Source organism: Lithobates pipiens, unplaced genomic scaffold (assembly GCF_037356315.1).
Source record: "Lithobates pipiens isolate NorthernLeopardFrog02 unplaced genomic scaffold, aLitPip1_a1.2 Scaffold_8, whole genome shotgun sequence".
NCBI lineage: Eukaryota > Metazoa > Chordata > Amphibia > Anura > Ranidae > Lithobates > Lithobates pipiens.
In genome coordinates, this window is record NW_027507903.1 from 566,387,483 (window position 1) to 566,675,840 (window position 288,358).

The 288,358-nt window shown below is 44.4% G+C and overlaps 1 protein-coding gene and 4 non-coding genes across 7 annotated transcripts; 3 read left to right on the forward strand and 2 right to left on the reverse strand.

Moving 5' to 3' along the window:
- Window positions 1-35,293: 35,293 nt before the first annotated feature.
- LOC143961024 (LIM homeobox transcription factor 1-alpha-like) lies at window positions 35,294-150,059 on the reverse strand. 3 transcript variants are annotated; one of them, XM_077470144.1, is made up of 10 exons: window positions 149,912-150,059; window positions 147,189-147,277; window positions 136,753-136,933; window positions 80,864-81,096; window positions 66,939-67,096; window positions 59,172-59,249; window positions 56,752-56,869; window positions 47,301-47,453; window positions 46,482-46,586; window positions 35,294-36,054 (listed from the first exon to the last, which is right to left on the reverse strand). In XM_077470144.1, exons 2-10 carry the CDS (start codon window positions 147,244-147,246, stop codon window positions 35,903-35,905), a joined length of 1,236 nt encoding a protein of 411 aa, XP_077326270.1. In that variant the 5' UTR covers window positions 147,247-147,277; window positions 149,912-150,059; the 3' UTR covers window positions 35,294-35,902. The 3 variants fall into 3 exon arrangements, with proteins under 3 accessions (XP_077326270.1, XP_077326272.1, XP_077326273.1); XM_077470146.1 differs by lacking the exon at window positions 59,172-59,249; XM_077470147.1 differs by lacking the exon at window positions 46,482-46,586.
- Window positions 150,060-216,970: 66,911 nt separating this feature from the next.
- Window positions 216,971-217,042, forward strand: TRNAE-CUC (transfer RNA glutamic acid (anticodon CUC)). Its single transcript has one exon. It is a non-coding gene; the product is annotated as a tRNA-Glu (tRNA).
- A 374-nt stretch (window positions 217,043-217,416) lies between these two features.
- Window positions 217,417-217,489, forward strand: TRNAV-CAC (transfer RNA valine (anticodon CAC)). The gene has a single exon. It is a non-coding gene; the product is annotated as a tRNA-Val (tRNA).
- A 34,275-nt stretch (window positions 217,490-251,764) lies between these two features.
- On the reverse strand, window positions 251,765-251,837 carry TRNAM-CAU (transfer RNA methionine (anticodon CAU)). The gene has a single exon. It is a non-coding gene; the product is annotated as a tRNA-Met (tRNA).
- A 16,682-nt stretch (window positions 251,838-268,519) lies between these two features.
- TRNAV-CAC (transfer RNA valine (anticodon CAC)) lies at window positions 268,520-268,592 on the forward strand. Its single transcript has one exon. It is a non-coding gene; the product is annotated as a tRNA-Val (tRNA).
- Window positions 268,593-288,358: the final 19,766 nt, after the last annotated feature.

Here is a 288,358-nt window from a genome sequence, read left to right on the forward strand (position 1 = left end):
GTCACTTACAAAACACTAAACACATAACTGCAGCATTCGCAGAGTCAGGCCTGATCCCTGCGATCGCTAACAGTTTTTTTTGGTAGCGTTTTATATTTAAATCCTGAAGGCGGTGCTTGGTTTTCGGGGTCCCGTACGTGGCTAGGCTCCCAAAAAGTCCCCCACATGTGGTATCCCCATACTGGGGAGAAGCAGCAGAATTTATTTTGGGGTGCAATTTCACTTATGCCCATAGCATGTGTGAGCAATATATAATTTAGTGACAACTTTGTGCAAAAAAAAAAAAAAAAGTTTGTAATATTCCTGCAACTTGTGGCAAAATATAAAATATTTCATGGACTCCACATGCCTTTCAGTAAATAGCTTGGGGTGTCTACTTTCCAAAATGGGGTCATTTGGGGGGGGTGTGTGCTATTTTGACATTTTATGGCCTTCGAAACTGTGATAGGTAGTGAGGAGTGAAATCAAAAATTTGCACCCTTAGAAATCCTGAAGGCAGTGATTGGTTTTCGGGGTCCCGTACGCGGCTAGGCTCCCAAAAAGTCCCACATATGTGGTATCCCCGTACTCAGGAGAAGCAGCAGAATATATTTTGGGGTGCAATTCCACATATAACTATGGCATGTGTGAGCAATATATCATTTTGTGACAACTTTTTGTAATTTTTTTTTTTTTTTGTGTCATTATTCAATCACCTGGGACAAAAAAAAAAAATATTCAATGGGCTCAACATGCCCCTTGGCAATTTTCTTGGGGTGTCTACTTTCCAAAATGGGGTCATTTGGGGGGGGTTTGTACTGCCCTGCCATTTTAGCACCTCAAGAAATGAGATAGGCAGTCGTAAATTAAAAGCTGTGTAAATTCCAGAAAATGTACTCTAGTTTGTAGACGCTATAACTTTTGCGCAAATCAATAAATATACGCTTATTGACATTTTTTTTACTAAAGACATGTGGCTGAATACATTTTGGCCTAAATGTATGACTAAAATTTAGTTTATTCGATTTCTCTTATAACAAAAAGTAGAAAATATCTTTTTTTTCAAAATTTTCTGTCTTCTTCCTTTTATATCGTAAAAAATAAAAATCGCAGAGGCAATCAAATACCATCAAAAGAAAGCTCTATTTGTGGGAAGAAAAGGACGCAAATTTCGTTTGGGTACAACATTGCATGACCGCGCAATTACCAGTTAAAGCAGTGCAGTGCGAAATTGTAAAAAGACCTCTGGTCCTTAGGCTGACAATTGGTCCGGGGCTTAAGTGGTTAATATAAGGAATTGGGGGGGGGGGGGGGAGGGGTTTTAGTTAATGGAATATGGGCCTTTTTCTGAATTTTTACTTTTTCTAAGAACTTTGAAATTTTTGAGGATGATATATTCTAGGAGAGATCCATTCTTGTGTTTTTGAATGATTTATATATGTTTTTGGAATGATATGTAAGGTTTTATATTTGTATAATAATAATAATTAGACAAATGACAAGCCTGAGCTCATCCATAGTCCTGAGCGGCACTCAGGGTTTTGTTGGGGGCCTTAAAAGATATATATTTATATATCCAAATAATATGTCTGAGCTCATCTCTGTGCTCGGACGAACACACTTAGACCGAATTTTAATGGTTAAAAGAATGTCAAACAAAATGATCGTCCCTCACGCATGTTCACTTTATCAAATCTGGCCCTCTTTGAAAAAAGTTTGAACACCCCTGCCATAGTTCATCTCAGAAGTGAACAAGAATGGGTGGCTACATTCCTACATATAGTGGAACCATGGAGAACAAACCTAACCCTCCTCTAACAAGAAGTCAGATCACAGCAACAAGAAAAAAGAACAAATTTGGAGATTTAGAGGAGGCTGAGAGCACTTCCCCTAGGGGGTTATACGATATGGGGAGGAGCTAACAGCACTGCCGGGGGACCCCAGAAATCGAGGATCGGGGGCCACACTGTGCAAAACAAACTGCACAGTGGAGGTAAGTATGACATGTTTGTTATTTTTTTTAAATTAAAAACAAAGCCTTACAATCACTTTAAGACTCTCACATCAGAGGGAAAATTTGTTTCCACTTTCTTGTAACTTCCTCTGTGAGCCCTTGACCCTCTCCAGTGCATGTTCATTGTAATCATCTGAACTGCTCTGTGCACACTATAAATCCCATAGTACATCCCAGAAGTGAACAAGAAAGGGTGGCTACATTCCTACATACAGTGGAACCATAGAGAACAAACGTAGCCATCAGGGCCAGTACTCAGGGGCGTACCTAGAGCATTTGGCACCCAGGGCCCATCCTATATATGGCACCCCCCCAACTGTAAAAACACCCACAAAAAAACACCTTCCTCTGCCAAGATCAGTGTTTTTTAATTCTGCTTTCTTTTTTAAATGGCGCTGTTGGCTACCGAGTAAACCGGAAGTGACACTGTGCTGTCGCTTCCCGTTTTCTACATCGGAGACCTGATCAAAGGCAAATTCGGCTTTGTTCGGGTCTCTGGCCAGCTGGCTGGTGGCTCAGGTCTGCGGGCGGGATGGGAGACCTGGGCGGAGCTGTGGGGGGATGGAGCCGATGCTGTTCATTCATGGTAGCCAGTGACAATAGACGGGACAGGACAGAGGTGTCAGTCACTCAGGTGTGAGCAGATGCCACATTTTTGGCCAGATCGTGTCATGGTCAGGAAAGTGGAGAGCTGGACTGGAGCTGCTATGAGGGAGACATCAGAGTGAGACGGCCCATACTTTGCATTATCTACTGTCCTCAGGGACAGATCTGATCCAGAGATCCCACTGTATGGTGATCTCTGGATCGGATCTGTCCCTGGGGACAGCATTGGCATTGATGATTTGATTCAGATTTGGGAACTGACCTGCTGACAAGGCGTATTGCTTGCTGGACCATGGATGGGATCTGATGGCCGCAGGGAAGATGGCAGGATGCTGCTGTGACCTGCTGCTTGCTGGACGGATCTGATGGCTGCAAGATGTGGGTGTAAGTCCCCCCTTTATCAGACCAGCTCATCTACTCTATACCTGGTTTGTGAACACAGCAACACCAGCCCCCCCCCCCTTACCAGGTAAGTTCACAGCTCAGCTACTATTGGTGGGTGGTGGTAACACAGCAATATACAGCACACACCTGCATTCTGTAACCTGTATACAGCACACGCCTGCATTCTGCAACTTGTATACAGCACACGCCTGGATTCTGCAACCTGTACATAGCACACGCCTCCATTCTGCAACTTGTACATAGCAAACGCCTCCATTCTGTAACCTGTACATAGCACACGCCTCCATTCTGTAACCTGTACATAGCACACGCCTCCATTCTGTAACCTGTACATAGCACACGGCTGCATTCTACAACCTGTACATAGCACACGCCTGCATTCTACAACCTGTACATAGCACACGCCTCCATTCTGTAACCTGTACATAGCACACGCCTGGATTCTGCAACCTGTACATAGGACACGTCTGGATTCTGCAACCTGTGCATAGCACACGCGCCTGGATTCTGCAACCTGTACATAGCACACGCCTGCATTTTGCAACCTGTACATAGCACACACCTGCATTCTGCAACCTGTACATAGCACACACCTGCATTCTGCAACCTGTACATAGCACACATCTGGAGTCTACAACCTGTACATAGCACATGCCTGCATTCTGCAACCTGTACATAGCACACATCTGGAGTCTACAACCTGTACATAGCACATGCCTCCATTCTGCAACCTGTACATAGAAAACGCCTCCATTCTGCAACCTGTACATAGCACACGTCTGGATTCTGCAACCTGTATACAGCACATGCCTGGATTCTGCAACCTGTATACAGCACATGCCTGGATTCTGCAACCTGTACATAGCACACGTGTGGATTCTGCAACCTGTACATAGCACACGCCTGCATTTTGCAACCTGTACATAGCACACATCTGGAGTCTGCAACATGTATATAGCAAACGCCTGTGTTCTGCAACCTGTATATAGCAAACGCCTGCATTTTGCAACCTGTACATAGCACACGCCTGTATTCTGCAACCTGTACATAGCACACGCCTGTATTCTGCAACCTGTATATAGCCCATGCCTGAATTCTGCAACCTGTACATAGCACACACCTGTATTCTGCAACCTGTACATAGCACACACCTGTATTCTGCAACCCCCCCATCAGGTCAGCTACACTATACCTGGGTGGTGGGGGACACAGCAACCCCCCCTTCCCCTTCCCCTTCTATGACAGACCAGCACAGTAAGATGGCTGGACAGACACACTCCTCCAGCGTCTTCTCACAACCCACACACCCCCTATCACCAGCTCACCTCGGCTCTCAGCTTCAGCTGGGGAGGTTTAGACTCCAGAAGATGGTGTGGACATAGTGTGTAAAAGCAGCCACCCCCGGGCTGAATGATGACACACTCAGCTCGGCTGCTCAGCAGTGGTGGGTGGAGCTAGCAGGTGAAAACAGAAACTAGACCATACTATTTCGGCCGCAGTGCTGGGTGTGTTCCAGCTCACAAAAAACTCACAAAAAACAGAGCAGCCAGAGCCAGGGATTCTGAGTGCAGAGTGAACCCCATAGCAATGCCACCCAGCCACTTACATCCCCCTCAATGTGTGGCACCTGGGGCGGAATGCCCCCCCCGCCCCCCGCTTGGTACGCCCCTGCCGGTACTAGACTATTTTGCACACTAGGCAAAAAAATTTAAAATACCATTTTAAAAACAGTAGAAAATATTAAAACATCTAAATATAAAACTGCTACATTTCTTTTCATTCAGACAGCCCAATCCAGAAAAAAAAGAAGAAATCAGCCCAATCCAAAAACAGCAAAGAGACAGCTAAATCCAGCAAATAGACAGTAAAATCCAAAGAGACAACCAAAACCAGCAAAGACACATCCCCATATAACAAAGAGACAGTCAAATCCAGCAAAGAGACACCCAAATCTAGCAAAGAGACAGCCCTGTCTAGCAAAGAGACATCCAAATCCAAGTGTGATAGGTGGGGGACAGTGTGACAGGTGGGGGGGGAGGTGACAGGTGGGGGGCAGTGTGTACAGTGTGTAACAGGTGGGGGGCCAGTGTGACAGATGGGGGGGCCAGGGTGACAGGTGGAGGGGGGGCAGTTTGACAGATGGTGGTAGGGTCCAGTGTAACAGGTGGTGGGGGGATGTGACAGGTGGTGGTGGGGGGCCATGTGACAGTTGGTGCTGGGGCCATGTGACAGTTGGTGCTGGGGGGCCAGTGTGACAGGTGGTGGGGGCCAGTGTGACAGGTGGTGGGGGGATGTGACAGGTGGTGGTGGGGGGGCCATGTGACAGGTGGTGGGGGGCCATGTGACAAGTGGTGGTGGGGGGCCATGTGACAGATGGTGCTGGGGGCCATGTGACAGTTGGTGCTGGGCGGACAGTGTGACAGCTGGTGGGGGGCCAGTGTGAAAGTTGGTGGTGGGGGGCAGTGTGACAGGTGGTGGTGGGGGGCCATGTGACAGTTGGTGCTGGGGGGACAGTGTGACAGGTGGTGGAGGCCAGTGTGACAGTTGCTGGTGAGGGGGCCAGTGTGACAGTTGCTGGTGAGGGGGCCAGTGTGACAGGTGGTGGTGAGGGGGCCAGGGTGACAGGTGGTGGTGGGGGGGCCAGTGTGACAGGTGGTGGAGGCCAGTGTGACAGTTGCTGGTGAGGGGGCCAGTGTGACAGTTGCTGGTGAGGGGGCCAGTGTGACAGGTGGTGGTGAGGGGGCCAGGGTGACAGGTGGTGGTGGGGGGGCCAGTGTGACAGGTGGTGGTGAGGGGGCCAGTGTGACAGGTGGTGGTGAGGGGGCCAGGGTGACAGGTGGTGGTGGGGGGGCCAGTGTGACAGGTGGTGGTGGGGGGCCAGTGTGACAGGTGGTGGTGGTTGGGGGGCAGTGTGACAGGTGGTGGTGGGGGGCGGGCAGTGTGACAGGTGGTGGTGGGGGGCCAGGGTGACAGGTGGTGGTGGGGGGCCAGGGTGACAGGTGGTGGTGGGGGGCCAGGGTGACAGGTGGTTTGGGGGCCAGGGTGACAGTTGGTGGTGGGGGGCCAGGGTGACAGTTGGTGGTGGGGGGCCAGTGTTTCAGCTGGTGGTGGGGGGCCAGTGTTTCAGCTAGTGGTGGGGGCCAGTGTGCAAGGTGGTGGTGGGGGCCAGTGTGATAGGTGGTGGTGGGGGTCCAGTGTGACAGGTGGTGGTGAGGGGGCCAGTGTGACAGGTGGTGGTGAGGGGGCCAGTGTGACAGGCGGTGGTGAGGGGCCAGTGTGACAGGTGGTGGTGGAGGGACCAGTGTGACAGGTGGTGGTGGGGGGGCCAGTGTGACAGGCAGTGGTGGAGGGGCCACTGTGACAGGTGGTGGTGGAGGGGCCAGTGTGACAGGTGGTGGTGGAGGGGCCAGTGTGACAGGCGGAAGTGGGGGGCCAGTGTGACAGGCGGAAGTGGGGGGCCAGTGTGACAGGCGGAAGTGGGGGGCCAGTGTGACAGGTGGTGGTGGGAGGGCCAGTGAGACAGGTGCAAGAACTTCACTCACTGTGTTGGCTGTTAGTGCCAGCTTCTCAAGAGGCAGGCATGTTGCATGGAATCCTATGTCAGCAATAAACAGCCTGTCAGAGCAGCCAATCATGGAGTCGTGTGCTTGTGGATCCCCGGCCAATCGATAGCAGGGGTGGGTGTTCCGTGCGGTGGTGGACATGGCCAATGGCTACCAGTGTGTTGTTCTGTCCCAGGGCTCAAGTGAGCGTCGAGTAGAGGCAGGAGGGCGGCGGCGTACTTATGGTCACCTGTTAAGTGTTCCTGCCCTGGGGCAGGGCGGCCTCCCCATTATTGGGAAGGGATTCCCACACTTCCCTCACTCCTCCCTTTCAGTAAACAGTGAGAAACAGCCCGGGAAGTGAAGGCAGATTGGAGGGGGAGCGAAGCACCCACAAATATACTGTTCTCTGTGTGTGTGTGTGTGAGTGGAGCTGAGGCAGCCAGCAGTGCTAGTGTGCTGTCACTGTGCCCACCCTCCACATGCTGGACTACAGAGAACGAGGCACTGACAAGCTCCCAGCGGAAAGTAGGGAAACCAGCGGTCCTGGCTGCGCCCTAGGCGGCAGTGCGCCCTAGGCTGTTGCCTAGTCTGCCTATTGGTAGACCCAGCCCTGGTAGCCATCCACTAACAGGAAGTCAGATCACAGCAACAAGAAAAAAGAATGAATTTGGAGATTTAGAGGAGGCTGAGAGCAATAAAATGTACTTTTTTCAATTAAGAATACATCAGGGGTCTCCACATTTTTCAGTCCGAGGGTCAAATCATATATTTTATAAATATTTGCAAATGAGCTAATAAGTTTTACTTAGAGGTTCTTTGCAATCAGTATGCTATGATTCAGAACAACATACGTAGAAATCACTTCAGTAAAAGCAAAGAAAAATTCCAAATAAATGTGCATCAGTCTGCTCCTTTCTTACCAGAGTCCTCTTTACATTAGAATCCTCATCAGAATCCCTCCTTACATCAAGGTCTCCATCAGTGTGTTCTGCCAAAAACTGTCCCCCCATCAGATAGTGTCTACCCTGTACTGCGCAGGCGCAGCGCTTGCGCAGTACGGAGGACAAGGAGATTTCGAAAGTCTCCGAAGATGAGTCCAGGTTGAAGTCCCAACATCCAAGTGGACATACGGTAGCACTTAGTAAGAGGGTCCTCGCGGGCGCGCTTCGCTTACCACGCTTTGGGCATGGCCTCGCTTCGCTCTGCAATTTTTTATTCTAACTCTATGTCCACTTGGATGGTGGGGCTAGAACCTGTATTTAGTGCGCAGGCGCCGTTCATCTTTGGAGACTTTTGGAATCTCCTTGTCCTCTGTACTGCACATGCGCAGTACAGGGCGGACACTATCTGACGGGGGACAGTATTCGACACAACATAGGCCCTTAATAAATAACATAAACATTGGATTCCAAGAGAAGGATGTTATGGTGAGTACAACAATTCTATTAATTTGCATTTTTGTCCATAAGGAAACACAACTAAATTAGATATTTACTCAAATAGGATGCAGATTAAAATGTCCCCAAAAAATGTAACATTTGTTTAGATAAGCAACTTGGGCATCTAGGCTTTAATGGCCTCTGGCCAGGAAAAGTTTTACTAAACCTTAGGTGTTTCTGTTTTTAGGGTAAAGGAAAAGAGCCCAGCTCTGACCCTCCAAATGCTCCCCTCATACAGTATAATGGAATCAGATTCTGGCTTGGAGTCCATCACTCCTCCACACATGGCTCAGTATCATTAAAAAAAAAAAAACCCCCAGACCAATGATGAGTCAAAACTTTAATCAGTCGTCAAGATTCACCGCCGCAAGTCCACCTTTTGCATGAAAATAATAAATGCGCCCAAAAAAATGGGCTTATTATTGTTTTTTGCATAGGAGCCTGGAAAGCATTGTGCTGCAATCAGTGGATGATGGGTGCAAAGTTCTGATCTGTAGACTCTAAGGCTGCTGGTCCTTACCAAGGTACAGATTTTCAGTTACAGGGCTAGAAGAAGCATCAATGGACTGCAAGTGCAGGTGACATCGCCCCATTGTGCTCCATTGAGAATTTTACAAGTTCCTGCAGTAGCATTTGGAATTCACAATTTTATTGTTCACACATTCCTGTGAATAAATAATGGGGCAGTGAAGGCCACACTGCTCTCAAACTTGACATTAGCCAGCGTGTAGAAGCACCCCAGGCTTCTGTAAGAGAAGGTGGCTGTTTGATGGTGGGGCTGCAGACTCTGACCATACTTCATGTCACATCCTAAATATGAGTGTAATATGAAAAGTGCTCTGATAGATGGAGTTATCCTTCAGGCCTCATGCACACTGGACTTTTGTAACGCTGCTGTTAGGGGTGTCTGGGGTTTTTTTTCTACCTCTAAATGAAGGTGTCATCAGGAGAGCAGCTGCCTGATTGGACACTGCTGCCCTGGATGATCTTGGTAGCCATCTTTAATGTGGGCAGTGCTAATAAATATAACTGCCCCACAGCAGTTAGCACGCAATTGCTCAGTGACAGGAACCCGCTGGTCAGGGACAACATGTCTAGCTTAGGGAAAGGCTCCAGTATAGGAGGGACAGAATAGGGACTACATGCCTGTGTCTCCAGCAGGAGCTCTTCCAATCTTGCTTTTCGTGCCTTGTTGCCAGACTGCCTTCCAGTCCCTTCCTTCAATAGTAGTTGCTGGGCATTGTAAGTAATTTAGCGTATCCTCTGTAAAACTGAGACCGTTTCTTCAAGATTTTCTGTAAAGTACTGCTGTGCCGTGCTTGGCCGTGTTACACAAATCCTGTTACTGCATTGTCGGAACTTTCATGTTAATAAACTTTATTGTAGACATGTGCACTCCCGAAAAATATGTTCATTTTCTTTTTTGTTTCATTCATTTTTTTGTTTCCATTTTGTGGGTCATTAGTTATGATCACAATTCGTAAATTCAAAAATCCAAAAATAAGAAAGAAAATCCCAAAATTTGAAAGAATAACTACCTAACTAACAATTACTAACTATTAAATTACTGTATTTATCGGCGTATAACACGCGCCGGCGTATAACACGCACCCCAAGTTTAGGAGGGAATTTTAAGGAAAAAAACTTTTAGGAGGGAAGTTTAAGGGAAAAAAAAAACTTACATTTATATGCCCATCAGTGTCATCTGCAGCCTTGTCCATCATTGCAGCCTTGTCCACCATTGCAGTCTTATGCAGCCTTGTCCACCATTGCAGCCTTGTCCCCCATTGCAGCCTTATGCAGCCTTGTCCACCATTGCAGTCTTGTCCCCCATTGCAGCCTTATGCAGCCTTGTCCACCAGTGCAGTCTTGTCCCCCATTGTAGCCTTATGCAGTCTTGTCCCCCATTGCAGCCATGTCCCCCATTGCAACCGTGTCTATTTTATTTTTTTAAAATGCTGCCGCCGAGATACAGAGCCGGATGTGTATCTCGGCGGCGTGCTGTAGTTCCTCCGGCCGCCTTCGGCTCTTCTTGGGCAGCTTTCAGCCGTTCTCGGAAGCTTTCGGCCGCCGAGAAGAGCCGAAGGCGGCCGGAAGCTTCCGAGAACGGCCGAAGGCGGCTGAAAGCTGCCGAGAACGGCCGAAAGCTGCCGAGAAGAGCCGAAGGCGGCCGAAAGTCGCCTTGAAGAGCCGAAGGTGGCTGAAAGCCGTCCAGAGGCTCAGAATTTCGGGGGATCTGCGTATAACACGCACCCACGATTTTCCCCTGCTTTTAAGGGGAAAAAAGTGCGTGTTATACGCCGATAAATACGGTATATGAATTGGAATTTCCCTTCAAATTTGGCTGTTAGTGAACGCAATGAATACAAATTTATCCAAAGTTACGAATTATCCAAAATAACGAATGCCACATCTAAACAAATGGCCTAGAATGAATTAATAATAATAAAACATTTTTATTATTATTGTTATTTATTACTATAAATTGTTTTAACGCCATACATTATTTTGAATAATTCGTAACTTTGGGTGAATTAGTATTTGTTACGTTCACTAACAGCCAAATTTGAAAGGAAATTCCAATACCTATAATTTAATAGTTAGTCATTATTAGTTAGTTATAATTTACGTTTTTAGAATTTTCGGGTTTTTGGATTTCTGAATTTACGAATTTATGAATTTACCAATATTACAATTTTTGAATAGAAAATCGTTAAATGGGTTTTTGTTAATTCACAAAATTCAGAATGAACAAATTTGTCGGAATTCGTTAAAAAACTAATTCGGAATAAAACAAAATTGCACATGTCTACTTCATTGCACTCATAGCTCTCCATGTGCATTCTATCCACTCTGGGGTACCAACCATCTGGCCCCGCCTACAGGTTTTTAGAGGCAGAAAAACCCCCATTGCGTCTTCACCAACAGAAATATGGGACTCAGGTGAGTAAAACAGGGAGGCTGGGAGGCCGGGCACTGGCAGCTGTTTTTTTAACTTAATGCATAGGATGCATTAAGGTGAAAAAACAGGAGTGTTCACAACCCCTTTAAGTCAAATGACTTAACGCACAAGCGTACCTAAACACGTTACACGCATTTATAAGCCTTCAGAGAGATGGGCAAACGTCCGGTCTTCATGAGGCCTCAAATTTTTTTTTATGTATTTTTTTTATACCTCAGTATCCTTCCCCCAATGTGGATAGGACAGCCAGTGAAAATAATAACTAAACTTTTAGCCTGTCCCACGAAGGAGGAAGGTGAAAATAATATGCACTAGAACATCCACTAACAATTTCCATTTATTTAAAATGAAGTAATCTAAAGCGCATAGGCATTCTAAATGAGAAGATGTCAGGAATCTCTCTGACCTATGGTGTATGAAAATGAGAAATGCATCCGCAGTGTTGTGTGTCACTTTATCCTATTTTTTTGACTGCTTGTTCACAGTAACAGGTGCAGCATTGCCTTGGAACTTAAAGGGGTTGTAAACCCTCATGGTTCCTCACAACCATTGGTTGCTGTCAATCAAATCCAATGACGCAGGTTCCGGGGGGGGGGAGAGTCCTACATTCGGCGTCTATGGTCACCGAATGCTGGACACGGGAGCGCTCCTGCAAAGTAACCCCTCGGGAGAACGCTTCTCCTGGGGGGGGGGGGGGTTTATATGATATGGGTAGGAGCTACCAACACCGCTGGGGGACCCCAGAAGTTGAGGATCAGGGGCCACACTGTGCAACACAAACTGCACAGTGGAGGTAAGTATGACATGTTTGTTATTTAAAAACAAATAAAAAACAAAGCCTTACAATCACTTTAATACTCTCACATCAGAAGGAAAAACTGTTTCCGCCCGGTCTCAAACCGGGGACCTTTCGCGTGTTAGGCAAATGTGATAACCACTACACTACAGAAACTTGTGGTAAGAGATAGAAGGTAAATTAATGGAATTTTAACACTATAATAAAGGTCAATAATTTAAAATAACACAAAACCATATCTTACTTAAAGCAGAGATCCACCTAAAAGTGGAAATCCTGCTCATTTGTCTCCTCTCCCCCTCCGGTGCAACAATTGGCACCTTTCGGGGGGGACAGGATACAGGTATCCTGTTCCCACTTCTGGGTGTGCGGGCTGCAGCCCGTGACATCACCATGGGGCTCCCTTCTCCTCCCCCTGTCATCGGGCCAATAGGAGAGAGGAGCGGGGCCTCACGCATGCGCAGTACAGTTCCCGGTGTGATGCCGCAAGGCTACACTGCCGTGTACCATAACCCACAATGGCAGCGGCAGCTGATGGAAAAATCAGCTGTGGTGTCGACATTTCTGGACTCTGGGACAGGTAAGTGTTCTATTGTTAAAAGCCTGCAGCTGCAGTATGTGTAGCCGCGTAGCTTCTGGCTTTTCATTTTTTTTTTTGGGCAGAACACCGCTTTAATGGTCCTGTAATCTATTTTTTTTATTCAATTGTTTCCTTCTGTGTTTTTCTGCTTTCTTGTAACTTCCTCTGTCAGCCGTTGACCCTCTCCAGTGCGTGTTCATTGCGATCATGTGAACTGCTCTGTGCACACTATAAATCCCATAGTCCATCTCAGAAGTGAACAAGAAAGGGTGGCTATGCTCCTACATACAGTTGAACCATGGAGAACTGAAATGTACAAAGAAAAGAGAGCGCAAGGCTGCCCTAGTGTGATATTGTTTAATGCTAAAATGCAAATTCATGTTAAAAGGTTTACACTCACAAACATGGATCTGAAAGTTGCATATACAGCAGGGTGGATGTCTCCTCTCCTGGCCTGAATGAATGGGTTGGCTCCCATAGGCGAGTGATGTGGATGGGGGATGTTAGAGTGAACCCTGCTTCCTCATTGTGTCAGGCTGTGTTTGCTTTGAGACACACACACGGTCCAGCCGGCGCTGTGTGACGTCACCCGCGGCCGTGAATGGGAGACCGAGTGAGTGAAGTAACTCCTCCTGGCTAGCAGAGCGGTTGCCACGACAACATGTTTCGGAGGTGCAGCCACCTTCTTCAGGTCACGCCCTTCTCTCCTCTAGCCTGCTTTTTTATGTGAAACCTCCCGCCCTTCCCACGGAACAGCCAATGCCATTCAACAGGTCAGGAGCACGGAGCTCACAACAGGAATTATATTTAAAGTATATTTAAAGAGGGGAGGGCCTGATACATAGTAACAGCGTTCAGGGGAAAAGAAATATATATATATATATATATATATATATATTGTACAGGACACCAAGGTTGGGTCCTGGACGGGTGCTATGTAGCACCTATATTCGGGTTGTGGTCCCATTAAGGGAATCCTTGTAGGCCTCAGGGGGTCACCCAAAAATGGGTGACAAATTCCGGGAATAGTTTTAGGAGAGGACTGACTCGTGGTCCTCTCTATATTAGGAAAGATAGTTAAGATCCGGAATTTGGGAGGCTCTGAAGTGACATTTGGGTGGGAAAGAGCCTGCCTCCCTGACCACAGGGATTCAGCAAACAGGGGGTTAACGGCCTCCAAGATGACAGCCCATAAGACAGGAAGTAGTAGAGAGGTGGTGGGTGAGGAGGAGAAGGAGATGAACACCTGTCTGAGGAGCTGTGTTGCTGTCTGGCTGTGTTGCTGTCTTGCTGTTTTGCTGCTTTGGAGGCTGCAAAAGATCTCTGTAAGGACTCTAAAAACTTTTGGGAGAAGACCTGACTACAGAACTGTAGGTGCTTTCTTTTCTTATTATAAGATAAGCGGACTTTAATTTACGTTTTTGTATGCTGAAGCAAAGCCTTATTTTTGATTTAATTATAAATAAAAGTATTTTGGTTTCACCTTTACCGGTTTATGCACTTGGTCCCGCGGAGCTAGTATCCCCAAACTTTACAACTGGTGGAGAATGCGGGCAAAAGTGCATTTGCAGCCGCAAAAAACATTTAAAAACTGACATTTAAAAGAGAGACTGTGTACAAATTGCATGTCTTGGGTGAAGTCAGCTCAGACGCTGTAAGCAGCAGGCAAAGACATGGAGGAGTTCATCAGGGCTTTGGCACAAGCCACTGTGACCCAGCAGCAAGCTTCAGCAGACACAAACCGTCACCATGAGGAAGCGATGGCTCAGCAGCAGCAGGCCCTGGCACAGGCCATAGCTGCACAACAGGAAAGCACATGGCTGCTAGCCGCCCAGTTTACTGCTCAGCAGGAGTCCACTCAAGCACAGGTGGCTGCCTTGCAGGAGGCAGTACAGCGGCTGGCTCAGGGACGTGAACAAGCGGCTGTCCTTTGAGAGGATAGCAGAGAGAGGGGTGGCCCCGTGACCACTGGGCCGGCATTATCTCCCCTTTCCCCACCGGTGACCCACAAAAGGCCTATTTTGACCTCCCAATGGAACATATCAGCGACTATGAGCGTCTGAAGGCAGAGATCCTGGCCCGCCTAGGAGTGACCACAGCCGTCCGGGCTCAGAGGGTGCATCGCTGGCGGTACAAACCTGACGACCACCCAGGTCACAAATGCATGAATTGGTACAGCTGGTTAAAAAATGGCTGCGGCCAGAAAAACTGTCAGGCCCACAGATGGTGGAACGAATAGTAATGGACTGGTACCTGCGGTCCCTGCCAGAGGACCTACAGCGCTGGGTAAGCCATGAAGACCCTGCAACCGCTGACCAGCTGGTTTAGTTAGTTGAAAGGTACACCATGGTGGAGGACCTGCTTGGGTCTGCCAAGCATAGGGAACCCACACCAAGGGCAACCAGACCAGCCATAGCGCCTAGAAGAGAAGTCCTGCCAGATGCTGGGACCCGCAAAACTGCATCGTCTGCTACAGAGCCTCGAAGGGTGGTTCCTGTCCCAAGAACAGGAGACCTACAGTGTTGGCGATGTCGGTCCTGGGGACATACCTGGGCGCAATGCCCACTTCAGGAGGAGCCTATGGACTGCGGGAGTGGTCGGAGAAGCTCCTTCTACGTGCAAAGAGTCTGCACCACTCACCTGGATCCAATTGCAGGACAGTTTGAGTGTGAAGTGTGGGTGAACCACCTTCCTGCCAGGGCGCTACTGGACTCTGGTAGCATGGTAACACTAGTACATGCCAGGTTGATTGGGAGACTTGGCCCTGTAAGGAAAACCCTACGGGTATTGTGCATCCATGGGGACACCAAGGAGTACCCCTTGGTTTCAGTGACTGTGTCCTATGGCCATACATCAGTGACCCAAGAGGTCGGGGTAGTGAGAAACCTAATACATGACATTATAGTGGGGCAGGACTGTCCACTATTTTTCGAACTATGGAGTCAGGTACAGAACGGGCTGCCAGGACAGCCAGAAGAACTGGGGACACTGGGCCTGGAAGAGACTGAGTCTGAGGGACCTGGGCCTGAAACCCCCACAACACACCCCACTGATACGGAGATACCAATTACTGATAATGATACTGTAGAGAATATTAAGTTGAAGGATGTGTCTGTTTCAGATTGCAAAATCGAGTTAAACTCTGAGGGGGGGAAGTCTTCCCGTTACAGGTTATGCTGGGGGAGGATGACGAGGAGCTCTCCCCATTGCAGTTCCCGGTTGAGGAGGGTGAAGGGGAAACATCCTCAAGGCCGGTGCACCCAGACCTAGATGTACCCAGGGGTGCGTTTTGTACCGCCCAGTTGCGGGATCCTACCTTGATCAATGCCCGAGAGCAGGTTTCTGTTGTGGATGGGGTCTCACAAATGCCAGGGGCAGATCAAAGGTTTCCTCATTTTGTGTTGAAGGGGGACTTGCTCTATCGAGTGACTGAAAGCCGTGGGGAAACTATAGAGCAGTTGCTGGTTCCCCAACCATATAGGCGGATGTTACTTGATCTAGCCCACAACGACGCACTGGGAGGACACTTGGGGGCAGAGAAAACAGAGGCCAGGATAACTGACAGGTTTTACTGGCCAGGGGTGAAGGCTGAGGTTAAAAGATATTGTGCATCTTGTCCCATTTGCCAGTTAACTGCCCCAGTGCCCCACTATAGAAGCCTTCTGGTACCCTTGCCAATTATCGAGGTTCCATTCGAGCGGATCGCTATGGATCTCGTGGGACCTCTGGTAAAGTCGGCAAGGGGGCACCGATATATATTAGTCATCCTGGACTACGCAACCAGGTATCCAGAATCAGTCCCTTTGAGGAAAACTTCCTCTAAAGCCATTGCCCAGGAACTATTTCAAATGTTTTCACGAACTGGATTTCCTAAGGAGATACTAACTGACCAGGGCACCCCTTTTATGTCAAAAGTGATGGCGGACTTGTGCAAACTGTTTCAGATTAAGCAGTTGTGGACGTCCGTCTATCACCCGCAGACCGACGGCCTAGTTGAGAGGTTTAATAAAACCCTAAAGTCCTAAAAAGAGTAGTCCAGAAAGACGGGAAGGATTGGGATATGTTATTCCCTGCCCTCTTGTTTGCCATCCGGGAGGTTCCACAAGTGTCCATGGGCTTCTCACCGTTTGAGCTAGTGTATGGGCGACGGCCCCGGGGGTTGCTGGATCTGGTAAAAGAAATGTGGGAAAGCGAGTCCTCACCACACAAAACCGTGGTAGAGCATATGTCTCAAATGTGAGAGAGGGTGGCTAAGGTGATGCCGCTGGTGAGGGAGCACATGCAGAAGGCTCAGGAAGCCCAAAGAAGGGTGTATAACCGATCTGCGAAAGTCAGACAGTTTCAAGTCGGAGACCGGGTGGCTGTCCTATACCCACAGTGGAGAGAAAGTTCTTGGCCAAGTGGCAAGGTCCGTTTGAGATAGTGGAAAAAGTGGGGGAGGTAAACTACAAGGTACACCAGCCAGGGAAAAGAAAACCATACCAGATCTACCATGTGAATTTGTTGAAACCCTGGAGAGACAGAGACCAGGTGTCCGCGGTGGTAGCGGTACAGTCAGGAGACCATGCAGGGATCGATCTGGTGCAGGTGGCTGCTACCTTAACTAAGCCCCAAACCCAGCAAGCAAAAGTGTTTTCAGGGTTGCCGGGACTCACCAATGTCATCGAGCATGACATCGTAACTGAACCCAATGTAAGAATTCAGTTAAAGCCTTACCGTATCCCAGAAGCTCATAGAGTGGCAGTGTCTGAAGAGGTCAAAAGAATGCTCGAGCTTGATGTCATTGAGGAGTCGCAGAGTGAGTGGTCAAGTCCAATCGTGTTGGTACCCAAACCCAATGGCACTCTTCGCTTCTGCAATGACTTTAGAAAACTTAATGAAATATCCAAGTTTGATGCTTATCCCATGCCACAGGGAAGATGAGCTAATTGAGAGGTTGGGTCCTGCCAGGTATATTACCACGCTGGACCTCACTAAAGGGTACTGGCAGATTCCCCTGACCAAGGAAGCTAGGGAGAAAATTGCCCTCTCTACCCCGGAAGGCCACTTCCAATACAAAAGAATGCCATTTGGTTTACACTCTGCCCCCACTACGTTCCAAAGGGCCATGGATAAAACTTTGCATCCACATCATCGGTACGCCTCGGTTTATTTGGATGACATCGTCATCTTCAGCCCTGATTGGGAGTCACATCTTCCCCGAGTTCAGGCAGTCGTAGACTCCTTGAGAAGAGCAGGATTCACTATCAATCCAGAAAAATGTGCAGTTGGGGTGGAGGCCAAGTACCTAGGGTACATTGTGGGTAAAGGGCTGGTAAAGCCCCAAATGAGTAAAGTGAAAGCCAAATAGGACTGGCCCCGTCCCCTAACCAAGAAGCAGGTCAGAGCGTTTTTGGGCATAGTTGGCTACTACCGGAAGTTTATCCCCAACTTTGCCACCATTGCTGCACCCTTGACTGACCTGACCAAAGGCAGAAAGTCGGTGATGGTAAAATGGAATGACGATGCCGAAAAAGCTTTTCAGAAGCTTAAGACGGCATTGTGCCAGGATCCGGTGCTCCGGACTTTACTAGGGATTTTGTAGTACAGACAGATGCTTCAAATGAAGGGTTGGGAGCAGTCCTGTCGCAGGTAATCAACGGGGAAGAGCACCCCGTAATTTTTCTAAGTAGAAAGCTGACGGTAGCGGAGAAAAACTGTGATGGAGCGGGAGTGTCTTGCCATTAAGTGGGCCTTGGACTCCTTGCGGTATTTCCTCCTTGGCAGAAGGTTTCGCCTGGTATCCGACCACGCCCCACTGACCTGGATGAGGCAAAATAAGCATAATAAATCATAATTTTATAGTTCTAAAACTTTTATACATAATTTCCAAATCAAAATTTTCTATATACATGTATAATCAATTACTGTCAAAAAGTATGCAGTTTTAAAGGGATTATAGATAAATCAAATATAGAATATATATGTAGCGCACTACTCTCTTGGGAGCTGCTAAATAGTTCATTACAGTACGGCTGGTTTAACCCCCGCTTCTTCCACCCCGCTGTATTAATCACAGACACAGTTCAACAGTTGAAACAGTAACTTTTATTAAGTGTTCTTGCATATCAAGACCACTTACTGTTATCTAACATATATATTATTATAGCCAAATTTACCACCTTAACTCCTCCCACAGCTTTTACACTACATATACCGAATATATACCAAAATGTGCAGATTTTTCCCGATTGGTGTGCTATTACTTTGTGGAACGTTCATTTTTGCTGTGAAATTTGTCCCATAGGAATGAATGGCGAAATGTTCAAAACTAGAGTGGGAGGTGACAAAACCTGACAACCCCATGACCAGCTAAAACATTATGACCAGCCAAAATATTATGACCAGCCAAAATATTATGACCAGCCAAAACATTATGACCCCCCCAGTTACTCCGCCCACTCCAGTAGGTGGAGGCAAGAACACTTCACACAATTTCCCCAGAAATTGTAGCTTTTCTAGTTCTTGATGCTGCGGTCCATGTTGTGTGTGTGATCAGCAAGTGATGCAGGACAGTGTAAGTTGCCTCTCTTGTTGAGATGCACGAGTAGAAAGAACTCTTTTCCTTAACGAACTAGCTCATGTCCCTCTGAATGACATGTGGTACTGTTGAAATGCTGGAGTCCCAGGCCTCACCTGCCTTCTCACCTCCTGCCATTTCTTCCCAGGCCAGCTTGGGAAAGTCCAGGCGACTCCGGTCTACTCAGTCCTGTTAGTAGATACTTCTTTCTTCTTGAATGGTGAACCTTCCAGCTCTGGAGTCTCTGAACCTCCAGGCTTTCTGGCGAAGTTCCATGGCTTTCCAGCGATGGGGTCTAGGCACCCCCAGGCCTTTCGGCCCTGCTCCTGTGGGTCACATCTTGCAGACTTTCTGGACTGAATCTCATCCCATCTCCCCCCAGGGAATATGTGACCCCAGTGTATATGTATGAACCCACCCCTGCCCAAACAAATTAACGATTGGACTAGGGCCATACACACTGCCTGTCCCTCAATGCCTGCCTTCCTTCCAGAACATTCCTCTGGAGAAGAAAGGGAGGGTTTTCCAGGGTGATGAACAGGTGGTCACACCCCCCTCTAACCTACAAGTCCACCCTAACCCAAACCAAACCTCCAGGCCTGTACAGAAAGTACAGTAAGGCACTGGTAATTTAACCTGTCTTTACCTACTAGCACCCACCTAAAAAGTGGTGGGCGCTACATATATAATATACATAATGTATGCAGAACTGGTTTTCTTGTGTGTTTTGAACCATAGAGAACAAAGGTAGCCATCCCCTAACAGGAAGGCAGATCACAGCAACAAGAAAAAAAACAACTTTGGAGATTTAGAGGAGGCTCAGAGCAATAAAATGTACTATTTTAAATGAAGAACACATCAGGGGTCTCCAAATTTTTCAGTCTGAGGGCCACATCATATATTTTATAAATATTTGCAAATGAGTGAATACGTTTTACGTGGAGGTTCTTTGCAATCAGCATGCGTCCTCTTTACATCAGAGTCCAGATCAGAATCCCCCCTTACATCAAGGTCCCCATCAGTGTGAACAGGCCCTTAATAAATAACATAAACATTGGATTCCAAGGGAAGGATGTTATGGTGAGTACAACAATTAACTAGCAACTATTGATTAGCATTTTTGTCCATAAGGAAAAACAACTAAATTAGATATTTACTCCAATAGGATGCAGATTAAAATGTCCCCAAAAATCTAACATTTGTTTAGATAGGGAACTTAGCCATAGGATCATTGTCACATTAACTTGGGCATCTAGGCTTTAATGGCTTCTGGCCAGGAAAAGGTTTACTAAACCTTAGGTTTTTCTGTTTTTAGAGTCAAGGAAAAGAGCCCAGCTTTGACCCTCCAAATGCTCCTCTCGTACGGTATAGTGGAATCAGATGCTGGCTTGGAGTCCATCACTCCTCCACACATGGCTCAGTATCATCCAAAAAAAAAGCTGCAGACCAATGATGTCTCAACAGGAAAACTTTAATCAGTCGACAAGATTCACTGCAAGTCCACCTTTTGCATGAAAATAATAAATGCACCCAAATTAAAAAATTGGGCTTATTATTTTTTTTACATAGGAGCCTGGAAAGCATTGTGTTGCAATCAGTGGATGATGGGTGAAATGTTCTGATCTGCAGACTCTAACACACGGTTGGACATTCCCACCACAAAATCCGTCAGATTTTTTCCGACGGATTTTGGCCCAAACTTGTCTTGCATACACACGGTCGCATAAAGTTGTCGGAAAATCCAATCGTTCAGAATGAGGTGACCTCAAACGCGTACACTGGAAGTATAAATGGGGCAGTAGCCAATAGCTTTCGTCTCTTAGTTTATTCTGAGCATGCGTGGCACTTTGTCCGTCGGAATTGTCTGCACACGATCGGATTTTGTTGTCAGAAAATTTTAGAGCCTGTTCTCAAACTTTGTGCGTCGGAATTTCCGACCGTGTGTATGGGGCATAAGGCCACTGGTCCTTACCAAGGTACAGATCTTCAGTTACAGGGCTAGAAGAAGCGTCAATGGACTGCAAGTGGAGGTGACGTCTCTACATTGTGCTCCATTGAGAATTTTACAAGTCCCTGCAATAGAATTTGGGATTCAAAGTTTTTTTGTTCACACATTCCTGTGAATAAATAATGGGGCTGTGAAGGCCACACTGGTTCCAAATTTGACATTAGCCAGCGTGGAGAAGCACCCCAGGCTTCTGTAAGAGAGGGTGGTGGTTTGATGGTGGGGCTCCAGACTCTGACCATACTTCATGTCACATCCTAAATATGGGTGTAATATGAAAAGTGCTCAGGCCTCATGCACACTGGACTTTTGTAACACTGCTGTTAGGGGTGTCTGGGGTTTCCTTTCTACCTCTAAATGTCCCTGCATGTTTTCCTATGTGTCCATGCACACATAGGCATTTAGAGACAGGGGCATGTAGGCAGGTGTATTACAGCCTCCCTGCACAGGTGGCGCTGTGATGGCTGTCACAATGCAGACAGGGTGGAGGACAGGAGGAGCTCTTGTTCCTCTGAGGCCTCCGTAGGTGTCATCAGGAGAGCAGCTGCCTGATTGGACACTGCTGCCCTGGATGATCTTGGTAGCCATCTTTAATGGAACAGTGCTAATAATTATCATTGTCCCACAGCAGTTGGCATGCATTTGGTCAGTGACATGAACCCGCTGGTCAGGGACAGCATGTCTAGCTTAGGGAAAGGCCCCAGTGGGGGAGGGACAGAATAGGGACTACATGCCTGTGTCTCCAGCAGGAGCTCTTCCAATCTTCAGGTGCCTTGTTGCCAGACCACCTTCCAGTCCCCTCCTTCGTTAGATGTTGCCGGGCATTGTAAGTGATGTAGAGTGTCCTCTGTAAAATTGAAACTGTGTCTGCAAGATTTTCTGTAAAGCTTGGCCGTGTTACACAGATCCTGTTACTGCATTGTCGGAACTTTCATGTTAATACACTTTATTGTAGACATGTGCACTGCAGAAAAAAGTGTTAATTTTTGTTTTGTTTTGCGGGTCTTCCGTTATGATTGCAATTTGTAAACTCGTAAATTTGTAAATTCGCAAATTCGAAAATCCGAAAATAAGAAAGAAAAAAAAAAAAACTAAATAATAATAACTATTAATTTATAAGTATTGGAATTTCCTTTCAAATTTGGCTGTTAGTGAATGTAACAAATACAAATTTATCCAATAGATCTCCATGTTATTAATTTCCCTATGTATTATCTTCGAACCATCATCCTTTCCAGACCACTTCCGACCCCGTGTCTGGTTCACCCTGGGTTTGGGGGGGGTCTCCAGAGTTGAGATGTGCAGCAGCCCATTCCTCCCCCCACCTTTTGCTGGGACGGGGCTTGGCCTCCTGCTCATTGGCGTCATGCTTCGACGCCGCAATTGACGTTGATTTAACGTCCTTATTCCATCCTTGGCCACGAACGAGATGGGGGGGGGGGGAGACCCAATGCTGATGGTTCCTCCACATGCAGATGGGAATCCCTCCCCACCTCTCTGTTGGGGATTAGCCAATCAGGCACGATGTTGACTGGGCCCCTCCCTGGGAATGTGAGTATATAGTGGCCTTGGTTCATTTAATTGATTCAATCACAGAGAAGCACACACTGATCCCACACACAGGTTATCCTCCTCACTGGGAGATCAGCCATCCTCTTTTGGTATGTTTTTTTTGGGGGGGTTTTTTTTTTTCGTTTTATTTCACTTACACTCCCTCATGTAGTCCCTTTGTGGGAACAAATAGACATTTTTGCCACATTACCTTTACACTCTTACACACTTAATTAATCCCTTTTTGACACATTTTTATAGGAACACTATGCACTTTCTGTGTACACATTGGATCATGCTGTGACCACTGTGTTGGGCTCCAGGCGCTGTTCTCCATCCTTGGAGGGTATCCCCATCTGAACCCCGGGGGAGACATCATGCCTCTTACCCCATCTTCCTTGGCGGATACCGGACCTGGCCTTGAGGTTGTGTAGTAAGTATCCTAATTTATCTCCACCTTGTTGGGATATAATTCCTCTGCCCTCCCTTATTCTAAGGGTATTATCATTAACCCCTGTTCATTTCCTTCCTAGTATATACTTCATAACGCTCCTGATGAATGAGTGTAATGCCAGGAAACATGTAGAGTGCCACTAGATGCCAATAGTTACCTGGTGAAAATTGAGAAATGCATCTGCAGTGTTGCGCGTCACTTGATCCTATTTTTTTGGCTGCTTGTTCACAGTAGCAGGTGCAGCATTGCCTTGGACCTTAAAGGAGCTATAAACCCTCATGTTTTATCACCTTAATGCATCCTATGCATTAAGGAGAAAAAACTTCTGTCACTGACTGGCCCCCCAGCCCCCCCCCCCGTTTTACTCACCTGAGTCCTGTATTCCCCCGCCGGAGACACGCTCTTCCCCTCTGCCCGTTGTTTTGGCTCTTGATTGGATAGATTGATAGCAGCACAGCCATTGGCTCCTCAATCAAATCCAATGCCACGGATGCCAGGGGGGGTGGGGCTGAGTCCTACATTCAGTGTCTGTGGACGCCAAATACTGAACTCGCAAGGTAACCTCCTGGGAGAGCGCTTCTCCTAGGGGGGTATACGATACAGGGAGGAGCTACCAGCACTGCAGCGCAGAAGTCGAGGATCAGGGCCACACTGTGCAAAACAAACTGCACCGTGGAAGTAAGTATGACATGTTTGTTATTTAAAAAAAAAAAAGAAAAAACAAAGCCTTACAATCACTTTAATACTCTCACATCAGAAGGAAAAAAAAATTGTTTCCGCCCGGTCTCGAACCGGGGACCTTTCGCGTGTTAGGCGAACGTGATAACCACTACACTACGGAAACTTGTGGTAAGGGCCAAAAAGTAAACTAATAAAATTTTAACACTACAATAAAGCTCAATACTTACAAATAATTCAAAACAATATCCTATTTAATATTACATAATAATATTTAATTTTTATTCAATTGTTTCCTACTGTGTTTTTCTACTTTCTTGTAACTTCCTCTGTGAGCCCTTGACCCTCTCCAGTGCATGTTAGTTGTGGTCAAATTTTCCAAAGCTATGAATTATCCAAAATAACGAATGCCGCATCTAAAGAAATGGCACGGAACTAATTAATATTAAATAATAATAATAAAAAGGTTTTATTATTATTATTGTTATTTATTATTAATAATTTGTTCCTTTCTATTCGTTTAGATAAAGCATTCATTTTGGATCATTCATAACTTCGGATACGTTTGTATTCGTCATGTTCAATAACAGCCAAATTTGAAAGGAAATTCCAATACCTATGATTTAATAGTTGTTATTATTAGTTTATTATTATTTCAGATTTTCGGGTTTTTGGCTTTCCGAATTTCCAAATTAGTGAAATTGCGAATTTACAAATTTTCCAAAAATGTTTCTAATATTCGGAAAAAATCGTTAAACGGGTTTTCGTGATGCGTGTAAATGTGTCTTAATGCACATCAACTCTAGGTGCATAAAGCGTTGAGCGTTAAGTCATTGCAATGGCCAGAATATGTTATTCTGGCTAATGAAATTAATTAATGCCCAAGCATACCTAAATACGTTACATGCAATTATAAGCCTTAAGTTTGGGAGAGATGAGCAAACGTCCGGTCTTCATGAGGTCTCCAATTGTGAAATATTTTTTTTTATACCTCAGTGTCCTTCACCTACTGTGGATAGGACAGCCAGTGAAAATAATAAACTTTTAGTCTCCCACGAAGGAGGAAGGTGAAAATAATATGCACTAGGACATCCACTAACAATTTCCATTTATTTAAAATGAAGTAATCTAAAGCACATAGGCATTGTAAATGAGAAGATGTCAGGGTTCTCTCTGACCTATGGTGTATGAATATTGAGAACTGCATCCGCAGTGTTGTGTGTCACCTGATCCTATTTTATTGGCTGCTTGCTCACAGTAAGCCTTCATGTACACCGGAACGTTTTTACAACGTCTCCTGAACGATTTCACTTGACAGATATTAACCCACATTTAAAAGATTACAGGTGCAGCATTGCCTTGGACCTTAAAGGGGCTGTAAACCCTCATGTCTTTTCGCCTTAATGGATCCTATGCATTAAGGTGAAAAAACTTCTCTCACTAACTGGCCCCAAAGCCCCCCCATTTTACTCACCTGAATCCTGTATTCCCCCGCTGGAGACACGCTCTTCTCCTCTGCCCATTGTCTCGGCTCTTGATTGGATAGATTGATAGCAGTGCAGCCATTGGCTCCCGCTGCTGTCAATCAAATCCAATGACGCGAGTGCCGGGGATTGTGGGCGAGTCCTACATTCAGTGTCTAAGATGCCAAATGCTGGACTCGGGAGCGCACCCACAAGGTAACCCCTCGGGAGAGGGCTTCTCCTAGGGGGTTATACGATATGGGGAGGAGTTACCAGCGCCGCTGGGGGACCCCAGAAGAGGAGCATAGGGGCCACACTGTGCAAAAGAAACTGAACAGTGGAGGTAAATATGACATGTTTGTTATTTAAAAAAAATAAAAAATTAAGCCTTACAATCACTTTAATACTCTCACATCAGAAGGAAAAAAAAAAGTTGTTTCCGCCCGGTCTCAAACCGGGGACCTTTCGCGTGTTAGGCGAACGTGATAACCACTACACTACGGAAACTTGTGATGAGGGCCAAGAAGTAAACTAATGGAATTTTAACACTACAATAAAGATCAATAATTACAAATAATACAAAATAATATCCTACTTAATGGCCCTGTAATCTATTTTTTTATTCAATTGTTTCCTACTGTGTTTTTCTACTTTCTGGTAATTTCCTCTGTGAGCCCTTGACCCTCTCCAGTGCATGTTAGTTGTGATCATGTGAACTGCTCTGTGCACACTATAAATCCCATAGTACATTCCAGAAGTGAACAAGAAAGGGTGGCTACATTCCTACATACAGTGGAACCATAGAGAATAAACGTAGCCATCCTCTAACAGGAAGTCAGATCACAGCAACAAGAAAAAATAACAAATTTGGAGATTTAGAGGAGGCTGAGAGCAATAAAATCTACTATTTTCAATTAAGAATACATCAGGGGTCTCCAAATTATTCAGTCTGGGAACCACATCATATATTTTATAAACATTTGCAAATTAGCAAATAAGTTTTACTTGGAGGTTCTTTGCAATCAGCATTCTATGATTCAGAAATAACTTCAGTTAAAGCAAAGAAATTCCAAATAAATGTGTGTCAGTCTGCTCCTTTCTCACCAGAGTCCTCTTTACAACAGAGTCCTCACCAGAATCCCCCCTTACATAAAGGTCCCCATCAGAGTCTAACCTTACATAGGAGCCCCCCTTACATCAGACCCCACATCAGAGGACCTTACAACAGGCTTCCCATCAGAGCCCCATTTACATCAGTGTTTCAGAGTACTAGAGATATTCACAAGATAAACACGTCCAAAGTACTTAACCTGTACCAGGTATTTATTAAAGCAGCGCTCCTATTAATGGTTAATATGACTGTCTGGCATATGTAAATCAACATATGCGAACAGAAAACAAACACATTGGAATGACAGGTGGTGATAAAGTGTTTGAAGAAGACACAGGTGGTTTTCCTAGTATTGATTGACATGTGCACCTTTCACCAGAATCCTCCAAGCTGTGTATCACACTGCCCTCTCGGGTTTAAACTCACCAGATAGTAGTAGTTTTCAAGCCTTAAAACTCCTTAGCCACTGCCACCCGCAATATGAACTGGATCAGAGCTCAGCTCTCTCATTCCTGCAGACTTGTTCAGTTGTCCCAACTCTCCCAGTCCTGCGGGTGGGGAATCTCTCCAACATGGAGACTTATCTCCTGAGTGGCTCTTCTCCCCTGGTTGGAGCATACTCCTATCTCCAAATAGGAGACTCATTAGAGCAGTGGTCATCAACCCTGTCCTCAGGGCCCACTAACAGGCCAAGTTTGCAAGATAACTGAAATACATCACAGGTGATATAATTTGCTGCTCAGTGATTGCAGTATTCTAGTCTGCATCCCCCAAGGTAATAGATAAAACCTGGCCTGTTAGTGCGCCCTGAGGACAGGGTTGATGACCACTGCATTAGGGTACCCCTTAAGCAGTCTAACAGAGTTTCCCTTTACATCAGGGTTCCCATCAGACCCCCCTTATATTAGGGTCCTCATCAGAGTCTTCCCTTACATTGGGGTCCCCATCATATTTCTCTACAGAATCTGCCCATACCCCAGACTAACAGCATGGCTGTAGAAGCGGGGCAGAAGTCAGGAGCATGGCTGTAGCTGCAGGGCAGGAATTGGGAGACAAAGCAATTTTTTCCTGGTATACATACTTGAACAAAAGTTTTTTTTTTTTTTTTTTTTTTTTTATTCAAAGTGTGGATCCTGTCTGCTATCTGCATCATAATCACTTCTGAAAGTTTTTTTCCAGACTCCAGGCAATCCTTGGAGACAGCCCACCCCTCCTCTAGCACACAGCAGGTGATTGACAGCCTCAGATGTGCACATTTCCCAGTGGGACTGTGTAAAAGGGGAGTTTGTCCTTTTCCTCCACTGAGGTCTCAGATTACACTCAGCTCTGTGCTGTGCAGTGTGTGACATCCAATGCCTGCCTCCTGTCAGCTGGGATATACCATGTGTTCTGTGTATTTGGAAAGCTGTGGAGGAGAGAGGGCTGCAGATAAACAGTCACTTCAGTAGGCTTACATAAGAGTTTATTAACACTTTAAGAAATGTCATTGTGCCTAAGCAGAACCCTGAAAAGTGTATGTTTTGTCTTGAATTCCACCTCAAAAATAGCAGTGCACATCCTGGCATGCGATGTTATAGCTCTGCTCTAACTTAGGCTGGGGAGGAAGCTCTATCTGAGGACCTGCAGCGCAAGGCTCTCCTTGACTCTACTTCATCCATTCTGTTGATCTGTGCCTCCTCCAACTTACCTACTGTTTGAAGTTTTCCTCACCAGCCATTTGTTTACCAATCATATGGGGAGCAACTCTGATAAGAGCAAGTAACCTCTATCAAGATGGTCAACTCCACACAGAGACACAATGTGGAACAAGACACGGTAAGTCAGTAATGGGGGAAAGATCATCCTATGGAGGTCACTGGTTACTAGTTTTTGTATATGGGAACAGCTTCTACAGATCAAGTCCTCTTTAAAATCATTTTGCTAGACAAATGAATTCACTATACAGTATGTTGTTGCTACATAAGTTTTTTTTTTTTTTTTTTATTTAATACTAATAAATATTCCTAGTTCATTCTGCAGCCAGCTATTGTTTTCTTGGGACAGCTCACCAGCAAAGTAATTTCTTGCTTATGAGATTCCCTCGATGCTGTTCCCATCCGATTTCCCCTATTACAGCTCATGGACTGATCATGTAATTATAGCAGGAACACCATCCAAGTCAACTCTTAGCCCTTGTACACACGGTCGGACATTCCGACAACAAAATCCATCAAATTTTGTCCGACGGATTTTGTCCGAAACTGGTGTTGCATACACACGGTCGGACAAAGTTGTCAGAAAATCCGATCATTCAGAACTTGATGACGTTATTTTGTTATGACGGATCTACGTTCAGGCTAGTAGCCAATAGCTTTGGTCTAGGAATTTGATCTGAGCATGCGTGGCACTTTGTCCGATCGGAATTCTCTACAATGTCCGATCGGCTCATGTTGTCGGAAAATTTTATAGCCCAGCTCTAAAACTTTGTCGGTTGGATATTCCGACGGAAACAGTCCGATGGAGCCCACACGGTCGGATTATCTGACAACACAGTCCGATCGGACATTTTCCATCAGAATGTCCAACCGTGTGTACAAGGTGCAAGAAGTGAGTCGAATCTATGTGTGGCTTCCAATACAAATAGCAGCAGTAAAAATTAGCAAACTTCTGAAAAGTTCAATCACTTGCATTTCAACCAAACTTCCAAAAGTGCAGTTGAAGTCAAAAGTTGTGTATTACAAAACAGCAAATGATGCAAAATTATAAAGAATGGTTTTGGAAGCTCTAGGCAGCCCTTTTCGATGGTATGATGGGGCATAAAACATCTCTAGCCACTTCTTTTAAAAATTCTACCATGAACACTAATGCCACGTACACACGATCAGACTATCCCGTGGACTTAGTCTGGTTGACAAACCGCCGAAAAGTCCACCGGACTTTCCGAACGAGCGGACCTGCCCACACACGGCAGGACTTTTCCGGCGGCTAGTCCGCCGGACTATGGCGGGAGTCCGCCAGTCTTTTGAAATGAATGGACTTGCCCACACACGGAGGAAAGTCTGTTCATTTTGAACGCATCTCCATGTAGCCGGGACTAGCGAAGGAAGTCAATGTTGCCACCTTCGGTGGAGAGATTGACACGTTACTGGCCCCGTCACCTGGTGTGGACTTACAGGGGAACCCCTATGCCTAAAAAACGGCATGGGGGTCCCCCTTAGGTCCATATCAAACCCTTATCTGAGCACGCTACCCGGCCGGTCAGGAAAAGTGGTGGGGACAAGTGAGCGCTCCACCTCCTGAGCCGTACCAGGCCGCGTGCCCTCAACATGGGGGGGTGCTTTGGAGAAAGGGGGGGCCGCGCGCCCCCCCCATCCCAAAGCACCTTGTCCCCATGTTGAGGAGGTCAAGGGCCTCTTCCCGACAACCCTGGCCGTTGGTTGTTGGGGTCTGCGGGCGGGGGGCTTATCGGAATCCGGGAGCCCCTTTAATAAGGGGGCCCCCAGATACTGGCCCCCCACCCTATGTGAATGAGTATGGGGGACAATGTACCCCTACCCATTCACCTGTGAAAAAAATGTAAATAAAACAGAACACACAAGGGTTTAAAATAATTTATTGCACAGCTCCAGGGGTCTTCTTCCGTCTTGGGGGGTCTTCTCGCCGGACTCCTCCGCTATCTTCTGCTAGCTCTTTTACTAGCGGAGGAGCCTGGCTTTCTTTTTCGCCACCATCTGGGGGTCTTCTTCCGACTTCGGGGGTCTTGTTCTCCTCTTTGGCTCTTCTTGCCGGGCCTCCGCTTTCTTCCTTTAGCTCTTTTACTAGCAGTGGCCCGGTCTTCTGTCGCTGCCGCCTCTTCTTCCGACTTCGGGGGTCTTGTCCCCCTCTTTGGTTCTTCTTGCCGGGCCTCCGCGCCTTCTTCCAGCTCTTTTACAAGCGGTGGCCCGGTCTTCTATCGCCGCCGCCTTCTCTTCTTCTTGTTCTTCTTCTTCTTCCTTGAGATGTTGACGCGCTCTCTGGCCGCAATGACAGGGACGCGGGGTGCGGCAACTTATATAGGGACATCGCCGGGTGATGTCCCCGCCCCTTATGATGTCACAGTCCCAGAGGATGCTTCCCCATTAAGTCCATACCAGGTGACGGGGCCAGCGACGTGTCAACATTGACTTCCTTCGCTAGTCCCGTCTATCTGGAGCCGCGTTCAAAATGAATGGACTTTCCTCCGTGTGCGGGAAAGTCCGTTCATTTCAAAAGTCCAGCAGACTAGCACACACATGGCCGGATTGTTTGTCGCACTCTGGTCCGCCGGATAGTTTGACTGTGTGTACGCAGCATTAGATATAAGGGTGGGACCTGCTAACACTGCAATGGTTGCCCAGGCAATGGCAAAAGCATATATAAGGCAGAAACAGCCTTTGGGCAATTTCTTAAGAAGCCTTTGGAAATCCAAATTGCCCAACATAGCATTGAACAGAGGAGTTTCTTGGTGCCTAAAAAATCTGGGGCACCCCTGGAAACCTAGACTAAAATGTTTAAGGGTTTGTAGTATACTACAATAAAAATTGCTGAGCCATGATTACCATGATTACCGTGGTCAGGTTACGTGCCTCCGTCAGACTGCTGCTCTGCTGTGGGAGTCTCTCGTCTCTCCCTTCTCTCCCTCCCTCTCTGCCTGTCAGCATGAGAGAGGCTCTCCTCTCCGCCGCTATTCAGCTGCAATATGCAGCAAACATACTGTATGTGTTTTAAAAAAAAAAATGAAAAGTCTAAATACCTTTTCCCACAACCCCATTGTGTGGTCACATGATAATGTGAATGCACAGTGGCGGTGTGAGAAAAGGTATTTAGCCTTTTCATTAAAAAAACACATACACCATCGCTAATGGCAGCCTACTTCCGAGAGGAAACATGTAAAGTCACATAGTGACTTTACAAACACTTTGACTAGAACTGCCAGGTTCTTTTAATTTTCTATCAAATAGGCTTCAAAAGAATTGTAAGGAGAAAATACAGTCAATGGCCGCCTTTAAGATGGATTACTAAAACTGAGCATACTTGGGATGATGGCAACTATTGCAGAGGACACTTGGGACACTCAGGAGAAGTTCTGGGGCACGTGCTTTGGGTGTCAGTGTCTAACAACACCTCTGAAACTGACATTTGGATTCATAAAATTAATTCCAAATATAAAATCTAAACAACCACTGTAAGCACCAGATAAGACTCATAAAATTATGTTTACTCAGATTTTTAAAATGAATGTAAGTAGTCAGAGGAGGAATATTTTTTTTTTTTCAGGAGAACAAGCATCATGGTGTACTCAGTGTACACAGGCTTTAGAAATACTATATGGATGACGTATCTTAAAGAACTGCCTTAAAGTGGTTGTAAAGGCTGAAGTTTTTTACCTTTATGCATTTTATGCATGAAGGTAAAAAGCCTTTAGTGTCCAGCTGCCCCTCAGCCCGTCCTCATACTTACCTAAGCCCATTCCTGATCCAGCGATGTGCATGAGAGCCAAGGCTCTCCCTAATCTATCCCTCCTTATTGGCTGAGATACAGCAGCAGGAGTCTTGTCGAGCGGGGAGCAGGGCTGAGCCCCACTACTCTGTCTTATGGATTCTCTGGAGCGAGCATGCACAAGTGCCCCCGATAGCAAATCATACTCGGCAAGGTGGAGGGGCCCAGAGTGTCAACGGGGGACCCTAGAAGAGGAGGATCTGGACTGTTCTTTTCAAAACCACTGCACAGAGCTGGTAAGTGTGACATGTTTGTTATTGTTATTATTTTTTTTTTCTTTTACAATCACTTTAAATAAAATACTTGTCCTCACCTTTTTTCCATTCCTTCATTAAACCTCAGTGATGCTGATCACCTGCACCTCCTACAACCACTCTGCCTGTCCATATGCTATCCAGTGATGGCTCCATGGCATTTTGCATGGTGAGTTACCTCATGGTGACAAGAGTGGACTATGCTTGTGTAATGTGTACTAAAACAGCCACTTGTAGTCTTCACCGAAAGTCTGTATAACTGGGTAACCAGACAGGAATGCAACTTGAAAATAGGGACAGAGCAGGGTTCGAGTACTGTAGGAACACATGAGAACGTCTTTATTGTACCTTTTAAACAGCAGGAATAATAATTTCCTTTGCACTGTGGCTGCCAATCCTGGAAGGCTCAGGTGCAGAGTCCTCCCCTCCCTCCTCTTGCGTAAAAAATGATGTCCCTCTCAGTTATGGAGTGTAGTGTGTGTAGTACTGCAACAAGGGTTAATAGATCATTGGGCACTCGCCGAGCTTAAGATGTTCACCCCTGAAATGTCAGGCTCGTACTGAATGACATGGTTCTTTACCGCCAGACAGCATTGAACACAGCGGGAGCGATACCCGTAGTCCCACCACAACACTCCTGGTGTGTTTAATGCTGCCTGGGCTGGCGGTATAGAACCATGTCAGTCAGTCCGAGCCCAACATTCCAGAAGTAAATAGTGTGAGCTCAGTGAGTGCCCAATGGTCTATTAACCCTTGCTGCACTACTAACTACACACACTACACTCTGCCACTGAGAGGAACATCATTGAGGCTGCATTGATGGGCACAGTGAGGCTGCATTGATGGGCACAGTGAGGCTGCATTGATGGGCACAGTGAGGCTGCATTGATGGGCACAGTGAGGCTGCAATGATGGGCACAGTGAGGCTGCAATGATGGGCACAGTGAGGCTGCATTAATGGCCACGGCGAGGCTGCAATTATGGGCACGGCGGGGCTGCATTGATGGTCATAGTGAGGCTGCATTGGTGGGCACAGTAAGGCTGCATTGGTGGGCACAGTAAGGCTGAATTGATGGGCACAGTGAGGCTGCAATGATGAGCACAGTGAGGCTGCAATGATGGGCAAAAGTGAGGCTGCAATGATGGGCAAAAGTGAGGCAGCAATGATGGGCACAGTCAGTGAAACTGCATTGATGGGCACAGTGAGTCTGCATTATAATGGGCACAGTGGGTCTGCATTAATGGGCACAGTGGGTCTGCATTAATGGGCACAGTGAGGCTACAGTTATGAGCACAGTGAGGCTGCAATGATGGGCACAGTGAAGCTGCAATGATGGGCACAGTGAGGCTGCAATGATGGGCACAGTCAGTGAAGCTGCATTAATTAGCACAGTGAGGCTGCAGTGATGGGCACAGTGACTCTGCATTGAACCATTATCACAAATGGTGGTGTTTTTTTGTTAGTATAGCATACAGGTTAAATTATTTTGTTACATCTGTTCTATATTTATTTGTTTAATGCATGTGAATTTTGGAGGTGTACCCATAAACTGTCACTTTACAATAAATGTTGCACTTTATTTGTTAAAAAAAGTCGTACGTATATTATATATTTTTTCCCACATACAGTGGTGTGAAAAAGTGTTTGCCCCCTTCCTCATTTCCTGTTCCTTTGCATGTTTGTCACACTTAAGTGTTTCGGAACATCAAACCAATTTAAACAATAGTCAAGGACAACACAAGTAAACACAAAATGCAATTTGTAAATGAAGGTGTTTATTATTAAAGGTGAAAAAAAATCAAAACCATCATGGCCCTGTGTGAAAAAGTGATTGCCCCCCTTGTTAAAACATACTATAACTGTGGTTGTCCACACCTGAGTTCAATTTCTCTAGCCACACCCAGGCCTGATTATTGCCACACCTGTTCACAATCAAGGCATCACTTAAATAGGAGCTGCTTGACACAGTAAGGTCCACCAGAAGATCCTTAAAAGCTACACATCATGCCGAGACCCAAAGAAATTCAGGAACAATTGAGAAAGAAAGTAATTGAGATCTATCAGTCTGGAAAGGGTTATAAAGCCATTTCCAAAGCTTTGGGAATCCAGCGAACCACAGTGAGAGCCATTATCCACAAATGGCGAAGACATGGAACAGTGGTGAACCTTCCCAGGAGTGGCCGGCCGCCCAAAATTACCCCAAGAGCGCAGCGACGACTCATCCAAGAGGTCACAAAAGACCCCACAACAACATCCAAGGAACTGCAGGCCTCACTTGCCTCAGTTAAGGTCAGCGTTCATGCCTCCACCATCAGGAAAAGACTGGGCAAAAATGGCCTGCATGGCAGAGTTCCAAGGAGAAAACCACTGCTGAGCAAAAAGAACATCAAAGCTCGTCTCAATTTCTCCACAACACATCTTAATGATCCCCAAGACTTTTGGGACAACATTCTGTGGACCGATGAGACAAAAGTGGAACTCTTTGGAAGGTGTGTGTCCAAGTATATCTGGCGTAGAAGGAACACTGCATTTCATAAAAAGAACATTATACCAACAGTAAAATATGGTGGTGGTAGTGTGATGGTCTGGGGCTGTTTTGCTGCTTCAGGACCTGGAAGACTTGCCGTGATAAAAGGAACTATGAATTCTGCTGTCTACCAAGAGATCCTGAAGGAGAATGTCCGACCATCTGTTCGTGTACTCAAGCTGAAACGAACTTGGGTTCTGCAGCAGGACAATGATCCTAAACACACCAGCAAGTCCACCACCGAATGGCTGAAGAAAAACAAAATGAAGACTTTGGAGTGGCCTACCCAAAGTCCTGACCTGAATCCTATTGAGATGTTGTGGTATGACCTTAAAAAGGACGTTCATGCTCGAAAACCCTCTAATGTAACTGAATTAGGACAATTCTGCAAAGATGAGTGGGCCAAAATTCCTCCAGGACGCTGTAAAAGCCTCATTGCACGTTATCGCAAACGCTTGGTTGCAGTTGTTGCTGCTAAGGGTGGCCCAACCAGTTATTAGGTTTAGGGGGAAATCACTTTTTCACACAGGGCCATGATGGTTTGGATTTTTTTTCACCTTTAATAATAAACACCTTCATTTACAAATTGCATTTTGTGTTTACTTGTGTTGTCCTTGACTATTGTTTAAATTGGTTTGATGTTCCGAAACACTTAAGTGTGACAAACATGCAAAGGAACAGGAAATGAGGAAGGGGGCAAACACCTTTTCACACCACTGTACTTTTTTTTTTAGGTGGGGGGGGGGGGGGAGAGGGGTAGGTAATCTTGCTTGAGTTTCCACACTTTTTTCCCCAGGACTTGACCCCTGCGACAGAGCATTGTCATCATATAACAAGAAGTACCTGAACAAGGATCTTTGTGACTGGATCATCAAGTAAATAATTTTAATGAAAACTGCAGATTTAAAAATGTTAAAGCTTACGTTTTCAAATTACTTTAACATTGCTACAGCTGAGATTTTAGTGGTTGGGTTTACATCAACTTCAAGATAAATATGAGATCAGTTCGTGCTTTTTCAATTAATTCATTGTGAACGCATGGTAAGGTAGGATTATGGAAAATGAATCTCAAATACATCACCAAAGCCCCTGCACACTGGCTGCAGGCTTGGCAAGGCTCAAGCAATGTTGTCCACTACTCCACATTTAGGATTCTGGGGGCTCCACACATTATTCCTTTACTTTTTTTAGATCAACAGAAGCTTCAGCAACCACAAGAATATGTATAAAGGCTTCCAATTTTCTTTATCCATGGCTACATCACAGGTGCAAGTTCAACATGGTGATGTCATTGCTCTGTGCAGTGAATTTATCTTTGCACCATGCAATATAGGTACAATATGTTCTTGGACTAAATAGAAATTATTACTAAACCTAAAACAGACAAATCTATTTATAGTATAGTTCATGTTTCAAATGTGAAAATATTTTTCCAGTACACCATCTGAAGCATCCACAAATCACGTCATTTATCATGTCAGGAGGCAAAATAGGAGCTTTGCATGGAGTAGAGGCGGTCAATGGGTCCAATGCGGGTTTGTATGTTGGTGCTTTCCGAAGATGTCAGCAAAGATCCTCCAAGATAATTCAAACCTTCACTGTCCATGTCGTGGAAAACACTATCTGTGTCTGTTGGAATAAAGCAATTCACTTAGTTAGAAGACTGTATGTACATTCTGATGGCTAGTTCAATATGGTCCATATCATCATTCTTTGGTAACATTACCATTATTTATAGTAGGAACCCTGTGTCAGAAACTGGATCACCTGCTGATGGCACTGTAGTTCCTGGACCTGAAGGGTGTAGTCCCAGTGTCTGTCCACCAGTAGGTGCCTCCCAGGAGCCAACAGATGCGAGTAATTAGTCTTCACCTGATGCTGGTAGGATATAAAGTCTTTCCTCTACTATTCCATAATGCCTCAGTGTTTTACCTGCTCATCCCATGTACCTTGCTCCCTATGACCTGTGGTTCGGTTCCTGACTCTGTTCCTGATACTGCTCCTGCTGCCGCCTGCTCGTACCTGCTTTTGTGCACCTTCTCCTCATTTTGGCTTATCCCTTGCTCATCAGCCTGAGCCTGCTCTACCCTATTTAACCTGCCATCTGTACATGGTCTAGTTTCGTTAGTTTACTTAGGTTCCTTAGTTGTTCTTACTTCCACTGATTAGATACACTTTATTTGGGTTTTGTATCCTTTGGTGTATTGAATGTTTGTATTTATTGTGATTTTTTAAATCTGTGTTATTTTCTTAAAAAACATTTACTTTTATTTAGTGTCTGGTAATCTTTGTGCAGATCCATACATATCTGGTTGCGCCTGTTTTACAGGATACAGCATTTGGTTTCTTGACACCCTGCCTTAAACAATGGTGCCCCTAGTTCATTTCTGTCTACTTGAAACCGTTAGACCCCTTTTACACCAGCAGACTGATCGGGTCTGCCTGTCTGTTTTTCATCGGATCACCCATTGTTCTCTATGGGACAGCGGATGTCAGCAGACATGTGTCCTCTGTCACCCGCCAGCATCTGATCTGGTCCGATAAAAACAGATGAATGGGCACACGTTTGCCATCTGTCCAGCGGAACAGATCGAATATCAGTCAGATGGAAATGGACATGCGGTCCATTTCCATGTGACCACCCCCTAGAGAACAGCGGACACAGGCCTGTCATCTGCCTGCTCAGAGGGGATCAATGGAAAGATTCCCTGTTGAGCAGGCAGATCTGCTTGGACAAATTCAGCTGTAGTTAGCCTAAGCTTATGCAAAAGTGCAAATTAACAGGTTAATCATTGCTTCTTGCCACTGCTGTTTAGTAGAAAGAATTGATAGCTTAGGTTATACATTTTTATACTAGCAGCCAAATTTTGATCAGTGTGATTTCTGTCCCTGGTTGACAGAAATACATTTTTGGATTGCCTTCTGTCAAAAGAATATGTCTGCAGCCAATCAGGGTGCTGCTTCACAATACAATGTCAAGCAGGGGGGATTTCTCCGTTCACCTTGCTTTTGTGGATGGAGGAATCTAAAACTAACTGTTTGGGCAGCTGTATAAATGTTGGTGATGCTTCCCGTTGTGGGGATATACCGTATATGATATAGGGGGTTGTGCCAGGGGTTAGTTGGTCATGGTAGTTGACAGGACCATACAGCTGTAGATGTAGTAATGCACAAAAGTGTGGTAAACCCTTGGCAAGATCCTAAAAATGGGACTAAGGTAAAACCAAACTACTATTGAGTGGAAACTTACGCAACTTAAAGGTATGAACACAACAGCACAGCCCGAGAAAGGGTACTTAATGGCAGGGGTGTAACTAGAAATCATGAAAGCCCCCTAACCCCCCTTTTTTTTAAAGGGGTGTTGAGGGGGTTGCATCAGTGGCAGTGGTGGTGTTGGGTGGGGTGGCAGCGGCGGTGTTGAGGGGGGGTGGCAGCAGCAGGGTTGAGGGGTAGCAGCGGGAGTGTTGAGGGGGTAGCAGCCGCGGTGTTGAGGGAGGTGGCAGCCGCGGTGTTGGGTGCAGAGGCGGTGTTGAGGAGGGGTGGTAGCGGTAGTGTTAAGGGGGGTGGCAGCAATAGTGTTGGGGGGTAGCAGTGCCGGTGTTGAGGGGGGTGGCAGTGGCGGTGGTGTTGAGTGGGGTGGCAGTGGTGGTGGTGTTGAAGGGGATGGCAGTGGTGGTGTTGAGGGGGGTGGCACCGATGGTGGTGGGGGGGATGGGATCAGTAAGAGGCAGAGGTGGTGGAGGTTGGGATCGATTGCACTGGCAATTTGTCATTTACTTAGGTCAAGCAATCAATTCCTCCTCAGAATTCTGACACACAGTGCCTCCAGCCCATGGAGGGCCTTTGCCTCATGGGGACTCCTGGCAGAGAGAGCTCCTCCCCCAGTACTTGACTGGTGTCAGCTGGTCTGCTGACTTTCTTTTTCAGTGACCGCCTCCCTACATTCTCTCTGGATAGGTGGGGGGGTCCGCAGTCTCAGCTCTGCCTTCTCTCCCCTCAGCTCTGTCAGTCCCCCCCCCTGCGCCGGAGCGGGGGGGGGGGGATGGGCCCCCCTTGAAGTTGCAAGTGTGACTGCTGTGACCCTGATAATTCCATCACTGCATAATGGGAAAGCCTCATACACACTATCAGATTTTATGCTGATTTTTGTCTTCAGATTTACCAAAACCATGTAGTGCAAGGGCCTGCCTGATTGCATACACATTGAAACTCCTAAGGTTTGACCTCATATTATATGGTGTTGGTCAATCTGTAGACAAAAATCAGCAGAAAATCTGATAGTGTGTATGGGGCTTTACTGGAGATTGTACCGTACCGTACTGTACTGTATTGCATTACTGAATCTACCAATGACAACAAATTCTTCAGCCAAAAAAAAAAAAAAAAAAGTCGCTGGTTAAGTAAAATTTTTGGTTTGAATTATTTTATGGAGAGAGAATACGTTTATGCTCCTACAGTGAATAGAGACAGGAAACGAAGGATGGAATGAAAGAAGGAGAAGCAGCCAGTTTGGGAGAGGAGGCTGTGGTGGCTATTGGCGGAGCTTCCATCGATGGGATGGTCTAGTGGCTGTATGGTCTAGCCGTCTAAGTGGCAGGATCCCTGTGTTAAGACCACTGCATAACAGAACCCTCCTAAGGACTGGGTCTTTAAAAATATATACCAGCTTTCCTCCTTTAAGCTGCACAAATGTGTTGGGTGACTAGTGGAAACATGGGAGTAGACAGCAGCACAGGGAGAAGAACGAAGGAAGAACACATCACCGGAGGGACAAGACAGCAGCGGATGGAGAAGATCAGAGGAAGAACACATCGGTGATGAAACAGGAGAAAGAAGACAGGTTGGAGCAAAGACGGGGGTATTCTTCATTTTTGATAAAGGACTTGTCAAAGCCGTCTCTTGTTTTTATTACCACTACACTGATTTTTTTGGGGTGAAAGGGTAGGGTTACAAAGTACCCCATACTCATTCACATGGGGGGTGGGATCTAGGGGCTCCCTTGTTAAAGGGGGCTTCCAGATTCCGATAAGCTCCCTGCCTGCAGACCCCCACAACCACAGCCCAGGGTTTGTTGGGAAGAGGTCCTTGTCCTTACTGTCATCCTCCCTGGACACACTTACTCGTATCTCTACATGCAGAACCAAGCTTCACCTGCTACAACCCTGGCAGACAGATGACAAGATGTCTCAAGAGATGCAGCCATCTTCTTGCAAAAGTAATAGCGTAAAACTAAATCCCTGCAAGACTCCACCCTCTACAAATCTGCCCTTCTCAAATACAACTCCTGCCTCCACACTGCTAAACAAACCTACTACACCAGTTTCATCATATCCCTCTCATCCAATCCATGTCTACTCTTTTCTACCCTTAACACCTTACTTCACCCCGCCCCCCCCCCCCCCCCCCCACTATCTTCACCCACCAGCTTACTTACTGCCCAGGAGATTGCCAGACATTCTACAAACAAAATCAACAATGCGTGATGAGATATCCAGCCTCCAGCCTTCTTCTCCAAACACACCAGATGCAATCCTCCTTTTGACACCATTACCACTAAGAAAGTTGCCAAACACCTTTCTGAGGCCCACCTCACCACATGTCCCCTGGATCCCATCCCCTCACAATTACTATGACCCCGTTCCTGCTCTAGCCTAAACTCTGTAACCCACATATTCAACCTCCCCCTCTCCTCTGGCACCTTTCCCTCCCCTCTAAAACATGCACTGGTTACCACCATAGTTAAAAAACCCTCACTAGACTCAGCCTATATAAATAACTTAAGACCCATCTCCCTTCTCCCATTTGCCTTCAAGCTTCTTGAACGCCTTGTCCACAACTGTATGATTCTCTACCTCACCGACAACAACCTCTTCGATTCCCTACAGTCTGGCTTCTGCCCACAACAGTCCACTGAAACTGCCCTACTAAAACTTACTAATTACCTACTAACTGCTAAAACCAATGGCCATTACTCCATACTGATACTCTTAGGCCTTTCTGCTGCCTTTGACACACTTGACCAACTGCTCCTCAAACTCCACTCCCTTGGCCTCTGTGGCTCTGCTCTTTCCTGGTTTTCCTCTTACCTATCTCAGCACACTTTCAGTGTCACATACAACACCATCTCCTCAGCTCCTCCTCCTCTCTCTGTTGGGGTACCCCAAGGCTTTGTCCTTGGGCCCCTCCTATTCTCTCTCTACACTTCTTACCTTTTGCCAGTTGATAACCTCCCATGGTTTCCAGTACCCCCTCTATGCCAATGACTTTTAGATCTATCTCTCTACTCCCCAGCTCACACCCCCGGTCTCCTAATGTATCACAGATTTACTGAGCAACATATCAGTATTGATGTCACACTACTTCCACAATCTCAATCTTTCTAAAACTGAGCTTTATGTCCTCCTCCCCGATCCCCTCCCCATGACTTTACCAATAGCACAACCACTGGCCCATCCACACACGTTAGGGTGCTACGTGTAATGCTAGACTCTGACCTTTCCTTTAGCCCCCCAGATCCAATCCCATAGTTGCCAACAGTCTCGATTTTCCTGGGACAATCCCGATTTTGGGACCCTCGTCCTGATTTAAGCTTGTCCCGATTGTTTCCCGGGATTTTGCTTTGGTCCCAGGAAAATCGGGAATGTTTTTGGCTAAAAACCGCAGCGGTTACACAAAAATGGCCACCGCTACAAGTGTGGTTTCCCCTTGTGTTCAGTGCAGAGGAGATGGGCAGCCAATCGGCGTCTCTCTTCAGTGTACAAATAGAAAATTCTATTGTACACTGAACCCTATTGGCTCCAGGGATTGCGACCCCTCCCCGCTCTCCACTGAACACAAGGAAGACGTAATCAGCCTCCACCCGCCGCCGCCAACCCTCCTCCCCCTGTGTCCAATGAGTGGGGACACAGTGGGAGTGGCGGGGCTCGGGGGAATGGTGGGGGTGATGGAAGGGAAGAAGGGAGGCTTCACCTGGCTGGTCAGGAGTTCTCTGACTGACCCATGATGTAGCTGTAGCCTGTCAGTGTAATGGGGGAGGGGTGTACACAGTGTATGGGCGGGAGCACTGATATTGTTCTCCTTACATATGAGGCTTGGAGCTTTCCCTGCAATACTCTTCTCATAGGCTGAGCCCCAGCATGGAAGGACTGGGGCTCCACTGGCTGAGCACACTGATGGTCCTGGCTCCCCCTTGCACCCCATGTCACCACCATACCTGTTCTCCCCCTCCCCCATGTCACCACCATACCTATTCCCCCCCTCCCCCATGTCGCCACCATACCTGTTCCCCCCTCCCTCATGTCACCACCATACCTGTTCCCCCCTTGTCACCATCATACCTGTTCCCCCTCCCCCCGTGTCACCACCATACCTGCACCCCCATCCCCCCGTGTCACCACCATACCTGCACCCCCCTCCCCCCCATGTCACCACCATACCTGCATCCCTCTCCTCCCATGTCACCACCATGCCTGCACCCACCTCTCCCCATGTGAACACCATGCCTGCACCCGCCTCTCCCCATTTGAACACCATGCCTGCACCCGCCTCTCCCCATCTAAACACCATGCCTGCACCCGCCTCTCCCCATCTAAACACCATGCCTGCACCCGCCTCTCCCCATCTAAACACCATGCCTGCACCCGCCTCTCCCCATCTAAACACCATGCCTGCACCCGCCTCTCCCCATCTAAACACCATGCCTGCACCCGCCTCTCCCCATCTAAACACCATGCCTGCACCCGCCTCTCCCCATCTAAACACCATGCCTGCACCCGCCTCTCCCCATCTAAACACCATGCCTGCACCCGCCTCTCCCCATCTAAACACCATGCCTGCACCCGCCTCTCCCCATCTAAACACCATGCCTGCACCCGCCTCTCCCCATCTAAACACCATGCCTGCACCCGCCTCTCCCCATCTAAACACCATGCCTGCACCCGCCTCTCCCCATCTAAACACCATGCCTGCACCCCCTCCCCCATGTCAACACCATGCTTGCACCCGCCTTCCCCCATGTCAACACCATGCCTGCACCCGCCTCCCCCTATGTCAACACCATGCCTGCACCTGCCTCCCCCCCATGTCACCACCACGCCGGCATCCCCCTCCCCCATGTTACCACCATGCCTGCATCCCCCTCCTGCCTATTTACCACCATGCCTGCACCCCCTCCTGCCTAGTCTCCTCCATGCCTGCACCCCCAAAGTCCCCACCATACCTGCACCCCCCAAGTCACCATCATGCCTGCACTCCCCAAATCACAACCATGCCTCCTCCCTTCCTCAAATCAGCCTGTAACACCCCAAGTCACCATGCCTCCACCCACACACCTCTCCCCCCTTGAGATGTAGCTAGATTGCAGCCAACACTCCATCTGCAGCCAACACTCCATCTGCAGCCAACACTCCATCTGCAGCCAACACTCCATCTGCAGCCAACACTCCATCTGCAGCCAACACTCCATCTGCAGCCAACACTCCGCTGGGGGCACCTGATTTAAGAGGCACTCTATTAAGGACACCTGATGTAAGAGGCACTCCGCTGGGGACACCTGATGTAAGAGGCACACTGCTCTGGGACACCTGATGTAAGAGGCACACTGCTCTGGGACACCTGATGTAAGAGGCACACTGCTCTGGGACACCTGATGTAAGAGGCACACTGCTCTGGGACACCTGATGTAAGAGGCACACTGCTCTGGGACACCTGATGTAAGAGGCACACTGCTCTGGGACACCTGATGTAAGAGGCACACTGCTCTGGGACACCTGATGTAAGAGGCACACTGCTCTGGGACACCTGATGTAAGAGGCACACTGCTCTGGGACACCTGATGTAAGAGGCACACTGCTGGGGGCACCTGATACAAGGACGTACTCTGCTGGGGGCACCTGATGCAAGGACGGACTCTGCTTGGGGCACCTGATGGCATCTGGTGGCAGGCGACGTGGCAGGTGACACGATCAGGGGTCCGACTGATTCTGCATTATGGTGAGTTTAATGATTTCATTCTATATTACAATGTAATAATAGTTCAATCATCCTGATACCATAACAACCATGGTGCTGGGGTGATTGAAGCGCTAACCCCAAGTGTTTGGAGTATCTATCTGCTGATTTGTTAAACTCTGGAATACACATTTCTATTGTGGTGTAGGATCTGGGCATGCTATCCCTCCATCCTTCTTTCCTTCTTTCTCTCTCCCTCCCTCTTTTCCCCTTTCTTTCTCCATCTCTTATTCATCTCAGGCGCTAACCACACCCCTATTTGAACCACGCCAATATAAGCCACACCCACCATTTTATGTAAACCACGCCCATTGCTCGTTGTGGCACGCATGGCATTTTTCTTTTTTTGCTATGTCACGCCTACATGCCCCGCCCCCTAATTATAATAAGACTCTGCCTATAGTCCAAAAAATGTCCCTAAATTTTTTTTTACAATGTTGGCAACTATGTAATCACTGGATAAATCTTGCCACCTCAACCTCCGCAAAATTTACAGAATTTGCCAGTTCCTATCTAACACCACCACAAACACAACTTATTCACTCCTTGGTTATATCCTGCCTTAAATAAGTAAGTATTATACTCTGTTTTGTATTGTGGTTTCAGTGGTTCCAGACTTCCCCAGTCTGAGGGCTGCAAGACGAGATTTATCCATTAAAGGCTGGATGGAAATAAAGCCTACTAAGTATCTTTGGGCCCACTCTCAAGCGCAGGACACTTTGTGTTTGTCATTATTTGGAATATCACCAATCTCATCTGCAGATATGGTCCTCTCTGCTCTTCCGAGGATGTCTTGCTCTCTAGCTCCCTTGTTACCTCCTCCTACGCCCGCTGCCAGGACTTTTCCAGAACCTCTTCTATCCTCTGGGACTCCCTACCCCAATATGTCTAGTCAGCTCCTACCCTGTCTGCCTTTAGGCAATCTTTTATTCAGGGAAGCCTACCCCACCTCCACCTAAAATACCATACTTGAGTAGCCTCCACTAGATCATCCCCTGCAGCTGTTACTTTTTGTACCATCTTCCCCTCCCTTTAGATTGTAAGCTCAATGAGCTCAAACTTTTAGTTTAATATAATATCCTGTATGATAAAAATAATAATAACGTGGAGCTAAACTGGGTGATAGGAGGGAACAGACACTAAAAACCTGCAGTTGCAAATAGAATGTCCAAGCAGACCCAAGAACCACACTTTTAGGGATATTTTGCTGCCTTACTACCGAAGCTATTGATCAGAATTACTGCTGGTTTGGGTATCTGGTTTCCTCACCCTCTCTCCTTTCTAGTGTCACTGAAAATACAACTATGAAATCCACTAGAGTGACTGGTCCCCATACTTTAATGAATTACATTCCAAGGATCCGGTCCTAACAATTAGGGTTGAGTTCAGCAGCTCAAATCCAGTTTCTTTGTAGTTCAATGAATTAGTTCACCTGTCTGAACCCCCAGTTGATGTCTGTAAACAAACATCAGTAACAAGGCTGCCATTGCATGGTAGCACTACCTTTATAATAAGGAGGGCGGGGGGGGGGGGGGGGACTTTTGGTACATGTCCCATATGGCAGTGCCCAGCTACCCATGCACCTTTCTACCAATAGTTTGCAAATTAATCTTGGAAAAGTCCAGACAAAGTCATAGAAGGGTTCAGCACACATAGTTCTATAGCAGGCGTTTTGAATTAAAATTCACGTAGGTCCGGTCAGTAAAAATTCTTTCAACAGAGGTCCGAATCACATGTTTGATTCTTAATGGCACCTCTGTGCATTAGCAAACGCAGCACATTTTTTGTGAGCGCCAACCCGCATAGTGCAGATTGGTTTGCCACAATTTAAAAAATTGTCTCTGCATTTCTGCATATAAGGCTGCCCATTATAATGAATGTGAACCTAGCCTCCGATCCGTCACATCACAATCCTGTTATCACATCAGTGTTCTCAATTCCCCTGACACAACACAACCCCCCTTTATATCGCATCCTCCCTTCACATCAAGATGCCCCCCTTTACATAATAGGCCCCCACTTCACATCTATCCCCCTTCACAGACGTGTCCTCACCCCCTTCACATCACCCCCCCCCTTCACATTGCAGTCCTCAGACCCCCCCCCCCCCCGTTCACATTCCTCGACCCACTCTTATATCACCCCCCCTTCACATTGCAGTCCTCAGACCCCCCCTCATTCCCATTCCTCAACCCACTCTTATATCACCCCCCTCCTTTACATTGCAGTCTCCGTCCCTCCTTCACATTATTCCCGGTTTCCCCCCCTGTCCTTTATAGCAGTAAAATAGCCCTCTTCCCTGTCCTACCTTCCTACCTACACAGGGTAGAGGGCAAGAGGCACGGCAGGTCTATAGCTGACATCGGGAGGCAGGAGAGTTCCAGATGGAGGGTCAGAGTTGCACAATTTTTCTTTTTAACCAGCTTGTGATTGGTTGCTATGATCACCCTGCATTCTAGCAACCAATCAGTTAATTGGGGCAGCTCCCGTCCTGTGTCCAGTGCTGTGTTGTCTCCCGATGTCAGCTCTGCAAAGATTAAATTGCAAGCAGAAGCTGAGGGGTAGAACTGGCTTCTAAATTGCGCAACTGCAGTGGGTCTGGATGGGACAGTGACTTGGTCCAAATTCAGACCGCGGCCCACCATTTAATGATGCCTGTTCTATAGGGTAGGTGGACTGGGTACCTAAAGTGGGTGATTACTTGGGGGTTATTTCACTTGGGCCTGGGGTAGTAGTGTTATGTATTGTTTGTTTCTAAACATTAGATTCGAATTACTGACCTAATCTATACAGCGTTTTGTTTAAAAAATAGATAGATATTCTTTGTAAAGTTTGGTTTTATTGTCAAAGACAGCTCCTGTTATCTGCAAATGATCAGTAGCAAGCAAGACTGGCTCTCGATCATGTGACAACTGTGACAGCCAATCATGTACAATCCTTCCTGCCCCCTGGCAAAAAATCCTGTTAAAGGGATGCTGAGGCTGGATGAGAAGGGGTTAATGGATATCTTAACCCCAAAAACAAAAATGTAATTTATTGCAGCTTACTAGTCTTTGGATCTGGTGGCTGGCTGCATTCGTTTTCATTTTTCAGGCTAAGACCATTTTCAACAAGTACAGAAAATACCTGTCTCCAGAAATGTGTCCCTGTCACTGAAAGAAAAAAACAATCTTATAATTTTTTTATGCTACTAATCTCCCAATCTACATGTAAATGAGATGATCAAAGACAGACATGTTTAAAGTTCAGCTTGGGTGACAAGCATTCCTGCCTCCATAGATTCAGAGGTTATTGAAGACACCTAGGGACATGAAGTGCGTTTTCTGCAGGAATACCAAGTTAAATAAGGTAAAAAATCCCCCCCAAAAATGAAAACAAATTCAGCCACTACATCTAAGAACTGGTAGTCTGCAATATTTAAAATTTGGGTTTAGATATACTTTGGGATCATTGGATGTCAAGGGGAGCTATGCTGTACTTAGCCTCCGCCCCCCCCCCCCCCCAGCATGTTCATGAATGATGCATGAAGTATAGTAAATACAGTGATAAATGCTGAATTTTTATTGGTCTTTATTTAGAGCTGGTCATCAATAACCTCCTTAGAAAAAGTAGCCCCAAACAGGTCCTTTTTTGTCAGGTTTGCTGTTTCTTTGACATTGTAGGGGGTTTATTTTAAGTGATTAGCTTGGATACAAACAAGGTTTAGCTGAGTTCTGTTCAAATATAAAATTTTGAAAAAGAAATTGTAAAAGGAAATATGCTCAGAAAAAATGATTTTGCAGAAAGAAAAGTGAACTTGAATATTAATTGTATGTCATTGCCGTGTGTAGTGTCCAATAAAAGAACTGCCACTTCAAAATACTCACCATATGGATGAAGGTGGTCCCCGGGCATTTGTGGAGGTGTGAGGCCCTGTCTGTACAGGTCTGTATTGAAGACACTCTGATCCAATGGAAGAAGAGACTGTTGGACCATTCTGGAGTATGGCAAAATAACACCCTCTATACCACTGCCACCATCTAATAAATTAAGCAAAGAACAGGAGATAGGAAAAGAAAGGGAAAAGTAGTTTGCCTCTTTGGGCTAAAGTAAGGTCCTTCATTAGCCATGCAATGGAATAATAATTATTTTTTTGATTTAAACAACAAAGGCAGTTAATGGTAATAGTTATGGCTGGTCATAGAGCATATCATAGCATGCATAATGTCCCTTTGTCAGGTTGATAAAATGCAGAGCTCAGAAATGTTATTCCTTTAAGACCAACTCTGGGAAATTTGCAAGGTTTTGTAAGGGTTAACTGCTTATTTAGTCTAGAAGAGAACAAAAATAATTTTACTTACCTGTTCATCTGCTCTCCCAGCACTCCCCCATTCTCCAGCAGTGGACTGTCCCCCTGCATCCTCACATCCAGCTATGGACCCTACTTTGGTCTTGATGATGTCAGGACCTTAGACCATCAGAACATTTTGGGAGATGCTTTAGGGACTGGTCTCGCATCATGAAGGAGCGGAGGATTGGGTAACAAGATCTACTTAGGTGTGCCTGTAGGCTATTAGAGGATGTTCAGCTACCTGTTAAGCTAGTCGCTAGGAATGGCCGAACTGTTCACCCGGCGGTCGGTTCGCGGCGAATTTCGGCTGTTCGCGGTCCACCCGTTCAGCGGACTATTGCCGCTGTTCGCCCGGCGGACTTACGTGTTTACTGTGTAAAAGAACTTTGACCTATGATGACACATCCATCATGGGGTACAGGACAGCCAATTGAGACATTACAGCACATGGTTATGGTTATTAGGTCCACAAAAGTTCTTTTAAGGACTGGTATGGTATAGGTGTAGTTTAGGATATAGGTTTGAGGCACTGCTATTCAAGTCATTGTTGCTGCAGATTGTCTTTTGTCAGGGCTGAGAGAGGGACAGATAGGACGCTGTGTGTTGCAGAGAGGGACAGTCAGTTTAATCATTAGCTGTTACTATTAGGTCCACAAAAGTCCTTTTCAGGACTGGTATGGTGTAGTAGTACAGGATATAGTTTTGAGTGCTATTCAAGTTATTGTTGCAGCAGCCTCTGTTTTGTCAGTTTAAATAGGGACAGGCAGGAAGCTGTGTGTGGCAGTGAGGGACAGTCAGTTTAATCAGTAGCTGTTACTATTAGGTCCACAAAGGTCCTTTTCAGGACTGGTATGGTAATAGGCTTGTACACGTATAATATTCTTTCTTCCAAATATAGAAAGAATATTATACTTGACTGCTGCCCTTCTGCTGCAGTAGTCCTTTATGAGTATAGGGACTGAGGTACAGTCTGCTAATCACAACCTACTAGTTCCACAAAGGTCCTTCTAAGGACTGGTAAGGTATAGCGTACTAGCGTATATAGGGTTGAGTGAGGTACAGTCTGCTAATCCTTAAGGACTGGTATAGGTCCACAATATATAGGGTTGAGGTGCACTACTGCTGACTGCTGCCCTATTCTGCAGCAGTCCTTTATCAGTATAGGGACTGAGGTACAGTCTGCTAATCACAACCTACTAGTTTCACAAAGATCCTTAAGGACTGGTATAGGTGTACTATTTGGTGTGCAGTATATAGTTGTGTAATACACGTATAAAATACTTGCACATATAGAAAGCATAGTATAGTGCGTTTCTACTGTCCAGCATTGTGACTGCTGAGCGGTTCTGCAGTGATACTACAAAGAGTGACAAACGCAATCCAAAAAAAAAAAAAAAAAAGTATTGTAACTGGTGTGATAGACCAGTGGCCCCCAAAAACAATAGATTGAAGCGGGGTGTTATATACCTTCTTCCACATACATACTGCACTTCTGTAGAGAGTTTTGTCACAGGGTCATTAAAAAAATTACAGGCAGAGGAAGAGGCAGGCCCTTCCGCAGGGGTGGTAGGGGTAGGGCAGGAGCAACAGGCTTGAGCCAAAGTGGAAAATTGCAGAAGGTGCGTGCGATTACGTCAAAGGAAGCACCAGAATTGGTTGAGTGGCTCACTCAGCCTTACTCTTCTGCACCCTCTGCTGTGCATATTATGAGGGTCTCCCACCATCCCTGTGCTATGCTGACTTCCTCCTGGGGCTGCTTACGGTGCAGGTGTCAGTGCTGTATATCACGGTGCTGGTGCTGGTGATCATCTCCTGCACCCTCTTCTTTGCCTACCCTGACCTTCCCTCGCCTCCATTGTCTCAAGAGTCCTGAATTTTCAGAATTTCACATATAAAAAAAGAAAGCTTGTAGTTGTTGATCCCAGATTCACCTCATACATGTGTTATGTCATTGGCCATTTGGTGGGACTATGTGTGCACAGCTAGTAATTATTTTGTGGCTGCAAATATGACCTGTAGGTTTGTAAAGTTCACCATCCCTGTGCTATGCTGACTTCCTCCTGGGGCTGCTTATTATGAGGGGCTCCCACCATCCCTGTGCTATGCTCATTATGAGGGGCTCCCACCATCCCTGTGCTATGCTCATTATGAGGGGCTCCCACCATCCCTGTGCTATGCTCATTATGAGGGGCTCCCACCATCCCTGTGCTATGCTCATTATGAGGGGCTCCCACCATCCCTGTGCTGACTTCCTCCTGGGGCTGCTTATTATGAGGGGCTCCCACCATCCCTGTGCTGTGCTGACTTTCTCCTGGGGCTGCTTATTATGAGGGGCTCCCACCATCCCTGTGCTGTGCTGACTTCCTCCTGGGGCTGTACCTCTGCTGTGCATATTATGAAGGGGCTCCCACCATCCCTGTGCTATGCTCATTATGAGGGGCTCCCACAATCCCTCTGCTGTGCTGACTTCCTCCTGGGGCTGCTTATTATGAGGGGCTCCCACCATCCCTGTGCTGTGCTGACTTCCTCCTGGGGCTGCTTATTATGTGGGGCTCCCACCATCCCTGTGCTGTGCTGACTTCCTCCTGGGGCTGTACCTCTGCTGTGCATATTATGAGGGGCTCCCACCATCCCTGTGCTATGCTCATTATGAGGGGCTCCCACCATCCCTGTGCTATGCTGACTTACTCCTGGGGCTGCTTATTATGAGGGGCTCCCACCATCCCTGTGCTATGCTGACTTCCTGCTGGGGCTGCTTATTATGAGGGTCTCCCACCATCCCATTGCTATGCTCATTATGAGGGGCTTCCACCATCCCTGTGCTATGCTCATTATGAGGGGCTCCCACCATCCCTGTGCTGTGCTGACTTCCTCCTGGGGCTGCTTATTATGAGTGGCTCCCACCATCCCTGTGCTGTGCTGACTTCCTCCTGGGGCTGCTTATTATGAGGGGCTCCCACCATCCCTGTGCTGTGCTGACTTCCTCCTGGGGCTGTACCTCTGCTGTGCATATTATGAGGGGCTCCCACCATCCCTGTGCTATGCTCATTATGAGGGGCTCCCACCATCCCTGTGCTATGCTCATTATGAGGGGCTCCCACCATCCCATTGCTATGCTCATTATGAGGGGCTTCCACCATCCCTGTGCTATGCTCATTATGAGGGGCTCCCACCATCCCTGTGCTGTGCTGACTTCCTCCTGGGGCTGCTTATTATGAGGGGCTCCCACCATCCCTGTGCTGTGCTGACTTCCTCCTGGGGCTGTACCTCTGCTGTGCATATTATGAGGGGCTCCCACCATCCCTGTGCTATGCTCATTATGAGGGGCTCCCACCATCTCTGTGCTGTGCTGACTTGTACCTGGGGCTGCTTATTATGAGGGGCTCCCACCATCCCTGTGCTGACTTCCTCCTGGGGCTGCTTATTATGAGGGGCTCCCACCATCCCTGTGCTGTGCGGACTTCCTCCTGGGGCTGCCTATTATGTGGGGCTCCCACCATCCCTGTGCTGTGCTGACTTCCTCCTGGGGCTGTACCTCTGCTGTGCATATTATGAGGGGCTCCCACCATCCCTGTGCTATGCTCATTATGAGGGGCTCCCACCATCCCTGTGCTATGCTGACTTCCTCCTGGGGCTGCTTATTATGAGGGGCTCCCACCATCCCTGTGTTATGCTGACTTACTCCTGGGGCTGTACCTCTGCTGTGCATATTATGAGGGGCTCCCACCATCCCTGTGCTATGCTCATTATGATGGGCTCCCACCATCCCTGTGCTATGCTCATTATGAGGGGCTCCCACCATCCCTGTGCTATGTTGACTTACTCCAGGGGCTGCTTACGGTGCAGGTGTCAATGCTGTATATCACGGTGCTGGTGTCAGTGCTTTATGTCGCGCTGCTGTCAGTGCTCTCTATCACGGTGCTGGTGTCAGATCACTCTATCAGGATGCAGGTGTCATTGCTGTATGTCACGCTGCTGATGTCAGTGCTCTCTACCACGGTGCTGGTGTCAGATCGCTCTATCACGGTGCAGGTGTCATTGCTGTATGTCACGCTGCTGATGTCAGTGCTCTCTATCACGGTGCTGGTGTCAGATCACTCTATCACGGTGCAGGTGTCATTGCTGTATGTCACGCTGCTGGTGATCATCTCCTGCACCCTCTTCTTTGCCTACCCTGACCTTCCCTCTCCTCCATTGCCTTCATGCACTCCACAGTCCTGAATTGTCACAATTTCACATATAAAAAAAGAATGCTTGTAGTTGTCGATTCCAGATTCACCTCATACATGTGTTATGTCATTGGCCATGTGGTGGGACTATGTGTGCACAGCTAGTAATTATTTTGTGGCTGCAAATTTGACCTGTAGGTTTGCAAATTCGCCTCCCATTGAAGTCAATGGGGCCCGCCGCAAACGTTACGGTTCGCAAACTATCGGCCGCGTTCGCGAAACGTCCCGTCGGAAGTTCGTCCATCACTACTAGTCGCTAGTCTGGATAGCAGGTGCGGACAGGTACATGTTTACTTGTCATGCTTCTTTTCCAAGAATTGAAATTGAAGCGCCACACCACTTCTAGGAAGGCCAGATACAACTATTAGCATTAAATGTAAGCCAAAAAATCTGCTGAAAAGACCCGTGCCTATAATTCACACTGGAAAAAATAAAATTTTAGGTCCAGTTGAATACTGGTGTGTTAACATTGTAGTCAGTCAAGACCTGATGAAAGCGGTGCTCATGGACCCCTGAAACCCATCGGCTACTTTTTGGATTGCACCCGACTTTTAATGGAATAAAGTTGTATCTGGATCGTCCAGCTATGGTGTGGCACTACAATTTAAATTCTCATTACATTACAAGCCCAGGAAACTGTAGAAATCCTCTGGGGTGTAGAAGTCACCTGACCAGGAATCAGATCAATACCAGCAAGATAACCCTGGGGCCTGGGCCCAGCACTATCTAGCCACTTTCCTCAAATGCTTTTTTTTTGAGGAATGCTAGCAGCACCAGATCACAAGGGGATATTCATACCTAAGTAAACAATGGACAACAAGTGAAGTGTAGACACCACAATTGTGCTACAATTGAGAACTACAAGTCCCTCCGCAGTGGTGGCAGATGGGATTTGTAGTATTCCATTCATAGATCTCTGTAAATGGATCTGAGAATGGACAATGCAAAGATGGTTGTTGAATGGATCCAGGCACAGTTACACAGAAATATAAACACAACTGAAGAGTGCGAGGAGAACCACCCTGTGATTCAGGAGTGGGGATGGGCGACTGTTTTGTCACTTTTTTGGCACAATTTTTTTATGTGGCCGATTAAATATGGGTGTGGGATGAAAGGAAGTCAGAAATGTCGAATAAGGCTTTAGGAACACACAGGGACATCGGGTTTGAGGTGCTTAATGCACCGTTCATTAAGGTGGAATTCATGACTGACAGTTGGCAAGAATCTTTGCATGAAATGGAATCCTGTAGAATGTTTTGCCTCATAGGCTTCCTAAAGGACCTGAATCAGGGTTCACGTGCACAGAAATGTATATGCATTTTATATGCCCTGCATTCATTTTGAGGCACAGGAGCCAGAGGTAGGTAGAAGGAGGGGTTAGGGGGAAGGAGGGGTTAGGGGGAAGAGTGCTAGGGAGGCCAGTCCTGAGCTGGTACACCCCAACAAATATTTCAAGTTGCATAATGCTGGGGATATAAGCTCAGGGGTGGCAGTGCTGGAGCAGGCACCCTCCCTTAGCTGCCAGGGGAGTGACGGCTCCAGTAAGGAGGGGGTTAGAGATACAGGAAAGGCTAGACAAGTGCTACTAGTAAGGGACTCAATTATTAGGAGGATAGAGAGGGAAATCTGTCAGAAAGACCATGGTCACCGAACGGTATGTTGTTTACCGGGCGATTGGGTTCGGTACATCGTGGATCAGGTGGAAAGATTGGGCGGGGCTGGGGAGGACCCAGTGGTCATGGTACACGTTGGCACCAATGACAATGTAAGAGGAAGGTGGAGAGTCCTAAAAAAATGATTTCAGGGACTTAGGGAATAGATTGAGGAAAAGGACCTCCAAGGTAGTTTTCTCTGAAATAATACCTGTGCCTCGAGCCACACCAGAGAGGCAGCAGGAGCTTAGGGAATGCTGCATCTTAATGAGGATGGTACAGCCCTATTGGGGAGAAAGATGCCCACAAAGTTACAGGGGCTTTTAAACTAGGTATGGGGGGGGGGGTCAGAAGAAGCAATAGCCGGTAGTGAGCAAAGGACAGAGGGTAATAGTGGAGTCAGCAGAGATAAAATAGCTGTAACTTCTAATCCTGGAGTGAATGCAAGGACAATTCGGAAAACAAAGCCAGAGGAAAACTAAGGGGAAGTTAATATGCACCCATAGAATGCTGAGAGGAACATACGCAAATGCTATGAGCCTATCTAACAAAATGGAGGAACTGGAGCTGCTATTACATGAGGAGGACTTAGACTTTGTCGGAATAACTGAAAATTGGTTTGACAGTTCACGCGATTGGCTGGCAAATATCCAGGGGTATTCCCTGTATCGGAAAGACAGGGAAGGTAAAAGAGGGGGAGGGGTGTGTCTATATGTAAAAAATAATGCCGTGCTCCAGTGCCCTCCGCAGCTTACTGGAGCCATTGGAAACGGCTGAGGTGATCAGGTCCTTTCTCCTGTTAGGTATGGAGATGAGTGAGAGGAAGATGGCCCCCATCCATCTCCATATCATTGCAGGGCGGAAGCGACATCAAAACATCACTTCCACCCATAGCTCTTAAAGGGACTTTATTTTTTTAAATGACAAGTTTTTTTTTTTTTATTGCATTTTAGTGTAAATATGAAATCTGAGGTCTTTTTGACCCCAGATCTCATATTTAAGAAGTTGTGTCATGCTTTTTTTCTATTACAAGGGATGTTTACATTCCTTGTAAGAGGCATAAAAGTGATACAATTTTTCTTTTTAAAAGACAGTGTAAAAATAAAAAATAAAAGGTAAAATAAATAAGAAACAGAATTTTTTTTTTAAACGTGCCCCGCCCTCCGAGCTCGCATGGAGAAGCAAACACATATGTGAGTAGCGCTGGCATATGAAAATGGTGTTCAGACCACACATGTGAGGTATCGATAGAGCAAAAGCAATAATTCTAGCCCTAGACCTCCCCTCTAAATCAAAACATGCAACCTGTAGATTTTTTTAAACGTCGCATATGGAGATTTTTAAGGGTAAAAGTTTGTCCCAATTCCACAAGCGGGGCGCAGTTGACATGTTGGGTATCAATTTACTCGACATAACATTATTTTTCACAATATTAAAAACAATTGGGCTAACTTTATCGTTTTCTTAGTTAAAAAAAAAAAGTGTGCTTGTAAGACCGTTTCGCAAATACGGTGTGACAGAAAGTATTGCAACGACCGCCATTTTATTCTCTAGTGTGTTAGGAAGAAAATATATAATGTTTAGGGGTTCTAAGTAATTTTCTAGAAAATATAAATGTTTTTAACTTGTGAGTGGTTAAATAACACAACATACAGGGATATGGGAAATAATTAGAGATACTGACACACGTGCACCTACACAGGTTGAACTGGATGGACTATTGTCTTTATTCAACCTTACCTTCTATGAAATTGCCCACTGCTTTTCTGCACCTGGGGAGTCATGGGTGGCATGTACAGCCTGCCATAAAACTGAATGGCTGGATGCTGCACTACCCTTGTACATACTTATGCATCTTTGCATTGGTGTTTTGTTGGGGTGTACCATATGTGTGTTTGATGTATTTCCCAATAAAACTCTTCCATGTTCAGAGAATACATTGAACATGCATGTGCAAGTAAAAACTGATACCAAGAAGCATCAGCATTTACAAGAGTGTACACCCATTCACTTTTATGGCATGCTGTGAATGAAGTGCTGGGAAATTTACACTAGACATTTAAATTACCGTATATACTCGAGTATAAGCCGAGATTTTCAGCCTCTTTTTTGAGGCTGAAAGTGCCCCCCTCGGCTTATACTCGAGTCATCGCTGTCTGCCCGCTCGATCAGCGTGTCGAGCAGACAGACAGCGGCCATTCTATTCAAAAGCCGCGCCTCCGGCTCCGCCTTCGCCTGTGATAGGCGGAACACTGAATTTCCCAGCAGCCTGTGTTCCGCCTATCACGGACGTCGTATCATCCTCGTACTACGGACGAGGATGATACGACGTCTGTGATAGGCGGAACACAGGCTGCTGGGAAATTCAGTGTTCCGCCTATCACAGGCGAAGGCGGCGGCGCAGCTTTTGAACTTTACAATGGCCGCCGACGAAGAGGGCACGGGACGGCACGGCACGGGACGGGACGGGACGGGGGCAAGGCAAGGCACGACACGGGACGGATGCAAGGAGGCAAGGCACGGGACGGAGGCAAGGAGGCAAGGCACGGGACGGAGGCAAGGAGGCAAGGCACGGGACGGAGGCTCGGGACAAAGGTAGGCTGGACACACACACACACACACACACACACACACACACACACACACACACACACACACACACACGGATGGAGACACACACAGGGATGGATGGATGGATGGATGGAGACACACACACACAGGGATGGATGGATGGATGGATGGATGGAGACACACACACACAGGGATGGATGGATGGATGGATGGAGACACACACACACAGGGATGGATGGATGGATGGACACACACACACACAGGGATGGATGGACGGACACACAGGGATGGACGGACACACAGGGATGGACGGACACACAGGGATGGACGGACACACAGGGATGGACGGACACACACACAGGGATGGACAGGCATGTCTCACCCTCGGCTTATACACGAGTCAATAAGTTTGCCAGTTTTTTTGGGGGTAAATTGGGGGCCTCGGCTTATATTCGGGTCGGCCTATACTCGAGTATATACGGTACTTATAAATCTCTGTGTGCATGAACTTTTGTAGTCTTTTGACATTTCTCACCTTCACTGTCTTCATTGCTTTGTCTGCTGTTCCTACGGTTCCTGCAGGTGGATCCCAGGCGTTGTGTTGCCAGCTGGTCATGGTCTTGTTGCTGCTGCCTCCGTGCTATCTTCTTCATCTAAAAAGAAGTGGTTGCACAGAGAGTATATAGATATGAGCAGTTAAATCCAAAAAAAGGCCATAAAAATGATTTTTGGCATGTATAGGCAAGTATAATTGAAGTGTATTTAAAGTAAAAAACTTTTAAAATGTACAGTATTTTGGATAGAGTAAAGAATAGTTAAAACTCCTATCCATGTTTTTGCTATCCGTGTTGAACTGGCCTTTTTAGTTCGTTGTCCCCATTATAAAATTTTCCCCCATTTCTGTGCTAGTGCTAGTTTAAAATTGTGTATTGTTCATCACTTTCAGTCATTGAGACAGTTGTCACCAGGTGAAATAGAGATTGTGGATCACGCTGGCAGTGACACAGACAGCAATACATCTGACAGGAGTTTAAACCCCTCACCTTTCTATTCAAAATAAAGAAGACGTTTAAGACACACTCTAAGTTCAGCCCATTTTAAGTTGAAACTGCAAGTTTTGATATTCTAATGCACTGGGATTCCTAAAAATTTCAACTTTTCATGGACCCAAAAAGATGTACAATATGTCCAAGGATAATGAATTGCATGGACTTTAAAAACGTATCTTTGGGTCCCAGTGGGGTCTTGACCTCACAAAAGATTCCTCTCTGGTCTAATGCACCAGTATTAGCCCTTGTACACACGGCTGGACAGTCCGACGGAAAATGTCCGATCGGAGCGCGTTGTCGGATAATCCAACTGTGTGTGGGCTCCATCGGACATTCCGACGGACAAAGTTTTAGAGCTGGGCTATAAAACTTTCCGACAACATGATCCGATCGGACTTTGTCCGATTGTGTGTAGAGAATTCCGATCAGACAAAGTGCCACGCATGCTCAGATCAAATTCCTAGACCAAAGCTATTGGCTACTAGCCTGAACGTAGTCCCATCGTAATGAAATAACGTCATCACGTTACGTACGATCGGATTTTCCGACAACTTTGTCCGACCGTGTGTATGCAACACAAGTTTCAGACAAAATCCAACGGATTTTGTTGTCGGAATGTCCGACCGTGTGTACAAGGGCTTAGAGTCATGATCACAGGTACTTTGACATGTACAGCCTATGCAGGGCTAGGGGAACAAGTGCTATTTTGCTGACCCTGTCCGTGTTCTACTTTAAGAACATTACATTACAAATCTCCTCTGAGAGATGCCTAGCTACAACAAACTTTGAGAATCCCTCAAGAATAATGAGAAACAATAGTCAAGGAAGGAAGGGTAGAATTGGACTGACTTGCTCGGCCTTCTGTCTCCTCAGTCCCCAAGTAGAATGATGCCGTGATAATGATGATGATTATTGATGAAAAACTGGGGATGGTAGCTAAAAGATTCCTGCAGTGACAGGCCTGTTGAGATTTCTGGAGGTGCGACTGCATTCTAGTCAAAGGGAACAATTGGTGCAAGCATATACAGGTGAAAATTATCAGTACACCCAAAAGTGATATTTTAGTGGATATACAAGTAAAAATGTTTAAAGGGTTAGTCTACTCAAAAGTGACTTTTCAGTGATATGTGGTGGGCTAAGTTAGCCGCTGGTTCTATATACTATATTGCCAAAAGTAGTGGGACGCTTGCCTTTACACGCACATGAACTTTAATGGTATCCCAGTCTTAGTCGGTAGGGTTCAATATTAAGTTGACCCACCCTTTGCAGCTATAACAGCTTCAACTCTTCTGGGAAGGCTGTCCACAAGGTTTAGGAGTGTGTCTATGGGAATGTTTGACCATTCTTTCAGAAGCGCATTTGTGAGGTCAGGCACTGATGTTGAACATCGCAGTCTCCACTCTAATTCATCCCAGAAGGTGTTCTATCAGGTTGAGGTCAGGGCTCTTTGTACACTGGTCCAAATCATTTGGTGGAGGGGCAATTATGGTGTGGGGTTGTTTTTCAGCTGTTGGGCTTAGCCCCTTAATTCCAGTGAAGGGAACTCTTAAGGTGCCAGCATACCAAGACATTTTGGACAATTTCATGCTCCCAACTTTATGGGAACAGTTTGGGTATGGCCCCTTCCTGTTCCAACATGGCTGCACACCAGTGCACAAAGCAAGGTCCATAAAGACACGAATGAGCGACTTTGGGGTGGAGGAACTTGACTGGCCTGTAGAGAGGCCTGACCTCAACCTGATAGAACACCTTTGGGATGAATTAAAACTGAGTGGGAGTGGGAACCTGACTTTCAAGTTCTGAAATAATTGGTTCCATCTAGGCTAGATTACATGTTTTGATTTTATGTATTTCCTCATATAGAAGGAAAAGTGAAATTTTAGGGTTACACTTTGGTCCATTGTACCTTGGCTCTCTGGTTCTGGAACCAAACCTGAACAACACGAACAGTCAGCCCTGTCTCTGCTGCCAGTGTCTCCCTCACCTGCACAGTAAAAAAGAAGTATTTTGGGATCAATGATAGATACATTTATGTATATTGATATATCTCAAACACAGCATTTTTTTTTTACCTTTTAAAGATTTTTTATTGAATATTCAAATGTAAAACAAGAATAATTCAGTTACATATTGAAACAACGTTGTCACAGATATATATAAGATTCCAAAATAAAGAAGATGTGCTTAAAGTAAGTTACTATACAATATAGTGAAACTGAAAACTTTTAAGGTGTTTAAACTATTATATAATCCCTGTTTACCCCAAAGGGAACTTACTGTAAACAAGGGATTGTAGCTCAATGTATTAGAAAGAGAAGAGAAGGGAAAAGAAAATGGTTGTAATTGACCTTACTAATGACAGTACCTTGGAGAAGATTATGGTTCAGAAACAAGTTCAATAATTCTTAATATTTTTCAGAAAATTTGAAGCCCTAGGATGTGAGATCCATTCATGCCAAATTTTTGTAAATTTATCTGTGGAGCCCTTTTTATGATTAACATCTGATAGGTTAGGAGCTAAGGTAGATTTCCATAGTTTAGTTACGGTGAGTCTTATGGCTATTAGGATATTAGCAACAATAGTCCTATACTGTAGTGGGTACAGGTCTAGGTTTAGACCTAATAAGCTCGCTGCTGGTGTGAGTGTCTTTAGGTTTCCTGTGAGGGATGCGATAAAGGAGGAAATTGTCTTCCAGAAACTAGATAGTGCCCATATATTAAATTGCCACTATGGGTATTACATCTCTACCATGTGGAGGATGCAGAGGGAGATATATTGGAAAGTCTGTATGGGATCAAATACCAGCGGTTTAATATTTTTGGGGCATTTTCCCAATGTTCAATACATGATTTTGCTGTAATCAAACACAGCATTTTGTACAATATATAGGCGCATGTGGCCAATATGTTTGATAAGCACTAAATACAAACTTTAAGAGAGACAGTATTTTTGATGACATAAATGGCTAAAAAACAAAAATGCTGATTTACATTGATTAGCTCAAGGTAGACACATTATAAAGGCCTTATAAGTAAAGCTTTATAAAAGGCAAAATCTTTCTAGTTTTTCTGTTCTTTGTTAATATATGCCAGCAGCTGTTAGTGAAATTGTGGGCTCCGAACTAAGAATACACACAGGTTTATGCTCCTAGTTTAAAATGGTAGGTAGATTGACATTCTTTCTGCACAGTTTTAAGCTGAGTACACGTATATACGAATTGAATGTGGTTTTCACCGCATCCAATTTGCATGACAGACAAGTGTGGAGCTGGTTCACACAGGTCCGGGGAGGGTGCGGTCCAGATTGCAGAAGGGTCCTGTGCGTCTTTGGGTCCAGTTCAGGTGCAAATTCAGGCAAAAACTCAGACTTGAATTGCACCTACCCCAGGCACAAACCAGTGGCCGCACATATGTGAACTCAGCCTTAAAGAGGAAGTAAACCCTGATGAGTTTACTTCCTCTTTCATTCCCTGCAAAGGTAAAGCATAATGGACTACTATGCATCGCATAGTAGTCCATTATGTGTCACTTACCTGACACAGGAGCCAGCGAAGTCACCGCTGTCCCCTGTAGTCCGGCGCATCCATCTTCTCGGTGGGTCTCGCTGCTCCGCCGCTGTCATTCGGCCGAAGCCGCGATGACGTCACTCCCGCACATGCGCACAGGAGCCGCCACGTGCGGCATATCGCCATTGACGGGTGCCGCGCTCAGTGTGCCTGCACGCCGCTGTCTCCGGCGCATGCGCCGTAGACAGCGGTGCCTGTCTTTCGGCAAATATCTCCTAAACCGTGTAGGTTTAGGAGATATTTCTTGGACCTACAGGCAAGCCTTAATCTAGGCTTACCTGTAGCTCAAAGTGTGTTGTAAGGGTTTACAACCACTTTAAAGTTTCCATCTGGGTAAAATTAAAAGTTACATTTTCAGATGGGCTCGAGGGGGAACAAACAACAGTTTTACACAGGGTTTTTTTTTTATCTTAGAGAATATGTGCAGGAACTGCCCCTTCTGAATCACTTCTTATCTCCGCCCATTACCCACATCTGAGCACCGTTCCTTGGTTTCATCCCCTACCCACCTCTCAGTACTGCCCCTACAAAGCCAAGTATAATTGTCTGGTGATAAGTAATTTGTATGATATTTGTTAATGATAGCAAGAAAAGTAGGAAAATAGATTCCACACAGCCAGCAGTAATAGATTCACTCAGAAACAATAGACCCCCCTAGCAACAATGGACCCCTACAACAAAATACCACCCAGCAGCAACAACAGATCTCCCAGCAGCCAGTATCAATCGACTATCCAGCAGCCAGGAACAATAAACCCCCTCCATCAATAGTAGATCTCTTCCTGCAATAATTGACCCACCAGCAATGATAGACCGCCACTCAAAAATAGATCTGCTTCAGCAACAATAGATCCTCCAGCCCAACCCAGCACCCCTTCCCATTACATACATTCAGTGCTGGAGGTGCCGGAACTGCGTTTCCGCTGAAAAAAATGCCCTGGTTCTACATACTTTATTCCTCACTCCCCCAGCAACTGGCACACTTTTTCTCTTTCCAAAGCTATGGGTTGTGGGAGAACCATTTTCATGCTCATTTACAATGCAAGACTGCTGATCTATGTTCCCCTAAGCAAAAACAAGCATACTGTATAACCCTTTCAGCAGGGCTCCCCTGCTTGTTTTTGTCTACCGTAACTTCTAATTTTACTTGGGGTTCTGCTTAAGGGTCCATGTACACTGGATACAATAAATATCAGTTTTCAGAAGAAAAAAAAAAACACTTGTGTAAAACATTTTTGTACAGGTATTTAGGAGCATTTTGCATGTTTTTTGTGCCAGAAAACTCCTCTCAAAAATGTAAAAAGCGTTTTTGTTTTTTTCTGCCTCTAAACGCTGAGCTCAAAATATGCCTCTAAATGTCCTAATGTGCATTGACTCATGGATAACATTGAGCTGCTTCTACAGGCAAAACACAAAACTCCAGTTGAAGCAGGGCTCAAGTCCTGCGGGAACAGAGTTCCTGTACTTTATCCACAACAGGAACTCCGTTCCCGTTAGCAGCTGCATCATGCAAGACTTTGAAGTATGCAAACTGTGTGGCAGGTGCTACACCAGCAGCCGCTGACACAGCTCGCAATAGTGAGTGCCGCACACCAGGGGTGGACTGACCATTCATGGATTGCCAGTAGGGGGCCCCATGACAGCTTCCGCTTCGATCTACCTGTCAATCACAGCTAGCTGATGGGTAGATCAGGTCCCTGCTGCTAAGAGATTGTATTTGGTCAGACCTCTCGTGATGCGCTCCTCCCCGCAGGCCCCTCCTGATTTTCTGTCTCCTCATCTCCCCCCCCCCCATTCTCCTGCAAACTTGTTCTGTGTGTCCCCCCTCCTCTATCTTCAGTGCCATATGATGAGAGAACCCAGAGGAGGAGCACAGCTATTCTGCTCACAGGACATGCAGGGAGAGAGGTGAACTGAGGGAGGAACATCAGTTTGGGGTGGTAAGCTGAGCACAATACCTGGCAAAGTTTAATGCCGGGAGGGAAGTTTATGTGGAAATATGTGAAGGGTTGAAATAGCAGTGAGTGTGTGTTGGAGCCCTGCAGAGTTTGCAGCCCCCCAAGCTAACATACATCTCCTAAGCAGGAACACATCACTATCTCCCCAAGCATTCTGTCCAGATAATGTGCAGTTTATTTATGACCTTTCCTTTTAACCCTGTGTTATCCAAACTCTGTTCAATGAAAAGTGTAAACTCACCACATAAACACTCTATATACAAAATAACATTCCCCAATAAAGATCAGTACAATTGAATGAATGCTGATTATTCAGAGAATTACCGTATTTATGTTTATTGAGGATTGTTTTTTTTATGTACTAATAGTTAAGCTTCATACACACAATACGAAAATTGGATGAAAAATACCACTTTTGAAGTGTTCGTGCATATGAGCGTATCATTTTTTATTTATTTTTTGGTGGGGGAGTGGATCTTGGGTGGGAGTTCCCACACTTTTTCCCCCAGGACTTGACCCCTGAGTAGAAGCAATATTTTTTAAGCCTTGTGTGCATGGACATGATTTGTCTATTTAGGTTTGCTGAATAGCTGAGACACTCCACTATTGATACGATCTTTCTTGCATTCCTGGCACCCCATGAAATACCTGAACGCTGAGTCCACTTCCAAAAATGTAGAAAGAAAGGGAAAGGAGACTCTGAGGATGAAAGCTACAAGTTGATTCCACCACCACCAAGGGAACGAAGGCTAGGCCTCTCCTTAGAGCCGGTTCACACAGGGGCGACTCTGATCCGACTTCAGGTCGCCCCTAGTCGCCTCAGGTCGGACAACATTTAAAAATCAATGTAAGTGAATGAGAGCCGTCTTAATGCACGCTACTGAAGTCGCTCCGACTTCAGAAAAGGTTCCTGTACTACTTCAATCCGACTTGTAGGCGACTGGTACCCATTGATTTCAATGGAGGTCGCCTCCAAGTCGGATCTCCGTCTATACGGAGGGGACTCTAACAGAATTATCAGCTCTCAAGAGGATATTCCACGCCAAATTTATGAAAAAAAAAAATTGGAGTGGGTTCCCCCTCCGAGAGCATACAAGGCCCTTAGGTCTGGTATGGATTCCAAGGGGAACCCCCTATGCCGAAAAAACTGCGTGGGGTCCCCCCAGATCCATACCAGACCCTTATCCGAGCACGCTACCCGGCCGGCCAGGAAAGGGGGTGGGGACGAGAGAGCGCTCCCCCCCACCCCAAAGCACCTTGTCCCCATGTTGATGAGGACAAGGGCCTCTTCCCGACAACCCTGGCCGTTGGTTGTCGGGGTCTGCGGGCGGGGGGCTTATCGGAATCCGGGAGCCCCCTTTAATAAGGGGGCCCCCGGATACCGGCCCCCCCCCCTATGTGAATGAGTATGGGGTACAAAGTACCCCTACCCATTCACCTGTGAAAAAAAATGTAAAAAAAATACCACAACACAGGGTTAAAATAGTTTATTGCACAGCTCCGGGGGTCTTCCGTCTTCGGGGGTCTTCTCGCCGGACTCCTCCGCTATCTTCTGCTAGCTCTTTTGCTAGTGGAGGAGCCCGGCTTTCTTCTTCGTCGCCACCGCCCTCTTCTTCCGACTTCGGGGGTCTTGTCCCCCTCGTCGGTTCTTCTTGCTGGGCCACCGCTTCTTCTTCCAGCTCTTTTACTAGCGGTGACCTGGTCTTCTGTCGCCGCCGCCTTCCGTTCTTCTTCTTCTTCTTCTGGAGATGTTGACTCGACGCTCTCTCCGACCGCAATGCCAGGGACGCGGTGCGCGGCGACTTATATAGGGACAAGGGGCGGGGTCACTGGTTGATGTCACATGGTGACCCCGCCCCCTTACAATGTCACAGTCCCGGAGGATGCTGGGACTGTGACATTGTAAGGGGGCGGGGTCACCATGTGACATCAACCGGTGACCCTGCCCCTTGTCCCTATATAAGTCGCCGCGCACCGCATCCCTGCCATTGCGGCCGGAGAGAGCGTCAAGTCAACATCTCCAGAAGAAGAACGGAAGGCGGTGGCGCCGACGGCGGCGACAGAAGACCGGGCCACCACTAGTAAAAGAGCTGGAAGAAGAAGCGGTGGCCCGGCAAGAAGAACTGAAGAGGGGGGACAAGACCCCCGAAGTCGGAAGAAGAGGGTGGCGGCGTCGAAGAAAGCCGGGCTCCTCCGCTAGCACAAGAGCTAGCAGAAGATAGCAGAGGAGTGCGGCAAGAAGACCCCCGAAGATGGAAGACCCCCGGAGCTGTGCAATAAACTATTTTAACCCTGTGTTGTGGTTTTTTTTAAATTTTTTTTCACAGGTGAATGGGTAGGGGTACATTGTACCCCATAATCATTCACATAGGGTGGGGGGCCAGTATCCGGGGGCCCCCTTATTAAAGGGGGCTCCCGGATTCCGATAAGCCTCCCGCCCGCAGACCCCGACAACCAATGGCCAGGGTTGTTGGGAAGAGGCCCTTGTCCTCATCAACATGGGGACAAGGTGCTTTGGGGTGGGGGGGCCGTGCAGCCCCCCCTTCCCCAAGGCACCCCCCATGTTGAGTGCACGTGACCTGGTACGGCTCAGGAGGGGGGGCGGTAGCTCGTCCCCACCCCCTTTCCTGGCCGGATCTGGGGGGGACCCCACGCCGTTTTTTCGGTGTAGGGGGTTCCCCTTAGAATCCATACCAGACCTAAGGGCCTGGTTTGCTCTCGGAGGGGGAACCCACGCCAAATTTTTTTCATAAATTTGGCCTGGAGTTCCCCCTTCAGAGCTCATTCTCTGATTGGCCACCTCAGAAGTCGCCTGGCCTGGGGCAACTTAAAGTTATGTTGTAAGTCGCCCCAGGTCGTGTCTAAGTCGTGTTCAAGTCGTCTCCAAGTTGCCTCACAAAGTCATCCTGGAAGTCGTGTCGCCCCTGTGTGAACCGGCTCTTAGGACATACACCAAAGATGATGGAGACCCTTACCAGATATGGTGGACCTCCTGTCAGTAGCGAGATCGTTATCACTCAGCTGTTGCAACAGCTGACAGGCCAACAAAAGAGGCAGATGAGGTAGATGGGGACTGAGTCATATTATACAGGGTTTCTATCATCTTTGGTGTATGTCCTAAGGAGAGGCCTATCCTTCGTTCGCTCGGTGGTGGTGGAATCAACTTGTAGCTTTCATCCTCAGAGTCTCCTTTCCCTTTCTTTATACATTTTTGGAAGTGGACTCAGCGTTCATCATATGTGAACTACACACACATTGTTTCACTTATATATACAGTTTTCTTGTACTATATGAAGTTTTTTTATGTGGGCTTTTTTCAATTGCTTTTTCTCACTGGTATGGATAGGCATAGTCCATCATTATTTATTCACTGATTCACGCAGTGTTATTTTGTATATTGGCTTTTTTATGCACTTATTAATTTAAGATTATTTCTACATTAGCGTGACTATCTTTCTTGTATACATATTTTTTTTTGCATGAATATCGCATTTTTTTTGTGTCCCAGCTTTTTCATCACAGGAGTATATTTCATCATTATCTACCAATAGCGCGGTTTATGCCTTTTTTATTGAACATAAAATAAAACAAACATTTGATGAATTGCTAAGTATTTTTTTCTCTTCTTATATGTTCTAAAATTGTTTGTTGGAAAATTTAAAGAAAGACATACATTATTGCAAACAGTTTATTGGTTGTGGAGGTAAAAGGGACAGTGCAATTAAAGTCCAAGAGAGTAATTGTCCCCCCAAAAGAGATGTATTAGTTCCCAGCTCTTGGATGGGGGTGCCTTTACCTTACATGCTAAGGGTTTTTGACCCATCACTAATCAGCTCCTGTTTTCTGCAAATCAAAACGTAAATTTTGTACTTATCTAGCAGATATAACAAAACAATTTCAATAATATCTTTACCAGCTTGTACATTTGTTCTGTGTGAATGGGGACAAAGTCAAATGTTATTATGCTATTAATCTATCTTCTCCCCAATTTTCTCCTCCAAGAGAGAATTTGTTCATCCATAAGAGGGATCACTTTGAGCTGCTTTAGTTTCAAACAGCAGCAGAGGCATGTAACACCTAGGTCCTAGGGTAATGCAGATGTTTTTTTCACAACCCTATTACAACAGATATTTGCTAGATTGCATCTACCTTTCTGCATGGCTTGGAAGACACTTCAAATGATGCTTTGAATGCCCTTCTCTGCTGTGTGGTTAGTATTGTCCTTGGTCTTTTTGAGCGTTTAACATCTTTTGCATCATCGCTTCCTTTACCATGGGTGTGACATCCATCTTCATCCTCACTTTTAACTAAAAGGAAAAAATAATAATCAGTCTACATGGAACATTTATTGCCTTGTCATGTCTTCTTTCACCTGTTTTTTTATCCTCCTATATAATATGTTCCTACCTTCATGACAGCTTAAAATTTTCTAAGCATGTGGTGTCAGCCCTGCCTACTTGTTTTCTGATACATTACAAAGAACACAGACCCCTCCTCATCTCCACTCTTTCCTATCTCCATAAGCTCCATACCATCTCAATGGCTAGACTAGGGTTTCCACCTTGGGCATTTCAGTAGGCGTCCAAAATGAAATGGGCAGGTCCTGCAATTTATACTTTTGAAGTAGTTCCCAGCTTGTGTGCTAAAGGACTTGGCCCCATCACTGATTAACTTGCATGTTTTCTGGAAATCAACAGGTAAATTTTGCACTTATATAGCAGACATAACAAAACAATTTCAATAGTATCTTTAACAGACCAAACGAGAGCAAATAGGAGAAGTTCATGTTAGGGTTTGCAGACAATAATGGGTGTACTTTTAAAAAGTTATTCATCCTGTGAAACTGCATGTAGATTTGTTCTGTGTGAATGGAGGCAAAATCTAATGTTACAAACACAAATTCTCCTGCACTCGGAAGTGAGCCCGCTAAGGATGAGCCAAAAGGTTAAACCTCGAAACGCATTAGCCTATCACATCTTTATTTCCTGCCCTAGATTTTAATGCAATTTAGACTGAATGATGTTGTACCACGCAATGAGCTTTGATGCTGTACCATGTAATGAGCTTTAACTGAATTGTGATATTTTGAGTATATTACTTACCCCTTTTTATAATAAAACTATGGTTTTAGGATAATGCACTAGGTCGGTGCGCCCTTTCTTTCTTTTTCTTGTGGTTCCAAAATCTAGTTTTATTAGGCTATCTTCTCTCCAATTTGAATTCATGTAGTGAATTGAAAAAATACTTAATTAGGGCCACTAGATGGAGCTGATGATAATAAGAAATAAATACTTATTTCCTATTATTGAAATCATTAGAAATTAAAAACATTTGACCTGGAGGGGGGAAATACCCTAGGGGCTCATGCAAGCCAGTGTCTTCTCCAGTAGTACTGCATAAACAAAGTAGCATATTTTTGTGCCCAGTAGCTCCTGGTGCTGTGTATATCTCTCATCGACCTAAATGGTTGCAGCCCGCTGTACAGGTTCCCGAAAGCAGCACCAGGAGCTCCTAATAACATTTTGCACCCATTCGCACAGAATAAAGTTTCACAAGATGACTCGATCTGCAATTTTTTTGGGGTGCATAGTGAGTGCATATTTTATTTTTTGGATTTAGATGTAAATAAATATAACTAAGTCCACCAGTAGGTGGTGCAGCAGATAAAATAAAACTGAGGTCGATTTACTAAAACTGGAGAGTGCAGCTTCACTGGACTGGGCTTTTTTATGTGGAGCTGCATATATGTGTTTCTCCCTTTGTGCTGGGAGCGTACCACATGGCAGGTCTCAGCACAGAGACTGGGGTCTCACCGAGAGCCACGGGCCCCTTACTAACAATCAGGACCCGGATCTCCCGATTCCGGGTCACCTGATCGCTGTGGTAGCATCTGACTGGCTACCACAGTGATCAATCACTGTGAAGCCCACCCCTGTGTTTTTTCTTTCTTTCTGTGAATGGAGCAAGATACAATGGGGTTTATTTACTAAAGGTTAATCCACTTTGCACTGTAAGTGCACTTGGAAGTAAAGTCACTGTAGATCCGAGGGGGGCATGCAAGGAAAATAAAAAACAGTATTTTAGCTTGCGCATGATTGGATGATGAAATCAGCAGATCTTCCACTCATTTCACATCTACCCCTTAGATTTAGAGCGGCTGCACATCCAAGTGCACTTGCAGTGCAAAGTGGGTTTGCCTTACGTAAATAACCCACCATGCACCTTTTGCGTTGCTTGCAGAAAAAAATAAAATAAAAAATAAATTACTAGATCAAGGTTTTATCTAGCCAATTGTCAGGGTTAGTGTTTGGGTCAAGTAGGGGTCAAAGGACAGGGTTTTAAAAATTTTTTTAATAAGCATCAGTGTCAGTTAGTGTCAGTGGGGGTTATTTACTAAAGGAAAATCCACTTTGCACTACAAGTGCACTTGGAAATAAAGTCACTGTAGATCCGAGAGGGACATGCAAGGGAAATAAAAAACAGCATTTTAGTTTGCACATGATTGGATGATAAAATCAGCAGAGCTTCCACTCATTTCATAGCTTCCCCTCAGATCTACAGCGATTGCACTTTCAGTGTACTTGTAGTGCAAAGTGTATTTGCCATTAGTAAATCAACCCCAGAGTGTTTTTAGGTAGGGCAAAAAAAAAAAAAAAAAAACAGCAAAATGCGCACTATTGCTTCTGGGCTGTAGGGGTACAAACAACAAATAACATACATATATGTGGTATTGTTGTGATTGTCAGGAGTATAAAAATGTATTGTGGGTTGTTCTTTGCTGGTAGGTAGGGATGAGCCGAACACCCCCCGGTTCGGTTCGCACCAGAACTTTCGAACGGACCCCAAATTCGAACGAACTTTAGAACCCCATTGAAGTCTACGGGACTCGAATGTTCGAAATTAAAAGTGCTCATTTTAACGGCTAATATGCAAGATACTGCCCCAGGGGACATGGGTCAATGCCTAAAATGTTTTTAAAAATGGCTGTTTTGGGGGGAGCACTGATTTTAATGCAGATTAAAGTGAAAAAAAAAAAGTGAAATATTCCTTTAAATATGGTGCCTGGGGGGTGTCTGTAGTATGCCTGTGAAATGCCACGTGTTTCCCGTGTTTAGAACAGTCCCTGCACAAAATGACATTAAACAGAAATAACATCATTGAAAACTGCTTGCGGTTTTAATGTTATCTCTGGTTCCGGCAATATGGTTGAAAATAATTGAGAAAAATGGCATGGGTAGCCCTCCCTGCCCATTACCAGCCCCTTTGGGTCTTGTACGCATATTAAGGGGAACCCCGTACCCATATTAAAAAAAGGAAATGCGTGTGGCCCCCAGGCCCTATATACTCAGAACAGCAGTATACAGGCGGTACAAACAAGACAGGGTTTGTTGTGTTAAGTTGAATCTGTTTGTAATTTTCAACTGGTACATTTTTAAAGTGTAGCTCCAGTCAAAAAAACTATTTTTAAGCTTTTTGGAAAACATAGGGAAGGGTTATCACCCCTGTATAATTTGTTTTGTCGTCCATCTTTTTTCATCTCACTTGCTGTTGTCTCCTTCCGTTTGCAAGTAGGAGATGTTTGTAAGTTGGATGTTTGAAAGTAGGGGCCTGCCCTATATGCTCTGCAGAAATGGCGGAACAAGGTGTTGGTTTTGCCACAACATTGTAAGCCCTCAAAGTGACTCTTGGTGGGTGCTGGAGCGCCCGGCTGTGAACGATTATATCAAGAATTGTAATTAAATGCCATTGTTGAACAGTAGTAGAAAAATTGACCTTTGGTGGTTGTGGTGCCACAACACTATAAGTCCTCACAGTTACTCTGGGTGGGCACAGGAATGGGCCCTCCTGTGAAATATTATATCAAGAATTGTAATTACATGTCCCTGTTAAACAGGGGCAGAAAAATTGGGCCTTAGGCAATAGGCACTGGTGCTGGTGCCACGACACTGCAACCTATCCCATATACTCTAGTTTTATTGCAGGAATTAGCCCTGCTGCAAAGCATTGCATCAAAAATTGTAATTAAACGCCCCTGTTAAACAGGGGCAGAAAAATTGGGCTTTAGGCACTGGTGCCACCATACTGCAACCTCTCCCATATACTCTAGTTTTATTGCAGGAATTAGCCCTGCTGCAAAGTATTGCATCAAAAATTGTAATTAAACGCCCCTGTTAAACAGGGGCAGAAAAATTGGGCTGATGGCATCACCCAGAACCAGAAATGTTCTTCCAACATATCAGCGGAGGAGGAAGAGGATAGACAATCAACATAACAGGACAGTCACTCAGCATCAGCATAGGCAGTCTTGAAGGGATGTGATATTTCAAAAAAAATTATTCGGTTACATCAGCTTCAGGTGCTTGGTAGCTGTGGGTGATCCAAGACTGATTCATCTTGATGAAGGTCAGTCGATCAACTGATTCGGTGGACAGGCGCACCCTGTGATCGGTAACAAAGCCACCAGCAGCACTGAAGGTGCGTTCCGAAAGAACGCTGGATGCAGGACAGGCCAGTAGCTCAATTGCATACTGTGCAAGCTCTGGCCAGTGATCCATCCTCAAGACCCAGTAAGCCAGAGGATTTTCGGTGGGAAAGGTGTCCAAGTCTGACCTTGCCCCTAGGTATTCCTGCACCATGTAAATCAGACGCTGGCGATGGTTGCTGGAACCGATCATACCTTGGGGCTGCGGACTAAAAAATTGTCTAAAAGCATCAGACGGCCACCTTCTCCACCGCTCCTTCTGACCGATGCCTCAGCAACACGTTGTCCAGGACCAGGAGTTTGTAACCTCCCAGTCTCTGGGAACGCATTGCACAGACTTTTCTGCAAGGCCTCCTGGAGATGTCTCATCCTCTGCTCCCTCTGCGATGGCAAGATAAGGTCGGCAACCTTACCCTTGTACCGTGGATCAAGGAGAGTGGCCAGCCAGTAATGGTCCCTCTCCTTGATCCGAAGAATACGAGGATTCTTCCGCAGGATCAGGGAGGCCATGCAGCGTAGGTTAGCTGAGGCATTCGGTCCGGAGTCCTCTGGGTCACTAAGGGCAACATGATCCGCAGCTACCTCCTCCCAGCCACGTACAAGTCCACGTGTTTCTTGGGACTGTAAATCATCCCTACAAGACTGCTGCTGCTGATGCTGAGTGCCAGCCTCCACCTCCATTCTGACACAATCATCCTCCTCCTCCTCCTCTTCCTCCTCCTCATCCTCTTCCTGTGTGATGGGTGGCACAGCAGGAACACTGTCTGGATAAAGGGGGCCTTGAGAGGCAAGGAAGTCCTCCTCTTCCTGCCTCTGGTCTGCCTCAAGTGCCCTGTCCATTATTCCACGCAGCGTATGCTCCAAGAGGTGGACAAGAGGTACAGTGTCACTGATGCATGCACTGTCACTGCTCACCATCCTTGTGGCCTCCTCAAACGGTGACAGGACAGTGCATGCATCCCTGATCATGCCCCACTGGCGTGGTGAGAAAAAACCGAGCTCCCCTGACCCTGTCCTGGTGCCGTAGTCGCACAGGTACTCATTGATGGCCCTCTGCTGCGTGTGCAGCCGCTGCAGCATGGCCAACGTTGAGTTCCACCTGGTGGGCATGTCACATATAAGGCGGTTCTTGGGCAGGTTCAACTCCTTTTAAAACTCAGCCAGCCGAGCACAGGCATTAAATGATCGGCGGAAATGCACACAGACTTTCCTGGCCTGCTTCAGGACATCCTGTAAGCCGTGGTAACTGCCCAAGAACCGCTGCACCACCAGGTTAAGGACGTGAGCTACACAGGGCACATGGGTCAGTTGTCCCTGTCGGAGGGTGGAGAGTAGGTTGGTGCCATTGTCACAAACCACCATTCCTGGCTTAAGCTGGCGTGGCGTCAACCACCTCTCGGCCTGCCCCTGCAGAGCTGACAAAACATCCGCCCCAGTGTGGCTCCTGTCCCCCAAACCAGCGCAAGCACAGCATGGCATCGTTTTGCCTGCGTACTTGCGTAGCCCCTGGAATGCCTACGGAGCACCGCTGGTTCTGAGGACAGAGCACTGGAAGAGGCCATGGAGGAAGAAGAAGAGGAGGGGGTGGAGGAGAGAGGTGTGTCACAACCAATAGTAGCATTTTGGAGGCGTGGTGGCGGAACAACCTCCAACACTACTGCACCTTGTCCTGCATCCTTCCCAGCTGCCAGAAGAGTGACCCAATGGGCCGTGAAAGACAGGTAACGTCCCTGTCCATGCCTGCTGGACCATGAGTCAGCGGTAATATGCACCTTACCGCTGACCGCCCTGTCCAGTGAGGCAAGGACATTGCCTTCCACATGCCGGTAGAGAGCCGGAATCGCCTTCCGTGAGAAAAAGTGCCGTTTGGGGACCTGCCACTGAGGAACTGCACATTGCACAAACTCACAGAAGGGGGCCGAGTCTACCAACTGAAAAGGCAGCAGTTGAAGTGCTAGCAATTTAGCCAAGCTAGCATTCAACCGCTGGGCATGTGGATGGCTGGGAGTGAACTTATTTCGCCGGTCCAGCAGCTGGGGCAGGGACATTTGCCTGCTATAATCGGACGTGGGTGTACTGCTAGCAGAGTGCCCGGAAGCACTTGGCTGTGACACACCTAATTCTACACCTTCATTCCTCTCAGAGCAGGTTTCAGAGAGGACTGAAGGTCTAGTGGGGTTGGAGATCCCAGCTGATGAGGAACAAGGAGAGGTCCGCTTTGTTCTTTGGTGTGGGTCTTTGAGGTACGCTTGCCAACGAGCTGCATGGCAGGTCAACATATGTCTGGTCAAGCATGTGGTGCCCAAGCGGCTGATGTTTTGGCCACGCGAGATACGCTTGAGACATATGTTGCAAATAGCAGCGGTGCGATCTGATGCACTCGTCTCAAAAAAGGCCCACACCAAAGAACTTTTAGAATAACGCGCAGAGGCAGCGCCCTGCACAGGCAGAGCTCTGCGGTGTGATTCAGTCGGTGTGCTGCCCCTAAGCTGGCCCCCGGAGGGCATCCTGCCTCATTGGACATGTGCCGCCTCCTCCTCCTCCTCTCTCCTACCAGGCACCCACGTGGAGTCAGTGCCCTCATCATCCCCTCCCTCTTCATCGCTGTAGCAAACCTGGCAGTATGCTGCAGCTTGTGGAACATGACTGCCAGATTGCTTTCCTTCTTGAGCATCCCCTCTCTCTGCATTCACGCTACTGCCTTCCTCTAGCTGAGTGTCATCACCTGAGCCTACAAAACACTGGGCATCCTCCTGGAGCATGTACCCAACACTGTGCTCAAAGAGTTCAGGAGACTCCTCAGGAGGATGTGGTGGGTCTAGGGAAGGAGTCACTGATGATGACATTGAGAGGAGGGAAGACGATGCGTTGGCAGCTGCTTTGCTAGTACCCTGAGACTGGGTGAGAGAGGATGAGGAGGATGAAGAGGGCTTGGTCATCCACTCTACCAAGTCGTTGGCATGTTGCGGTTCAACATGTCCAGCTGCCGAAAAGAAGGACAAGCGTGTCCCATGGCCACGTGCTGATGACAATGCACCGCGTCCACGACCAGCACTGTTGTCTCTAGACACAGAGCCTGCTTGCCCTCTTATTGGCTCGCGCCTGTCTGCCTCTCCTTGCTGGCCTTCCAGACATGGTAATGGCCTGAAGGGAGTTGGGTAAAACAGCAGTTGGGTAGTGTATATTGTGCTGGAGGCACACAACACCCACTAACTCCTGCAGATGCCTTTAGTACAGAACACCAGAGATAAAGGGGTATACTGTAATTGAGTCACACAACACCCACTAAGCCCTGCAGATGGCTCTATTAGAGAACAGCAATAAAGGGTAGATACAGGTGTATATTGTGCTGGAGGCACAAAAAACCCACTAACTCCTGCAGATGCCTTTATTATAGAACACCAGAGATAAAGGGGTATATACAGATGTATACTGTGCTGTGCTGGAGGCACACACAACTTCCAATAACTCCTGCAGATGGCAAGTGGGCTCAAATAGAGAAGAGATATGTAGGTGGATATAGCGGTGTGTACTGGGTACAGAGCACGCAGACAGCACGCACAAGCTCCTAACACTACTGACTGCAAGCTCTATTATAAAAGATAGATCACTAGCTATATAGGTGAGGTGAATATAGCGGTGTATACTGCGGTCAGGGCAAGCAAACAACCACTACAAAAGAGCAAGATCGAAAATCGGCCGATAACGATCAGTGTGTACTGTGTTGAAGGTACACAGAACACCCACTAACTGCTTCAGACGCCAACACACTACACAAGGGTGCCGCGCTGGTGGCCTTATATAGTGTGGGGCGTGTACTACACAGCCTGGGCTATGATTGTCCACAGGCATCCTGCCTGTGGCCAATCATGGCTCTCCTCGCTGCTGGCGCTGTGATTGGCCAAGCATGTGTGGTCACAGTGCATGCTTGGCCAATCATGAGCCAGCAATGCACTGCGATGACGCAGTGCATTGTGGGCCGTGAGCGCCACACGAATTTGGCGCGAACGGCCCATAACGTTCGGAATTCGCCGAACGGGCGAACAGCCGATGTTAGAGTCGATCGTATGTTCGACTCGAACATGAAGCTCATCCCTAGTGGTAGGTTATGGCAGTTACAAGAAATATACAGCTAAATTAAAAAAAATATATATATTTTTTTTACTATTTTGGGTCAGTTTTCCTTTGATAATAAAAAAAAAAATCATGAGATATCCATAACTATTTACTACCAAATGTAAGCCCAATTTTTCATGAAAAAAACAAGGTATAATTCACCTGGATGCACAAAGTAGTGGTGATGATAATGCTTAGACATTTAGATTTGTTTTACCCTTAGGTGTGAGGGGGTTAATTGAACAAGCTGAAGTTAGAAACTGATTGGCTACCATGAACAGCTGCACCGATGTTGCACTCTCCAGTTTTAGTAATTCAACCCCTGTGTATCAATGCCCAAGTGAAAGTGCAGCTGCAGGGAAGAGGCCATTTTAATGTTAGCACCTTCTCTATTTTTTTAATAGGTTTTTAACCTCTTACTAAGTAATGCATATATGCGGTGGCAAGAAAGATGGACCTAAATGCCCAGGTGCCGCACATATGCGCTCATGGGGGCAGGAGGTTGTGTACTGAAAACGCGTTCCCAGTGGGAGCTTCTGGTGAAGGCTTTTGATTGGGAGCCAGTGGGACAGGCTAGTGATCACATGACTGCTGCAAGAGGCAAGCCAATCAGTCACAGGATATAGAACCCCCCCCTCCTGCTTGGTCGGGTCACCCTCACCCCCCTCGCTCGGTCAGGTCACGCAGGTCTCGCGGTCCATCATCCAGCCCTGCACTTACCCCATCTAGGTTCCGGACGGTGAGTGCTCCTACGGGCAGCAGGCGGGCGTCACCTCCTCCTCTGCATCGCCGTGGCTTCCTCCGTGCGTCTCCTCCCTCTTCCTCCTAGGCGTCTAATAGGATCGCCTGGCCTTTTAGCCAATCAGTTTTCTGGACCCACTTCCTGATCAGTGTGAGAATAGCGAATATTAATTCGCTATTCTCATGCAACTGGGTGGGCCTGGAGCACAGAGCTCCACTCCCCGAGCCCACCCTTTTTTGAAGCCTATTAGAGCCCCTGGCTTATCACGTGCTTTAAAAAAAAACAGCCCCTTCCATTTGAATCCATGCATCTGGGGCACTGCATGTAGATTACGGGGTCGGATGCACGGATGGGGGGGCACCTGTGCACCCCTAATGGATGGGCTGATTAACCACTTGCCGACCGCCGCACGACGATATACGTCGGCAGAATGGCACGGGCAGGCATATGGGCGTATATATAAGTCCCTGCCTGCCCGCGGGTGGGGGGCCCGATCGCCCCGGTGCCTGCGGCGGTCGGCATTCCTTCGAGAGCGATCCGGGATGAGGGGGGCGGCCATTCATTCATGGCCACCCCCTCGCGATCGCTCTCGACGAATGGAAATCCTCCGTGACATCACTTCCTCTCCTGTAATGTAAACACAGGAGAGGAAGTGATGTATTCTCTCCTCCGTGTCGGTATTTTTCGTTCCGGCACCGAGGAGAGAGGTTCGGTGAGTTGCACCAACACACCACACATACAGTAGAACATGCCAGGCACACTCACACCCCCCCTTTACCCCCCGATCACCCCCCCAATTACCCCTGCCCCCCCAGTCACAGTGACACCAATTGCATTTTTTTTTTTTTTTTTGCATTGGTGTCATTTGTGACTGTAATAACTGTTAGGGCAGTTAGGGTTAGCCCCCTTTAGTTCTAATGTACCCCCCTAACCCCCCCAATAAAGGTTTAACCCCGTGATCACCCCCCGTCGCCAGTGTCACTAAGGCTGGGTTCACATTGCAGCGGTTTGAGAACGGATGTGATTCGCACCGCACTGCAGTGCAAATCACATCCGATCTCTGTGCGATTCGAGTTCAGCCATACAGATAGTATGGCTGAATTCGTGTCGCACCCACCGCACCCGCCGCAAACTCGCACGGGACCCTTTTTTTGGTCCGCAGCAGAATCGGATCGCATGGGTGTTCACACCATGCGATCCGAGTTTGCAGATCGCACTGCGATATGCGAACTGATCTGGGGGTGTCATTATTTCACTGACACTCCCAGCAGTTCGCATAGGGCAGTGTGAACTGCCGCCGGGAGGCATGCGATGCGGGAACCCGCCGCGGATTCGTGGCGTTCCCGCATCGCTCCAGTGTGAACCCAGCCTAATAAGCGATCATTTTTCTGATCGCTGTATTAGTGTCACAGGTGACGCTAGTTAGGCAGGTAGGTATTTAGGTTCGCCGCAATTTTTTATAGCGCCAGGGACCCCCATATACTACCGCATAAAGCCCCCTGATTGCCCCCTAGTTAACCCTTTCACCAGTGATCACCATATAACTGTTACAGGTGACGCTGGTTGGTTAGTTATTTTTTTATAGTTTCAGGGCACCCGCCATTTATTACCTAATAAAGGTTTAACCCCCTGATCACCCGGCGGGTGTCATTTGTGACTGTAATAACTGTTAGGGCAGTTAGGGTTAGCCTCCTTTAGTTCTAAGGTACCCCTCTAACCCCCCCAATAAAGGTTTAACCCCGTGATCACCCCCCGTCGCCAGTGTCACTAAGGCTGGGTTCACATTGCAGCGGTTTATGAGAACGGATGTGATTCGCACCGCACTGCAGTGCAAATCACATCCGATCTCTGTGCGATTCGAGTTCAGCCATACAGATAGTATGGCTGAATTCGTGTCGCACCCGCCGCACCCGCCGCAAACTCGCACGGGACCCTTTTTTTGGTCCGCAGCAGAATCGGATCGCATGGGTGTTCACACCATGCGATCCGAGTTTGCAGATCGCACTGCGATATGCGAACTGATCTGGGGGTGTCATTAACATTTCACTGACACTCCCAGCAGTTCGCATAGGGCAGTGTGAACTGCCGCCAGGAGGCATGTGATGCGGGAACCCGCCGCGCATTCGTGGCGTTCCCACATCGCTCCAGTGTGAACCCAGCCTAATAAGCGATCGTTTTTCTGATCACTGTATTAGTGTCACAGGTGACGCTAGTTAGGCAGGTAGGTATTTAGGTTCGCCGCAGCTTTTTATAGCGCCAGGGACCCCCATATACTACCGCATAAAGCCCCCTGATTGCCCCCTAGTTAACCCTTTCACCAGTGATCACCATATAACTGTTACAGGTGACGCTGGTTGGTTAGTTATTTTTTTTATAGTTTCAGGGCACCCGCCATTTATTACCTAGTCTCACTAGTGTACCCCTAAATTTAGGGGTGTCTACTTTCCAAAATGGGGTCATTTGGGGGGGTTTGTGCCATCTTGGCATTTTATGGCCTTCAAAACTGTAACGCCCTTAGAAAGCCTGAAGGCGGTGCTTGGTTTTCGGGGCCCCGTACGCGGCTAGGCTCCCAAAAAGTCCCACATATGTGGTATCCCCGTACTCAGGAGAAGCAGCAGAATTTATTTTGGGGTGTCATTTCACATATGCCCATGGCATGCGTGAGCAATATATCATTTAGTGACAACTTTGTGAAAAAAAAAAAAAAAAAAAGTTTGTAATTTTCCCGCAACTTGTGGCAAAATATAAAATATTCCATGGACTCAACATGCCTCTCAGCAAATAGCTTGGGGTGTCTACTTTCTAAAATGGGGTCATTTGTGGGGGTTTTGTGCCATCTTGGCATTTTATGGCCTTCAAAACTGTAATAGGTAGTGAGGAGTGAAGTCAAATATTTACGCCCTTAGAAAACCTGAAGGCGGTTCTTGGCTTTCGGGGCCCCGTACGCGGCTAGGCTCCCAAAAAATCCCACACGTGTGGTATCCCCGTACTCAGGAGAAGCAGCAGAATTTATTTTGGGGTGTCATTTCACATATGCCCATAGCATGTGTGAGCAATATATCATTTAGTGACAACTTTGTGTAAAAAAAAAAAAAAAAAAATTATTTTTTTGTCATTATTCAATCGCTTGAGGCAAAAAAATAAAATATTCGATGGGCTCAACATGCCCCTTATCAATTTCCTTAGGGGGTCTACTTTCCAAAATGGGGTCATTTGGGGGGGTTTTGTACTGCCCTGCCATTTTAGCACCTCAAGAAATGAGATAGGCAGTCGTAAACTAAAAGCTGCGTAAATTCCAGAAAACGTACCTTAGTTTGTAGATGTGACAACTTTTGCGCAAACCAATAAATATACAGTTATTGACTTTTTTTTTACCAAAGACATGTGGCTGAATACATTTTGGCCTAAATGTATGACTAAAATTGAATTTATTGGATTTTTCTAATAACAAAAAGTAGAAAATATCATTTTTTTTCAAAATTTGCGGTCTTTTTCCATTTATATCGCAAAAATTAAAAATCGCAGAGGCAATCAAATACCATCAAAAGAAAGCTCTATTTGTGGGAAGAAAAGGACGCAAATTTTGTTTGGGTACAACATTGCATGACCGCGCAATTACCAGTTAAAGCAGCGCAGTGCCAAATTGTAAAAAGACCTCTGGTCATTTACCAGCAAAATGGTCCGGTCTGAAAGTGGTTAAAGCGCACTTAAAAGGGCTACTGGAAGGCAGCTTGAGTGGGTTGATAACTCCTTTGGTTCCGTTATATTTTTAACCGCTTCAGCCCCGGAAGATTTTTACCCCCTTCCTGACCAGAGCACTTTTTGCAATTCGGCACTGCGTCGCTTTAACTGACAATTGCGCGGGTGTGCAAGGTTTTTTCCCACAAATAGAGCTATCTTTTGGTGGTATTTGATCACCTCTGTTTTTTTGCGCTATAAACAAAAAAATTTGCAACAATTTTGAAAAAAAAACGCAATATTTTTAACTTTTTGCTATAATATCCCCCAAAAAATATATAAAAAAAAAATGTTCCCCTCAGTTTAGGCCGATATGTATTCGTCTACATATTTTTGGTAAAAAAAAAATCAAAAAAAAAAATCGCAATAAGCGTATATTGATTGGTTTGTGCAAAAGTTATAGCGTCTACAAACTAGGGGATAGTTTTATGGCATTTTTGTTATTAATTTTTTTTTTACTAGTAATGGTGGCGATCTGCTATTTTTATCGGGACTGCGACATTATGGGGGACACATCTGACAATTTTGACATATTTTTGGGACCATTGGCATTTATACAGCGATCAGTGCTATAAAAATGCATTGAATACTGTAAAAATGTCACTGGCAGGGAAGGGGTTAACACTAGGGGGCGATCAAGGGGTTAATTGTGTTCCCTGGGAGATGATTCTAACCGAGGGGGAGGGGACTGTGTAGGGGAGATGGCAGATCGCTGTTCATACTCTGTATGAACAGACTGTCTCGTCTCCCCTCAGAGAACCGGAAAACTGTGTGTTTACACACACAGATCCCAGTTCTCCGTGTGTCAGCCGCAATCGCAGGAGCCCAGCGGTGATCGAGAGCTCCGGTTGCGAGCAGCGGGAGCGCGCGCTCCCTAGTGGCCATAGGGTGAAGTGACGACACATAACGTCGCTTCACCCAGCCGTACCATTCTGCCGCAGTACAACTGTGGCGGCTGGTCGGCAAGTGGTTAATGTATGTATGTGCTGACTTTACCTGATCCAGCGGGCGTTAAGCTAAATGCACTGAGCATCTCTCTCTCCCTCTCATAGTCGCTGCGACATAACAGCTGTCCTTCTTTTAAGACAAACTCATCTCCTCGCTCCAGTTTCTTCTCGCATTCACAGCAGTAGAAGCAAGCCACATGGTAGACATTGTCGAGGACCCGCATAATGAGCTCTGATGGCATTACTGCTTTCAAGCAGCTGTTACATTTAGTGGTGAACAGCCTGAAAAGAAGAGAAGATTATTGGTCTTTAATTGCTTGTTAAACCTGAATCATACTTTAAAATGGAATCACAATCAAAAACTGTCCATTAACACCACAGCCATTGACAGGCTGGACAATAAAGGCAATATTTCTTTAAGGAGCTGGATATAAATCACTCAAGATGGAGTCAGGGGCGGATCCAGGGGGGGGGGGCAACAGGGCAATTTCCCCACCCCCCCAAATACAGTGACATGACATGTCTGAGTCGCACTTCGGGTGCTCTGCGGCTGCCGTTGCCTCTGCTGAGTCTCTCTCACATCAGCCCATCAGTGGCGCAGAGAGAGAGACTCGATAACAGCAGGAGGAACAGGTGGGTGGAGCCTCTTCCCCTGCACTCGTTGGTAACGCCTGGGCCACCTGGTGTCTAGCAACGAGTGACGTCAGTGAGTCACGTCGGACTCCAGTCTCACTCTCAAAGCCGACGTGACTCACAGTCACTATATGGAGCGTTGGAGCTGCTGGAGAACAGGCCAGGGAGGGAGAGGAGAGAAGTTACTTGCAGTCACATATAAAACGGCTGGCATCCACATCCACAGTCATTCTGTGACTGCAGAGCCAGCATTCTTCTTTCTCCACCGAGTCCGCCCCTGACTGTGTTGGCCCCACCCACCGGCACGCACCCTCCTCCCTCCATCTTGTCCACGCTACAGGCCTCCGCCGCCCCTGAGTTAGTGTTGGCTCCACCCACCGTAGGTGACTTGGCAAGTGACAATCTAATGTGTGGCAGGCTACGTAGCAAGTGGCAATCCGCAATGTGTGGCAGGTGATGTAGCAGGTGACATTCCGCATTTGGTGACAAGTGACATGGCAAGTGACAATCCGCAGTGTGTGGTAGGTAACGTGGCAAGTGACAATCTGCATTTGGTGACAAGTGACGTGGCAAGTGACAATCCGCATTTAGTGACAAGTGACGTGGCAAGTGACAATCCGCATTTGGTGGCAGGCGACATGGCAAGTGAAGTGACACCCTCAGGGCCCCCACTGATTCTGCATTATGGGGAGTTGAACCATTTCATTTTATATTACAATGTAATAGAAATTATGCGCTTCAATCATCCTGACACCATAACAACCATAAATTATAAAATATAAAAAAGTCTCGTCACTCAAATACAAGATAAATAATGAAAGCGTACCATCATCCAAAATTACATAAGATTAAAAAACGAGAAATCTGGTTCCCCTATCAGGCTTATCAAGAACAGGAATGAGCTACAGGACTATTACGGTACAGATAGAAATATTGATAACCAGTAATTTAAACCAGAAAAATATGTATATAAATTTTATTCCAATAATAAAAACAATTAACAGTATACAAAGTGGTACAGGTGGTGACGTATTTCAACTAGTTTCGCTCTAACTGAGCTTCTTCAGGAAATACATACGTCTGTGAAAAACACAAAGTAACTAGAACAGGAAAAACAATAATCTGAAATACATTGTAAAAGCTGTAAATGGGAACTATTATACGACACGAATTGTGGCTCTTATCCACGACGGAGTACCACCGAAGCGCCCGAGGGCCCCAGGGGTGTCTCCCCTGGTGACTGGGGGAGGTATTAAAGATGGACTTATGGGATCCTCAGGGTTTATGGGATCATCAGGGTTTACTTCCTCTTTAAGCACAATGGTTAAATCCCACCTTGGGTATAGCAATTTGCTGAGAGGTCCTAATCTTAAGCCTGCTCTTAAAAAACGCTCTATGAGAGGATTCAATGCCCACCACGTGTCCATTAGAGCTGATAAAGCTAACACTTGAACTTTTAGGGTGTCAAGTGCCAATCCTAGGTCTAATCCATTTTGATGACACTGTCCAGTCATGACTCTGACAGTGCTCTCTGCCCTGATTGGCTGAAACATTCACTGATTCAGCCAGTCAGGGCTTGCAATGCACTGTTCAGCACCGCAATGCATTGTGGTCGGTTCGAGGGGCAGAACAAACGGTCCAACGACCCGTTTGTTCGGCTGTTTGCCAAACGACTGAACAACGAAAGTTCAGCCCGAACTTATGCTCAGGCCGAACCGTTCGCCCATCCCTATGCCTGACTTCTTTCAATCTAAAAGTTGAAGCTGGGAAGGAAACTTTTGGCTAAACAGTGGCTGCATCCACTCAGATGCAGTCACTGATACAAAGACATATGTATTTCCAGTGCTCTCAGCTCCATTTAGTGGCCATAATGCAATATCTACTACTGCACATAATGAAAGAACATTGGTTGAGAAGAGAAAATACCTTAAAGATCACCCATTTTTGCCCAATTTACATAGACAGCATGTATGTGCACATTCCCTGGGTGAATGGCTATACAAAATGTTTTTATGAATAGACGCCTTAAATTGTTACTAAACCCACAGTAAAATCAGTCTATATATGCAGTAAAGCATGCTTGTTACACCCACTGTGGACTCTAAGCGGTTAATCCTCTACATTGTGAAAAAAGGCTGTTTGATCCTTCCTTCTCTGTTCCTCCCCTTCTTCCACAGTCCCCAAGCCATCTCCTAATAGAACAGATGCTAGGTGACAAGATGCACATGCTCAGTTTAGTGTGTATTGCTTTGGAGAGTGCATGCGATCAGCAGTGTTGATCAATATACTGTCTAGGTCCTGCAGCCTCATATGACAATCAAGGAACAATGGAAACTCCTCCTACAAGCTTTAACCAGACACTGAATTAAGTCACAAAACTGCTCTAACTGCTGATAAAAAATGTATTTAGTAGTTTATATTTACTAAAACAATTGCAATTCCATATTCTTTGTACTGTAAGCCCTTGTACACACGGTCGGAGAATCTGTCGGAATGTGTCTTATCGGACCGTGTCATCAGATAATCCGACTGTGTGGTATGCATCGGACTGATTCCGTCCGAATCTCCGTCCGACCCAATTTTCCAACATGTTGGAAATATTTCCCGACCAACTGGGCCGGTCGGACCTAATCCGATCATGTGTAGAGCATTTTCATCGGACCAAGTGCCACGCATGCTCAGATCAAATTCCTACATCAAAGCTATTGGCTACTAGCCTGAATGTAGTCCCATCGTAACGAAATTACGTCATCACGTTCTGAAAGATCGGATTTTTCGCCAACTTGGCCCGACCGTGTGTATGCAACAGTTTCGGACACAATCCGTCGGACTAAATCCGACGGGCAAAATCAGACGGATTTGGTTGGCAAAATCTCCGACCATGTGTACGTGGGCTAAGAGAGCAGCTATAGTGAATGCAGGGTCCTGGGTTTAGTAACACTTTAATATTTCCCTTTGAATTAAATCTAAAGTAAAGCCTTTTTGATTAGTTTTGGATAGAGTAATTTTTACCATCTCTGGCCCATTGGGGAGGTTTTCCTTCTCTTTCTGTCTCAAGACACAATAAAAAGTGGGAAGATATCTCCCCAAAGTGAAGCACATGCCCTGTTAAGCTGGAAATATATGATTAGATTTTCATACAATCGTATGGAAATTCTCAACAATCGTTCATCAGAATTTTTTTGCCATAATTAAACTAATTTAATTTAAAGTCTTTTAACATTTCATCTAGACCTGCTATTTGAATGGAATCCTAGATGTATTAAACAGGTCCCATTACAATATGTAAGAAAGTCTCTAATACCACCCAGAGAATAGCCACTCGCAGCTGGGCACTTCAAGGCTGAACAAATCTCTAGCCAGAGATTATGGCAGTCAGCACTTTGATCCAGAACTTGTGAAATCTTTGACCTTGAGTAACTGGTAACAAAAGTGAACAGGAACCTTTTTCCTCAGTACCTGGAACGTTCTCTGTCTCCTTGACAGTACTGGAAAAAGCGTGAATTCGTTTATGTCCTTCACAACTCAGCAACCAGGCACTTCTCAGGATGCCAGCTTGTTGGCCCTCCTCCGAAGAGTCCTCCCCCGGTCACTTACACGAGCTGCGGTGTCCAGGGCCGCTGATAGAAATCATGGGGCCCCGTACAGCCTACCTGACGGGGCCCCCTTCAGCTCCACCCTGGCCCCGCCCCTGGTTCCTCCTTTAGCCCCACCCCTGGCCCCACCCATTGCCCCTCCCCAGACCCCGCCTTGAAACAAAGTGTAGGTTTGTCTACAAGTGATATTTGTTTTCTACAGTCAGTTATAGGTTTGATTATCCAAAAGAAATACTGTTTTCAGATGAGAACATACCTCTTTAATATCTATATGTAATACAAACCATTAATGAATAAATAAAATGGTATTTTGGAGAGTATTGGCAGGGTATTTATTGCAGAGTATTGCCAGGGTAAGTATTGCAGAGTATTGCCGGGGTATTGGCGGGGTATTGGTGGGGTATGTATTGCAGAGTATTGCCGGGGTATTGCCGGGGTATTGGCAGGGTAAGTATTGCAGTGTATTGGCAGGGTATTGGCAGAGTAAGTATTGCAGAGCATTGGCAGAGTATTGGCGGGGTAAGTATTGCAGAGTATTGGCAGGGTAAGTATAAAGTATTGCAGAGTATTGGCAGGGTAAGTATAAAGTATTGCAGAGTATTGGCAGAGTATGTATTGCAGAGTATTGGCAGGGTATGTATTGGCAGGGTAGGTATTGGCAGGGTAGGTATTGGCAGGGTAGGTATTGGCAGGGTAGGTATTGCAGAGTATTGCAGAGTATGTATTGCAGAGTATTGCAGAGTATTGCATTGCAGAGTATTGCATTGCAGAGTATTGCATTGCAGAGTATTGCATTGCAGAGTATGTATTGCAGAGTATTGCAGAGTAGGTATTGCAGAGTATTGCATTGCAGAGTAGGTATTGCAGAGTAGGTATTGCAGAGTAGGTATTGCAGAGTATTGCATTGCAGAGTATTGCATTGCAGAGTATTGCATTGCAGAGTATTGCATTGCAGAGTATTGCAGAGTAGGTATTGCAGAGTAGGTATTGCAGAGTAGGCATTGCAGAGTAGGCATTGCAGAGTATTGCATTGCAGAGTATTGCATTGCAGAGTATTGCATTGCAGAGTATTGCATTGCAGAGTAGGTATTGCAGAGTATGTATTGCAGAGTATGTATTGCAGAGTATGTATTGCAGAGTATGTATTGCAGAGTATTGCAGAGTAGGTATTGCAGAGTATTGCAGAGTATGTATTGCAGAGTATTGCATTGCAGAGTATTGCATTGCAGAGTAGGTATTGCAGAGTAGGTATTGCAGAGTAGGTATTGCAGAGTAGGTATTGCAGAGTATTGCATTGCAGAGTATTGCATTGCAGAGTAGGTATTGCAGAGTAGGTATTGCAGAGTATTGCAGAGTAGGTATTGCAGAGTAGGTATTGCAGAGTAGGTATTGCAGAGTAGGTATTGCAGAGTAGGTATTGCAGAGTATGTATTGCAGAGTATTTGCAGAGTATGTATTGCAGAGTATTTGCAGAGTAGTAGTAGATGTTGAACTTCAAGCATACACCTCACCTGTGTAATTGTTAGCTCTAGCAGGGCAGCAGAGATCACTTCCTCCCTCTTCTTCAGTGTCCACAATAGCTTGATCGCCCGGCCCCTGCACTCTCTGCTCCTCTCACTCTGCTACTTCTTCTCACGCGGAGAGAGAGAGAGAGAGGAATATCACTCCGCAACACCATAGGGTATGCTGGCCGGGACTTGTGCGGAGCAGGAGGAGCGGTCGCAGAAGGCGTATTCTTCCGCGCCCGAAATACAACAAATAGTCCCTCCCCTGCAGCCTCATACAGAACAGACTAATCGCATCTAATAAAAAAAAAACCTCACCGAACGGGGGTGGGGTTGTGCGGACGATGATCGGTGGAGGAGAATCTTTTTTTTTTTTTTTATATATTAATTTTGCAGTTCAGGTTGCTCGGGCCCCCCCTGCTGGTCAGGCCCGGTACAGCAGGGCCAGTTGTACTGGCCTATCAGCGGCCCTGGCGGTGGCCCTCCAAGCTGAGAGCACACCCGGACGCCTTGAATCCTTACTGCGCCTCGGACCAGCCGGTTCCGAGACTCGGGAACAGACGGATCCCTACCACAGACCAGAGGGGCCTATTGGGGTTAACCAACCGAAGCATGTTGCAGAGCGACGAACGCTCCCGTGACCAGGACTCCTTACGGGGCTACCCCGGTCCAGAATCAGGAACAGACAGCTAAGGCCTCACGAATGAACCTGGAACACGTGACTTCAACATCTTAAGTACCCTTCCCCAGACTCCTCAGTGGGGGCCTGGCACACCCACTGATTGGCTCCGGGGAAGCTGATACCCAAAGTGTCCAACCAGGCCTGGTTCTGAGCCTGGCATGTGCACCTAACTGTACACATGACCAGGCAGAACTCTAACACAGCCCAGCCAAACTGATGTCAAAGTTAAACCTATACAATTAACCCTCAGAACCCCTTTACTGTTCTGAGGCAAAAACGACATTTGTACATGACACTTCGTCCAAAGTGTCATCGCCACACACACATTATATATATATATATATATATATATATATATATATATATATATATATATATATATACATATACACACATACACACAGCGGCCTCTTTATTAGGTACACCTGTTCAATTGCTTAATAACACATATTGGCTGATTAGCAATCACATGGCAGCAACTTAATGCATTAAGGCATCTAGACATGGTGAAGACAACTTGCTGAAGTTCAAATCGAGCATCAGAATGGGCTGGTCTGAGTATTTCAAAAACTGATGATCTACTGGGATTTTTACGCACAACCATCTCTAATGCCGTGTACACACGATCGAATTGTCCGGTGGAATTGGTCCGGCAAACAATCCACCGGACTTTATAACGAACGGACTTGGCCACACACGGACGCTCCGAAAGTCCGGTGATTTCTAACGCGATGACGTACAGCACGTATAACGGGACTAGAAAAAGGAAGTTTAATAGCCAGTAGCCAATAGCTTCCTTCTTGTACTTGCTTCAGAGCATGCGTCATTCTTAGTCTACCGGACTAGCACACTGACGAATGGATTGTCCTCTGAAAGCCAAGTCCGGTGGACAAATTTTGAGTCAAAACTACTTTCCAAGTCCGTCTGACTTTACGATGAAAAAGTCAGCTGGATCCCAAACACGATCGAATTGTCCGGCGTAATGTGGTCTGGCGGATTCGATTGCATGTACGCGGCTACAGAGTCTACAGAGAATGGTTCTAAAAAGAGAAAATATCCAGGGAGCTGCAATTGTCTGAATGAAAATGCTTTGTTGATTTCAAAGGTCAGAGGAGAATGGGTAGAGATGGTAGAAAGGCAACAGAAACTCAAATAACCTTTTGTTACAACCAAGGTATGCAGAATACCATCTCTGAAAGCACAACACTTTGAACCTTGAAGCAGATGGCCTTAAGCAGCAGTAGACCACTCCTGTCAGCTAACAACAGGAAACAGAGGCTACAATTTTGCACAGGCTCACCAAAATTGGACAAAAGAAGATTGCAAAAACATTGCCTGGACTGAGGAGTCTCAATTTCAGCTGCAACATTTAGATGGTAGGGTCAGAATTTGGTCTAAATAACATGAAAGCATGGATCTATCGTGCCTTGTATCAATGGTTCAGGCTGGTGGTGGTGGTGTAATGTTGTGGGGGCTAATTTCTTGGTACACTTTGGACTCCTTAGTATCGAGTGAGCATCGTTTAAACACCACAGCCTACCTAAATATTGTTGCTGACCATGTCCATCCCTTTATGACTACAGTGTACCCATCTTCTGATGGCTCCTTCCAGCAGGATAATGCACCATGTCATAAAGCTCAAATCCTCTCCTCACTACTTTTAGCTGATCTCCTTGCAATGCAACTCTGCATTAGTCAGTGGTAAATGTGGTATACACTATATACAATCACCAGACACTAGTTAGTTTCCACAATCCATGACTTAACTTCACAGTTCACACAAATACGTTTTAAATTCAAACTGTAGCACTGATGTAATTTTTTTTCCACAGTAGCGTGACAATCCCTCCTCCTCCGGTCTAACTAATCACTCTCACCTTATGGCATGGACCCCTGTGCAAACAGGTGGTCACCCATGCGGGTATTAAAAGGGTTAACACGGACCATAAACTTCTCTCACGTCTCCTTAGATCTCAGCAAGGATGCCAGGTCATGGGTAGAAAGAAAAGATCTAAATGCTCACCGCTTAAGTATAAGATTACATTTTTGTGTTCAAACACAAACTACTCACATAAAGATGATAAAAACAGCATGCAAAGCCGATAATCGTGTTAGTTTCATAGAGCAGCAGCGGGTGACGTCATGTGTAGCTCCTCCCCTGTACATGTTACGTTCAATCAGAACTTCAACGTCACTGGACTCCTCCCCGCCTTCCCCGCCTCCTCCCCGCCTTCCCTTCGTTAGCTGACGGAGGCACTTGGGGAAGGAGGAAAATTCTTTTGATTGATACTCACCTCTCCGCCGGCTTCTGGGGGAAGCCGGTGGAGAGATATCGATCAAAAAATTCATCGATTAATCGAGGAATTAATCTTTAATTTCCAGAGCCCTAATATATATATATATATATATATATATATATATATATATATATACACACAGTTTTTTTCTTTGTTACCCAAGACTCTATTTGGATTTTACAAATGCATTATGGGTGGAAAAAGTGACTCAATTCTAGTCTGACTGAGTGTTCTGGTGGACAAATGGTTAACAGATGAGAAGGCTTCATCTCAGATGTCTGCAATGCATAGCTGCCTTCCCAAGCTATAATTAGACAACACAGGCAGCTCCCAGCTAATAAACACCATGTCAGCCTACATTATGCCATAAGGCCTCTGTACTGGCTATGGTGTCACAAGCGCCTGAACAGCCTCTCTTTTTAATATTGCTGGAATCCAGTTAAGGCGATGTAATAACGTCTGGATTACCGGAGCCTGCACATAATAAATCTCTATGGTGTAACCCTGTATCAACAGGAGAGCACAATGACATTATTGCGGGATTAAACACTAACAGGAATCTGACAGCAATATATTTACTATGTGTGGATTTTTCGTATATGTGATTCTTCGCAAGCCACAAAAAAATAGAGAAGAATGAGGAAGAGGAAAGAAAGAGAGAGGGAAAGGAAAAGCCAAATGCAGTAAAGGAGAGAACGAAGGAAGAGAAGGAAGCAAAAAGCATGAAGGAGGAAAGTAAAGGATAAAGGAAGAAGGAAATTTAAATAAAGGAAATAATAATGGAGAAAAGGAACGGAAAAAAAGGGGAAAGAAAATGGAAATTATGAAGGAGAAAATGGAAAGAGACCTTTTATGTCCACCAGGAATAGGAAAGATAAGGAAAAGAAAATTAAAAGGGAAAAGAAAAGGGAAAAAAAGAAAGGAACTTTTATTTCCCACAGAATTAGAATCTCCAGTTATATTTTACTGGTGGCTTCATAGGGATCCAAGGATATGTACTCCCTGCTTACTTGTGAAGGAGTGAAATGCTTTAAATATTGCCAAGAAATTCATTAAGGTCCTAATTGTGAGCTTTATTAATTATATATATATATATATATATATATATATATATATATATATATATATATATATAAATTGCTTCCCTTGGACTACAACTCTACTTGTTTTGACAGCCTTTGAACATAAGTGCTGGTCTGACACCTCCCTCCAGGTCTTAGCTCTTTAATACAGGCCCCCATCCATTCCTCTAAATCCTATCCTAAAACACATTGCATGCTCTGTTGGGAGGAGGAATTTGGTAAACCTGAGGAATTGGACTGAGATACGGGCTTCCACAACCAAAAGCTCATTCAATATTTTAGTTATATAATGTTCTCTTTTATTGCTATTTTACCCCTTCCAGAGTTGCCAAATTATGCTCCAATATTCACGCTAATGTTTTCGTAAATGTGGCCAGAAAGAGACAATGTTACATGTATGGTGGATGTGTCCCAAAGCTTACGGATGTAAGGATCTAGTAGAAGCTTTACTAAATAATTCTCCCCAAAATGTCCCACGATCAGTGGTAAAATTATTTTTATCTTTGATGCCACCAAGCAAACTATAGCCTGGTCCTGGAAGTCCCCAGTATTACATTTTCTATAGCAATTCTCTATTTGCATGGAACCATGATTAATGAAAACAAATTGGCCCTTTCCTCTGATGCTCATGAGAAATTTCTAGAAACTTGGTCCCCATGGATACCCTATTCTGTTCAAGATCATAAGGCATAAAACCTATGTGCCATGGGTAATACCTGGACCGCACAAAGCATTTGTAATTAAATTCCCCTCCCTCTATTGCCCTTACCCTGCTCTCTTACCTAGCTTCATTCTTTTCTAGCCAATTCTTTTTTCCTTTTTCCCTTGTCTGATTCTTTCTGCTGTCCTTGTCTTTCTTTTTCTGTGTTTTTTTTTGCTCAAGTTTTGTTTTGTGCACTCGATTATTCCCCAAAGCCAGGGGCAGACTGACAATTCAGGCACAAGGGCACTGTCCGAGGGCCCCATGCCACTAAGGGGGCCCCATCAGAGTTGCCAGCCTCAATAAAACCAGGGACCGTATGTAAAAATCTGTTTTTTTTAAAAAAAATCCCAAGATTACAGCTTCCCCACCTCTCCAGTACCTTTTCAGTGTGTGCATGTGTATACTGTGTGTCTATATTGTGTGTATACTGTATGTGTGTGTATAATGTGTGGCCCCATAATCTATTGCCTGGGGTCCCCACACTCTCCTATTGCCTGGGGGCTCCATACTCTCCTATTGCCCGGGGGCCCCATAATCTCCTATTGCCTGGGGGCCCCATAATCTCCTATTGCCTGGGGGCCCCATAATCTCCTATTGCCCGGGGGCCCCATGAGTTGTCAGTCCGCCCCTGCCCGAAGCCCGCCCTAAACTATTTTCTACATACTCACTGTAGGTACCATCTTGAACTATCGCTATAATATAGCACACCATAAACAATTATATACATGCCAATCCTTTGGTATAATGCTGACTATAATAATAATAATATTTAACCTAAAAGTTAGAGCTCCATTCATCTTCGTTTCCTCGAAAATTCATATGACACTGTTGCCTTATAGTTCAATGGCGCATGTATTCTGTCTCTAACTTTAGTGAATGTTGTATTTGTGATAACTTGTGTTGTGAATTTGTATGTATAACTGTTTCTGGATGTACCCAAATTTTTGTATTGAAAACTTTCAATAAATGCTATTGAACAAGAAAGGAAAATGGAGGAAATGAAAGGAAAGGGAATGATAGGATGAAAGATGCAGGAAGGAAAGAAAAAGAGAGGAAAGGAAATAACGAAGGAAGGACATAAAATTTAGGAAATGAGGGGGAAGTAAATGATGAAGGAAGTCCAAACTGAAGGGTGGAGGAAAGTATGAAAAGAGGAAATTAAAAAAAAAATAATGATGAAGGAAATGAAGGACGCAGGAAGATAGAAAAAAAGAGATAAAAATTAGAAGAAATAAACTAATGAAGGAAGGAAAAGCAAGGGTGAAGGATGCAGGAAGGAAAGGAAAGGAGAGGAAAGAAAATGATGCAGGAAGTAAAGGATGAATGTTGGTGGAAGGAAAGAAAAAGAGAGGAACTGAAAAGAAATTCAATTATAAAAGAAGGATTACAGATGCAGTAAGGAAGGGAATTAAATAAGGAAGGAAGGAAAAGCAAGGATAAAAGATGCAGGAAGGACAGGAAATGTAAGAAATGAGGCCAGAAAATGATGAAGGAGGTAAAGGATAAAGGGTGAATAAAAGAATAAAAGAGAGAACATTTTTACAAATGGAAATGATGAAAGAACTGAATAAAGGATCCAAAAATAAAAGAAAAAGAAAGAAAAGGATAGGAAAGGAAATTATGAATATAGGATAAAGGATGCAGGTAGGAAAGAAAAAGCTAGATAACGAGAGCAAAGGAAATGAGGAAAAGGAAGGAAAGGATGAGGGGTGGAGGAAAGAAAGAAAGAAAGAAAGAAAGAAAGAAAGGAAATTAAATAATGGAAGAAGAAAAGGCAAAGATAAAGGGTGGAGGACGGAAAGAAAAAATTTGAGGAAATTAGACAAATGGAAATGATGAAGAAAGTAAAGAATGAACGATTCAGGAAGGAAAGAAAAGAGAAAATGATAAGAAAGAAAATAATTAATTGGTTCAGCTCTTTGTCCAAAGAGTGAACTGTTAATCACAAGCTGATGGCTGCAGCAGGAGCTATCAGCTTGGGCGGATTTTGTTCAGTAGACTCCCAGGTTCAGAGTGAAAGTGATGTTGCAGTTGTATAGCCACCAGTCACTTGGTGCCCCCCTCCCCACCAACAGCGGCCCCTCCCCCTGCGATTCCTGGGCTGTCCCTTTCTTACCGACAGCCCAGGACCATAACCACTGGCTTCAGGGTGGAGAGCAGTGTGACATCGAGACACATCCATGTCTTGATCTGTCATGTAAACAAATAAACTGGAAGCAATGATGATTGTGTCACTTCCCGGTTTCAGATCAACCATTGCCTGGCCAGGGACACATCTAACTTTGCTGATCTGTGCTCGGTTAGGTGGTGTGAAGGGCAGGGGAGACATTGGGGTCTATTAAACCCCTAAAGTCTCCAAAAAGAGTACCCGTTATGTGCCCAATGTTAACACATAGGGATTTATTAACCCCTTGTGATAGCAATCAACTAAAAATAAATAAATAAAAGGTTTAAAAAAAATGATAATAAAATGTATTAGAAATGTTTATTTTAAATTGTCGTAACCCCCATTGACATGCACACATGTGCAAAAGCAAATGCAGACTCATGCCCAGGGTGCACATGCGTATGTAAACTGCAGTTGCACCATACATACGATGGATCAACAGAAATGTCATAGTAAGACTTCATGTACACGGGACGTTGTTTAACCTCTCCTGAATGATTTAACATGACAGCTAGAATCTGACGTTTAAAAATGTTCGTTTAGCCATGTTTACATGGCGCGTTTGTGTTTAGGAGCGTTTTTTTTGTTAAAATGAGAAATGTCTGTAAACGAAACACTGTTAAACGGGAGTTACCACGTTTAGTAGAGTTTACAAGCTGATACAGGCATTTGGCATTTCAAATGCCTCTGAACATCAGTCCTGAACACATTTTTTTGTATTACAAAAAATGCTTCTAAACTGTCTAGAAACTATAAACAACCCTGTGTACATGTAGTGATAAGATCATATAGAGGAGAGTTCAGGACCAACTGAAAAAAAACACCCAACTGCTCCTAAACGTCCGTTTACCAGCAGCAGAGTACACAAAGTCTTAAGCCTCGTACACTCGATCGTTTTTTGCCGCAGACAAAATCTCAGACTTTTGTCCAAAGGTGTGTGCCTGGAGTTTGTCTTACATACACAAACAGCAAGGAATTGTCGGCCAACAAACACGAACGTAGTGATGTGGTTTTTGAGTTCTTTAGCGCCACCCTTTGAGGCTCCTTCTGCTAATTTCGTGTTAGTAGAAGTTTGGTGAGTGTTGATTCACGCTTTTCATTTAGAGCTTTTCAGTTTGCGCTTTTCATTTAGCGCTTTTCAGCTCGTGCTTTTAATTTCGTGCTTTTCAATTAGTTTCTGAACGGCCGTTTGTCAACCAGACATGTTGCGGAATGAGAGGCGATAACGTGTTATTTATTATTGGCCTTGGAGTTATTGCTTTGACCCAAGTTCAGTCCAGGAACAGGAGCTGGGGGAGTTCTTGGACCAAAAATTGGTTGCTTTATTAATCATGACCAATTATGTCATATGCCTTTGCTGCGGGAGCTCCAGGAGAATAATCCAGATGTTTTTCAGAATTAGCTTTGGATGACAGACCCCTGCTTTCACCAACTCTTGGCATTGTTGACCCCCTAAATTAAGAAACAGGACACGTGCATGAGGCTTTTATTTTATTTTTTGGTTGAATAATAATGATTTGATTTGTTATATTTTCTATATTTTTGGATGCATAGAATGCATTTTTTGGTTAAGTTCTATTGGCAGATAGCATGCCAAATTCTATTTGTTTTCTTTTTTTAATGCACAATAAAAAAAATTGTGGAGAATAATACTTGGCTATGTGTTTTATTTCAAATGACAGTTTGGGAGTAGGCAGTTACTTAAAAAAAAAATACAATGTAAAATTAACAATTGACGCCAACATAGTTGTATCTTTGAGCTTAAAAACTATGGGATAATGGTGTTGTGGTAAGCCCCCCAAAAAAGCATAATAATATTATTCTTGATATCACTAGAAAAAAAAATGCATTTAAAAATTTGTTTGCAATAACTCCATCAGTATCACCGGCAAAGCAGCTTGATTATTATCCCATTAACCGCTTAAGGACCGCCTCCTGCACATTTACGTCGGCAGAATGGCACGGCTGGGCACAATCACGTACCTGTACATTGCGCTTTAAGTGCCCAGCCGTGGGTCGCAGGCGCGCCGCTGGTGGCGCGATCGTGACCCGGTCCTGAGCTACGTGACCGTGGGTGTGGGACCCGTGGACCCGATCTCCGCTAGCTACGTGACCGTGGGTGTGGGACCCACGGACCCGATCTCCGCTAGCTACGTGACCGTGGGCGTGGGACCCGCGGACCCGATCTCCGCTGGTGTCCCGCGATCAGGTCACAGAGCTGAAGAACGAGGAGAGGTATGTATAAACAAACCTCTCCCCGTGTTTCCTAGTTTGGCTGTCACAAAAACAACAGACATTTGTCCGCGGAAAATTTTCAAACCTGCCATTCAACATTTGTCTTGAAAATCTGACAATTGTCTGATGGAGCGTATAAACGGTCGGATTTTCCACCAACAGCCTGTCATCAAACATTTCCTCTTCGGAAAATCCAATCGTGTGTACATGGCTTAAGAGTAATACTTCTAGCACAAGAGCTCCTGATGAGCTGTAACTCTAAAAGGATGAGCTGTAAATGCTTTTAAAGTGTCACCTATGGAGATTTTTGGGTACACTTTTTTCCTTTTTTTGCGATATCACGGGTGCACACAATTTTAAGATAATTGGCATGTTAGGTACTTACTGTATTTTCTCAGTGCAGCCTCATCTTTTACAGTTTACCAAAACATGTGTATTGAATTGTGTGTTTGCACTAAAAATAATTGTATTATATTTTTTCCTGAAAAAATGCTTTTAATAAACAGTTGTGCAAATATCATGTGACATACACATTTGCAACTAACATCTTTTTATTCTACAGAGCCTCTTCTTTCAGAAAATATATAATATTCTGGGGGTTTAAGTAATTTTATTGCAGAAAAATGAAGAGCTGTACAGGTGTGCAAAAATTTAAGAAAAATTGCTCTAGAGCCAAACTGATTAAGGAAGGAAAGGCAAGAATGAAGGATGCAGTAAGGACAGTATATGGAGGAAATGAGATAAAAGAAAATGAAAAAGGGAGTAAATGAGGAGAGTGGAGGAAGGAAAGAAAAAGAGGAAATGAGATGAAGGAAGTAAAGGATGAAGGTTAAGAAAGGAAATAGAGATGAAATGAGACGAAGGGAAATTAAGGAAGTAAAAGATTAAGGCTGCAGGAAGGAAAGAAAAAAAAGAGAAAATGAGACAAAGGGAAATGATGAAGGAAGAAAAGACTGAAGGATGCAGGAAGGAAAGAAAAATAGAGGAAATGAGAAAAAGGGAAATGATGAAGGAAGAAAAGACTGAAGGATGCAGGAAGGAAAGAAAAAGAGGAAATGAGACAAAGGAAAATGATTAAGTAAAGGAGAAAGGATGCAGGAAGGAAAGAAAAAGAAAGGAAATGAGAGGAAGGGAAATGATAAAGGAACTAAAGGATGCAGGAAGGAAAGAAAAAGAGGAAATGAGATGAAGATAAATGATTAAGTAAAGGTCGAAGGGTGCAGGAAGGAAAGAAAAAGAGAGGAAATGAGACAAAGGGGAATGATTAAGTAAAGGATGAAGGATGCAGGAAGGAAAGAAAAAGAGAGGAAATTAGATAAAGGGAAATGATGAAGGAAGTAAAGGATGAAGGAAGCAGGAAGGAAAGAAAAGGACAGGAAATGAGACAACGGGAAATGATGAAGGAAATAAAGGATGAAGGATGCAGGAAGGTAAGATAGAGAGGAAATGAGAAGGAATATCATGAAGGAAGTAAAGGATGAAAGAAAAAGAGAGAAAGTGAAAAATAAAGTAAGGATGAAGGAAAGGAATAAAAAAAGTCAGTGACTCACTGAGCTGCTTCAATCCTGTATTGGTTTTTGGTATTAAAATGAAGAATAAAAAAAGAAAAAAAAAAAAGTTCCAATGGCATATGACATATATTTATTAGATACAGCTGTTTTACTTTCCATTTTCCTCTCCTCTCTTTTCTTTCCCCTACCCTCTTTTCCTCTCCCATCCTCTCCTCTGATATCATCTTTTTCCATCTCCTGGTTTCTCTCTCCTCTGAGCTGTGAAAGGTTTCAGTGAAGCCATGAAGACCCCAGATTCTCCTAAGGGAACATCGCTGTCTTTGAAGTGGGCAATTCTATTGAGAGATCCAGGCCTCACTTCCTTGTTGGGTGTTTGAGTAAGTGACGTCCCTGCAATTTTTATGAGATCTGTGACTCTGAGGCATCAGGTAATCTGATCAGACATTTGATTACATTTCACAGCCTTGTCTCCTTTATTAAAATTTCCCAGAATCCTTGGCGGCTGTCTTATTGCTGCTCAATGCTAATAAAAGTCTCTCCCCCCTGGGACAAACAATAAATGAAAAAGCTCTACTACCAAAACATACCACCCTCGGCTTATACCTCCACATGGATTCAATGATTTTAGAGTCCCGCTCTAATGAAAAACACTAGTAAATCCTATAATAACAACAACAAAGATTTTACATTGTTATTTTCCATTATATAGATTATACCAAATACAGCGTGTATTCAAAGAATATATATATATTTCATGCAAGTGGTAAATAGCACAACCAATATTAATTAGGATTTGATTTTCAACATCAAAATTGTTTGTTGTCAAACTATGCGTTTTATGGTCAAAACCAAAACAGATTACCAAAGGTACAGTATGCAGATTGGGTTAAAGGGGATACAAACTCAGAAAGCGAAGATTTGCTATGCTATGCCTTGAAAGGGTAAAGCACAGCTTTTCTTTATAGTGGAACTATGGGCAAAAAAAGAAAAGACATTATATATAGATATATATAGATCTATATCTATATATATATATCAGGTGCTCACCCACAAAGTACAGGCATACCCCACTTTTAGGTACGCAATGGGGTTTATTTACTAAAGCTGGAAAGTGCAAAATCAGGCTCACTTCTGCATAGAATCCAATGAGCTTCTAACCCCAGCTTGTTCAATTAAGCTTTGGTAATAAAACCTGGAATGTCATTGGTTTCTGTGCAGAAATTAGCCTGATTTTGCACTTTCCAACTTTAGTAAATAAACCCCATTGTGTACTTGAAAGTGGGGTATGCCTGTACATACAAATCCAAAACCAACACAGAAGCACTCACGGGTCTAGCAGGAGAGGTTTTTTTATTGTTGATGTTTCGATAAAGCTCAGTCTTGAAAAAAATGGCCCGCAGGTGAAATGCTTTTTCAGGCACCTACAAAAAAGTAGTAAATGCAAATTTTTTACCTGCAAAAAAATGTGCTTTTTTTTTTTTAAAGGCAAACTTCTCCTTTAATAATGCTGCTGTTGAAGGGTGGCTACACTGCTCCTCCATAGATATAGTGAGCATAGCAACTCTAATGCCGCGTACACACGACCGGACTTTCCATCAGAATAAACTCTGATGGTCTTTCCGTCAGAGTTTCCGAAGGAGTTCCGACCGAACAGACTTGCCTACACACGATCACACCAAAGTCCGTTCATTTCGAACGCGATGACATACGACAGGACTAGAAAAGGAAGTTCAATAGTCAGTAGCCAATAGCTGCCCTTGCTTTGCTATTTGGTCAATTGGACTAGCATACAGACGAACGGATTTCCCGATAGGAATTGATTCCGTCTGAAAGATTTAAAACATGTTCTATTTCTAGGTCTGTTGGACTTTTTGAAAAAAAAAAGTCCGCTGAAGCGCACACACGATCGGAATATTCGATGAAATGATTCTGTTGGACCTTTTCTGCCGGTCGTGTGTGCGCGGCATAAGGTAGGAGGTTTACTACTGGCCAGATCACTAGGTGAAATAAAGAAAAAAAATCCTTAAACAAAAAACGAATGCAGCCACCCGCCCGCGACTGGTTACCAAATTACTTAAATGGCCCTCGCTCTCTTAAAAAGGTTGAGCACCCCTGCCTTACACTGTACACTGAGCTGAGCATGAGCAGCTCTGTTTACATTCCGGTACAATGCTTGTGTCCTGGGACAACTGTACTCGGAAGTGATGTCATCCCACCCTGGCCAATCAAGATGGCCAAAGACCTTCAGCCTGAAGAAGCTAAGGAGAAGATGTCAACACTGCTAGGAGACCTCAGGCCATTGAAGCAGAGATAAGTATTGTGACTTTAGTTAAATCCCTCTTCTTGGTTGCTTTAAGTCTTGGAACTTCATAGACAGAAATGAAAACAGTTTGATGGCACAGTGGCTGCGTTTCTTTTTTTTATTCTTTATTTATTATTTTCAACATACTACAAAGAAATAAAAAAAAAAAATTTCAACACAAGGGTAAAACACAATTCTACCCTCTAACCTTTCAAAGTCCTTTCCTTTGCCCCTTCCCCCTCCCCCAACCTCGCCCCCCTCGTTTTCCTTTTGTTTCTTTCCTTTTCTCATCTCATCTCGTAATTATTGCGTGATCTCCCTTACATACCTCCATGTACTTTTAAACATATTCCACTCTTTCCACTTATTCTTTCCTTCTGATGCTTCTATCTGGTCTTCCCCCCATTTGACATCTCTCTCCAATCTTTGTATAATGTTTACCCCAAGAATCCAATCCCGCGTTTTGGGGCTTTCCACTGTCTGCCATTTTTTGGGAATTTGACTTTTAGCTACATTAGGCAGGATTGGGATTAATGAAGCTTTATATTGTCTAACTGATCTGTCTGTCCCATGGAAATGGCAAATACAGTGGTTGTGTTTGATGGGTACAGTGGCGGCAAATGATGGGCACAGTGGCTGCATTTTATGGGGCACAGTGGCTGCCATTGATGGCACAGTGGCTGCGATTGATGGCACAGTGGCTGCGATTGATGGCACAGTGGCTGCGATTGATGGCACAGTGGCTGCGATTGATGGTACAGTGAGGCTGCAATTGATGGGGTTTTTTTCAGAATTTTTCAGTTTGTTTGCGCCCCCCAAAAATTTTGAGCACCGGCCGCCACTGCTTACAAGTGAAATTAGCACACAAAAAAGTGCATGAACCATTTTTTTAAAAACACATGGCATTACTTTCTTTGATATCATCATCAGGCTTGTGAAATTCATGCAGGAGCTGCTGCTGAGAGGTCAGTTTCTACTGCAAGCATGTCCCCAGAACTACATCTTCTTAGAGCCCTTTTCTTACATACAGATAGAGTTCAATGAAGCCCTTTTCTGTTGGTAGCTCCCTTTAGAACTGCCTGCACCTAACTAACCAGTTCAGGTCCACCTCATAGCAGATTTACTGCTACAGGGTGGCACTTGTGCGCCGTATCACATTCCGGCACAATGCTTGTGTCCTGGGACAACTGTACTCGGAAGTGATGTCATCCCACCCTGGCCAATCAAGAAGGCCAAAGATCTTCAGCCTGAAGAAGCTGAGGAGAAGATGTCAACACTGCTAGGAGACCTCAGGCCATTGAAGCAGAGGTAAGTATTGTGACTTTAGTTAAATCCCTCTTCTTCGTTGCTTTAGGTCTTGGTCCTTCATAGACAGAAATAAAAATACTTTTTTCTAGACGCGTAGGAGAAGGGTTGAATTCTTGTAAGGTTTTTGTTGCAGTGTGTGTCTTCATTGCAGATCTTATTTCACTTCCTGCCTGGTCACCATGAAAAGAAATTTAGATGAAAGCTCCCAAAAAAGCCCTGGTATAGAAAAATCTGGTATAGTCTGTAATCTGTTCATGCTCTATCCAACAAAAAAGAATAAACATTGGTTGGACATACACTATAATTTGGTGATTAATTACAATTTTTTTCTGCTGCTTAACTGGTGCTGGAACTTGGGCGAAACTCAAGCAACCCTGGTTCCTTCTCCAATTATTAAATAATTCACCATATCCATCAATGCCCAGAACCCTGCTGATAGGTTGCCCCAAGCCCCCAAAATGCATTGGATGTATTTTTATGGAATTACTAATAAGAATTGGAAATCAACCATCGAGTTCTATGACTCTTTGTACCTCTCACCCAGCACTACCAATGTCAGTTTGCTGAGGAACCAGCACGTAGATGGGGTTCCCAGGTGAGGCTTTGCTTTGCATGTGTCCAGAACAATAACGTTTTATTACCTTTTCTGATTTTTTTTTTTTGCACTTGCTTTTCAATTGTTGGTCTTCCAGAAGTTGAACAGTCAAAGTCCAATACATGGGCCTTGCACATGGCTACTATTCAACCACTAACTTTGGGATATATCACTATGACATAGACTGTCTTTCAAGCACTACCACATGCTCCCAAATTTATACACTTTAAATAAACCCAAGAAATATTTTACTTTTCCACATTTAAACGCTTTTAACCTGCTAAATTTCCAAATTACAGGACTAGAAGTAAACCCAATATCCTGTACACTAGGTGTATTCTATTGAAATGCCAGGGGCTATTGCCGCAAGGAATGAATGATTCCCATGGGGCCAGTCTCAAAATTGTCTTTTATTACAGCTGTAATATAGTGAGCGGGAAATGGAAGACATTAAACATGTATGAGGAGACTTTAATTACATTTTGAGGCTATGGATTAATATTATGAAAAAGGGTTACATAGCAAGTCAAACAAAAATTAAGTCAGATGAAAGGCGATATTTAAATATGAAGCCTGAGAAAAGGAAATGCTGCAAATTTATGAAAGTAATTAGCAGGTGGGAACAGGAAAAAAAACACACACACACACACACCTACACATGAAAACAAAGGATACATGTACTTTTAGTCCTTTAAAAGTCCCTCAGGACCCTCCTTAAGCTTAATATTTACCTGTCCCCATTATACCAACCTACCCCATACCCAGAAGATCCAGGTATTTTCTTAAGTCTTTTTAGCAGGCGATCGAAAGAAAGGGGTATGTGTTGCTGGGTGGGTGAGGCATAATATTAATAGTTTTAAATCAACCTGTATAGACGTGTTTTTTTTTTAATTAAAAATGAAAAGAATGAGTAGGCAAACAGGCAGAGAGACCTGAAGCATTCTGATGTTCTCCTATAAAATCAGTGGTGGCTCATCCATTAGGGGAGCACGGACGCCGCTCCCCCCCCCCCGTCCATGCGTCCAGCCCCCTTATCTACATACAGCACGCCGGATGCATGTATTCCAATGGAGGGGGTGTTTTATTTGAAGCACATGATTAGCTAGAGGTTCTAATAGGCTTTAAATAAGGGTGGGCTTGGGGCGCAGAGCACTGCGCTCCGAGCCCACCCAGTTGTGTGACAATAGCTAATGAATATTTGCTATTTTAACACTGATTCTCCTCCCAGCCAATCAGGAAGTGATTTCAGGATTGGCCTAAAGGAGAAGCGATCTTATTGGACAAGGGGGAGGAGGGAGGAGGAGGTAGGAGATGCACGGCCAGAGGAGAAGCAAGAGAAGACCGACTGACCCACCAGCCGCCACAATGGCTCACCCGCAGCAGGTCGGCCAACCAGCACACCCCGGCTCAGACAGGGGAGGGAGGAGGAGGGGAGATCGGAATCATCCCGGGCAGGACATCTGCCTCCTAAGTTAAGGAGGCAATCCGTTCTCCGCATTCATGTCCGATGTAAACAGCCTTGTCTCCTGCCGAGGAGGGGAGGGTGGTGTTGGTTTGAATTATTGAGTACCAGCCACCACTGTATAAAATACATCACTTAAAAGTGTATGTGCAGGCACTACCCAAGTTACCCCAAATCTTCACTCTTTAGATCATGTCTGAACATTATTATTTTCTTTTGCCTTGTTCCTATAGTGAGAAACAGCCTTAAAGTGGTTGTAATGGATGTTTTTTTTTAAAATAACAAACATGTCATACTTACCTCCACTTTGCAGCTCGTTTGGCACAGAGTGGCCCGAGCATCCTCTTCTGGGATCCCCCAGTGGCTCTTGCGTTTCCCTCCTGTATCGGATAACCCCCTAGGAGAAGAGCTCTCTCGAGGGGGTTACCTTGTGGGTGCGTGCCCGAGTCCAGAATTTGCATCCATGGACACGAATGCCCACGTCATTGGATTTGATTGATAGCAGGATGCATTAAGGTGAAAAAACACGAGGGTTTACAACCCCTTTTAAGGCTCCATTTGCACTTACTGTATGCATGTACGCATTTGTTTTTGCACAATTCCATGTGTCATGTGTATTAATGCTGTCCATTGATTTCAAAGGGTGCCTTACAGGCAGTGGTGGCCCGTGCATTAAGGGCGTATCGGCACCATCCCCCTCTCTCCTGCCACCCCCTCTATCACCAATAGATAGATTCATGCATTGCATGAATCTATCTATGGCCGCCGCTGCCATCCCCTATTCAGGTGCCCGGCCCCTTTTCAGGGCACCTAAATTACAGCAGTAGGTAGTGGTTTTGAAGCACCTGATAAGAGCCATAGGATCTAATAGGCGTCAAAAAGGGTGACCTGCGAGCGCCATGCTGGGTGCTCGCAGGTCACTCAGCTGTGTTAGAAAAGTGAATTAATATTCGCTTTCCTAACAGCAAACCGCCTCTCCACCAATCAGGTGCTTGGATCTGTTACCCATCACCTGATTGGCTGAAACGACAGGCGCTGTGTTTGCACACCAGGTGTACAATCATAGCAGAGGATGGGAAGAGAGGACTGGAGGTAAGTGCAGATGGTGGGCCGGTGGGGGGGCACACTGGCAGCATTTGATATGGCACAGTGGGAGAAATTGATGGGCACAGTGGCTGCATTTTATGGGACACAGTGGCTGCGTTTGATGGCACAGTGGCAGCAATTGATGGGCACAGTGGCAGCAATTGATGGGCACAGTGGCAGCAATTGATGGGCACAGTGGCAGCAATTGATGGGCACAGTGGCTGTGTTTGATGGGCACAGTGGCTGTGTTTGATGGGCACAGTGGCTGTGTTTGATGGGCACAGTGGCTGTGTTTGATGGGCACAGTGGCTGTGTTTGATGGGCACAGTGGCTGCTATTGATGGGCACAGTGGCTGCAATTGATGGGCACAGTGGCTGCAATTGATGGGCACAGTGGCTGCAATTGATGGGCACAGTGGCTGCAATTGATGGGCACAGTGGCTGCAATTGATGGGCACAGTGGCTGCAATTGATGGCACAGTGAGGCTGCAATTGATGGCACAGTGAGGCTGCAATTGATGGCACAGTGAGGCTGCAATTGATGGTACAGTGAGGCTGCAATTGATGGTACAGTGAGGCTGCAATTGATGGTACAGTGAGGCTGCAATTGATGGTACAGTGAGGCTGCAATTGATGGTACAGTGAGGCTGCAATTGATGTTTTTTTCTGAATTTTTCAGTTTGTTTGCGCCCCCCAAAAATTTTGAGCACCAGCCGCCACTGCTTACAAGTAAAATTAGCACAGAAAAAAAAGTGCATGAATATTTTTTTAAAACACATGGCATTACTTTCTGTGATATCATCATCAGGCTTGTGAAATTCATGCAGGAGCTGCTGCTGTGAGGTCAGTTTCTACTGCAGGCATGTCCCCAGATCTACATCTTCCAAGAGCCCTTTCCTTACATACAGATAGAGTTCAATGAAGCCCTTTTCTGTTGGTAGCTCCCTTTGGAACTGCCTGCAGCTAACTAACCAGTTCAGGTCCACCTCATAGCAGATTTACTGCTACAAGGTGGCACTTGTGCACCGTATCACATATATATACATGATCTGGCTCTTTCTGTTGATCACACACAGCAGGAGCCCAGCGGGGGGAGCCCAGTGGCAGGAACCATGGACCCCGATGTCTGCCAGCACCTGCCAATGATCCAGCAGTGAGACAAAACATTGGTCTGCCTATGTAAACAAGGCAGATCATTGTGCTGACAGGAGGGAAGGCATGGATCCTGTGTCTCTGCAAAGCAGGGACAATGATCCATGTCTTCCCCTAGTAAAAGCACCACACACTGTATAGAAAAAGACTGGCTAGGAACAAAGTTAGCCCTTTGATCGCCCCTGATGTTAACCCCTTCCCAGCCAGTGTCATTAGTACAGTGATAGTGCTTCACTGTATTAGTGTCACTGGTTCCCAAAAAGTCAGTGTAAGAATGTCCGCCACAATATCGCAGTCACACTATAAGTCGCTGATCGCTGCCATTACTAGTAAATAAATAAAAATATCCCATAGTTTGTAGATGCTATAACTTTTGCGCCAACCAATCAATATAAGCTTATTGGGATTTTTTCATCAAAATATGTAGCAGAATACATAGTCGCCTAAATTTATGAAGAAATTAGATTTTTTCATTTTTTTTATGGATGTTTTATAGCAGAGTAAAAAAAATTTTTTTTTTCTTTTCTAAATTCTAATTTCTAAAGTGAAAGCAACGGAGTACCGTATCACAAAAAATGGCCTGGTCATGAAGGGGCTAAATCTTCTGGAGGTCAAGCGGATAAATAAAAAATAGAGTACTGGGCCATTAACCTCCCTGACGGTATTCCCGAGTGTGGCTCGGGGTAGATTTTCAGTACCAAAAGCGGTAACCCTGAGCCACGCTTGGAATCGCATCACAGGATCCAGGAAGAGGTTACTTACCTTGTCCCCTGGATCCTGCGATGTCTCCCTGTTCTGTGTGCGAGCCGTCTCCTCCGCCGGATGTATTACAGTGCCGGGCTCCGCTCCCTGCGAGCACTGCGACAGACCGGGACAGAGAACCGCGCCAAATTCAAAAAGTAAAAAACATAATACATATACAGTACACTGTAATCTTACAGATTACATTACTTTATCAATTTATTTGACCCTCCCTTTTGTCCCTAATGGTTTGTCCAGTGCCCTACATGCAGTTTTATATTATATTATATTATTATAATATATTATATTACAATACTATTATTATATTATATATACTGTTCTTTCTGCCTGGAATTTGGAGATTGTCCATAGCAACCAAAAAGTTCCCCTTTACATCAAAAGTGGTTTTAGACCAGCTAGAGTTAGTGATAATAAATTTGAATCACTTGCAGAATTGAGCGATAGTGATTTGTGGGGAAATTCGTCATCAAACACTGAAAGTAATGACAGCGACAATTCTGCAACTGAGCAAATTTCTGTGTTTTTGATTACATTATTGAATCATTTTTATTATTATTGTATTATTATTTGTTATAATTATTTATAGTTATTTATTATATTATAATTTATGTATTATGTAATTCAAAATTTATCATACCCAGGATGTCTACTAGACTCTTGTTTGAACAGATTTAAGTGAGTTATTCCTAAGAATTATTGGCCTACAATATAAAAGACCAAATTTCCATGCAAAATAATTGTACCGCTTTCAGCGTCAAAAATCGGACATAATCATACCGACAGGGAGGTTAAAGAGGAAGTAAACCCTGATGAGTTTACTTCCTCTTTGTCGCCCTGCAAAGGCAAAGCATAATGGACTACTATGCATCGCATAGTAGCCCATTATGTGTCACTTACCTGACACAGGAGCCAGCGAAGTCGCCGCTGTCCCCTGTAGTCCGCCGCATCCATCTTGTCGGTGGGGTCTCGCAGCTCCGCCGCTGTCATTCGGCGAAGCCGCGATGACGTCACTCCCGCGCATGCGCACAGGAGCCGACACGTGCTGCAGCTCCGTCGCTGAGAATGCCACGCTCAGTGCGCCTGCGCGCGGCTGTCTACGGCGCATGCGCCGTAGAGAGCGGTGCCTGTTTTCGGGCAAATATCTCCTAAAACATATAGGTTTAGGAGATATTGCTTGGACCTACAGGTAAGCCTTAATCTAGGCTTACCTGTAGGTCAAAGTGGTTTGTAAGGGTTTACAACCACTTTAAGTAGTGGATGTGAATGAATTATTTTTGGAAAATAAGATTATTTTGAGTTACTTTAAAGCATTGATTTTGAGTGTAGTGGTAAACTTCCTTTATTTTATCTCCAGGTCACAACCAGAAGTTTCCGTAGTGTAGTGGTTATCACGTTCGCCTAACACGCGAAAGGTCCCCGGTTCGAGACCGGGCGGAAACAAATTTTTTCTTCTGATGTATTAAAGCAGAAACTGCAGTCTGCGCACATAATTTGTCATAAAAACATCTTTGCTATTCTGAAGCTTCCGTCCAGCCACTTTGCACATTATTTTATATATACTGTGATTCTGTACTTGCCAAATATGCTGCAGAAATCTCCCTCCACTGAGTCTGGCTGCATCCATTTTAACTGTGGGCTGCTGAAGCTGCGACCTGTTCACTTCCTGGATTTACACAGGCACACAGAGGCACACCTCCAGCTCTGCAGCGCTCATTGGCCCTCTTATGACTCATGCCCCTCCCTTCCGGGCAAACTCACAAGAGTGAGAGACAGAGCTGTGCATGATGCCATGCCTAGGCTTTTTCCAGACAAGAAACAGGAAGTGGGCTGCATAAGGTATTTACTGGCAGAAAAAAAATGTTTCACTATCCAAAGTTAAAACAACAAGGGCAGATGATTTAATAGACGGAAAGTTGAAAAAAATCACTGAAGTTCCACTTTAAAGCGGAGTTCCAGGCTTTTCTTAGTTTATTAAAATTCAGCAGCTACAAAAAATGTAGCTGCTGACTTTTAATAAACAGACATTCACCTGTCCCACAGTCCAGCGATGCGGACGCACAGAGCCTCGCTCCTCTCCCCTCCTCTCCACTGCACCTCCATTGAAACTGTGGGCACCCGGCCGAGACAGCTTACGGCTTCACGGCCGGGTGCGCGCTGCGCTCTCCGAATGGACATGTAATCTTCTGGGACCTGTGACGTGTCCCAGAAGATTGGCGAGAGGGAGGGTCCGCCTAGGGGGAGAGGAGGAATCGCCTAGGTGGTCCGAAGCCGGAAGCAGCAAATGGGACAGGAAGTCCCACTCAAAACTAGGCACCTACTCCCCCAAAAAATGTGAAATGTGGCATGTAAGGGGGAGAGAAGTGCTTAAAGCGGAAGTTACACTTTTGGGTAGCACTTCGCTTTAACTACATATCTATTGGGGATTACCTGGACAACTAGGTGGCCAGTGTAATTCTTTTAGCTCACAATTTATGGTATATATGTGTTTTTACATCTGTGTGTGTTAAAATGTATGTCTTTACAATAATAACATTTATGTGAAACGCTTTTAATTATGCCTTAAAAGTTAATTCAACTTTGATTTTTCTGGAATTCTAAAGTGTGTCTATAACACTTTTTGTGAATGCCCCCGATGTTTGGGCAGGCTCTTGGGAGCCAAGGCAACATCATTGTTTTGCTTAGAAAAAAATCAATGTATATAATTGTCAAATTAAAAAAAAATGCTAGAGGGCAGGGAAAGTGCTTTTATTGCAGAAGAGACGTACTGGGGTTGATTTATTAAAGGCAAATAGACTGTGCAGTTGCTCCAGAGCTTAGTAAATAAAAGGAATTTTTTTTGAGTATAGCCTCATATAATAAGGGTCAGAAGGAAGTAAAAATGTGCCATCATCCAATTTGAAACATTGAAAGGTAGGAAGGTAAAAATGTGAGGACAGTTGCTGATGTTGACCAATGCACAAGGATATCCAGACAGGCTAATGGACTATCACGACACTGGTACACAGACCCAAAGTTAATGATAAAAAAATATAAGTTTTGATACAGTTCAAACAAAAATAATACAAACATTAAAAAATACCCCACATATACACTAACTCCCAACGGGTACCCCCGTAAGGCTAGAGTTGAGGTGGAGTATGCAAGGATCCTCTATCGGTTTTGCGGTATAACCGCTTTTTCAGGAGGAAATTGTCTACAGAATAAAAATTTAATTTGAACAAAACATACATTTAATTAGAAGATTACAGTTCAAAGTGAAAATGGAGAGATGCTCACCCATCTGGACACGATCAATGGCGAGAGGACTCAACAAAATTCCACCCCACTGCGGACAAGGGGGATTGCAAATGACCATCATTAATGAATGACAGGTTACTAGGAATAATAGAAATTGGTAAATTTACTATATAAACAAGTATGTGTTGAGATAGGGTTAAGAAAACCCAGCTAACACCGCTGTGGGAGCAAGAGAGAAAGGGGGGGGGGGGAGAGAAAACCAGTGAGAAGAAGGGGGAGGGGAAGGGGGAAAGGAAAGAAAGGTGGGGGGAGGTAAAGGGGGAGGGGAAAGAAAGGAAAAGGTTTGAGGTTTATACCGCAAAACCGGTAGAGGATCCTTGCATACGCCACCTCAACTCTTGCCTTACAAGGGTACCCGTTGGGAGTTAGTGTATATGCGGTGTATTTTTTAATATGTTTGTATTATTTTTGGTTGAATTGTATTAAAACTATTATTTTTTTTATAATTAACCTTGGGTCTGTGTATCAGTATTGTGATAGTCCATTAGCCTGTCTGGGTGTCCTTGTGTATTGGTTCAGCATCAGCAACTATCCTCACATTTTCACCTTCCTTAGTAAATAAGGTAAATTTTCACTTTACAAAGAATACCCAAGCACAAAAAATAACACGATTGGATGATGGAAGTCAGCAGAGCTTCTGCTCATTAACTAAGCTCTGGAGCAACGGCTCTTGGACAGAAGCCAATTAAGACATGCAGGTAGGTTAATTGGCTTCTGTCCAAAATTGACCCTAGTATATGTATGGGGACCTTGGATTGTGGGCTCCTTGAGGGTAGGGATCATTGTGAGTATGCAAGGGATAGGGACAATTGTAGACTCACTCAGGTTGAACTGGATGGACTGGTGTCTTTATTCAACCATACTATGAAAATAACTATGAAACTATGAAACTATGAAGAGTGCAACTGTCTAGTAAATCAACCCCACAAAGTCTATTCTGCAATACTTACCTACTTGAAATTTTTTTAAAGCTTCAATTTCACTTTAGAACAAAAAAACATTCTGAATGTTCTTAGCCTTTGAAATCTCTATTAAAGGTTCATCTGAAAACAGAAATGTAAGTAAATAAGAAATAACTTGGCATATATAAATAAGAGAAAAGAAAAATTACTTATTGGCTCAACACTGCAAATAGTTTGGCAAAGGAAAACCCCAAGGAGTTTGATTGCCTCTAATATTTATTATCATTAGAATTACCATAGTGTATTTATAAATCACCAACCTCTCACATCTAATTATATGCATTAGCGGATACAATATATTCTATAGATACGATAAAACAAAAATATGATTATAGTTACTTTGTGTGAAATGGTGTTTCTTGATCTAATCAAAAGGTAGTGTTCAAAGTTTCTGTATGTGGAGGAGGGCTGGACAGTCCAGGCTTTTCTGACAGTCCGCCATCCCTTCCTCCTTTGAGATAAGGCCCAGTCGTGCGTTCAAGGATCTCACTCTTTATATCAAGTGCCAAGAAAAGTCTGTGGACTAAGAGAGGAGGAGAGGAAGGGGGTATGAGTATGGGATTAAAGGATTTCTTCACCCTGTGTTACATGCAACATCCTATGGCCCTACTGCAGCTGTGAGATTATCTTCCGAGTCCTCCTCCTACACGTACTCACTCAACCACATCTTGGGAATAACAAGACACCGTTGCTGTGAGTGCCATGGGCCCATTAAACTTTTCACATGTGACTGCATAATTTCTGAATAGGAAATATAATTTTACTGTTAAATACTACTAATATTTACAGTATTAATATTCAGATACTATGTACACAGTGCTGAACCTATAACAACGTAAAGGGTATGTAACACCTAACGATAAATGTCTCTTTTTCGTTCCCTTTTGATCTGTTCAACTTCATTGACAGTGTTTTGTTATATCTGTCAATAAGTCATTGGATGAGAGGCAAGCCAACAGTTCCATTGCAAATTGGGTGATTTTGTCCGACGTATTTTGTCCGAAACTTGTGTTGCATACACACGGTCGGACAAAGTTGTTGGAAAATCCGATCGTACGTAACGTGATGACGTTATTTCGTAACAACGGGACTACGTTCAGGCTAGTAGCCAATAGCTTTGGTCTAGGAATTTGATCTGAGCGTGCGTGGCACTTTGTCCGATCGGAATTCTCTACACACAATCGGACAAAGTCCGATCGGATAATGTTGTCGGAAAGTTTTATAGCCCAGCTCTAAAACTTTGTCCGTCGGACATTCCGACGGAAACAGTCCGATGGAGCCCACACACAGTCGGATTATCCAACAACATGGTCCGATTGGACATCTTCCATCGGAATGTCTGACCGTGTGTACAAGGGCTAAGGGGAACAGGATTTAGAAGGGGGTGGAATGTGGGAGAAGTGGGGCTTAAACTTGACGGCCTAGACATTGCATCACCCAGGACCGAAGTAGAATCAAGTTATAGTCCACAAATTAGTAAAAATATCACTTTAAACACTAATATAATATAAAAGTGTATGTTCAAGACAATAAGAAGCCTGGGAAACAGAATGAATGAACTAGAATTTCTGTTCGAGGAGCACTTTGACTTTGTGGGGATATTGGAAACCTGGTTAGACAGCTCACAAGACTGGCCTGCTAATATCAAGTGATACAGACTATTTCAGAGGGACAGAATTGGCAGAAGAGGAGGAATGGTATGTAAAGTATGTATGTGAAGAGCAATCTGAAACTGAGTTGGAAAGATGATATCACTAAAGGGAGCTGTGATGGTGCAAAGTCAGGGTGGCTATCTCTACATAAGCGTGCAAACCATAGTAAATTACTTGTGGGGGTGTGTGTAGCCCCTCTAACATAAAGGATGAGAAATAGTCTCAGCTCCTCTTACAGACTGCAATGGCTGAGAAGCAGGGAGATATTATTGGTGGTTTTAATTATCCTGATATTGATTGGGTAAATGGAACTGCACACTTAACAAAGGCTTGCCATTTCTTAAACTTATTGCAGGACAGTTTCATTAAAAAAACTGATGGCGGAAGCCTCAACGAAGAAAAATGCTCTGATGGGCCTATTTATTGATATAGCAATATTTTTATTGAAATGTTCTGGTAACAGAAATAAGACTGGAGCAAAGCCAAATGTCAGGTTGTCATCATATCAAGACACAATAAGGTATAAGGTATGAACAGTAAGGATAATTAAAATAAGTAAAATCCAACATCATAAAAAAAGGCATACAACAGGCCAAAAATGGTCTTAGGTTAAAATCCAAAGGTTAAATGTACTATCCATCATCATCAAGAAATAAAACAAAAAAAACGTAGTCCTGAGCAATAATGGAACGGAGAATAATTATTTTTTTATCAGTAACCAGGAATACAGCTATGTATGATGGAGGGCAGGAAAAATGGTATGGTATGGGGGATTAGATGGGGGGGGGGGGGAATGGGTGGGAGGAAAATAATGGGTAAGGAGCAGCAGGGAGGCCCCCGACACCAATCCCTGAGACTATCGTTGGGCACACAGCTGTATAAGGCCCCAAAGACAACCAAATGTACATTAAATGTAGACACCAGAGAACAAAAAGAAAGAGGCAGAAAAAGAAGAGGTTCAACCTGGAGCTCATTGGAGAGTCTAGCTATAACAAATCCAGGGATCCCATATCTTATTGAACTTTTTGGAATTGTTATGAAGAATATGAGTAAGCTTGTCATTAACCATGATACAATTGAGTTTACTCTTAATGTAATCGAGGGGAATAACTGATTGCTTCCAGTGCCTAGCAATTGTGATTCTTGCTGCCAGCAAATAGGCAAGTAAGCAAGTAGGGTCTAATTATTTAAAACACAGGGCTTATTGCAGATGTGCAAGTTAGGGATAACTCACATTTGCCTTAAGTTAAAGGAAAGCAAGACATGTTTGTATGACAAGAACTCTAAATTAAAAAAAAATTAAAAAAAATAAAAAAAAAACTTCAATACATTGAGATTCTTACTGAACACTACTCAGTGGGACCAAATATTTGCACAAAGAAAACACAAAGCAAGTAGTAATGTTTTAAAAATGAGTAAAACAAGTGCATTAGTCATTATATTTAATTGGGTAACAAACAAAATAAAAAAAATGTGACTAAGTTCTAGTGTGAAAAACCCCCAAATATATGAAAAAACAGGACTTTAAAAAGTGCAAAGAAGAAGGGACACCCTCGGCATTCCAGATTTGCAAGGAATACAACAAGAAATGCAAGAGCACCAATGACAAAGTCAGAGGCAGAGCTAAATTGAGCAAAGGGACCTCCAACGTAGTATTTTCAGGAATATTACTGGAACCTTGAGCCACACCAGAAAGGCAGAGGGAGATTAGGGAAGTAAACAAGTCACTGACAAGCTGGTGTAGTAAGGAGGGGTTTGGGTTCCTGGAGAACTGGGCTGACTTCTCATTAGGTTACCAGTTCTATAGAAGGGATGGACTGCACCTAAATGAGGAGGGTGCAGATCTGCTGGGAGTGAAGATGGCTGAAAAGTTAGAGGGGTTTTTAAACTGGGCGATGGGGGGGGGGGGGGATCCAGAGATAGAGGTAGTCAGAAATGAACATATTCCAGAGGGTAGTATTGGGGGCATTAGTGGTAGGTTGACTAAAGCACATAAACCCAAGGTAAGTTCAGTAACATGTCCTACTTGCAATCTCGGAACACCCAATAAGGTGGACAGTATCCAACCGGTCTAAACTACGCGGCATGTTCACCAATGCCAGGAGCCTGGCAAACAAGATGGGTGAACTAGAGATACTGTTGAATAAGCAGAATTTACATTTTGTGGGAATTTCAGAGACCTGTTAAACAGAAGCAGCCATCTGATTGGCTGGCAACCATTCAAGAGTATTCCCTTTTTTGCAGAGATAGAAAGAGTAAAAAAGGGGGGTGCCTATATATGAAAGAATAATGTACAAGTGAATGTGAGAGATGACATTAATAAGGGAGCTAGGGAGGAGGTGGAATCCTTATGGGTAGAGCTCCAAAGGGATGAAGCTAAGGGGAAAATAGTATGCTATAGGCTCCCTAACCTGAGGGAGGAGGGGGAGACGGACCTCATATCACAATTTGGATTGGTAGCAAGGATGGGAAGTGTTATCATAATGGGGATTTTAATTATCCAGACAGACTAGGCAGAGGGAACCATGCATTCGTCTAAGGCTCCCCCATTCCTAAATTTTTGCAGGACAATTTCATGGGTCCGGTGGTAGTCACACCAACTAGAAACAAGGCGTTACTAGATTTTTTGATTACCAACAATACAGACCTGATCACGGATGTGCAAATACGGGGCAATTTAGGAAACAGTGATCACAGGTCAATTGGCTTCAGTATAAATCACACAAATAGGAAACACAAGGGGAACATAGAGACACTGCATTTCAAAAGAGCCAACTTCCCTAAACTAAGAACCTTGCTAGAAGATATAAATTGGGATAAAATCTTAGAAACAAAGAACATAGAGAGATGGGTTTGCTTTAAGAGCATATTAAATTAGGGCATTAGCAGGTGCATCCCATTGGGAAATAAATTTAAAAGAGAAAAAAGTCATGGATGCCTTAACTCCAATGTAAAAATGCATATAAAAGTAAATGAGAAGGCTTTAAAAAAAAACAAGGGTGAGGGATCATCAGCAGCATTCAGACTTTACAAAAAATGCAACAAGATATGTAAGGGTGCAATTAGGTGGCTCAGATAGAACACAAAAGACACATAGCTGAGGAGAGCAAAAAAAATCCCAAGAAATTCTTTAAGTATATAAACAGTAAAAAAGGGAAGGCAGACCATATTGGTTACAAAGGATGGTGAGATGGCAAAGGAATTACATTTATTCTTCTCCTCAGTCTTTATGAGGGAATTGGGGGCTTCAGTAACCAAAACTGCAGTGTTTGTCCCCATGACACATAACAGGAAGCATCCACATGGCTAACAGAGGATAGATTGGAAATAGACTTGGGAAACTTAACATTAATAAATCGTCGGGACAAGATGGCTTGCGCCAGAGGGTACGTAGTGAACTCAGTCAAGAAATTGCCAGCCATTGTTCCTAATTTTTACTGACAGTCTACTGACTGCAAAGGTACCAGCTGATTGGAGAAAAACCAATGTAGCACCAATATTTAAAAAGGGCCAAAATACATCCCTGGGAATTACAGACCAGTTAGCCTAACATTAATAGCATGCAAGCTCTTGGAGGGGATGATAAGGGATTATATACAAGATTTTAGTAATGAAAACTGGATCATTAGCAGTAATCAGCATGGATTCATGAAGAATTGTTCTTGCCAAACCAATCTATTAACCTTCTATGAGGAGGTGAGCTGCCATCTAGATAAAGGTAGGCTCGTAGACGTGGTGTATCTGGATTTTGCAAAAGCATTTGACACAGTTCCCCATAAACATTTACTGTGCAAAGTCATGTCTGTTGGCATGGACCATAGGGTGAGTACATGGATTAAAAACTGGCTACAAGGGCGAGTTCAGAGGGTGGTGATGAATGGGGAATACTCTAAATGGTCAGGGGTGGGAAGTGGGGTCCCCCAGGGTTCTGTGCTGGGACCAATCCTGTTTAATTTGTTCATAAGCGACCTGCAGGATGGGGTAAACAGTTCAAGCTCTGTATTTGTGGACGGCACTATGCTAAGCAGGGCAATAACTTCTCTGCAGGATGTGGAAACCTTGCAATAAGTTCTGAACAAATTAATGGAGTGGGCAACTACATGGCATATGAGGTTTAACCACTTGGGATCCGCGCTATTGCAAAATGACGGCAACAGCGCGGACCCACATTTCCGGGACTACGTCTATTGACGTAGTCCCGGTTACGAGCGGCCTGCGCGCCCCCTGAGGGGCGCGCGCGGCGCGCTCTGTGATCGGCGAGTCCGTGAGACTCGCCTGATCACCGATCCGTGTAAGGGGTCGATCCCGACCCCTTATCACGTGATCAGCTGTCAGCCAATGACAGCTGATCATGTGATAAAACGGAGCCGGTAATCGGCTAGTATTCCTCCTCGCGCTGACAGCGCGAGGAGAAAAAAAAAAAGCCGATCGCCGGCGGCCGTGTTCGGGACATCAGTCCCGATCACGGCCAGCAATTTAAACGGACACCTGCCCCCTGCCAGTGCCCACCTGCCACCCGCAGTGCCATCCTGAAATAAAGTAAGTGCCCCCCTGTCAGTGCCACCCAGCAGTGCCCATAGTGCCCACAGTGCCACCCAGCAGTGCCCACAGTGCCACCCAGCAGTGCCCACAGTGCCACCCACAGTGCCACCCAGCAGTGCCACCCACAGTGCCACCCAAAATCTGCCTCAAAGGTGCTGCACCCCAGTGCCGCCCATCAGTGCCCAGCAGTGCCGCCCATCAGTGCCCAGCAGTGCCGCCCATCAGTGCCCAGCAGTGCCACCTATCAGAGCCACCTATCAGTGCCACCTATCAGTGCCCATCAGTCCCATCTATCTGTGGTACCTATCAGTGCCCATCCGTGCCACCCATCCTTGCCACTTATCCGTGCCACCCATCCGTGCCATCTTATCTGTGCCCATCTTTGCCCATCAGTGCCGCCTTATCTGTGCCCATCGGTGCCGCCTTATCTGTGCCTATTAGTGCCGCCTTAACTATGCCTATCAGTGCCCACCAGTGCAGCCTATCAGTGCCCACCAATGCAGCCCATCAGTGCCCACCAATGCAGCCCATCAGTGCCCACCAATGCAGCCTATCAGTGCCGCCTAATCAGCGCACTTCAATGAAGGAGAAAAATGACCCGTTTGCAAAATTTTATAACAAACTATTAAAACATGATTTTTTTTTATTTTTTTTTTTGCATCTTTTTTTGTTTGTTTAGCAAAAAATAAAACTCCGAGCTGTAACTAAATACCACCAAAAGAAAGCTCTATTTGTGGGAAAAAAATGATAAAAATTTCATTTGGGTACAGTGTTGTATGACCGCGTAATTGTCACTCAAAGTGCATCAGCGCTGAAAGCTGAAAATTGGTCTGGGACTGAGGGGGGTTTAAGTGCCCAGTAAGCAAGTGGTTAATGTAGAAAAATGTAAAATAATGCATTTGGGCGGCAAAAATATGAATGCAATCTACTCACAGGGGGGGTGAACCTCTGGGGGAATCTAGGATGGAAAAGGAAATGGGGGTCCTAGTAGATGATAGGCTCAGCAATGGCATGCAATGCCAAGCTGCTGCTAAAAAAGCAAACAGAATATTGACATGCATTAAAAAGGGGTTTAACTCCAGAGATAAAGCGAAAATTCTCCCACTCTACAAGACTTTGGTCCAGCCTCACCAGGAGTAGGCTGTCCACTTCTAGGCATCAGTCCTCAGGAAGGATGTACTGGAAATGGAGCGAGTACAAAGAAGAGCAACAAAGCTAATAAAGGGTCTGGAGGATAATAGTTCTAAAGAAAGGTTGCGAGCACTGAACTTATTTTCTCTGGAGAAGAGATGCTTGAGCGGAGATATGATTTAAATTTACAAATACCATACTGGTGACCCCATAATAGGAATACAACTTTTTCACGGGAGGGAGTTTAATAAGACACATGGCCACTTATTGAAATTAGAAAATAGGTTTAACCTTAAACTGCGTAGAGGGTTATTTACTGTAAGAGCAGCAAGGAAGTGGAATTCCCTTCCATAGGAGGGTGTTTCAGCGCGCGGGGGGGGGGGGGGGGGCATCGATAGTTTAGCTTAGATAAGCACCTGAACGATCGCAACATACAGGGATAAACAATGTAATACTGACATATAATCACTCACATAGGTTGGACTTGATGGACTTGTGTCTTTTTCAACCTCACCTAATATATAACACTGTAAGGGAACAATCACAGTGGCTGAAACTGAATATGAGAAACACATTGCTACAGCAAGTAGGACAAATCCAAAAAAAGTTAAAATTATATCAATAGTAGAAACATTATCTAAGAACAGATAGGCCCTATAACAGACAAATACAGGACTTGGTAACAAATGACAAGAAAAAGGCAGATGTATATAATCATTTCTTCTCTTCAGTTTTTACAGATGAAAAAAATTGGTTTGATAGTTGTATACTAATGATGTTTGACAGAAGGTATCTCTGTGTTTGACTGAAAAGCAGGTACAAAAGAGACCAGAGAAACTTATGTGAACAAATCACCAGGTCTAGATGGCTTACACCCATCGGACCTTAGGGAGTTTAGCTCTGTAATAGCAAAGCCACTATTTCTAATCTTTAAAGACACCATTCTGACTGGAATGGTGCCAACTGATTGGAGTAGAGCAAATGTGGTACCAATTTACAAAACATGATCGAGATGTGTACCAGTAAACTACAGACCGGTCAGCCTAACATCAACAATAGGAAAGGTATTTGAGGGAATGGTAAGGCACTCTATACACACATTTGTTTGCTATAAAGGTATCGTAAGTGACAAAAGGCATGGATTTATGAAAAACCTCTTTCATCAAACCAAACTGGTATCAATCTACAAGGAAGTCAGATAGCTATTGGGTGGTGAAAGTAGCAGACATAGTTTATCTAGATCAGGGTTCCATGGAACGCTAGGGTTCCATGGAACGCTAGGGTTCCTCTAAAGGTTGCTAGCAGTTCCTTGAGCAATTTCTGCCTTTCAGATAAGTTCCCACTGTCACAATTGATCTTTTTAGCTACCAGTAAGGAGGTAATTCTTCCCCAATGACCACAGTGTAGGCAGCATTCTTCCCACTAATCATCACATTAATGTATCATGAGTTGTAGATATAGTCATTTTTAGCAGGTGTTCCCTGAGACCAGAAAGTTATTTCAAGGATTCCTGTGTGTTGAAAAGGTTGAAAAAGGCTGATCTAGATTCTATTCTATAAAATAAGGTCTGTTGGAGCTGATGAAATTGTATCTACATGGTAAGGAAACCAGTCACATAAACTGGTCCAGAGAGTAGTGAAAAATTACTAATTCGCTTAATGGTCTAAATTTGTGAGCGGTGTGCCCAAGTTACTCAAGACCAAATTATGCAGGAAAATTATATCAGCACAGAATATAGCATCATTACAACAAGACCTTGACAAAATAAGAGGTTGGGCAACTACATAGCAGATGAGGTTGAATATTGAGAAATGTAAAGTTATACCTGGGTGCCAAACATAGGCACAGCCTAATCACCCTATGCACATTAGCATTATTGATCTGTGTGCCAGCAGGAAGATTTGAAAGATCTCCCTCTTACCGTCTCTGCCATAAGAGAAGTGTTTACACACCTCTTTCACTATGCCCGCAGGGAGCTCAAATTGCCAGGGTCATATACTGTATGTAGATACACATAGGTGTGCTTGAGCTTTAGGGTGCACACCCTAATGCAATATGCTGTGTGCACCTATGGGGCCAAAAATACTCATTAGGAGGGGCTCCCCTGGGAGAATCAGTGATGGAAAAGTATCTGGGGGTACTTGTAAATCAGCCTTAGCAATAGAGTGAAATGCCAAGCCATAGCTAACAAAGCTAGAAAGGTAATTTCAAAGGTATTCTTGCGATACCGTGTGATGAAATAATATGTGAATCCAGGGAGGGGGGAAGGGGGGGAGGGGGGATTGAGAGGGGAGAGGTAATAAGAGGAAAGGGAGGAAAAGGAGAGGATAAGGGTAGTAAAGGTGAAGCTGCAGCAAACACCTGTGTGGGTCAAACCGTGTCCACAAAATGTATACTATAGCAGAGAATGTTGTTGCGCTGCTTAGAGGGGATAGATACTAAAAACCAGGAATATGCAATTTATCTTATGTAAATAAACCATAAATAAATCTACCATAAAAATGTGTAAAGCCAAAAGTGTACAAACCAACATCAATTAGAAAATTTAAGATAACTGATGGTGATAATCTTCAATCCTAAAGTGAATAGATACTATATAATCCTTATATCTATCTGGTAAAATTAAAGTGCTCTGTGCAAAAACAAAGCCGATGTAATAATATCATAAACAGGAATATAAGATGTGCAAGTCTCCTTCTGATACAGTGCTAGATATTTCTACATATATCTCAAAGTGCTCATGTGCAAAGTATGTGAAAAAAAACAAAAATAAAACGCTACAGAGTATATATATATATATATATATATATATATATATATATATATATATATATATATATATATATATATATATAAAAATACACAAAACAGGTAACTTTAAATCAAAACAGCTTCCACCATGTAGATCACCACTTGTGGGACAATAAACACACAAAGGTTTCTCCTCGAGCGCGATTGAATCAGCGGGATAAGGCATAGTACTTATTTAAATGCTTGAACAGTTTTCTACTTGGTACGCATATATATATTTGGTTTTTACATAATAAATAGTGTCAAACAGTATTATGCTATGTTTGGGCATTTTTGTTTTTTATATGTGAAAGCCGATTTCCAATAAGGGAGACAACTAGTGGCCAAAGGAGGATGCTGGATTAGCAGTTTAACCACTTCAATACAGGGCACTTTCGCCCCCTTCCTTCCCAGCCCAATTTTCAGCTTTCAGCGCTCTAGCACTTTCAGTGACAATTGCGCGGTCATGCTACACTGTACCCAAATGAAATTTTTATCATTTTGTTCGCACAAATAGAGCTTTATTTTGGTGGTATTTATTCACTCCGTTTTTTATTTTTTGCGAAAGCGGAAATTTGGAAAAAAAAAACAATATTTTCTTTTTTCTACTTCAATAAAAATCCAATAAAATCTAATTTTGTCATAAATTTAAGCCAAAATGTATTCTGCTACATGTTTTTGGTAAAAAAAAATCCGTTAAGTGTATAATAATTGGTTTGTGTGATCACGGACATATGTACGCAAATGATCATGTACATATGTGTGCAGGTGATTACGTACATATGTGTGCAGATAATCATTGGGACATGTGATTTTAGTGGGACATATGTGGGGGACATGTTTTTATTATTAGGGACATGTGTTTTTATTATTTGGGGACATGTATGTTTTGGGGACATGTGTGGGGACATTGTGTTTATACTGTGTGATGTGTTTACTGTGTGGTGTGTTTACTGTGTACACTAGACTGGTGATCAGTGAGTAAAAAGCTGTAAAAAGCAGCTCATACTCACTGATCAGCAGCCGGCTGCAGCGATCTGCTCTCCTCTCCACAGCGATGACTTCTGTGTGAGGAGAGGAGGAGCCGATTGCCTAGCAACCGGCTGTTTGTTTACATCACATGACGGCCGTGATTGGACACGGCCGTCATGTGATCAGGAGGGCCAATCACAGAGCCCTCCTGCCGATCTGAGATGCGCCGTGTCCGGGTGACACGGGCGCATCGGGATCGCGCCGCTGCGCGGGCGCGCGCGGTCCCGCTACTCCTGAATGACGTTCCTGAACGTCCTATCAGGAGTAGGCGGCTCCCACCCGGCCGTATATGTGCATTGGCCGGGTGGGAAGTGGTTAAAGGCTTTTTTGTTTCAAGTGTTCGGTGAGTGTATCCCCATAGGGGGTGTTTATCGTCCCACAAGTGGTGATCTACATGGTGGAAGCTGTATCTCATTCACAATATGAACAGATAGAACAAGCACCCTGCTCTCTGGACACTAAACTGAACTTTATTTAAACGCATGTTTTGTGAAAAATGTGCATACGCTGCTATACATGAAAAGTGGACTTTTTGATTTAAAGTTACCTGTTTTGTGTATTTTTATATGTTTGTGTTTTTTAAAAGCAACAGCTTAGGAGCAGGTATCTTATTATAGTGGAGCACCGCATAGTTATTGCATTTAAGTATCCAAGAGCGCAGAGTAGTGTGCCATTTGGGCTGGCGTATATACATTTTTTTAGCACATTTATATTTTTATATATATATATATATATATATATATATATATATATAAATCAAACAATCATGCAAAGTAATACTTAGTCCATATATATCCACCAATTGATTTGGTAATCCAGTGATGCTTAGAGTTTGTATTTGGGAAAATGTTTCCAGGATGCAGGATCAATACATACAGTGGTGTGAAAAAGTGTTTGCCCCCTTCCTCATTTCCTGTTCCTTTGCATGTTTGTCACACTTAAGTGTTTCGGAACATCAAACCAATTTAAACAATAGTCAAGGACAACACAAGTAAACACAAAATGCAATTTGTAAATGAAGGTGTTTATTATTAAAGGTGAAAAAAAATCCAAACCATCATGGCCCTGTGTGAAAAAGTGATTGCCCCCCTTGTTAAAACATACTATAACTGTGGTTGTCCACACCTGAGTTCAATTTCTCTAGCCACACCCAGGCCTGATTATTGCCACACCTGTTCACAATCAAGGCATCACTTAAATAGGAGCTGCTTGACACAGTAAGGCCCACCAGAAGATCCTTAAAAGCTACACATCATGACGAGACCCAAATAAATTCAGGAACAATTGAGAAAGAAAGTAATTGAGATCTATCAGTCTGGAAAGGGTTATAAAGCCATTTCCAAAGCTTTGGGAATCCAGCGAACCACAGTGAGAGCCATTATCCACAAATGGCGAAGACATGGAACAGTGGTGAACCTTCCCAGGAGTGGCCGGCCCCCAAAATTACCCCAAGAGCGCAGCGACGACTCATCCAAGAGGTCACAAAAGACCCCACAACAACGTCCAAGGAACTGCAGGCCTCACTTGCCTCAGTTAAGGTCAGCGTTCATGCCTCCACCATCAGGAAAAGACTGGGCAAAAATGGCCTGCATGGCAGAGTTCCAAGGAGAAAACTACTGCTGAGCAAAAAGAACATCAAAGCTCGTCTCAATTTCTCCACAACACATCTTGATGATCCCCAAGACTTTTGGGACAACATTCTGTGGACCGATGAGACAAAAGTGGAACTCTTTGGAAGGTGTGTGTCCAAGTATATCTGGCGTAGAAGGAACACTGCATTTCATAAAAAGAACATTATACCAACAGTAAAATATGGTGGTGGTAGTGTGATGGTCTGGGGCTGTTTTGCTGCTTCAGGACCTGGAAGACTTGCTGTGATAAAAGGAACTATGAATTCTGCTGTCTACCAAGAGATCCTGAAGGAGAATGTCCGACCATCTGTTCGTGTACTCAAGCTGAAACGAACTTGGGTTCTGCAGCAGGACAATGATCCTAAACACACCAGCAAGTCCACCACCGAATGGCTGGAGAAAAACAAAATGAAGACTTTGGAGTGGCCTAGCCAAAGTCCTGACCTGAATCCTATTGAGATGTTGTGGTATGACCTTAAAAAGGCCGTTCATGCTCGAAAACCCTCTAATGTAACTGAATTAGGACAATTCTGCAAAGATGAGTGGGCCAAAATTCCTCCAGGACGCTGTAAAAGCCTCATTGCACGTTATCGCAAACGCTTGGTTGCAGTTGTTGCTGCTAAGGGTGGCCCAACCAGTTATTAGGTTTAGGGGGCAATCACTTTTTCACACAGGGCCATGATGGTTTGGATTTTTTTTCACCTTTAATAATAAACACCTTCATTTACAAATTGCATTTTGTGTTTACTGGTGTTGTCCTTGACTATTGTTTAAATTGGTTTGATGTTCCGAAACACTTAAGTGTGACAAACATGCAAAGGAACAGGAAATGAGGAAGGGGGCAAACACTTTTTCACACCACTGTATATCCCGTCCCTTCGGGATAGGCATTCTAAACTGATGCAGGCAATACAAGCTTGCCGCTCGTCTGAGATAGGCACTGCTGGTTTGTTTTTATGCGAGTACCTTTTTTACTAAAACGCATTTGTGGATCTAAAACATACTACACCATGTGGCACTCCTCCTTCCTTTGAGCTGTTCCTGCTGCTGTTTAGAAACAAAGAGGGGATATAGCCCACCCCGAGGGTCCAGGTTTATTCATTACCAAGGAGAAGAAAAAGAAGGGGAATAGCCAGTATACTTATATGCGGTTACCTCTTTACCGCAAGGTAAGGGGCCATTGCTTACTGGTGTGGTGTGGCACGAAGAGGATAAGGACACGGTTGCACAAGTGGAATATTTGGCACATCAAAACAATTTTGCACTTGAAAGCACTTGCACTTTTATAGGTTGTTTTGTACATATGGAAATTTGGTTCATATGAGGATTAGTGACAGATACATGTATTGATCCTGCATCCTGGAATTTTTTTCCCAAATACAAACTATAAGCATTACTGGATTACCATATCAATCGGTGGATATCATGGGGTCACATACTTTGCACATGAGCACTTTGAGATATAGGTAGAAATATCTAGCACTGTATCAGAAGGAGACTTGCACATCTTATATTCCTGTTTATGATATTATTACATCGGCTTTGTTTTGCTCGGAGCACTTTAATATCACCAGATAGATATAAGGATTATTGCCTATAGTATCTATTCACTTTAGGATTGAAGATTATCACCATCAGTTATCTTAAATTTTCTAACTGATGTTGGTTTGTACACTTTTGGCTTTACACATTTTTATGGTAGATTTATTTATGGTTTATTTACATAAGATAAATTGCATATTACTGGTTTTTAGTAGATCTATCCCCTCTAAGCAGCGCAACACCATTCTCTGCTAAAGCTAGAAAGGTACTATCATATGCTAAAAAGAGCATACATTCCAGAAATAAATTGACAATTCTACCCCTTTACAAAACACCGTTTAGACCTTATCTTGGATATGTAGTTCAGTTTTGGTCACCAATCCTCAAAAAAGACATTGCTGAATTAGAAAAAGTTCTTCTTTTTCAGCCTTATAAATGATGTAATTATGTTGATCCTGCGAGAAATCTTATGGGCTGGTAGGGTTCTAGGGTGACAATGCTGATTCTCCATAGATGCAGTCCAGTGAGTGTTGTCACCCTAGGACATAAAGTGTTACTGGCAGGATTACTAGAAAACAAGAAGAAATAAATCCTTAAAAAAAAAAACACTAATGCACATGACCCTTTAGTAACTTTGAAGCTGAAAGGGGTTGCAAAGGCAGAAGGTTTTTTTTTATCTTAAAGTGGATGTAAACCCATTTTTTTTTATGTCATAATGTAGAGTATAAGATTTCCTATCATTTGAGCCCTGTCTTGCCACAAAGAGTTAATCCAGCTCCGAGCAATCCTCTTATTGTTCAGTGAGATAAATCTTGACAAACACAGAAAAACTTTGTCAAATCCTCCCCCTTGCTGTGAGTGACAGGTGATTTACATATCTTGTGCACTAGCCTAAGAGACATGCATTATTTTTTAATTCCCTCCCCCACTCCTTTCTTCTGCTGCTCTGCCAGGATTGGATGTTCCACACCTCAGCATAATTGGGCATGCTGAAGTCATGTGGTTACTTTCCTGTCTTTTCACTGGATGTTAGAGATCATAGTAGAAGTTCAGTGTAAGAAATACACAGGAAAAAATGCATATTGACAAGGGGAGTGAAGAGGTGGGCGGGGAGTCTACTGACATCACGACTCCACCCACCGAGCTCCAGACAACAGACCCACCCACAGAATCTGCAGTTTTTCGGTTCTCATAACAGACAGAGGGGAGACATTTGACAGGTAAGGTACATGCAGGAGGCATGTATATCCTTCTAGATAACCCCTATGGCAGTAGTTTACAAAGGATGACATAGGGTTTACATCCACTTTAATGCATTCTATGTATTAAGAAAAAAAAGCCTTCTGTGTGCAGCAGCCCCTCTCAGCCCCCTTAATACTTACCCCAGGTCCCTCTCTGTCCAGCAATGTCCACAAGTGTATCAGCCGTCCGAGATTCTCCTTCCTGATGTCTGCTAGCCAATCAGGGGAGAGAGGGGTGGGGCCAGGTCAGGGGTCCATATCTGGATGGACACAGGGAGCTGTAATTTAGCTTGGGTGCCCCCATAGCAAACTGCTTGCTGTGGGGGCACTGAACAGGAGGGAGGGGCCAGAAACATAGAAGAGGGACCCGAGAAGAGGAGGATCTGGGCTACTCTGTGCAAATCCACTGCAACCGAGCAGATACGTATAACATGTTTGATATTTTTATAGGGAAAAACACGTGACTTTGCAATCACTTTAAGTATGGCCAAAATAATTTTTTTACATTTGCACAATATATTATTATTATTACATAGGATTTATATAGCGCCAACAGTTTGCACAGTGCTTTACATATATATACAGTATATACATCTGTATTGCTGAATTAGCAGTCCCCTGTATCTGGAAATGACCCCACCGGAGTATATCTTTGTTCACAATTTAAATAAAAATAAATTAGTAAGGTGAATTAGAGGGGGCTGTGAGAAGGGGTTATATTTGTTCAGAGATGAGCTTTAACCACTTGCCGACCAGCGCACGCCGATGTACGTCGGCAGAATGGCATGGGCAGGCAAATGGGCGTACCTGTACATCGGGAGCGCACCACCGGAGGCGCGCTCCCGCGCTGGTCGGGACCCCTGTGAGTCCGGTCGCGGGACCCGTGGACTCGATCACCGTGGGCATACCCGCGATCGTCTCACGGAGCGGCCGAATGAAGAAATGCCGTTGTAAACAGCACTTCTCCATTCTGCCTAGCAACTAGTGACGCTGATCTCTGCTCCATGTGATTGGAGCAGAGATCAGTGTTCACTAAATTAAAACCCAACCCCCCCACAGTTAGTAACACACCCCTAGGAACACTTAACCCCTACACTGCCACCCACTGGTTAACCCTTTCACTGCCAGTGTCATTTACACAGGAATCACTGCATTTATATAGCAGTGATTACTGTATAAATGACAATGGTCCCAAAAATGTGTCAAAAATGCCCGATGTGTCCACCATAATGTCGCAGTCACAATAAAAATCGCTGATCGCCGCCATTACTAGTAAAAAAAAAAAATAATAAAAAATTATTAATAAAAATGCCATAAAACTATCCCTATTTTGTAAACGCTATAACTTTTGCGCAAAGCAATCAATAATCGCTTATTGCGATTTTTTTTACCAAAAATATGTAGAAGAATATGTATCGGCCTAAACTGAGGGAAAAAAAATGTTTTTTTATATATTTTTGGGGATATTTATTATAACAAAAAGTAAAAAATAATGCGTTTTTTTTTCAAAATTGTCGCTCTATTTTTGTTTATAGCGCAAAAAATAAGAACCGCAGAGGTGATCAAATACCACCAAAAGAAAGCTCTATTTGTGGGAAAAAAAAGACGTCAATTTTGTTTGGGAGCCACGTCGCACGACCACGCAATTGTCAGTTAAAGCGACGCAGTGCCGAATCGCAAAAAGTGGTCTGGTCTTTGACCAGCAAAATGGTCCGGTCTGTAAGTGGTTAAAGTGTTACTAAACCCAGGACCCTGCATTCATTATATCTGGTCTCCCACAGTACACAGAACATGGAAATCCATTAGTTTTAGTAAATATAAACCACTAAATATCTTTTTTCATCAGCAGTTAGAGCAGTCTTGTGACTTCTCTCAGTGTTTGGTTAAAGCTTTTCTTCATTCTGCTCTGATTGTCTTATAAGGATGCAGGACCCCTGACCCTCTGTCTGGACAGTGCTGCTTGACCCTGTGTTGATCACATGCACTCTCCCAAGAATAACAAAACTCTAGCAATACACACCAAACTGAGCATGTGCAGCTTTTTATCTAGCCTCTGTTCTATCAGGAGATAGATTAGGGACTGTGGAAGAATGGGAGGATCAGAGAAGACAGGATCAAACAGCCTTTTGACACAGTGCAGAGGATTAATTCCTTAGGTTCCACAGTGAGTATAACAAGCATGCTTTACTGCATATACAGACTGATTTTACTGTCATGGGTTTAGTAACACTTTAGCTTTGACTGTGTCATCCGTGATCCTGCATCTCAGTCCAGGTACTGCTGATCCAGGATGATGCCTGAACAAAAGTGGCTCGGTTTTTCAGAAGACAAAAGCATATGAAAGCATTGCCGGGTGGGGGTACTGTAATATCAATGAGAGGGAATACACCTGGAAGTGTAATGCTAACACTTTATTTAGCATGCACTTAACATGACAAATTCCAAAAAAAAATATATATATATATAAAAGTGAAATATAAATATATATAAATATAAATAAAATATAAAAATAAAATAAAAGACTGATAGATATGGGTAACTGCCTTTACTCTTATGCCTTATACACACGGTCGGAAATTCAGACGGAAAAAGTCAGATTGGACTATATGGTCGGAAAATCCGATTGTGTGTGGGCTCTATCAGACTTTTTCTGTCGGAAACTCAGACGGAAAAAATTTGAGAGCAGGATCTCAAATTTTCCGACAAAAAAAATCCGATCTGACTTTTTCAAATCGTTTGTAGAGAATTCCGATCGGACAAAGTGCCACGCATACTCAGATCAAATTACGAGACCAAAGCTATTGGCTACTAGCCTGAACGTAGTCCCGTCGTAATGAAAGAACATCATCACGTTACGTACGATCGGATTTTCTCTACAACTTTGTCCGACCGTGTGTATACAACACCAGTTTAGGACAAAATCCGTTGTCCGGCCGTGTGTACAAGGCATAAGTGGGTTGCCCTGTTAAAAATGCTACTGTTTTGCTGTGGTCTAAAAAGTAGAAAACTATTTCTTGTTTGTTCATGAATACCAATACAAAGCGTGTGCTCAAATATTGCCAAATGTATGTTCAAATGTTTTTTTCAAAGGCAACAATCATAAAATCTTGGTGATATTTTGACTTTGTATCAGAAATAATGCAAATTCATTCAGAATTAATTTTATTAAATCCTTGTCTCATATTTATTAGGACTCTTGCACATGGCTCGGCTGAGCCCATTCGGTGTAATTTCCGGCGTATTTCCTCTACCCAGGCAGCCTAGGGGCAGCATGGAGCTCATCATTGATATGAATGAATGTGTGCTGCTGTACTCGAGTTTATAATAGCACCACCGTATACATGGGTACAGAAGTGCATGGTCATTCCTGTAAATGTTATTGAAAAGGGTAAATATGGTTGTGTGTTTGTTGTTCTCAATAAATACCCATATTTATGCAATGATGTTTTACAATATTAAAAATTGTCCATTGTTGTATCAACAGAAATAATAAAAAAAAAAACCCTGAAGAAGACCATTATCTGTTTTGGGTTGAAATGCATTGGGGTATTTCTATACATCAAATGGCTTTCTAAGTTGGGAATATGGAAACTTTATGTCAAAATATTCCAATTGTATACTAACCAATTACGTGGAAGATTATTTGTATTTTTCATCAATATTTGCTTATTTGTTGCGTGTACCAGAGCTCATATTAACTTTTTTCATTTTTTCATGATGTATGACTATTCTATTCTTTTTGTGCTAATAAAATCAATATTTTTATGGAAATATTTTTTGTGTCTCAAATTGCTGCTAAAAAACCCCACAGGAATTTTCTTTGGAACTTTTTCTTTTCCATTTATCGGGGTGTGCAGCTTTTACAGATCCAAGATATATGTCCATTCCACTCCTTAAAAATTCCTGTAAATGTTGGGCTGTACGCTGTACACAGGCTCAGCTCGGCAATATGCAGGAGCTTTAACCTCCCTGGCGGTACGATTATTTCGGAATTTAGGTGCTAAAAGCGGTACAATTATTTTACATGAAAATTTGGCGTTTTATATTGTAGTCCTGTAATTCTTAGGAATAACCCACTTAAATCTGTCCAAACCAGAGTCTAGCAGACATCCCAGGTATGATAAAGTTTGAAAAATGAAATCATAAATTATAATATAATAAATAACTATAAATTATACCAAATAATAATATAACAATAATAAAAATTATTCAATAATGTAATCAAATCAAAAACACTGAAATTTGCTCAGTTGCAGAATTGTCACTGTCATTACTTTTCAGTATTTGATGACTGATCTCCCCACAAATCACTATCGCTTAATTCTGCGAGTGATTCTAATTTATTATCGCTGTTTTCTAGCTGGTCTAATTTTTGATGTAAAGGGACAGTTTTGGTTGCTATGGACAATCTCCAGGCATAAAGAAGAGTTTTTATCATATAAAACTGCATGCAGGACACTGGGCAGAACACTAGGGACAAAGGGGATGTGAAATAATTACATACAGCAATGGAATCTGTAAGATTACATTATACTGTATGTATACTGTGTGTTTCACTTTTTGAATTTGGCGCCGTTCTCCGTCCCCCATACTTCGCAACGCTCGCAGGGAACGGAGCTCGGCTCCATGATGAATCGAGCGGAGGACGAGCCGCTTGTACAGCGGGGGGACACCGCTGGATCCAAGGGAGAAGGTAAGTAACCTCCTCCTGCATACAGCGATGCAGTCCCGAGTCTGGCTCGGGGTTACCGCTTTTGGTGTAAAACTTCCACCCCGAGCCAGACTCGGGAATACCGCCAGGGGGGTTAAAGTGGTTATAAAGGCAGAAGATTTTTTGTACCTTAATGCATTATATGCATTAAAGTGGTTGTAGACCCTCACATATACCCAGTGCAGTGAACAGCCTCAGATGATACACAGAGATGAAAAAACCCTCCTACATAAGTTTTATTTGTATATCTGCTTTCTTCTCTTTCTACACTCTTTGAAAAGTGCAGATTGTGTTAGAAATCTTTCTTCCTCATTCAGCAGTGGGCGACGGCTCCTGTGTCCTCCCTCCATGCTTCCGCCGTGCATCTCTTCTTTCCTCCTGCTAGGCATCCAATAGGATCCCGTGTCCTTTCGGTCAATCAGGTGATGGGTAACAGACCCACGCTTCCTGATTCAGTGTTAGAAAAGCAAATTAATATTTGCTTTTCTAACACATCTGGGTGGGCTCCGAGCGCAATGCTCTGTGCTCCGAGTCCACCCTATTTTGAAGCCTTTTAGAGCCTATGGTTCTAATCAGGTACTTCAAAAAAACACCCCCGCCACTGTAATTCACGTGCCCAGAATCCTGAAAGGGGCTGGACGCATAAATAGGGGGTGACTGCAGCCGCCATGGATAGCTATGCTGCTAAACCCCAAGCCAGAAGGAACTATTATGCAAGTATTCCTATGATATAACATTTTAACTGCAGCTGCTGAGTGTATATTTAAATCCGTGTGACGGACAAGGTATTTCTGCCCTGCCCTTGGTATTATTTCACATGCAGAGTGCCATATAACTAGGTCTATAATACTGTATGTGTAGTGGTCACTTTCCAGTATATTGGTAGATGTACCTGTTTATTGCAACATACCTGTAGTTTATATGCAGCTCCTGTTCTTGTTAAGCATGTCCCTTTTGGACTGGAATTATATATAGCTAGTTTTAGTTTATGGCTTAATCAGCATAGGCTAGAGCTAGGTTAGCTTTTTGGTGGCCATTTCAGGATCATTAGCTTAAAGGTCCGGTTCCAGATGACAAACTAGCAGTGAGGAACTAAAATGCAGAGTAGATAGGCTGAGTCCGAGTCCCAGTGCCACACCACAGTTCTTGCAGTTCCAGACAGGTTGGGCAACAGTTAGAGGATCTCCCCATGACCCTTAGATCTGGTCTTCAGGTCTCCGACAAAGATAGATGCCACATAATGCTCAGGGGTCCCTGCAACTGGACTTTATTGCAACATTCATCTAGCGGTATCTTTATTAATAACTATATATACCCTGGTATATGTGCACAATTCCACCAGGACCATTTCCTGATAATGCCTGTTTGTATGTACTATAAATAATCTCTTCCTATTCAAAGCTTGTGTTATATCTATTCTAATGTACACTAACTTATGGTTAATGTTATATGCTAGTTGCAGTAATTCTTCTGCTCCTGATTACTTTGTTTAGATTACTGATTATTAGGGATGGCCTTGCGGTTCGCCCGGCGGTCGGTTCACGGTGAATTTTGCTCGTTCACGATTCGCCAAACCAGCGGACTTCTGGCGCTGTTCGCGTGGCGGACATATGCGTTTACATTGTGAAGAACTTTGACCCATAATGACACATCCATCATGAGGTACAGGACACTTAGAATATACTTTTTTTCAAATATACAAAGTATATTCTGGTGCACTGCTGCTGACTGCTGTGCTTCTGAGTGTGCTGCTGACCGATTCTGCAGCTGTCTTTTGTCAGTGTAGGGAAAGGACGCTGTGTGGAGCAGGGACAGTTAGTTTAATCACTAGCTATTACTAGTAGGTCCACAAAGGTCCTTTTAAGGACTGGTATAGGTGTACAGTATATAGGGTTGTACCTTTCTTTCAAATATAGAAAGTATATTATGGTGCACTGCTGACTGCTGTGCTGCTGAGTGCTGACCGATTCTGCAGCTGTCTTATCAGTGTAGGGACTGAGAGACAGTTTGGTGTTTGGAGCAGGGACAGTCTGCAAATCACTAGCTACTAGGTCCACAAAGGTCCTTTTAAGGACTGGTATAGGTGTACAGTATATTGGGTTGTAATACACTTAGAATATACTTTCTTTCAAATATACAAAGTATATTCTGGTGCACTTCTGCTGATTGCTGTGCTGCTGAGTGCACTGCTGACCGATTCTGCAGCTGTCTTCCTTGTACAAAAAAAGCACACCGTACTATATGCCCGTACCCTCCTGTTTGAAGAGGTTGAGCGGTGTCATATTTTTGGGTCCCGCAGCAAGTTTCTGGTATCAGTGCTGGTGTCAGTGCTCTCTATCTCGGTGCTGGTTTGGTGTCCGTGCTCTCCATCGCGGTGCTGGTGTCCGCGCTCTCCATCGCGGTGCTGGTGTCCGCGCTCTCCATCGCGGTGCTGGTGTCCGCGCTCTCCATCGCGGTGCTGGTGTCCGCGCTCTCCATCGCGGTGCTGGTGTCCGCGCTCAGTCTCTATCACGGTGCTGGTGTCCGCGCTCAGTCTCTATCACGGTGCTGGTGTCAGTGCTCTCTATCACGGTGCTGGTGTCAGTGCTCTCTATCACGGTGCTGGTGTCAGTGCTCTCTATCACGGGCGGCACAGTGGTGTAGTGGTTAGCACTCTCACCTAGCAGTAAGAAGGGTCACTGGTTCAAATCCCAACCACGACACTACCTGCCTGGAGTTTGCATGTTCTCCCTGTGCCTGCGTGGGTTTCCTCCGGTTTCCTCCCACAATCCAAAGACATGCATGTAGGTTAATTGGCTTCTGTCCAAAATTGGCCCTAGTATATGAATGGGGACCTTGGATTGTGCGTGCCTTGAGGGTAGGGACCAATGTGAGTGTGCAATGTACAGGGATAGGGTCTATTGTAGACACTCACTCAGGTTGAACTGGATGGACTGGTGTCTTTATTCAACCTTACTAACTATGAAACTATGAAACTATGAAACTATCACGGTGCTGGTGTCAGTGCTCTCTATCGCGGTGCTGGTGTCAGTGCTTAGTCTCTATCGCGGTGCTGGTGTCAGTGCTTAGTCACTATCGCGGTGCTGGTTTCAGACAGTGAAGGCGATAGCAGTGGAGAAGCCAATCAGCAGGCAGTGCCAGCACCATGGCTGAGGATCAGCACTGGACTGGCACCTCCGGACCACCGCAGTGGAGCCCTGCATAGGTGGGGGTAAGGGCCGTGCAGAGGGAGGGGTTCAAGCACAGGTTGGCACACTGGGACACTGGCACAGGACTGCGCTGCCCTGACTGTGGCACTGATCATCTCCTGCACCCCTTTCATAGCCTGGCCTTGCCTCTCCTCCATGGCCTTCATGCGCTCCTGAATTGTCAAAATTTCATAGATAAAAAAAGAATGCTTGACATTGTCGATCCCAGATTCACTTAATACTTTTGTTATGTCAGTGTCCATGTTGTGGGACTATGTGTGCACAGCTAGTAAGTATTTTGTGGCTGAAAATATGACCTGGAGGTTTTTAAGGTTCGCCTGCCATTAAAGTCAATGGGGTCCGCCACGAACCTTGCGGTTCACAAACTTTTGGCCGCGTTTGCCGTTCGAGTTTGTGAAACGTTCCGTCGGAAGTTCGTCCATCACCACTGATTATTTCCAGAAAGGGAATCCCTCTGTTCACAGAGACACTGCCCTGGATGGATGAGTCACGTGGCCAAACTTTCTTATGAAACCCACTCTTCCATTTAGCGAAGGTTCTGGTTTTCTTATTTACCTACAGGTTTAGTGCAATATCCTGTTTGGGGGGGGGGGGGTGTCATTTCTCAAAACCCCCCCCCAGAGGAGGGCTATAGACTTAATGATGGCTACAGAGCGTTTGAATTATTCTGGGAGGCCGTCATATGACGGGCGAGCACCTGGTAATGTCTGTGACCATCGAGTCTCCCAGACCCGGCGTATCATGGATCCGGGTAAAGGGCCAATAACAGCGGCCCTTTACCATGTGATTACTTCATCCAATGACCGTGACCATGTCCGGTTCTGCTCCTCCCCTCTTCTCACACCGATCGGTACAGCATGTGAGGAGAGGAGGGAGCTGGTACAGCAGCACTGTGGGCTGGATCTCAAGAGCCCACAGTGCTGATCTGTGCCCATCCCTGGCTCATCTATCCATATTCATGCTCATCCATGCTCCATCCCTTGGTCATCCACACACATTCACAATCCATCCATAGTTCATCCATCCTAATCCATGCTCATCCATACTCCATCCCTGGCTCATCCATCCACATTCATGCTCATCCATGCTCCATCCCTGGCTCATCCATCCTCATTCATGCTCACCCAAGCTCCATCCCTGGCTCATCCATCCTCATTCATGCTCATATCAGTGCTCATCTGTACCACATCCATGCCGACAGTGCCCGTCAGTGCCTCACAAAAGTGTAAAAGGTAGTCAAATTAGATTTAAAATGTATGTCCCTAGAATGCCTGATGGTGCTCCCTGCATGTTGGGCCTCTGTATGTGGCCAGGCTGTGTAAAAGTCTCCCACGTGTGGTATTGTCATACTCAGGAGGACTAGCAAAATATATTTTGTGGTGTAATTTTTGCTTTATACATGCTATGTGTTAAAAATATCTTATAAATGGACAACTTGTGTAAAAAAAAATGAGTCTTCATTTTCTTTCCACATTTTCCAAAAACTTGTGGAAAAAAATGACACGTTCAAAAGACTCATTATGCCTCATAGAATATACGTTGGGGGGTTTACTTTCCGAAATGGGGACATTTTTGGGACGTTTCCATTGTCCTGGTGCTCCAGAACCTTTGAAAGTGTAATGCCCTGTACACACGGTCAGATTTTCCGATGAAAAATGTTCGATGGGAGCTTTTTGTCAGAAATTCCGACCGTGTGTAGGCTCCATTGGGCATTTTACATTGGAATTTCCATCACACAAAATTTGAAATGTGGATTCCAAATTTTCCCAACAAAATCCGTTGTCGGAAATTCCGATCGTATGTACACATTTCCGACGCACACACATGCTTGGAATCAAGCAGAAGAGCCGCACTGGCTATTTTTCTCGGCTCATCGTACGTGTTGTACGTCACCGCTTTCTTGACATTCGCAATTCCCGACCAACTTTGTGTGACCGTTTGTATGCAAGACAAGTTTGAGCCAACATCCGTCGAAAAAAATCCATGGATTTTGTTGTCGGATTGTCCGATCAATGTCCAATCGTGTGTACGGGGCATAAGAGGTAGTCTAGAAATTATGTGTAATTTATGTCCCTAAAACGCCTGATGGTGCTCCCTGCATGTTGGGCCTCTGCATTTAGCCAGGCTGTGTAAAAGTCTCACACATGTTGTATTGCGATATTCAGGAGGAGTAGCAGAATGTATTTTGGGGTGCAATTGCAAGTATGCATATACTATGTGTGAGAAATAACCTGTTAATATGACAACTTTGTAAAAAATAAATAAAAAAACGTTTTCATTTTGCAAAAAATTGCGGGAAGAAATTACAACAATGCCTCTTACTACATTCCTTGGACTGTCTGCTTTCTAAAAAGGTATAATTTGCGGGGTATTTGTACTGTCATGGCTTGTACATCAGGTGTGATCATTTTTCAATTATTGGCACCATAGCTTGTAGACGCTATAGCGTTCACCATGACTAAATATGCACTTATTTTGGTTCTTTTTACCAAAGACTGTAGCAGTATACATTTTGACCAAAACTTATGAAGCAAAATTACTTATTTGCAAAATTTTATAACAGAAACAAAGACAAATGCATTTTTTTAAACAAAGTTTTTGGCCTTTTTCCATTTATAGCCCAAAAAAAAAAAAAAAAAGTGGTGATTAAATACCACCACAAGAAAGCTCTATTTGTGTGAAAAAAGGACACAATTGTTATATGGGTACAGTGTTTCATGACTGAGTAATTCATTTAAATTATGAGTGCGCTGAAAGCTGAAAATTGGTCTGGTTAGGAAGCGGGTTTAAGTGCCCAGTGGGCAAGTGGTTAAATCTGATCTCCAGTCATGCAACAAATCTCTTTTCACCCAAAATGTATTTTGGTGTTTATTTTATCCAAGTTTCTATGATATGGCCAATCATGGCGGAAACCCACTGAACATATGACAAGACAAGAGGAAGAAGGAAAGAAGAGGAAGAAGGCAGGACTACATTTAATGTAGAACAGTGGCTAGGTTGTGGCTACTCAAATTAATTCCTGACAAGTAGTAAATAGGCTTTAAAATAAGTCATCATTGACCTCTGTAGGTGCAGACACTTTGTAGTAATTCTTAATGAGAATATAAATGCTGCACTTACTTTTCATAGTCTTCCTTGCAGTAAAGTTGACGGTTGCGGAAGTAGCAGGTTCCAGAAAGGATCTGTAAACACACTGCACACTTTACACAGCATTCGTGCCATAATCTGTCATTTACTCTCAGAAGGAAGCGGTCGGAAATGGGGTTGCTGCAGCCGGCACACATCTCATTCACTTTTTGATCTGAAAAATTATAGATTTCTTTTTAAAGCAATGCATGCATTTTAAGTGGTATATAGAGGGTGCAAATGCTACTGCGTTCATGAGATGGAGGGGGCTATGTGTAACTTTACAACTGCTACTGCTCTTTAATTTGAAACGCAGATTCGTTTTGTGAAATAAATTACATTATTTTCGTTTGTAAGCTCTCACAAGCAGGACCCTCCGATATTAAATTGTTTTGTAATTCTTCTGTCTCCCTTTAGAAAGCACTGTGCAAACTGTTAGCGCTATCTACTGTACATCATGTATACTTCTACTACTACTATTAAATATATAAACCATTACCTGTTGCTTTGGTTTTGAAACAATGATCGCCTGTAGGGTGACCACATTTTAAAATGGCCATTCAGGGAAGCCCGCTTCCCAAGAAAAAGATGATATTTTTATACTTTTTTTGCCAATTTTTGGATAAACAAAAGTTTACAAAGTCACTTAGTGACAGCGGTGCACTTTGTACATCACAGGGGTCCCCTTTAGTCTGCCTGCAAAGTGGCACATCTGTAGCATGCATGAGACATGCTGCAGCAAAAATGAAATTTCTAAAGAAAAAACGACCCAATACACATTTCAATTGACATTTAAATTGGCACCTGGCTATTGAAAAAAAAAAAAAAAAAAAAAGAAAAAGGTGTGGGGTCCCTCCCAAAATCCATAGCAGGCCCTTATCTGAGTATGCAGCCTGGCAAATCAGGAAAGCGGGGGGGGGCGATCCAGCACCCCCTGAATCATACCAAGCCACATGCCCTCAACATGGGGGAGTGGTGCTTTGGGGGCCAGTGGTTGAGGGGGTCTGCAGGTGGGGGCTTATCGGAATATGGAAGCCCCCCCCTTCAGACCTGCCAGGCTGCATGCTTGGATAAGGGTGTGGTATGAATTTTAGGGGGGCCCTATGCCACTTTTTTAAATTTTGGCATAAGGTTCCCCTTAAAATTCACACCAGACCCAAAGGGTCTGCAATTTTTTCTTTTATTATTCAGCTGTCAGCTGTCCCCTCTCCTTAACAACCAGCTTTTACTTCACCCTGATTGGGCAAAGCTTTACCCAATCAGGGCACGGAATGCACTGTGCAGGGTGGCTGTGTCAGTTTCATCCTGGGACACTGTATTGTTCCAGAATGAAGGTGCCGTGACACAGGACAGACCTGCAAAATGCGAGACTCCTGGGCAATCCGGGTCACGTGGTTGCACTACTCACCTGGTATCACAGTAAGGGTAACAGAGCTAAAAAGTAAGGATGAAGAGCAAAATCTCTCAAACAGAACTCAGATTGTGAAAAAAAAATTTTTTTATAGCCATTTCCTTCTTTATTAAAAAAATAAAATACATAAAAAATAACTTTGGAGATTCTTTAACATCTCTGCACATCAGGACAGATTATGCTGCAGTTTTCAATTGCGCCATTCACATTTTTTAGCCATAATGTGGCTCTATACACAAAAATCTCAGTGGGCATCATGTTTAATCTAGGATAAAGCACTTTTTAGGTAAAATGCATTCTTTTTTGCAAGATTACATGCATGCATTTGAAAGCAGTGACCATTCTGGAGTGCTGCCCATCAGTCTTTGGATTAGTCTTGTGGAAGAAGCAGGGACATACTCGTGGGTGAAAATCGTACTCGTGGCTTCATGTTAGGTTTTAGACTGGATTCAAATGAATGCAAATTGGATGCGGATTTCCCCGCATCCAATTCGCATGTCAGGAGACTGTGAACGGCTCTCAATGGAGCCGGTTCACACAGCTCTGGTCCCTTTCAGGTCCGAATCCAGACAAAAATTCGGACCTGATTCATCCCTAAAACGGAGACCAGGGACGCACCGGACCCCTGCTGTTGGCTGCACCACACAGCAGTGTGAACCCAGCTTTAAAGAAAGTCAGGAACATATCACATAGCTACCTGCTCAGTTACTGTAATCAACATGTAATCAAACATGTGAATGTGTCAAGAGAGATCGCCACCCAAGTTATTTGACCTTTCACACCATTAGTCATGTAACCGGAATGATGAACACCTGTCCCAGACTTCTTGGTATTGCGTTATCTAATTAAAAGAGGGTGGCTTCACAAACGTTTATACCTCACATCGTGTTAGAAAAGGATGGCTTCAAACTTGTATACCTCTCATTATGTTCTGGACAATCAGCATCTGTCTTGACACATTTTAGGGTGATTGGATTAAGTTGACTAAGATACCCTTATGGCTATAAATGCACTGAGTATCTCTGACACTAAATAGAATTAAAGAAGTTGATGCACAAGAAGCAAAACATGTTCAACATTAATGACAAGTCCAGTAAAATCTTTTACCAGCTACTTTACCAAATGCTGCCCAGATAAATCAATATACAGCCAGGCAATACTTCTTCACTTGATCTGCTAGACCCCACTTGACTTGCTAGACCCCATAACCCCATAACTGCATGCTCTCTATGGGGTAGTTACTGTGAACATGAACTTTTTATGTGTTAAATGGACTTGTAACCACATTTGAATGTAGCTAGGTGTTTGGCTAAGAATGGAGAGTAAAACACTGGCTGCAGCTGCTCTTTGCAGCTCCTGTTGTGCAGTGCTGAAGTGGTTAACAGCTATATCAGTGAGAGGAGGGAGCTGCTGAGCAGGAAAAGTACTAATAGATTAAGTCAGAAAGCACTGCACTGTAGGTACTGTAGTCCAGAGGAGGGAGAGTCTATTGTAATAAAGAGCTTTTGAACTGCATTTCCCAGAGGGAGATTGCTAGGCGGGGAAAGGGCTGCATTTTTTTCAAGCTGGACAAGACACAGCTTCCATTTTGCCATGAGGGAGACTGGAGAGTGCACATTGTTGTCCAGTGGGCATTATGACTGCTGCATATCAGTAGCCTGGGCAGGATCCAGATTGCTGAGTCCAGCCAGAGTCACCTGGGTCCAGAGCAGATAGTGAACTTATGACTGTGTGCCTGGATAGTGAGCTGCAATATCGCTGGGACTGATGAGCTGCTGCTGTGGAGATTTACTATCTGCTAATAGAGAGACTGAGCCCTTTAGGAACTAACCATACTGCCATCTTGTAGCCTTATTGCTACCTGCAGGCTTAAATGGGACTTCTCTCATGTACACCAATGGTACAATTGGACCCCAATGCTAGCTGGCTGAAGAGGACTAAAGACTGTCCCTTCACAGAGACCTTGCTTTGCTTATTGCATATGCTAAGAGGTACTTCTTAGGGGACTTTTCACCTTATCCTAGCCATCCTCCTAGAGTGCATTCTAGACTAGTTATAGTATTTCTCTTCATATTGCAGTTAAAGTGGTTGTAAACCCTTACAGACCACTTTTTGCTACAGGTAAGCCTATAATATGGCTTACCTGTAGCTACCCGGGATATCTCCTAAACTTGCACGGTTTAGGAGATAGCCCCTGTATTTGCATTTGCTGATGTCATCGGCACATGCGCGCTGACAAACTCAACTTTAGTGAGTGTGCCTTTATCGCTTGCATGCGCGGGACTGACATTACAGCTCCGGCCAATCACAGCGCCGGAGCCGCGATACCCGGAAGTAACCCCCGCAGCGAGGGCTTTGATCTCAGATGAGCAGGGCTTTTTTTATCTGAGAATAGGTGCAGGAATTCCCTCCCTTGTGAGTCACCCCTTGTCTCCGCCCCCTACCTACCTCTGAGTATCATCCCTTGTCTCCACCCCTTACCCAACTCTAAGCACCGTTCCTTGGTTCCACTCCCTACCCCACTCCCAGTACCGGCCCTTTTAGAAAATACAGAACCAAATATTTTGTGGTGCTAAATAATTTGTATGGAATATGTTAATGATTACAAGAAAAGCAGTCAAATAGATTTTCAGCCTCCAGCCAGCAACAATAGACCCCCAGCAACAATAGATCCTACAAACAAAAGACCCCACCCCAGCAACAATAGATCCCACATATGACCATAGACCCTCCACACAGCAACAATGGATCACAACACCACATCCAGCAACGAAAGATCCACCCCAGCAACATTAGATCCCCCCAAGCAGCCACAACAGATCTCCCAGCAGCCAGCATCAATAGACCCTCCAGCACACCCCACAACCCTTGCTATTGCATACATTACTTACATTCAGTGCTGGAGGTGCCGGAACTGCGTTCCCCCATGTTCCTGCTGAAAAAAGGCCCTGCAGGTGAGTATTACATAATGAGCTTGTAAGCTATACATACTAGCTCATTATGCCTTTGTCTTGCAGGTTTTTTTTTCCCAAAGTGGGTTTACAACCACTCTAATGCTTATATACACTGTTTATTGCTGACTTTGCAGTTAAAGGGGTTGTAAAGGTAAATGTTTTTTCACCTTAGTGCACTCTATGCATTAAGGTGAAAAAACATCTCACAGTGCCAGCGCCCCCAGCCCCGTTTTACTTACCTCACCCCTCGAAAGTCACGCACTCGCCCCTGACGTTCTCTTCGCCGCTCAGCCTGGCCACTGATTGGCTGGAATGGATGGACTGAAAGCAGCGCAGCCATTGGCTCGTGCTGCTGCCAATCACATTCAATGATGCGGCGTGCCGGGGCGGGGCCGTGTGATACAGCGAGCGGCTATAGCCGCCGGCTGTATCACGGGAGCACGCCCGCAGGTGCTTCTTGTCATGTGAGGGAGCTCACATGAATGTGAGAAGTACCTGCGGGAGGAAGCAGAGACAGCCGCCAAGGGACCCCAGAAGAGCAGGTTCGGGGCCAAAACGAGCTGCACAGTGGAGGTAAGTATAACATGTTTGTTATTTAAAAAAAAAAAAAAAAAAGACTTTACAATCCCTTTAATGTTTATATGCACTGTTTATTGCTGACTTTGCTGATTCAGGAGTTAATCCCAGTCTAGTGGTACAGAAATATATTCTTAGTAACCGTGGCATAGTGATTATACTGTCTAGCAGACTGTGTCTGAGCCTACATTCTGTGTGCACATTTATGCTCAAACCACCTTTTACTCTAACTCAATGGTCATCAACCCTGTCCTCAGGGCCCACTAACAGGCCAGATTTTATGTATTACCTTGGGGAGATGCAGACTAGAATACTGCAAACACTGAGCAGCAAATTGTATCACCTGTGATGTATTTGTTATTTTGCAAACCTGGTCTGTTAGTGGGCCCTGAGGACAGGGTTGATGACCACTGCTCTAACTCATATCAATACATTGAGTCAATTTACTACTAAACGGTCTTGTGTCTACTGCCCGATGCTAATTCACAACCAAGTTAAAGGTATCCATACTCGTGTTCCTATAAGTGCATGCAGTAACTTTTACTTAACCAGGTGTGCCAGAGGGGCTGAGGTTGTTTTTGGAGTGGAGGCGCGAACAGAGCATCCAAATTACTAAGGGGCTCCTTCAGGGGTAGCACTACATAGAAAATGTATATCTACAGTTTTTATGATTCTAACTTAGTGACCTTCAATGTCACCACTCAATTCTCGGTTTTTAAGTGTAAAATTCAAACACATCTGTTTACCACAGGAAATCAGAGTTTGTAGTTTTGAATCTGATTTTATCTAGTAGCTCATCTCTGGCATACCTTCAAAGTCAGTGATGAAGCATTTGAAATGTGGAGGCAGAGAGACTATCCATCCTATGTACACATGGCTAAACTTGACCTTCATAAAGTCAATCTTCTGTACAAACACAACTGCAAGGAGTTTCAGCTTTGTATCCTTGGTAATGTTAACTCCTTGAGGTGACTCTTGTACATGTAAAACAAAAATAAGTGCATTTTAATTTTTTTATGACTATTCTCAATGGCAACCAAGACAACGTTTTTAATACTGAAGTAACAAAATGGCACACTGTTTTTTGCCAACAGTAGCCCAATGCTGTTAATTCTTAGCACAGATTTTGGGGCTGACAACAAGAGTGAGATCTTGCTGACATGATTCCCAACTTCTGTGCACCTTAGAATGTTTGATGTTCCTGCTCACTCTTCTGTGTTCCAGTTTCTACTAAATATGGCCATACATGGGTTGAATTCTGAACTCATTTTCTTTCGAAAATCATAACTAAGTTTTAGTTTGAATTTCCCACCATTAGTGGGCCGAAGCAAAGGAAGGTTTTCATGCAGCCATTTAATTTGAGTGATTGGGCATGTTGGAAATTTTTGGAAAAATTAACGCACCATTGAACGTATCAATGGTGGGAAAATCGTGCAAGAAATATAATTGAAAAATGAATGCACATGAGCTGTGACCTGGAAAGAAAGGAAAATTCCCAGCCATGAAGTTTATTTACTGTAGCAACATAAGGTGAAATTAAAGGCTTGGTTGGTAGAATCTCTAAATCAATGGAGACACCATCGGATTACAAAATGCACACATTTTCTGATTTTCAAAAGAAAATTTGTTAGTAGTTTGACCAATATATGGCCTGCATCAGAAAGATAGGAAGACTGAACTGGAAGAGTGGGAGCTCTTCCATCTATACAGTGGTTCTATTCCTACTTACAATGGGACCATGGAGAATTAACACAGTCACCCTCTATCAGGATCTAAGCCCTTGTACACACGGTCGGACATTCCGACAACAAAATCCGTCGGATTTTGTCCAAAACTTGTGTTGCATACACACGGTTGGACAAAGTTGTCGGAAAATCTGATCGTACGTAACGTGATATTATTTTGTTACGATGGGACTACGTTCAGGCTGGTAGCCAATAGCTTTGGTCTAGGAATTTGATCTGAGCATGCGTGGCACTTTGTCCGATCGGAATTCTCTACACACAATCAGACAAAGTCCGATCGGATCATGTTGTCGGAAAGTTTTATAGCCCAGCTCTAAAACTTTGTTCGTCGGATATTCAGTCCATAGGAACCCACACACAGTCGGATTATCCGACAACACGGTCCGATCGGACATTTTCTGTCGGAATGTCCGACGGTGTGTACAAGGGCTTAGAGCAATATAAGGGTTTTTTGAGGGGAGGGGGGGGGGGAGACCAAGCATAACAATACAATCAATAGAGTCTGTGAGATATATTTTTAGCTTTTCTCACCTTTGCATCCCCCCTCCCTTGTGCATGTGCAGATGTCTTGCAGGGTTCCAGGTCCTAAATGAGCCCTGTGGAACATCTGCAAAAATGTTGGTTTCCACAAATATCTGTGCATGTGCAAACACAGGGTAATATGGATGTCCCAAATCTTAACCAGCTTTGCTCATGCATGGAAAACCTACTGCACACTTATGTGCCGAAGGGCTCTGCCTGAACTTGAAGGCTGGGCAAAGCCATTCGGCATATCTGCACAACTTGGGATTGGCCTTCTCGCTCTGTAGTTATAAGCACTATGATAAAATGTGTCTTCAAAGTTCATACCAGAGGCAAATTACTCTGCACTCAGGGATGTTAGCGTGAATACTGGCGCATGCACACCAGATTTACTGTATGTTCCTCTCATCTCTGAGCATTTTTGGAGCATGTCAATGGGCAACTGGATGGGCCCAGAGTTGATTAATGAAGTTAAGTGTCACAATTTCCAGGTGCTAATAACACTGGAGAGATCAGACATTTCAATAGCAACAAAATAGAATTGTTGGCCTGGACCAGAAAGAACACTTTTAGCATGTAACTGTCAGGATAACCAGGGATTGGTTATGCACTCCCATGAAGTGATTATAAAGGTTCTCTTCTTCATAAAATAAAAAAATAACTTGTACTTACCTGCTCTGTTCAAAGATATTGTACAGAGGGGTCCCTTACCTTATCTTCTGAGGCCCCCGCCAGTTCTGTCCTCTCCCCCTCTTCTTTGAATGCCCCATCAGCAAACCATTTACTGAGGGGGCACTCATGCACGCACGCTCCTTAACCAGGCTGTGTGTGTGTCCATAGACACTAACACCATGGCTTGCCCCCCTTCTCTCCTCATTGGTTTTGACTCACAGCAGCAGGAGTCATTGTCTGCCATTGGCTCAGAGCCTCCAGTGAACAGAGGAAGAGGGGAGAGCAGATGCACCAGACAAGCACAGCCCCGAATCAGCACAGGACTCAGGTAAGTGTGTGGGGATGTGTGTGTTGGAGGGGGGGGGGGGGGGGAGTGGCTGGGGGAGCCTAGTGAAAGGTTTTTATCCTTAATGCACAGAATGCATTGAGGTAAAAATACAAAAAATGTTTGACTTTAGAACCACTTTAAGCTAAGAAAGCGATTATGTTAATTTGATACTGTTAATGTTTGCCTGGAAACTACTAAAGTGTATCTAAAGTCACTCTTTTTTTTTTTTTATAGCATATAGAAGGATTATAACTCCAGCCAGGTTCTATTGCTGTCTGTATCCCTATTTGGGACATTTATTGTCTCTGGTTGTTCTATGGCCACCAGAACTGAAAGAGAGGAAAAAGTCAGATTTTTGATTACTTGTAAGCCCTTTTTTTCTCTTTATGACAGTGAGCATTGTCAAATTCATAACAATAGGGACATCCTAAACAAATGAAATGAGGGGAGGGCACACAGAAACCAACTACCAACCACAAAAAGGTAACAATCTCACACAGCCACCAACAAGACGTGCCAACTGAAAGAAGCATCCTCAGCAGCAGGGACATCCACTTCATAAAACCTAGTAAAGGGATGAACCAAAGCCCAGGTGGCAGCTTTGCAAACCTGAGCTACTGAAGCCCAATGATGAATAGCCAAGGAAGTCCCAACACTCCTAGTAGGGATGGGTGTTCATCGGAAAAGGTAGAATCTCACCCTGTAAGACCTGATAAATACAGTACATAGTTAGATCCATCAAGAAATGGAAGCTGTGTGACCCTTCACTGATCCCTCAGAAAACACAAAGAGGGAATCTGACTACCAAATAGCAGCAGTTGAGTACAGATAACACATTAGACACTAGCAAATGAAATTGAGCTTGACCTAATGAGGAAGAGTTATATCTGGGAGGGGACTTCCTCTCTTTTCTTTTTTGCCAGTGTCCAATCACCTGAACCAGAATAACCAGAATGAGTTTGAAGATGCTCTGTATCACGGGATGTACGAAATAGAAAGGACATCTAAAAAAAGACACTTGTTCTGATGACCACTGTCTAAAAGGACATTTCCATCACTTTGGAGAGATTCTACATGAAAGAGTGAAGCAAATTCTACAAAATAGAACATACAATAGATAATAAAAGGCAATAGCTCTAACCCCTTTTCTTCTATATCCAAAAACAAGTAAACTTTTGGGCTGAAGTTGGGAATTAAATCATACCCAATCAGGCAGGCCCTCACAAATAATTGTTAGATGTCGAGCTAACAGGTCAGATCTAAAATAAAACTCCCCGTGTGTGGCCAGAATTACCTCAAAGGCATATATTGATTTCTAACTTATTCAAAACAGAACTGTGCTTGACACAATATTCTAAAGGTCAATCTTCATCTTGTACAGAAAAAGGTTGAACCCCTGGCTTCAGGTCTGAAGCTAGTGGTGCAGGCTCCATATTTGGTGTTTGGAAATAAAGCTAGCTTCAGCACCATCTGAACCTCTTCCAAGCTACAGTTTTTGTGTTTCTTTTTAAACGTTCATGTTAATTGGAATTCATTGTTCCTGGAAATGGTGATGAACTGTAATCTATTTCCCATCATATACTGATAAATGCTATCCATTGATGGTGTCCCATCCCATTTTCAGCTTTATGAGTTTATTTAGAGGAAACATGCTAAAATAAATTAGGTAGACTCTCATTGATGAACTCAAAATCTTAATTGATTAGCTATATCTGAGTTTAATACCCATAGATAAAAGGATCAGATCGTACACAGGGCCTAGATTTCTCCCCAAGTCAATATTTAAGTATATCTTAAATAAAAAGTCGAATCTTTTTTATTTTTAGTCTTGGGTTAGGTAGGAATGGCTTAGATGTGGAATTGCTATTAGTAGGGTAAATAACGTTTTGTATTGTGAATATTAGAAACTCCCTTTGGTTAACAATGGCTTGCAATAAATTAGCTACATTAAAAATTCAGATATAAATATAGTAATTTATCTTAAGTTCAGAATTGGCTGAAAATACTAGTTTCCTAGTTATCTTTGGGTTAAATACTTCCTGAGACACTAACCTGGAACAGGCATGCAACTCAGAAAAGTTATAACTCCTCCTCCGTTCCTGACTTCCATATGTAAAAGCTAGCTACCTGGCTGTTAAGGCTGATTTTATGTTTATCATACTCTAAGTCCCTGGCCCAAATAAGTATGCAACAAATCAGAACTCCCAATCTGGGCCACTTACCAATTCCAAGGAATGATGTATGTTCTCGGCATGAGGATGGAGTGTTTTCTGTCTTCATTCTAAGTGTTTTTTTTATTTAAATGTAATACCTGAAAAGCAGAGGACATTGTGGACTAAATTTCTTTAAATTCATTAATTACATTTAATTGTATTTTGGCATAATTTACACTGATGTCAAGATTTTAGAAATGTGATAAATGATAAAAAAGCAGTTAAAGCACTCAATAGCACGAGAATAAACCCTCCTGTGTGGATTAGCCCTTAAGCTAATAGAAAATAGGTTTAGATTTGATTTTCAAACAATATTAACAATTTATATGCATATTTTCAGCAAAAAATCAATGCTTATTTACTAAGGAGACAACACCAGGGCCAGCCTTATCTAGGTAAACAACAACAATTCCCCAGGAAAAACCATATATGTCAAATGGTCTCTCCCCTGAAATTGGTCAAACAAGGGGTGTCTGCAGAGGTCACAGTGTGACCATGAACACATGACCATTTACTGTTCCAATCATGTTATGTATATGGGTAATCTTGAAGAATATGCAAATAAGATTAATGGTTCAATTTATTTATTATAAAATATTTTTTAAGCTGCTAGTTTGCATTTAATAGGTAGGAATAGCCCACTATACTAACCAAAGGTAGACACACAATTAAAGTGACAAAGTTGTGTACAACTAGAAATATTTTTTTTTTATAAAATGTTGGGTTATAAGGAGAATTCAAAGTAAAAAAATAAATAAAGAGGTGCAAAGCTGCAGGAATACTGCAAATGTCAAGTGCTCGATACCATGTAATTTGATGGGAAAAAAAATAATAATGATTTTTAATTAAACTTGTATCCTTTTAATGAATTACAAACAGCGGTGACATTTGTATTTACAGGAAACACAGATCACAATATGCAGTAAATACTCCTAAATAATCCCACACTACATTATTAGTATTTGTGTTTTTCTGTTTTTTCTATTAATATTAGTTAAAATAATTGCTAACAATATTAATAAATATTAGTAAATAGAGGTGACATTTGTATTTAATGGTAAGGCAGACAACAAATTGCAATTCATACTCATACAGAATAATAAAATACATTATTGATTGTTGATGTTATTAATACTTATTATTATTATTAATAATACCATCACAATTTCATCTTAAGTTTAAATATTAAATCTATCTACTTATTGCTTTAGCACAAGATTTTACACAAGATTCACACATTTTCTAATTGTATTCAACTGGGAAAATGTGTATATCCTATGGGAAAGTTATGTGAATCTTGAGTAAAAACATTTATGAATAGACCCGTTTTATTTATTGTGATAAGTTATTTAGCTCCAGCAAGATTGTAATTAAACAGTAAATTTAAGTGCATGAAAAACAAACTTTATTACTTAAGTAATTGTTAAGAAACATACATTATATATTACCCACAATGTTTCATTTAATATGTAACCAAATGAACAAGATATATTTCTATATTTTTTTCTTAAATGTACACTTAAATAACTAATGCAATATGAGCTTAATTACATATATTTTGCATTGCATTTGTTATCGTTGCGGTAATATTGTGCAATAAAATGTATTATTTTAGTAAATCTTAAAATGTTAGTGATATCAATTTAAATGATAAACAAAATACAATATTTCAATATTTTCCATTTATGTATGTTTAAAACAATGTATATAAGTTTATATAATACATAATATATATAATATAATTGATATAATACATTATATACTTGGTTAAATGTAGCACATACATTTTAGTTTTTAAAACACAAATACTATAGGCAAACACAAGGATATGATAATATCAATACTTTAACAGTTATTAGAACAATGATAAATGGATTCCCATTATTAAATCTAATATATGCAGAAGAACTGTTTTTTTTTTGTTTTTACCATATAGAAGTCCTGAATAATTTTATGTTAATACTATTATTATTTTTGTTATTACATCTAGGAGTGAAAGTGAAAAGATTTATACTTTTATTTATTCTAAAATTATGTACCGTATATGTTCTAATATTTCTATAGTATTCTAAATTAAAGATAACATAACTAATATACAATGTTGTAAAACACATACTGTAAATAAAAAAAATGTCCCTATGTGTATATTAAATTATTACATATCTACCTCAATAATAACAAAATACAAAGAAAACAAATTGGTTAAAATAATATTAATACTACTACTACTACTATTAGTGCTATAATTAATTATACTTTATTGTTCTATTGTTTTTAGAATAATGCTCATAGCATATTGAATATACAATGATTTCTAAAACTCTTTATTCTGCCATATGCTTTTATAAATCATATATTAAAAGCATCCTGTTCAATAGATTTGTTATATTGTCTCTACCAATTAAGACATATTGGTCCATAGGGAAAACAAATATCTCAAGCTCTATATGAAAAGTAAGTGAATGGCTCTCTTGTTCTGGTGCATGGGTGATTTAAATAGTTACGATTTATGAAGGCAGCTATCAACTGACAATCTTAGCAGCTCATTATATTTAATTAAATGATGAATGGTAAATACAGTATGTGCATCTTTTTTGCCAGATGCAATTAAAAAAAAATGATGTGGTAGGGCTCAAATTATTTCAAGAATTTAATAAGTTAAAGTTCAATATATAATCCAGCACAAGTCAAAAATACGTCAAATTATTTAGAACTGATAACCTTTTTCTTACCTGATCTGTATTTTTCTGCTCCTCCAGACACTCTATTGTATTCCACTATTTCTGTTTTTATCTCTATGCAAGATGTTTAATTTCTTCTCAAAAGCAGGAAGATTCTTTCCCAGTTCATCATGACAACTTGCAGCATCCATCATCTGAGGGTTCTGAAAAGAGAAGAGAAAAGGAGAGGGAGGGGTGGAAGATAAAGGAGGGTTGGTCAAATATTCTGTGTCTTGGGGAATATAGGTGGTTAATCAAAAAGATCCGTTATTGCTTATTGACAATGAGTTAATCTTTTTTTTCATTTTTTTTTTTTTTTTACCCATTTCTTTAGTAAAAAGATGGTAACAAAGTTGTATTTTTGCAAATTTTTGCTACAAATATAATTTTTACCATTATTTTCTCATAGAAACAAATAAAAATATTTTAGTATTGAACTGTAAAGTGTAAGACCTCATGCACACTGGATGTTTTTGACGCTGCTCCTAGGGGCATCTGGTGTTTTTTTTCTTTACCTCTAAATGCCTCTGCATGTTAGCCTATGTGTCCATGCACACAGACATTTAGAGGAGTTTAGAGGCAGAAAAATACTCACTGCCAGTGCATCCAGGAGCAGCGGCGTTTTGGACAAAAAAAATCTGGGCATGTAAACACGTTAACGCGTCTAAACGAACATTAACGTTAGGCGCGTTTAGAATTTGAGCATTAATTCATTTTTATGGACAGATTCAATTATTACTCTGGCCAATTAAATTAATTAACTCCCAAGCGCTTTGCCTACATAAACACGCCTAAGCGCATTTTTCATGAATTTACAAGTTTCAAGCATTTTTTTCTGCCAAAACACTGCTGTCAGGAGGAAAGGCATCTAGGAGAGAGAGCAAAAATGTACTGTGTGCATGAGGCCTAAATGTTGAGCGGGGGAACGCAGTTCCGCCACCTCCAGCACTGACTACATTTAATGGTAAGGGGTACTGGGGTGTGCTGCAGGGTCTATTGATTCTGGCAGTTGGGGAATCTATTCTAGCTGGAGGGGGTCAATTTTTTCAGGGGGGGGGGTTGCTGTTTCTAGTGGGTCTTATATTGATTATATTGATCTGTTGTTGCTGGGAGTGGGTCTTATATTGCTGGGGGGATCAGTTATCTCTGGGAGAGATCTACTGTTGAGGGAGAGGTCTATTGTTGCTGGCTTCTGGAGAGTCTACTGATGCTGGCTGTGGGAAGATCTGTTGTTGCTGCCAGGGGTCAATTGTTGCTGGGGGATTTGTTATCCCTGCGGGGGTTGGGTTGTTTCGGGGGGTCCATTGTTGTTGGGGGGGATCTATTTTTGCTAGAGGGGCTCTATTGTGACTGGGTGCAGGGAAAATATTTTAATGCTTTTCTGGTTATCATTAACATATTCCATACAAATAATATATCACCACAAAATAACTCTGTATTCTCTAAAAGGACAGTAAGGGGAGGTGGGTAAGGGGTGGAATCAAGGAAAAGTACTCAGATGGGAAGGGCTGGACAAAAGGGGTTGGAAAGGGCGGAGTTCCTGTACCCATTCTCTCTAAAAAAAAAAAAAAAAGCTGTGGTTGTCCTAAAGTGGTTGTAAAGTCACTAATCACAAAACCTGGAATCCCCTCTGTCACAGAAAGAAATATTGTGTAGTATCTGTGTTTTTTTTAATTATGCAGCAGGATACCTTATTTTAGAGCCTGCTGTGTGCTCATGTGATCTCCCAGCGCTCTCCTTCCCCAATCTGAGGACTACAGTGTGAGGGGCTGAGATTCCCTATTGACATCAGTCAGAAGGAGAGGAGGAAAGTGACAGGAGGTCACAGGCGTGCACAGCGGCTCTCTGAAATAAGGTATTTGCTGCATAATTTATAAAACGCAGATACTGCACATTAAATCTTTCTATAACAGGGGCTTCCAGAATTTGGGATTAGTGATTTTACCGCCATAGTGGCTGGAGGGGAGGGGCAGGAAGGAGATGCCTCACATATAGACTCCTGAGCTGACAGGCAGGGAGGGGGAGAGTGGGAGAGGGAGAGACTGTTGGCTGAGGGAGCAGTGGCACAGCCATGATTACCATGGACAGCAAACTAAGGAGGACCCAGGAACAGGCAGGATCAGCCAGGTATTTTATAGCATAGAGGGGGACAAATGATACCACACAAGCGCTATGCTGTATATCCTGCTTTAACCACTTACAGACCGGACCATTTTGCTGGTCAAAGACCAGACCACTTTTTGCGATTCGGCACTGCGTCGCTTTAACTGACAATTGTGCGGTCGTGCGACGTGGCTCCCAAACAAAATTGACGTCTTTTTCCCACAAATAGAGCTTTCTTTTGGTGGTATTTGATCACCCCTGCGGTTTTTATTTTTTGCGCTATAAACAAAAATAGAGCGACAATTTTGAAAAAAACGCATTATTTTTTACTTTTTGTTATAATAAATATCCCCCAAAAATATATAAAAAAAAATTTTCCCTCAGTTTAGGCCGATACGTATTCTTCTACATATTTTTGGTAAAAAAAAATCGCAATAAGCGATTGATTGGTTTGCACAAAAGTTATAGCGTTTACAAAATAGAGATAGTTTTATAGCATTTTTATTAATAATTTTTTATTATTTTTTTTTTTACTAGTAATGGCGGCGATTAGCGATTTTTATTGTGACTGCGACATTGTGGGGGACCCATCGGACATTTTTGACACATTTTTGGGACCATTGTCATTTATACAGTAATCACTGCTATATAAATGCAGTGATTCCTGTGTAAATGACACTGGCAGTGAAGGGGTTAACCAGTGGGTGGCAGTGTAGGGGTTAAGTGTTCCTAGGGGTGTGTTACTAACTGTGGGGGGGTTGGGCTTTCATTTAGTGAACACTGATCTCTGCTCCAATCACATGGAGCAGAGATCAGCGTCACTAGTTGCTAGGCAGAATGGAGAAATGCTGTTTACACGGCATTTCCTCCATTCAGCAGTCCCGTGAGACGATCGCGGGGATGCCCGCGGCGATCAAGTCCACGGGTCCCGCGACCGGACTCACGGGGGTCCCGATCAGCGCGGGAGCGCGCCGCCGCCGCGCTCCCGATGGCAGGGCGGCATTAAAGATTGGACGTACCTGTACGCCAATATGCCTGCCCGTGCCATTCTGTCGACGTACATCGTCGTGCGCTGGTCGGGAACCGGTTAAAGGAGCAGGATCTTTTTTTTTTAGGGTTATAACCACTTTGAAGTGATTGTAAAGGAAAAATTGTTATTTAAAAAAACAAACATGTCCTACACTTACCTGCTATGTGCAGTTTTGCATGAAGCGGCTCCAATTCTCCTCTTCTTGGGTCCCCTGTCGTCACTCTAGGCCCTTCCCCCTCGCCAAGTACACCCATAGCAAGCCGCTTGCTGGGAGGCACTCACGCGTGCCCGCTTTCAAGCTGGCAACGTGTGTCCATAAGACACAGAGGACATGGCTCAACCCCACCCCTACCTCTCCCACCTCATGGGGTGTTATTGACAGCAGCGGGAGTCAATGGCATCTCAGGAGGTAGAGGCCCGGGAGCAGGGCCATCTTTAAAATTGATTGGACCTTATGCAAAACTTTTCTTGGGGCCCCCCCATGCAGTTTCGCTCTCCACCTGCTCTGAGACATACAATAAATAGCAGCTAGACTCAAAATCCATTGAGTTACTGAATCAGATCAGGCAGCTATTGCAATTGGTTGCCAGAGATTACAGTGTATCATTACCGCTCACTGATTAGTTGCTAGAGGTTACAGCACATGATTTCTGCTTGTTGACGGGTTGATAGAGATTACTGTGGATATGACCTCAGGGGGGCATGATATACATATCAATGCCGCTGGCGGCCGCTATTGATGGATGAATGCCACCTTTACATATGAATGCCACTGCTATTTACATATGAATGCCGGTAATTTACACGTAAACACAGGATCTGCAGGTCATCTGTACACAACAATAGGGAAGAGTTGGGCAGCATTAGTAGCAGCAATTCACACTGAGATATTGGGACACAGTACAGGACTGAAACCTCAAGGGACAAGGGAATTTAAACCAGGATAGTTGGCAAGTATGAGGCAGCTGCTTTGGGCCCCACAACAATGACAGGGCCCAGGTCAGCTTCCCCTTTTGCTGTGTACAGATGACTCACCTGCAGACCCCGTGTTTACATGTAAATAACCTGCGTTGATATGCAATAGTGGCGGATCGCGGCATTGATATTTAAATAACGGTGGCATTCATATGTATATCATGTTCCCCTGAGGTCACATCCATTATCACCTATACTGAATACTGCCCACTGGGGAGGTAAAGGTTGAAAGTCCTGCCTACAACTATAGTCATTAAGACTAACATCAGCCTGTTCTGCAAAGGTAAGTGTGACAGGAGGGCCCATGGAACCAAGCTTCCCATGTACCTCTTATATCTAAGTCACCTTGTGCCATCCTGGCACAGGGTGACTGAGAAAATATATCTTGGATTACTTAAAATGGGACAGTAATATTTATCCACAATATCTCCCAGGATATATGTAAAGACTATTCTTGGTTTGTTTGATTCTGAACTGAACATGTTAGCTGAGAGAGCTGATCACATTGGCCTCTGTTCAATGTAGGAGACAGGCCGACTCCTGCTGGAGCTCCTGCTATTGTGAGAAGGTGTCCTGTGTTTATACTTATGATGTGTAACGTACTGTGTGAAGCTCGGTGACAACAAGGCTGACCTGTAGTGATGGATGTACTTCCGACAGGACTTTTCGCGAACGCAAACCACTAACGCGGCCAAAAGTTTGCGAACCGCTAAGTTCGCGGCGGATCCCATCGACTTTAATGGCAGGTGAACCTTAAAAAACCTCCAGGTCATATTTTCAGCCACAAAATACTTACTAGCTGTGCACACATAGTCCCACAACATGGACACTGACATAACAAAAGTATTACGTGAATCTGTGATTGACAACGACAAGCATTCTTTTTTTATCTGTGAAATTTTGACCTCCTGAGCGCATGAAGGCCATGGAGGAGAGGCAAGGTCAGGCATGCTATGAAGGGGATGCAGGAGATGATCAGTGCCACAGTCAGGGCAGCGCAGTCCTGTGCCAGTGTCCCAGTGTGCCAACCTGTGCTTGAGCCCCTCCCTCTGCCTGGCCCTTACCCCCACCTATGCAGGGCTCCACTGTGGTGATCTGGAGGTGCCAGTCCAGTGCTGATCCTCAGCCATGGTGCTGGCACTGCCTGCTGATTGGCTTCTCCACTGCTATCTCCCTCACTGACACCAGCACCGCTATAGAGATTGAACACTGACACCAGCACCGCTATAGAGATTGAACACTGACACCAGCACCGACAGAGAGCACCGACACCAGCACCATGATAGAGAGCACTGAGACCACACCAGCACCGACACCAGCACCGTGATAGAAAGCACTGACACCAGCACCGTGATAGAGAGCACTGACACCAGCACCGTGATAGAGAGCACTGACACCAGCACCGTGATAGAGAGCACTGACACCAGCACCGTGATAGAGAGCACTGACACCAGCACCGTGATAGAGAGCACTGACACCAGCACCGTGATAGAGAGCACTGACACCAGCACCGTGATAGAGAGCACTGACACCAGCATCGTGATAGAGAGCACTGACACCAGCACCGAGATAGAGAGCACTGACACCAACCCTATATACTGTACACCTATAAAAGGACCTTTGTGGACCTAGTAGCTAGTGATTTGTAGACTGTCCCTGCTCCAAACACCAAACTGTCCCTCAGTCCCTACACTGATAAAAGACAGCTGCAGAATCGGGCAGCAATCAGCTCAGCAGCACAGCAGTCAATTATAATATGCTTTCTATATTCGAAAGAAAGTATATTATATGTGTACAACCCTATATAATGAACACCTATACCAGTCCTTAAAAGGACCTTTGTGGACCTAGTAGCTAGTGGTTTGCAGACTGTCCCTCAGTCCCTACACTGATAAAAGACAGCTGCAGAATCAGTCAGCACTTAGCTCAGCAGTCAATTATAATATGCTTTCTATATTTGAAAGAAAGTATATTATACGTGTACAACCCTATATATTGTACACTTATACCAGACCTTAAAAGGACCTTTGTGGACCTAGTAGCTAGTGATTTGCAGACTGTCCCTGCTCCAAACACCAAACTGTTTCTCCCTACATTGATAAGACAGCTGCAGAATCGGTGAGCAAGCACTCAGCATCACAGCAGTCAGCAGTGCACCATAATATACTTGAAAGAAAGTATATTCTAAGTGTATTACAATCCTATATACTGTACACCTATACCAATCCTTAAAAGGACCTTTGTGGACCTAATAGTAATAGCTAGTGATTAAACTGATTGTCCCTGCTCCACACAGTGTCCTGTCCCTACACTGACAAAAGACAGAATGTAAAATGGCCGCCAGATCAGGTCTATTTATAAGGTAGGGGGTATGTCCAATTGTCCATGTGCTGAAATGTCTCAATTGGCTGTCCTGTACCCATGATGGATGTGTCATCATGGGTCAAAGTTCTTCACAATGTAAACGCATATGTCTGCCGTGCGAACAATGGCAGAAGTCCGCCAGTTTGGCCAATCGCGAACGAGCAAAATCCGCCACGAACCGACAGCTGGGTGAACCGCAAGGCCATCTCTACTGACCTGTAGTGAAATCCTCATTAATCATTACAATGCTCAGGAGGGCACTGAGTCACATCGGCTGCTTACGTGATTAATTAGCTTATGTTAATTCTTTTTCTGGTTACAGGTGTAGTGTTAGAGTAATATTTGCAGGAGGGGACCTCCTCTTCTACTGTATACAAGACTTGTATTTTGGTTCTAAAAAGTCCATGTTCAGCAACTAAACAAGTATCGTCTTGTTTTGTGCTTGTGAGCGGTTGGAATATCTGATTTCTATACTCAGACTGGGAGGAAGCAATATATGACAAAAGCACTCAAGCAGAGTGTGGGACGTTTCATTACAGTAAGCAAATTGGAGGTGGAACCCTTCTTCAGAAGAACATGGTGGCACAGCGCCCCTGGATTTTGGTGCATGTGAATACGCACATTTCAGCCGATGCCCTCATGCAAAAAATTAATGGCACTGCTGTGTATCTGCTAAAGAGCAGAATGTTTATGTGGTGTCAGGAAAGCAATTTTACATGCATTCCCAACACACACAAATGTGAATGCAGGCTAAATGTCTCAGTTACAGTATAAAACTTCTCATTACATTAGGGCTTGGTGTACAATATTTTAATTTACCCTAGTGGCCAGTGTGATGGTCCCCCTTAAATTGGTGATCAATGTAAATCCCCACTTACATTGGGGCTTACTGTGAATGCTCCTATTACATTAGCGGTCAGTGTAAATTCCTATTACATTGGTGGTCAGTGTAAATCCCCATTATATTGATGGTCAGTGTAAATCCCCATTACATTAGTGGTCAGTGTAAATCCCCATTACATTAGTGGTCAGTGTAAATCCCCATTACATTGGCGGTCAGTATAAAAATTCTCATTACATTGGGGCTTGGTGTACAATCCTTTCATTCACACTAGTGGCCAGTGTGAAGGCCCCTCTTACATTGGTGGTCAGTGTAAATACCTGTTTACATTGGTGGTTACTGTGAATGCTCCTATTACATTAGTGGTCAGTGTAAATCCCCATTACTCTGGTGGCCAGTGTAGAAACTACTCTTTATATTGGTAATCGGTAAAAAAAAACAAAAAACTTGCATTTGTGATCAGTTTTGAATCCTCCCTTACATTGGTGGCCCCTGTAGAAGCCCCCTTTTAAATTGGCGGTGAGTGTAAATCCCCCTTACATTGGTGGCCAGTGTACAAATCCCCCTTTATTGACTGATGTAAAATACCCCATTACAGTACATTGGTTGTCAGTATAAATGTTGTCAATGTAAATTCTTCATAACATTGGTGACCAGTGTACATTTCCCTTTAAATTGGTGGTAAGTGCAGATTTGCCCTTACACTGGTATTCAGTGTAAATCCCCTCTAACATTGGTTGTCAGTGTAGAAGTGTCACCTTACAATGGTGGTCAGTACAAATCTCCGACAATGGTTATCAGTGTACATTCCCCTTTACATGGAGGTCAGTGTATATTCCCCCTTACACTGGTTGTTGGTGTAAATGCTCCTATTACATTGGTGTCAGTGTAGAAATCCATCTTTTCTTTTGGTGGGTGGCATAAAATCCCCTGTTGCATGGTGGTCAGTGCAAATCCCCCCTCACATTGGTGGTCAGTGTAAATCCCCCTCACATTGGTGGTCACTGTAAATTCCCCATTATGTTAATAGAATTCCCCACTATATACTTGCCAAAGATTTACAGCTTTGCTCTACATGATTCAGAATTTGCCAAAGTGTACTGTCTCCAAACTAATGCCACCCCCCACCACTCCCACAGATCCCATTCACCCCCCAGCATTGCCACTAATCACACCCCATCCCCCAGAAGTGCCACTGATCACAGGAGTCCTAGGATCCCTAGTAATTTTCTGTCTATTGATGGGTCCCCTCACCTCCCCGGTCCATGGTGTGCAGTCAGTGAGGAGATGATGTGCTGTAACCTTTAGCGACCAGAGAGCTGTAATGCTGTGCACTATCCTCTTGCAACCAATTATTGAGCGGTACAGATATGCAGTAACCTCTAGGAACCAATCAGTGAGCAGTAATAATGTGCAGTAATCTCTAGCAACCAATTAGTGAGTGGTAAGGATGTCCAGTAACCTCTAGCAATGAATTAGTGAGCAGTATTGATGTACAGTAATCTCTAGCAACCAATCAACAAGCAGAAATCATGTGCTGTATCCTCTGTAACCTCTTCAGTGAGCCATAATGTGTGCTATAACCTCTAGAAGCCAGTCAGTGAGGGATAATGATACACTGTAACCTCTGGCAACCAATCACAATCGCTGCCTGATCTGATTCAGTAAACTTATTTTAAGTCTTGCTGCTATTTATAGTATGTCTCAGAGCAGGTGGAGAGGGAAATTGCAGGGGGGGGGGCCCAAGAAAATATTTGCCCAGGGTCTAGTCCTTATTGAAGGCCCTGCCTGCCAGCACCCGCCGATCTTTAGGCAGAGAGACAGAATGGCAATGTAAACAAGGCAGATCGCCATTCTGACAGAGGGGAATGGATGTAATTTTTGAACATTTTCCATCTCTTCCCCTAGTAAAAGCACCTCACACGGTTCACATAAACACTGGCTAGGTACACAGTTAACCATTTAATCACCCCTGATGTTAACCCCTTCCCAGCCACTGTCATTAGTACAGTGACAGTGCATATTTTTTTAGCACTGATCACTGTAAGGGTGGATTCACACTTATGCAGTTTTAGTGCATTTTGCAGATTTGCACTGCAGTCCATCTAACATGGTTTCCTATGGAACACGCTCTGTAGGGCAAATCTGTAAAATGCAAAAAGCACTAAAAATGCATAGGTGTGAATCCAGCCTAAGTGTCAGAAGTGTCAGTTAGTGTAAGAATGTCCACTGCAATATATCAGTCCCACCATAAGTCGCTGATCACCTCCGTTACTAGTAAAAAAAAAAATATCCTATGGTTAGTAGTAGACGCTATAACTTTTGCACAAACCAATCAATATATGCTTATTGGGATTTTTTTTTACCAAATATGTGTATCAGAATACATATTGGTCTAAATTTGTGAAGAAATTAGATTTTTTTAAAAATGTATTGGATACATTTTATAGAGGAAAGTGAAAAAAAAATTTTTTTTTTCAAAATTGTTGTTTTTTTTTGTTTGTTTTGTGCAAAAAATAAAAAAGAAAGGTGATCAAATATCACCAAAAGAAAGCTCTATTTGCGGGAAGAAAATTAAATAATTTTTTTTCTGGGTACATCAGTTAAAGAGGAGGTAAACCCTGATGAGTTTACTTCCTCTTTCATTCCCTGCAAAGGCAAAGCATAATGGACTACTATGCATCGCATAGTAGTCCATTATGTGTCTCTTACCTAACACAGGAGCCAGAGAAGTCACCGCTGTCCCCTGTAGTCCGCCGCATCCATCTTCTTGGTGGGGTCTCCGCTGTCATTCGGCGAAGCCGCGATGACGTCACTCCCGCGCATGCGCACGGGAGCCGACACACGCGGCAGCTCCGTCATTGAGGTCATTGAGAATGCCGCGCTCAGTGCGCCTGCACGCCGCTGTCTACGGCGCATGCGCCGTAGACAGCAGTGCCTGTTTTCGGGCAAATATCTCCTAAACCATATAGGTTTAGGAGATATTTCTTGGACCTACAGGTAAGCCTTAATCTAGGCTTACCTGTAGGTCAAAGTGGTTTGTAAGGGTTTACAACCACTTGAAAGCCAACATGCCTAAAGGCGCATTAATGTCAATGGAAAACGCTTCTAAAAGCGCATTTTTACAGCCACTTTTTCCTGGTGTCAGTACTGGCTTTGCAGCTCGTTCTTTGAAACTGTTTTCTGCACCCTGCACAACAGCAAGGGTGCACTTGCTTCAAAACAAGGCTTCGGACAAGTTTTGTTAAAGCTCTCTGAATGCCAGTTAAAGCTCCTGTCACTAAATAAAATTGTTACTTCGGTTCAAAAATGATACCCCATGTCACTTTAGTGTTGCGCCAAAGCATCTTCAAAGCCTCCATAGAAGTCTATGGCAAAGCTTGCTTGAAGCTCGCTTAAAGCACCTGCAGCTTTTGAGGGGCTTTAATTCAGCTTTAGCTTCCCCTTTTTTTTTGGAGAAATTGCAGGCATCAGACATCGACCCACACAGGGCAACTGCCAAGCTTCAAAAGAGCATCACCAAAGCTTTATCGAAGCCCAGCTGAAGCATCACAAACACATCATAAAAGCATGTTAAAGCTGTAGGCACTTTAATGTGTGTTGAAGCCGAAGCAAGTGTAAATGAGCCCTAAGGCAACTGTGGGGCGCGGAGTCTAAGAGCCAGCAGGTGTTCACCAGAGCCTCGAGTGTGGAGGATGGACTTGGCTGCAACTGGCTCCAGGTCGCGACCCCCAGCTCACATCCACAGTAGGCAACAGGAGGATAGGGATGGTGAGGGACAAAGCCAAGGTCGGGGCCACAAGCAGACAAGAATAGTCGGGTACACGCCAAAAGGGCAGGATCACAGGCAAACAGGGATAGTCAAGACACGCCAAAGTCGGTAACTGAAAACAGTAGCAGAGCACGTGGCAGGAAACAGGAAGCTAACACACAAAGGAATACACAATGGTTGATCAGCACTGATGGCCTGCAGTGCACAGGTTAATATAGGGCTCCCTGATAGGGCCTGGGGTGGAGCCATGCTTAGAGGAGAGGTTATAAAAACCACCAGGTGGAAGCGGCTGGCCTCTTAGTCGGAAGACATGAGCGGAGGTAAGCAAACACAGGAAGATCACTGCATAACTATGACAGTACCCTCCCTCTTACGAGGCCTTCCCCTCCCCCGCCTGGGTCCAGGCTTAAAGGGAAACTCCAGATGGAACCTCCTTAACACACAGGGAGCAAAGACCTCAGATGCAGTGATCCAAGACCTCTCCTCAGGACCCAACCCTTTCCAAAGTACGAGGTACTGAAGAATGCCTTTACGGAGCCGGGAATCCAAAACTTGACTAACCTCGTATTTTAGATTATCCTCAGAGACCGAAACAGAGGTATGGATAGGACGAGAGGACTTGAGGACTAAAGGCACAAGGCATAGCAACTGTGGAACTTGCAGACAAGTTAGTCTGGCTGTGCGTCCAAGGGAAATTAGGGACAGGCAAAGGTAAATGGTTATGCAAACTGGAGTGAATGATCGACTCAGGTTCATAGGTGGGCCCATCATCCAGAGTACCACATGACCTAGAGAGTGCAACAGTCCGACTATTGCAGGATGCATCCCAGAAATTGCTATATACAGTGGGAAGAGCAGAAGATACTGGGATGGTGGTAACAGGAAGTCTCTCCTTTGGGGTACCCTTGAGTAGGCAGGAAGAGGAACAGGAGGAACCCCAAGCCAGGATCTGACCAGCAGACCAGTCAACATGCAGAGAATGGAGCCGTAACCAAGGAAGACCTAATATGATAGGAGATGAAGCCTTAGGTAAGACAAGGAAGGATATCCACTCCTGGTGGTGTGTCCCTACTGACATCTTAACAGGAAGAGTCTGAAAGCGGATAGGGCCCCCTGGGAGAACTGTGCCATCAATCGCCAAGACCACCAATGGTGTTGTAAGGGGCAAAAGGGCAAGTCTCATGGAGGATGCAGTTTCCCAATCCATGAAATTGGCAGCGGCTCCGGAATCCAGATGTGCTGAGACCGAACGAGAGGAAGCACCGACATGAAGCAACACAGAAAGGAGAAGACGAGAAGGTGAAAGTGATATTTCAGGGTCTAATACTCCACCTTCCAGATGTATTAGCCCTGGGCGTTTCTCCGGACGAAGAGAACAAGTGTCACAGAAATGACCTTTGGCCCCACAATAGAGGCATAGGCCCAGAGTTCTGCACCTAGCACGGTCTTCGGGAGATAACTTAGTCCAGCCCAACTGCATAGGTTCCTCAGTAGGCAGGGGGTGTTCCTCGGATCGCAGAGAAGAGACTGGGGGCTCAGGCTGCCTAAAGAACGGGGAGTGCTGGCATCTTTTTTCTAGGGCTCTCTCCTGACAGCGAATATCGATCTGGTTACACAAGGTGATAACACTGTCTAGATCAGCAGGAAGGGATCTTCCTGCTAATTCATCCTTCACTCTATCAGAGAGGCCATGTAAAAAGGTTGCAACTAGGGCCTCATTATTCCAGCTCAATTCAGCTGTGAGGATACGGAACTGAAGAGCACACTGTCCCACAGAAGCGGACTCTTGACGGAGACGTAAAAGAGTGCTAGCCGCTGAGGAGACATGACCCGGTTCCTCGAAGATATTCCAAAAAAGTTTCAAGAAATCAGACAGGCTAGAATCCATCTGGATAATTCAGTTCCCACAGAGGGGCGGCCCAAGCTAACGCCTCGCCGGACAGGAGGGATATGATATATGCGACTTTTGCCCGATCGGACAGGAAGTTTTGGGGCTGAAGTTCAAAATGAATAGTGCACTGGCTAAGGAACCCCCTGTAAGCCTTGAAGTCCCCAGAGAAACAGACCGGAGCTGGTAGTAGTAATGAATGTGTGGCTGCGACTGATGCGATAGGTGCAGCAGCAGATAGCGTTTGCGGTTGTTGAACGGGGGGTCCTAATGAGGCCCGACCCTGTTCAAAATGGGATGCCAAATCCTGAAGGAATCGTCTCACCTGGGTCTGATGCGATTCTTGGGTCTCAAGTCGCCGAACTAAGCTCTGCAATGGATCATCTGCAGGAAGCAGCGCGTCAGCCGGGTCCATGGCTGATCAAACTGTCGGGTCACCTTGAGACGAGGTGACAGGTGCACACCGTAGGGATCAGGAGTGCACCGCAAGGTTGTGGACCCTACGGCTGACTGCTGCAGACGGGGGACAGATCCCACTGAGGTTGAGCGTAAGATTCCCTGGGGCGCGGAGTCTAAGAGCCAGCAGGTGTTCACCAGAGCCTCGAGTGGTGAGGATGGACTTGGCTGAAACTGGCTCCAGGTCACGACCCCCAGGGTCCCCCAGCTCACACCCACAGTAGGCAACAGGAGGATAGGGATGGTGAGGGACAAAGCCAAGGTCGGGGCCACAAGCAGACAAGAATAGTCGGGTACACGACCAAAAGGTGAGGATCACAGGCAAACAGGGATAGTCAAGACACACCAAAGACGGTAATGGAAACCAGTAGCAGAGACCACAGCAGGAAACAGGACGCTAATACACAAGGGTTGATCAACACTGATGGCGTGCAGTGCACAGGTTAATATAGGGCTCCCTGATAGGGCCTGGGGTGGAGCCATTCTTAGAGGAGAGGTTATAAAAACCACCAGGTGGAAGTGGCTGGCCTCTTAGTCTGAAGACATGAGGGGAGGTAAGCAAACACAGGAAGATCACTGCATAACCATGACAACTTTCAGGGAAAAAAAATACACTAAAATGAATTTTAGCGCAAACACAATATTATAACCAATTTTCTAAAAGATTGGGTTGTGTTGCATAAATAGATACCAAACATGTCAAGCTATAAAAATGTACATGCTTGTGAAATTACACAAAACATCAATACCCAAAATTATCTGTAGATTATGCTTTTAAATTTTTTACAGGTTATCGGTTAGAGTTAACTGAATTGTAGCCCTCTAATTGTTGCTCTCACTCCTTCACACATGTTGCACAATTTATGTTTACATACACAATGCATTTGAATTGGGATGTGTACAAGGGTGGCAATGATGCTTTAAACATTTTTTTATTACTATTTTTATTCCTTTTTTTTTTAACACTTTGATTTTCTTTTTTTAACTATAGTAGCTGAGGAATGACAGCTATGAACCCAGAAATTATGTAATATACTCTTCTTCCAGGTTCATTAGTCGCGGGGGGAGGGGGCGCTAGTTTAAAGTGGTTGTAAACCCTTACAAACCACTTTGACCTACAGGTAAGCCTAGATTAAGGCTTACCTGTAGGTCCAAGAAATATCTCCTAAACCTATATGGTTTAGGAGATATTTGCCCGAAAACAGGCACCGCTGTCTACGGCGCATGCGCCGTAGACAGCGGCGCGCAGGCGCACTGAGCGCGGCATCCTCAGAGACGGAGCTGCCGCGCGTGTCGGCCCCCGTGCACATGCGCGGGAGTGACGTCATCGCGGCTTCGCCGAATGACAGCAGCGGAGCTGCGAGACTCCACCAAGAAGATGGATGCGGCGGACTACAAGGGACAGCGGCGACTTCACTGGCTCCTGTGTCAGGTAAGTGACACATAATGGACTACTATGCGATGCATAGTAATCCATTATGCTTTGCCTTTGCAGGGAATGAAAGAGGAAGTAAACTCATCAGGGTTTACTTCCTCTTTAAGAAGCACTTCTCTTCCCTCTTCTATTTTCCACTCTCAAATCTAATTACTACAGCTTAAAAACACTTAAAGCAGAACTCTGGATTTTCAAAAAATCCCCCATTAGTACACCCCCCCCCCCCCCCCCCCCCCCACCAACACTAAACAGGTATTACATTTGTGAAATTTCTTACCGTTTAAGAGAAATGTCTAATTTAATTTTCAGGAAGTCAGCTCTGTGATTCAAAAATGCAACCTGTATTCTGGTAAGGAGGATCTCTTAGAACAATGAATGCATCATATCCTCCTCTCTCTCTAAACTGTAATCAGCCTACATTTCCCATGAATCCTTGCAAGTGAATGTGGGAGGTATACTAGGCTTATATGGGTAAATGTGAACTCGCCCACTTCAACATAAATCACACCCCTCATTCTGCAGCCAGCAAGCCATACATAACACACGGTAAGATAGCTTACAGCCTTATAAATGCAAAGCGTTTTAAAATAAATGCATATTAACATAATACATTTTTTTAAAATTAAATTAATACATTTAATGCATTTAATATAATGCAAACCAGTGCAGCTTATCAGTGTCCACCAGTGCCGAATGTCAGGGACCACCATGTCAGGGATCACCAGTCAGGGACCACCAGTGCAGCATGTCAGGGACCTCCAGCCAGGGACCACCAGTGCCGCTTGTGAGGGACCACCATGTCAGGGACCACCAGTGCCACATGTCAGGGACTACCAGTGCTGAATTTCAGGAACCACCAGTGCCGTTCGTCAGGGACTACCATGTCAGGGACCACCAGTGTCAAATGTCAGGGACCACCATGTCAGGGACCACCAGTGCCGCTTTTTAGGGACCACCATGTAAGGGATTATTATCAGAAATCACTTGTATGACACACACGGGGATCTCCCGCTATGTCAGGTATTGTATGTGAGAACACCGTTTGCTGATGCCCCGCCTCCCGCCAGTATTATGATTGACAGCGCACTGTTCCTATGCAGGCAAGAGGCGGACATCAGTGATCGGTGTTCTCATATACAATACCTGGCACAGTGGGAGATCCCCATGTGTCATACAACTTATTACTGATGATAATCCCCGCTCTGCACGGAGATAGCAGGCGGGGGGGGCAGTGCTGGGGTAGTGCGGCCGGGACGGAGCACTGGACCTGGGTTTTTTTTGTAGCTTGAAAATGCCTATGCCACTTAAAGTTCCTAAAAACCTGTGTGTGCATGGACACATAGAATAACATGGAGAGGCATTTTTTAACCTGCAAAAAAAAAAACTGACGCCCCTAGGAGCAGCTGTAAAAACATCCTGTGTGCATGAGGCTTTATAGTTTAATTTTACCTTCAGATATACAGCATAAATTAATGTAGCTCTAAATAATGCGACCAAATCAATGGAAACATCTGTGCATGTGACTAGAAGGAAATTAAACACACAATGAAGGGACTAGTGACAATAAATCACTAGTAATCAGTGGCAATAATATGATGAGTATAAACCACTCAAACGCATGGGGAAAATGTGTACAAAGGTTGATACATGTAATACAAAAAATAAAGAAGTGAAACACAATGTGAGTTCACAAATAATAAACACCAAATTCCAAAAAAGTGAATGAAAAAGAAAAATCGACTTCCAGACAGGGTGTTGACATGTAATCCAGGTGAACCGATTAACTGCCTGTAAACACGTCAAGGAATTCTCAGATAAGAAGTTGGGTACTCTTACCGGATACGATGGACACACATGCCATACGGCAGTGGGTCAAACAAGCTCTAAATCCTTAGTTCCTGGTGGTTCGACACTGCAAGGATGGCACGCTGGATGGGATGGTTGATCTTGCGACTCCAAACCATAGGACGAGACAGCAATGGATAACTGACAGCCAGGTTGATCCAAGGAATGGTAGTAGAGGAAAACTGGTCACCAATGCCCAAACGTGTAATGGGATAGAAAAATAGGCTCCATATGGAGGTCAACCAAATAAGGTTTAATCAAGTTTAAAATATCATAAAACGAAATGCAAGATATATTAGAATAAAAGTGATCACAAAAAGAATATATGAATAAAAGCAATGTGGGAAGCAAAAAAAAAATGCTGGTCCAACGCGTTTCGACTCAATTGGTTTTCAACAGGGGCATTATTTATCACTACATGAATTTTTGTATATTGCCTTTGACTTTGTTTGAGTGTTAGCAGCTACTGTTGTTTTTTTTGTTTAGCGCAGTATTTTCTCCTCTTTTTACAGATATACAGCATAAACGGAACTTATACCATCATTGTGTCTCTTTTGCTCTCCCCCTGTCATAAAATAACCTCTCACATGTTTCATTTTGTCAGTGCTCCATTGTCCAAGACAGATTTTATTCCTGCATTGCCGTAGTTATTGTCGTAGTTATTGCCAATTTTCATTCATTTAAATCCTTATGTGCTGTGTAAAGTAGCCCATGTATCTGATGTCTATGGAATTATTGGATAAAATGATCACTTACAGATATGGCAGATAGTCTATGCCTTGTATAACCATTGCATAACCAGCAAATTTCCTTTGTCCTAGCAGAATACTTGCAAAAAGTAATAGCCTTTAGCTCCCATATGGTCTAGCGGTTAGGATTCCTGGTTTTCACCCAGGCGGCCCGGGTTCAACTCCCGGTATGGGAAGTACTTGTTTTGATTAGGAAAAATGAATTTCAGCTAAAGATTGACTAATATCAATTTACCACAGATTGTCAGAAGCATCAACTTGAATTCACATCCATTTATACTTCTATACTAACTTCAGAGACTATAAGAAAACCTCAGCAATTAGACATGTTCAACTTGTTTTCGGTCCAAACTCAAATTCAGATGAATTTTTGGTTATTCAGAGATTTGGATGTATCTGAATCGCCGAATGAAATAGTAATGAATAGTAACGAATTTTATTGAAATGCATTACAATTAATTTATGAGTTTTTTAACGAATACCAACTTCTCAGAATAATTAGAATTTGGATCGATTGAAAAACGTCCGCCTGCGTCCTTAACAACGATGATTTATCATCTGACTTCCCCACTGACAGATGAATGTAAAGAAAAGAATGCTGGCAATTGCCCAACAATAGAAAAAAATGAAAAAAGCTGCCTGTGGTTGTCAAGGTCTGCGGGCGGGGGTTTATTATTATATTATTATACAGGTTTTATATAGCGCCAACCGTTTGCTCAGCGCTTTACAACATGGGCTTAATAGAATCTGGAAACCCCCTTTAATCATATGCCCCCTACCCCCTATGTGAATGGGTATCGGGTACATAGTACCCCTACCCATTCACCAAAAAAGTGTACAAAAGTAATAAGCACAAGAGACAATTTTTGAAATGAAAAAAAATACAAATATTTTTTGGGTCCGGCAGGAGGCCTGATTGATGATGGATTTACATCGGGGGACACAATTTTTTTTATAAAAAAAAAAAAGAAAAAGTGTACCACAATGTAAATCCATTGTCAATCACGCTGCTCCCTTCTGAAGTCACGGACTGGTGCATGCTGGACCCCCTGCCCGCAGACCACGACAACCACAGCCCAGGGTTGTCGGGAAGAGGCCATTGTGGGAACAAGGTGCTTTGGCATCACTCCTTCCGCCCCATAGCACCCACCCTCCATGCTGAGGGCATGTGACCTGGTTTGGTCCCCCCCTTTCTGACCTGCCAGGCTGCATGTGCAAATAAGGGTCTGGTATGGATTTTGGGGTGGACTCCACGCCTTTTTTTTAAAATATATTTATATTATATTTATATTTTTTAGATATTAAACTTTTTGCTATTGGCGGGCAATTGCTGGCATTCTTTTCTTTACATTCATCTGTCAGTGGGGAGGCCTGCTGGCAGATGATGACTTATGGTTGTTAAGGTTGCGGGAGGCCGGCTTCCCGACCAGCTGCTTAACAACCAGCTATTTCTTCACATAGAATTCAACTTGGTCCATCGTTTTTCAACCGATCCAAATTCTAATTGTTCTGAAAAGTTGGAATTCGTTAGAAAGTGAATAAAAGAAACTAATCTTAAAGAAAAAGAAAGAAATTTGAACAAAAACTGAACTAAACAAATTCCGAAACCAAACTAAACAAATTCCATAACGAAACAAAATTAGTAACATAACAAATCTATCCAAATGAAACAAATTTTTCCATTGTGCACTTCTAGCAATTATTATTTCAGCTTTAAAGGATAAGTTACATAGTTACATAGTTGGTGAGGTTGAAAAAAGACACAAGTCCATCAAGTCCAACCTGTGTGTGTGCTTTTATGTCAGTATTACATTGTATATTCCTGTATGTTCTGGTCGTTCTGGTGCCTGTCTAATAGTTTTTTTAAATTATCTATGCTCCCAGCTGAAACCACTGCCAGTGGAAGAGAATTCCACATCCTTACCACTCTTACTGTAAAGAACCCTCTAATAAGAAATTAAAGAGACCACTTGGTCATGAAGGCGGCCCACCGCCATGATGTATCGGCCATTCTTATCTTTAACTATAGTGATCGGTATGAAAGGGGTCTGTTTAGAGAAACAGACTGCTATTCCCCCTTTTTTTTCTCCAGGCCAGAGGACAAATAATATTGTGGATATCTAACACTGAGATATCTAGGATCTGAGGTCTTAGAAAAGGGAGTTTCCTGTAATAATAGGACATCATCTCTGTGAGTGATAGTATTGGAAGGCTTTAGTTCTTTTGACTGGGGAGTTAAATCCATGTACATTATGGGTAATTATGGAGTACTTAGTGGAATATACCTTAGTCATCGTGGTAGGGCAGAGTACATTCACCTTGATCCAAGAAGTTGGGAGGTGGAATCACCGAGTCAGGTGCTACGTTCCTCAATATGATCCAGAACTGGACCATAAGGTCAGAGCACAGAGTCAAAATCCGAAGTTGGGGTGGGAAAAATAGTAAGAAAGAAAAGTAAATAAGTGAAAAGGAGAGTTGAGCAATTGGCCTAAGCCCTAACGTCTAATAAACATCAAGTAGAAACCATAATCATGGGTTGAAACCCTTTCCCTGTGACACTGCGCTATCCAAAAAAGAAAGAAAGCTGCTAACACAATCACAAGGATAAAACAGTGAATAATAAAACAAATACCAAACCAAAGTGTAGCGCTTAACAAAGTTATGAATAGTCTAGTTAGTGCATCATCATACAGTTTAACCAAAACACCTTAAGTGTGACAATTCTTGAAAACTTGCATAGAAATAAAAAGTACAGTCCAAACGAATAAAAATAAATTAAAAGTCTCTATGTGAGGAGTTGATCCAGTCCAAACGTGAAATACAGGTCACCATCCACCTTCTTAAATGAGACTAGCATGCAGGCACCCTGTGATGTTCCCGTCACCTTTAGAATTAAAGGCTTACCGGATAGTATGGATCCAAACGAATCTATATTCGAAGGATCATACAAGCTTATGACTTAGAAGCCAAAATTTGCAGGTGTAGATTTTCAAGGAAGTATCAACTCAGACTCCTCATAAAGTTGTCCCAACTAGTTGTTAAATCCACATCAGTATACTCCAGCTCAAAATGTTGAACTCATACAAAGGAAAAATAAGGAGCCACAATAGTGTAAATCCGTTTAAGAGAAAAAAAAAATTTAATAAAAAAGTAATGAACTCACATGTAACCAAAGAAATCAAGCGCTTAATCCATAAAAACAGTGCTACAGCAGTAGTCCCGACGCGTTTCGTCCTCTACAGACGTCATCTGGGGTAGCACTACACTGTAGCATCATCACTTATATAGCAAACAGTCAATTTGGGCGAGAATTCCATCTGCCTGTGTCACCGCGTGTCATTTCCGGTTTAAGATGGCGCCCGGCGTGCGTTCCACGCCTCATTACAATGTTACAGCATGTATCAGCAGACAGACCATGCCCAAACATGTGTAAAATAAACCAATAAATGAAAACTAGGTTGGCCCAAACATTAGAAACATACCCAACGTAAAAATTAGCCAGACGTTGTGATTTATTCCACTCTGTAATACCGTTAGTAGTGTTTCCGGGTCATGATTAAACGCATAAGGGGCATGGGTACGGATCCAATCATTATCATACCCAGCCACCTATGCCGACAAAGCCACACCCACCACAGGGAGGCACCAACACAGTGGGCGTGTCGTACATAGAGAGCACTGATGCCTCCGTCAAGCGGCGATGGAACGCACCGCGTACCGGAAGCACCAGCACCACACGCACGTCCGACGCAAGGGGCGGCGTAAGAGGAAATACGTCACAACCCATCGGAGAGCGTCGAACATCGGAAGTGACGTGAACGGAAGGTACATCACATCCGGCCAGGATGTATCCGACAACAGGAAGTGATGTAATGAAAATACATCATCTCCGGTGTCAAGTGGGACATATGTAAACATACGCCGGACCATACATCCTAGAGGGGATGTACATTTAAGTACACCCATACTAATAAGTATGGGATGGGAACGATTATGTATATGTAATGAAAAGATGTTTTTAAAACAATCTTTATACAAAATATATATCAGCACCGACACAACACATGTCCGGACATGCACTGTGACAAGTACTGATAGCACCTAAGGCAGATAGAATTCTGTCCCAAGACCAATATTATTAGTATAACATAAACAGCAATAATAGAAAGGCTGCCACTTACATAAAAATCAAAAAATCAAAAAATGTTAAAACAGATAAACAAATTAAAATAAAGCACTAAAATAAAATATTATCAATGTGCATATTAACCATTATTAATGAAGGCATTAATATCCCATTCTATGTTCAAACCAAATGGCGAGTAAGAACGAATCAAATATATCCAGTAGGTTTCTAATCTGGAAACACCCCGAGTCATAGCACCCCCCCTCCACGGAGGTGTATATTTGTCAATAGCTAAAAATTGGGTACCTGTTGGGTCACTGTTATGATGTTCCCTATAGTGTCTCGGGACAGTGTGTTTAGAGACCTTACTCTTTATTAAGGCTATGTGTTCCCCCACTCTAATCGCAAACGTCCTTGTCGTCCTCCCCACATATTGTTTACCACACGGGCAAGTGATCAGATATACTACATACCGGGTACTACAGGTACAAAATGATTTTATAGTATGTGTTCTATTAGTTGTTGTTGATACAAACTCAGTTGTTTTATGTCTCCCAGCTATATTAAACTGACATACCACACATTTTTTGCAAGGATAAAAACCTGTTAGATTGTGAAAAAATGATGGGCGACAGGGAGGGTTAATGACATTGGGAGCAATGAAGTTCCGTAGAGAGGGTGCTCCCCTAAAAAGTACTTTCGCCCGTTCAGGTAACTTTAAATTGAGGACTGGATCACTTCTTAATACGTCCCAATGTTTATTAATGATGGTCTTGATTTGTTTATGCTGTACCGAAAAGGATGTAAGCATAGACCACCTATAAGTGTCCACAGGATCGTGACGGGCTTTCTCAATCACTAGGCTCTCCCTGTTAGTGTTAATAACCTTCTGTATCTCTACATCAAGAACCATAGCATCATATCCCTTGTCTTCAAATTTTTGTTTTAGGATTCCTGCCTGTGTCCTAAACGTATCAAGGTCCGTGCAATTCCTACGCAATCGTAGAAACTGACTGCGTGGTATCGAACTCAACCATGATCTATGGTGGCAGCTGTCAAGGGGAATAAAACTATTCCTATCAGTCGGTTTGAAATGCGTTTTGAACACAAATTTATTGTCTACTAATTCGATCTCTAAATCAAGAAAATTTATCCTAGAAAGGCTCATTTCAAATGACAGAGAAATCCCCCTATCGTTATTGTTCAAATTCTTAAAGAATTCAGTCAATGAATCAAATGAGCCATTCCATAGGAGGAGGATGTCGTCTATATACCTGGCCCACAGGACCAAAGAGGGGTTCCCCTGGGCATAGACGACATCCTCCTCCCACTTAGCCATGAATAAATTAGCAAGACTGGGGGCAAATTTGGCCCCCATTGCTACACCCCGTTGTTGTAAATAATACTTGTTGTTAAACCAAAAATAGTTATGTTCCATGGCAAATTCTAAAAGTTCTATGAGGTAATCACATTGGAATGATGCCAAAGAGTCCTCGCGATCTAAAAAGTATCGGACAGCATCTATACCCATTCCCTGAGGTATGCAAGTATAGAGGGACGCTACGTCAGCTGTAGCTATAATACATTGCTCATGAAGCACTAAACTTTCAAGTCTCCTGATTGTAGCACCCGTATCTTTAAGATAAGATGGGGTTTTTTTAACAAGGGGTTGCAAATAAAAATCTATATAACGGCCTATACGTGAAGTGACCGAATTTATGCCACTCACTATGGGCCTACCGGGAGGGCTCACCAGATCTTTGTGGATCTTCGGTAAGTAATAGATTACAGGAATTGAGGGGGAAATGGGAACCAAAAAGTTTTTTTCTTTATTGTTCAATATTTTTTGATCATAGCCTTTATTGATAAGATCTTTAAGTTGTTTTTTGTATATAATCGTAGGATTGTTGGGGAGTTGTTTATAGGTACCTGGCTCACCCAAGATCCTATGCATTTCAGCTTCGTATTTATCCCTGTCTAAAATCACAATACCCCCCCCCTTATCAGCTGGACGTATAACTACGTCTTTTTGCTCGCATAAGGACTTAAAACCGTTTGTTGAAAAAGTGGTTCTATTATTACACTTCGTAGGGAGTTTGTCAAGATCTCTTAGTACTAAGTCCTTAAATATTTTTACAGCTGGTACAGAGGGTACAGGGGGTATAAATAAAGATGGGTTAGCCAACCCAGAGTGTACAGTTCCCGAAGTGGCCGCTAGATAATCCGTTCTGAACGGGTTGGTTATCAAATACCGTTGAATGTTAATCTTTCTGATAAATTTATGTATATCAATGAAAGTATTGAATTTGTTAAGTCGTTTAGGGGGTGCGTATTTCAAGCCCTTGTCCAATACTGATAATTCAGCACTGGAGAAGGATTTCTTGCTTAAATTAAACACACCTTGTCCCACTAAACCCGCCTTCTTTTTCCTCCTCTGTAATCGCTCTCCCCCTCTACACCCTCTCTTGGGTCTTGATCCCTTTTTCGAATATGCGGATCCTCGCGAAAAACCTGGTTCCTATAGTTAGTATTAGGTGGATTATAACCAGATGGAATATAGGTATTATTCCCATTGTCTGAATCTCCTATTTCTCCCAATGGAGAAAATCTGTTATAAGTAGAAACGGGAGCCACATTATAATATTGGGGTCCACTATAATGAGGGTTAGATGGAGCATTATAGTAAGAGTTAAGAGGAGCGTGTCTAGGTGATGGAGAATAATAGGGAGAGCCATTATACTCTCTAAATGGGTGAGCATCATAATTATATGATCGTCCTTTATTAGAACCTCTACCCCCTCTTTTTCCTCGATTATTACCTCTTCCTCTGTGAGGATTATTAGGGGTGTGTGGAGTGTAATGATGCACTCTTTGCTGAGAGGAGGGTGGACCATCATACACCCTACTCTGTGCAGCCTCACTATAAGACATAGGAGGCAAAGCAACCCTCTGTGGGGCAGTGGAACCTCCAGATTGGGAACCACTCATGGGTTGTGTATCAGTGGCGGATGTGTTCTGAACCAATTTCTGCCAGCCAAAAACAGTACCCATCTTATAGTCATTAACATCTCTGGAGTATTTTTTCTGTTTCTTATATTTTTGTTCTCTATCCTCTTTTTCCAGATGGTTCAACAAATTGGCAGAGAGAGAATTGTATTCAGGGGTGTCTTTATATGACATTAATTTATCCTTAATTTCCTTAATTTCTTTATCAAGTAGGGCCATTTTACTGCTCTTCCTTGCAATCAGGAAACCCAACAAATTGGTTCCAGCCTCATTAAAGAACTTGAACCAGGTGTCTAGGTCTACTTCACCTTGTTGGGGATTTACATCCCACCTTAAGCTTCTGGGGACCATATGTTCTGCAATGTAATGCTGTAAGAACACAAGGTCCCATTGTAGGTGAAGTTCGGATGTCATAATATTTTTAAGTCTCATGAACATCCCTCCCACCTCGGTGTTATTACCAGTTGCCACGAAAACACCATCAGTATTAACTTTGTGCGAAGCACGGTATTCAAACACATCCATATCTACAGTGACGTATATGAAAAAGGATTGCTGCAATGTGTATATCCAAACAATATATAGACCAAAAAACTTTCCCTGTGACACTGCGCTATCATATATATGGTTACATGTGAGTTCATTACTTTTTTATTAAATTTTTTTTTCTCTTAAACGGATTTACACTATTGTGGCTCCTTATTTTTCCTTTGTATGAGTTCAACATTTTGAGCTGGAGTATACTGATGTGGATTTAACAACTAGTTGGGACAACTTTATGAGGAGTCTGAGTTGATACTTCCTTGAAAATCTACACCTGCAAATTTTGGCTTCTAAGTCATAAGCTTGTATGATCCTTCGAATATAGATTCGTTTGGATCCATACTATCCGGTAAGCCTTTAATTCTAAAGGTGACGGGAACATCACAGGGTGCCTGCATGCTAGTCTCATTTAAGAAGGTGGATGGTGACCTGTATTTCACGTTTGGACTGGATCAACTCCTCACATAGAGACTTTTAATTTATTTTTATTCGTTTGGACTGTACTTTTTATTTCTATGCAAGTTTTCAAGAATTGTCACACTTAAGGTGTTTTGGTTAAACTGTATGATGATGCACTAACTAGACTATTCATAACTTTGTTAAGCGCTACACTTTGGTTTGGTATTTGTTTTATTATTCACTGTTTTATCCTTGTGATTGTGTTAGCAGCTTTCTTTCTTTTTTGGATAGCGCAGTGTCACAGGGAAAGTTTTTTGGTCTATATATTGTTTGGATATACACATTGCAGCAATCCTTTTTCATATACGTCACTGTAGATATGGATGTGTTTGAATACCGTGCTTCGCACAAAGTTAATACTGATGGTGTTTTCGTGGCAACTGGTAATAACACCGAGGTGGGAGGGATGTTCATGAGACTTAAAAATATTATGACATCCGAACTTCACCTACAATGGGACCTTGTGTTCTTACAGCATTACATTGCAGAACATATGGTCCCCAGAAGCTTAAGGTGGGATGTAAATCCCCAACAAGGTGAAGTAGACCTAGACACCTGGTTCAAGTTCTTTAATGAGGCTGGAACCAATTTGTTGGGTTTCCTGATTGCAAGGAAGAGCAGTAAAATGGCCCTACTTGATAAAGAAATTAAGGAAATTAAGGATAAATTAATGTCATATAAAGACACCCCTGAATACAATTCTCTCTCTGCCAATTTGTTGAACCATCTGGAAAAAGAGGATAGAGAACAAAAATATAAGAAACAGAAAAAATACTCCAGAGATGTTAATGACTATAAGATGGGTACTGTTTTTGGCTGGCAGAAATTGGTTCAGAACACATCCGCCACTGATACACAACCCATGAGTGGTTCCCAATCTGGAGGTTCCACTGCCCCACAGAGGGTTGCTTTGCCTCCTATGTCTTATAGTGAGGCTGCACAGAGTAGGGTGTATGATGGTCCACCCTCCTCTCAGCAAAGAGTGCATCATTACACTCCACACACCCCTAATAATCCTCACAGAGGAAGAGGTAATAATCGAGGAAAAAGAGGGGGTAGAGGTTCTAATAAAGGACGATCATATAATTATGATGCTCACCCATTTAGAGAGTATAATGGCTCTCCCTATTATTCTCCATCACCTAGACACGCTCCTCTTAACTCTTACTATAATGCTCCATCTAACCCTCATTATAGTGGACCCCAATATTATAATGTGGCTCCCGTTTCTACTTATAACAGATTTTCTCCATTGGGAGAAATAGGAGATTCAGACAATGGGAATAATACCTATATTCCATCTGGTTATAATCCACCTAATACTAACTATAGGAACCAGGTTTTTCGCGAGGATCCGCATATTCGAAAAAGGGATCAAGACCCAAGAGAGGGTGTAGAGGGGGAGAGCGATTACAGAGGAGGAAAAAGAAGGCGGGTTTAGTGGGACAAGGTGTGTTTAATTTAAGCAAGAAATCCTTCTCCAGTGCTGAATTATCAGTATTGGACAAGGGCTTGAAATACGCACCCCCTAAACGACTTAACAAATTCAATACTTTCATTGATATACATAAATTTATCAGAAAGATTAACATTCAACGGTATTTGATAACCAACCCGTTCAGAACGGATTATCTAGCGGCCACTTCGGGAACTGTACACTCTGGGTTGGCTAACCCATCTTTATTTATACCCCCTGTACCCTCTGTACCAGCTGTAAAAATATTTAAGGACTTAGTACTAAGAGATCTTGACAAACTCCCTACGAAGTGTAATAATAGAACCACTTTTTCAACAAACGGTTTTAAGTCCTTATGCGAGCAAAAAGACGTAGTTATACGTCCAGCTGATAAGGGGGGGGGTATTGTGATTTTAGACAGGGATAAATACGAAGCTGAAATGCATAGGATCTTGGGTGAGCCAGGTACCTATAAACAACTCCCCAACAATCCTACGATTATATACAAAAAACAACTTAAAGATCTTATCAATAAAGGCTATGATCAAAAAATATTGAACAATAAAGAAAAAAACTTTTTGGTTCCCATTTCCCCCTCAATTCCTGTAATCTATTACTTACCGAAGATCCACAAAGATCTGGTGAGCCCTCCCGGTAGGCCCATAGTGAGTGGCATAAATTCGGTCACTTCACGTATAGGCCGTTATATAGATTTTTATTTGCAACCCCTTGTTAAAAAAACCCCATCTTATCTTAAAGATACGGGTGCTACAATCAGGAGACTTGAAAGTTTAGTGCTTCATGAGCAATGTATTATAGCTACAGCTGACGTAGCGTCCCTCTATACTTGCATACCTCAGGGAATGGGTATAGATGCTGTCCGATACTTTTTAGATCGCGAGGACTCTTTGGCATCATTCCAATGTGATTACCTCATAGAACTTTTAGAATTTGCCATGGAACATAACTATTTTTGGTTTAACAACAAGTATTATTTACAACAACGGGGTGTAGCAATGGGGGCCAAATTTGCCCCCAGTCTTGCTAATTTATTCATGGCTAAGTGGGAGGAGGATGTCGTCTATGCCCAGGGGAACCCCTCTTTGGTCCTGTGGGCCAGGTATATAGACGACATCCTCCTCCTATGGAATGGCTCATTTGATTCATTGACTGAATTCTTTAAGAATTTGAACAATAACGATAGGGGGATTTCTCTGTCATTTGAAATGAGCCTTTCTAGGATAAATTTTCTTGATTTAGAGATCGAATTAGTAGACAATAAATTTGTGTTCAAAACGCATTTCAAACCGACTGATAGGAATAGTTTTATTCCCCTTGACAGCTGCCACCATAGATCATGGTTGAGTTCGATACCACGCAGTCAGTTTCTACGATTGCGTAGGAATTGCACGGACCTTGATACGTTTAGGACACAGGCAGGAATCCTAAAACAAAAATTTGAAGACAAGGGATATGATGCTATGGTTCTTGATGTAGAGATACAGAAGGTTATTAACACTAACAGGGAGAGCCTAGTGATTGAGAAAGCCCGTCACGATCCTGTGGACACTTATAGGTGGTCTATGCTTACATCCTTTTCGGTACAGCATAAACAAATCAAGACCATCATTAATAAACATTGGGACGTATTAAGAAGTGATCCAGTCCTCAATTTAAAGTTACCTGAACGGGCGAAAGTACTTTTTAGGGGAGCACCCTCTCTACGGAACTTCATTGCTCCCAATGTCATTAACCCTCCCTGTCGCCCATCATTTTTTCACAATCTAACAGGTTTTTATCCTTGCAAAAAATGTGTGGTATGTCAGTTTAATATAGCTGGGAGACATAAAACAACTGAGTTTGTATCAACAACAACTAATAGAACACATACTATAAAATCATTTTGTACCTGTAGTACCCGGTATGTAGTATATCTGATCACTTGCCCGTGTGGTAAACAATATGTGGGGAGGACGACAAGGACGTTTGCGATTAGAGTGGGGGAACACATAGCCTTAATAAAGAGTAAGGTCTCTAAACACACTGTCCCGAGACACTATAGGGAACATCATAACAGTGACCCAACAGGTACCCAATTTTTAGCTATTGACAAATATACACCTCCGTGGAGGGGGGGTGCTATGACTCGGGGTGTTTCCAGATTAGAAACCTACTGGATATATTTGATTCGTTCTTACTCGCCATTTGGTTTGAACATAGAATGGGATATTAATGCCTTCATTAATAATGGTTAATATGCACATTGATAATATTTTATTTTAGTGCTTTATTTTAATTTGTTTATCTGTTTTAACATTTTTTGATTTTTTGATTTTTATGTAAGTGGCAGCCTTTCTATTATTGCTGTTTATGTTATACTAATAATATTGGTCTTGGGACAGAATTCTATCTGCCTTAGGTGCTATCAGTACTTGTCACAGTGCATGTCCGGACATGTGTTGTGTCGGTGCTGATATATATTTTGTATAAAGATTGTTTTAAAAACATCTTTTCATTACATATACATAATCGTTCCCATCCCATACTTATTAGTATGGGTGTACTTAAATGTACATCCCCTCTAGGATGTATGGTCCGGCGTATGTTTACATATGTCCCACTTGACACCGGAGATGATGTATTTTCATTACATCACTTCCTGTTGTCGGATACATCCTGGCCGGATGTGATGTACCTTCCGTTCACGTCACTTCCGATGTTCGACGCTCTCCGATGGGTTGTGACGTATTTCCTCTTACGCCGCCCCTTGCGTCGGACGTGCGTGTGGTGCTGGTGCTTCCGGTACGCGGTGCGTTCCATCGCCGCTTGACGGAGGCATCAGTGCTCTCTATGTACGACACGCCCACTGTGTTGGTGCCTCCCTGTGGTGGGTGTGGCTTTGTCGGCATAGGTGGCTGGGTATGATAATGATTGGATCCGTACCCATGCCCCTTATGCGTTTAATCATGACCCGGAAACACTACTAACGGTATTACAGAGTGGAATAAATCACAACGTCTGGCTAATTTTTACGTTGGGTATGTTTCTAATGTTTGGGCCAACCTAGTTTTCATTTATTGGTTTATTTTACACATGTTTGGGCATGGTCTGTCTGCTGATACATGCTGTAACATTGTAATGAGGCGTGGAACGCACGCCGGGCGCCATCTTAAACCGGAAATGACACGCGGTGACACAGGCAGATGGAATTCTCGCCCAAATTGACTGTTTGCTATATAAGTGATGATGCTACAGTGTAGTGCTACCCCAGATGACGTCTGTAGAGGACGAAACGCGTCGGGACTACTGCTGTAGCACTGTTTTTATGGATTAAGCGCTTGATTTCTTTGGTTACATGTGAGTTCATTACTTTTTTATTAAATTTTTTTTTTCTCTTAAACGGATTTACACTATTGTGGCTCCTTATTTTTCCTTTGTATGAGTTCAACATTTTGAGCTGGAGTATACTGATGTGGATTTAACAACTAGTTGGGACAACTTTATGAGGAGTCTGAGTTGATACTTCCTTGAAAATCTACACCTGCAAATTTTGGCTTCTAAGTCATAAGCTTGTATGATCCTTCGAATATAGATTCGTTTGGATCCATACTATCCGGTAAGCCTTTAATTCTAAAGGTGACGGGAACATCACAGGGTGCCTGCATGCTAGTCTCATTTAAGAAGGTGGATGGTGACCTGTATTTCACGTTTGGACTGGATCAACTCCTCACATAGAGACTTTTAATTTATTTTTATTCGTTTGGACTGTACTTTTTATTTCTATGCAAGTTTTCAAGAATTGTCACACTTAAGGTGTTTTGGTTAAACTGTATGATGATGCACTAACTAGACTATTCATAACTTTGTTAAGCGCTACACTTTGGTTTGGTATGGGTTGAAACCCTACCCGGAAGCAATGACCAGGAAACATAGCGTGAGGGTACCCTCATCCTCAGAGGAAGGTAGTCTCACAAAGAGGGGCATGCATGTGCACCCTGATCCAAAGATCATAAAACAACAGAAGAGACAGGAACTATTCTTTAACCAATTAAACTTTTGGATCTCTATTTCCCTGAGCAAATCTCCTCTTTCTATGGCCCAGAAGCCCAGAGCAGAGTGGTGCTATCCCAACCTTCTTTGATCTGGAAATATGGTCATAAGGGGGTCGTACGACTGCCCTCAGAGGAGACTGATAGGAATCAACATTAACAACATTATAGTGCAGCATTATAGCTGTTTGAGGTTAAAGTAATAAGATATCTAGCTTTAAGCTACCATTAACTGAACAGAAAAAGTCCAACGGGTATGACAGTGGTGAATCCACTATCAGCAACAGGTCATATCCAGCCCTACTAGAACAACAGTGACACCCCTGTGTTGGGGAGAAGTAGAGTCATTCTGTAATCAGGTGATTGGGGAAGATCTCTTGGCTGACAATGGTCTTTGGTTCTGCCACAGTGGTGAAAGAGGACGGTTCGCTTGGTGGGAAGATGAGGTGGTCTGGGAGTCATGTGAGATAATCCCCAGCTCCAGTAGCAAATCTTTTCCATCTTCAAATGTAGAAAAGGAGTGGGATCTACCCTTAACGTAAATGACAGTATAAATGGAAATGCCCATCTATACTTTATCTGTCGGTTCGTGAGCTGCTGTAGTAAAGGCTTCATGTTCCTCTGTTTTTGTACTGTAGATGGGGCTAGATCTGTGAAAAGTTGAATAAATGTACCATACAGGGTCAGATCCTCTCTATTTCTGGCCGCAAACATTAACTTCTCCTTTATGCGATAATAGAGCGGCTTTACTATTATGTTGCATGGCAGAAGGGAGCAGTCAGGGCATAATGGATTCTATCAATTGCCATTTGATGCGGGTTTATATCAGGTATCAGTTCTTTCATCAACTCCCGCATGGCCCCTTCCAAATCAGTATCAGTTTCTGGAAGTCCGCATTGTACCGGCGAGACTGGTTTTCCATTAATCCCCTTTTTAATGCATGCCAATATTCTGTTGGATTTGCTTGCAGCAGCTTGGCATTGCTTGCCATTGCTGAGCCTATCATCTACTAAGACCCCCAGACCCTTTTCCATCCTAGATTCCCCCAGAGTAAGGATGAGCCAAACACCCCCCGGTTCGGTTCACACCAGAACCTGCGAACAGACCTAAACTTCGTGTAAACTTTAGAACCCTATTAAAGTCTATGGGACTCGAATGTTCAAAATCTAAAGTGCTACTTTTAAAGGCTAATATGCAAGTTATTGTCCTAAAAAGTGTTTGGGGACCTGAGTCCTGCCCCAGGGGACATGTATCAATGCAAAAAAAAGTTTTGAAAACTGTTGTTTTTTCGGGACCAGTGATTTTAATAATGATTAAAGTGAAACAATAAAAGTGTAATATTCCTTTAAATGTCTTACCTAGGGGGTGTCTATAGTATGCCTATAAAGAGGCACATGTTTCCCATGCTTAGAACTGTCCCTGCACAAAGTGTCATTTCTGCAGGAAAAAAAGTAATTTAAAATCACTCGTGGCTATAATGAATTGTCGGCTCCCCGTAATACAGAGAACATTGAAAGTCCCTTCATGTCTGGTATTAAGGGGAACCCCGCGTCAAATTTGAAAAAAAAATTATGTGGGGTTCCCCCCCTTCAGGTCTGGTATGGATTTTAAGGGGAACTCCACACCAAATAAAAAAAAAATGGGGTGGAGTTCCCCCTAAAAATCCATACCAGACCCTTTATCCAAGCACGCAACCTGGCAGGCCGCAGGAAAAGAGAGAGAGAGCGCCCCCCTCCTGAACCGTACCAGGCCACATGCCCTCAACATTGGGAGGATGCCTTGGGGGTCTGGGACCCCTCAAAGCACCTTGTCCCCATGTTGATGAGGACAAGGGCCTCATCCCCACAACCCTGGTCGGTGGTTGTGGGGGTCTGCGGGCAGGGGCAGGTTTCCGTTACATCATAGGGGGGCGGGGTCACCCACACGTCATAGGGGAAGCCAGGCTTTCCCACTTGCATCAGAGGGGGCGGGGTCAGGTGACGGGTGGCCCCGCCCTCCTCATATAAGAAATGTCAGGCTGCCGGGATCCCCACAGTGTTTCCGCCAGTGGAGACAGAGGATGGATGGACTGCGCTATGCTGGAGGGAGAGATCACCCGGAGAGATGATCATCCGTCGCTGGATAGCAAGAATGGATTACCACCGCTGGAATCTTTTTTTTTTTTTATTATTTTTAATAAAGGACTTTTTCAATGGTGTGTGTGTCTTTTTTTAGCATTCTTTTACACTTTCTTTGTGAAATGGTAGGGGTACTTTTTTACCCCCTTACCATTTCAAACGGGGGGGCCAGGATCTTGGGGTCTCCTTGTTAAAGGGGACTTCCAGATTCTGATAAGCCCCCCGCCCGCAGACCCCCACAACCACCGGCCAGGGTTGTGGGGATGAGGCCCTTGTCTGGCAATTACATTACTGAGTTCCTTAAGGACACTCGGGTGCAAGCCGTCTGGTCCCGGTGACTTATTAATGTTAAGTTTTTCAAGTCTATTCCTAATTCTATACTCTGTTGACCATGAGGGTGCTTCCTGTGACATGTCATGAGGATAAACATTGCAGTATTGGTTCCCTTCATCATTCTTTATGAGGCCAATATGATAAGACCTCCCTCTTTTACTATTTGTATACTTAAATAATTTCTTGGGACTTTTTTTACGCTCCTCTGCTATGTGCCTTTCGTGTTCTATCTTAGCCACCCTGATTGCACCCTTACATATCTTGTTACATTCTTTGTAAAGTTGGAATGCTGATAATGACCCCCTGTCACGTACCTTACAGCGGAGTCAGACTGTTGAGGGTGGCCTATCGCACGGTTCCGGTCTCCACACCCCTGGAGGTGGTAACAGGGAGCGTGAAGACAACGAAAGGGTGCAGGTGCCTGCAGGTGGAAGTTGAAGACCTGGAGACGCTGGGTCCTCACGGAGGAAGAGGTGTAGATTGATCACGGAGGTAGGCAGCGGAAGCTCAGCAGGTATACAGGAAACACTGCACGTCTAGAACAGGCAAGGTCGGCAACTGGCAGGCAATGCGGTACAGAAACGAGAGGCAGGTGCGTAGTCAAGGACGAGCAAGGATCTGGTAACGTGCTAGCAATGAGGTACAAAATCAGGAAGCAAGCCAAAGTCGAAAGTCCAAGCCGAGGTCAGTGGTATTTCAGGAAGTCGTAACAAGGAGTATCCAAGGAATGGGTATCAGGAACAAGGTATCAGGAACAAGATCACAGGAACAAGATCACAGGAACAATGATCAGGTGTCTCAAGAGTAGCTGAAGACGATCCAGCGCTGGTGTCAGGCCAGGATCCCGTTTATATAGAGAGAGGTGAGCCAGGATTGGTGGAAGTGGTCGTCCGTGCGTGAGTACGTACATACGTTCAGTTTGCGCGGGTGCCTCCGCGTGTTCGGATTGGTGTACGTCCACATGTTCGAATTAGCGTGCGTCCGTTCGTCCCGGAACTCATACACCTCTGACGGGGACACCGCGCATGGCGCCTAGAACGAAGATGAACTGCTGCTATACGGGGACGGGCATCCACACGGTGAGTTCCCTGACAGTGCCCCCCCCTTAAGGGCAGCCTCCGGGTGCCCCTTTGAACCAACCTTTGAGAGTGATGAAAGCCCGTATAAGCCTCTGGGCATGAAGATTCGCTTCAGGTTCCCAGGAATTTTCTTCAGGACCAAAGCCTTTCCACTTAATCAAGTATTGGTTTTGTCCTTGACGTTTCCTGAAATCCAGAATGGCTTCGATCTCGAACTCCTCCTCCCCATCAATCAATACAGCTTCTGGAGGGCCTAACTCCCGATCTGGAAAGGAATTGGGTACATCAGGCTTAAGTAGAGAAGTATGGAATACAGGATGGATTTTGAATGAGCCGGGAAGTTCAAGTTCATAGGCCACTGAATTAATTTTCTTTTTAATTGGAAAAGGTCCCAAATATCTGGGTCCCAACTTTTTAGAGGGACATGCCAGTTTCAGGTTTGCGGTTGAAAGCCATACACGATCACCGACCTTTAAGTCCAATTCCCCTCTTCTTCTCTGGTCAAAAAATCTTTTATCGTCCTCCTGTGCCTTGGAAATGGTTTCTTTAAGTACCTGATTGTTGGCAACAAAGAAATTTAGCCTATCCTGGACGGCTGGTACAGGAGAATCCACTATAGATGTTGGCAGGAAAGAGGGATGAAAACCATAATTAGAATAGAATGGTGACTAGTTTGTGGCAGAGTGAGTAGAGTTATTGAATGCAAATTCTGCCAAGGGTAATAATGAAGCCCAATCCTCCTGGGAAAAGGAAGTAAAACAACGTAAGTACTGCTCCAACGTCTGATTAGTACGTTCGGTCTGCCCGTTTGTTTGGGGATGGTAGGCTGAAGAAAAATTTAATTTTATACCCAGAGCTTCACACAATGACTTCCAGAATTTTGACGTGAACTGGACTCCACGATCAGAGACAATATTACTGGGAATTCCATGGAGCCTAACAACTTCTTTAATGAATATTCTGGCTGTCTCAGTTGCAGATGGAGTTCCCTTCATGGAAATGAAGTGTGGAATTTTGGAAAAGCGATCCACCACCACAAAGATAGAGGAGAATCCTTCAGATGGAGGGAGCTCAACAATAAAGTCCATTGCGATCTTATCCCATGGTCTTTCAGGGATGGGTAATGGTCTCAACAATCCCCAGGCTTTGTTTTTGCTACTTTTATTCCAGAGACAGGTTGAACAAGAGCTGACATAGTTTCTACAGTCTTTTGCAAGGTTTGGCCACCAGAAGTGTCTTTGAACTAAATTCATAGTCTTGTGACCCCCAAAGTGACCTGCCAGGGGATAGTCATGACAAGCCTGTAGAACAGAGGTGCGGAGATTTTGAGGGATGAATAGTTTATTCCCTTGCCAGAGGAGACCATCTTTCTCTTGGAGGTTAGTGTCTGGAGGGACTGATGCTCCTCGAGATGAATGCCGAACCTGTGATAGAAAACTGGTTTGTGTTAGTAAAAAGTTTCCAGCTTGCAAAATAGTGTCCGGAGGGGATGAGGCTTCAGTTTCTGAGAACATACGGGATAATGCGTCAGGTTTACTGTTCTTGGACCCTGGTCTGTAGGTTATATGGAAACTAAAGCGGGAGAAGAAAAGAGCCCATCTTGCTTGCCGGGGCCTGTGTTCTGTGTAGATCAATATTGGATGTGTTGCCCCCTCCAGGAGATACCGCCATTCTTCTAAGGCCAATTTGATTGCCAGAAGTTCCCGATCTCCCACATCATAGTTCCTTTCTGACGCACCTAGTTTTTTGGAAAAGAACGCTACGGGGTGCATTAATGACTTAAGCCCTTGGCGTTGGGACAGAATGGCGCCTACAGCATTCTCTGAAGCGTCCACTTCCAGAGTGTAAGGTAGAGCAGGGTCAGGATGTTTAAGTATTGGGGCGGATGTGAATAGTCCTTTCAGTTTATCGAACGCAGCTTGGGCTGCAACAGTCCATTGAAACCGGTTTTGTTTGCTGGTGAGTTGTGTGATAGGCGCTATAACACTGGAAAAGTTTCTGATAAATTTCCTGTAGAAATTGGAGAATCCAATGAAGCGTTGTACCCCTTTCTTGTCAGTTGGAGGTGGCCAGGATAAAATGGCTGAAACCTTTTGAGGATCCATTTCTACTCCCTCCGTTGATATCACCAGACCGAGGAAGTGAATGGTCTGACGTTCGAACTCACACTTCTCGGCTTTAGCATAGAGTCCATTTTGCCTTAGTCTCAGAAGAACCTGTTTTACATGGTCACGATGGGTTTCTAGAGAGTTTGAGAATACTAAAATGTCATCCAAATAAACAATTACCAAACAAATCCAAAAAGTCCCTGAAAATATCATTAACAAAATGCTGAAAAGTAGCTGGTGCGTTGCAGAGTCCGAATGGCATGACCAGATACTCAAAGTGGCCAAAGCGTGTCCGAAAAGCCGTTTTCCATTCGTCCTCCTTAGAGCCGGTTCACACTGTGGGCGATGCGAGGCGACACGACTTGCCTCGCCTCGATCTGACAAGTCGCCCCCGTTCTGTACAATGGAACCGTTCTGAGAGGAGCGACTCGAGTCGCTCCGACTCAGAAAAAAGGTTCCTGTACTACTTTCGGGCGACCTCGGGGCGACTTGCATTGACTTCTATACAGAAGTCATCTGCAAGTTGCCGCTGAAGTCGCGGCAGGTCGCGGCGAGGCAAGTCGGTGTCGCCTCGCATCGCCCGCAGTGTGAACCGGCCCTTACGGATTCTGATCAAATTATAGGCCCCTCGTAAATCCAGCTTTGTAAATATTTTTGCTGATCGAAGTCTCTGGAATAATTCCGGAATCAATGGAAGGGGATAGCGATTCTTAATCGTCACATTATTCAAATCCCTGTAATCGACACATGGGCGGAGCAAATGGTTCTTCTTTTCAACAAAGAATATTCCAGCACCGTCTGGAGAAGAGGAATGTCGGATAAATCCTTTCTTGAGATTCTCATCGATATATTCTTTGAGGACCAGAAGTTCAGGTTCCGATAAGGGAAATATCCTTCTGAACGGAATTTCAGCTCCTGGCAATAATTCGATTGGGCAATCGTAGACTCGGTGAGGAGGGAGCGTATCCGCCTTTCGTTTGTCAAAAACGTCTAGGAAACTATGATATGTGGTTGGGACCAGTCTCTGGGTCTCAGATGTAGGGCCTGAACAGGCAATGACTGGGACCAGGTGGTGTGAGATCTTGAAGCAATTCTGGAGGCAGTAAGTGGACCGAAAAACTACCTCACCAGTCACCCAGTTTATTTGGGGATTATGGGCTTGTAACCAGGGTATTCCCAAAATGATTGGGAATAGTGGTGAAGAAATGACATCCAGGCGGAGTAATTCTTGGTGATCGGATAGGATGTTGGCGGACAGTGGTTGAGTCTCATGGGTAATGGGGCCCGATCTGATGTTGGATCCATCCGCTAACCGTATGGAGAGTTGGCGTTGCTTGGGTATCAATGGAATGTTGTGTTGCAGAACGAGAGCATGATCAATGAAGCAGCTACAGGCGCCAGAATCAACTATAACTTGAACCTGGAGTGTTCCTTCTGGAAGCTGTAAGGAAAGGGGAACAGCAATATGAATTGATTTTGTCAGAGGTAATGTATTGGGTTCAAGAAATGAGTTTTTGAACTTACGGATCTTATTTGGACATGTATTTGCATAATGACCAGCTTCCCCACAATAAAGACAGAGATTGTTCTGGTGTCGGCGAAGCTTTTCCTCCGGAGATAACGGTGAATGAAGCAATCCTATTTGCATTGGCTCTGGAGCTTCGGAAGTGGTAGCTGGTGTGGAAATGGGAGGATGATTCTGGACCTTGGGTAACATCCATGTGGGACGAATCTGGCCAATTCTCTCAGATCTCATTCCCTGAGACGGCGATCGATTTGGATTGATACTTGTATGAGGTCCTCCAAAGAACTGGGAACTCTGATATGGGCCAGCTCATCTTTTAATGGCTCGGAAAGTCCAATGCGGAACTGGTAACATAGGGTGGCGTCATTCCATTGAGTATCAGAACTCCACCGCCTGAAGTCCGTTACATAATCCTCTACGGGTCTGCAACCCTGTTGCAGAGCATGGAGACTGGCCTCAGCAGTTGTGGCACGCTGAGGGTCGTCATATAATTTAGCCATCTCGTTCAAGAAAGAGTCCATTGTATCAAGCAGGGGGCTGGCCTGTTCCAATAGGCGGTGGGCCCAGGTCTGAGGTTCCCCCTGAAGCAAGGAGACGATGAATCCCACCTTTGTGCTTTCCAAGGAGAAGGTACGAGGCTGTAGCAGAAAATATAATTGGCATGCATTACAAAAGGCACGGATTTTGCTGTGATCTCCGGAAAACCGCTCTGGAGTAGGAACTCAAGGCTCGGGGGATGGCACCACTACTGCAGGTATGGATGCTGAAGTTGCCGGACTGGCGGACCGGGATGCTGTGGCCCCTTGGGAAGCAGCAGTGCTTGGAGTTAATGACTCCATTCTCTGCTCAAGTTGGTGATAACCATCTTGTAGGCCCTGAACTGCCTGGGTAAGGGCAGAGATCTGTTGGCACAAGGCTTCCAAAGGTGAGGCCCCCCTGTCAGACTCCATTTTTCTGGCTGGATCATACTGTCACGTACCTTACAGCGGAGTCATACTGTTGAGGGTGGCCTCTCGCACGGTTCCGGTCTCCACACCCCTGGAGGTGGTAACAGGGAGCGTGAAGACAACGAAAGGGTGCAGGTGCCTGCAGGTGGAAGTTGAAGACCTGGAGACGCTGGGTCCTCACGGAGGAAGAGGTGTAGATTGATCACGGAGGTAGGCAGCGGAAGCTCAGCAGGTATACAGGAAACACTGCACGTCTAGAACAGGCAAGGTCGGCAACTGGCAGGCAATGCGGTACAGAAACGAGAGGCAGGTGCGTAGTCAAGGACAAGCAAGGATCTGGTAACGTGCTAGCAATGAGGTACAAAATCAGGAAGCAAGCCAAAGTCGAAAGTCCAAGCCGAGGTCAGTGGTAGTCCAGGAAGTCGTAACAAGGAGTATCCAAGCAATGGGTATCAGGAACAAGGTATCAGGAACAAGATCACAGGAGCAAGATCACAGGAACAACGATCAGGTGTCTCAGGAGTAGCTGAAGACGATCCAGCGCTGGTGTCAGGCCAGGATCCCGTTTATATAGAGAGAGGTGAGCCAGGATTGGTGGAAGTGGCCATCCGTGCGTGAGTACGTACATACGTTCAGTTTGCGCGGGTGTCTCCGCGTGTTCGGATTGGTGTACGTCCACATGTTCGGATTAGCGTACGTCCGTTCGTCCCGGAACTCGTACGCCTCTGACGGGGACACCGCGCCTAGAACAAAGATGAACTGCTGCTATACGGGGACGGGCATCCACACGGTGAGTTCCCTGACACCCCCTGAATGAATGAATGAATGAATGAGTGACTTGTATAGCGCTACCTATGCGAACTGAATCGCCTCAGGTCGCTTTCTTGCCACCGGTGTCCATCTGCAGCTTTTTTTATGTGGTCCTTTAACCTGTAGGGTCCCAACACACCCCCTCAGCCTTGTATTTTTTGAAGGCCTTCTCCTTTGCTTTTATATGCATTTTTTCATTAGCATTAAGCCATCCAGGACTTTTGTTCACTCTTTTGATCAGGGTCATAGTTTCTGTTGTCATTATAATTTAAAAAAGAGTAAACACAGTTGATTGATAATAAATGGCTTAAGCCAAACACTAACCATGAGTGAAAGAAATGTTTTTGTGTTAACATTCATATTCTCTGAAAAATGGCCAAGAAATCATAAATCCTGCCATGGTATGTAAACTTATGCGCTGCCTTTATATAAATTAACTTACATGGGGAGGAATTGCCCAGGGAAGTTTGATAGAATATGGGCGGAATGGGTAGAGGCTAAACAACTGACTATTGGGTAGCCGGGTGCTCTTCTCCGGACTAACCGGGCCTGATGTGGGCCTGGGGCTGTTGGGTGGCGGTCGTGGGGGGCGGGGGGGACATGGCGGGCTTTTGCCCCTCTCTCCCCCCCTCCCCTTCCCCCCCTTCTGGTGGTGCATTTCAATCAATTGTTATATTTGCACGCTAGATGCTGACGGGCTGCAAGGGCTGAGAGTGGGCTATGCCCCACAGTAATACCCCGGTTGATTATGTATGTATTTGATAAAGAACAGGGTTATTGATTGTGCTACAATGTCTGGCTAAACTGTACTGATTCTGGATTGTATTAATTGTGTTTTTTATGGTTAAATAAACTTTATGTTAAAAAAAAAAACTTATGAACACAACTGTATATGCGTTTTTGCATTGGAGTTAAGCCACCCAGGACTTTTATTAGCTTTATTAAATTTATTTCCCATTGGGATGCACTGACTAATACCCTTATTTAATATACTCTTAAAGCACACCCATTTTCCTTTGTGTTCTTTGTTCCTAGGATTTTATCCCATTTTATATCTTCTAGCAAGGAGCGTAGTTTATGTAAATTGTCTTTTTAAAAAATCAGTGTCTTTGTATAGTGCCGTGTGTTTCCTATTTGTGTGATTTATACTGAAACTTATTGACCTGTGGTCGCTTTTCCTAAATTGGCCCATATTTCTACAACCGCGATCAGGTCTGTATTGTTAGTAATCAGTAGTTCTAGTAACGCAGTGATCCTTGTTGGTGCATTCCCCATCTGACCCATGAAATTGTCCTGTAAAACATTTAGGAAATGGCAAGCCTTAGCCAAATGCAAGGTTCCGTTCGCCCAGTCTATGTCTGGATAATTAAAATCTCCCAATATAACGATGCTTCCCATTCTTGACGCCATTCCAAACTGTGACAGAAGGTCCGTCTCCCCCTCCTCCCTCTGTTTAGGGGGTCTATAGCACGCTACCAGTATTACTTTCCCCTTGGTTTCCTCCCTTTTTAGCTATACCCATAAGGATTCCACCTCTTCCCTTGCTCCATTTGTGATGTTGTCCCTTACATTCACTTATACAGCATTTCTGGTATACAGGCATGCCTCTCCCCATTTTTTTTACCCTCCCTATCTCTGCAACATAGGGAATACCCTTGAATGGTTGCCAGCCAATCATGAGAGCTGTTAAACCAAGTCTCTGAAATTCCAACAAAATCAAAATCCTCCTAATACAACAGAAGCTCTAGTTCTCCCGTCTTGTCTGCCAGACTCCTGGCATTGGTGAACAAGCCACGTCGTTTTGTCCAAGCGCGTACTACCTCCTTATTGGGTGTTCTGAGGTTGCAAATAGGACTTGTTACTATACTTACCTCAGGTGTATATGCTTTAGTCAACCTACCACTAATACTACCCTCTGGAATTTGTTTCACGCTGGCTAGCTCTACATCTGGACCCTCCCTCCCATCGCCTAATCTAAAAGCCACTTTAGCTTATTGACCAACTTCTCTCCCAGCTGAGCTGCACCTTCCCTATTTAGGTGCATTCCGTCCCTGCTAAAGAGCTGGTAACTGACTAAGAAGTTGGCCCAGTTCTCCAGGAACACTTTTAGGAACATGTTACATGTTCCACCCTGTGTGTGAATGAACTACAAGTCCCAACATCCTTTGCGGCTGTTGGCTTGTAGTTCTCAATGAACTACCACGGTGCTGTGGAGCGCCAGGGTAGTTCATTGTTTCTTCCTTTCAGTGTATCTGCTTGCCCATATGGGATGTACGCACACAGATATACTGACAGATCTGCAGAAGACCTGCATGGCAGCAGCGATCTGTTGCCCGCTGGTGCAATGCTTTACAGGCCTCCCTCAAAAAAATGCAAATTTTTTCACCTGCAAAAAAGTGTGCATTTATTTTTTTAAATTGAACATCTTGTGACAGGCGATGTGACAAGTAACAATCTACGACTGATGGCAGGTGATGTGGCAAGGGACAAACCCCATCTGGTGGCAGGTGGCAATCCACATCTGGTGGTAGGTGGCGTAGCAAGTAACAATCCACATCTGGTGGCAGGTGACGTGGCAAGTGACAAACCACATATGGTGGCAGGTGGCAATCCACATCTGATGGCAGGTGGCAATCCACATCTGGTGGAAGGAGACATGGCAAGTAACAATCCACATCTGGGGGCAGGTGACGTGGCAAGTGACCAACCACATCTGGTGGCAGGAGATGTGGCAAGTGACAATCCACATCTGGTTGGAGGCAACGTGGCAAGTGACAAACCACTTCTGGTAGCAGGTGATGTGACAAGTGACAAACCACATCTGGTGCCAGGTGGCAATCCACATCTGGTGGCAGGTGACATGACAAGTGACAATCCATATCTGGTGGCAGCCAACATGGCAAGTGACACTTTGCATCTGGTGGCAGATTCTGCGTTATGGTGAGTTGAACTCTTTAATTTTATATTACAATGTAATGACAGAAATAATGTGTTTCAATCATCCTGAAACCATATCAACCATGGTGCTGTTATGATTGAAGTGCTTTCCCTGACAAATTGCCCCGGCCTTGGCACGATTTTATTCCACAACACCCGTCCTCAGTGCCCAAAAGTTTAGGGACCACTGCTCTAGAGAATAAAGTGGGTTTTGCATATTTTGATGTCACATTGTTTTTATGTGCAGCGGTTTTTCCAACACAAACTTTTTGGGAAAAAATACACTTTAATTAATTTTAATGCACAAAAACACAATAAAATACCCAATTGTTTAGTAAAATATAAAAGATGATAGTACGCTGAGTAAATAGATATCTAACATGTCATGTTTTTAAATTGCGTACGTCCGTGGAAGGGCACCAAACTACGGTACCAAAAAATCTCTGTAGGTTACCAGTTTATAGTTAAACTGCAGGTCTGAAGATAGAATTATTGTTCTTGCTCTGACGTTCACAGCAATATATCACGTGTGGTGTGATCACTGTTTACATATGCGTGTGGGACCTATGTGTGTGTTTGCTTTTATTTATTTTTTTCATATTCTTTATTTATAGATATAAAGTATCCATCCGAGCAGAACAATACAATATCAAACACAAAATGAGAACAGTATCTCACAAAATACGAACAGAAATAACATTACCGCATAGTGAGCGATAGCAAGAGAGTGCTAAACATCAGGGGACCTGAAACAATAAATGAAAACTCCCATCTAACATCCCATAGCTAACTATAACCAATGTTGTATAAGTCGCTCAGACGGACACTTCCAATTTTTTATAAAAAGGGGGAGACAGATGAGAAAATAGAGGGGTGGAGAAGAGAGTGGAGATAAAAAAAAGGGGGGGGGGGACCCCGTGCAAAAAACTAGGGTAAAAGGGCCGATGGGACGTACATGCAAGTCAGCAAGAAGGGCGGCAATACTACAATCTCCAGAGCAATCTTCCAGTAGGGCCTTGTAGGACCATGTTTAACCTCCCTGGCGGTATGATTATTTCGGATTTTAGGTGCTGAAAGCAGTACCATTATTTTGCATGGAAATTTGGTGTTTTATATTGTAAGCCTGCAATTCTTAGCCCTTGTACACACGGTCGGAGATTCCGACGGAATGTGTCCTATCGGACCATTTTGTCGGATATTCCGACTGTGTGTGGTCTCCATCGGACTGTTTCCGTCGGAATATCCGATGGACCAACTTTTCCAACTTGCTGGTAAAATTTTCCGACAAAATGCTCCGATCGGACATATTACGATCATATGTAGCCTACTCCGACGGACAAAGTACCACGCATGCTCAGATCAAATTCCTAGACCAAAGCTATTGGCTACTAGCCTGAATGTAGTCCCGTCGTAATGAAATAACGTCATCACGTTATGTACAATCGTATTTTCCGAAAACTTAGTCCGACTGTATGTATGCAACATCACTTCCGAACCTCTTCCGGAATTAATCCGTCGGAATTACTCCGACGGATTTGGTTGTCGGAATCTCCGACCGTGTGTACAAGGGCTTAGGAATAACTCACTGAAATCTGTTCAAACCAAAGTCTAGTAGACATCCCGGGTAGGATCATAAATTATAATATAATAACTGTAATTAATAACAAATAATAATATAATAATCATACTTTTTATTCAATAAATTTTAGTAACTAATATAATCAAAAACACTGCCATTTTTTTTGCCAAAAAAGGGTGCAATATTGGTAGTCATATTGGTTCAGTAAACGTCTCTGGTATGGAGCATTTAAAACATGGTACAACACAAAGTCCAACATCACAGTCAGGACAGTAGAACTTTGTTTCTTTTCTAATTTTCCTTCCAGTGTTGTCACGCTTAGAGCAGCAAACGACACACATCCTTGTGGGTGCTGTCTTCTTTTCCGTTGGTGGAATGTGGTCCATAAAGTGCCGACCAGTCAGGCGTTCTGGGTTCACAACGCCAGCAGCACGACGGCCAGCTCTCTTTACAGACATTGGTGTTTGGTGCCTGAGGAAAATAAGTTCGGCAACTTTCTAAACAAAGTCCGCATGAACAATAGGCCTGTCACTCTTTTTTTTTTAGAAGAATGAAAGCATTCCACAGGCACTGCTCCAGAAGGTGCCTGAAGATTTTTTTATAATATTTTTTATGTTGCTTTCTCATGGCTGGGAAAAAAAGTCATGGCCTGGTCAGCTCTGTCAACACCTCCCATAGTATGGTTGTAGTCCATCACGACTTGGGGCTTCATGATGTCTTTTCCACCTTTTTGTTTGTACCATGACAGTAGAGGTATTGGGAATGGTACTCATTAGGCAGACATCTTTTTTGTTGTGCCATCTCAGTGCCATCATTTTGCCTTTTTGCCAGGGAACTATTTCTCCTGCCTTGAGTTTTTTATTGACAAAGGTTGGTGGCAAGTCACGCCGGTTAGCTCTAACGGTCCCGTATGCATCTGTTTTATGCTGCAAAAGGAACTCATAGAGTTCTGGAGAACTGTAAAAATTGTCTGTGGTCACACGGTAGCCCTGATTCAGCAGCTGCTCAATCAGAGTAAGAACGGAAGCGGTTGCCAGTCCATAATTACCAAATCTTTCATTGAACTTGGTTCCTTTCCCGGTGTAAAGTATGGAATTCCATATGTACCCAGTGCTGGATTTACAGAGCATGAACGATTTTATTCCAAAACGTGCCCTCTTGGACACAATAAACTGTATCCAGCTGAGTCTTCCTTTGTAGGCCATCAGACTTTCGTCGATACTGATGTCTCTGTCGGGTACATAGGTCTTCTGGAAATTTTGCTGAATCATTTGGTAAAGCCCCCAAATCTTTTTTAGTTTTGGTGCTGGATGAGAAGTCTTGTTGAATTCCTCATTATTCTAAAAAAGTGCAAATACTTCATAATAAGGGAAAATTTGTACTCAACGGTGTCAAAAAAAGTAGTTGCTAGCAATTTGTTGGTGGTCCAGTACCACTTCTGCAGGGGTTTCCCAACCACTCCCTGAAGAATTATGAGGCCCAGAAACTTCCAGATGTCCTCCTTGATTACTGGTTCCCACTTTCTGCTCCTTGCAAACCTCTGATGCGCAGCAGCTTGTTGTTCTTGGTACCGATTTGTCTCCATAACAATTTTTTCTATAACCTCATCGGTCAAAAAGAGTTGGAGGTATGCCAATGGGTTGTCATCCACATCCACTTTGAGACCAGGTGTTGCAGTGAATGGAAATCTTGGGGGTGCTGCGTGCTCCGTACCGCAATCAATCGAGCACCAAGTCCGCACATCACTGGGCAAAGTCGCAGGATCATCGCTAAAATCGCTTTCCGTGTCTGATGACGAACTTCCCCACGAATCGCTATCACTCACTTCTGCAAGCGATTCTGTCTCGCTGTCACTGTTTCAGACAGGTCATATGCCGCTTTTGAGGTAGAGGCACGCTTTTTTGATGCCATGGTTGCTCTGCAGTTTCCAGACACAAAGTACAGTAAAACTGCAGGCAGGGGCACTGGATAAAGTAATGGGGGCAAGCTAAGGTCAGTTTTATTTTATTTAGTAATGTAATCCAATAGGATTACAATGTATCAGTGTGTTTGTGCTTTATACATTTTGAATTTGGCACTGGTTCCACCTCCCTGCGTCGATACGCTCGCAGGGAACGGAAGCCAGGGCACACAGTGCATCGGGCGGAAGGTCCGGCCGCCGTACACAGCGGGGATACTTCGCGGGATCCCAGAGACAAGGTAAGTTCTCTCTTCCTGGATCCAGCGATGCAATCCCGAGTATGGCTCGGGGGTTACCGCTAATGGTACAAAAATCTCACCCCGAGCCACACTCGGGAATACCGTCAGGGAGGTTAAGTGTATTGCTCTCTCCTGTTTTGGGTGGTAAGTACTAGGACTTCCAGAACATTAATATTCCTAACTTTGCTAAACCCCATAGCAATGGAAGGAGGACTAGGGTCCTTCCAGCAAAATGTGATACAGGCTTTGGCAGCATTAACCTCTTGAGATCCACGCTATAGCCGAATGACGGCTACAGCGCGGATCTACATTGCCAGGACAACGTCTATTGACGTTGTCTCCTTTCCTGGCTCCCCGCGTGCTCCCGTGACCACGCATCGGGGGAAAATCTGTGTTGGCCGTGTCCCCTGGACATAGCCAATCACAGATTGCTGTAAATGGCCAATTACAGCAGCCGTTTACAGCGCGATCGCCGCTTACCAATGAGAGATTATCTCAAATGTAAACATATGAGAACATCTCTCATTGCTGGCTCCCTTTCCTCACACAGAGACAGCATGTGAGGAGAGAGATGATCTGTGAGTGAAATCTGCTGGAAAAAAAACAAGTGTGCCCAAACTGTGCCCAAACAGTGCCCACAGTGACCCATTCGTATATATCTAGTGCCATCTGTGCCCACCTGAGTGCATCAGTGCCCACTTGTGCCATCAGTGCATCATTTGTGTATCATCAGTGCCCGTCTGTGCAATCAGTGCCCGTCTGTGCAATCAGTGCCTGTCTGTGCAATCAGTGCCCATCTGTACCAATCAGTGTCCATCTGTACCAATCAGTGTCCATCTGTGTTGCTTCATCAGTGCACATCTGTGCGATCAGTGCCCATCTATGCCGCCTCATCAGTGCACATCTGTGCAATCAATCAGTGCCCATCTGTGCCACCTCAATAGTGCTCATCTGTGCCACCTCAACAGTGCACATCTGTGCAATCAATCAGTGCACATTTGTGCCGACCCATCAGTACCCATTTGTGCCGCCTCAACGGTGCCCATTTCTGCCACCTCAACAGTGCCCATTTGTGCCACCTCAACAGTGCCCATCTGTGCCACCTCAACAGTGCACATCTGTACAATCATTACACATCTGTGCAATAAATCAGTGCACATCTGTACCAACTCATCAGTGCCCATCTCTGCCACCTCATCAGTGCCACCTCATCAGTGCATATCTGTGCCCACCTGTGCCACCTCATTAGTGCACATCTGTGCAATTAATCAGTGCACATCTGTGTTGCTTCATCAGTGCACACCTGTGCCGCCTCATCAGTGCACATCTGTGCGATCAGTGCCCATCTATGCCGCCTCATCAGTGCACATCTGTGCCATCAATCAGTGCACATCAGTGCCACCTCATCAGTGCAGGCTTAGCACACACCTGTGCAGTCTCATCACTACCAGCAACCAACCATGTCTAAAAGATGCTTTTTCCGCTGAAGAGGTGTACCAAATTCTTTCCATGGCCGACGAGAGCAACAGGGAGCTCTCTTTTTCAGATTCCCTTTCAAATTCAGATTCTGAATCTGACATAAATTATGAGCAAGTCCACTCAGTGATTCAGAGGAGGAAGATATCCGGCCCACCAAACGAAGGCATTCTAGTGAGGAGGCAGGGGCATCCACCAGCACCGCAGTGCCATCCAGCAGCACCACAGTACCTCGGCAAGAAAGGCCAAGTACCAGTGGGGTGTCACCTCAGCCCCAATGGGTTAGGACCCATGCCAGCCTTCCCTATGCTCTTCAAAGCCCCTTGTGGCTTCCTCCTAATTCAGGAGAAGCCAACATTCCCCCTTTCACTGCCCAGCCAGGAATCCAGGTGGACAGAGAGAATTTTACCCCAATACATTTTTTTCATAAAATTTTTTTACGGAGGACATGTTAGCGTCAATTGTGGCCCAGTGCAACCTGTATGCACAACAATTTATTTTGCAAAATGCAACATCCTATTATGCCCGTCCCTACGAGCGGCGAGACCTAACAGTGGAGGAGTTCAAGGTTTTTTTAGGCCTCACATTTAATATGGGACTCAACAAAAAAATCAATTGCATTCCTATTGGTCAACCCACCCCCTCCACCACACGCTGCTCTTCTCCTCAGTAATGCCCAGAACCAGGTATCTGATGACCATGAGGTTCCTACATTTCAGTGACAATACCCAGTGCCCTCCCTGAAATGACCCAAATTACGACAGGCTTTACAAAATTCGTCCAATACTTAATTATTTTTCTGAAATATTCCCCCAATTGTTTACCCCGACCATACACATATGTGTGAATAAGTCCCTTATTAAATTTAGCGGCAGGCTTAAAAATTAAGCAATTTATCCCCAGCAAAAGGGCCTGCTATGGGGTGAAGGTGTACAAATTATGTGACCGAGCCACAGGGTACACATATTCCTTCATAGTGTACGAAGGGAATGACACCCAGCTGCAGCCCCTTAATTGCCTGGACTACTTGGGATCCAGCGGGAAAGTTGTTTGGAACCTCATTTACCCCTTACTGGATAAAGGCTACCACCTGTATATAGACAACTTCTACACATCTCTGCCTCTGTTCCACAATCTTCACCGGAAGAAGACGCCAGCATGTGGCACTGTAAAAAAGAATCGGAAGGGCTTTCCTCAAAGTCTTGTCAATAAGAAGTTGAGAAAAGGAGAAACGGCAAGTCTGCGAAAACAGGAGATTCTGGCAGTGAAAGGGAGGGACAGAAGGGATGTATACATGTTGTCTTCTATCTACAATGATACGTTCGTGGCAATCCCCAGAAGGAATGGCCCCATAAAAAAAACAAAATGCATTTATGAATATAATTTTTACATTGGGGGGGATCGACTTCAATGACCAAATGATGGAACCATACCTTGCCACAAGACGGACATACCATTGGTATAAAAAAGTCGCAATTCATTTTTTTCAATTGGCCATATACAATTCATATGTAATTTACCGCAACTCCACCCAAAACACCAAACGCTTCTTTGGCTGTACCAGTAGGAAGTTTTCACTGCCCTTATATTCCCGAACGGCCCACCAGAAAATATCCGATCAGATATCATAATCGACTCTCTGAGCGCTACTTTCCCGATAAAGTCCCTCCCAAACCAACAGGCCAAAGACGTCAAAAAAGATGTAAGGTGTGTACCAGGGTTGTCGGGGGGTGTGGCCGGATGTGAATGGGAGTGAGGACGTGTGAGGAGTGAGAACATGGAGCTGCTCTCCCACCCCCCACCCTGCCTATCGTGAGTTATTCGCTCCGCTTTGATCCTGTGTGCCCCGGGCTGCCTGGCGTTGCTTGGAGGCTCCCCTGTGCACTGCATCTCTCTGTGGCTTTCATGCTCCTGTGTTTGGGCGGAGATCGCCTACCTGAACTAAAGGGCTCGCGGCCGCCGGAGCTCGGAGTACGGGGGCGTTGTTTCTGACGAGCGGTTGGTGGAGCAGGGGCCGAGAATCTCGCTGAAGATCTCGTGAGACTTCGAGCGGTTCCCGGGCTCTCGTGGTACCGCTGTGCCTGCCGGCCGATTTGAATTAGCCGCAGACTCGTGCGGACTTGTACGGACTTGTGCGGCGTGTTGTGCGCCCCAGGAGCTGTGCGGTGGGCTGGGTAAGTGAGAGGGGATGCCTGTAAAGAGCTCCCTCTCCCCTTCTTACCCGCTGGTTACTAGCTGCCTCCTACTTACTTACCTGCCAAATAAGGAAGCTGAGATGAGCGACAACTGAATGTGACTGCACCAATTGCTTAACCCCAGGGGGAAGATCTGGATATCTGGTATACTCTTCCTATGGTTTCATGGACTATGCACCAGCAACTGAGATAAGTGCCTTTCCTTCTCTTGGTCTCTAACAAATATTGATGTAAATTGTTGATCTGGTTTGCCCTATTCTGAACATACATGGTGAACACACTGTGGGTACATGTATATGTATACAAATACAAATAACTCATTATAGGGCGGCGAGTTTTGTGCTATGGAGTCATTTGTTGAGGCTGGAGCTAGGAGTTAACCAGCATTGCCCCCCCTGATAAGCCCCCCCCTTGATAAGCAGTGTTATTTATACTAGGAGAGACACCACATTATTGTTGCCCTCCTCCTTCTCCCCCCCCCCTTTGTATTATCTTGATTAGTTGATAAGTAGAAGCCGCTAATTGGTAAGGGGGGCTCTTACGTGGCTACTTAATCCAATTATGTCGAGAAAAAGATCCCCCGAGGAACAAATACCCGCAGAGGGTCAACAAATTACTCGTGCCGCCAAGGATAAAACTAATCAAATGGCGGCAGCATCAGCAGCGGCAAAATTGGAGCGCTACGCCCACTCAGGCCCAGTCTCACCCAGCAATTCAAGTACTCAGCGGGGTGATCTACATAATAAAGATACTAAGAACTCATCTGCTGATAGAAGGAGCCAAGGCCAGTCTTTGGCCAACCCCATCTTTCCAGCTGCTAAAGTGGGGGGCAATAAGGGAGGGGGGGGAGGAAAATTATCAATAGCAACAATAAATTCGGAAACAACGCTAAGTAGCTCCCATACACTGATGCCGAGTAATGCAGATGAGGAACCCACATTAAGAGACATTTTGAACGCAATTAAGGAATGCAAAAACTCGATATCCAATTTTGATGAACAGCTAAAATATATAAAGGAGGAACTACTGTCCATGAGACAGGAGTTGAACAGGACTATACTAAGAACTACCGAGCTTGAGGAACGCATGGGTGCAATGGAGGATGAATTGAGGCCTATGAGGCTGGAAATCGATTCATTTAAAAAAGCAGCTGCTGCACAAGCGGACAAACTCGACGAGATGGAGAATAGGAATCGAAGAAATAATATCAGGGTGCTAGGCCTCCCTGAACATTGCGAGGGGACCAATCTAACAGGTTTTCTGGAGGGGTGGTTCCGAGAACTTTTCGGGGCGGAAACATTTACCCCGATATTCGCAATAGAACGGGCACATCGTACCCCGGGAAAAACCCGTCATATGGGGGAGCGCCCTAGGCCTATAATGCTTAAAATTCTCAATTACCAGGATAAAGTGTCTCTACTGCGAGAGGCTAGATTGAGAGGAGACATTAGGTATAAGGGAGCTAGGGTGTCTTTGTATCCCGATTTCTCTCCTGACCTTCAGAAAAGAAGAGCTGAATTTATACCAGTTAAAAGGGAAATGGTTAAATACAAGTTAGAATATGCACTCCTCTATCCAGCTCGCTTAAGGGTGATTGCATTAGGAAAAACGCTTTTTTTCAATACGCCAGAGGAAGCATCCCAATGGTTAGATGCAAGTAAGAAAGACCTATAAATATATGTTATAGGGCAGTTGGGTGGTTTCTAAGGGATCTGGGGGTATATATTCTTTTTGGGGGGGGGGGGTAGGAATAAGGGGTAAGTTTGCTGAAAATTGCTATACTGGTATTGTGCACAATATGAGTGGGGGGTAGGGATTGAGCAGTAAGGGCGTGTGGAGTACAAGTGGGTACTTGTAGTGGGGAAGAAAGGGTTCCCATGAGTGGGCGGGGAATCGGGGTGAGAGCACTGAGTAGGATTGGTATGTGTGAGTGGTGGGAGTGTTTCAAGAAGGCCACAATTGTACCCCTAGGGGGTAGCCCTATGGGGCGAGGGGGGGGGGAGGGGGAGCTTGGTAGAAAGGGAGGAGGGGGGTGGGAGAGGGAGGTTGGGGTAAGGGGAGGGGGGAGAGTTGAGGTGGTAAGAAGGGGAAAGGGAACAATAATGAAAATAACACAAGGACACACATATTTGGGTGGGAGAACTGGGAAGGGAGGGCGGGGTAAGGGAATGACAATAAAAGCAATACAAGGATATATAAATTTGGGTAAGGGAATGATAATAAAAATAATACAAAGATACACAAGTTTGGAGACGCACGGTCTAGGAGGGGATGGGAGAAAATGGTATGCACTATTTAGAGTTTATGCACATAAGACTAAGGGGAGGGGAAGGGGAGGGGAAGGCTTTCCCCTTTCTTTTCTTCTCTCTCTTGGTACCGATATACTTATACACTTTTTTCACTGTTTCTTCTGTTATTCTCAAAACTGCCCAATTGTTAGGTTATTAATTAGTGATGCAGGGGAAGAGAATTAGGATAGTATCATGGAATGTGCGGGGCCTGGGAGATCCGACCAAAAGAAAAGTGGTCTTGTCAGCTTTAGAGGGTAAGGGACCCGGATTACTATGCCTTCAGGAGACCCACTTAACGGGTGATACGATTCGGTGCCTACGAGGTCGGAAATTCCAGACCCAGTTCCATTCCACGTTCTCAACCTATGCAAGAGGGGTTAGCATCCTTGTTGACAGGGCGGTTCGTTTCTCTTGCCACAATAGTTGTATAGATGTAGAGGGTAGGTATATTTTTTTATACTGTCAAATTGAAAATAGTCCCTACGTGATAGCCAACATATATGTTCCTCCTCCATTTAAATTGGAGATTCTATATAAGCTATTAGCCTTTGTAATAGATAAACCTGATATTCCGGTGATAGCAGTAGGGGACTTTAATGAGGTCTTGGACAAATCTTTGGATAGATTTCCAACTGGGAAAACATCAACGGTGAAAGAGGAAACGAGGTTAGCTCGTTTCCTACTTGAAGCCGGTCTATGCGACGCATGGCGTACTCGACACCCGGGGGAGCGACAATACTCTTGTTACTCCGCAACTTTCTCTACATTATCAAGACTAGATATGGCTTTGGTTAATAACAGTGCGATGCCACGAGTGGACGAGGTAGAATATGGCCCGAGAGGAGTCTCGGACCACTCCCCCCTAATAGTGACACTTTGTGTAGCTAAAAAACAATACTCTGGCCAATGGAAATTGGACCCCGTATGGTTGGAATTAATGAAGGATACGGATAGGGTGACAACTAGGTTAAAGGAGTTCATTGAGGTTAATAGGGGCACAGCATCAGTGGGGGCCATCTGGGACTCTTTAAAGGCCTTTTTAAGAGGTCTTTTTATTCAACAAATCGCCAGAAGTAGGGCCGAGATGAAAAAACAGGAAGAGGAATCTACCAAGGCGGTATTAGAGACAGAAAGACAGTACATTATGAATCCGAATCCTACTACACAGAAGGCTTGGCTGGATAAACAGCAAGAATTTAAGATAACTATTAGGCATAAGATGGACAACAGACGTATACTGCAGAAGCAAGCAAATTTTGGGGAGGGAGAAAGAGTGGGGCGAATGCTGTCATTTTTGGTTAAAGTAAATACGTCACCGTCAGCGATAATATCAATTAGAACTTTAGAGGGAGGGATTACTTCTGAACCATCCATTATTAATAAGATATTCTATCATTACTATAGTTCACTATATAAGTCCCAAGGAGGAAGTGAAGGGCGAGGTGTGGCGGGCTTTTTGGGGAACTTGAATATGCCAACAATAATGGCAGAAGACTTAGTAGTTCTAGAGGCCCCAATTACTATCGAGGAACTCCAAAGAGCGGTGGCAGAGATGCCTAACTTAAAAGCACCGGGACCCGATGGTTTACCAATCGAGGTCTATAAGAGATATGGGGAGGTTCTGCTCCCACAACTATTGGAGACACTGAAGCAGTCCCTGCAGTGCGGAGAATTGCCTTCCTCGATGTTGGAAGCCACGATAGTGGTGATTCCTAAAGAGGATAAAGACCCAATGGACCCGGCCTCATATCGTCCGATCTCGCTTTTGGGATCGGATGTTAAAATACTAGCAAAAGTGCTCGCAACACGCCTAAAAAGAATTGTCCATAAGCTTATTCACCCTGACCAATCGGGTTTTATCCCGAATAGATCTACTAGTATCAATATCCGTAGACTGTTTTTGAATGCCCAGATTCCAGTAGACAATGGCGGCCCCAGAGCAGTCTTGACTCTGGATGCAGCCAAAGCATTCGACAGCCTTGAATGGGAATATTTATTTAAAGTGCTTATTAGATTTGGGTTTGGACCAAACTTTCTCAAATGGGTAAAACTCCTCTATACAGACCCAAGAGCGAAAGTTAAAATTAACAATGAGCTTTCTGAGACCTTTTTTCTGGAACGAGGTACAAGGCAGGGGTGCCCTCTTTCCCCCTTATTGTTTGTTTTGGCAGTGGAGCCATTAGCCATCACTATTAGGGCCAACCCTGATATACAGGGATTTAAGAGAGGACAGGTAGAGGAAAAAATTGCACTGTTTGCTGATGACATTCTGCTCTTCCTGGGGGATGTTCAGGCCTCGATGAAAACGGCAATGAAGATAATCAGAGAATTTGGTCTGATATCAGGATTGACTATTAACTGGGATAAATCCGCTTTGTTGTCGCTGGAACCGGGGTTTATTTGCGCCCCCCAGGAAATTCAGAATTTGAAACAGGTCGAGAAGTTTAAATACTTAGGGGTGTGGATTACTAGGGAAGTAAACTCTTACCTGGAAGATAATTTATCTCCTCTCTTAATAAAATTAAAACAAAAGGCTGATATTTGGAGTCGCCTCCCCCTTTCGTTGGCAGGCCGCTGCAATTTGGTCAAAATGGTATGGCTTCCTCAAATTCTGTATTGTCTCCATAACTCACCAATATGGATAGGGGAAGGATGGTTCAAGAAAATAGAATCCCTATTTAGACTCCTTATATGGAAAAAGGGCCCCTCGAGGATTAGCTTACGGACCCTGCAGCTCCCGTTGGAACAAGGGGGGTTGGCGATTCCATATCCTAGACTCTACTACTTAGCGGCCCAGCTACAGCATTTAGCTGGAGCAAGGGCAATAAGTGAAGCTAACCCCTGCCATAGGCTGCTAATGCTAGGCTGTCCGCACAAGACGCTTGTGGAGGCATTGGAGGCAAACTCATTTAATATGCACTGCCCAACAATCAATCAGACAGCGAAACTATGGAAAACAGTTAAGACCTTACTAGGATATCAAAAGACATCTGTGTTGGCTCCCTTATGGGATAATAAAAACCTAGACGAGCTATTTAAAGTGGAAAGATCTAGGGAATGGGAAACCCAAGGGATACACAGGTTAGAGCAAATTGTCCAAGGTTCATCTATTAGATCATTTTCTGACCTAAGATCTGAATTTTCCTTACCAAACCGCTCATTCTACAAATATCTCCAGATCAGACACGCAATTCAGGCCCAATTTAGATCGCAGGAGATACAGTTGATCCAAGTCCCGGTGATATCTCAAATCATGTCACGAGATACGCTTAAAGGCTTGATTACGCTTATATACGCCAGGCTGGGGGACAAAGTGTTAGATCAAAGCGGTACGATTAAAAGTAAAATGAAATGGGAGAGCGATGTTGGTCCAGTGTCCATACCCGATTGGGATTGGATAATGGAACAGGGAACCAAGGTTTCTATTTCCCCGGCACAGAAAGCTTCTCAACTCTTCTTTTTTCACCGGGTATATTATACACCTAGGAAAATGTTTAGAATGGGATGGAGGGATAATGATCAGTGCCCCAGATGCGGCCGGGTTGGAGATTTTATTCATATGTTCTGGAGGTGCCCGAAACTTTTCAGATATTGGACACAAGTTATAGACCATGTGAATGAGATCTTCGGGTTGAAATTAAAGGCAACAGTGAGGACTTGCTTGTTGGCTATACCGGAGGGATATAATATCTCTAAAAATAAATTTGTACCAGTTACCAGATGCCTTTTCCAGGCAAGGAAATTAATTGCCCAGAATTGGCAAGCACACTCTAGCCCACTACCAGAAATATGGTTGGCTAACATAAGAAAAAATATTGGAAATGAGAGGGTTTTTTTTGTTAAGCAGGGTAATGGTAAGGAGTTTAAAAAGATATGGGGCCCTGGAATGGGGAAACTAGGGATCCCCCTATAAGTAACTGCGATGGAACAAGTGCTTTTCAGCTTGTACAATTCTACTAACTATTCTTAGTATGTATTTAATTGCTTAGTATACTTTCTTATGAGCTGAGGATAGGGGGGGGGGGGGGGGGGGTGGAGGAGGGGAGTAGGGAGAGGGAAACCTGTTCTAGATACGAGGTATTAGGGCAATAGATAGCGTCACAATGGGTAGCCTACTAACACTAGGGGTTTTTTTATTATCTTTGTATTTAAATTAAACGACACAAAATTTTTATGTGTTTACACTAAGTCAAATATTTGTATAACTAAATATGCCACGATGATGTGGAATTGAGAATGAGACACGAGTGAGCGTTAAGCTGAACCTAGTCTCTGCTATAGAAACACTGACGTGGCAAAAAAAAAAAAAAAAAAAAAAAAGGAGAAAAAAAAAAAAAAAAAAAAAAAAAAAAAAGGTGTGTACCAGAGCAGGAGTCAGAAGAGATGCATCTTATTATTGTGCACAATGTCCTTCCCAACCAGGCCTCTGCATAGGTGACTGTTTTTGCCGTTACCATACTTCAATAAATTATTAGTGAAGTATGGTAAATGTAATCCTCAGTTCCTGCCTTCACACACCTTCACACCCCTTATGCCATTGCCTGCTCTGTAACTGACCCTGGCTTGTCATTCAACCATGCTTATGCCTGTCGATTCTGTACATACTGCTGCCTAATCTGGAACTGACCCTGGACTGTTATTCGACCACACTTCTGCCTAACGATTCTGTACATACCTCTGCCTGATCTGGAACTGACCTTGGACTGTTTGACCATGATATTTGCCTGACTCTTGGACTGATATTGTATTCTGCAACTGGATTAGTGAGATTCAACACAGGGGTCTCACATATGTGAGGGGCTCCAGAATAGTTTTTCTGGATGAAGAAAACTATTTTCTTTGTTTTCTCATTCCTAGATTAGGGTCTGGAAACTCGGGGGGCTTCAAAGAGATTTGGGTGGGAGAAGCCTCTACCCCTGTCCCCATTCTGTCCTCTGAACAAGGTCCTATTTCTGCCTGCTGCCTGTAGGACTTACTGCCGTCATGCCTCTGTCTGTCACACTGACCACACCACGTGGACCTGCCTACTACCAGGACCAATATTTTTGGCACTGCTGACAATATTTCTGCACTGACCCAGGACTATATATGGACAGTATCCCTGGCTGTTGCCTGAAAAATTGTTTTCACTGTTGCTGACCAAGTCCCTGCCTGCTGCCTGGACCAGTGCTATCCTTCTGTTGACAACTGTGCTACTAAAATCACAGATAATCTTTTGTTTACCCTTTGCTCAACATAATGTATTTGGGGGTGTAATTCTTGGTAAGTGCATGCTATGTGTCCCTAGAACACCTGACGGTGTTCCTTGGATGTTGGGCCTCTGTATATGGCCAGGCTGTGTAAAGGTCTCACACATGTGGCATTGTCATACTCAGGAGGAGTAGTAGAATGTATTTTGCGGTGTTATTTTTGCTATGTAAATGCTATGTATTGGAAATATCTTATAAACGGACAACTTTGTGTAAAAAAAAAAAAAACGTTTTCATTTTTTCCCACATTTTCCAAAAACTTCTGGAAAAAAAGAAACCATTGAAAAGACTCATTATGCCTCATAGATCATACGTTGGGGTGTTAGCTTTCCAAAATGGGGTCATTTTCTGGGCGTTTCCATTGTCCTGGTGTTCCAGGGCCTTCAAAAGTGTAATAGGTGGTTGAGAAATGAAATGTGTAATTTATGCTCCTAGAACGCCTGAAGGTACTACTTCAATTTTAGGCCTCTGTATGTGGTCAGGCTGGGTAAAAGTCTCACATATGTGGTATCCTTATACTCAGGAGGAGTAGGAGAATGTATTTTGCGGGGTTATTTTTGATATGTAAATTCCATGTGTTGGAAATATCTTATAAACCGACAACTTTGTGTAAAAAAAAAAATGCGTTTTCATTTTTTTCCACATTTTCCAAAAACTTCTGGAAAAAAATGAACCGTTGAAAATACTTATTATGCCTCATAGATTATACGTTGGGGTGTTAGCTTTCCAAAATGGGGTCATTTTGTGGGCGTTTCCATTGTTCTGGTGCCTCAGGGCCTTCAAAAATGTAATAGGTAGGCAACACGTTAGATGGGTAATTTATGCTCCTTGAACACCTGATGGTGCCCCCTGCATGTTGGGCCTCTGTATGTGGCCAGGTAGTGAAAAAGTCCCACACATGTGGTATAGTAATACTCAAGAGGAGTAGCAGAATGTATTTTGGGGTGTCATTTGTGGTATGCACATTCCATGTGAGAGAAATAAGCTATTACAATGACAGTTTTGTGAAGAAAAAAAAATAAAAAATAAAATCTTAATTATATTATTATATTATATTTTAATGAAAAGAATTGTGGGAAAAAATTTGTGGGAAAAAATGACAACTTCAAATAACTCATGCCTCTTACTAAATACCTTGGAATGTCTACTTTCCAAAAAGGGGTAACTTGGGGGACATTTGTACTTTCCTGGCTTGTTATGGTCTCAAGAAATGAGATAGGCCTCAGTACATCAGATGTGATCATTTTTTTATGATTTGCACCATAGCTTGTAGACTCTATACATTTCACACAGACCACATAATATCCACTAATTTGGGTTATTTTTACCAAAGCTATGTAGCAGTATAAATTGTGGCCAAAATTGATGAAGAAAAGTTGCTAATTTGCAAAATTTTACAACAGAAACAAAGAAAAATGCATTTTTTTCAACATTTTGTTTTTTTTTCATTTATAGCTCAAAAAATACAAAACCCAGAGGTGATCAAATACCACCAAAAGAAAGCTCTATTTATATGAAAAAAAGGACAAAAAAATCATTTGGGTACAGTGTTGCATGACTGAGTAATTGTCATTCAAATTGTGAGAGCACTGAAAGCTGAAAATTGGTCTGGACAGGAGGGGGGATTAAGTGCCCAGTAGGCAAATGGTTAAGCAAGTGAAGAAGTACTGATTTCTTACATATCATAGTGCAGCCTATCAGTGCCCATCAGCGCAGCCTATCGGTGCCCATCAGCGCAGTCTCATCAGAGCACTTTAGTGAAGGAGAAAAATTACTTATATACAGAAACTAAGAAACTTTACTCTCTTGAACACCAGAGGGGGTGATCATCGCCGGACTCCCCTCTCCATTTCCCTTCGCTACTCTTTTGTCTATCTCTCATTCTTTTCTACTCTCTCCCCCCACCCATTTTTTTTTTTTGCATTTCCCCATCCCCTCCCCCACTTCCCTCATCACTCCCACTCCCCTCCCACTTCCCCTTGTCAATCCCCCTTCTCCCTATATTATAATACAATCCCCAACCCAAGCATCTACAGATTCTCTACATAGCTTCAATTCACTTCATAAATTCCCTAGCTGTGCTTGCTCACGATCACACATGAACTTACAGGGCTTTTTTCCAGCGGGAACGTGGGGGAACCTCCACCACTGAATGTACAGTATGTAATAGCAAGGAGTACTGGAGGGTCTTATTGATGATGGCTGCTGGGGGATCTATTGTTTCTAGAATTATTTTTTGTGTGGCGGGGTCTGTTAATAGAGGGGTCTTATGTTGCTGGGGGGTCAGTTATTGCTGGGAGGGATCTACTTTTGAGGGCGAGGTCTATTTTTGGTGCCTGCCAAAGGGTTAATTGACTCTGGCTGCTGGGAGATCAGTTGTAGCTGCAGAGGGTCTATAGCTGCTGGGTGGTATTTTATTGCAAGGGGGTCAATTGTTGCGGAGGGGAATAAAAGCTTTTTCACACAGGGCCATGATGGTTTGGATTTTTTTTTACCTTTAATAATAAACACCTTAATTTACAAATTGCATTTTGTGTTTACTTGTGTTGTCCTTGACTATTGTTTAAATTGGTTTGATGTTCCGAAACACTTAAGTGTGACAAACATGCAAAGGAACAGGAAATGAGGAAGGGGGCAAACACTTTTTCACACCACTGTATGTTTTAGGAGCACATGGGCTCTTGGTCATACATTTCTAGTAGAGGATTTCACCAGGCTGGGGGAGAGACATTACCTCCCCCGGCACTTTCTGTCATGTGGTCTCAGGTGGACGACCTGAAGTCTGTGTGGTTGACCCTGGTCCTACCATAGCTGACAGAGGGAGAGTCTACAATACTCCTGGTCTAGTATCATGGAGAGAGAAGGCTATCGGTGGTGCTTCAGGAGCCTTGTGAATACAGACACCCTAAGGGGCCTTAGACAATTAATCCTCCTCTTGCGTTCTAAGTCAGCTGAGGGTGCACACAAAGAGAACACTGGATAGTGTTCTTAGAGCTTTATCCAGAACTGTCCACTACTTTACTAAGGGACATCACTCAATACTGCAATCAGTTTGCTGCTGCTGTGAAGAAGTTTGTATCTGCTTTCTGCAATGACTTCAGCCAATTTAACTAGGTAAGGAAGTTAGAGTTCTCTTTGTGAATAGTTCAATTTGGAGTATCCTACTATATCCCTTCCCTATCCAAGTTCTCCAATAAAACAAAAAAACAAAAGCCCTAGACTGGTTATTGGAGACAACAAGCAGAAGTATGTTTGCACCTGCTGCGTTAATCTACCTTGTGCCAGGCTGCAGAGCAAAAGTGGGGAAAAACCGGGCAAAATACCAGCGGTTACTCTGGGGGTAGCGTCACAATTATATTTCCAGAGGATTTCTAAATAAAAAGCATATTTTCCAGGTACTGCTTACAATGTTTCTAAATGTTCCCTATAAGATAGGACATCTGAGGCCCATGTTTACAGGTTTCATGTTATAATATAGTAATGATACTGCACACTGCATAATTTATCACTACCAAGCACCGCTCCCAGCATTAATTGTAAAAATGTCCTCCCTGAACATATTCAGGATTTTTCAATTGTGGAATTCACTCTAGCTAAATAGCTAGCCATTCAACCTATACACTTCAATGTTTTCTTTTCCTCACATTACCTATCATGACAAGTGTAAATGATATGCAATGCAAGCCGAGCATGTGATTTGAGGGGCATTCACGCCAATTGTGGTGCTGGAAATGTGCGTTTCTGAGTTTTCTGCACTGCATGGCAATGCACTGCCCTGGTTAGATGTGTAAGGGTGTTACTAATTGTTAATGGCACCCCAAATGCATCTAGAAAATGGGTGAATGTTGTGCACACCAAACTGCATGGTATTACAGTACCATGTGGTTTGGTACGGTGCAGTTTTAAATGTTGTGCCTGGTGTACTTTTTGCATGATCCTGAGCATTTACACCCCCCCCCCCCCCCCCCCCATATACTTACTTGAGCCCAATCACAATCCAGCGAATTGCATGAGAGCTGAGGCTCTCTCCGCCCTCATTCCTCATTGGCTCAGAAATAGCAGTGGGATCCACTGTCAATCACAGCCAGTGAGGAGGGAGTGGGGCCCAGCCATGCTCTGCCAGCACTGTAGCACACACTCACACTCAGGAGTGAGCATGGCAAGTCCCCTCATAGCAATTGACTTGCTATGGGGAAACTCGGTTCCTGGGGGATGCTAGGAGCGCTGGTGGGGGAAGCAAGAAGAAGAGAATCGGGGCTGCTCTCTGCAAAACCATTTCACAGAGCAGATATGCAACCTGTTTGATTGCTTTTGGCAGCACTCAAAGTAGAGGTGAAAGCCAAAAAAGTCCCCCCCAAAAACAGTTGATAACAGCCTATGTGTACATGGAAACATAGGATAACATAATGAAGAGTTTATTGACTGTAGAAAAAAACATATGAAGCCAAAAGCAGCAACTGTAAAAACATCCAAAAACTTCCAGTGTGCATGAGGCCTAATGCCCCGTACACACGAGCCGAATTTCCGTCGGAAAAATCTTGGCTGTTTTTTCCAATGGAATTCTGCTCAAGCTTAGCTTGCATACACATGGTCACACAAAAGTTCTCTGAACTTTCGACTGTCAAGAACGTGGTGGCGTACAACACTACGACGAGCCAAGAAAATGAAGTTCAGTGCTTCAGAGCATGCGCCAAATTGTTTCCGAGCATGCGTAGGAATTTTGCGTGTTGGAATTGGTACAGACGATCAGAATTTCCGATCGGAACTTTTTCTGACCAAAACATTGAGAACCTGCTCTCAATCTTTTGCTGGCGGGAATTCCGCCAGCAAAAGTCCGATGGAGCATACACACGGTCAAAATTTCCGACCAAAAGCTTACATCAGACATTTGCTGGCGGAATTTCCGATCATGTGTACACGGCATAAGAGTTTAACACTGAAAGGTAGTCATACTTGTTCTTATCTGCTTCAAGAATCCTAAGTAAAGATTTGTTTACTTTGCTACAGTCTGGTGTCTGTGTAATTAAAATACAGTTAGGTTCATATATATTTGGACAGAGGCACCATTTTCATACTTTTGGCTGTATGCCACCAGAATAAAATTAAAATGAAACAATCCAAATGAATTTGAAGTGCAGACTTTCAGCTTTAATAGGGGTTGAACATAAATATCAAGTACAAATTTTAGGAACTGCAACCATTTTTATACACAGCCCACCCCATTTTCAAGGGCTCATATGTAATTGGGCAAATGAATATAATCATAAATAAAATGTTAATTTTTAATATTTTGTTGAGAATCCTTTACTGGCAATGACTGCCTGAAGTCTAGAACCCATGGACATTACCAAAGATTAGGTTTGCCTCCTTTCTAATGCTTTGCCAGGCTCTAACTGCAGCTGTCTTCAGTTGTTATTTGTTTGTGGGTCTTTCTGCCTTTAGTTTTGCCTTCAGCAAGTGAAATATATGCTCAATTGGGTTGGGATCAGCTGAGTGACTTGGCCATTGCAAAATATTCCACTTATTTTCCTTCAAAAGCTCCTGGGTTGCGTTTTCAGTGTGTTTTGGATCATTGTCCATCTGTACTGTGAGGCGCCGTCCAATCAACTTTGCTTCATTTGGCTGAATCTGGGCTGACAGAATATCTAAATACTGCAGAATTGATCTAGCTGCTTCTGTCTTCTGTTACATCATCAATAAACACCAGTGACCCAGTGTCACTGGAAGCCGTGCATGCCCATGCCATCACACTTGGTAAAGAAAACAGTTGTGATAGCACTGCCCAATATTGAACAATCAATTATTCAAATAATGAACTCCTGTGAAAACACATAAACACATATTAGGTAAATAAATAAAGTCCTAACAGTCCACACATAAAGTGCTCTAGTGCATCTTCATATTTCAGTATGTGTTCCACCATGTAACAAGAGTGCTCTGTCACTCATCCGATGAAATGCTCACTCATCTCAGGACAGGACCCTCAAAAGGGCCAACACAGCAAAATGGTAATCAATCCTGTGCACCAGATAGTGGGTCTTCTGCTCACTTCCTCCTCTGATGATGGAACTTCCCCAGCTGGGATGACTCCACAGAACTCTCAGGATAAAGGAAACAATCTCCAATAGTGCAGGATCGTGGTTAAAATGCATACGAGAATACCAGCCAAACTTAAGGAAATGCACTCACATTTATTATTAATATTAAAAACAAGCAATATGATCAGGGTCTCACAGCATTGATGTAGCATCCTGGTTGTAGGCAAGGTTGCTAACAAATTGTGTTTGCTAGGTGGTAACCAGCCTGGCTAATTGTTATTTGGATCCACTGACTTTTCTCTAACTCTGAATTTGATGCACCTCTCTCTTCTGTCTCTAAGTGGCATTGTTGCCTGTGGCATTAGAATGACAAGGGCATAGTGAATTCAGACTAGGAGTGAAGGGGTCTATTTGGCCCCTTTGCCTGCTGGGAGAGCCTATTTATCCTGGAGGAGTGATTGGGGTTCTGTGCCACCTGGACGGCTGTCTGGGTGGACATGTGTTACAAGGTTCAGGTTGCTACGCCAGAAGCCAGAGGCCTATCCCGGGAGCACCTGGCTGCTAGGCTGTCTGAGGCCTATCCAGGTTTGAAAGAAGCAGCGCAGGATTGGGGCTTCAGGCAGGAAGCCCAACCAAGTTGCAGAGGTTCCACCGCATGGGGAACCGAATTGCTGCCATAAGGGATGACCACTACTGTCACGAGGGAGAAGTGAGGATCAAGGCCATAAGTAAAGGGGAAGCAGTCGCCACCAAGGGACAACCACTCTGATTATCAGAGGACAGTGTATGGAAGTCTGAAGAAGTACCAGAGCAGCCTTTTCACCAGTGAAGAAGTGGGAAAGCTTCAGCAGAGTGTCAACCAGGGACCCATTGGGTTAGCAGGGATAAAGCTTGAGGAGTATACAGCGGGTTAGCTATGGAAGAGCTCAGGGGATCCAGTGACGGCTGGGGTCTTGAAGTCTAGTGAGAGACCGGGAGATCCGTGAGTGACGATCTACAGTGGGATACTGTGAGATGTGAGAGAAGATATGAAATAGTTACTGTGAGTTACGTGTATAGATTTCTATTCACTGTTGAAAGTTTAGTTGCCATAGGAGACAGCAGTTCTACCAATACAGTTGCTGCATCCAGCATAAAGGCCCTCCACTGTATAGCTGTCTGCCTAATATTTTTTGTCCCAGACTCTGCCAATTGCTATTGCATCTGCCTAAGGGTATCCTGGCCCTAACCCTCTCTCCACCAGTGCTGTTTAGGATATAATAAATCTCTTTTTCTTGCATTCAAAAAGGGACTGGTGCCCATGTTTCCAACTTGCATTACACCCACCATGCCTAATAACCTACACTTCGAGGAAGGATGTCAATTCTCCCTTACTCTGGAGGTCACCATTAGGCCTTTAGGGGTCAGGGACAACGCTACATCCAGATCAAGTAATGATACACGCCACCTGGCTTCCCTTTTACATGTTACATCACTCTCCCATGTGGCTTCTTCTGATACTGGCATAGATAGGAGGCACTGATAGGTGACACTAATGAGGAGGCACTGATGCGCACTGATAAGCTGTTAAGCATGGAATGGACATATCTTTGCATTATTTCTTAAAGTCCCCTTCAGTGAACTTTGGACTTTTTATATGTTTATTCACCACTATTTTATAAGACATCACTGTTTATTATTCATTGTTTTCTACTTATAGCGCTACACTGTATATATTTTTATTCTGTTTTGGACTTTGTTTGTCTGGGTGTTAACTGCTTTTTATTTTCTTTCTTGACACTAATGTGGTTTATTCACTCTTATTTGCACACAATGGGACCAGGGCATGTATGTAAAACAAAAATGTACTTAAAGTGAAGCAATACCTTTTTTCACTTCTCAATCAGGGGCGGCCTGTCCATTAAGGGCGCACAAGCGCCGCCCCCTCTGTCACGCCACCCTCTCTATGTAGAATATATAGATTCATGCTTATCATGAATCTATCCATGATCGCTGTACCCACCCCCTATTCATGTGTCCTGACACTTTCAGGACATTGGGTGCCTGAAATAAAGCACCTGATTAGAGCCATAGGCTCCAATAGGCTTCCAAAAAGGTAGACGTGGAGCGCAGAGCATTGCATTCGCAGTCCACCCAGATGTGTTAGAAAAGCAAATTAATATTTGCTTTTCTAACACTGAACTTGCTCTCCACCAATCAGGAGGCACAGGTCTAATACCCTTCACCTGATTGGCTGAAGGCACAGGCAATCCTATTGGCCACCTAGCAGAAGGCAAGAAAAGATGCATGGAGGACACAGGAGCCATCGACTGACCTGCGCTACCCATCCCACAGCTTGCCGCTGTCACCTGCTGCCTGACCCGCCACAATGATGGAGTGCCGGTCAGACAGAGGGCAGGGGGTGTCATAGTGGCTGTATTTGACGGCCACAGTCGGCTGCATATGAGGGGCACAGTTGGCTGCATATGATGGGCACAGTTGGCTGCATTTGCTGGGCACATTTGTCTGCACATGATGGGCACAGTTGGCTGCATATGATGGGCACAGTTGGCAGCATTTGCTGGGCATAGTTGGCTGCATTTGATGGGCACAGTGGCTGAATTTGATGGCACAGAGAGGCTGCATTTGATGTTTTTGTTTCAGTATTTTTCAGAATTTTTCAGTTCGTTTGTTTGCCCCCCCCCCCCCCCCAAAAAAAAAATTTTGAGCACCAGCCGCCGCTGTTCTCAATGCATGTTAATACACTAGCTCCATGGAAATATTGGTCAAATTGACATGGCACTGCTCCCAAACTATAAGTGACATGGACACCAAACTTGGGGAGTATGTTTAGGGGACCCAGAACTACGACAAGGTAGATTACCTAGGCTAGCTGGCTGACCCCAAATTTGGATATATTGTAGTTCTGGGTCCCCTCTTGGTGCTCCCCAAGTTTGGTGTCCCTGTCACCTATGGTTTGGGGGCAGTGCCATGTCAAGCTGACCAAAATTTCCCATATATGTCAATGCTAAAAACTGAGAGCAGTATCATATACATGTTGTGTATTGAATAGTGCTGAGATTTTTCAAAGATATTGATAACATTAATATCTTCCCTGGTGGTCTAGTGGTTAGGATTCGGCGCTCTCACCGCCGCGGCCCGGGTTCGATTCCCGGTCAGGGAAAGTCTTTTTATTATTTATTTGTTTATGCATCTATTTATTATTCATTCTCTTACATCTATTCAAGTTTTATGTCCCGCTCTTTCTTTCTAACATTTTCTTTATAAGTTTTACTGTTCATGCAAGAAATTACAATCAAGAAATAATCATTCTAGCGTATGAAATTATCTTAACAGATTTATTTATTTCCTGAAATACTACTAGTTTTACAATCAATCTGAATTGCACCAGTAAACGAATAATGGAAAATGTAGTTACTTATAGGTTAATACATGATTAGAAAGAGAAAAGGATAAGCACTCACAGAACATATTAACACTGTAGACACTGTTTAGTATAAAGAGTCCCTATCTGTCCTTGAAGGGCATCCAATGTGAGTTTCCGTAGTGTAGTGGTTATCACGTTCGCCTCACACGCGAAAGGTCCCCGGTTCGAAACCGGGCGGAAACATATTTTATTATACTGTTCCATTATTTTTCTGTAGCAACACCCTTTTATTATTTCTTGTTTATTTTAGACATAGGATTAACATATTACAGCACAGAGGGAAGAACTTTTAAAAAGAATTACATGACAAATTTTTTCACATAGACATTTGTAAAAGATCAGTTTGGTGAAAATTATCACTATGGGACGTAATTATAAAAAAAACTGCATAACAATTTGACCAGTAAAAGTGCATGTACATTCGTTCTGTGTGAATTGAAAAAAACAATTATGTTTAACCAATCTTCTACTGGGGCAATTATTTACTTATTTTTTATTAAAATCTGCATTTTCTGCTAGAAAATTACTTTAAATCCCCAAACAATTATATTTTTTATAGAGTAGAACAGTATAGAATAGAGAAAATACAAAAGATTAGAATAGAATAAAATAAAACGAATATAGCCATCTTCCGAAATGCAAAGTTCAAAAGATGGCTATATTTGTTCTATTCTATTCTATTCTATTCTAATCTATTCTATTTTTTCTCTTCCATTCCTTTTATATTCTATTCTGTTTTATTATATTTTTGGTAAGCTGCGATATATTAGGTTTTTGGTTTTGGCTTTAATACTACTTTAAAGCGGAGATCCACCCAAAAATGGAACTTGCATTTTAACCACCTTCAGACCGGACCATTTTGCTGGTAAATGACCAGAGGTCTTTTTACAATTTGGCACTGCGCTGCTTTAACTGGTAATTGCGCGGTCATGCAATGTTGTACCCAAACAAAATTTGCGTCCTTTTCTTCCCACAAATAGAGCTTTCTTTTGATGGTATTTGATTGCCTCTGCGATTTTTATTTTTTGCGATATAAACGTAAAAAGACCGCAAATTTTGAAAAAAAATGATATTTTCTACTTTTTGTTATTAGAAAAATCCAATAAACTCAATTTTAGTCATACATTTAGGCCAAAATGTATTCAGCCACATGTCTTTGGTAAAAAAAAAGTCAATAATTGTATATTTATTGGTTTACGCAAAAGTTGTCACATCTACAAACTAAGGTACGTTTTCTGGAATTTACGCAGCTTTTAGTTTACGACTGCCTATCTCATTTCTTGAGGTGCTAAAATGGCAGGGCAGTACAAAACCCCCCCCAAATGACCCCATTTTGGAAAGTAGACACCCTAAGGAAATTGATAAGTGGCATGTTGAGCCCATTGAATATTTTATTTTTTTGCCTCAAGCGATTGAATAATGACAAAAAATATATATTTTTTTTTTTTTACACAAAGTTGTCACTAAATGATATATTGCTCACACATGCTATGGGCATATGTGAAATGACACCCCAAAATAAATTCTGCTGCTTCTCCTGAGTACGGGGATACCACATATGTGGGACTTTTTGGGAGCCTAGCCGCGTACGGGGCCCCGAAAACCAAGCACCGCCTTCAGGCTTTCTAAGGGCGTAAATTTTTGATTTCACTTCTCACTACCTATTACAGTTTTGAAGGCCATAAAATGCCAAGATGGCACAAAACCCCCACAAATGACCCCATTTTAGAAAGTAGACACCCCAAGCTATTTGCTGAGAGGCATTTTGAGTCCATGGAATATTTTATATTTTGCCACAAGTTGCGGGAAAATTACAAACTTTTTTTTTTTTTTTTTTTTCACAAAGTTGTCACTAAATGATATATTGCTCACGCATGCCATGGGCATATGTGAAATGACACCCCAAAATAAATTCTGCTGCTTCTCCTGAGTACGGGGATACCACATATGTGGGACTTTTTGGGAGCCTATCCGCGTACGGGGCCCCGAAAACCAAGAACCGCCTTCAGGCTTTCTAAGGGCGTTACAGTTTTGAAGGCCATAAAATGCCAAGATGGCACAAACCCCCCCCCAAATGACCCCATTTTGGAAAGTAGACACCCCTAAATTTAGGGGTACACTAGAGAGACTAGGTAATAAATGGCGGGTGCCCTGAAACTATAAAAAAAATAACTAACCAACCAGCGTCACCTGTAACAGTTATATGGTGATCACTGGTGAAAGGGTTAACTAGGGGGCAATCAGGGGGCTTTATGCGGTAGTATATGGGGGTCCCTGGCGCTATAAAAAGCTGCGGCGAACCTAAATACCTACCTGCCTAACTAGCGTCACCTGTGACACTAATACAGTGATCAGAAAAACGATCGCTTATTAGGCTGGGTTCACACTGGAGCGATGTGGGAACGCCACGAATGCGCGGCGGGTTCCCGCATCACATGCCTCCCGGCGGCAGTTCACACTGCCCTATGCGAACTGCTGGGAGTGTCAGTGAAATGTTAATGACACCCCCAGATCAGTTCGCATATCGCAGTGCGATCTGCAAACTCGGATCGCATGGTGTGAACACCCATGCGATCCGATTCTGCTGCGGGCCAAAAAAGGGTCCCGTGCGAATTTGCGGCGGGTGCGGCGGGTTCGACACGAATTCAGCCATACTATCTGTATGGCTGAACTCGAATCGCACAGAGATCGGATGTGATTTGCACTGCAGTGCGGTGCGAATCACATTCGTTCTCATAAACCGCTGCAATGTGAACCCAGCCTTAGTGACACTGGCGAGGGGGGGTGATCACGGGGTTAAACCTTTATTGGGGGGGTTAGGGGGGCACATTAGAACTAAAGGGGGCTAACCCTAACTGCCCTAACAGTTATTACAGTCACAAATGACACCAATGCAAAAAAAAAAAAAAAAAAGCAATTGGTGTCACTGTGACTGGGGGGGCAGGGGTAATTGGGGGGTGATCGGGGGGTAAAGGGGGGGGTGTGAGTGTGCCTGGCATGTTCTACTGTGTAGTGCAGTGCTTGTGCAAATCACCGATGCTCTCTCCTCGGTGCCGGAACGAAAAATACCGACACGGAGGAGAGAATACATCACTTCCTCTCCTGTGTTTACATTACAGGAGAGGAAGTGATGTCACCGGACATTTTCATTCGTCGGGAGCGATCGCGAGGGGGTGGCCATGAATGAATGGCCGTCCCCTCGTCCGGGATCGCTCCCGAACGAATACCGACCGCCGCAGGCACCGGGCGGGGGCCCGATCGGGCCCCCGACCCGCGGGCAGGCAAGGACGTACATGTAAGCCCTTATGCCTGCCCGTGCCATTCTGTCGACGTACATCGTCGTGCGGCGGTCGGCAAGTGGTTAAGGGAAGGTGACGCCCTGATCCTCTTTTTAGAGGGTTCCAGCTCCCACTTCCTCCCAGGAGTCCGCGGCGCCCCACAGCAGCGGAAGTCAGTTCACCTCTCCCTCTTCCCTCTCGGCAATCATCTGGGACAAGTCACAGGTCCCAGATGATTGCCCGGGCCAGTCAAATCGTGCCGAGCAGCTTGCGCATGTGCAGTGCGTGCCCGGCCGCGACACAGAGAGGAGGGGGAGACGAGCGGGGCTTCGTTCCCCCGCATAGCTGGACGCTGGGACAGGTAAGTGTCTGATTATTAAAAGTCAGCAGCTGCAGTTTTTAATGTTTTATATGCTGGGGGATTTAGGTTTGTTTTTTGTATTACTCCAGTCTAGACATGAGCACATTTTCCATATTGCACAGCCAAAGGTGTGCACATATGGTCGCTGATGAATAAATTCATCTTTCTGCTGCAGAAGTTGACCATACTATGTCACCTTTCTGCCCCCTGGACAGTGAATCTACACTCGGCACATAGGAGTGCACATGGGGTGTGCTAGGTGTACCTGGGCACACCCTAATGCCCAAGAACATTCAACCTGGGGGATTCAACCTAAATGGGGGATTAAACCTAAATCCCCCAGCCACACACTTATATTAAAGCGGTTGTATACCTGCACATCGAAAAAAAGAAAAAAAAGAAAAAGAAAAAAAACCCTGCAAGGCAAAGGCATAATGAGCTAGTATGCACCATATACTAGCTCATTATGAAATACTTACCTTAGATCGAAGCCCCCGTATCACAGCCCTGTCCATGCTGAGGGAGCTGACATCTTGCCCTCTGTGTTTCTGGGCTCAGACCGTACAGGTTTAGGAGATATTAATTTTACCTACAGGTAAGCCTTATTATAGGCTTACCTGTAGGCAAAAATGACAGCTTAGGGTATACCAGTGGTGGCTGGTGCTTTGGGGGGCCTCAAACAAACTGAAAAATTCTGAAAAAAAAAACATCAGTTGCAGCCTCAATGTGCCATCAATCGCAGCCACTGTGCCCATCAATTGTTGCCATTGTGCCATCAAACACAGCCACTGTGCCATAAAATGCAGCCACTGTGCCCATCAATTGCAGCCACTGTGACCATTAAACGCAGCCACTGTGCAATCAAATGCAGCCACTGTGTCTCTCTCTCCCCCTCTCTCTCTCCTTCCTCTCCTCTCTCTCTCCCTCCCCTCCTCTCTCTCCCCTCCTCTCTCACTCACCTCTTCTTTCTCCTTCCCCTCCTCTCTCTCCCTCCCCTCCTCTCTCTCTCCTTCCCCTCTTCTCTCTCCTTCCTCTCTTCTCTCTCCTTCCCCTCTTCTCTCTCCCTCCCCTCCTCTCTCTCTCCCCCCTCTCTCCCTCCCCTCCTCTCTCTCTGTCCCTCATCTCTGTTCCTCCCCTCCTCTCTCTCTCCCCCCTCTCTCTCTCCCCCCTCTCTCCCTCCCCTCCTCTCTCTCTGTCCCTCATCTCTGTTCCTCCCCTCCTCTCTCTCTGTTCCTCCCCTCCTCTCTCTCTGTTCCTCCCCTCCTCTCTGTTCCTCCCCTCCTCTCTCTCTGTTCCTCCCCTCCTCTCTGTTCCTCCCCTCCTCTCTCTGTTCCTCCCCTCCTCTCTGTTCCTCCCCTCCTCTCTGTTCCTCCCCTCCTCTCTCTCTGTTCCTCCCCTCCTCTTTGTTCCTCCCCTTCTCTCTGTTCCTCCCCTCCTCTCTCTTTCTCTCCCTCCCCTCCTCTCTCTCTTTTCCTCCCCTCCTCTCTCTCTCTCTTCCTCCCCTCCTCTCTATCTCCCTCCTCCTCTCTCTCTGATCCCCCCACTCTACTTCCTCGACTCAGTGAAATCCCCCCACCATTCTCCCAAGACACAGGAAATTCTTAGAGGTGTTGCCACCTTGCTGGGTCCCAGGTGTTTTATTGTCTGCATATGTCTGATGGGTGAGGAGAGTGCCCTGGAAGTGGTGCCGATGAATGGTGTGCTTTTGCAGCCATTTTTATTGCTTGAATTATTTTTCTCATTATGGGCGTGAGTGGGGCCTCATTTGTAAGTTTTGCCTAAGGCCTCACAAAGCCTAGAGCCACCTCTGCCTGCCCCCCAGTCATGTAGGCCTTCCACTAAGTGCTTTGCATACATTACAGGCCTGTTCTTTAGATCAGCTTCTCTTGAACAGGACTGCTGGAAGCCTTGTTCAATTAGTCGCTTGCAGCCAATCGGCTGCAGAACTAATCAGTGTATTCTAACAGGGTAGAGTCCCTGCTGTCAATACAGTGTCCCAGCAGGGGGATTCCTGCACCCACATCACTTTTGTAGGTGCAAGAACCTGTCGGCTAGTGATCTGAACAAAAACACCTATGTATGTGTACCAACTTAAATGATGTTTTCACCTTTTAGAACATGTTACACCAGTATACATAGTGTAACATGTTCTAGTTGTCCTTCTCCTCCTACGTGCCCTCATCCGCACAGCCTCATCAGTAATTCATAGGAGTCTGTGAATGTATATATGACAAGTCCGGTCCACCACTGCGACAGACAGATTTGTAATCTAAATTAACTGCAGTACACTGATCAGCACACCTGTAGTCAGTGGCGGTGCGTCCATAAGGGCGCACGGGTGCCGCCCCCTCTCTCCAGCCACCCCTCTATCGCCAATAGATAGATTCATGCATTGCATGAATCTATCTATCAAAATATAAAATCTGCGCTTAGTAAAAAATATTACAGTGAAGAAAATTAAGAAAACAGCAGCTGAACACAATAACCCAGATACTAGGCCTAAGTAACAAAAATGTGAATATCAGTGCAGCGCTTGCTATTGAATAAATTTACATATACCTAAATACAGTAAATAAATTTTCATGAAAAACACTTTAGTGTTAGTGGTTCCGAAAACTGAACATCAGTGATGAGAGATATTGTGCAAAAAGTTATTTAGTCGTTAAACCAAAAAAATTTCCAAAAAATTTATATTAATGCAAAAAAGTGTATTAAAAATTGTTGCTAGAAAAGCAAACAAAAGACAAAACAAAAACATTCAAAGAAAGTCCCCTGCCTTGAATGTGTGAAAGGGACTTTTCAAGGTCCCATACACATGAAGATAATTATTTATCGGTGAAAAAATAAAATTGATTGATCATATGAGATATAGGTGAACAAAAAATAAAGTTGATCCCGTGTATCTCAGGTAAAGGTGCTTGACCCCGTAAACTTTTTCACAGCAGCAACTCAAGTAAGTAATGCAGGCTTACCAGAACATCTAATAATGTGCGCAGATACGAATTCCCAAACGATTCGAATCGGTCGAGACGGTTCCTCGGACACTCAACAGTCACCCGGACGACTCGAATCCTCTTTCCGGGCGGGAAGGTAAAACACAGCCCACACCTTCGGGTGTTCCGTGATCGAAGTCCGTTCCGGTCTGTTCGGAAGTCTCAAGGTGTCGTATCATCGAATGGATAAAAAAAAGATAAAGCACGCCCAATCGTGTGATAAAGTTTCAAACACGTGGAATTTATTTCTCAACCAAATACATGTTGGAAACTACGAATGACTCGATCGAGTCGCATAAATTTAGTCGTAACATAAAAAACGGTTTTGCTAGCAAAAGTATAAGACGAGCAGATAAAAAATAGCACGAAGTGTAAGCGTATCTACCCGACGATCGTTTCGTCACAATATGACGTCATCAGGGGTACGCCCACACCCTCGTGCTAAAACCTTTTATATCCTATGGGTAAGGTAGGGAGCCCTGCCATAGGTGCAGACAAAAAACGTCCGTTCATGATAAATTTAACCACCGAATGACCAATTTATTCGAACAAGTTCCCATCTATTGGGAAAGATGGAAAAGGTACCGGAAGTGGTGGGGTGTCCCCTACCCAACAAATATATTCCAGCACAGTCTACAACAAATTTGTTTGGATAAGTAAATTTGTGAAATAACAAATTTGTTCGAATATATTCCAGCACAGTCTACAACAAATTTGTTCGAATAAGGTTAGAATTCCCTCTTATTGTTTAATAAAAACTTTTTCTCAAACATTAAAAAATGACTATTGAGCAGTGCAAACATTCGATTCAAATCCAAGCCCCCCCATTTTTTCAATGCCACATACACTGGTGGTGACCAATACCACCCAATTTGACCGCAAATGTGGTCCAAAAATTGGTGGCGGGTTCAAAAATTGAACAAAGCTAGTGGGTGCGTGTAGTTTAAAAACCATCCACAAAATCATGAAAATAAGCAAATATGATGTTGTGATGAAGGGCCTAAACAGCATTGACTACCCACCATTACCCATAGTCCATTCAAAAAACTTCATAGGTAGAATATGTATACTGAGCTTAGAAAAATATTACATTTTTTCTTTTTTACAAAAGATGTAAAAATCATGTCACAAAAATTATACGAAAGTACAAACAATAATAATATAGTTAGTCCACAGGGCATAAACCGCTTGTATTAACTGCAAACTAGACACACTAAAGAGGGGGGCATCAACCATTATTGATAAAACAGTTGATGTCCCATTCAATGTTGAGTCCCCCAGGGATGTGTGTACCTAATTTGTGTATCCAATTCGTTTCTGCTCTTGAGATAGTGCGCTTAGCATTACTGCCGCGCCAATGCGGAATAGATTTCTCTATAGCTAGAAAAGTGGTGCCTCTTGGGTCGCGGTTGTGTTTTAAATCATAATGTTTACTAACATTGTGTTTATCAAAACCTTTGCAGATGTTGGTTATATGCTCTCCCAGGCGCACATGTAACATGCGTACTGTGCGACCCACATATTCTAAACCACATGGACACCTAAGCAGGTACACGACACACTTAGTGGTGCATGTGATAAATGTTCGAATAGGGTAAGTGAGTCCCGTCCCCTGCGAGGTAAAGTCAGTAAATCTCCTACCCCGTAACACATTCAACTTACAGGCTCTACATTTCCCACAAGGGAAAAAACCTTTCAAGTCTCCAAAGAAAGTGTGTCTTATCGGGGGATCAGGGACATTAGGAGCAATCATATTTCTCAAGCTGGTAGCACCCCTAAAAATCACATTTGGTCTGTCGGGTAACTCAGGACCCAAAATTCGATCATTTTTAATAACTGACCAGTGTTTCCCTAGGATTCTTTTGACAGCCCAATGTTGGCTGGAGAAAGTTGTAATTAAAGATACCCCATAGTTGTCTATGTTACCAGTCCTAGGTTGTTTGTCGACTAACAATGATTGGCGATCTCTACTGTTAACCTCCGTTATGATGGAATCAAGAGAATCACTATTATAGCCCTTAGCCAGGAATCTCATCTTTAAAATTAGTGCCTCCCTGAAGAAATCATCATTAAAAGTACAATTGCGCTTAAGGCGCAGAAACTGGCCTTTAGGGACAGCTGACAGCCAAGATTTATGATGGCAGGAATCTAACGGAATATAATATTCCTATCCGTTTTCTTAAAAAACTTTGTGGTAATCATGTTGTTGTCCCTAATAGAGATGTTCAAATCCAAAAATTGGATGTTAGTGGGACTCAGGACATGACTGAGAACTATCCCACGGTCATTATTGTTTAGATGGGACAGAAAAAGTTCTGCTGATAAACTGTCTCCATCCCAGATAAACAGAATATCATCGATAAACCTTTTCCAGGTCACCAATTCAGGAGGTTTGTTACTCAAGACAATATCCTCCTCCCACTTTGCCATGAAGAGGTTGGCCATACTGGGAGCGAATTTGGCTCCCATGGCCACCCCCTTCACTTGCAAAAAATGGGTCCCGTCATGCCAAAAATGGTTATGCGTCATGGCGAAAAAAAGTAGTTCTAAAATATAATTGCGCTGAGTCACCGAGATACTGTTATCTTGGGCTAGAAAATGCTGCACTGCATCATAGCCCAACTGATGGGAAATTGCCGTATACAGCGAAGCTACATCCGCAGTGATCAACAGATAAGTGGGTTTCCATTCAACCACTTGTAAAATATTGATGACATGCTTAGTGTCCCTCAAAAAGGATGGGGTGCCCACCACCAGTGGTTGTAGATATCTGTCAATATACTTCCCCATACGGGAGGTTACAGAATCAATTCCACTGATGATGGGCCGCCCTGGTGGATTCTCCAAAGATTTATGTATCTTTGGTAAAGAATACATGACCGGCAGGCGTGGCGCCAAAGGTACCAAAAAATCTCTCTCTTTTTTATTCAGAATGCCCATATTAAACCCTTTATCGACCAACTCTTTTAATTCGCATTTAAACTTAGTCGTGGGGTCTGTGAGTAATGGAGAGTAGGTCTCAGAGTCTGACAAAATCCTAGTCATCTCATTAGAGTACATAGTTTTATCAAGTATTACTATTGCACCCCCTTTGTCAGCCGACCGAACTACTATATCCTTCCTATTCAGCAATGAGTCTAGTCCTGTCTTAAATTTCCGTGTTGGTTGGACTGGTCTCAACCTCAAATCGTTGAGATCTTTTATTACCAAATCACGAAAAATGTTTATATTGGGTGCTGTATTGCTGGGAGGATTAAACAAAGAGGCGTTTGATAAACCAGAATGCATAATTGTTGTAGAATCCCTAGCCAATTGACGGGAAGGGTTGCTCATGATATACCTTTTTATGTTCAATTTGCGTGTGAACTTTTGAATGTCTATGAAGGTCTGAAATTTGTTTAGATTCTGAGGAGGCACAAACTTCAAGCCCTTACTGAGAGTCTGCAATTCCTCCTTAGATAACTCCTTATTACTAAGATTGATAATGCCGCTAATGTCTAGGTTTGAGTAACAAACCTCCTGAATTGGTGACCTGGAAAAGGTTTATCGATGATATTCTGTTTATCTGGGATGGAGACAGTTTATCAGCAGAACTTTTTCTGTCCCATCTAAACAATAATGACCGTGGGATAGTTCTCAGTCATGTCCTGAGTCCCACTAACATCCAATTTTTGGATTTGAACATCTCTATTAGGGACAACAACTTGATTACCACAACGTTTTTTAAGAAAACGGATAGGAATAGTTATATTCCGTTAGATTCCTGCCATCATAAATCTTGGCTGTCAGCTGTCCCTAAAGGCCATTTTCTACGCCTTAAGCGCAATTGTACTTTTAATGATGATTTCTTCAGGGAGGCACTAATTTTAAAGATGAGATTCCTGGCTAAGGGCTATAATAGTGATTCTCTTGATTCCATCATAACGGAGGTTAACAGTAGAGATCGCCAATCATTGTTAGTCGACAAACAACCTAGGACTGGTAACATAGACAACTATGGGGTATCTTTAATTACAACTTTCTCCAGCCAACATTGGGCTGTCAAAAGAATCCTAGGGAAACACTGGTCAGTTATTAAAAATGATCGAATTTTGGGTCCTGAGTTACCCGACAGACCAAATGTGATTTTTAGGGGTGCTACCAGCTTGAGAAATATGATTGCTCCTAATGTCCCTGATCCCCCGATAAGACACACTTTCTTTGGAGACTTGAAAGGTTTTTTCCCTTGTGGGAAATGTAGAGCCTGTAAGTTGAATGTGTTACGGGGTAGGAGATTTACTGACTTTACCTCGCAGGGGACGGGACTCACTTACCCTATTCGAACATTTATCACATGCACCACTAAGTGTGTCGTGTACCTGCTTAGGTGTCCATGTGGTTTAGAATATGTGGGTCGCACAGTACGCATGTTACATGTGCGCCTGGGAGAGCATATAAACAACATCTGCAAAGGTTTTGATAAACACAATGTTAGTAAACATTATGATTTAAAACACAACCGCGACCCAAGAGGCACCACTTTTCTAGCTATAGAGAAATCTATTCCGCATTGGCGCGGCAGTAATGCTAAGCGCACTATCTCAAGAGCAGAAACGAATTGGATACACAAATTAGGTACACACATTCCTGGGGGACTCAACATTGAATGGGACATCAACTGTTTTATCAATAATGGTTGATGCCCCCCTCTTTAGTGTGTCTAGTTTGCAGTTAATACAAGCGGTTTATGCCCTGTGGACTAACTATATTATTATTGTTTGTACTTTCGTATAATTTTTGTGACATGATTTTTACATCTTTTGTAAAAAAGAAAAAATGTAATATTTTTCTAAGCTCAGTATACATATTCTACCTATGAAGTTTTTTGAATGGACTATGGGTAATGGTGGGTAGTCAATGCTGTTTAGGCCCTTCATCACAACATCATATTTGCTTATTTTCATGATTTTGTGGATGGTTTTTAAACTACACGCACCCACTAGCTTTGTTCAATTTTTGAACCCGCCACCAATTTTTGGACCACATTTGCGGTCAAATTGGGTGGTATTGGTCACCACCAGTGTATGTGGCATTGAAAAAATGGGGGGGCTTGGATTTGAATCGAATGTTTGCACTGCTCAATAGTCATTTTTTAATGTTTGAGAAAAAGTTTTTATTAAACAATAAGAGGGAATTCTAACCTTATTCGAACAAATTTGTTGTAGACTGTGCTGGAATATATTCGAACAAATTTGTTATTTCACAAATTTACTTATCCAAACAAATTTGTTGTAGACTGTGCTGGAATACATTTGTTGGGTAGGGGACACCCCACCACTTCCGGTACCTTTTCCATCTTTCCCAATAGATGGGAACTTGTTCGAATAAATTGGTCATTCGGTGGTTAAATTTATCATGAACGGATGTTTTTTGTCTGCACCTATGGCAGGGCTCCCTACCTTACCCATAGGATATAAAAGGTTTTAGCACGAGGGTGTGGGCGTACCCCTGATGACGTCATATTGTGACGAAACGATCGTCGGGTAGATACGCTTACACTTCGTGCTATTTTTTATCTGCTCGTCTTATATTTTTGCTAGCAAAACTGTTTTTTATGTTACGACTAATTTTATGCGACTCGATCGAGTCATTCGTAGTTTCCAACATGTATTTGGTTGAGAAATAAATTCCACGTGTTTGAAACTTTATCACACGATTGGGCGTGCTTTATCTTTTTTTTATCCATTCGATGATACGACACCTTGAGACTTCCGAACAGACCGGAACGGACTTCGATCACGGAACACCCGAAGGTGTGGGCTGTGTTTTACCTTCCCGCCCGGAAAGAGGATTCGAGTCGTCCGGGTGACTGTTGAGTGTCCGAGGAACCGTCTCGACCGATTCGAATCGTTTGGGAATTCGTATCTGTGCACATTATTAGATGTTCTGGTAAGCCTGCATTACTTACTTGAGTTGCTGCTGTGAAAAAGTTTACGGGGTCAAGCACCTTCACCTGAGATACACGGGATCAACTTTATTTTTTGTTCACCTATATCTCATATGATCAATCAGTTTTATTTTTTCACCGATAAATAATTATCTTCATGTGTATGGGACCTTGAAAAGTCACTTTCACACATTCAAGGCATGGGACTTTCTTTGAATGTTTTTGTTTTGTCTTTTGTTTGCTTTTCTAGCAACAATTTTTAATACACTTTTTTGCATTAATATTAATTTTTTGGAAATTTTTTTGGTTTAACGACTAAATAACTTTTTGCACAATATCTCTCATCACTGATGTTCAGTTTTCGGAACCACTAACACTAAAGTGTTTTTCATGAAAATTTATTTACTGTATTTAGGTATATGTAAATTTATTCAATAGCAAGCTCTGCACTGATATTCACATTTATGAATCTATCTATGGCCGCCGCTGCCACCACCTATTCAGGCACCTAGCCCCTTTCCGGGCTCCAGGTGCCTGAATTACAGCAGCAGGGTTTTGTTTTTTTGAAGCACCTGATTATAGCCATAGGCTCTAATAGGCGTCAAAAAAGGTGACCTGCTATGTTAGAAAAGCTGTGTTAGAAAAGCGAATGAATAAACCGCCTCTCCACCAATCAGGTGCTCGGATCTGTTAGCTGTCACCTTTTGGCTGAAACGACAGGCGCTGCAATTGGATGCCTATCAGGCGTCCAATCATAGCCAGAGGATGGGAGAAGATATTGAGGAGCTGTCCCACCACCACCAAGACAGGGTAATTACAGACGGTGGGCGGGGGACACACTGGCAGCATTTGATATGGCACAGTGGCTGCATTTGATGGGGCACAGTGGAAGCATTTGATGGTGCACAATGAGGCTGCATTTGATGGGGCACAGTGAGGCTGCATTTGATGGGCACAGTGGCTGCATAAGATGGGGCACAGTGGCGGCATAAGATGGGGCACAGTGGCTGCTTAAGATTGGCACAGTGGCTGTGTTTGATGGGCACAGTGGCTGCGTTTGATGGCACAGTGGCTGCGTTTGATGGCACAGTGGCTGCGTTTGATGGCACAGTGAGACTGCAATTGATGTATTTTTTTATAGAATTTTTCAGTTTGTTTGCGCCCCCCAAAAATTTTGAGCACCAGCTGCCACTGCCTGTAGTCCATCCACATTGCTTACAGCTCTGAAATGACCGCAATACAGAGGTACAGGCACAGAGCTGTAGGCAGTGTCTGCAGGAGCCGGACACTTCACATGCAATCTGCTGATCTCGAGTGTAATACTTTGCAGGCTCCTGTTTTAAAAAATAATAAATGCACAGTTTTCACCGGCAAAAATATGTGCATTTATTATTTTCCAATTAAAAAGGTGAACCTATCCTTCAGGTATAAGGTTTGGGTTTGATACCTTAATCCTCCCCCCTAGACTAAATGGTCATTAAACCCATACAGTATGGGGGCCCTACTGCAAGGATGTTTTTTTTTTTATGAACATGAATGTCAGAGAAGACATTTGAGTCATGCAGGAACATAAATGGGTTTCAATTCGTATACATTTATATATATATATATATATATATATATATATATATATATATATATACACACAGTTTCTCACAAAAGTGAGTACACCCCTTACATTTTGTAAATATTTGATTATAGCTTTTCATGTGACAACACTAAAGAAATTACTCTTTGCTACAATGTAGTGTACAGAGTAGTGAGTGTACAGCTTGTATAACAGAGTAAATTTGCTGTCCCCCAAAATAACTCAACACACAGCCATTGATGTCTAAACCGCTGGCAATAAAAGTGAGTACACCCCTAAGTGAAAATTTCCAAATTGGGCCCAATTAGCCATTTTCCCTCCCTGGTGTCATGTGACTCGTTAGTGTTCTCACGCTTTCATACTGGTCACAGGAAGTTCAACATGGCCCCTCATGGCAAAGAACTCTCTGAGGATCTGAAAAAAAGAATGGTTGCTCTATATAAAGATGGCCTAGGCTAAAAGAAGATTGCCAAGACCCTGAAACTGAGCTGCAGCATGGTGGCCAAGACCATACAGTGGTTTAACAGGACAGATTCCACTCAGAATAGGCCTCGTCATGGTCAACCAAATGTTAAGTGCACGTGCTCAGCGTCATACCCAGGGGTTGCCTTTGGGAAATAGACATATGAGTGCTGTCAGCATTGCTGCAGAGGTTAAAGGGGTGGGGGGTCAGCCTGTCAGTGCTCAGACCACTGCATCAAATTAGTGTGCATGGCTGTCATCCCAGAAGGAAGCCTCTTCTAAAGATGATGCACAAGAAAACAGTTTGCTGAAGACAAGCGACTTAGAACATGGATTACTGTAACCATGTCCCGTGGTCTGATGAAACCAAGATACATTTATTTGGTTCAGATGGTGTCAAGCGTGTGTGGAGGCAACCAGGTAAGGAGTACAAAGACAAGTGTGTCTTGCCTACAGTCAAGCATGGTGGTGGGAGTGTCATGGTCTGGGGCTGCATGAGTGCAGCCGGCACTGGAGAGCTACAGTTCATTGAGGGAACCATGAATGCCAACATGTACTGTAACATACTGAAGCAGAGTGTGATCCCCTCCCTTTGGAGCCTCTGCCGCAGGGCAGTATTCCAAACATACCTCAAAGATGACCACTGCCTTGCTAAAGAAGCTGAGGGTAAAGGGGATGGACTGGCCAAGCCTTTATGCAGACCTAAACCCTATTGAGCATTTGTGCGGCATCCTCAAACAGAAGGTGGAGGAGCGCAAGGTCTCTAACATCCACCAGCTCCGTGATGTCATCATAGAGGAGTGGATAAGGACTCCAGTGGCAATCTGTGAAGCTCTGGTGAACTCTATGTCTAAGAGGGTTAAGACAGTGCTGGAAAATAATGGTGGGCACACAAAATATTGAAACTTTTGGCTCAATTTGGACATTTTCATATTTTCATTTAGGGGTGTACTCACTTTTGTTGCCAGCAGTTTAGACATTAATGGCTGTGTGTTGAGTTATTTTGAGGAGACAGCAAATTTACACTGTTATACAAGCTGTACATTCACTACTTTACATTGTAGAAAAGTGTAATTTCTTCAGTGTTGTCCCATGAAAATGTAATGAAATATTTACAAAAATATGAGGGGTGTACTCACTTTTGTGAGATACTGTATAAATATACACACACGCAGGTGTGTATGCGCTTTGGGGTGCACACCCTAATGCAAGTCAAAAGTGTCCGACATAACGTTGCAGTCTTGATAAAAACTTTTACGCAAACCAAGCAATATACGCTTATTTCAATTTTTTTCTACCAAACATGTAGAAGAATACATATCGGCATAAACTGAGGAAAAAATATTGCTCTTTTTTTCAAAATTGTTGCTAGCGCAAAAAAATAAAAACGCAGAGGTGATCAAATACCACCAAAAGAAAGCTCTATGTGTGGGCAAAAAAAGAACATACATTTTGTTTGGGTGCAGCATTGCACGACCACATAATTGTCAGTTAAAGCAACACAGTGCCGTATCGCAAAAAATGCTCTGGTTAGGAAAGGGGTAAATTCTTCCGGGCTTATGTGCCTGTGTATGAGAGCAGCAGCAGCTCTTTCTGCTCTCTCCCTATTCACAGGGCAGACTGATTTTATTGGCACCTGTTGCTGTCAATCAAATCCTGTGATGAGGGATTAGGGTATGGCCAAGCCGCCCTGTCCATGTCAATAGACGCAGACAGGGCGACTCAGGATTGAGTCTACATGGACCCCAGAAGAGGATGATCGGGGCTGCTGTGTGCAAAAAAACAATGAACAAACCAGTTAAGCATGGAAGTGAAGCTTTACTATAACTTCAAGCATGCTTTAGGAGTTTTAACTTGGCAATCTTCAAATGTCTAGTGGAGAGAAAGGACAGATAGGGGCAGTGTATACAGTCAATTAATTTGATTTGGGTTAATTGTGGGTTAATCGTGACTTCGACTGGGTTTCCAGTCGAAGTCACGTGTGTTGTGACGTAACGCGTAGGATACAGAGGCATACAGACACCGGAAGAGACGGTCAGGTACGAGCTCGGCGCTCCTTTTTACACTGTGCGACCTACATATGAAAATGTGAGTTATCAATCATTTTACTTAATAAACTTCATTTGATTGATAAATACTACACCATGGTAGGCTCTCTATCCCCTTTTTATACCCTGTTATACTGAATATATGAGATCGATTCAGCGGAAAAAGAACAAAAGGACCCCCCCCCAGGGTTTGCTGCATACCCAATAGGGACGCGTAGGAACACCATATTCTGAAGGAGCTTAAACCCCCCCTCCTCTTCTACATGCTGTTTACCTTACAGCAGTAAGGTAATGATTTAGCACAGCCATGAGCGTCAGTGACACTGAGGATTTTTGCCACATTAAAAAAGTCACACTGTCACCGAAGAGTACTACAATATCGCTCAGTGTCCTTGGAAAACACTGTCACACTTGCACTATTTTGCACAGTGGACCTTATAGGAACTCCACACTCCATTTTGGATTTTATTTATTCACTTTGCATATTTTGCACATTTTTGCTAGATATTCGCTTATTTGCACTTGTTTGCTTATTTGCACATTAATTAGTGGCACTGACTTTTTTTTGATTTGCACAGAATTATTGTCTAGTCATATCTTTTTCATATACCTTTGGATTTTATATCAATCTTATTGTTTTTATTACTGATTTGATCTGGTTTTAATACCTCATTGAAAACAGATAGTAATATATCTGGTCCCATTGTTATTTGGATACATAATAATTACATCAAATTAATACCCATCTTTACTAAGCTAACATTGTCTTAAACCAGCATCTGCTAGGAGCCTCAACTCTTAACAAATTTTTTAGAAGCTCCGTATGTGTTTGCTAAAAGCAAAATAAAAAGATTTTCAAAATAGGGATATAGACTTCAGAGAGAGGAAAATAAAATTGTGCCCCTGTGCAAAGTGTACGTAAGACAGTGGCGGCTGGTGCTCAAAATTTTTGGGGGAGCACAAACAAACTGAAAAATACTAACCCCCCCATCAATTGCAGATTCACTGTGCCTATCATATGCAGCCATTGTGCCCATCAAATGCAGCCACTGTGCCCATCAAATGCAGCCATTGTACCCATCAATTGCAGTCATTGTGCCCATCATATGCAGCCATTTATGCCTGTCAAATGCAGCCACTTGTGCCCATCATATGCAGCCATGTGTGCCCATCATATGCAGCCACCTGTGACCATTATATGCATCCACTGTGCCCATCAAACGCAGCCACTTGTGCCCATCATATGCAGCCTTTGTGCCCATCAAATGCAGCCACTGTGCCCATCAAACGCACCCACAGTGCCCATCGTATGCAGCCATTGTGCCCATAAAATGCAGCCACTTGTGCCCATCAAACACAGCCACTGTGCCCATCAAATGCAGCCATTGTACCCATCAATTGCAGCCATTGTGCCCATCATATGCAGCCACTTGTGCCCATAATATGCAGCCATTGTGCCCATCAAACGCAGCCACTTGTGCCCATCATATGCAGCCACTGTGCCCATCAAACGCAGCCACTGTGCCCATCATATGCAGCCACTTGTGCCCATCATTTGCAGCCATTTGTGCCAATCAAATGCAGCCACTTGTGCCTATCATATGTAGCCACTTGTGCTCATCAAATGTAGCCACTTGTGCCCATCATATGCAGCCACTTTTGCCCATCATATGCAGCCACTTGTGCCAATCAAATGCAGCCACTTGTGCCAATCAAATGCAGCCACTTGTGCCCATTATATGTAGCCACTTGTGCCTATCAAATGTAGCCACTTGTGCCCATCATATGCAGCCACTTTTGCCCATCATATGCAGCCAATTGTGCCCATCATATGCAGACAAGGCCACTATATGCAGCCACTTGTGCCAATCAAATGCAGCCACTTGTACCCATCAAATGCAGCCACTTGTGCCCAAATGCAGCCACTGTTCCCATCCTATACAACCACTTGTGCCCATCATATGCAGCCACTTGTGCCCAATATATGCAGCCACTTGTGCCAATCAAATGCAGCCACTTGTGCCCATCATATGCAGCCACTTGTGCCTATCATATGCAGCCACTGGTGTCCAATGAAGAAAAAATGTCTATTGATAGCTTACGCAGGGATTATAGCATTGTGATTAAAAGTGCAGACAAGGGGGGTGCGGTGGTTGTCATGAACGCAGCCATGTATAGAGATGAGGCTTTGCGACAACTATCAGACCCCTCAACTTATTGTAAATTAAGGGGAGATCCCACTGATTCCTTTAGGGCGTAGCTCTCCTCATTGTTGGATTGAGCTGTCCTTATGGGTTTATTTACACAGAAAGAGAAAGAGATGTTCATACCTAAATTCCCAGTTATACCAATTTTCCACAATCTCACTAAATTACACAAAGGGTTAACCCCCCCTACAGATAGACCAATAGTGGCGAGCATAGATTCATTAAACGAGAGGTTGGGTCAGTGGGTGGACCAGCAGCTACAACCATTGGTGGTGGAACTGCCAGGCTACCTATGAGACACCAAACAGTTTCTATCGAGGCTCAGTGATTTGAAATGGAGCGAGGATTACAGTTGGATAACATTTGATGTTTCCAATCTGTACTCCTCAATTCTACATGCTTTGGGATTGCAGGCAGTGTCCTTTTTTCTTAAAAGATCAGGAAATTTTTCTTTTTGCAATACAAGAATTCATCATTATGAGTCTAGAATACCTTTTGACACATCATTTCTTTATGTTCGTCGGGGACTTCTATCTCCAGAAGTGCGAGAGCCTCTAGGGGAGAGAAGTTCTCACCATCCTGGCCAACCTATACATGGGATGGTGGGAGAGGTCCCGCATTTTTGGACCTGAAAATCCCAGTTGAAAGGACACTGTCTTTTATTGTTGGTATATAGATGATCTCTTGTTCATTGTCTCTGAGCCACACATCTGTTTGGATCAATGGCTAGAATATATGAATGATAATGCTTTAAATCTAAAATTTGCTGGACAACATGAATTAAAGTCCATAGAATTTCTGGATGTGAGTCACACAGGAGATAATGATGAGATCGTCTCCAATTTATACAGGAAACCGACTGCAGGTAACAGTCCTCTACGTGCAGATTCCAGCCACCCATCCAACACTATTAAAAGTATCCCACTGGGTCAATTTCTAATGCCGCGTACACACGAGCGGATTGTATGGCGTACTTAGTCCGTCATACAATCCGACGGACAGTCCGTCGTATTTTCCACTGAACGGACTTGACCACACACGGATACACAAACAGTCCGTCGAAAGCTTGCGCGATGACGTGTACAGCACGTACGATGGGACTAGAAATAGGAAGTCCAAGACACAGCAAAGCACCCTTCCGCCGTGTAAATCCTTTCTGGGCATGCGCCATTCTTAGTCCGTCGAACTAGCATACTGACGACCGTATTGTCCGCTGAAACCAAAGTACAAGGGACAGAATTTCGAAAAAACCGAAATACTTAGTACTCCGGACTGCACGCGGAAAAAGTCAGCTGAAGCCCACACACAAGCGGATTGTCCGCTGAAATGTGTTTCGACGGACTAAGTACACCATACAATCCGCCCGTGTGTACGCGGCATAAGATTAAAAAGACTATGCACTAGACAAATGGATTTTGAACAGGAGGCACTACAGATGTTAGCCGGGTTTGCGGCTAGGGGTTATTCCATTAATAGAGCTTTGTCCATTGCTAATAAAACACCCCCGGCTAATTTGTTAATTGACAAATTTAATAGACAGAACAGGTCAAATAAATCACATCTTGTCCCAACATTCTCTACCGCGTACAGTGTTGAATTCCACAAGATTACAAAGATAGTTACTAAATATTTACTAGTACTGTCAAACGATCATGTTTACTCCCAAATCTTAAAGAGAGGTATACACACAGTATCAAGGAGAGCACCGTCTCTAGGTGGATTATTGTCCCCCAGTCTCTATCTTTGCAGGAAACACACTGCACATTGGTTACAGTTCAAAGCAACATATAGATGTGGTGGTAGGTCTTGTGCGTATTGTCCCTTGTTACATCTACCTGTACGGGAAAACCAAATAAAATACAGTCTTTCATCAACTGTAATACGCGTTATATAGTCTATGCGATTACGTGCACTGTATGTTCTATTCAGTATATAGGCAGAACTACCTGCAAATTGTGAGACCGCCTTCACGACCATCTCTACGATATAGAGAAGGGACATGCCACTAACATAGCTCGTCATTGGAATGATATTCATTCAAAAGACACTTCCAGCCTTATCATTCAGGGTGTAGAAAAAATAGTCAAACCCCCTAGAGGTGGGGACAAATTTGGAACGTTGTGTAAACAAGAAGTTCGATGGATTTTTTATTTAAATTCCAGATGTCCCACTGGCCTTAACTTTGAGTGAGACATGTCCCTTTTTTATCAGTAAATATATGCTATACACATTTATATTGGTTTACAATAATTTACATTGGTCAGTGTTTTTGTCATGTGAGTTTTTTCAGTTAGTTTCTGCAGTGGCACGCATTGATGCGATTTATGCAACTTGCCTGCAACTCTAATGAAAAATGTGGCTGTTTTTTCTATATCACTGTCCCTACATTATTTCTGATTTGTCTTGCCCTTAGGTACACAACATCCAATAGGGGAATAGGTATTAAATGGTGGGGTTTTAATTACCTCTTTTGTGGTGATATAAAACGAATATTATAGAATTATCGTTTTCTTGTGCATATGGCTTCTTATACATAAGGTCTTTTATGCATTAATTATTGATCTTTGTGGAGTTTTGGTTCATTATTGACATTTGTCCTATTCAGTAGGCATGTATAATATGTTGAAGAAATATTTATATGGTTTCTTCAGGGTCCTTCTTTATTTTTTATTTTTGTTTTCATTTTTTTATCTATTGTTTCCACTTTTTACATGCACCAATGTAGTACTTTTTTTACTCTTTATATGCACTAGTGAAGTGCTTCTCCTTAAGACGGTTATTTGACTTTGTTGTAAAATTCAGATAGGCTCCAGTTTGTGAGCGTGGTATTTTGGAATTTCAACATGTCATGTGGAGTTTGTACATTGTTTTTCTCTGGGTGCATCCACTTATGTGGAAACAATGATGAACATTCAATTATTTTTAAACCATTATATGGATTTTATTCATACATTTTTGGATCTATTTAGATTGACATGCTTCAAAATAATGTGTGCAGACATTATAAATATTACCATCTGTTGATATTTCTATTTTCATTATTATTATTTTTATGTATTATTTTTCTTTTGACATTTTCGTTACTGTATGCTATCTTTGTTACTTCACAAGTCTTTGTAGCTTCAGGTGACAATGGTGAATTTATTTATCTACACACATTTGTTTGTAATGATATCCGTTTTGATATATATGTTTGAAACTGTAAGCTGTCATCTTGTATCAGACCCAATATTGTTTTATTTTATTCTTTATCGTGGTTTTTGCCCCGAGATTGTGGTTTACACACAGAGCAACGAAAACGGAAACATGATCGCACAAAATGATTATATACTTATTGAAGCTAGAGGTTCACCTGACTAAAGTTATGGCCTAGGGATCTTTATACATATGTAGCGGATGACATTTTGGATAAACTGTCATTCATGTGTAAATCTAGTTTTTTCCTCATAACAGTAGTGGGGTTCTGAGGGTTAATTATGTAGGTTAACTTTGACATCAGTTTGGCTGGTCTGTGTTGGAGTTATGCCTGCTCATGTGTACGGTGAGGGGCACATGATAGGCCAGAACCAGGCCTGCTTGGACGTTTTGGATATCAACTTCCTCTGAGCCAATCAGTGGGTGTGCCAGGCCCCGTTGAGGAGTCTGGGGAAGGGTACTTAAGATGTTGAAGTCACGTGTTGAGTAGGAGTTCGTGAGGCCCGAGTGGTCTGTTTTGTTTTCTTAGACTGGGGTAGCCCCGCCAAGGGGTCCCGGTCTAGGGACATTCGATGCCCCACAACATGCTTCTGTTGGTTAGCCCCAATAGACCCGCCTGGTCTGGGGTAAGGATCCGTCTGTTCCCGAGTCGAGGAACTGGCTGGTCCGAGGCGCAGTAACTGAGCGAGGGTTCAAGGTGTCCGGGTGTGCTCTCAGCTTAGAGGGACACCACAGCTTGTGAAAGTGACCGGGGGAGGACTCTTTGGAGGAGGGCCGGCAAGTGGCATCCTGAGAAGTGCCTGGTTACTGAGTTAGGAAGGACATTGACGAATTCACACTTTTTCCAGTACTACTAAGGAGACAGAGAAACGTTCTAGGTACTGAGGAAAAAGGTCCCTGTTCCCTTCTAGTTACAACATGTTCAAGGTTAGAGACTTTCTAAGTTCTAAATCAACATGCTGATTGCCATAATCTCTGGCTAGAGATTTGTTCAGCCTTGAAGCGCCCAGCTGCGAGTGGCTACTCTCTGGGTGGGGATAGAGACTTTGTTATGCTAGCAGTTCAAGGTGCCTGAGTTCTTCACCCTTGCCCTCTGTTCCCACTTGAGACTGTGTTGTTGGATGTTACCCCTGCAAAATAAACCTTTCAAAAGGACTTTATTGGTGTCAGCGTCCAAAGTTGTTGGGTATCAACCCTGGGAACCCCTAGACGTGAAGGACAAGCCAAGCGGAGGTAACCGGTAAGCCCAAAAGATTACGGCCGCCCTGCAACGGGTTATGGCCGCTACACATATCATTATGATTACTTGTATTTCTATTTTATTTTTTGCTTCTTCTTTGCTCAGACGTATCCCATTTTCGTGGGTTTTAATTCAAGGTTTGATCATGTGGTTGGGACTATCTTTTTCTATTGGTTGTTTAATTTTTTTTAAGTCTCTCTATATATACCCATGAACAAACCTTATTTTTCCAGCTATGAATAAGCGCCATGATAGGGCATGAAACGCGTTAGAAATTTGCCCTGTTTCTTCTCTATTTATGAGGTGAGTGTATTTAGGATTTTAATATTTGACAATAAAGATACCTTCATTTGATGTGCGGCTATCCAGGATTTCTTTAGCCGCGTACACACGGGCGGATTGTATGGCCTACTTAGTCCGTCATACAATCCGACGGACAGTCCGTCCTACTTTCGAATGAACGGACTTGACCACACACGGATGCAAAAACAGTCCGTCGAAAGCTTGCGCGATGACGTGTACAGCACGTACGACGGGACTAGAAATAGGAAGTCGAATACACAGCAATGCAACCTTTCGCCGTGTAAATCCTTTCTGAGCATGCGCCATTCTTAGTCCGTCGAACTAGCCTACTCACGAGCGGATTGTCCGCTGAAACCAAAGTATGATGGACAGTATTTCGAAAAATCCGAAATACTTAGTACGCCAGACTGCACGCTGAAAAAGTCAGCTGAAGCCCACACACGAGCGGACTGTCCGCTGAAATGTGTTTCGACGGACTAAGTAGGCCATACAGTCCACCCGTGTGTATGCGGCTTTACTCTCCTCAAACTTGAGCAGAGCCAGCACCTGTGAGTTCTGTTGGGGTGAGTGTCTAATTACGGATTTGAGAGGTTGGAGCGGCATTACCTTGTTTATCATATGCAGCCACTTGTGCCCATCATATGCAGCCACTTGTGCCCAATATATGCAGCCATTTGTGCCAATCAAATGCAGCCACTTGTGCCCATCATATGCAGCCACTTATGCCCATCAAATGCAGCCACTTGTGCCCATCATATACAGCCATTGTGCCCATCAATGCAGCCACTTTGCTCATCATATGCAGCCACTTGTGCCCATCATATGCAGCCACTTGTGCCCAATATATGCAGCCATTTGTGTCAATCAAATGCACCCACTTGTGCCCATCAAATGCAGCCACTGGTGCCAATCATATGTAGCCACTTGTGCCAATCAAATGCAGCCACTTGTGCCCTTCATATACAACCATTTGTGCCCATAATATGCAGCCACTTGTGCCCATCATATGCAGCCACTTGTGCCCATCATATGCAGACAAGGCCAGTATATGCAGCCACTTATCCCAATCAAATGCAGTCACTTGTGCCCATCAAATGCAGTCACTTGTGCCCATCAAATGCAGCCACTTGTGTCCATCAAATAAAGCCACTTGTGCCCATCATATGCAGCCACTTGTGCCCATCAAATGCAGCCACATGTGCCCAATATATGCAGCCATTTGTGCCCATCAAATGCAACCACTGGTGCCCATCATATGCAGCCACTTGTGCCAATCAAATGCAGCCACTTGTGCCAATCAAATGCAGCCACTTGTGCCCATCATATGCAGCCACTTGTGCCCATCATATGCAGACAAGGCCAATATATGCAGCCATTTGTGCCAATCAAATGCAGCCTCTTGTGCCAATCAAATGCAGCCACTTGTGCTCATCAAATGCAGCCACTTGTGCCCATCATATGCAGCCGCTTGTGCCCATCATATGCAGCCACATGTGTCCAGTATATGCAGCCACTTGCACCCATCAAATGCAGCCCGGCTTGGATGCCATTTCACTAACCCCCCCCGCGTGGCCAGTCCGGCGGCACTTGCCGCTAGTGTGGCGGGGCTCTGCTCCTCTCCTGGAGTGACAGGGCTCTCCTCCTCGGTGACTGCAGCTCCTTGGTCTGCTCGGCTCATCCTCAGGCTTCCTCCGCCATGTCTCCTCTTCTGCGAAAGCCTTAGGCATCCAATAGAATGCTTTGGCCAATCGGGAGACAGGTCTCACTGACCTGCCTGCTGATTGGCAGGGAAGAACGTTAGTGTGAAAATAGCAAAAAATTTGTCATGCCACACAACAGAGTGGGATTGAGACATAGTGCTCTGCGCCCCAAGCCCACCCTATTTTGAAGCCTATTAGAGCCTCTGACTCTAATCATGTGCTTCAAAATACACACCCCCACCTATCCCCGCCATAATATTTCCTGTGTCCAGCATCCTGAACGGGGATGGGCACATGAACAGTGCCCACAATGTACGGGCCGCCACTGACATAAGATCTCATCTGGAATATGCAGTTTGGGGAATTAGTTCACACATAAATCCCACAACTGGAAAAATTGCAAATCTAAGAACAGTAAAGGCATTCCATGGTAGGCGTATTTCTCTGCCCAAACATATGCTGCCATGGAGTCTATCAGGAAAGGAATAGTATCCCCTTCCCGCTGAACATACGCACATATGCAGCCTCGGCTTTAAGGAGTAATACCGTTATACCAGTTACCATTTTTTAGAGTGGACAGTCGGCTCTTCAGGGACTACAACTGATGTGGCTAAAAGCTGTTCGACTGTTATCCTGAAGGAGTGAGAGGGGACGCCCCCCCCTCCCGGCGCCTTCCGCCGCTCTTCCCAGGCCTCCCATCCTACCGGGAGACCCGATCCACGATTTGGCACTTCTGCTGGCTAGATTGAGACTGGAAGGAATCCAGTCTCATTTGTGTAAACACGGAAGTGACGTCACTATGTCACTTCCGTTATAATCGGCTGCCAATGGCACAGTTTAAAAAAAAAATGATATACAGTATTCAGAATCACAGTTTTTGGCGATTTGAATACTTTGAAATGCAAAGGAGGGATTTGGGGTCTTTAAAGAGTACCTGTCACCACCTATTACTGTCACAAGGGTTGTGTACATTTCTTGTGACAGCAATAAAAGCGATAATTAAAAAAAAAAAAAAAGTGATAAAATTTAAAATAAATAAATCCATTTTTAAAGCGCCCCCATCCCCGCGAGCTCGTGCAGCAAAGAAAAAGCAGACATAAGTCGCGCCCGCATATGTAATTGGTGTTCAAATCACACATGTGAGGTATCGCCATGATCGTCAGAGTGACAGCAATCATTTTAGCATTAGACCTCCTCTGTAACTCTAACCTGGTAACCGTTGTTTTTTTTCAAGGCGCCACCTATGGAGATTTTTAGGTACCGTAGTTTGTTGCCATTCCATGAGTGTGTGCAATTTCAAAGCATGACATGTTAGGTATCTATTTACTTGGTATAACATCATCTTTCGCATTATACAAAAAAATGGGCTAACTTTACTATTTAGGTTTTTTTTAATTCATAATAGTGTATTGTTTTGAAAAAAATTGCGTTTGAAAGACTGCTGCGCAAATACAGTGTGACATAAAATATTGCAAGCATCGCCATTTTATTCAATAGGGTCTCTGCTAAAAATATATATATATATATATATATGTTTGGGGGTTCTAAGTAATTTTCTAGCAAAAAATACAGATCTTAACTTGTAAGTAGGGATGAGCTTGGTTGTTCACACGTTCGGCAAATACCGAACGTTATGGGCCGTTCGCGCCAAATTTGTGTGGTGCTCATGGCCCGCAATGCACTGCAGTGCATTGCTGGCTCATGATTGGCAAATCATGCACTGTGACCCTGCATGCTTTGCCAATCACAGCGCCGGCAGCGAAGAGAGCCATAATTGCCTGTGGCCAATTATAGCTCAGGGGGGTTTAGTACATGCCCCACACTATATAAGGCCGCCAGCGCGGCGGCCTTGTGTAGTGTGTTCCGGTGTGCAGGGAAAGAGCTAGATAGGCAGGGACAGTGTGTTCTTTTCTCAGGCATCTGCAGGAGTTAAAGTGGGTGTTGTGTGCCTCCAGCACAGTATACACCTGTATCTACCCTTTATTGCTGGTGTTCTCTCATACAGGCATCTGCATGAGTTAGTGGGTGTTGTGTGCCTACAGCACAGTATACACCTGTATCTACCCTTTATTGCTGGTGTTCTCTAATACAGGCATCTGCAGGAGTTAGTGGGTGTTGTGTGCCTCCAGCACAGCACAGTATGCACCTGTATCTACCCTTTATTGCTGGTGTTCTATAATAAAGGCATCTGCAGGAGTTAGTGGGTGTTGTGTGCCTCCAGTACAGCACAGTATACATCTGTATCTACCCTTTATTGCTGGTGTTCTCTAATACAGGCATCTGCAGGAGTTAGCGGGTGGTGTGTGCCTCCAGCACAGCACAGTATACACCTGTATCTACCCTTTATTGCTAGTGTTCTATAATAAAGGCATTTGCAGGAGTTAGTGGGTGTTGTGTGCCTCCAGCACAGTATACACCTGTATCTACCCTTTATTGCTGGTGTTCTATAATAAAGGCATCTGCAGGAGTTAGTGGGTGTTGTGTGCCTCCAGCACAGTATACAGCTGTATCTACCCTTTATTGCTGGTGTTCTCTAATACAGGCATCTGCAGGAGTTAGTGGGTGTTGTGTGCCTCCAGCACAGTATACACCTGTATCTACAATTTATTGCTGGTGTTCTCTAATACAGGCATCTGCAGGAGTAAGTGGGTGTTGTGTGCCTCCGGCACAGCACAGTATACACCTGTATCTACCCTTTATTGCTGGTGTTCTCTAATACAGGCATCTGCAGGAGTTAATGGGTGTTGTGTACCTCCAGCACAGCACAGTATACACCTTTATCTACCCTTTATTGCTGGTGTTCTCTAATACAGACATCTGCAGGAGTTAGTGGGTGTTGTGTGCCTCCAGCACAGCACAGTATACACCTTTATCTACCCTTTATTGTTGGTGTTCTCTAATACAGGCATCAGCAGTAGTTAGTGGGTGTTGTGTGCCTCCAGCACAGTATACACCTGTATCTACCCTTTATTGCTGGTGTTCTCTAATACAGGCATCTGCAGGAGTTAGTGGGTGTTGTGTGCCTCCAGCACAGCACATTATACACCTGTATCTCCCCTTTATTGCTGGTGTTCTCTAATGCAGGCATCTGCAGGAGTTAGTGGGTGTTGTGTGCCTCCAGCACAGCACAGTATACACCTTTATCTACCCTTTATTGCTGGTGTTCTCTAATACAGGCATCTGCAGGAGTTAGTGGGTGTTGTGTGCCTCCAGCACAGCACAGTATACACCTGTATCTACCCTTTATTGCTGGTGTTCTATCATAAAGGCATCTGCAGGAGTTAGTGGGTGTTGTGTGCCTCCAGCACAGTATACACCTGTATCTACCCTTTATTGCTGGTGTTCTCTCATACAGGCATCTGCATGAGTTAGTGGGTGTTGTGTGCCTACAGCACAGTATACACCTGTATCTCCCCTTTATTGCTGGTGTTCTCTAATACAGGCATCTGCAGGAGTTAGTGGGTGTTGTGTGCCTCCAGCACAGCACAGTATGCACCTGTATCTACCCTTTATTGCTGGTGTTCTATAATAAAGGCATCTGCAGGAGTTAGTGGGTGTTGTGTGCCTCCAGTACAGCACAGTATACATCTGTATCTACCCTTTATTGCTGGTGTTCTCTAATACAGGCATCTGCAGGAGTTAGCGGGTGTTGTGTGCCTCCAGCACAGCACAGTATATACCTGTATCTACCCTTTATTGCTGGTGTTCTATAATAAAGGCATCTGCAGGAGTTAGTGGGGGTTGTGTGCCTCCAGCACAGCACAGTATACACCTGTATCTCCCCTTTATTGCTGGTGTTCTCTAATACAGGCATCTGCAGGAGTTAGTGGGGGTTGTGTGCCTCCAGCACAGCACAGTATACACCTGTATCTACCCTTTATTGCTGGTGTTCTCTAATACAGGCATCTGCAGGAGTTAGTGGGTGTTGTGTGCCTCCAGCACAGTATACACCTGTATCTACCATTTATTGCAGATGTTCTCTAATACAGGCATCTGCAGGAGTTCGTGGGTGTTGTATGCCTCCAGCACAACACAGTATACACCTGTATCTACCTTTTTTGCTAGTGTTCTCTAATACAGGCATCTGCAGGAGTTAGTGGGTGTTGTGTGCCTCCAGCACAATATACACTACCCAATTGCTGGTTTTCCCATCTTCCTGTAGGCCATTACTATCTCTGGAAGGCCAACAAGGAGAGGCAGACAGTCGCGAGCCAATAAAAAAGGGCAAGCAGGCTCTGTGTCTAGAGACAACAGTGCTGGTTGTGGACGCGGTGCATCGTCATCAGCACGTGGCCATGGGACACGCTTGTCCTTATTTTCGGCAGCTGGACGTGTTAATCCGCATCATGCCGAAGACTTGGTAGAGTGGATGACCAAGCCCTCTTCACCCTCCTCATCCTCTCTCACCCAGGCTCAGGGTATTAGCAAAGCAGCTGCCAATGCGTCCTCTTCCCTCGTCTCAACGTCATCAGTCACTCCTTCCCTAGACCCACCATGTCCTCCTGAGGAGTCCCCCGAACTGTTTGAGCACAGTGTTGGGTACATGCTCCAGGAGGATGCCCAGAGTTTTGAAGGCTCTGATGATGATATCCAGCTAGAGAAAGGCAGTAGCGTAAGCGCAGATAGAAGGGAGGCTCAAGAAGGACAGCAATCTGGCAGTTATGTTCCACCAGCTGCAGCATACTGACAGGTTTTCTCCAGTGATGAAGAGGTAGGGGATGATGAGGTCACTGACTCCACGTGGGTGCCTGATAGGAGAGAGGAGGAGGAGGATGCCCTCCGGGGGCCAACTTAGGGGCAGCACGCTGACTGAATCACACCGCAGAGCTCCGCCTGTGCAGGGCGCTGCCTCTGCGAGTTATTCCAAAAGTTCTTTGGTGTGGGCCTTTTTTGAGACCAGTGCATCAGATCGCACCTCTGCTATTTGCAACATATGTCTCAAGTGTATCTCGCGTGGCCAAAACATCAGCCGCCTGGGCACCACATGCTTGACCAGACATATGTTGATCTGCCATGCAGCTTGTTGGCAAGCATACCTTAAAGACTCACACCAAAGAGCAAAGTGGACCTTTCCTTGCTCCGCATCAGCTGGGATCTCCAACCCCACTAGACCTTCAGTCCTCTCTGAAACCTGCTCTGAGAGGAATGAAAGTGTAGAATTAGGTGCTTCACAGCCAATTACTTGCGGGCCCTCTGCTAGAAGTACACCCACATCCGATTGTAGCAGGCAAATTTCCCTGCCCCAGCTGCTGGACCGTCGAAAGAAGTTCAATCCCAGCCATCCACATGCCCAGCGGTTGAATGCTAGCTTGGCTAAATTGCTAGCACTTCAACTGCTGCCTTTTCAGTTGGTAGACTCGGCCCCCTTCTGTGAGTTTGTGCAATGTGCGGTTCCTCAGTGGCAGGTCCCCAAATGCCACTTTTTCTCACTGAAGGTGATTCCGGCTCTCTACCGGCATGTGGAAGGCAATGTCCTTGCCTCGCTGCACAGGGCGGTCAGTGGTAAGGTGCATATTACTGCTGACTCATGGTCCAGCAGTCATGGACAGGGACGTTACCTATCTTTCACGGCCCATTGGATCACTCTTCTGGCAGCTGGGAAGGATGCAGGACAAGGTGCAGTAATGTTGGAGGTTGTTCCACCCCCATGCCTCCAAAATGCTACTACTGGTTGTGACAAACCTCTCTCCTCCACCCCCTCCTCTTCTTCTTCCTCCATGGCCTCTTCCAGTGCTCTGTCCTCGGAACCAGAGGTGCATTCGTAGGCGTTCAAGGGGCTACGCAAGTATGCAGGCAAAAAGATGCCATGCCGTGCTTGCACTAGTTTGTTTGGGGGACAGGAGCCACACTGGGGCAGATATTTTGTCAGCTCTGCAGGGGCAGGCCGAGAGGTGGTTGACGCCACGCCAGCTTAAGCCAGGAATGGTGGTTTGAGACAATGGCACCAACCTCCTCTCTGCCCTCTGACAGGGACAACTGACCCATGTGCCCTGTGTGGTTCACGTCCTTAACCTGGTGGTGCAACGGTTCTTGGGCAGGTACCCGGGCTTACAGGATGTCCTGAGGCAGGCCAGGAAAGTCTGTGTGCATTTCCGCCAATCATTTAATGCCAGTGCTCGGCTGCCTGGAGTTGAACCTGCTCAAGAACCGCCTTATATGTGACATGCCCACCAGGTGGAACTCAACGTTGGCCATGCTACAGCGGCTGCACATGCAGCAGAGGGCCATTAATGAGTACCTGTGCAACTACAGCCGCAGGACAGGGTCAGGGGAGCTTGGTTTTTTTTCACCACGCCAGTGGGACATGATCAGGGATGCATGCACTGTCCTGTTACCATTTGAGGAGGCCACGAGGATGGTGAGAAGTGACAGTGCATGCATCAGTGACACTGTACCTCTTGTACCTCTTGTCCACCTGTTGGAGCATACGCTGCATGGAATAATGGACAGGGCACTTGAGGCAGAACAGAGGCAGGAAGAGGAGGACTTCCTTGCCTCTCAAGGCCCCCTTTATCCAGACAGTGTTCCAGCTGTCCCATCCATCACAGAGGAAGAGGACGAGGAGTAGGAGGAGGAGGCTTGTGTCAGCATGGAGGTGGAGCCTGGCACTCAGCATCAGCAGTAGCAGTCTTTTAGGGTGATTTACAGTCCCAAGAAACACGTGGACTTGTAGGTGGCTGGGAGGAGGTGGCTGCGGATCATGTTGTCCTTAGTGACCCAGAGGACTCCAGACCAAATGCCTCAGCTAACCTACGCTGCATGGCCTCCCTGATCCTGCAAACCCTGCGGAAGGATCCTCGTATTCTTCGGATCGAGGAGAGGGACCATTATTGGCTGGCCACTCTCCTTGATCCATAGTACAAGGGTAAGGTTGCGGACCTTATCTTGCCGTTGCAGAGGGAGCAGAGGATGAGACATCTCCGGGCGGCCTTGCAGAAAGGTATGTGCAACGCATTCCCAGAGACTGGGAGGATACAAACTCCTGGTCCTGGACAATGTTTTGCTGAGGTTTCGGTCAGTCACAGAAGGAGCGGTGGAGAAGGTGGTCATCTGACCAATGTGTTCAGACAATTTTTTAGTCCGCAGCCCCAAGGTATGATTGGTTCCAGCAACCATGGCCAGCATCTGATTTACATGGCGCGGGAATACCTAGGGGCAAGGTCAGACTTGGACACCTTTCCCACCAAAAATCCTCTGGCTTACTGGGTCTTGAGGATGGATCACTGGCCAGAGTTTGCACAGTATGCAATTGTGCTACTGGCCTGTCCTGCATCCAGCGTTCTTTCAGAATGCACCTTCAGTGCTGCTAGTGGCTTTGTAACCGATCACAGGGTGCGCCTGTCCACCGACTCGGTTGATAGACTGACCTTCATAAAGATGAATCAGTCTTTGATCACCACCAGCTACCAAGCACCAGAAGCTGATGTAACCGAATCATTTTTTTTTTGAGATGTCACATCCCTTCAAGACTGCCTATGCTATTGCTGAGTGACTGTCCTGTTATGTTGACTGACTATCCTCTTCCTCCTCAATGATCCTTCTGATATCTTGGAAGAACATTTTTAGTTCTGGGTGATGCCACCAGCCCAATATTTCAGCCTCTGTTTAACAGGGGCATGTAATTACAATTTTTGATGCAATGCTTTGCAGCAGGGCTCATTCCTGCACTCCAAATAGAGTATATGGGAGAGGTTGCAGTGTCGTGGCACCAGCACCAGTGTCTAAGGCCCAATTTTTCAGCCCCTGTTTAACAGGTGCATGTAATTACAATTTTGATGCATTGCTTTGCAGCAGGGCTCATTCCTGCACTCCAACTAGAGTATCTGGGTGAGGTTGCAGTGTCGCGGCACCAGCAAGCAGTGCCTAAGGCCCAATTTTTCAGCCCCTGTTTAACAGGGGCATGCAATTACAATTCTTGATATAATATTTCACAGCAGGGCCCGTTCCTGCGCTCACCGAGAGTAACTGTGAGGACTTTTAGCACCACCACCACAACCACCAAAGGCCCAATTTTTCTACCACTGTTCAACAATGGCATGTAATTACAATTCTTGATATAATCGTTCACAGCAGGGCGCTCCAGTGCCCACCAAGAGTCACTTTGGGGGCTTACAGTGTTGTGTCAACACCAGCACCTTAGGCCCTCATTTCTGCAGAGCATATAGGGCAGGCCCCTACTTTCAAGCATCCAACTTACAAACGTTTCCTACTTGCAAATGGAAGGAGACAACAGGAAGTGAGATGAAAAAAGATGGACGGCCAAAAAAAATTATACAGGGGTGATAACCCTTCCCTATATTTTCCAAAAACCTTAAAAATAGATTTTTTGACTGGAGCTACACTTTAAAAATGTACCAGTTCAAAATTACAAACAGATTCTACTCAACACAACAAACCTACACAGTCCCTGTCTTGTTTGCACCGCCTGTATACTGCTGTTCTGAGTATATAGGGCCTGGGGCCCCACGCCTTTCCTTTTTTTTATTTGAATATGGGGTTCCCCTTAATATCTGTACAAGACCCAAAAGTTTGTTCTGGTAATGGGCGGGGGGCTACCCATGCCATTTTTCTCAATGATTTTCATCCATATTGCCAGAACCAGATATTACATTAAAACCACAAGCAGTTTTAAATGACTTTTTTTCGTTTAATGTCATTTTGTACAGGGACTGTTCTAAACACGGGAAACACGTGCCACTTCACAGGCATAATATAGACACCCCCCAGGCACAATATTTAAAGGAATATTTCACTTTTTTTTTTCACTTTAATCGTCCTCAAAATCAGTCCTCTCAAAAAAAACGGCCGTTTTAAAAAGAAATTTAGGCATTGACCAATGTCCCCTGGGGCAGGAGCCGTGTCCCCAAACCCTTTTTCGGACAATATCTTGCATATTAGCCATTAAAATGAGCACTTTTTATTTCGAACATTCGAGTCCCATAGACTTCAATGGCGTTCTAAAGTTCACACAAATTTTCGGTCCGTTCGAAAGTTCTGGCGTGAACCGAACCGGGGGGTGTTCGGCTCATCCCTACCTGTAAGCAACAAATGTCAGAAATAGGCTTAGGCATGAAAGGGTCTGATAGGGATCTGATAGGGAATTTTCCATTTTGACAGATACAAGTTGTAAAATTATTGAGCCATGATATAAAATCAGTGCCCCGTGTGAGGATTGAACTCACGACCTTCAGATTATGAGACTGACGCGCTACCTACTGCGCTAACGAGGCAGCTGTTGGAAGAAACAAAAGCCATGCCTGTGCTGAGTGTAGTCTCTGTATACTGTATAGCCTGTGATAGGGCGTTGAAGGATAAGTTCACCTTTAGAGTCCTTTTACACTCTCAGTGCCCGGGCGTCTGTGTTAAAGCGATGCTATTTTTAGCGGGGCTTAACCGTCGTTTTAGCAGATCTTTTTGACCGTTAGCGGGGCACATTTAACCCCTGCTAGTGGCCGAAAAAGTGTTAAAAGCGCCGCTTCTGCTGCGCTGCCCATTGATTTCAAAAGCGCCTCAAAGAAGCTGCTTGCAGGACTTTTTTTTGACGTCCTGCCAGCACACTGCTCCAGTGTGAAAGCACTTGGGCTTTCACATTGGAGTGACAGGTGAAGCGCTTTTCAGGTGCTATTTTTATCACTATAGTGCCTGAAAAGCACCTTAGCGTGAAAGGGGTTTTAGTAACATGTTACATGTTACTTTGCAGAACCCCCACAGTAACATGTTACATGTTACTATGCAGAACCCCCACTCCCCCACCTAATCAGCCCCCTTTTTGCATAGATACATAGTTGGTAAGGCTCAATAAAGATACCAGTCCATCCAGTTCAACCTGCGTGGGTGTGTACATAAGTTTATATCAATAATTCCCCTATCTCTGTATATTTCGCTCATTAACCACTTGCCGACCGCCGCACGACGATGTACGTCGACAGAATGGCACGGGCAGGCATAAGGGCTTACATGTACGTCCTTGCCTGCCCGCCGGTCGGGGGCCCGATCGGGCCCCCGCCCGGTGCCTGCGGCGGTCGGTATTCGTTCGGGAGCGATCCCGGACGAGGGGACGGCCATTCATTCATGGCCACCCCCTCGCGATCGCTCCCGACGAATGAAAATGTCCCGTGACATCACTTCCTCTCCTGTAATGTAAACACAGGAGAGGAAGTGATGTATTCTCTCCTCCGTGTCGGTATTTTTCGTTCCGGCACCGAGGAGAGAGCATCGGTGAGTTGCACAAGCACTACACTACACAGTAGAACATGCCAGGCACACTCACACCCCCCCTTTACCCCCGATCACCCCCCAATTACCCCTGCCCCCCCAGTCACAGTGACACCAATTGCTTTTTTTTTTTTTGCATTGGTGTCATTTGTGACTGTAATAACTGTTAGGGCAGTTAGGGTTAGCCCCCTTTAGTTCTAATGTGCCCCCCTAACCCCCCCAATAAAGGTTTAACCCCGTGATCACCCCCCGTCGCCAGTGTCACTAAGGCTGGGTTTACATTGCAGCGGTTTATGAGAACGAATGTGATTCGCACCGCACTGCAGTGCAAATCACATCCGATCTCTGTGCGATTCGAGTTCAGCCATACAGATAGTATGGCTGAATTCGTGTCGCACCCGCCGCACCCGCCGCACCCGCCGCAAATTCGCACGGGACCCTTTTTTTGGCCCGCAGCAGAATCGGATCGCATGGGTGTTCACACCATGCGATCCGAGTTTGCAGATCGCACTGCGATATGCGAACTGATCTGGGGGTGTCATTAACATTTCACTGACACTCCCAGCAGTTCGCATAGGGCAGTGTGAACTGCCGCCGGGAGGCATGCAATGCGGGAACCCGCCGCGGATTCATGGCGTTCCCGCATCGCTCCAGTGTGAACCCAGCCTAATAAGCGATAGTTTTTCTGATCGCTGTATTAGTGTCACAGGTGACGCTAGTTAGGCAGGTAGGTATTTAGGTTCGCCGCAGCTTTTTATAGCGCCAGGGACCCCCATATACTACCGCATAAAGCCCCCTGATTGCCCCCTAGTTAACCCTTTCACCAGTGATCACCATATAACTGTTACAGGTGACGCTGGTTGGTTAGTTATTTTTTTATAGTTTCAGGGCACCCGCCATTTATTACCTAATAAAGGTTTAACCCCCTGATCACCCGGCGGGTGTCATTTGTGACTGTAATAACTGTTAGGGCAGTTAGGGTTAGCCCCCTTTAGTTCTAAGGTACCCCCCTAACCCCCCCAATAAAGGTTTAACCCCGTGATCACCCCCCGTCGCCAGTGTCACTAAGGCTGGGTTCACATTGCAGCGGTTTATGAGAACGGATGTGATTCGCACCGCACTGCAGTGCAAATCACATCCGATCTCTGTGCGATTCGAGTTCAGCCATACAGATAGTATGGCTGAATTCGTGTCGCACCCGCCGCACCCGCCGCAAACTCACACGGGACCCTTTTTTTGGTCCGCAGCAGAATCGGATCGCATGGGTGTTCACACCATGCGATCCGAGTTTGCAGATCGCACTGCGATATGCGAACTGATCTGGGGGTGTCATTAACATTTCACTGACACTCCCAGCAGTTCGCATAGGGCAGTGTGAACTGCCGCCGGGAGGCATGTGATGCGGGAACCCGCCGCGGATTCGTGGCGTTCCCACATCGCTCCAGTGTGAACCCAGCCTAATAAGCGATCGTTTTTCTGATCACTGTATTAGTGTCACAGGTGACGCTAGTTAGGCAGGTAGGTATTTAGGTTCGCCGCAGCTTTTTAGAGCGCCAGGGACCCCCATATACTACCGCATAAAGCCCCCTGATTGCCCCCTAGTTAACCCTTTCACCAGTGATCACCATATAACTGTTACAGGTGACGCTGGTTGGTTAGTTATTTTTTTTATAGTTTCAGGGCACCCGCCATTTATTACCTAGTCTCACTAGTGTACCCCTAAATTTAGGGGTGTCTACTTTCCAAAATGGGGTCATTTGGGGGGGTTGTGCCATCTTGGCATTTTATGGCCTTCAAAACTGTAACGCCCTTAGAAAGCCTGAAGGCGGTGCTTGGTTTTCGGGGCCCCGTACGCGGCTAGGCTCCCAAAAAGTCCCACATATGTGGTATCCCCATACTCAGGAGAAGCAGCAGAATTTATTTTGGGGTGTCATTTCACATATGCCCATGGCATGCGTGAGCAATATATCATTTAGTGACAACTTTGTGAAAAAAAAAAAAAAAAAAAAGTTTGTAATTTTCCCGCAACTTGTGGCAAAATATAAAATATTCCATGGACTCAACATGCCTCTCAGCAAATAGCTTGGGGTGTCTACTTTCTAAAATGGGGTCATTTGTGGGGGTTTTGTGCCATCTTGGCATTTTATGGCCTTCAAAACTGTAATAGGTAGTGAGGAGTGAAGTCAAATATTTACGCCCTTAGAAAACCTGAAGGCGGTTCTTGGTTTTCGGGGCCCCGTACGCGGATAGGCTCCCAAAAAGTCCCACATATGTGGTATCCCCGTACTCAGGAGAAGCAGCAGAATTTATTTTGGGGTGTCATTTCACATATGCCCATAGCATGTGTGAGCAATATATCATTTAGTGACAACTTTGTGAAAAAAAAATAAAAAAAAATTAAAGTTTGTAATTTTCCCGCAACTTGTGGCAAAATATAAAATATTCCATGGACTCAAAATGCCTCTCAGCAAATAGCTTGGGGTGTCTACTTTCTAAAATGGGGTCATTTGTGGGGGTTTTGTGCCATCTTGGCATTTTATGGCCTTCAAAACTGTAATAGGTAGTGAGAAGTGAAATCAAATATTTACGCCCTTAGAAAACCTGAAGGCGGTTCTTGGTTTTCGGGGCCCCGTACGTGGCTAGGCTCCCAAAAAGTCCCACATATGTGGTATCCCCGTACTCAGGAGAAGCAGCAGAATTTATTTTGGGGTGTCATTTCACATATGCCCATAGCATGTGTGAGCAATATATCATTTAGTGACAACTTTGTGAAAAAAAAATAAAAAAAAATTAAAGTTTGTAATTTTCCCGCAACTTGTGGCAAAATATAAAATATTCCATGGACTCAAAATGCCTCTCAGCAAATAGCTTGGGGTGTCTACTTTCTAAAATGGGGTCATTTGTGGGGGTTTTGTGCCATCTTGGCATTTTATGGCCTTCAAAACTGTAATAGGTAGTGAGAAGTGAAATCAAAAATTTACGCCCTTAGAAAGCCTGAAGGCGGTGCTTGGTTTTCGGGGCCCCGTACGCGGCTAGGCTCCCAAAAAGTCCCACATATGTGGTATCCCCGTACTCAGGAGAAGCAGCAGAATTTATTTTGGGGTGTCATTTCACATATGCCCATAGCATGTGTGAGCAATATATCATTTAGTGACAACTTTGTGTAAAAAAAAAAAAAAAAATTTATTTTTTGTCATTATTCAATCGCTTGAGGCAAAAAAATAAAATATTCAATGGGCTCAACATGCCACTTATCAATTTCCTTAGGGTGTCTACTTTCCAAAATGGGGTCATTTGGGGGGGTTTTGTACTGACCTGCCATTTTAGCACCTCAAGAAATGAGATAGGCAGTCGTAAACTAAAAGCTGCGTAAATTCCAGAAAACGTACCTTAGTTTGTAGATGTGACAACTTTTGCGCAAACCAATAAATATACAATTATTGACTTTTTTTTTACCAAAGACATGTGGCTGAATACATTTTGGCCTAAATGTATGACTAAAATTGAGTTTATTGGATTTTTCTAATATCAAAAAGTAGAAAATATCATTTTTTTTCAAAATTTGCGGTCTTTTTACGTTTATATCGCAAAAAATAAAAATCGCAGAGGCAATCAAATACCATCAAAAGAAAGCTCTATTTGTGGGAAGAAAAGGACGCAAATTTTGTTTGGGTACAACATTGCATGACCGCGCAATTACCAGTTAAAGCAGCGCAGTGCCAAATTGTAAAAAGACCTCTGGTCATTTACCAGCAAAATGGTCCAGTCTGAAGGTGGTTAAGATGCCCATCTAATAGTTTCTTTCAAACTATCGACACCCCCTGCTGATACCGCTGCTTATGGAAAGGAGTTCCACCATCCTTACTGCTTACTCCCAATTTAAAATGCTTCTCCAGTTTCAATGAGTGGCCGCATGCCTTTTTCTGTTTCAATATGTTTATTGAAAATTTTTAATAAACAGGAATAAACAAGACTACAATCTGCTCCTTGTGCACCCTCGCAGGGGCTACAAAACGTGAATATGAAACCGAAGTGCAAACCATCACAGTATACTTATCAAAACACAAGAAGGGAAGGAAAAAGTGTAGGGAATGGTATCGAGACTGGCTCCAGTACCAAGCAACTCGTTCCTTTATCGTTTCCGGAGGGCAAGCCCTTCTCCCACTACTCCCTCCTACGGGGGGCAGCAGCATTTGTTAGCAATGAGAGAGATTGCAAAGAAGAGTGAAAAGAGATAGGGAACAGAAGAAGGAAAGGTTGGGAGAAAAGAGGGGGAAGAAAGGAGGGGGAAAGTTCGGGTGTGGACGCCTCGCCAAGAGGAGTTAGACCAAGCCCAGGCCTGCAGCTAGGAGCCCGGGGAACTCATAGGAGATCCACGGCTCCCAGATTTTTAGAAACTTAGCATGAGAATTATGGACAATACTGGACATACGTTCCTGAAGTAACATAGCAGTCATGCGGGTTTTAACCCCTTGAAAATCTACCCGCTGGGACTTCCATGCTTGGGCAATGGTCCGCTTGGCCGCTATAAATAAATAAGTAGCCAGCTTTTGTTGAGGGCCTCGCAAACCAGGTACCGGGCAATGTAGAAGAGCTAGCTTAGCGTCCCTTCGGATCGTAAGGTGGAAGAGTGTCTGCAGCAAACCGAAAATCCTAGACCAGAATCCCACCAGCCTTGGGCAAGCCCACCATGTGTGCAGAACATCACCTCGCTGTCCACAGTTGCGGAAGCATCTGTCAGTACTCCCAGGGAAAGCCCGGGCTGTGCGGGCAGGTACCCAATACCATCGGAACATTACTTTATATGCAGCCTCTAGGGTATTTGTGTTGAACGAGCATTTGGCGACCGTTTTCCAGGCCCTGCTCCAGTCCTCTGGGTCTACTGGGGCCTGAAGGTCCTTTTCCCATTGAGTCATATAAGAGAGGGGTGCTGATGGCGGGCGACCTTTCAGAGAGGCATAAATGGCCGAAATAAGACCTGGGGACCCTGGGGCGTGCTGGCATGAATGTTCAAAAAAAGTTTTTTGGAAGGGGTAGGTGGACATGCGGAGCAACTTTGCAATCCAGTGCTTTAATTGGATAAAGTGATAATGCTCATTAGCCGGTGCCTCATGCGTTTCCCGGATACTTTCCCAGGAGGGGAATAAGCGTGAGGAAAGAAAATTTTGGACTCGTGGGTAGCCATGTGAGGACCACCAGGAGAATGCCTGGGGCTCCTCCAGACCCGGGGGGAAAAGAGGGTTATGAGTGATGGGAAGTAGGGGTAGAAAGGGGGACATCAGATTACTGGAATAGCGAACTGAGTCCCACACCTGCAGACCATGGAGCAGCATGGGGCTTAGGGAGGGAGGGCGCAGATTCCTGGGGAGCCAGAGGAGTGCCTGAAGTGCACAAGGGTCACAGCCAGGCACCTCCAGGAGCACCCACAGAGGAACATCCGCGGTTGCATGGAGCATAGTCAACGGAGAGATCTGGGCTGCTGTGTAATATTTAGAGATATTGGGGACCCCCAAGCCTCCCCGGAGCCTATGGGTATAAAGGGTCGCTCTAGGTACCCTGGGGCGTTTGCGCGCCCATATAAATTGGAGGATTTTATTCTGCAAGAGTCTAAGGAAAAAAGTGGGTACCCGGACAGGCAAAGTGCGAAATAATAAAGAACTTTAGGAAGAATCGTCATCTTCACCGCCGAGATCTTGCCTACCCATGAGAGAGTGGAGAATTGCCAGGCTTGCATAAGGGTGGACACCGTTCGCAACAGGGGATAGTAATTGGTCGAGAAAAGGGAAGAATAAGATGGTGTTAATTTGACACCCAAATAATCAATCGAGTGGGATGCCCAACGGTATGGAAAATGGTCCTGGAGACGCTGCACAAGTTCCAGAGGGAGAGTAACGTTCAGCGCTGTGGTCTTGGCGGGGTTCATTTGAAGACCCGAGAAGGCTGAAAATTGGTCTAATATCAGTTGCAGGTTGGGCAGGGAGATAAGCGGGTTTGATATGGTCAAAAGGGCGTCGTCTGCAAAGAGGTTCACTTTGTATTGAGTGCCCGCGTAAGGGATTCCCGAGACATCGCTATTGGCCCTAATCGCCGCCGCCAGCGGCTCCAATGCTAGGATAAATAGTGCCGGGGACAGGGGGCATCCCTGTCTAGTCCCCCGGAGTATCGGGAAAGGGTCAGAAAGGAAACCCGCATATTTAACCGACGCCGACGGTGCGGAATAGAGGGCCTGGATCCATTGCAGAAAATGTGGTCCAAATCCCCATTTGGTTAGAACAAAATAAAGGTAGTCCCAGGAGAGCGAATCAAACGCTTTATAAATATCTAGGGAGAGCAAAAGTCCAGGTATTTTACGCTGATGAAGTATATGAAGGAGATGGACCACCTTGCGGACATTGTCCCCCGCCTGGCGACCGGGCACAAAGCCCACTTGATCCCTGTGAATGAGGGCCTGAAGATATCTGTTGACCCTTTTGCTCAGGACCTTTCCCAGAACCTTCAGGTCAACATTCAACAGGGATATGGGACGAAAGGACTGCGGGTCTGTGGCTTCCTCGTGTGACTTAGGAATCATAGAGATATAGGCTTTCAGCGAGTCTGGCGCGGGCCTTGCACCCTCCCGCCAGGCATTGAAATAAGACGTTAGATGGGGCGTGAGCAGGGACGCAAATGTCCTATAGTACAGACCGGTAAAACCGTCCGGGCCCGGGGCTTTGGATGGCTTAAGGGACTTTAGGGCTTGGGCGACCTCCATTTCCGTTATAGGAGCCGAGGACAATGAGGGGAGGCAAATCGATTGGAAGAATCTCTCGGCCTTGTCCCGGTATAGAGGGAGGAGAGGGAGGGAGGAGAGGAAGGAGGCAAAGCCAGCCGCTACCTTGGATGGATTTGACGTGAGTCCCCCAAATGTCACCTGTAATCGAATTGGCCTGCCCGAACGTCCCGCTGAATTAAGTTTCCTAGCTAACATAGGACCAGGTTTGTTCGAGCAACTGTAGAATTTATACTTGGACCAGCGCAGGTCTTTCTCCGCCTGAGCAGAGGCGAGCAGGTCCAACTCAGTGGCCAAGTTGTCACGTGTCCGCCTATGGGCTACCGTAGGACGCACCTTCCACGTCGCATCTGCCGCTTCCAACAAATTCCTTCCAACTGAAATGTTTTTTCCCTATGCCAAATTCACCATTGAGGTAATTGTATATACAGTGGTGTGAAAAAGTGTTTGCCCCCTTCCTCATTTCCTGTTCCTTTGCATGTTTGTCACACTTAAGTGTTTCGGAAAATCAAACCAATTTAAACAATAGTCAAGGACAACACAAGTAAACACAAAATGCAATTTGTAAATGAAGGTGTTTATTATTAAAGGTGAAAAAAAATCCAAACCATCATGGCCCTGTGTGAAAAAGTGATTGCCCCCCTTGTTAAAACATACTATAACTGTGGTTGTCCACACCTGAGTTCAATTTCTCTAGCCACACCCAGGCCTGATTATTGCCACACCTGTTCACAATCAAGGCATCACTTAAATAGGAGCTGCTTGACACAGTAAGGTCCACCAGAAGATCCTTAAAAGCTACACATCATGCCGAGACCCAAAGAAATTCAGGAACAATTGAGAAAGAAAGTAATTGAGATCTATCAGTCTGGAAAGGGTTATAAAGCCATTTCCAAAGCTTTGGGAATCCAGCGAACCACAGTGAGAGCCATTTTCCACAAATGGCGAAGACATGGAACAGTGGTGAACCTTCCCAGGAGTGGCCGGCCGCCCAAAATTACCCCAAGAGCGCAGCGACGACTCATCCAAGAGGTCACAAAAGACCCCACAACAACGTCCAAAGAACTGCAGGCCTCACTTGCCTCAGTTAAGGTCAGCGTTCATGCCTCCACCATCAGGAAAAGACTGGGCAAAAATGGCCTGCATGGCAGAGTTCCAAGGAGAAAACCACTGCTGAGCAAAAAGAACATCAAAGCTCGTCTCAATTTCTCCACAACACATCTTGATGATCCCCAAGACTACATTCAGTGGACCGATGAGACAAAAGTGGAACTCTTTGAAAGGTGTGTGTCCAAGTATATCTGGCGTAGAAGGAACACTGCATTTCATAAAAAGAACATTATACCAACAGTAAAATATGGTGGTGGTAGTGTGATGGTCTGGGGCTGTTTTGCTGCTTCAGGACCTGGAAGACTTGCCGTGATAAAAGGAACTATGAATTCTGCTGTCTACCAAGAGATCCTGAAGGAGAATGTCCGACCATCTGTTCGTGTACTCAAGCTGAAACGAACTTGGGTTCTGCAGCAGGACAATGATCCTAAACACACCAGCAAGTCCACCACCGAATGGCTGAAGAAAAACAAAATGAAGACTTTGGAGTGGCCTAGCCAAAGTCCTGATATGAATCCTATTGAGATGTTGTGGTATGACCTTAAAAAGGCCGTTCATGCTCGAAAACCCTCTAATGTAACTGAATTAGGACAATTCTGCAAAGATGAGTGGGCCAAAATTCCTCCAGGACGCTGTAAAAGCCTCATTGCATGTTATCGCAAACGCTTGGTTGCAGTTGTTGCTGCTAAGGGTGGCCCAACCAGTTATTAGGTTTAGGGGGCAATCACTTTTTCACACAGGGCCATGATGGTTTGGATTTTTTTTCACCTTTAATAATAAACACCTTAATTTACAAATTGCATTTTGTGTTTACTTGTGTTGTCCTTGACTATTGTTTAAATTGGTTTGATGTTCCGAAACACTTAAGTGTGACAAACATGCAAAGGAACAGGAAATGAGGAAGGGGGCAAACACTTTTTCACACCACTGTAGCTATCATATCTCCTCTCAAGTGTCTCTTCTCCAGGTATAATACATTTAATGCTTGTAGTCATTCCTCGTAACTGAGGTCATCCAGTCACCTTATTAACTTTGTTGCTCTTCTCTGGACTTTCTCCAGTTCCAGCACATCCTTCCTGAGGATTGGTGACCAGAATTGGATGTCATAATCAAGATGTCTTGTAAAATGGTAGAATTATAGTTTTATCACTTGAGTAAATTGTATGTATGTTAATATTAAGCTTGCAGCAGCTTGGCATTGTATGCCATTGCTTTGCCTGTTACATAGTTAGTAAGGTTGAATAAAGACACCAGTCCAACCTGATTGAGGTGTCTACAATTGTCTACATCCCTGTAAATTGCACACTCACATTGGTCCCTACCCTCAAGTAGCCTACAATCCAATGACCCCATTCATATACTAGGGCCAATTTTGAACAGAAGCCGATTAACCTACCAGCATGTCTTTGGAGTGTGGGAGGAAACTGGAGTACCCGGAGGAAATCCACACAGGCACAGGGAGAACATGCAAACTCCAGGCAGGTAGTGTCATGGTTGGAATTTGAATCACCGACCCTTTTTACTGCTAGGTCAGAGAGCTTCCCACTACACCACTGTGCTGCCTGTCATCTGCTAGGACCCCCAGATATTTTTCCATTATGGTTTTTCCTCAGTGGTTCTCTACCTAGCGAGTAACTAGCGTTCATATTTCTCTTTCGTTCATTGATGGACACAGCTCCTTTAATTCTTGACCTTAGGGTTATCATGCTACCTTCAGGAGAGGACTAGGCAGAACATGTAACAGATGTAAAAACAGCAAGACTGCACAGCACCGCCCAGGGAGTGGTCCCTCTGGCGATAACCCCTTACCCTGCTTCCTGCAGCTCAGTTCATTTAAAAAGCAATACAAACATAAATAGAAGGGGTGGGTGCTGTGTCTGTCAATGAACTTCAGAGAAAAGGATTTTACTGTGAGTACAAAAATTGAAGATTTGGATAGTACACCGTACAAGCTTGAACGTATTTCTTGACATCCTTACAAACAGAAGGCCACCAGTAATGACGCTGAAGAAGGTCACAAGTACGAGGGATTTCTCCAAGACCCGCTCCTGGAAGCGAATGTCTATTTGATAGACATGGGCGCCATCAAAAAATTTGTTTAGTTTTGTTCCGTTTCGTTCTGTACAAAAAAAATTGTATTTCGTAATTTGTGTACGAAATTCAATTCGGATTCGTGCGAAATATGAATTTTCGTTAGATTCGTAAACTTTTCGTTAAAATAACGAAAGTTTGTTATGATGAATTTATCATTATGAGGTGCTCCCACCATCCCTGTGCTGTGCTGACTTCCTGGCTTTTTAACCTTTCGTTTGACTTCCTCTGATTGGTGAACAAAACACCAGTCATGTTTCTGTTCATTTGGATCCGAAATTCGTTAACCAAATTTCGTATTTTGTATGAAATTCTTAAGCATAGAAATACCCATAGGGTTCCCACCATCCCTGTGCTGAGTTCCCAGGTCTGTACACCTGCTGTGTGTCCATTATGAGGGGTTCCCACCATCCCTGTGCTGAGTTCCCGGGTCTGAGTGTACACCTGCTGCGCACATTATGAGGGGTTCCCACCATCCCTGTGCTGTGCTAACTTCCTCTGATTGGTGAACAAAACACCAGTTATGTTTCTGTTAATTTGGATCCGAAATTCGTTAACTAAATTTTGTATTTCGTATGAAATTCGTAAGCATAGAAATTCCCATAGGGTTCCCACCATCCCTGCACTGACTTCCTGGGGTTTTAACTTTTAGGTTCATTAACTTTTTGTAACAATTACAAATTTTCGTTATGATGAATTTATCATTATGAGGGGTTCCCACCATCCCTGTGCTGTGCTGACTTCCTGAGTTTTAAACTTTTAGGTTTGTTAACTTTTTTTTTAATTACGAATTTTCGTTATATATTTGGATCCGAAATTCGTAAACGGAATTTCGTATGCAAAAAATTTGTATTTCGGATTCGTGCGAATGTACGAATTTTCGGAAATTCGTACAATTTTCGTTTCGTACGAAACAAATCGCACATGTCTACTGTTTGAATGCTCAATGCAATTAAATCATCCAATGTGGGAGGAATGGTGCATCCAGCGAGTTCATCCTTGACACGCTCAGATAGGCCATTCCAGAAGGTAGCAGTAAGGGCCTCATTATTCCATTTGAGGTCAGCGGCCAGCGTACGGAATTGAACTGTGTATTGGCCGACTGTCATTCCTTGCTGACGAAAACAAAGGAGGGCCCCAGTAGCCGAAGGCACTCTGCCGGGCTCATCGAAAGTTTTCTGGAATGCATCCAAAAAGAGCTGGAGGTCGGAGGTGATAGAATCGTGTGATTTGCAGAGTGGGGAGGCCCAAGCTAGAGCATCACCGGAGAGGAGAGAGATGATATATGCAACTTTGATGCGATCAGTTGGAAAATGGTGGCTGGAAAGTTCAAAGTGGATGGAACACTGATTAATGAAGCCCCGACAAGCCTTAGGGTCCCTAGAAAAACGAGGTGGTCACGGCAGATGCAGGCAGGGATTGCCAGATGTAGCAGGTAACACAGGAGCAGCTGAAGCAGAAGCAAGAAAGGGAGGAGCTGAAGTTGCAGCAAGTTGCAGACTGGAGGCAAGATCCTGAAGGACCAGCATTATTTGTTCTTAATTTGCTTGCTGGGAGTTAAGCTTCTGAACTAGATGTTGCATTTGATCCTCGGTCAGTGCCTGATTCTCAGAGGCGCTCATGTCTTGAGCAAACTGTCACGGCACTACTGCAGTGATCCCCCAGGCGAGCAGGTGACACGGGATCCCCCAGGGCATGGAGTCTAAGGGCCAGCCGGTATTCTGCCAGGGACCCTCTAATGAGGGTTTGGGCTTAGCTGCATGCTGACCCCAGGTCACGACCTCCGGGTTCACCCTGCTCGCTAGGGGAGTACTGGAAGACACAGTCAGACAAGTATGAATGGATGAAGCAAATGTGAGCCAGATAGGGAGCCAAGGTCAAGGTGGGCTGCGGACAATGTAAACAGAACAAGCCAAGTCAGTACACAAGAGATCAGTTCACGAGAGGTCAGGTTAAAGCAGGTTACATGAAGGGGGCTCAAAAACAAGCATTGCTCAAGCAACCAGAAGCCGATCTGGAAGTTATTTAAATAGAGAAGCACATGGGGGGCTGGACAGGAAGTATCAGGAAGGAATGATATAATTAAGCAACAGGTGGAGCTGGTGACACCCATAGCTGCAGAGTGCAGCAGAGCTGAAAACAAGCTAGTGGAACAACAGGTGCCAGCCGACCCACAGCAGTGAAGGTAAGACACAGATCAGCTCCACAGCTGATCTGTGACACTTTAGGCCCTTATACTTCCAGGCTACTGCTATTCTATGTATAAAAAGGTGGTGAAATAAATCCTAGGAGTGCTCTGTAAATGGCTGAATATATTTTTGACCCCTGTATTAAATATGTTACACACATCTCTGTGCATTACCTATACCTGACCGATAAATTATGTACATTATGTATACCTGGCCTCTGCACAGGGGCGTTGCTAGGTGGCAAAAAGACCAGGGGCTTCAGCCTGAAGTCCGATGCTGGCACGGGGGGGGGGGGGTCCAGGGTGGTCGTGGCACAGGTTTTTTTGGCTGGGAGAGCTCACTTGCTGGTTGCTGCCTGGGGCTTACCAGTGCCCATCAATTTTGACCACTCAGCTACCTGACACACTGACCTACCTCACCTACATACACTGACCTGCCGACGCCCCTGCCGACGCCCCTGCCTCTGCACTATGTACATTACACACACCATGTTAATGAGGATAAGGTTCTCTTCCCCACAACTCTAGTGAAGTGGTTGTGGGGATCTGTGGGTGGGTGGCTTAACAGAATCTAAAAACAGCCTTTAACAATAAGAGCCCCCAGGTACTGGTCTTGTAAATGAGTAAAATATAAGTATCGGTGTTTCTGTAGTAGGTTGTGTGCATCGCACAGATGTGTCACACTTTACAGGCAGGATCAGAATTCAACATTGCTCCGTGTCAAACTGAATTATTAAACTTTTCTTTTTTTTGCTTTGGTGCATGTCCTCCAGAGTAGTGCCCAACCCTGAGGACATGCATGAAAGTAAACATTTGCTTTTAATTAATTTGACAATTCCTTGCTTTTTAGCCTAAAAAAAGCCATACTCTTTTGTTCTTCTTTTAAAGAGGAAGTAAACTCTCCCACTCTGATGTTTCTTTTCATTTAGTCCATTATAATAAGTAATTATCAGACTATAGCCACTGTAATCCAGCCCAAATCGCATATTACTTACTGTTTAAAGAATCTTTAAAAAACTTGTTTCCAGGGGTTAGGCAGCGCCATCTTAAGTATTGGTTTCTGAGTCCACAGTGGAGTGAATTTCTGCCCTTACATTGAGCACTTCCTGTACTGTTAACCAAGCCTCCTTCTCAATCCAACGTTTCTATGGCAACCCTGCTTCCCTGTTCATAGCTGACTTGTTTATTTCATAGTATTTACTTGTGCTGATTATCTAATATTTGCCTGCATGAGACCATCAGCTTCAGCTGATAAGACTGCAGTACTGCTGTCCCATTCCCTGGTTTATACTGTATGTGAGGTCACATGGTGTGTAGAAGGAAGCTCTGAGTGATTAGCAGCCTGCTGGGAGTTCAGTGCTGTGCTGTAGGAAGTCCTGATAACAGATAGATAAGACATAGAGAGTGTGCTGTAAATCAGGGGAGATCTGGGCATGCTCAGTGACATCATTCTAAAGAACAAAAAGGATTACAACAATGCTAAGCAAGTAAGGAGATCTACAAGCAGTGTTCATTAGGTTTTTTTTATGCTGATTCACATGGGACAAAGTTGTAGGGGAGGACTTACAACCACTTTAACTCCGATTGACTTCCATTGAGTTTGGATTAGGCACCCAAATTTAAAGTGGATGTAAACCCGAAAAAAAATTGATGTCATAATGTAGAGTATAACATTTCCTATCATTTGAGCCCAGTCTTGTCTGAAATAGTTAATCCAGCTCTGAGTAATCCTCTTTTATTGTTCAGTGAGATAAATCTTGACAAACAGAGAAAAACTTTGTCAAATCCTCCCCCTTGCTGTGACAGGTGATTTACACTAGCCTAAGAGACATGCATTATTTTTTAATTCCCTCCCATTCCGTTCTTCTGCTGCTCTGCAAGAATTGGCTGTTCCACACCTCAGCATGATTTTGTTAGTGATCATAGCAGAAGTTCAGTGTAAGAAATACACAGGAGAAAATGCATGTTGATAAGGGGAGTGTAGAGGTGGGCAGGGAGTCTACTGACATCACGACTCCACCCCCTGAGCCCTGGAAAACAGACCCACCCACAAAATCTGCAGTTTTTTGGGTCTCATAGCAGACAGAGGGGAGACATTTGACAGATAAGTATACATGCAAGAGGCATGTATATCCTTCTAGATAACCAATATTGCAGTAGTTTAGAAAGGATGCGAGTGGGTTTACATTCACTTCAAAGCTTGGCTCCACCCAAAAGGAGAAGCTCCGCTTGTTTGCTTCCTCCCCCCCTCTGGTGCCACATTTGGCACCTTTTATGGGGAGCGAAACAGGTACCCGTCCCCACTTCCACCCACCGCCAGGCCTTTCACAAAGTGCAGCACATGTGCAGTAGGGAACCGTCTGTGAATCCACAAGGCTTCACTGTCAGTTTCCCTTACAAGGAAAATGGTGGTGGCAGAGCTGATTGAAAAATCGGCTTAGGTGCCGACATGGACAGGTAAGTGTCCCAATATTAAAAGTCAGCAGCTACAGTATTTGTAGCTGCTCACTTTAAATAACAATTCCTGTTTCTGTGTGGCCAGGAAGAGAATGTCCCACTGTGTGCTTGCTGGAGTGTCCCCGGCTCTTCCTTCCCCCTGGTTCCATAAGGCAGCATTGTCATGGCACACACAGTGTCTCCCTCCTGCAGGTGATCGTCATCTACTGTTGGGGGGAAGGGTGATCGCCGCTGCCTGTCTCCTGGGTGGGGGAGGGGTGATCGCCGCCGTCTGTTTCCCACGGAGGGGGGGGCTCGAGATGGTGGTAGTTTGTGCCAGCCGCCAGCCACCACTGAGTGTGGCCAAAAGATCTTTGGCCATACCTCTCCTTTCAGTTTCACTTCAACAGTTCAGGTCATTTTGTTTCCTCTCCCAGCAGTGGCTTAGTGGCATACCCAGCTATTCATTTCTAATGTAAACATAGAACAAGAGCAGAGTGTTGGGACTGACATCCCACAAAACTGGAAATAACTACTCGTCACTTATGATTTCTTAGAGATGATCAGGGATGTTCCGGTCCTTTATCGACTTTATAGTCAGCCGGCTGCAATCCCAGGCTCCCCGGTGGGACGGGAGAGCCTGGGAATGAGGTGAAAGGTGGGGGAAGAACCCCCTTCTGCCACCTGTAAAAGCCATCCAGCGGCTAAATAGCCGCTAGGATGGCTTTTACAAAAGAGTCCATTGACGGCTGTAAAAAACATTAGCGGGATGATGGCTGTAGCTGTATGTATGCTTATATTACACTAAGGTCTAATTTACTTATCTACAAACACTAGTGTAATGTGACTGGATGTCAGAAAAAAATAGTTGTGGCTGTAGTTCAACATAAATGCTATTAGTTCATGAAACCAAGGCAATCCTTTGGATCTGGGAAAAAGCAAGGTGGTGATGGCAGGTGAAGAAAAGACACCATCAAGGGCAATCGCAGATAGGCAAGTGGTGGTGAAGGTAGAGCTACAGTTCCAGGTGCACCAATAAGAAAAGCTTGGAATTGATCTAGCTGTTTGGTGAGAAGGTAAGGGTGAAAATTCATCACATGTGAGTTTCCGTAGTGTAGTGGTTATCACGTTCGCCTCACACGCGAAAGGTCCCCGGTTCGAAACCGGGCGGAAACACATTTATTTTTTTTGCCTTGTTTTCTTTTAATTTTCCTGTACCACACTTTGGATCAACTTTTAGCCATATGATTAATATTTTAAAGATTGGAAATAATCACCTAGTTAAAGTGCTTGTACATTTGTTCTATGTGAATAGGACCAAAAATGTTATTAGACTATTTCCTTTGCTTGTCTAATGGTTTTAATGGATGTGAAACAGAAAATACTGAATGTGGCCACTAGATGGCAATAAGTATCACAGGAAATTTTTAAGGGCTCATCCACTTGCTTTTACCCCCCCCCCCCCCCCCCCATCCTTGGCATTAAGGATGAGCTGAACACCCCCCCCCCCCCCCCCCCCCCGGTTCAGTTCGCACCAGAACCTGCAAATAGGCAAAAAATTTGGACGAACACCGTTAAAGTCTATGAGACACAAACATGAAAAACCAAAAGTGCTAATTTTAAAGGCTTATATGCAAATTATTGCCATAAAAAATGTTTGGGGACGTGAGTCCTGCCCCAGGGGACATGCATCAATGCAAAAAAAGTTCTAAAGTACTTTTTTTTTTTAAGGAGCAGGGATTTTAATAATGCTTAAAGTGAAACAATAAAAATGAAATATTCCTTTAAATATACCCTTCAGGTCTGGTATGGATTTCATGGGGAACCCTGCTCCAAAATTGAAAACAAAATAGCATAGGGGTCATCCCCAAAATCCATACCAGACCCTTATTCTGAGCACCCCCCCTCTTGAACCATACCAGGTCCCATGCAGACGTGCCGACAGAGGCTCCGTCCCGAGCTCCAGCCACAGACCTCCCCGCAGCTCTCCCCGGGACTCCCCCGGGACTTGCAGCAGCCTTACCAGCAAACAGTGAGGACAGTGGCACGGGGGTCTAGGAAGCAATCCCCCCCAGCCACCCTATCCACCTTGCGTCCCGTGGCTCCTGGATCCTCCGCTGTGGCCTGCCCGCCAGCCATTCTGGGCAGGCGCTCAGGCAACACCGCGGCTCTGGCCTAGTCCGGTTCTATAGCTACTCCTCCACTCCGCCTGGCAGCTGCCCCGTACCACATCCCAGAGCCACGGCAGACCCGGGCTTTCATGCCGCTCGACCCCCCCCCCCCCCTCATTCCGACCCTCATTGGGACTGGGCACCGAGACGTGGGATTAGGGAAGCCCGGGACTCCGGCCATCTTGGTCCACCCAACCCCTGTGATCTGAATTTACTGATGATTTTACTGGTGTTTACTGATGATTTTACTAGCCTAAAATTACTCACCCCTCCCCCCGAGCAGAACCTAAGGAACCCGGTCCCCCCTCCCTTCTGTCTTAAGTTGGTCAACACTGCAGCAACTTTGTAATCGCCCCCAATGTTCTAATTAATTAGACAATGCAGACCGGTGGCTGCAGCTGAACCCCGGCCCACAAAACTCACCTCCCGGCTATCCCACCTCTATACGCCCAGCAGGCCGATGGGCCCCCCCATACTAAAGACTCCACTGCATGTAGCAACCGGACCGCTCCCCAGAAGCGCCAGGTATTACAGCAAGCCAGGACCACCACAACTGGACCACCTCACAGCTAACTGGGGCCACTGCAACCAGGTAAGCTCGCACCCCCCAACCCCCCCGCAGTGATTGATCCAGGGGCTGCGTCCGACGCCTCCGGGGGTCAGGAAGGAATTTTTTCCCCACTGGTGCGATTGGCCGGCACTGCCAGGGTTTTTTTTGCCTTCCTCTGGATCAACGGGAGGGCCGTAAGGTCTAGCATATCCCCACCAACCCCTCCATGTCCATTTCACACCATCTTTAGGACTACCATTCCGCATCACCACCAGATTTCTATTCTGGGCAAGGATCTTCGCCTCAAGCAAAGGTAGCCAGAACAGCCAGCAACTCACGACCTAATACAATAACCCCCATAGGCGTCCCTTGATCAACTTGCGCGCTAATAGCCATAGCACCGCGGCAAGTCTGATATGTAGCCCGTCCGCAGGTTAAATCCCTGTCAGGATCATCATCTTAGGCCCCTAGTACCATCAACCTCATCCGCGGATCATGTGCCACTTCAAATACTCAACAGAAGTTCTCCACATACTAAGGAATACTAACACAACATTGCCATCTTCCTCACAAAAAATCCTTCAAAAAGAACTACTAAAGACCGGACAACAAGCAACCATCAAACACAGGGAGATATCTACTCAACCACAACAATTGGCATGCGCCTTGATTAATGCCAGGTCTGCAGTCAAACATAGACTGGAAGTACACGACTTCATCACGAGAACAACTTAGATTGCCTCTTCATCACCGAAAGCTGGCTAACCACTGACTGCAACACCATCCTCACCGAATTGGTGCCGAAGAACTACAGTATCCTAACCGAGCACCAGAAAGGTAAAAAAGAAGGCCTAGCAGTGATCTTTAAATCTCACCTGGTGCTCACCAAACCATCTTCGCAGAACCCAGTGCCTTTTATGGAGACTCTGACGCTACATATTCAAACACCCCATGACACCACTCATATTCTACTATGCTACAGACTGCCGGGACCAAAGGCCAATCTTCTTTCACCCCTCACGGAATTCATTGCAATACACACCCTAAAAAAAACCAGGACACACCCTGGACCTCATTTTTATCTTTCAATATGTTTTTTTTTTATCAATTGTATTTTTATTGAAAATTTTCAGAGAGAATTTACAGAGGGAAGTATAACAACAAATGATTGTCAGTGTCAACAATGTAACAGGCCATAGGCCAAAGAGCAAGAAAAGAAAAATAAGCAGAAAATAAACAGAAAATAAACACAGTGGTATAATGGTCAGGCAATATCAAGTCACAGGCTCAGTTAAAGCAGTAGTACATCTAGCAACGGGGGGAACGGGGGGGAAGAGTCAGGAGGGGGGGTGCAGGAGAGAGTCCAATGGGTGGGTAGGCCAGATAGCTACGTGTCTGCTAGAAAGGCATAGCCAACCACTGGATCTGGAGTACGCTCTTTCTGGGGAGGGGCCTATACCAGACTGAGGCATCCCCGGGAGAAGAACATATACTGGCAAGGGGGGGGGGGGGGGGGGGGTAAGGAAAGACATCAGTTAATCCTCAGGGGGGGGGGGTTGTAGGGAGTCCCGGATTAAGGTGGGAATGGTCCCATAAGTCCCAAACTCGGGAAAACCTAGGCAAAGTATCATGAATAACAGCGGTAAGGTGCTCCATCCTGCGGATCTGTTCCAGTGTTTGCAATATCTGTGGGAGTGTTGGCGGGGACTGCGACAGCCATCTGACTGGTATGGCCCGTCTTGCTGCCAATAGAATATAGCCTAAGAGTTTCTGAACATTGCCAGGCAGATCAGGAAAGGGTAAGCCTAACAGAAAGTGGATTGGGGTTAGAGGAAGGATGGTGTCGGACAGTTCTTGCAAATATACATGGACCGAGGACCAGAAAGGTTTAATGAGCGAACATTCCCAGAAAATATGAAAAAGAGAACCAATAGCCTTCCGACATCTCCAGCAGAGTGGGGAAGCCCGAGGATCGTATTTATGTAGGAGCTGTGGGGTCCTGTACCAAAACATTAGGATTTTATATATTGTCTCTTTCTGTTCTACACAGCGAGACGATTTAGAGGCAGTCTCCCAAATTTTCAGCCACTGGGGGGTGGTAATGGACTGGCCAAGAAGTCGAGACCACTTACGCATATAGAGGTGACCTGGGCCAGAGAAAGAGGGAGAGGCCTGTAAGTACTTGTAAATCTCAGATATGAGTCTCGTTTGGTTTGGACCTTGGGAGCAGAGAAGTTCAAAAGGGGTAGGGTTGTTCAAGGTTAGGGTGGGGTTTTTGGAGCTAAAGTAATGTCTGATTTGAAGATAGGAATAGAACAAACCCTTGGGGACCTGGAATTTACGTTGAATGTCAGCGAAGGATAGGAGCGAATGTGTAAGTGGATGTACCAAATTACGAAGTTGGAAAACGCCCGCACGCGTCCAAGGGAACATGCGTGGGTAAGACAGGCTGTCCGGGATGTCAGGGTTGAACAATACGTTTAATAATGGCGAACATGGAGAGGCCAGGGAGAAACGCTGGGCACATTTCTTCCAAATAGAAAGTGTAAAGGGCATGGGGTTGAGAGAAAGGTTCCTAAGTTGATGTATGGAGGTTTCCAATTCCGCCCAAATCAGCGAGCAGGGGTGGACCGGGGTGGTAATGCTCATTTCAATGTCAGACCACACACTGGATGACATTCTATGGGACCATACTATGACCGGTTTCAGGTGCGTAGCATAATAATATTTAAGGAGGTCTGGGGCCCCTAGTCCCCCCCTAGCTCTGGGGGTGAGCACTACAGAACTAGCTATCCTGTGGGCCTTATAGCGCCAGATAAAGTTAAGGAAGGACCTCTGAGTCGCTTTGAGTTGGGACATGGGAATGGGGATCGGCAATGTTTCAAATAGGTATAAAAGTCGTGGCATGATGGCAGGGCAGGACTCAGGGTGGTGGGGGCCCCTGGGCTTGATCCACTTTCGGGCCCTACCTTGTGTACATTACCGCATTTATCGGTGTATAACACGCACCCCAAGTTTGGGAGGGAATTTTAAGGAAAGAAACTTTTAGGAGGGAAGTTTAAGGAAAATACTTACATTTAAATGCCCATCAATGCAGCCTTATCAGTGTTCATCCGCAGCCTTGTCCATCCATCTGCTGCCTTGTCCAGTGTCATTTGCAGCCTTGTCATTGCAGTCTTGAAGTTTAAAAATGGCGCCGCCGAGATGCAGAGTCCTGTGTATCTCGGCGGCTCTCGGGTCCTCTAGCAGTCCCGAGCGGAGCCGAGAGTAGCCGAGTATACTCAGCTTGGCTAACAGTCCCTGTGTTATGTCCATCATAGGGCGGGACTGGGCGTGACTGTGAGCGGAGCTGAGCCGAGTACACTCGGTTATGTATCTTGGCAGGGCCTGTGGGGCCCACTATTGGGTGGGGCCCATGGGCTTGAGCCCAGTCAAGCCCAATGGTAAGTCCAGCCCTGAAGGTCACCCAGAGCCCCGGCATTCTTGCCAACTATCCCAGTTTAAATTCCCTTGTCCCTTGAGGTTTTAGTCCTGTGCTGTGTCCCGATAACTCAGTGTGAAGTGCTGCTACTAATGCTGCCCAGCTCTGCCCTATTGTTTGTGTACAGGTGACTCCCCTGCAGACCCTGTGTTTACATGTAAATAACCGGCATTCATATGTAAATAGCAGCAGCATTCAAAAGTAATTAGGTGCAGCCAGCGGCATTGATATGAAAATAAACAAATCCCTACCCAGGGCCGTCTTTAATATTGATTGGACCCTGGGCAAAAATGTTCTTGCCCCCCCATACAATTTATCTCTCCGCTGCTCTGAGACATACAATAAATAGCAGATAGACTTAAAAATCAGTTTACTGTATCAGATCAGGCAGCCATTGAGATTGGTTACAGCATATCATTAATGCTTACTGACAGGTTGCTAGAGGTCACAGCGGGAAATGTGGGGGGGGGGGGGGGGATGCCACTTAAGGACCGAGCCTGTTTTTGAAAAACATTTTTTTTCCTAGAAAATTGCTTAGAACCCCAAAACATTATAATTTATTTTCTAACACCCTAGAGAATAAAATGGCGGTCATTGCAATGCTTTCTGTCACACCGTATTTGCGCAGCGGTCTTACAAGAACACTTTTTTTTGGAAAAAATTCACTTTTTTTTAATTAAAAAATAAGACAACAGTAAAATTAGCCCAATTTTTTTTTTATTACGAAAGATAATGTTACGTCGAGTGAATTGATACCCAACATGTCACGCTTCAAAATTGCGGCCGGTCTTGGAATGGCGACAAACTTTTACCCTTAAAAATCTCCATAGGCGACGTTTAAAAAATTCTACAGGTTGCACGTTTTGAGTTACAGGGGAGATCTGGAGCTAGAATTATTGCTCTCGCTCTACTGATCGCGGCGATACCTCACATGTGTGGTTTGAACTCCGTTTTCATATGCGGGCGCTACTCACGTGTGCGTTCACTTCTGCATATGTTTTTTATTGCCAATGATAACATTGGTAATAAAATAATAAAAACCTTAAATATATTTTTTTGATTTTCAATTTATTTTCTATTTTATATATATATATATATATATATATATATGGTTTTTATTCATTATTTTTTTAAATTTTTATTATTTATTATTATTCAGGTTGCTCTACAATAGAAATGTAAATAAATGAGGTATAAAATAATAAATAAAAATGTTAAACATAATATTTTTTATTTTCTATTATATTTATGGTTTGTATAAAAAAATGTGTGTGTATATATATATATATATATATATATATATATATATATATATATATATAATATATACCTAGAGAGAGGGAGAGATATAGATATATATATAAAATATATATTATTTTATTTTTATAAGAGGGAAAAAAAATTATATATATATATATATATCTGTAACTCAAAACGGAAAAAAAACAAAAAGGAGACTGTGTATCACAGTATTATCTCAATGTTCAACGTTGGCTATTGACTACTTTTACGCTTGCACACACACTAACTTAATCAGCCCGATTGGAATCATCACTGATCAGCAGGGGGAAGGTGTAGAGTCGTGAGCCACCGTGCTAATGCTGAAATTAGCACTAGCAATGGACACCCTAATGGACTTGGCACTGGGTGGACGAGAACTCATGGAACATACGCAAGCCAACAGACTCCGCCTCTTGGAGGGCAGCGATTAAAGCCACGTGCCACCACTCCTGGCAAGTAAAGAATGGTTCTCTGTTTATCTTGAGGCTGAATTCTCAGTTACGTCATCAGCTCAGCACTGCCATCTACAGGCATTACGGAGAATTACATCTCTGCTACTCCTATGGACAAGCTGTCGCTGTCTCAGCCGATTCACAGGCGACAGTATGTGTAGGAGAAGAGTTTACCGGCTGTAAACTGGGAGTATGTCCAGGAGAAGAGTGCGGAGCATGAGAGGAGTTCAGAGGGCGGCAGTTTAACAGTAAAATGACGAATGCGGGTGTATACATCAGAAAGACAGTTGTGAGAAAAAACACAATGACAAAGCAGAGCAGCTCCCATACAATACACAGGAATAGTGTATTTGGAGTGTTGCCATTAGTGACCAGCAGTGCCCAGACAAGGTCACCAGGGCAGGACTTAGGGTGGTGGGGGCCCCTGGGCTTGATCCACTTTCGGGCCCTACCTTGTGTACATTACCGCATTTATCGGTGTATAACCCCAAGTTTGGGAGGGAATTTTAAGGAAACAAACTTTTAGGAGGGAAGTTTAAGGAAAATACTTACATTTAAATGCCCATCAATGCAGCCTTATCAGTGTTCATCCGCAGCCTTGCCCATCCATCTCCAGCCTTGTCCAGTGTCATTTGCAGCCTTGTCATTGCAGTCTTGAAGTTTAAAAATGGCGCCGCCGAGATGCAGAGTCCTGTGTATCTCGGCGGCTTTCGGGTCCTCTAGCAGTCCCAAGCGGAGCCGAGAGTAGCCGAGTATACTCAGCTTGGCTAACAGTCCCTGTATTATGTCCATCATAGGGCGGGACTGGGCGTGACTGTGAGCGGAGCTGAGCCGAGTACACTCGGTTATGTATCTTGGCAGGGCCTGTGGGGCGCCCTATTGGGTGGGGCCCATGGGCTTGAGCCCAGTCAAGCCCAATGGTAAGTCCAGCCCTGAAGGTCACCCAGAGCCCCGGCATTCTTGCCAACTATCCCAGTTTAAATTCCCTCGTCCCTTGAGGTTTTAGTCCTGTGCTGTGTCCCGATATCTCAGTGTGAAGTGCTGCTACTAATGCTGCCCAGCTCTGCCCTATTGTTGTGTACAGGTGACTCCCCTGCAGACCCTGTGTTTACATGTAAATAACCGGCATTCATATGTAAATATCAGCAGCATTCAAAAGTAAGTAGCTGCAGCCAGCGGCATTGATATGTAAATAAAGGTGTAATTCATATGTATATCATGCCCCCCTGCAGTGAGGAGATGATGTGCTGTAACCTCTAGCAACCAATTAGTGAGAAGTAATGCTGTACTGTAATCTCTAGCAACCAATTAACAAGCGGAAATCATTTGCTGCAACCTCTAGCAACTAATCAGTGAGCTGAAATGTGTGCTGTAATCTCTAGCAACCAGTCAGTAAGCAGTAATGATATGCTGTAACCGCTGGCAACCAATCGTAATTGCTGCCTGATCTGATATAGTAAACTGATTTTAAGTCTAGCTGCAATTTCTTTTATGTCTTGGAGCAGGGGGAGAGTGAGATTGAATGGGGGGGGCAAGAATTTTTTTGCCCAGGGTCCAATCAATATTAAAGACGGCCCTGGATTGATGCAAGACAAAACCAGAGAAATTCCCAGTTCAACTCACCAACCAGTCAGCTTACCTACCAAATTAACCAGTCTAACAGTATACTTTAAAAACAGGGTTTTAGTTAGCACTAAGGATGAGCTCAGGTGTGTTCGCAACTCCACGTGCCCGCGCCCGCAAGGAAGCTGTCACTCCGCAGTGCTGATCACAGGCAGTGAGACATGCACAGATTCCGAAATGTCTCACTGTCTGTGATTAGCGCTGCAAAGTGTCAGCTACCTGGCAGGTGCGGGCACGTGGAGTTGCGAACACGCCTGAGCTCATCCTTAGTGCACATTTGCAAACGCATGCGTAAGCTGCAAGGCCTCTTCACAGCATCCTGTATTACTTGCAGTCCTAAGCCTGGGTTCACATTGCTGTGGGTTAGAAATTGTGTTAGTTCAGCTGAACTCGCATGATTTCAACCGGGCAATGCTGTCCTGCTGCGGGGGGGGGGGGGGGGGGGGGGGCGTTGGGGGGCGATTTGACAGACATCTATGCGGGTTCCTGCACAGATGTCTATACAAAGTCGCCAAAAGTAGTACAGAAACTACTTTTGGCAATCGGTGCAGCACCCCAAAGTCTGTGCTGCACCGATTCGGACTGTGCCATTGCTGGCAATAGCCGCCGATTTGGCATGCGGTTTTCACACGCCAAATTGCATGCCAAATCGTACCAGTGTGAACCTAGGCTAACTCCTGTAAATTTATGAGAGTGCCCACAGTGGAAGCACATGCATTCTAATGGATAGACAGGGAGCAGGTGGGCCTGGAGGTAGCCCAATCCTCCTTAAGCCCCGGAAGATTTACCCCCTTCATGACCAGGCCATTGCACTGCATTACTTTAACTGCCAATTTTGTGGTTGCGTCGTGCTGTACCCAAATACAATTTATGTCCTTTTTTTAATTTCTGCTATAAAACATACCCAATAAAAAAAATCTAAAAAATTCTAATTTATTCATCAATTTAGGCCAATATGTATTTTGGTACATATTTTTGGTTAAAAAATCCAAATAAGTATATATTGATTGATTTGTGCATAAGTATAGCATCTACAAACTATAGGCTATTTTATGGAATTTTCATTCATTTATTTATTTATCTTTTACTAGTAACTAGCGGCGATCAGTGATTTTTAGCGGGACTGCGACATTGCAACGGACAAGTTGGAAGACTGACACCTTTTTGGGGACCAGTGACTAATACAGTGATCAGTGTTAAAGAAAAAAGCACTCTCACTGTACTATTGACACTGGCAGGGAAGGACAGAACGACGATCTGCCTTGTTTACATAGGCAGACCACCGCTCTACCTCTCCTTTGAATGATCGGCGGGTCCTCGCAGACATCGCTTGTGTCGGACCTGCTGATTGGCTCCTGCTGTGTCCAATCACAGCAGAAGCAAGTTGCTGGCATCACCCCAGACCCTGTGCATAAAATCACCTAGAGGTACGTGATTTCGCACAGTAGAGACTCCCTGCCACAGTATATCTGCGTGAGGCGGTCCTTAAGGGGCTAAAGGCACAGTGGAACACTGAACACCCAGCATATAGCACAATGGCAGGAAAGATGTCCCCTCATCAATATTCCCCCCCCATTATTAACAAACAAAATGGCCCCTGCCCCCACCTATAACTGGCCTTCACAGCAAGGAGCCCATGGAAGGGCAACACATGCAAAACACAACCAGAGAAATTCCCAGCTCAACTAACCAACCAGTCAGCTTACCAACCAAATTAACCTAACAGTATGCGTTAAAATCAGGGGCACATATTTGCAAACGCATTTGACCGCATGCTCTTTAGTACAAAGATAAGCAGCCTGACTATAGCATGCACTGACTTTTTTTTTTTTTTAACCACTTTTGCTGGCTTTAACTGCCAATTGCGTGGTTGTTCGACGTGGTTCCCAAACAAAATTGGTCACCCCTGCGTTTTTTATTTTTCGCTCTATAAACAAAAATAGAGCGTAAATTTTGAAAAAAACACATTATTTTTTACTTTTTGTTATAATAAATATCCCCAAAAAATATAAAAAAAAAACATTTTTTTCCCTCAGTTTAGGCCGATACGTATTCTTTTACATATTTTTGGTAAAAAAAAAATGCCAATAGGTGATTATTGATTGGTTTGCGCAAAATTTATAGCGTTTACAAAATATGAGATAGTTTTATGGCATTTTTATTAATATTTTTTTTTTTTTTACTAGTAATGGCGGTGATCAGCGATTTTTATTGTGACTGCGACATTATGGCGGACACATCGGACATTTTTGACACATTCTTGGGACCATTGTCATTTATACAGCAATCAGTGCTATACAAATGCAGCGATTCCTGTGTTAATGAAACTGGCAGTGAAGGGGTTAACCAGGGGGTGGCAGTGTAGGGGTTAAATGTGTCCTAGGGGTGTGTTACTAACTGTGGGGGGCTGGGCTGTGTGTTAGTGAACACTGATCTCTGCTCCAATCACATGGAGCAGAGATCAGTGTCACTTGTTGCTAGGCAGAACGGGGAGATGCTGTTTACAATGGCATCTCCCCGTTCAGCCTACCCGTGAGATGATCGCGGGTATCCCCGCGGCGATCGAGTCCGCAGGACCCGCGACCAGACTCACAGGGGTCCCGACCAGCATGCGAGCGTGCCGCCGGCGGCGCACACGCTATGGCAGGATGGCAAATAGAAATGGACGTACATGTACGCCCATATGCCTGCCCGTGCCATTCTGCCGACGTACATCGGCATGCGCCGGTCGGGAACTGGTTAAGGAAATGCTTGTAAAAACTCCTCCAGAGGAGGAAGAGGAAGCGGAAGAAGGTCCTGAATCCTTGCTGGAACTGTTGGACTCTGTGAAGGAGTAAATGGAACAAAATGGAGGTATTCGCCATCTGCTACTTTAAAGTTGTTGTTCACCCAAGACTTCTCTAAGCTGAGAACCCAACCTAGGTGTTCCAGGTAGTTGATTGTGGTGACCAAATTTTGGTCCAGGCGGGCTACCGACCGGTCTATCAAGAGCAAGTCGTCTAGGTATGCTATTATTGTTATACCTTGGGCTATTAATCTGGCCAGAGGAGGGGCCAAGATCTTTGTAAACACCTAAGGTGCAGTAGTTAGCCCGAAAGGCAGAGCTACAAACTGAAAGTGGGCTTTTTCTGCTTCGAAATGCAGGAATTTTTGATGAGCAGGGAAAATAGGTACATGCAGGTACGCATCCTTGATGTCTATTGACGCCAGCAGTTCTCCTCCTTGCAGGATGGAAACTACCGATCGGATCGATTCCATGCGAAAGGACCGTATCTTTAGAAATCGGTTTAGATCTTTGAGATCTAGAATGGGTCTGACATCTCCGGTTGGCTTTGGTACAGTGAAAAGGTTTGAATAAAACCCCATTCCCTGCTCTTGCATGGGAACTACCAGGATAACTTTTTGTGACAATAGTCGCTCCAATGCTAGAAGGAGAGATTTCTTTTTCTCTGGGTCTCTGGGTACATTTGATCTGAGGAAACCAGGAGAAGGGAATTTTCTGAATTCTAGTTTGTAACTTATAGTTATTGTGGAGATCACCCATTTGTCCCGAAATTCCTCCTGCCAGAGCCCTGAGAACTTTAGTAGTCTCCCCCCCACCCCACTGGAGTGAGCGGGGGCGCCCCTTCATAAGGAGGTCTTAGCATTTTGTCTTGATGACCTTCTCCCCCAGCACTTCTTTTGTCCCTGGGGTTGACTTTTAACCTTTGCGCCCGACGGAGGAGGCCGTCGTGACTGCCTGGAGGCTGATGACCGTAGCACTGGAGAAAGCACCCCTTTAAAGGAGGGACGTTTACTCCTTGTCCAAATCTTCTCCAAACTGTTTTGCACCACGAAAGGGGAATCCAGCCTGAAGGGGACCCCTTGCAGCCCCTATTCTTCGGGGCACTTGTACCTCTTCTACCCATAGTGCAAAACAAAAAAAGGTAAAGGTACCACAAAAAAATGCACTGACTGCTGAGCACTGTAGTTCAGCAACTGCCGCTGCTACTAAGACTCAGTCTGGTGCCTGGGAATGCCTGTGTCTTCCACACTCACATGCGCCTGTCAGCTCTGTGTCCCTCCATAGGCTGTGTGCATCTGAAAAATACTGCACTTTAAAGCCTGTGTAGCCTAGTGCTCCACCCCCCCCCCCCCCCTTGCTTTTTAAAAACGAGCGTTTCATGCGTGAGCAGAGGCTCTAACCCTGCTGGCAAGCATGGAGGGGAGGCTGGGGCAGAGGAGAGGGAAGGGCCGGTGGACGTGAAGCCGGCCCAGTGATGTGTGGGTGACCCCGCCCCCTCTGATGTAACGGAAACCTGCGTTACATCAGAGGGGGCGGGGTCACCCACACGTCACTGGGGAACCCCTGGCTTCCCTCTCCAGCGTCAGAGGGGCGGGGTCAGGTGACGGGTGGCCCCGCCCTCCTAATATAAGAAACGTCAGCGCTGGGATCTCTGCAGTGTCTCCGGAGTGGAGACAGAAGAAGGATGTATGGACAGCGCTGGACTGAGAGATCCCCCGTCGCTGGATATGATCATCCATCGCTGGACCCCGGAGACCCGTCGCTGGATAGCAAGAGTGGATTACCGCCGCTGGAATCTTTTTTTTATTTTTTTTATTTTTAATAAAGGAATTTTTCAAAAGTGTGTTTGTTTTATTTAACCATTTTGACACTTTCTTTGTGAAATGGTAGGGTTACTTTTGTACCCCCTTACCATTTCAAACAGGGGGGGGCCGGGATCTGGGGGTCCCCTTGTTAAAGGGGGCTTCCAGATTCTGATAAGCCCCCCACCCGCAGACCCTCACAACCAACGGCCAGGGTTGTGAGGATGAGGCCCTTGTCCTTATCAACATGGGGACAAGGTGCTTTGAGGGGTCACAGACCCCCAAAGCATCCTCCCAATGTTGAGGGTATGTGGCCTGGTACGGTTCAGGAGAGAGGGGGGGCCGCTCTCTCGTCCCCCCCCTCTTTTCCTGCGGCCTGCCAGGTTGCGTGCTCGGATAAAGGGTCTGATATGGATTTTTAGGGGGACCCCACGTCAATTTTTTTTTAAATTTGATGCGGGGTTCCCCTTAATATCCATATCAGACCTGAAGGGTCTGGTTATGGATATTTAGGGGGACCCCCACGTCAATTTTTTTTTAAAATTTGACACGGGGGTTCCCCTTAATATCCATGTCAGACCTGAAGGGCCTGGTAATTGAATTTAGGGGAACCCCCACGCTTTTTTTTTTTTTTTTTTATCAATGAATGAATGAATTGTCGGCTAATGCAGAGAACACTCATTGAGTGTTCTCTGTATTACGGGACCCGACAATTTAGCCGCAAGTGATTTTAAAAGACTTTTTCCTGCACAAATTTGTGCAGGGACAGTTCTAAGCAGCAGAAACATGCGCCCCTTCACAGGCATACTATAGATACCCCCCAGCTACGAAATTTAAAGGCATATTACACTTTTATTGTTTCACTTTAATCATTATTAAAATCACTGCTCCTGAAAAAACGGCCGTTTTTAAAACTTTTTTTTGCATTGATCCATGTCCCCTGGGGCAGGACCCGGGTCCCCAAACACTTTTTAGGACAGTAATCTGCATATTACCCTTTAAAATGAGCACTTTAGATTTCTCCCATAGACTTGTATAGGGTGTTCCGGCTTTTCGAATTTGCTGCGAACAGCCCAAATTGTTCGCTGTTCGCTGAACAGGCCAACAGGCAATGTTCGTGTAGAACATGAGTCCGACTCAAACTCGAAGCTCATCCCTACTCAGGGCCGTCTTTAATATTGATTGGACCCTGGGCAAAAATGTTCTTGCCCCCCCCATACAATTTATCTCTCCGCCTGCTCTGAGACATACGATAAATAGCAGATAGACTTAAAAATCAGTTTACTGTATCAGATCAGGCAGCCATTGCGATTGGTTACAGCATATCATTAATGCTTACTGACAGGTTGCTAGAGGTCACAGCGGGAAATGTGGGGGGGGGGGGGGGGGGATGCCACTTAAGGACCGAGGCTGTTTTTGAAAAACATTTTTTTTTCCTAGAAAATTGCTTAGAACCCCAAAACATTATAATTTATTTTCTAACACCCTAGAGAATAAAATGGCGGTCATTGCAATGCTTTCTGTCACACCGTATTTGCTCAGCGGTCTTACAAGAACACTTTTTTTTGGAAAAAATTCACTTTTTTTTAATTAAAAAATAAGACAACAGTAAAATTAGCCCAATTTTTTTTTTTATTACGAAAGATAATGTTACGTTGAGTGAATTGATACCCAACATGTCACGCTTCAAAATTGCGGCCGGTCTTGGAATGGCGACAAACTTTTACCCTTAAAAATCTCCATAGGCAACGTTTAAAAAATTCTACAGGTTGCACGTTTTGAGTTACAGGGGAGATCTGGAGCTAGAATTATTGCTCTCGCTCTACTGATCGCGGCGATACCTCACATGTGTGGTTTGAACTCCGTTTTCATATGCGGGCGCTACTCACGTGTGCGTTCACTTCTGCATATGTTTTTTATTGCCAATGATAACATTGGTAATAAAATAATAAAAACCTTAAATATATTTTTTTGATTTTCAATTTATTTTCTATTTTATATATATATATATATATATATATATATATGGTTTTTATTCATTATTTTTTTAAATTTTTATTATTTATTATTATTCAGGTTGCTCTACAATAGAAATGTAAATAAATGAGGTATAAAATAATAAATAAAAATGTTAAACATAATATTTTTTATTTTCTATTATATTTATGGTTTGTATAAAAAAATGTGTGTGTATATATATATATATATATATATATATATATATATATATATATATATATATAATATATACCTAGAGAGAGGGAGAGATATAGATATATATATAAAATATATATTATTTTATTTTTATAAGAGGGAAAAAAAATTATATATATATATATATATATCTGTAACTCAAAACGGAAAAAAAACAAAAAGGAGACTGTGTATCACAGTATTATCTCAATGTTCAACGTTGGCTATTGACTACTTTTACGCTTGCACACACACTAACTTAATCAGCCCGATTGGAATCATCACTGATCAGCAGGGGGAAGGTGTAGAGTCGTGAGCCACCGTGCTAATGCTGAAATTAGCACTAGCAATGGACACCCTAATGGACTTGGCACTGGGTGGACGAGAACTCATGGAACATACGCAAGCCAACAGACTCCGCCTCTTGGAGGGCAGCGATTAAAGCCACGTGCCACCACTCCTGGCAAGTAAAGAATGGTTCTCTGTTTATCTTGAGGCTGAATTCTCAGTTACGTCATCAGCTCAGCACTGCCATCTACAGGCATTACGGAGAATTACATCTCTGCTACTCCTATGGACAAGCTGTCGCTGTCTCAGCCGATTCACAGGCGACAGTATGTGTAGGAGAAGAGTTTACCGGCTGTAAACTGGGAGTATGTCCAGGAGAAGAGTGCGGAGCATGAGAGGAGTTCAGAGGGCGGCAGTTTAACAGTAAAATGACGAATGCGGGTGTATACATCAGAAAGACAGTTGTGAGAAAAAACACAATGACAAAGCAGAGCAGCTCCCATACAATACACAGGAATAGTGTATTTGGAGTGTTGCCATTAGTGACCAGCAGTGCCCAGACAAGGTCACCAGGGCAGGACTTAGGGTGGTGGGGGCCCCTGGGCTTGATCCACTTTCGGGCCCTACCTTGTGTACATTACCGCATTTATCGGTGTATAACCCCAAGTTTGGGAGGGAATTTTAAGGAAACAAACTTTTAGGAGGGAAGTTTAAGGAAAATACTTACATTTAAATGCCCATCAATGCAGCCTTATCAGTGTTCATCCGCAGCCTTGCCCATCCATCTCCAGCCTTGTCCAGTGTCATTTGCAGCCTTGTCATTGCAGTCTTGAAGTTTAAAAATGGCGCCGCCGAGATGCAGAGTCCTGTGTATCTCGGCGGCTTTCGGGTCCTCTAGCAGTCCCAAGCGGAGCCGAGAGTAGCCGAGTATACTCAGCTTGGCTAACAGTCCCTGTATTATGTCCATCATAGGGCGGGACTGGGCGTGACTGTGAGCGGAGCTGAGCCGAGTACACTCGGTTATGTATCTTGGCAGGGCCTGTGGGGCGCCCTATTGGGTGGGGCCCATGGGCTTGAGCCCAGTCAAGCCCAATGGTAAGTCCAGCCCTGAAGGTCACCCAGAGCCCCGGCATTCTTGCCAACTATCCCAGTTTAAATTCCCTCGTCCCTTGAGGTTTTAGTCCTGTGCTGTGTCCCGATATCTCAGTGTGAAGTGCTGCTACTAATGCTGCCCAGCTCTGCCCTATTGTTGTGTACAGGTGACTCCCCTGCAGACCCTGTGTTTACATGTAAATAACCGGCATTCATATGTAAATATCAGCAGCATTCAAAAGTAAGTAGCTGCAGCCAGCGGCATTGATATGTAAATAAAGGTGTAATTCATATGTATATCATGCCCCCCTGCAGTGAGGAGATGATGTGCTGTAACCTCTAGCAACCAATTAGTGAGAAGTAATGCTGTACTGTAATCTCTAGCAACCAATTAACAAGCGGAAATCATTTGCTGCAACCTCTAGCAACTAATCAGTGAGCTGAAATGTGTGCTGTAATCTCTAGCAACCAGTCAGTAAGCAGTAATGATATGCTGTAACCGCTGGCAACCAATCGTAATTGCTGCCTGATCTGATATAGTAAACTGATTTTAAGTCTAGCTGCAATTTCTTTTATGTCTTGGAGCAGGGGGAGAGTGAGATTGAATGGGGGGGGCAAGAATTTTTTTGCCCAGGGTCCAATCAATATTAAAGACGGCCCTGGATTGATGCAAGACAAAACCAGAGAAATTCCCAGTTCAACTCACCAACCAGTCAGCTTACCTACCAAATTAACCAGTCTAACAGTATACTTTAAAAACAGGGTTTTAGTTAGCACTAAGGATGAGCTCAGGTGTGTTCGCAACTCCACGTGCCCGCGCCCGCAAGGAAGCTGTCACTCCGCAGTGCTGATCACAGGCAGTGAGACATGCACAGATTCCGAAATGTCTCACTGTCTGTGATTAGTGCTGCAAAGTGTCAGCTACCTGGCAGGTGCGGGCACGTGGAGTTGCGAACACGCCTGAGCTCATCCTTAGTGCACATTTGCAAACGCATGCGTAAGCTGCAAGGCCTCTTCACAGCATCCTGTATTACTTGCAGTCCTAAGCCTGGGTTCACATTGCTGTGGGTTAGAAATTGTGTTAGTTCAGCTGAACTCGCATGATTTCAACCGGGCAATGCTGTCCTGCTGCGGGGGGGGGGCGTTGGGGGGCGATTTGACAGACATCTATGCGGGTTCCTGCACAGATGTCTATACAAAGTCGCCAAAAGTAGTACAGAAACTACTTTTGGCAATCGGTGCAGCACCCCAAAGTCTGTGCTGCACCGATTCGGACTGTGCCATTGCTGGCAATAGCCGCCGATTTGGCATGCGGTTTTCACACGCCAAATTGCATGCCAAATCGTACCAGTGTGAACCTAGGCTAACTCCTGTAAATTTATGAGAGTGCCCAAAGTGGAAGCACATGCATTCTAATGGATAGACAGGGAGCAGGTGGGCCTGGAGGTAGCCCAATCCTCCTTAAGCCCCGGAAGATTTACCCCCTTCATGACCAGGCCATTGCACTGCATTACTTTAACTGCCAATTTTGTGGTTGCATCGTGCTGTACCCAAATACAATTTATGTCCTTTTTTTAATTTCTGCTATAAAACATACCCAATAAAAAAAATCTAAAAAATTCTAATTTATTCATCAATTTAGGCCAATATGTATTTTGGTACATATTTTTGGTTAAAAAATCCAAATAAGTATATATTGATTGATTTGTGCATAAGTATAGCATCTACAAACTATAGGCTATTTTATGGAATTTTCATTCATTTATTTATTTATCTTTTACTAGTAACTAGCGGCGATCAGTGATTTTTAGCGGGACTGCGACATTGCAACGGACAAGTTGGAAGACTGACACCTTTTTGGGGACCAGTGACTAATACAGTGATCAGTGTTAAAGAAAAAAGCACTCTCACTGTACTATTGACACTGGCAGGGAAGGACAGAACGACGATCTGCCTTGTTTACATAGGCAGACCACCGCTCTACCTCTCCTTTGAATGATCGGCGGGTCCTCGCAGACATCGCTTGTGTCGGACCTGCTGATTGGCTCCTGCTGTGTCCAATCACAGCAGAAGCAAGTTGCTGGCATCACCCCAGACCCTGTGCATAAAATCACCTAGAGGTACGTGATTTCGCACAGTAGAGACTCCCTGCCACAGTATATCTGCGTGAGGCGGTCCTTAAGGGGCTAAAGGCACAGTGGAACACTGAACACCCAGCATATAGCACAATGGCAGGAAAGATGTCCCCTCATCAATATTCCCCCCCCATTATTAACAAACAAAATGGCCCCTGCCCCCACCTATAACTGGCCTTCACAGCAAGGAGCCCATGGAAGGGCAACACATGCAAAACACAACCAGAGAAATTCCCAGCTCAACTAACCAACCAGTCAGCTTACCAACCAAATTAACCTAACAGTATGCGTTAAAATCAGGGGCACATATTTGCAAACGCATTTGACCGCATGCTCTTTAGTACAAAGATAAGCAGCCTGACTATAGCATGCACTGACTTTTTTTTTTTTTTAACCACTTTTGCTGGCTTTAACTGCCAATTGCGCGGTTGTTCGACGTGGTTCCCAAACAAAATTGGTCACCCCTGCGTTTTTTATTTTTCGCTCTATAAACAAAAATAGAGCGTAAATTTTGAAAAAAACACATTATTTTTTACTTTTTGTTATAATAAATATCCCCAAAAAATATTAAAAAAAAAAATTTTTTTCCCTCAGTTTAGGCCGATACGTATTCTTTTACATATTTTTGGTAAAAAAAAATGCCAATAGGTGATTATTGATTGGTTTGCGCAAAATTTATAGCGTTTACAAAATATGAGATAGTTTTATGGCATTTTTATTAATATTTTTTTTTTTTTTACTAGTAATGGCGGTGATCAGCGATTTTTATTGTGACTGCGACATTATGGCGGACACATCGGACATTTTTGACACATTCTTGGGACCATTGTCATTTATACAGCAATCAGTGCTATACAAATGCAGCGATTCCTGTGTTAATGAAACTGGCAGTGAAGGGGTTAACCAGGGGGTGGCAGTGTAGGGGTTAAATGTGTCCTAGGGGTGTGTTACTAACTGTGGGGGGCTGGGCTGTGTGTTAGTGAACACTGATCTCTGCTCCAATCACATGGAGCAGAGATCAGTGTCACTTGTTGCTAGGCAGAACGGGGAGATGCTGTTTACAATGGCATCTCCCCGTTCAGCCTACCC

What these genes read in the sequence shown, in the direction of transcription:
- LOC143961024 (XM_077470144.1), bottom strand. Translation starts at nt 147,246, where the DNA reads ATGAAGACAGAAAACACTCCATCCTCATGCCGAGAACATACATCATTC. An exon ending in TGCAAGGAAGACTATGAAAA is followed by an intron (nt 81,097 to 136,752) that starts GTAAGTGCAGCA and finishes TCTTCTTTTCAG; the next exon opens with GCTGTTCACCACTAAATGTA. An exon ending in CTTAACGCCCGCTGGATCAG is followed by an intron (nt 67,097 to 80,863) that starts GTAAAGTCAGCA and finishes TTTTCCTTTTAG; the next exon opens with TTAAAAGTGAGGATGAAGAT.